General features: G+C 37.2%; 3 protein-coding genes and 2 pseudogenes across 3 annotated transcripts; all 5 read left to right on the forward strand.

Moving 5' to 3' along the window:
- Positions 1 to 2,406: 2,406 nt before the first annotated feature.
- LOC100718054 (17-beta-hydroxysteroid dehydrogenase type 6-like) lies at positions 2,407 to 30,246 on the forward strand. The gene is given in 4 exon segments (XM_063255580.1): positions 2,407 to 2,562; positions 2,565 to 2,862; positions 26,295 to 26,481; positions 28,596 to 30,246. Coding segments are annotated over 4 exon segments (762 nt in total). The 5' UTR covers positions 2,407 to 2,522; the 3' UTR covers positions 28,833 to 30,246.
- Positions 30,247 to 39,230: 8,984 nt separating this feature from the next.
- On the forward strand, positions 39,231 to 119,439 carry LOC100717768 (17-beta-hydroxysteroid dehydrogenase type 6-like). Its single transcript, XM_063254979.1, has 5 exons — positions 39,231 to 39,664; positions 69,796 to 70,054; positions 113,458 to 113,625; positions 114,865 to 114,877; positions 115,775 to 119,439. Exons 1-5 carry the CDS (start codon positions 39,352 to 39,354, stop codon positions 115,973 to 115,975), a joined length of 954 nt encoding a protein of 317 aa, XP_063111049.1. The 5' UTR covers positions 39,231 to 39,351; the 3' UTR covers positions 115,976 to 119,439.
- A 5,864-nt stretch (positions 119,440 to 125,303) lies between these two features.
- On the forward strand, positions 125,304 to 191,357 carry LOC100717492 (17-beta-hydroxysteroid dehydrogenase type 6-like). Its single transcript, XM_003475962.4, has 4 exons — positions 125,304 to 125,737; positions 170,146 to 170,404; positions 187,915 to 188,078; positions 190,251 to 191,357. Exons 1-4 carry the CDS (start codon positions 125,425 to 125,427, stop codon positions 190,466 to 190,468), a joined length of 954 nt encoding a protein of 317 aa, XP_003476010.1. The 5' UTR covers positions 125,304 to 125,424; the 3' UTR covers positions 190,469 to 191,357.
- Positions 191,358 to 233,370: 42,013 nt separating this feature from the next.
- On the forward strand, positions 233,371 to 244,815 carry LOC100717216 (17-beta-hydroxysteroid dehydrogenase type 6-like; annotated as a pseudogene).
- Positions 244,816 to 287,285: 42,470 nt separating this feature from the next.
- The window catches only part of LOC100716670 (17-beta-hydroxysteroid dehydrogenase type 6-like), a 6,182-nt pseudogene continuing 5,109 nt past the window's right edge, over positions 287,286 to 288,358 (forward strand).

A 288,358-nucleotide genomic window follows, 5' to 3' on the forward strand; every position in this document is an offset into this window, starting at 1 on the left:
CTACAGAGCTAAAACAAAATAAAGCAAAGCAAAGCAAAGCAAAACAAAACAAACAAAAGAAAAGAAAACACACAGCAACAATAAACAAAACTTTTAGGGATTGCTGCAGAACCCGGAGGGTTCTGGGAACCTGTTATCCCCCAGCAAGAAGACATGTTATTCTCAGCATGAGTGACAGCAGAGGAGCATTTATAAGTACTGACAAATGTCACCGTGCACGAATGTCCTTGGGAATTTTGTTGAAGAAACTTGCCATCATGAAGCAAACACTTTCAATTTTTTTCCAGACCTCTAAACCCTGAGACTTCCCTTCACTGATTGTGTATTTGTAGGTGCCCCTAGGCTGTTGAGAATTTTCTAGGTCCTTGTTTCCTTGTGGATTTAATATGCCCTAGAGGGAGATTCCTGGCAGACTCTAAACCCCAGCATGAACAGCAGCAGGAGCAGAACAGATGCAGGACAGGAGAGAGGCACCACTAGAAGGCTAAAACCCTCCAGGTCTTTAGTCAGTTCATTGCTGAGAACAAAATGTTTAGCTCTTAAGGCAGAACTGGATGGGTACAGTGTTGTCTCTCTTCTGGCGTGTGTCATGGATAAAGCTTCAGATTTCTCTAGGAAATTGCTCATTGAAAATTGGTCTCTTATTCTATTATTTTGTATCAGAGATTGGTTGATAGGAGCAGGCCAGAGCTCTAATACTCTGGCTTCTCTGCTCCTCCTAATTCCCTTAGCATCCTGTCTGACCTCGCTCTTGTGAAATGGCATCCTCTGTGTCACACTGAGAGCCCCTCCACAGGCCATGGCTGTCAGGTCCAGTTTTTTTTTTTTAATTGGTACCGGGGATTGAACTCATGACTGCCTGCTTGCAAGGCAAGCGCTGAGCTAAATCCCCAGCCTGTGAAGTCCAGTTTTCAGCCTTGCCTTTGGTCTCCTCAGGGGAGGCTCTCCCATGTCTTCCCTGCTGCATGCTGAACTCACCTTTCCAGCAGTTACGGTTGAGGCAGACAGGAGTGGGCCAAGACTCAGGGAGCCCTGCTGTCTCTGTAGTACTTCTTCAATGGAGTCTTTTATGCTTTTAGTTCCTTAGTTCTGCGAGTACTGGATTCTGGATGTGTGAGCAGGTAGGGGAGGCCCCACAGTGGAAAGTGGAGGGAATGTTATAGGTACCTGGAACAAGTTAGTCCTAATGTGTGAGAACAGGCCCTGAGGTGCCATATGACTAAGCAGAGGCAGGTAGATCTGGGGTTGCAAAGAGTGTAAGGGGGACTTATCAACAAGCCAAAGGGTGGTCTTGTTGGGCAGCAAAACTGGTTTGATCCCTCCAATTTGTGTCATATGTATGGGTTAGACAAAATTTGCTTCCTGTTAGCTGGAGTGGACTTGGTTTAACTCAAGCTGTCACCAAAGAGTCAGGGATATTGTAAAGCCCTGGTCTCCTCATACCACTCTAATAGTTTCATCTACTTATAATTTGGCTAGAAACTACACAGGAAAAGCCAGCTAGGATTATTCTGGGGCAGTCATGGTGGTTATGATCCAAGATGGCTGCAGTCATGTCCACCTGCATCCATTTAGCTGGGGAAAGGCCTTCTTCGGTAGGTGAATGTTATTACTGTTACACATGCTTCGTGGAAGTCATTCTATTCCAGCCTTCCATGAGCTCTAGAAGTTTTATTCCTGGGAGTTCCTCTCCCTCCCCCACCCCTTTTTCACCTCCTTCTTTGCTTCAGACCCCAGAATCCCTTTTGGGGTTCCAACTCCTTTTTTCCAGGTAGCTCTTATTTCTGAAAGGCACCATTTGGTGTCTACTCATCTGATCTTCTTGAGTAGTATTGCAGAAAATAGAAGTGTTTTAATTTCCTGAGGAAGTATTCTGGGTTGAGACAAAAAACTCATTATAAATTTGTCCTCCTTCCAAGTGTAGTTTGCCAAAACCTGTCTGTATTCAGGAGGTCCATGATGCACGGTGCTGACCTGAGTAGATACCCTGACCCTGATCAGAGAGGTGCATGTGCTATAGGAGTATTACATGGATACTGTAGAGGCACAGCAAGACAGAGAGATATTTATGGACTAGTGACAGGCTGCTGACTAGTCATGTTTTTCTTGGACAGGGTATGGGACATTCAAGGGCATCCATTTATGAATATAACAAAAGGGGTCCACGAGGCAAAGCGGTACATGAGCCTGAACTACGTAGTGAGACCCTGCCTCAAAAAAAAGATTAATATACGGAAAGAAAACAAATGAAAAGAAACTCCCCAAATAAAAAAATACTGGAAAAAAAAAAAAAACCAAACCAAACAAACAAATCACAAACCAAAAGCAGATCAAGGTGTAGAGAGGTGGGGCAGGATTAAAAAGCCAATGATTAAAAAGTAATCACAGATTTCACACTAGGTTGTTTGGAGACTGCCTCACTCTACAGCAGAGTGGGATCGCATTTTGTCTTTTCCTTCCGGCTGAACACAGAACAAACTCTTGTCTTGCACACTGTGCCTGTTCCTGGTTCCTGTAAAGTCATGTTGCTGTACCTGGCAGCCCTCGTGGGCTTGTACACTTTGTGCGCTGATACCGGGAGAGGCAGGTGGTGAGCCACCTCCAAGACAAGTATGTCTTCATCACGGGCTGTGACTCGGGCTTCGGGAACCTGCTGGCCAGACAGCTGGACATGAGAGGCTTGAGGGTGCTGGCCGCGTGTCTGACAGAAGAAGGGGCAGAGCAACTGAGGAAGCGGGCATCAGAACGGCTGGAGACAGTGATCCTGGATGTCACCCAGACAGAGAGCATCGCTGCAGCCACCGAGTGGGTAAAGGAGCGTGTGGGGGACAGAGGTAGGAAAGAATGTCACAAAGATGCAGTGTCATAGGCTGTGCGTGTATCAAAAGCAGGGCTTAAAAGGGAGACTTTGACATTTGAAGAAATAACATTGTGGAATTTTATTTTATTAAAATGTTTATATTGAAAAAAGAATTTGATAGATATGAGACTATTGTCTCATCTTGCAGAAAGAATACAGTCTCAATTGCTTATGTCTGAAGAAATGTCTTTTGTCTTTCCTTCCTTCCTTTTTTCTTTCTTTTTTTTTCTCTCTTTTCTTTCTCTTTCCTCCTTCCTTTCTTTTTTCCATCCTTCCTTGTTTTCTTTCCTTCCTTTCTTCTCTCTCTTTCTCTTTCTCTCTCTCTGTCTCTCTCTCTTTCTTCCTTTCTTAGTCCAGTATTAGGAATTGAGCCCGGGTCTTTCTTCTGAGCTACATCTTCAGCCTTTTTAAAAATTTTGAGCCACTGTGTGTTTAAGTTACTCACTTGACCCAGGTTGGACTGGAATTTGTGTTCCTCCTGCTTCTCAGAGTGTTTGGATTAGAGGGATGCACCACCATGCCCAGCTGAAGAATTTTCAAGAACTGATTTGAGCCTGTGTTTAATTCCCAGTATCATAAACAAAGAAACAAACAGAAAGACTTTTTTGTCTGCCCTTTATTACTACTGAAATATAGGCATTCTGTAAAGTCAGGCTTTGGTCACCTTGAAGCTTTTAAAAAATATTTCATGTAAACACATTTATGCATTCTCAAAATTAATGTACCTTATTTCTGTAGGCAATTTTAGGTTTACAGAAAGTAGGCAGAGAGGTCAGATTTCTTATCTGCAGCTATTTTGAGGACAACAAAAGGCATGATGGTAACTGTTGCTAATTTCATAAGGTTTTGAAATCCTGTATTACTTGCAGAAACTTATTTTGATTGGTTTTATCTGTTTTATCTTCCTTAGTTTTATCCTTGTTAAAATAAAGAAAAAAAGAAAGGTTAGACTTCCTATTTTCCCCTATTATTAACATCTTACTTTGGAGCTATACACTTGCTACAACTGATGAACCAATATTTATGTGTCATTGTTAACTAAACTGCATAGTGTACTTTAGGGTTAACTGTGTGCTGTGCAGTTCTTTCGGTTGGACAAATGAATAATAACTTGCATTTACCACAGTAGTATACTGTAGAGGAGTTTCATACTCAGCAAAAATCTCTGTTCTCCACATGTTCGTCACCACCCTTCCATCCTCTGGCAGCTACATTTTTATTTTTTTTTTTTGATACCAAGGATGGAACTCACGACTGCGCACTTGCAAGGCAGGCGCTTATGCAGCTGAGTTAATTCCCAGCTCTGGCATGTACATTTTTGCAGCTGTTTCTCTTTCTCTCTTTGTTTCTTTCTTTGTTCTTTTCTTTCTTTCCTCCCCTAGACAGAGCAAGAGGTTATGGGGTTATTGAGCCCCTCCCTCCCACGCACTGCCATTATTTTCACAGTTTTGCTCTTGTTTCCCTGTGTGTAGTTGGGAGCTCCTTTAGGATATGGGCCTTTCTTGCCTTGATTGTATTCCAGCTTCTGTGACATGGACCGGTGATGTGTTGAGGGCTGAATAAATACTGAGTGAGACTCACCTAGTCCTAGATTCATCTATTACTTTTTTTTTTCAGTACTGGGGATCAAACTCATGACCTTGAGCTTACCAGAAAGTCACTTATGTTGTTGAATTATATTCCTGGCCCTATTCTGGAATTTTTTTTTTATCAGTACCAGGGATCAAACTCAAGACTGCCTGCTTGCAAGGCAGTTGCTTATGCCGCTGAGCTAAATCCCCAACCCCTATTTTGGAAATTTTTAAAACTTTCAAAATAGATCATTTTCATAGTAACAATAAAGACTTCAACATATCCAAGGAAATGGAAATCCAGTAAAGTAATATCTTATACCATGTTATAGATGAATTAGAAACTGACAGTAAAACCATACTTAAAATACAATAAGTTTTTCTCTCCTCAGTCTTTTTCCTACTAACTTTCATATGAGGCAAGTCATGTAATGTTCAAACTTGTGTATCTTATATACTTCACTTAACATTATGGTCTCAAGTGCAATCATTTTCCTACAGGTGTCTCAAGTTCATCTTTCTTTCTTTCTTTTTTTGGTACTGAGAATTGAACTCATGACTGTGCTCTTACTAGGGCAGGTACTTAGACTACTAAGCTAAACCCCCAACCCCCCATTCTTTCTTTTTTCTTTTTTGTTTTGGTATTGGGGATCAAATTCTCACTCAACTTGTGCTTTCCAGGCAGGTGTTGTGACACTGAGCTATCTCCCTGGCCCAAATTCATCTTGTGATATTATTATGTATAAATACCACATTTCTTAATCCATGCATCTATTGGTGGAGACATTTCCCAGGCTGTTTCCAAGATTTAGCTGTTATGCATTGTGCTGCTATAAACATCAGTACGTAATCTTTTTTTTTTTATCGGTACTGGGGATTGAACTCATGATCGCCAGCTTGCAAGGCAGGTGCTTATGCCGCTGAGCTAAATCCGCAGCCCTCAGTATGTAATCTTAATGAACATTCAAGTTGCAAACTTTCATAGATATGAACAGACCTCGCATTACAAACATTCATAGTCGTGAACAAATTGTGGAAGCAACTCACACGTCTGGGAGATGTCACAGTTGTGCTGCTGTGCATTTACTATACAGTGTTATAGAGTACAATAATATCATGCAGTTGGTAACTTACAGTATTTTTGTGTGTAAATTTGTTTTTTGTGCTATACATTGTATATTTGTGTCCAAAGTATATAAGACTCATTTTGTTAAATTTACAAATGAATCTGACTTATTAACATTCTTCTAGAATAAAATTCATTTGTGAGTTGGGGACTGTATATAGATCACTGTACATACGTCACTGTGGTATGATGCTTTTAACTCTTTTAGGGATGATATCTAAAAGGAGAATATGTGGGTCAAATGGAATTTCTATTTTTAGTTTTTGAGAAACCTTTGTATTGATTTCAATAGTTCTATCAGTTCATAATCCTACCAGCAATGAATTAGTGTTCCTTTCTCCCTACAGCCTTGCCAGATTTGCTAGTGGTTGATTCCTTGATAGTAGCCATTGTTTCTGGGGTGAGGTAGAATTTTTTTTTTTAAGCAAGGTCTCACTATGTAGTTGAGGGTGGCCTTAATCTAACTAGCCCAGGCTGGCCTGGAACTCACAGCAATTTTCTTGTCTCAGCCTCCTGGGTGCTGGGATTATAGTCCTAACCCACCACACCCAGTGAGATGGAATATTAATGTTTTAATTTGCCTTTCTCAAATGACCAGTGATACTGAACATTTTTTTCATGTATCCATTGGACAGTTGTATTTCCTCACCTGAGAAGCATCTCTTTATTACAGATGTCTATTTCTTTGATTCTTTAAACTAAAGCAAGTAACCTGTATACAATATAAGGGACAGAAAGAGGCCGGTTCCTTTCTTATTTATTGTAATGCAAATATTGTAATTCTTTTTCTAATCCATCTCATAATCTGAAAAGTTATATTTGTAATCTCATAAAAGTTATTAAAATTCCAGTGGGTTAATTTGAATCTACTATCTTCAGTGTAACCATGACGAGAGCAAAGACATTAAGACATATTCAAAGTTATGGGCAACTACAGGCTACTAAGTCCCACCCAAGAGAGGACATATAGACGAAGGCCCTAACCCAAGGCCTCTCTCAATATTTCCTATCTTGTGAAGAAGGGAGTGGTTCCAAAATGAGTGATAGTGAGGAAGGCAGAAACTATGTGAGTAACTGGAGCTGGGCAGCTGGGTGGGGAAGAAAGCATCTTTGCAATATGCGGGGAAAATGACAGCAGAAGATCAATGTGCATAACTCAATTAGGGGGTTTTAGGAGGCTGTTGTTTTAGTTTCTGATATGTATACTGTTGTGCCCTGCGAAGTCATAGCCTCTTACTTTGAGGCTCATATCCAGCTGCCATTCTTAGAGCCTACTGGTTCTGCTGTTCCTCTGTGCTCAATCCTTTACAGAGAACACTATGTGAAAAAACAAAAAACTATCAGATTGGCTTCAAGCACTACCTATCAGTGACTTGCCTAGCCTTACTTACATTGCTTAGAGCCAATTAAAAAAATAAAATAGCATAGCCTGCTCTATACACATCAGCATATAAAAATAAGACTTGATTTACCCAATGCTGCAGTAATTGTTCTGCATTCAAGGAGAGGTTTCCAAGTCATCTTCTACACTTTTTGTTTTGGTATCTTTGGCATCAGGAAGCTGCCATTCTGCCACATCACCTTGCCTTAGAGCCAGCCAATTATGGACCAAAACCTCCACAGACTGGGAGTTAAATAATGTTGGTTGTTTTGTCTCAGCAATGAGAGAAAATTAACTAAGACAATATGTTAAACCATCTCTGTGTTCCTGGAGTGAATCCTAGTCCATCATGATATATCCCTTTGATGATTTGCTACAATGTGTTTGCTGGCATCTTGTTGAGGGTTTTTTAATTTTAACTTTTTTTTGGGAAACAGGGTCTGGGTATGTAATTTAGGCTGCTCTTGAAGTCACTCTGTAGCCCATGTTAGCCCCAAACTCCCAGAAATTCTAATGCTTCAGCCTCCTGTGTGTTGGGATTATAGGAATGTGCCACCAAGCCTGATCCCTTCGGAGTATCTTTGTGTCTAAGGTCCTTAAAGAGATTGGTCTGTAGTTCTCTTTTTTTTTTTTAAATTATTTTTTACTTTAAAGAGATTAAAACAAAAGAGGATGTAACAAAGCAGTTCAGAAGAGAACAATGTAAGCAACACAGTATTTCACCACAAGACAACCCGATATTAATAGTAGCTACCATAATGTCTCTTTCTTTGAAATAGTTGAGCATAACTTCACATACAATAGTATCAAACATAATAAAATATTTTAAAACCATTCAAGAGAATGAAAGTATTACAGGGCATTCAGAACCAAGTAACAGAAAATGAACAATAGCTACTATATTATTTCATTTTCCTAGAAAATTTGTTTATACTATACACATAATAAAATCCAACAAGGTACAACATGATAGTACCAATGGATACAGAAGAATAAAAGCATGGTGGGACTTCAAAGCAAGATGATATTAAATCAACACTGGGTATTATAATGTCTTGTTTTTTTCAAAATATCTGTTCATACCATTATAGATAATAAAATCAGACAAATCAGGACAAAACCATTCCAACTAACGAATGAAAACATTATAAGGCTTCAAAGTAATGTAATGAGGAATCATCATTACCATAAAATCTTATGTACTCTCACCATTTTTTTCCCACCATTTTTTTACAGTAGGGAGACTATATGGTATTTACAATTGTGAGTTTGGTTTATTTCTCTTACGAGTATGGTCTCAAGTTGCGTCCATTTATTTAAAGATATCTCAAAGTGATCATTCTTTATAGATGAGCAGTACTCCATTGCATAAAAATACCACTACTTTTTTATCAGTTCCTCGGTTGATGGGCACTTCAGTTGTTTCCAAGATCTGGCTAATATAAATTGTGCTGCTATAAACATGGGTGCACATTTATCACTGTGGTATGATGTTTTCAGTTCTGGGAATATGCCTAGAAGTGGAATAGCTGGGTCAAATGGGACTTCCAATTTCAGATTTTTGAGAAATCTCCAGACTGACCTCCACAATGGGTGTACCAGTCTACACTCCCACCAACAGTGCAAGAGAGTTTCTTTTTTCCCATAGCCTCTCCAGCATTTATTGTTGGTGGTTTTCTTGATCCTGGCCATTCTTTCAGGAGTGAGATGGAATCTCAATGTGGTTTTAATTTGCGTTTCTCTAATGACTAATGATGCTGAACATTTTTTCATGTATTTACTTGCCATATGTATTTCTTCATCTGAGAACTGTGTATTCATCTCAGATGCCCATTTTTGGATTGGGTCTTTGAATTTTTGGGGTCTGATTTAAAAAAAAATTCTTTATATGTTTTAGACAGAAGTCTTTTGTTTGAGGGACAGTTCTCTAAGATTTTTTCCAGTTTGTGGATTTTTTTTCACTATGCTGGAGATTTCTTTTTTTTTTAATTTTATTTAAAAGGAAAAAGAGAAAAGCACAAAACAAAACAAGGCGGTATAAGGATACAAGTAATACAGAACTACAAAAAAAAAACAGTAAGAAATCACCAGTTAATAGATTACATATTATCATCTTAGAGATAGCTGCTCAAGTCACAGTATCAGAGCATACAAAGTGGACATTCAAACAGTGAGACTGCAAACAGTTGTGTTCAATGATCCAACCAAAAACATTAATATGGTCAGCTATTTAACACCCCTAAACACACTTGCTGTTGTATCCTTTAGAGCTCTTTTTTTCCCTCTCTTTTTTACAACAAAATTTACACATTTTGGGTTTTATTACCCCTTAGTTCTTATTACTTTTTTTGGGGAGAGAGAATAAAGTCAAATATGGCAAAACAAAGCTGTCAGTCAAAACCAAGGATAGACATAGCACATGATGTAAAACAGAGTACAAGGTTATCAACAATGGTTATCAACGATGTCTCTTGTTTCCTTAAAAAGAATTGTCTATCTCATTGGATATTATAAAGTTGAACAAAACAGTAGAGAACAAGACCAATAAAACTTAAGCATTGTAAACATTACAGGACTTCCAAAGGAGACAATAGTCAAACCAGAATGGGCATCTTAGTGAATCTTATTTATGCTGGAGATTTCTTTTGCCATGCAGAAACTTTTTAATAAGACATGATCACAGTTATTGATTCTGCAGCTTGATTCCTGTTCATGAATTCTCTACCTACTCCTACGTCTTCAAGAATTTTACCTAGTTTGTCTTCCAACAGATTTAGTGTTTCTATTTTAGTATTCAGAACTTTGATCCATTTAGATTTTAGTTTAGTACATGGTGATAGACATGGAACTAGTTTTAGTTTTTGGCATATGGAGAGCCAGTTTTTCTTGCACCATTTATTAAACAGACTGTCGTTCTTCCAGTGAATGTGTTTGACTCCTTTATATAAGATAAGGTGGTTGAGTGTGTTTGTAGTTGTGGTTGTATCTTCTAATCTATTCCATTGATCTTCAATGTTTTTATTCCAGTACCATGTTGATTTTATTACAGTAGCTTTGTAATATAGCTTCAAGTCAGGGATTGTGATGCCTTCTGCCTTGCCTTCACTGCTTAGAATTGCATTTGTTATTCTAGGTCTCTTCTGGTTCCAGATGAATTTTAGGAGTGATTTGTCTAGATCTAGGAGTATGTTGATGGTATTTTCATTGGGATTGCATTGAATCTGTATCACAGTTTTGGGAGAATGGCCATTTTCACAGTATTTATCCTTCCAATCCATGAAGAAGAGATGTGTTTCCATTTTCTGAGATCCTCTTCCATTTCTTTTTTCAAGGTATTATAATTTTCCCTGCATAGATCTTTTACTTCTTTTGTGAGATTAATTCCTAAGTATTTCATTTTTTGGGATGGTAGTGTGAAAGGTGTGGCTTCTCTTATGTCTCTCTCAGTGATTATTTTTGTTAGTGTATGGAAATGCTATTGATTTTTGAGCATTGATTTTGCATCCAGCTACATTGCTGAATTTACTTATTATATCTAGGAGTCTTTCAATGGAGATTTGGGGGGTCTTCTATGTAGAGTATCATGTCACCTGCAAATAATGATAATTTAACTTCCTCTTTTCCTATCTGTACCCCTTTTATTTCTCTCTCTTGTCTAATTGCTCTGGCTAGTATTTCCAGTACTTTGTCGAATAGGAGCGGTGATAAGGGACATCCTTGTCTTGTGCCTGATTTTAAGGTAAAGGCCTTCAGTTTTTGGCCTTTTAATATGATGTTGGCTATTAGTTTGTCATAGATGGCCTTTATCATATTGAGGTAATTTCTGATTTTCTGTAAGGTTCTTATTATGAATGAGTATTGGACTTTATCAAAAGCTTTGTCTACATTTATAGAAATGATCATGTGATTTTTACTTTTGGCTCTATTGATATGGTGGATTACATTTATTGATTTATGTATGTTGGACCTGCATGCCTGGGATGAATCCAGTTGGTTGTGGTGTATAATCTTCTTGATGATTTGCTGCATCCTGTTTGCCAACATTTTATTGGGGATTTTGCATCTGTGTTCATTAGGGAGATTGGCCTGTAGTTCTCTTTTCTGGTTGGGTCTTTCTCAGGTTTTGGTACTAGAGTAATACTTGCTTCCAGAAATGACTTAGGAAGAATTGCTTCCCTTTTGATTTCATTGAAGAGTTTGAGGAGTGTAGGCATTAAGTCTTCTATGTATTTCTTGTAGAATTCCACAGTGAATCCGTCTGGGCCTGGGCTCTACTTTGTAGGAAGGACTTAATTACATTTTCAATTTAATTAATAGAAATTCAGTTATTCAACAGTTTTATATCTTTTTGACCCAGCTTTGTACTTCATATGTTTCTAGAAATCTGTCCGTGTCTTCTGTGTGCTCGAACCTATGATAGTAGAGGTTTTTGAAATAGATGTTGATGATTTTCTGTATTTCCATAGAGTCTGTAGTGATTTCATCCTTTTCATCCCTCATTGCATGAATTTGAATTTTTTCTTCCCTTTCTTTAATAAGGTTGGCTAGGGGCTTATCAATTTTATTTACTCTTTTAAAGAACCAACTCTTTGATTCATTGATTATTTGGATTGCTTTCTTAGTCTCTATTGCATTAATTTTTGCTCTGATTTTTATAATTTCTTCCCTTCTTTTTTTTTTTTTTTTGTCTTTTTCATTTTTACCGATACCGGGGATCGCACTCACGACTGCCTGCTTGCAAGGCAGGCACTTATGCCACTGAGCTAAATCCCCAGCCAATTTTCTTCCCTCCTTTTGGCTTTGGGCTTGACCTGCTCTTCTTTTTCTAGATGTTTGAGATGTATCATCAGTTTGTTTATTTGTATTCCTTCTGTTTTCCTGATGAGTGAATTCAGTACAATAAATTTTCCTCTGAGGGCTGCTTTCATTGCATCCCACAGATTCTGGTAAGTTGTATTTGTATTTTCGTTTGCTTGTAGGTATTGCTTAATTTCTTCTTTAATTTCCTCTGTGACCCACTGATTGCTCGAGTGTATTATGCAGTTTCCAAGTGTTTGTGGGCTTTTTGCAGTTTCTTTTATCATTCATTTCTAGTTTCATGGCACTATGATCTGATAGCATGCATGGGATAATTTCAACTCTTTTGCATTTACTTAAATATGTACTGTGGGCTAGTATACAGTCTATTTTAGATCGTATCCCATGTACTGCTGAGAAGAATACATATTCTGATGTTGTTGGATGGAGCACTCTGTATATGTCTATTAAGTCCATTTGTTCACAGGTGTGATTCAGTTCTGTTATTTCTTGCTGATTTTCTGTCTGGTTGATTTGTCCCTTGGTGTCAATGGTGTGTTGAAGTCTTCTATTATAATTGTGTTATTGCTTATTTGATTTTTCATTTCTGTTAATACTTCCTTTGTATAGCTGTATGCTCTGTAATTTGGTGCATATTATTTAAGATTGTTATCTCTTCCTCTTGAAGTTTTCCCCTGACCAGTATGTAGTGACCTTATTTATCTCTTTGGATCATTTTTGGTTTGCAGTTCACATTGTCTGCAAGCAGAAGAGCTACCCCTGCTTCTTTTGGGTTCCTGTTGCATGCAGTATTGTTTTCTATCCTTTGACTTTCAGTCTGTGAGTTTCCTTTTGGGTTAGATGCGTTAGACAGTGTAAGGTTGGATGTTGTGTTTTGATCCAATCTGCCAGTCCCTTTCTTTTAATTGGTGAATTGAGACCATTTACATTAATGGCTATAACTGTTATATATTGGTTTATTGTTGACATGTTATCTTTCTGCTGTTGCATCTTTATCCTTCTATTCTGTTTAATTGTTTGCCTTGCTTAGTGGTTTTTTCCCTATGTGTCATGGTTTGTGTTTGTGTACCCCAGGACTCATGAGTTTGCATTGTTCATTTGTGTTGGTTCATTGTATAGTGCTTGGATTGATGGTGTCAGTGCTCCACCCACATAGGGGTGGAGCCAGGATGTAATGTAATGGCAGGAAGAAGGTGTGTCTTTCTCTTTGCTGGTTCAAGCTCGCTGTTTGTGGCCGCCATGAACTGCAGCCCAGCCAGCCCGCCTGTCTTGGAGCCAACTGAGTGTGGACTGAAACCTCCAAAAGCTGTAAGAAATAAACCTTTCCTTTCCCAACTTGGGCATCAGGTATCACTCCCGGTACCAAATTTCTGTCTTTACAATCCACACCCTTCCTGGAATCTTCCTTTGGGCCAAACTCACAGCATTGTACATTATCCTGCTGGGCTCTTTGCTCCTGATTTGAAATATAAAGCTGGCTAAAAGCTCCCAACAATAGCCATGCCACAGCCTCAATGTTTGATTGCTTTTTAATTTCTTTTTCAAGATTAATCAGTCCATTGCCCTTTGTCTCAGTCTCAGGCAAAGTCTCTGGGCAGGAGCAAAATGCAGACAAACTTTCTGCCAAGCCATAACACACATGTGGAGTCCAACAACCAATGCAGTCCTTTCCAGCAGAAACCTCCCAAGCCTGGTCTTTACCAAGAGGCTTTCTATCATCAGCCTTCTGGTCTCCTGAGCTCTGACCAGAATCTCCTCTACAGAACAGCCTAAGCTGCTCCAGCTCTATGCATCCAGGCGACATGTTCAAACCTTTCCAAACTCTGCCCACAAGCCATTTCCAAAGCCTCTTGAAAAACATGGCCAGGTATAGTCACAGCAAACGACCCCACTCCTCGGTACCAAATTTCTGTCTTAGTTACTTTTCACTTGTCGCTGAGACAAAATACCTAAAAATAAAAGTCTTCTGAAAAAAAAAAAGGCCAGAGGAAATAGGAGGGGAGCAGCAAAGGATAAATGTAGGTTATATATTTAGAAGGGGATAACAGGAAAACTAGGAACAAAATTGGTAATGAGAAAATGGGATGAGAAAAGATTCTATGACTGATATTAGAGAGAAAAGTTAAAGAGAGACAAATGAAAAATGAGAGAAGAAAGAAAAGAAAAACTTGAAAGTGAACAAGAAGCAGGAGAAAGAATTCAGATACAAAGATATGAATAAGAGTAGAAGGGATGTAAAGAGACAAAAGAGAACTATATTGGAAGAAAAAGGCTAGAGGAAAAGAAGCACACACACACAAAATACACATGCTCATAAAAGAAAAAAAAAGGAGAAAATAATGGAATAAAGATGCAGAGGAAAATGAACAGAAGGGAAATGATAAAAATAGAAGATACACTAAAATAAAGAACAATAAATGCAAATTTTCTATTGTTTTAAGCACATGGCTCTTTCCCCCAGCCTAGGATTAGAGGAGCAGAGCTTAGCCAGGATGTGTCTCTGTGCATAGTGGAAGGCTAAGGTGGCGTCCACTCCACACCCAGACCTGGATGCACAGTTCCACTCTGCATAGTGAGAAAAAGGCACCAATGTGAGCTTCTCATCCTTGGAACTCCGGCTGAACCTGGCCTCTGACTGCAGTGACCAGGTCCATGTTCCCCAGGTTCAGCCCCATTTTTCCCAGCTCTACTCTGAGAATTTGACAGTGTGGCATGGCCTGGATCCAAGGGACTGCTCTAGGACCCAGAACCCTTCCCTATGATAGTGTTCCTGCTAGCTCTTGCTCTAATTAGACATTAGAAAATGTTGAATTTCTTCTTTAATTTTATCTTTGGCTGTTTGATAATTTCAGAGGGTAAAATTTGATTTCTATGTGTTTGCATAATTTCAGTGGTGTCTTTTGCCATTGACTTCCAGTCTTACACCACTATGGACTGATGATATGAATGGAGTAATTTCAGTTCTTTGCATTTACTTACGTGAGTGTGCTTTGTGGGCTAGTATGTGGTATATTTTGGATAAAGTCCTATGTGCTGCTGAGAAGAATGTGTACTCTACTGCTGGGTTGAACACCCTGTAAATATCTTTTAAGTCCATTTGTTCAAAGTTTTTGTTCATCTCTGATATTTCTTTTAGATTTTTTTTTGTATAGGTGACCTGTCCCTTTGTGACAGTGGACTACTGAGGCCTCCATTACAACTGTATTGGCATTCATCTGATTTTTCATGTCTGTTAGTATTTGTTTTATGAGGCTGGGTAAGCCAGTGCTTGTTGTGTATACATCTATCTTTGTTAACTGTTCCTGTTAAACTATTCCCTTAACCAATATGCAGTGATTTTCTCTATCTCTTCTGATCAGTTTTAGCTTGAAATTCATTTTGTCTGAAACTGGGATAGTATCTTATGTTTTTTTCTGGGTTTCTGTTGCATGAAATATTGATTTCCATCCTTTGATTTTCAATGTTTCTTCTTGAATTAAATATATTTCTTGGACACTGCATACCATTGAGTTGTGTCTTTCTGTTTGTCTTTCTTTTTTCTTTGAGACAGGGTCTTACTTTGTGGTTCAGGCTGACCTTGAATTCACTATATAGCATAGGCTGGCTTCCAACTTGTGGGGATTCTTTTGCCTCAGTCTTCCTTGCACTGAGTTTACGGAAGATAGCATGGCTAATTGTACTGTTTCTTGTCTTTTTCATTTTTATCGGTACCGGGGATCAAACTCACGACCGCCTCTGCTTGCAAGGCAGGTGCTTATGCTGCTGAGCTAAATCCCTAGCCCCCTGTATTGTTTCTTGATCCATTCTTTTGGTTTGTGTCTTTTGATTGGGATATTAGAACCATTTATATTGAGAGTTATTATTGTGTATTTCTTATTTTTATTTTCAACACAGTAAAACTAAGCAAAATAAAATAGAATAAAGCCAAGCAAAACAAACCAGTGCAAGTACACAGGACTTCAAAAGAATAAGAAATCAACAATGGTTACCAGAATGCCTCTTGTTGTCTTCAAAATAGCTGCAGATACCTTCAGACATAGTAAAAATCAAACAAAACAGAACAGAATAGAACCAATAAAAACAAAACCATGAATGCAATAAAGGACTTCAAAACAAGATAAGAGTAAATCCAAAATGGCTACTATATGTATATATCTTGTCATCTTTGAAATAACTGCCCATGACATGGGATATAATAAACAAAACAAAATACAATAAAATGCCATCCAACAAAACTATGAAAATGATACAGGACTTCAAAACAAGATGATAGAGAATTAACAATGGTTACCACCTTCAGAAGGAACTCCCCCATAGATGTTTGTTATCTTCTGAAGATATTGTTATCTTCTGAAGAGGTGATCAGACTACTGACTTTAGACATGCAAAGTCAGTGACATTAATCACTACAAGCATTAAATTGTGTTTTACCTCAATAGCTATCATCACAGCCTGTGTTTCTCCAGATCGGCCAGTCACTTACGAAAGGGGTGGGCTGGGGATGTTGGCTCTTCTTGTTTTCCAGCCTGTGTGCCAATAGGGGTTGGCATGGGGCTGTGCCCCCAGGAGCCCACACATGGCACCGACTCAGAGGGAGGGCTTGCTTCTTGTTTCTTTCCCCAAAGTCCATGAATTGAGAGTTATTACTGAGTATTGTAGACTTGTTCTTGTTACTGCATTATTTTCCTGTTTGTTATTTCTTCATTTTTTCCTTCAGTTTGCTTAGCTGCTCACCACATATATTTATTCTATATTTTACTATTTTAACTATTTTTTAGATACTTATACATACACACATGTTGTTTCTTTCAGCTTCTCACAATAGTGATACAATGTGATGTTCATAAATGTGTGTCTTATTTATTTCATTAATGATTATGGTCTCAAGTTGCATCCACTTATCTATAAAAGTCTTCAGTTTATCCTTCTTGATGGTTGAGTAGTACTCCATTGTATAAAAATACCACAACTTTTTAATTCATTCTTCAGTCGATGGATGTATAGGTTGTTTCCAAGATCTGGCTATTATAAATTGTACTGCTATAAACATGGGTACACATATATTGCTGTAGAATGATGTTTTTAATTCTTTTGGGAAGATACCCAGAAGGAAAATTGCTGGGTTGAGTGGGCTCTATAGTCCTAGTTTTTTAAAGGAATCTCTACAGTGATTTTTCTCAGTGATCTCTACAGTCTGCATTCCCACCAACAGTGGAGGAAGGTTCCTTTTTCCCCACAGCCCTTTCCGCATTTGTTTTTGGTTGATTTCTTGATAATAGCCATTTTTCTGTACCCTAGTCAATCCCCCAGTCAATCTTATGTTGGTCTTCTTTGCTTTATCTTGCAGGTGTTGGACTGAGTTTTCACTGTCTGTTGCTATTTTTGATACGTATTTCTTTCCACAATCACTAGTTGCAATTCTATCTTCTAAATTTGATATTCTTTTTTAAAGCTTTCTTTTAGTGCTAGGGCAGGGTTTTACACTAACCAGCATGATCCAGCATGGATCTGCTTTCCATTGTCATTCTGAGACAGGGTTTCACTATGTGAGCCAAGTAGGGTCTACCCACTGTTAAGCTAACATTGCCAGCATGAGCCCTCCACAGAAATAATTCCCATTTGTTCAGCATTTCGTAATAAAAGATGGTTATGCATTAATAGTAGTACATTTCTGATTCAATACAAATTTAAGAATGTTTTCTAGTTGTGCATGGATGCTGTCAACTTAGGAAAGATTTGACAGTTGTTTAAATGTATAATGTTAAGCTTAGGTTTATAAAAGCTGGTAAACTGGGTCTTATATTCTATCCTCGCCTTCATTCAGTCTGTTGCATATACTTTCAGTGGAGGTTTTAACCTCTTGGATTTCTGTTTGGATCTGTTTCATGAATTTCTTTTCCCTCCTATGTTGGGCATTCATGGTTGCCATAATTTTCCTAAGGTGCTCCATCTTTAAAATGCATATCTAATCTAATATCTTTCATTTTTATCATTTTTTTAAAGATTATTTTTAAGAGAATAAAAGCAAACAAAATAAAACAGAATAAAACCAATCAAGACAAAACAGTGAAAGTGATACAGGACTTCAAAACGAGATAATAGAAAATCAACAATGGCTTCCATAATGCCTCTTGTTATCTTCAAAATTGCTGTTGATATCATCAAACATATTAAAATCAAACCAAATAGAATATAAAACCAATCAAAACAGAGCATTGGAAGTAATACAGGATTTCAAAACATGATAATTGGAAATCAACAATGGCTCTCCTAATGTCTCTTGTTATCTTCAAAATAGCTGTCTATGCAATCAAACTTAATAAAATCAAATAGGCAGAATAAAACCAATCAAAACAAAGCAGTGAAATTAATTCAGGACTTCAAGACAAGATAATAGGAAATCAACAATGACTACTATAGTATATCTTGTTATCTTCAAAATAGCTGCCTATGCCATCAGATATAAAAAAAATCAAACCAATCAAACAAAATAAAACCATTCAAAACAAAATAATGAAAATGATACAGGACTTTAAAACAAAATAATAGGGAATTAACAATGGCTAATACCTTCCCTTTTTAGGCATTCCCTCCACTTTCATTTTTGCAATATCTATTATACATTTTGAATCCTTCTAAGTCAGTGTTTTATACTAGGGAGACAGCATGATGTTCACCTATGTGAGTCCAAACCAATTCACCCAAGAGCATGATCACAATTTACATCCATTTTCCTACAAGAGCCTTGTGATTATCCTTCTTTGTAGCTGTGTAGCTTCCCATCATATAAAAATGCTGTATCTTTCTTATCTGTTCTGCAGGTGATGGACAAGGTACCCCTGCTTTTATTCTGGTTCCCTGTTGCATGAAGCATCGTTTTCTCTCCTTTGACTTCCAATCTATGAATTTACTTTTGAGTTAATGTGTTTCTTGTATACCACATATTAGGATCTTGTTTCTTATTCTACTCTGCCTGTGTTTCTTTCTTTCGGTGTATTGAGGCCATCTACATTAATGGTTATGGCCAACAAGCACTGATTTGTTTCTTCCATGCTTTTTCCCCACCATTGGCTCCCTATTTTTCTGTCCATTCAATTGTCTGCCCACTGGGTGATATCGCTTTGCTTCTGATCCTGGGATCATGGTCATTATTATCTCTCTTTAGAATATTCTTCAATACTCTTTGTAGGGTTGGTTTGGTGGTCAGGAATTCCTTCAGTTGTTTTTCTGTCATAGAAAAGTCTTATTTTTTCATCAATTTTGAAAGATAATTTTGCAGGGTACATCAATCTTTCTTTCAGGACTTGAAATACTTCACTCCAAACTCTTGACTTGATGGCTTGTGCTGAGAAGTCTGTTGTGATTCTGATGGGTTTTCTTTTATAGGTGCTCTGTTCCTTTTCTCCAACACTGTTTAATGTTCTGTTCTTGTGCTGAATTTCTGGGATCTTGATTATGTCTGGGTTTAGGTTTACTTTGGTTATGGCTAGATGGAGTTTTCTATGACTCACTTATCTGCATGCCAGATCCTTTTTCATGTTTGGGTAGTTTTCTGCTGTTACTTCTGTAAATAGTCTTTTTATCCCTGCTTCTTTGCTGATACCTATCACTCTTAAAATATTTTTCTTTGTGTCATCTTGCAGCTATCAAATTGTTATTTCCTGGTTCCTTGTTATTTTTATGAGATCTTTCCTTTCACAATTTCTAGCTGCCATCCTGTTTTTGAGGTCTGGACATCTATCTTCAGTTTCATGCAAGTAGTTTTGCAATGGAGCTTTTAATTTCCTGGATATCTCTTTAAATCTGTTTCATGCATTCCAATTCTTCTCTATATTGTTCAATCAATGTTTTCCTCACTCTCTTATACTCCTATTTAAAAAAAATCCATGTCTTCTTTATATATACTCAGAAAACCTTTTGTTATGTCTTTCATTTCTTTTTCTACCTGAGGTATTATTTCCTATCTGATTTCTTTTACAGCCTCATGAAGTAGTTTCTTTGTTGCCGTCCTTCCAGAAACTTCAGGTTGGGTGACTTCCACTTTCTTTTACTTGCATGTCTCCTGGACTTGTTTTGTTTAGGCTGGAGGCCAGAGATCACCTTTCACTCCTTCATGTTGTTATTTTTCTGGGTTCCTCTGGATGAGCATGTTGTGGGGTTCCAGGTGCTTCCCACGTTGGTTACCCATCTACAGTTTTGGGAGAATGGCCATTTTCACAATATTTGTTCTTCTTATCCATGAACAAGGAAGGGATGTCTTTTCTATTTTCTGAGGTCCTTTTCAACTTCTTTTTCCAAGGTGTTATAATTTTCCTGACTAGATCTTTTTTTTTTAGTACCAGGAATTGAACTCATGACCTTGTGCTTGCCAGGCTGGTGCTTCAGCCACTGAGCTAAAACCCTGGATTTTTTTTTCCTGAATAGATGTTTTACTTCTTTTGTTAAATTGATTCCTAAGTATTTCATTTTTTGAATGTTATTGTGAAGGGTATGGCTTCTCTTATTTCCTTCTCAGTGATTTTTGTTGTTAATATATAGGAATGCTATTGCGTTTTGAGTGTTGACTCTGTATCCAGATACATTATTGAATTTATTTGTTTATTTTTATTTTTTTAAAAGAGAATAAAACATAAGAGAACAGAACAATGCAAGCAACATAGAACTTCACATCAAGACAACCAGATATCCACAGTAGCTACCATAATGTCTCTTTTCTTTGAAATAGTTGAGCATACCTTTACACACAATAATATTAAACATAACAAAATAAAACCATTCAAGAGAATGAAAGCATTACAGGACATTCAAAACCAAATAACGAGAAATGAACAATGGCTACTATAATATCCATTTTCCTTAAAAATTTGTTTACACCATCACACATAATAAAATATAATAATCCACAACAGGATAGCACCAAGCAAAACAGAAGAACAAAAGCATTGTAGGACTTCAAAGCAAGGTGATATTAAATCAGCAATGGCTGCTATAATGTCTTGTTTTCTTTAATATAGCTGTTAATACCATCACACATAATAAAATCAAAGAAGGCAGAATAAAACCAATCCAACCAATGAATGAAAACATGATAAGACTTCAAAGCAATATAATGGGAAACCATGATTACCATGAGATCTTATATACTCTTACCATTTCTTGCACTAGGGAGACTATATGGTATTTACAGATGTGAGTTTGATTTATTTCATTTATGGGTATGATCTCAAGCTGTGTCCATTTACTAATAAATATCTCAATGCGATCATTCTTTATAGCTGAGTAGTACTCCATTGTATAAAAATACTACATCTTTTTTATCCATTCCTCAGTTGATGGGCACTTAGGTTGTTTCCAAGATTTGTCTATTACAATTTGTGCTGCTGTAAACATGGGTGCACATGTATCACTATGATATGATGTTTTCAATTCTTCTGGGAATGTGTCCAGAAGTAGAATAGCTGGGTCAAATGGGACTCCCAATTCCAGCTTTTTGAGGAACCTTCAGACTGACCTCCATAGTGGTGCACCAGTATACACTCCCACCACAGTGCAGAAGAGTTCCTTTTTCCCCACAACTTCTCCAACATTTGTTGTTGGTAGTTTTCTTGATCCTGACCATTCTTTCTGGAGTGAGATGGAATCTCAGTGTTGTTTTTATTTTCATTTCTCTAATGACTTATGATGCTGAACATTTTTTCATGTATTTATTTGCCATTTGTGTTTCTTCATCTGAGAACTGTGTATGCATCTCATATGTCCATTTTTGGATTGGGTTTTTGAATTTCGGGAGTCTGATTTTTAAAAATTCTTTATATGCTCTAGACATAAGTCCTTTGTCTGAGGGACAGTTCACTAAGATTTTTCAAAATACACATGTTTACTTTTTACTCTGTTGGAGATTTCTTTAGACATGCAAAAATTTCAATAAGATGTGATCCCAGTTATTGATTCTGTAAAGTATTTCCCATGTAGTTTGACTTTTGTTCATGAAGTCTCTACCTATTTCTATGTCTTCAAGATTTCTACCTACTTTGTCTTTCAAAGGATGTTCTGTGTGTTAGTATACGGCTTATTTTAGAGAATATCCCATGTTGTGGGGTGAAACACTGTACACATCTACTAACTCCATTTGTTCACAGGTGTGATTGAGTTCTATTATTTCTTTGCTGATTTTATGTCTAGTTGATTGTTTCTATGTTTCAATGGGGTATTAATGTCTCCTGTTATTATTGTGTTATTGCTTATTTGATTTTTCATTTCTGTTAATATTTGCTTTGTATAGCTGTGTGTTCCTGAATTTGGTTCATATATATTTAAGATTGTTATCTATGCTTCTTGAAATTTTCCCCTAACTAGTATGTAGTGATCTTCTTTATCTCTTTGGGTAATTCTTGGTTTGAAGTTTACATTGTGTGCAAACAGTATAGCTACACCTGCTTTTTGTTGAGTCCCTGTTGCATGAAGTATTCTTTTTTTTTTAATTTTTAAAAATTTTTATTTAAAGAAAGACTAAACAAAACAGAAAATGGGTAGAAATAATACATACTTTCAAAGAAAGAATAAATGGTAAGAAATCACTAGTTGATATTTATGTACTATCCTCTTATGAATAGTTTTTCAAGATACTAAAGTGGAGCATATAAAGTGGGGATTCAAACAGTTGAGACTGCAACCAGTTCTGTTCAACTATCCAGCAAAAACTTAGTAATATGGTTACCATGCAGTTATCCACATCTTCATTTATGTTGAGAATGAACAAACTCAAGCAGGCTAAAATCACTCTGAACAAAGAATAATAGTATTGCTGGGTTTCATATTATGACACTCCGGGATCAGCACTGGATACTGTAGTGTCTCTTTTTCTTTAAAGTATTTGTTCATTTCATCATGTGTCATAAGATCAGTTTTCACAAACTGTTTATAGGTTCTACACATGCATGAGTCTTAACATTTATTTCTACCCTTTCTATATTAGAGGGAGAAACAAAACAAAGCAAGACAAAACAAAACATATTCCTATAAACACATGAAATGAAAAAGACATATAAGACTGCTGTACAAGGTGTTCTCATGGTTACTGTGTTGTCTCTTGTTATCTTCAATAGAATTAGCTATATCAACAGACATAGTATAATTGAATATATCAATAGGTAACAATATTAATAAAAACACAACTGTATATAGTATAAAACTTCAAAAACAGGTAGTAATCAAACTAGCATGGGTATCATAGTGAGTCTTGTCATCCTCAGTGTAGTTGCCTATACTCTCAGACTTGATACTATCAACCATATCAGTTTTGAATAAAATCTGTCAATACCAAACAGCAATCAAACAAACCAGATTTAACTAAGTTCAGTCGTGATAAAACAGTATAAGTCATACAGGGCTCCAAATTAAGTTAATAGGAAATTAAAGACGATTACTGTGCTATATCCTGGTGTTTTGGAGATAGCTGTCTGTGCCCTCAAATCTAACTAGACAAACTGGGACAGAATAAAATCTATCTAAGCAGAGTGGTGAGAGTAATATGGGTTTTAATTCTTCATACACTATTAACAATATTTTCTGCTGTCTTTTTAAAGACCACTCCTCCCTTTTCACTCCCCCAGGTTGCACTGTGCATTTTTGGGTCTCATCTAGAACCTCGGTTTTAAATTGGGGGGTGGCAACCTGCTATTTACCTAAGTGGTTCCAAACCTTCTCCCTCCTGGACTTGATCTCTAGTTATATTCCTTTACCTATGAAAGCCTGTCTTTCCAACCTATCCACAAATACTAGTCTAGTTGCCCCTATTACTCTTGATTCCCTGTCACATAGAGTATTGTTTTCTCATATTTGATTTTCAGTCCATATAACCTTTTTCAGGTTAATTATATTTCCTATAAAGAGCATCTTGTTGGACCATACCTCCTGATCTACTCTACCTGTGATTCTCCTTTTTTTTTTAGTGTATCAAGACCATCTATATTAGAGTTTATAACCAACCTTCTATGCCTCATTTCTGTTATGCTCTCTTTTTTGCCATTAGTTGCCTGCTTGTCTTCTTCATTCTACTTTCTGCTCCATTAATTCAGGCCTCTCTGCCACTGTTCCTGGAATCTTGGTACTTTTATCTCTCTCTAGAATGCCCTGCAGTATTCTCTGTAAAGTTGGATTGGTGGTCATGAATTTCCCCAGTTCCTCTTTGTCTTGGAAGCATCTTGTTTCTCCATTAATTTCTAGAGATAGTTTTGTAGGGTATATCAGTCTGGGCTGGAGGTTATTTTCTTTCAGGGGTTGGAATATTTTGCTCCAGGCTCTTCTTGACTTGATGGTTTGTGTTGAAAAGTCTGCGTAATTCTGATGGGCCTTCCTTTATAGGTGATCTGTTTTTTGTCTCTATCAGCTTTTAATATTCTGTTCTTATATTGAATTTCTGTGATCTTGATTCTTATATGCCTGGGTATAGTTCTGTTTTGGTTGTAGGTGGCCAGAGTTCTATATGCCTCATACATGAGAATATCATTTCCTTTTCCTATGTTTGGGAGTTTTCCTTAATTATTTCTGTGAATAGTCTTTGTAGTTCCTTTGTTTGTATCCCTGCTTCTTCATTCACATTCTTTATTCTCAAGTTCTAAATCCTCTTCTCATCTTACTTCTTGTTTCCTTGTTACTTTTAAAAGGTTTTCCTTTTCATAATCCCACATTGCAAACCTGTCCTCCAGTTTGGATAATCTATCCTTAGTTTCTTTCAAGCAGTTTTGCCAACTTTCAATGGAGTTTTAAATTTCCTGGTGATATCTTTGAATCTGCTTCATGTATTCTATATATTTTTTTAAATATTCTTCATCAACTGATTCTCTCCTTTGTTTGTGTTCCTCCATTTTTCTGTCTGTGTCTTCTGATGCCGTCTGATATTGCATGTTTGCTGCCCTCAGTCTCTTTTGAATTTACCTCTCCTGGATCAATGTTCTCAGGGCTGGGGGCTGGGGACTTTTTCTTGTTTCCTTCTCTTATCATGCTTTTGGTTTCCTCCAAACAGGTGTATAGAGAGGTCCAAGCCCCTTCCCTTGTTGGTTATGGTTCTTCTGAAGCATGTTGGCTAGGGTTTTCTGCCCTCTCCAGTTTGCTATTGGTCACTGAGATGCAAGCATCACTGTATATGCTGGCCTCTCCCTCTGTGTAAGTCAACCTGCTGGGGTCTTCACTGAGTTAGTGCATGCTGCCTACAGAATTGGCTTGGGGTGACTTATTGGGTCCTGGCCAGAGGTGTGACCCAGGCAAAGCATATCCCACCAATGTGGTCTGGGAAGGGAACAACTGACTAAAGACAGTGCTGTTCCGTGTTCCTGCCCGTCCTGCCTGATTCCAACATGTTGTCCAGTTGGTTGCCCCTTTCCCGTGGGATAGTCTTATTCCTAGCACTAACTGCGGGTAATGCCAGCTCTGTTCTCTGTTGGGCTTGCTGGCCTACAACTTCAGCAAGACCCATGGTTCCAGCGAGTTGCAGTGGCAGTTCAGTCAGCTGGTCAAAGTGGTGGGATTTGGGCAGCTCTGTGAGTCAAGGCCCTGCGAGTTCCGGCACTGCAGTGAGAGCACTGTGGTTGCTAATCTTAGCTACTATGGTAGCCCTGAGACTGCATGTTTGACCAGTTCTTTTCCCTTTAGTTTCCATCTCCCGCTGTCCGGACCGCCCCACGATGTTTTATTTCGGCATCTGAGTTGTCTGTCAGGGAGCCACTGTATTCTGCTGCTTATCTACCCACCATCTTGGGGGAGGAGCGCCCACAAATATTTTCTATAGCCCTTGAACAGAGTAGTTTTCCAAGAGGCCCGTGTCTGAGCAGCCGGCTGTGAGCTGGGGTACTCTTCCTCTTTCTTCACCTGGAGAGTCCTCTTTATCATTCAAGGTTAACCTGAAATGTCTTCTTTTCACTGAAGGCTTCATGACTAAGTCAGGAAATTTCTTTGCAACACTTTTGTACCTTTGTAGCTCCTTGAATAATTTTCCATTATTCTTCCTTCTTTGTTTTCCAGAGGTGTTGATTAAACCCAGGACACTTTTACATGTCCAGCATGTATTGTACCCTGAGCTACACTACCCAGACAGTGTAATTCTTTTGAGTTTTCTTGCAGTTGTGAGGTTCCGTTGGACTTCCCTACTGTAAGCTTTTAAGGGAAGAACTGAGTCTTAACAAGGTATAATTGCTAGTGTAAGATGATTACCACTGTACCAGTAATAATCAATGTTGTTTCCTTTATTATAATTTTTATTTATGACACCTCCCACGTGTGGAATAGGTGGGTACTTTATTCTTTGGTAAACCCATTTAGAATTTAATGGTCATGATAGTTGGAGTGATTGTGTCATCAGCTGTTGAATCAGGGGATGTTTAAATTTTTATGTTTCTCTCTCCATTTCTTTACCTTTTAAAACACTCAGTCGAGGTTTTTAAATAATCTTTTTGATTTGTTTTGTGTTTTCCTCTTTGAGAACATTGAAATGGCCTTGTGTTTCATTCAATCAACGGAGTTAACTTGATGGATTTGTTTCAGGCGTGAGCTGAAAGGTTTTGGGGTGAAAGTCAGCGTGGTTGAACCTGGTAGCTTCAAAACAGAAATGATGGATTTGCAGCAATCCTTAGAGAGAGTGAAGCAAGCCTGGGATGAAGCACCAATGCATATTAAGAAATCCTATGGACAGCACTACTTTGATACTTGTATTTTTCCCCTTAGGGAAAGGGTATATGGTTGTATTAGAAGAGAAGGAGGGGGTTAATGGAAAATGATTTGCAGATACAGTGAGAACAATAGTTCTTAAAACACTTTTTGAGGACAAGAGGGAGTCAGTAAAGTCCCAGTGTATTAATGGTTTGGTCTTCATTGTTGCTGAAAGGCACAGAGAAAACCCTGTGCCAGTACCATCCCTCACCTAATGTATCACATATAGGCTGACCCTCTGGGTGGAAGGAGATGATCCTTGGTTAGGGCTGTGGAATCTCTTGTCATGAGAGAAGGGCATTTTGAGTGTTCAGCAGGGCTGTCATGAGATGTCTACATGACTGATGTGCAATTTTCAATGTGTCTGCTCTCCTGGTTACAAATTTTGACAGGATGTAAGGATGTAATTGGGGAGAGGATCCTGTCTGCATGGTCTAATAGGCTATATCTGGGACTATACCTCTCATATACAAAGTTATAGAGCCTTGTGGGAGTGAGATAATTTAATTTCAGGTAAGACCATGATTCTGGTTACCTGAAGGAGTGGATGGTGTGGGTTGCAGGCAAAGCTGGCCTCTTAGTAGAAGTAAATCATCCACATTGGTGTGAATCTATACCTCCTTGAGGGAAGGGATACTTTTCCAGAGTCAGCAAATGGCAAATTTGCATGAAAAGGCCCTGTGGTGATAGCAGCAGCCCTGGCCCTGTCTTTGGGAGATAGTGCAGTTCAGAGAAAAGGAGCAAGGGAAGATCCATTTGTGGAAAACTCTTGACCTAGATGCTGTCTTCTGGTCATACCAGTCTAAGAGATCACCAGCACCAGAGAAGCAAGAAGTTGGATCAAGAAAGGCTGAGCAGAAGTGCTGGAGCCTCTCAGAACTCATACTGGTTAGAGAGGAAAGTGTTTTCCAGTCTGCTAGAGGTTGGCCATTATTATTTGCTCTTTCTCCCCTCAGATTCTCTACTTCTAGGGAACTTGCTTCCCTCTGGGTCCATAGAGTATTGAAATAGAAATCAGTAGAACACTGGAAAACACGAAAGTGTGTCATCTATCTATCTATCTATCTATCTATCTATCTATCTATCTATCTATCTATCATCTATCTATCTATATCTGTATATATAGATATCTGATAGTTGTCCATTGATCAGAATATTTAGATCAGTGTTGTCCAATAGACATAGAATGTGAGCCACATGTGCAATGTTAAATTTTTGCAGCCTTGTTAAGCATAATAAGAAAAAGCATGGAGGTGTGGCTTAATTGTGCAACATTTGTGCATCTTATTTAAGCCTGGGTTTGATCCCCAGCATTGAGGGGAAAAAATGAAGACAAAGAAAGATGTGAACCATTATAGCACTGTTTTTATTTTATCCACTATAACCCACTGCAGTTTTATAAACACTACTAATATGAGTTATTTTTATTGTATGTGTTTTATATTAGACTGTGTCATTACTATTTGTTTTATACTTATATGAACTACCAAGTTGGATACTAAGTTTTCCTAGCAAGTACAATATCTATCTCAGTGATTGTTAATCAAATGTATAGTTGTCAATAGCATTATTCATAGTAGCCCCAAAGTAGAAACAATCCAAACATCAGATAAAACAATAGCCACTCAATGGAGTGTTATTTGGCAATGAAAGGGAGTCAAGTTCTGGTATATACTACATTAGACTAGAGGCTAGTAGAAGACCACATGATTGCCAGGAAATGCTCAGGGAGGACAAATCTATGGAGATAAAAAACAAATTAGTGGTTGCCTTGGCTGGTGGTTGATGAGACAATAGAAAGACTACAAACGCGCACAGGTTTTTAAAATATTCTTTTCTTTTGTGATGGGAATTAAACCTAGGGCTGTGTACATGGAAGGCAAGTGGCCTGTAACTGAGGTACAGTCTCAGTTTCTTTTGGGGATGATGCAACTATTCTAAAATGGAATTTTGGTTATGGTAATAGAACATAGAGTATACAAAAATTATTCTTTGTGCATGTTACATGGCTCGATATTATGATGTATAAATTATAAGTCAAGAAAAACAAAAATTGTAGAAAGTTTCCATTTAATACTGACTAGTCACCCAAAAGAAAAACAAAAGACAACATAAGAACATGATTGCTAACTCTCTTTTCTCTTTTTGTATACAGATTATGGCTTAATTAAGAAGTTGCTGTCAACTTGTAGCACAAACCTATTCCTGGTCACTGACTGCATGGAATACGCTCTGACCTCAGCGCATCCTCGTACTCGATATTCTGGCAGCTGGGGTGCAAAATTTTTCTATATTCCTCTGTCTTACTTACCCACACCGTTGGCAGACTACATACTGACCAGATTTTGGCCCAAACCAATCCAGGCAGCCTGAGGAAATTGCATTAGTGTCTTTTGGAATGAACAATACAAATTTCTGAAATTGGTTGTTAGTGTCTCGGTAACCCTTATTCAGAGCCCAGGCTGTTTGTAACAGTAACTATTGTTTTTATCCTCATTTATCTGGCGTGTAAATTAGAAAGCCAACACATTCACATTGCAGAGATCTAAAATTTACTACTTTTGTGATGAATTCTTGTGACAGAATTTGCAGCCAGGTGCACTGGCATGTGCCTGTATTCCTGGCTATTTCCAGAGCTGGAGCAAGAGAACAGCAAGTTTGAGATCAGAGTAAGCACCTTTGGGAGAACCTCAGAGAGTAAACTGTAAAGAATTTGCCATACAACACATTATTAGATTTTACTTTTAAAAACTAAAATACATGCAAAAGAGTAACAAATAGATTTATAGATGAGCTGAGACTTACATGAAAATTTGGCATATCAGAAGAAGCATAATAAGGTAGTGAAAAAAATGATTCATAAGTAGGAGAAGGCAAGGATTTTCTTATACAGAATAATAACTCTGGATTCTCACCTTACTCCATGTACTAAGTAAATCCTAGTGGAATGTAAACCTAAATATGGAAAAGAAATCTTTTAAAATCTTCAACATAATCCTTTGGAGATTGAGCAGAGGTATACTGGAAATATCAAGTGAATTAATGTTTTTCTTAAACTGAGTATTAGATTAACAAGTGTGGATGATATTTAACATTGTGCATAAAATATTGTATATCACCAATAGTTGATAAGAAAATGAAATTTAAGAACATATATTGGTCTATGTAATCACAAATTGTAAGAACTCACAGCACACACCTATTAGTACTCTGTGTAAACAACAATAAACTCTTGCAGAAGGTAAAACACCTGTGAGTACTGCATTTTTAGTGGTTATTGTTATTTGTGTCCATATTTTAGTTGTTACTGTTGGGGATTTTCTTGTTCTCAATGATTGTTATTAAAAATCTGCTGAAGAAAATAAGCAAAGAGAAGAATTCTTTAGCCCACCAAGAGACAAAGTGAAATGTAGGATGTGAAGAGGTTACTATTATTGGGTAGCAATACCTTAGTCCTTGGAAAGGTCACAGGTCAAATAAGATTGTAATTTTTCCTCTCTATGATTTTGTACCTAGCAGGCATTTGGTAAATATTGGCTGAATGAAGCAACTGGTAAAAGTTTAATTAGATGAAGTACAGAAGGTGCTTTTGGAGAGAGAGGTTCTTGATAAGTTAAAACTGTGAGAAAAGAATCAAAGTACAAATTACTGAATATAAGTAGAGCATAAATCAGAGCTGAAGAGGGTGAGTTAGTTGTCTATGCATGTCTACGGTTTTTTTTTCCTGTGACTGCACAGTTTATAAAGCTGTTAACCTCTGAACAAAATAAAAATTTTCTGTTTATAAGTTGGTTTTCTGAATTGTTTCTTACCATTGCAGACAGTTAGTTGACTAACAAAACTGCTTGACTAGTGTTCATATTTTCAGTATTAATTCCTTCCCATTAAAATGGGCCTATGAATTGTAAAGCCTTTTAGAGGCTGGTCTTGATCTCCTGGTCTGAAGAATTTTTCCTGAGGTTAGATTAAAAAAAAAAAATTGAAGTGTCACTATCCTTCTCTTTTCCAACTGACGTCCATAAGAGATGTGATCTCATAGAGTGGTGCCATGCCCTTATACTTCCTGTGTGACATGTGTGCTAGCTTCACCAAGCTTCCAATTTTCAGCCACTTGTATTGTTACTCTGACAACGGTCCTAGTACCCTTGCTCTTGCTGACATGCCTGACAGCTCCTCCTGGTTCTGGGTGTTCTTGGTGCTGTTGCCTATCTGAGGAGCTGATGGAAGACCCATCTGACTGGACAGAGAACAAGAGGGATGCGGGCACATTATTTATTCTGGGAACATCCAGACCTCAAGTGGTCATGATCAGCATGGTTTCCACTCCTGGAGACTCCTGAAAAGTGGTGGCATCATTGTTTAACATTCAGACAGGTAACAATGAAAATCTAATTTGAGTTGTCTTATTGTGTACTTGTAATTGTTACCTTGGCTAGAGTGGACTGCAGAGTTTGCAATAAGAGCTGGTGACACAAGAGACTATTAGTACTGAGGGCCTTCGGAGAGTGCTGGAGACCTGCACAGGACAATGGAATCTGGTGCATGTGCACCACAAAGCTTCTGAGGAGCTGAGATGGGTGGCTGGGAACCACCAGGATGCAACATTGAGAGCTAAGAGGTAGTACTATAGAAAGCTCAGGGTCATAATAATAAGGGCCAAGAGTCGCTGATCCTCAAAGCCCAGAACTTCCAACATTAAGGGAATGGCACTTTGCCAATATGTGATGTCTATCTGAATTGAAGAGAAGAATTTTCAAGCTAATTTGTGACACTTTCACCTCAGTCTGTGTGTAGCTGGGAGTGTAGACCTGAACAGTGTCTATAGTCCAAAATATTTTGAGCAAGTTATATGCATGATTAATTGTCTAAAGAAATGGAGATTCACTATTTAATTTTGAATTTAGGCACTTTAAAAGCCTATTATCTCAAATGGTTATTGCAAAATAAAAATTATTAAACCATAAAATGAATAAATAGTTGTAGATTTGCGGCATAGAACACCATCGTAAAAACAGATTCTAATGGTACTGTTCATCCTGTTTCCTCTCCATATTCCATGTACTTTGTTGTTGTTGTACTGGGGATTTAACCAAGAGCCTCTGCTCTGAGCTATACCTGCAAGCCTTTTGTATTATTCATTTTGGGATAGGGTCTTGTTAATTGCTAATTTGTTCTAGTTGGACTGGAACTCGTGACCTTCTGATGTCACTCAGTCTTTTAGAGTGCTGGGTGACAGTCGTATTGTGCTATTTCCAGTTTAAGCTCTACTTTCTCACTGCCTCTACAACAGCCCAAGGCATGTGAATCTCACAAGGCCCACACCTTGACCATACAAACGTGGCTAATTTTATCACCAAGTGATCAGTAGGGGAGTGAGTTTAGAATATTTTTTCCCATGAATATTTCAGAGCAGGAATTAGCTGTTTGTATCTGATCATGTCCAAACACAGTTACTTTTTTTTCTCTTGAAAAACCCTAAAAGTATTGGAAAAAGAGAGATGCATTAATACCCTGCTGCTTTTGGGTTTGACTACTTATTGAAATGCAAATTTCCTTTTTGCCATGCCTGACTGAGAGCAACAGTATAAGTCTTCAAAATCCATCTTGGTTGATTTTAAGAATCATAAACAAATCTTCATGATCTACAGCAAAGTTAATAGCAATATACTGTTTAGGTGTGACCTCTATAATTTGTGAGGAAAAAGTAACTACTATGATATTTCTGTTGAATATTTAATGTTTCCTACAATTTATGTTGGAACCTAGAGTTAGGAGGAGAATCCTTTAGAAGGAGATCATTTACGAAGCCTCTATCCTCTGCACAAGATGAGGCCTTATCATGCCCCAGAGACCTGGCTTTCTCTTCTATCTCAGGAGAACAGCTTTAAAGCACCATCTTCAAACCAGAAAGCAGAATATTAGGAGATACTGAATCTATGGGCTATTAGATCTCAGACCCCCAGTCTCTAGAAGTGTGAGAAACAAAGTTTGATTGTGTACAGGGCACCTTATTCCATGGAATTTAATTATAGCAGCATGAATAGACTCTGACAATACTTGATTTACTTAGCATTAGTTATTTTTTAATCAGGCGGGAAAGGTAATAATAACACCTGATATTTACATCGCATTAGCTCTCCCATCAAGTACTTTTTAAGGCTTTCTTTTTCATAAGAACTCTATGTGGTAGGTATTAATAGTTTCCCTGTTTTATGAATGTGGAAGGACCAGAAAACTTTATTTAAAATAACTCAGCTGACACGTGTGGGAGACACTAAATGGAGAATTGGAAAATCTAGCTGAAGAACATGCATGTTTAATCGCTAAAGAACATGGTATGTATCTATCAGGGTTTGTTCTCACATCTATTTGTTTACTTATTATTTTAAAGAGGAAGAAATTTGAAAACAATAATTAGAGGGTAACAATGTTTAATACACTGTGTATTGCTATTTTTGGATTAGTTCTTATAGTGCAAGAATCTTCATTTAATTCTTCAAGCAATATTAGCATAAATCTTTCTTTTCAGTGAGTGAAATTAGTAGAGTAACTGTCGTATATAATTACCAATTTCTTATATATATCAGCTATATATATCGTATATATATTTATCTTTCAGCTGTATATATATACACATATATACCATATATATGTATATATCAGCTTTTACACTATGGAGACAATATGATTACACATGTGACTCTGATTTGTTTCATGTATGAGCATGACCTTTAGTTGCATCCATTTACCTATAAAAGTTTCAAGTTTATCCTTCTTTATGGTTGAGTGGTATGTTGCTCTATAAAAATGCCATATCTTTTTTAGCCATTGTTCTGTTGATGAGCATTTAGGTTGTTTCCAAGATCTAAGTATTACAAATTGTGCTGTTAGAAACATGGGTGCATATGTATCACTGTGGTACAATGCTTTTAATTCTTCTGGGAAGATACCAGGAAGCAGAATAGCTAGGTCAAACAGGACTTTCAGTCCTAGTTTTTTGAGACATCCCACACTATTTTCAGAGATGTCACAGCAGTCTATACACCTACTAATAGTGGAGAAGTGTCCCTTTTCCCCACAGCCTCTCCAGTATTTGTTATTGCTTGACTTCTTGATAATAGTCATTTTTTCCAGAGTGAGTTGGAATCTCAGTGCTGTTTTAATTTGCATGTCTCAAATGACCAGTCACTCTGAATATTTTTCCATACATTTATTTGATGTTTGTATTTCTTCATCTGAGAAGTATGTATTCATCTAGATGCCCATTTTTGGATCGGGTTATTAAATGTGAGAGGTCTGTTTTTTTTGAGTTCCTTGTATCTTTTGATTGTAATCCTTTGTTTGAGGAAGAGCTGGCAAATATCGTAGGTTGACTCTTCACTTCATTGGTGGTTTCTGTTGCTGTGCAAAAGCTTTTCAAAAGGTAAGATCCCACTGTTGATCTTTGTGATAGCTCCTGGGAGACTGGGGCTTTATTAATAAAGAATTTGCCTACACCAATGTCTTTAATAGTTTTATGTATTCTCTCTTTCAGTGGATTTAATGTTTCTGTTATTTAGGTTTTGATCCATTTTGAATTAGTTTAATGCATGTTGAATGATGTGGGTTCACTTTTAATTTTCAGCATGTGTAGAGCTAGTTTTTCCAGCACCATTTATTAAAGAGGCTATCTTTCTTCCAGTGAATGTGTTTGGCACCTTTATCAAATATAAGGTGGCTTAATGTGTCTGGAGTTGTGTTTGCAAATTCTATTCTGTTTCATTGATTTTTTAGGGTGTTTTTTTTTTTTGGTACCTGGGATTGAACTCATGACCTTGCACTTGCAAAGCAGGTACTTGTGCCACTGAGCTACCCCCTGGCATGCCACACTGTTTTTACCACAGTAGCTTTATAGTATAATTTCAAGTCAGGGATTGTGATGCTCCCTGTCTTCCCTTCATTGCCCAGAATTTCCTTTCCTATTCTAGATCTCTTCTGGTTCCAAATGAATTTCAAGATTGTTTTGTCTAATTCTATGAGATGTGATATTAGAATTTAGATCAGAATTAAATCTGTATTACAATTTTGAAAGTACGGACATTTTCACTGTGTTGCTTATTCCTATCCAAGAACAATGAATATCTTTCCATTTTATGATATTCTCTCCAGTCTTCCTTTTTGGAACCCTGTAGTTTTCAATGTAGAGTCTTTTTACATCATTTGTTAGATTGGTTCCTAAGTGCTACATCCACCTCCCCATGTGTCTGGAGGACTGTGGATATCTCAGCAAGCAGGTGAGCATCGCAGGTTCCAGAGGCCCTGTGGACTGTGGTAAGTGCTCAGCACACTCTGCCCAAAGCCTAGACTCTTCAGGACCCTCCAAGCTTCTGGGTGCAGTGAAGTGGAGAAGTGCGTTTGAGGCATCTACATCCGCCTCCGCATCCCAGCTGCGCTTGGAGAACTGTGGAGCTTCCAACAAGCAGGGGGGCACACAGTGTCCCTGAAGCCCAGCTTATCTGGAACTACGGAGTTCTAAACAGGCAGAAGAGGGCCATTGGTTTTACAGGCCCAGTGGCGTGGGATAACGGGGTGCCAGAGTCTCAGGAGCTGCGAACATAGAAGGGGATTTCCAACAGACCTTGAGGAAGCTTTCAAATAACACTTGAAACACAGAAATATAGGAAAATGACAAAACGAAAGACCAAATTACAAACTCAAACCTCCAGCCCATCTCAAGAAACCCTAGGAGCAATGTATATAGAAGAAAATATATGCCATTCACCTCAAATATCGGACACAATAGCTACTGAAATTAACAAGCAACTCCAGGAAGCTTTAAAGAAATTCAAAGTTGAAATAATCTCCCAGGTAAAAGAAGAAATGATAAAAGAAATGAAAGAGATACTGAATATATCTAAAGAGCACACAGTTATAAAATTGGAGGAACTAAACAAAAAGATAGAATCCCTAGATGAGCAATATAAGAAACAAACAGAATACATAATGCAGATGCACATACATATACAGGAAATAAAAAACTCCACTGATGGTTGTAAAAACTGCCTCAATGAAAGTGAAGATAGAATTTCAGACCTTGAAGACAGGATTGCAGCTACTGAACAGGAAAGGAAAGATCTTTTAAAAATAACAAGGAATCAGGAAACAACAATTCAACAACTGCAAGATGATGCAAAGAAGAATAACATAAGAATGATAGGGATTAATGAAAAAGAAGGAGACAACATAAAGGATGTCAAGAGGATATTTAGAGAAGTAATAGCTGAAAATTTCCCAAGAAGGAGATCAGAAACCGACATCAGGATCAGTGAAGCATATAGAACTCCAAATAGTCATAACCAAAAGAAAACTACACCCAGACATATAATAATCACCATCCTAGAAATCCAACACAAGATTAGATTATTAAAAGCTGTCAGAGAGAAAAGACAGATCACTTACAAAGGAAAACCTATCAGAATCACAGCAGACTTCTCAGCACAAACAATAAAGTCAAGAAGAGCATGGAGTGAAGTATTCCAGATCCTAAAGCAAAATGATTTCCAACCTAGACTGATGTATCCTGCAAAACTATCATTCAAAATTGATGGTGAATCATTGGTCATTAGAGAAATGCAAATTAAAACCACACTGAGATACCATCTCACTCCTGAAAGAATGGCCAGGATCAAGAAAACCAACAACAACAAATGCTGGAGAGGCTGTGGGGAAAAAGGAACTCTCCTGCACTGCTGGTGGGAGTGTAGACTGGTACAGCCTTTGTGGAGGTCTGTCTGGAGATTTCTCAAAAAGCTGGGATTGGAAATCCCATTTATTCCAGCTATTCCACTTCTAGGCATATTCCCAGAAGAACTGAAAGCATCATACCACAGTGATATATGTGCACCTATGTTTATAGCAGCACAATTTGTAATCGCCAGATCTTGGAAACAACCCACAAGTGTCCATCAACTGAGGAATGGATAAAAAAGTTGTGGTATTTCTATACAATGGAGTATTACTCAGCTATAAAGAAGGATCACATTGAGATATTTATCAATAAATGGGCGCAGCTTGAGACCATACTCATAAGTGAAATAAATCAATCTCACATGTGTGAATACCAAATAGTTTCCCTAATGTAAATAATGATTCAAATATATAAAAAATGTGGTAATCATGATTCCCCATTATGTGGCCTTGAAGCCTTATAAAGTTTTCACTTATTAATTGGAAAGTCTTTATTCTGAGCTTCTTGATATGGAAATATTTGAAGCTATAGTACATGAAGTTTTATTCAAATATTTGAAGGAAAAAGACAGTATGGTAACTACTATTAAGTCGGGTTATGTGGTGGTGAAGCACTAGCTTGCTGAAACAGTCATGCTTTAACCTGTATTGTTATATTGTTATGTTCTCTTTTATCTCAATCTCTCCCTTATTCATTAAAAATTATTTAGTTATTTTTTATGGTTTTTTTAATTAAGGGGAGAAATTAAAAAAATTAGCAGGATATATAATAGTAACTTTTTTTTGATTTCCTATTAACTTGTTTTGAAGTCCTATAATACTCCCACTATCTTGTTTTGACTGATTAGACTCTGTTCCATTCTGTATGGTAGTATCAAGTTTGAGGGTATAGGCAACTACTTTGAAGGCAATAAGATTCACTAAGACGCCCATTCTGGTTTGAGTATTGTCTCCTTTGGAAGTCCTGTAATGTTTACGATGCTTAAGTTTTATTGGTCTTGTTCTCTACTGTTTTGTTCAACTTTATGATACCTAATTAGATAGACAATTCTTTTTAAGGAAGCAAGAGGCATTTTGGTAACCATTGTTGATAACCTTGTACCGTGTTTTTACATCATGTGCTAAGTCTATCCTTGGTTTTGACTGAGAGCTTTGTTTTGCCATATCTGACTTTATTCTCCCCCCCCCCCAAAAAAAAGTAATAAGAACTAAGGAGTAATAAAACCCAAAATGTGTAAATTTTGTTGTAAAAGAGAGAAGGAAAAAAAGTGCTCTAAAAGATACAACAGCAAGTGTGTTTAGGGGTCTTAAATAGCTGACCATATTAATGTTTTTGGTTGGATCATTGAACACAACTGTTTGCAGTCTCACTGTTTGAATGTCCACTTTGTATGCTGTGATACTGTGACTTGAGCAACTATCTCTAAGATGATAATATGTAATCTATTAACTGGTGATTTCTTACTGTTTTTTTTGTAGTTCTGTATTACTTGTACCCTTACACTGTTTTGTTTTGTTTTGTTTTTTCTCTTTTTCCTTTTAAATAAAATTAAAAAAAAAGATTGGTTCCTAAGTGTCTCATATTTTTGAATGCTATTGGGAAAGGTACTGTTTCCCTGCTTTCTCTCTCAGTGAGTTTATTATTCATGCACAGGAAGGCTATTGATTTTTGAGTGTCAACTTTGTATCCAGCTATGCTACTGAATTTGCTTATTAAATCTATCACTTTTTTTTGTGGAGTTTTAGTACAGTATCGTGTCATCTGTAAGTACTGTTAATTTAACTTCTTGCTTTCTTATCTTCATTCCTTATATTTCTTTCTCTTGTCTAGTTTCTCTGGCTAAATTTTCCAGGACTGTATTGAATAAGAATGGAGATAGTAGATATCCTTTCTCATTTCTAATTTTAGAGTGATAGTTTCCAGTTTTTGTCCATTTAGAATGTTGTTGGCTGTTGGTTTGTCATAAATGGCTTTAGTGAGAGTGAGATAAAAACAATCCGTTCCAATTTTTTCATTTTTTCTTTTTTGATACTGGAGATCAAACTCACAACCTTGTGCTTGCCAGCAGATGTTTGTGCCACTGAACTAACGCTCCCAGCTCCATCTAATCCAATTTTATGTAGGGTTCTTGTTTTTTTAACCATCATGAATTGATGCTGGAATTCTCTGCATCTATTGAGATCATTATATGATTTTTGTCTTTGGCTCTGTTAATATGTTAATATGGTGTATTGCATTTACTGATTTATATATGTTGAACCATCCCTGCATCCCTGGAATGAATTCCTCTTGATCATCATGTATAGTATTGATGATGTGCTGCATTCTGTTTTCCAGTATCTTATTGAGAATTTTTGCATCTATGTTCACTAGGGAAATTGGCCTGAAATTCTCTTTCTTAGTGATCCTTCCTTTCTTTTTCTTTTGGTCTTTTTTTTTGAGGTAGGGTTTTCATTATATGATTTAGGTTGGCCTTGAATTGACTTTGTAGCCCAGGATGGCCTTCTACTCACAGCAATCCTCCTCCCTCAGCTACTTGAGAACCCTTTTCTGGTTTTGGTATCAGGGTGATGTTTGGTATCAGGGTGCTACCTAGTATGAATTTGGGAGTATTGCTTCCATTTCAACTTCATTAAAGAGTTTGAGAAGTAGTGGCTTTGGTGTTTTCTAAATGATAAAAATCAGCAGTGAGACCCTGCCTCAACAAAAATTAATATACAGCAAGAAATCAAATGAAAAGAAACTTTCCAGATAAAAAAATGTGAAAACCAGGTTGGGAATTTAGCTCAGTGGCCTGAGCACCTCCCTGACAAGCATGACATGGTAAGTTCGATCACCAGTACAAAAACAAAACAAAACTAAAAAACCCAAAAGCAAACCAAACAAAACAACCCCCCCAAAAAAAACCCTCAAGCAAAACAAAACAACAAAACAAAACAAAACCACAAACCAAAAGCAGTGCATAGTGTAGAGAGATGAGCCAGAATCAAAATGAATATTCCACAAGTCAATGATTAAAATGTAGTCACAGATTTCCTGCTAGGTTGTTTGGAGGCTGCCACGCTCTACAGCAGATCAGGATCTCATTTCCTCTTTTCCTTCTGGCTGCACACAGAGCAGGCTCTTGTCTTGCACACTGTCCCTGTTCCTGGTTTCTGTGAAGTCATGTTGCTGTACCTGGCAGCCCTCGTGGGTCTGTACTACCTCGTGCGCTGGTACCGGGAGAGGCAGGTGGTGAGCCACCTCCACGACATGTATATCTTCATCACGGGCTGTGACTCGGGCTTCGGGAACCTGCTGGCCAGGCAGCTGGACATGAGAGGCTTGAGGGTGCTGGCCGCGTGTCTGACAGAAGAAGGGGCCGAGAAGCTGAGGAAGCGGGCATCAGAACGGCTGGAGACAGTGATCCTGGATGTCACCCAGACAGAGAGCATTGCTGCAGCCACCGAGTGGGTGAAGGAGCGTGTGGGGGACAGAGGTAGGAAAGATGTCACAAAGATGCAGTGTCATAGGCTGTGCGTGTATCTAAAGCAGGGTTTAAAAGCGAGACTTTGACATTTGAAGAAATAATATTGTGGAATTTTATTTCATTAAAATGTTTATATTGAAAAAAGAATTTGATAGATATGAGACTATTGTTTCATCTTGCAGAAAGAGTACAGTCTCAATTGTTGATGTCTGAAGAAATGTCTTTTGTCTCTGTCTCTCTTTCTTTTTTTTTTTTTTTTTGTCTTTTTTGTGATGGGGTTTCGCTATGCAGTTCAGGTGGCCTCGAGCTTACTTTGTACCCTAGGCTGATCTCATACTGGCAAGGATGGTCCCACTCAGCCTCTGGAGTGCTGGGATTACAGGCGTGAGCCACCACGCCCGGCCTGCCTGCCTGACTGCTTTTTCTTTCTTTCTTCCTTCCTTCCTTCCTTCCTTCCTTCCTTCCTTCCTTCCTTCCTTCCTTCCTTCCTTCCTTCCTTTCTTTCTTTTATTTCTCTCTCTCTCTCTTGTCTCTCTCTCTTTCCTTCTTTGTTTCTTAGTCCAATATTAGGAATTGAGCCCGGTTCTTTCTTCTGAGCTGCACCTTCAGCCTTTTTAAAGATTTTGAGCCACTGTGTGTTTAAGTTACTCAGTTGACCAGGTTGGACTGGAATTTGTGATCCTCCTGCTTCTCAGAGTGTTTGGATTAGAGCGATGCACCACCATGCCCAGCTGAAGAATTTTCAAGAACTGATTTGAGCCTGTGTTTAGTTTTCAGCATCATAAACAAAGAAACAAACAGAAAGACTTTTTTGTCTGCCCTTTATTACTACTGAAATATAGGCATTCTGTAAAGTCAGGCTTTGATCACCTTGAAGATTTTAAAAAATATTTCATGAAAACACATTTATGCATTCTCAAAATTAATGTACCTTATTTCTGTAGGCAGTTTTAGGTTTACAGAAAGTAGGCAGAAAGATCAGATTTCTTTTTTTTTTTTTTTTTTTTAATTTTATTTAAGGAGAAAAAAAAGCAGCGAAAGGGTACAAGTTATACAAATCTACAGAAAAAAATAAACAGTAGGAAATCACCAATTAATGGACTACACATTGCCATCCTAGAAACAATTGTTTAAGTTACAAAATTAAAGCTTGCAAAGTGGACATTCCAACAGTGAGACCGCAAACAGTTCCGTTCAACAATCCAACAAAACTCAGTGATATCATTATCTATCTTATCCACTTAAATATACATGCAGTTATATTGTTTAGAGCACTTTCTTTTCCTCTCTTTTGTACAATGACAATTACCCATTTTGGGTTTTGCTGCTCCCACAGTTCCCACTACTTTTTTGGAAGAGAGTAGAACCAAACGTGACATAACAGAACAGAGTCAGTCAAATCAAAAGGGTGGACATAATCAATAATGTAAAATCATAATACAAGGTGATCAACAATGGTTACCATAATGCCTCCTGCTATCTCTAATAGAATTGTCTATATCATCAGTTATAACAAAATTGAACAAAACAGTAAAGAACAAAACCGACAAAACCAAAACACTGGAGACATTATAGATCTTCAAAAGTAGATAATAGTCAACCAGAATGGGCCTCATAATGAATCCCACTATCTTCACAGCTGTTGCCTAGACTTTCTAACTTGGTACTATCAAGCAAAACACAACAGAGGGACATCAAGCAAAACAAGATGTTGAGAGCAATACAGGGCTTCAAATCAAGACAACGGAAAGTGAAAGTGGGTTACTATAATACATCCTGCTATTTTTTATTTATTTTTCCCTTAATTAAAAGGATAAAAGTAAAAAAGTAAATAATAAAGTGGAGATTGAGATAAAAGAGGGCATAACAGCAAAACAGCGCAGATCAAAACATAACCATTTAAGCAAAATAGTGTTTCACCACAAGATAATCCCGACTTAAAAGTAGTTACCATAGTGTCTCTTTCCTTGAAATCTTTGAGTACAGTATACTTTGTATACTGTAGCACCAAATATATCAAAACAATGTAAAACCATTTAAGAGAATGACAGTATTACAGGGTATTTAGAATCAACTAACAGAAAATGAACAGTGATTTCTGTATAATCTCCTTGTCTATAAAAGTTTTTGCTTATACTATCATACATAATAAAATCCAGTAAGATACAACCTGTTTAGACCAATGGAGACAGAAGAACAAAAGCTTGATGAGACTTCAAAACAAGATGATACTATATCAGTATTACCTATTAAGACGTCAGTTTCTCCAAAATAGCTGTTCGTATCATCCAATCTTCTCTGCCTCATTTCTGTTGAGCTCTTTTTCTGTCATTAGTTGTCAGTTTGTCTTCTTCATTTTGTTTTCTGCTCCATTCATTGTGGCCTCTCTGCCACTATTTCTGGATTCTTTCTATTTTTCTTTCTTAGAATACCCTGCAGTATTCTCTGTAGAGTTGGATTGGTAGTTGCATATTCCCCTACTTCCTCTTTATCCTGGAAGCACCTTGTTTTTCCATCAATTTCCAGGGATAGTTGTGCAGGATATATCAATCTTGGCTGGAGATTATTATCTTTCAAAGCTTGAATTATTTCCCCCCACGCTCTTCGTGATTTGATGGTTTGTGCAGAGAAATCTGCTGTAATTCTGATGGGTGTTCTCTTGTAAGTGATCTGCTTCTTGTCTCTGACGGCTTTTAATATTCTGTTCTTGTATTGGATTTCTGGAATTTTAATTATTATATGCCTGGGTGTTTCTCTGTTTGGGTTGTAGGTGGCTGGGGTCCTGTATGCTTCATACAACTGAGTATCTTTACCTTTTGCTAAATTAGGAAAATTCTCCTGGATTATTTCTGTGAGTAGCTTTTGTAGTTCATTTGTTTGTGTCCCTACTTCTTCTTTTATGTTCTTAATTCTTAAGTTATGGATCCTCTTATCATCTTCTAGTCTTTGTATTATTGCTGTTTGTTTCTTTGATATTTTTAAGAAGTTTTTCATTTCATTCTCCCATATTACAAATCTGCCCTCCAGTTCAGATAATCTGTCCTTAGTTTCTTTTAAGCTGTTATGCCAGTTTTCGATAGAGTTTTTAGTTTCCTGGTAATCTCTTTGAACCAGCTTCACGTATTCTATGCTTTCTCTATTTTCTCCATCAAACAATTCTCCCCTCTTTTTCTGTTCTTCCATTCCACCATCTTTTTTTCTTGGGTGGTGCTTAGCATTTCTCTAACTATTCTGCTTATGTCTAGCTTCAGGTCATTAATAACTTTATTCCTGAAGTTGTCTATGAGGCTCTGGAGATAGCGCTTTATATCCATTGGTGCTGTGTCTGCTATTGCCTCTTTCTCACGATTGGGGGCCGAGGACCCTTTGTTGTTGCATCTTTCCATATTCTTTGTTCCTTATATATGCAAGAGTATACAGGAGGCCCAGCTTCCTTCCCTGTCAGCCACAGTCTGATTGAATTGCGCCGGCTAGGTGTTCCTGCCCACCGCAACACACCAAGAAGTTGCAGACCAGGCAGCCTATGCGGGGCCCACCCCTCCAGGTCACCTTCAGGCATTGGGATCTGGGTTGTGCTAGCCTACTTGGTCTCAGCCAGCAGCGTCATGTAGGCTAGGCACTTCTCACCAATCCCGCTTGAGAGGGGATACGTGGCTGAAGTCACTGCAGCGCCCTGTTCCCACAAGTCTGCCTGGTCCCAGAATGTCCTCTGTTGGAGTCTCCTAAACCATGGAAGAGACCCAGTTTCTCTCACTCACTGCAAGTCAATGCACAGCTCCCCGCCCGTCCTGCTTTTAACTCGGTTCACGGATTCCTGTTTTCAGTGCTTCCGTGCATCTCTCTCCCTGCCGAGCTGATGTAGATGCAGCAGCAGCAGCGGGAAACCCAAATTGTGGCTTCCAATGCCACAGGCTCCAGCTTCCACACGGAGGCTTTTCTGTTCCTGTTGTAGCACCAGGATTGCATTCCCAGTTGGTTCCTCTCAGCCCAGTTCATTCTTGGGTCAGCAGGGCATATCTCCACTTGCTTATGATTCCTTACTCCGCACCATTCCTGAATTCCAAGCTGGGTCTTTCAGAGAGCCTCCGTAGCTGCTGCCATCTGTGTGCCATGTTCTCCCAGAAGTCAAGATCAGATTTCTTATCTGCAGCTATTTGGAGGACAACAAAAGGCATTATGGTAACTATTGCTAATTTCATAAGGTTTTGAAATCCTGTATTACTTACAGAAACTTATTTTGATTGGTTTTTATCTGTTTTATTTTCCTTGGTTGTACCCTCATTAAAAGAAAGAGAAGTAAAAACGATAGGTCCTCCTTCCTATTTTCCCCTATTATTAACATCTTACTTTGGAGCTATATACTTGTTACAACTCATGAACCAGTATTTATGTGTTATTGTTAATGAAATTCCGTAGTGTCCCTTGTGGTTAACTGTGTACTGTGTAGTTCTTTGGGTTGGACAAATGAATAATAACTTGCCTTTACCACAGTAGTATCCTACAGAGGGGTTTTATACCCAGGAAAAATCTCTGTCCTCCACTTATACATCACCACCATTCCATCCTCTGGTGGCTACATTTTTGGTGGCTGTTTCCATATTTTTTCTTTCTTTCTCTCTCTCTCTCTCTCTCTTTCTTTCTTTCTTTCTTTCTTTCTTTGCTTCTTCCTTTCTTTCTTTCTTCCTTTTTTTGCTTCCTTCTTTCTTTCCTTCCTCCTTCTTTCCTTCTTCCTTCCTCCTTCCTTTCTTCCTCTCTTTCTGAGTCAGTGTTTTGCTATGTAGATCAGCCTTGAACTCACTATGTAGCCCAGGCTGGCCTCAAATTCATGGTGATTCTCCTACTTTAGCCTCCTGAGTTGGGAATGACTGTTGTTTGCCCCCATGCCTGGCTTTATTTCCATAATTTTGCCTTTATCTTGTAGTTGGACTCATATGTGGTCTCAGATAGGCTTTTAGTTAATTATATGCATCTCACTTTCCTTTTTTTCTTCGTTGATGTTTAAGAGCTATCTTTCTCTCTTCACAATATTCTGTTGTATGGATGAAACATATCTGGTTTTATCTATCACCTTATAAGGATTGCTTTTTAGTTGTTCTCTATTTTTTATTTCCTCTCCATTATTGACTTATGAATTAATTATACCTTTTCCATTCCTCCTTTCTCTCCCTCTTCCCCTTCTTCCCCCTCACATTTCTTTTTTTTGTTTGTGTGTATTGCAGTTTGTATTGAATCGAGAGCCTTGTACATGCGAGGTAAGCATTCTACCACTGCTCTATGTCTCCTGTCCCAAGTAAATTATCCTTTCTTTTTCACAAGTTCTATTTGCTTTAGATATTATTTAGATTCTTTTTGATCTTCTTTTCCCTCCCTGTTGGTTTTATGATTCCACAGATCCTGGTAACTGGGCATCCTAAATAGCTCTTTCTTTCTGAAATTGCAAGATAGCAATGAAATTTTTTGGCTTGGCTTAATGAAACAAAACAAATTTACTTTAAATTTGAAAACTGACATTGAAATTCATTGTAAAATTGTATTTGCCATCTGATGCTGTTGCTGCCTCCCCTAGACAGAGCAAGAGGTTATGGGGTTATTGAGCCCCTCCCTCCCATGCACTGCCATTATTTTCACAGTTTTGCTCCTGTTTCCCTGTGTGTGGTTGGGAGCTCCTTTAGGATATGGGCCTTTCTTGCCTTGATTGTATTCCAGCTTCTGGGACATGGACTGGTGATGTGTTGAGGGCTGAATAAATACTGAGTGTGATGTACCTAGTCCAAGATTCATCTATTAGTTTTTTTTTTTTTATGTTTAGTACTGGGGACTAGCTCATGACTTTACGCTTGCCAGAAAGTCAAGTCACTTATGTTGCTGAGTTATATCCCTGGCCCTATTCTGGAAATTTTTAAAAATTTCAAAATAGATCACATTCATAGCAACAATAAACACTTCAACATATTCAAAGAAATGGAAATCCAGTAAAGTGATATGTTATACCATGATTGGAGGTATAACATTCTACCATGAATTAGAAACTGACAGTAGAAACATACTTAAAATGCAATGACTTTTTCTCTCTTCAGTCTTCTTCCTTCCTATGAGGCAAGTCATGTAATGTTCAAACTTGTGTATCTTATATACTTCATTTAACATTATGGTCTCAAGATGCGTCCATTTTCCTACAGATGTTTCAAATTCACATTTTTTTCTTTCATGCTTTTTTTCTTTTTTGATATTGGGGCTGGAACTCTCACTCAACTTGTGCTTTCCAGGCAGGTGTTGTGCCACTGAGGTATCTCCCAGGCCCAAGGTCGAAATTTTTCACAGCAAAGTACTACCTCATTGTGTATAAATACCACATTTCTTAATCTTTTCACCTATTGATGGGAATAATTACAAGGCTGTTTTCAAGATTTAGCTATTATGCATTGTGCTACTATAAACATGAATATTTAGTAAGTCTCTGCCTTAACGAACTTTCAAGTTGAAAACTTTCATAAATATGAACAGACCTCACATTACAAACATTCACAGATGTGAACAAATTGTGGAAGCAACTCACACATCTGGGAGATGTCACAGTTGTGCTGCTGTGCATTTACTATACAGTGTTATGGAGTACAATAATATCATACAGTTGGTAACTTACAGTATTTTTGTGTGTAAATTTGTTTTTTGTGCTATACATTGTATATTTGTGTCCAAAGCATATAAGACTCATTTTGTTAAATTTACAAATGAATCTGACTTATTAACATTCTTCCAGAATAAAATTCATTTGTGAGTTGGGGACTGTATATAGATCACTGTACATACGTCACTGTGGTATGATGCTTTTAACTCTTTTAGGGATGATATCTAAAAGGAGAATATGTGGGTCAAATGGAATTTCTATTTTTAGTTTTTGAGAAACCTTTGTATTGATTTCAATAGTTGTATCAGTTTACAATCCCACCATTAATGAAGTGTTCCTTTTTCCCTACAGCCTTGTCTGATTTGCTAGTGGTTGATTCCTTGATGGTAGCCATTGTTTCTGGGGTGAGATGGAATTTTTTTTTTCAGGGAAGGTCTCACTATGTAGTTCAGAGTGGCCTTAAACTAACTAGCCCATGTTGGTCTGGAACTCACAGCAATTCTCTTGTCTCAGCCTCCTGGGTGCTGGGATTATAGTCCTATCCCACTACACCCAGTGAGATGGAATGTCAGTGCTTTAATTTGCATTTCTCAAATGACCAGTGATATTGAACATTTTTTTTCATGTGTCCCTTGGACAGTTGTATTTCCTCACCTGAGAGGTGTCAGTTTATTTCACATGTCTATTTTTTTGATTCTTTGAACTAGGGCAAATTGCCTGTATACAATATAAGGGATAGAAAAAGGCTTGTTCCTTTTTTATTTTTTGTAATGCAAATATTTTAATTCTTTTTCTAATCCATCTCATAATCTGAAAAGTTATATTTGTAATCTCATAAAAGGTATTAAAATTCCAGTGAGTTAATTCAAGTCTACTATCTTCAATGTAACCCACGATGAGAGCAAAGACATTTAAGACATATTCAAAGTTGACTTTTATCTGCTTTTGAAGACCTACAATGTCTCTAATGTTTTGGTTTTGTCGGTTTTGTTCTTTACTGTTTTGTTCAATTTTATTATAACTAATGATATAGGCAATTCTATTAGAGATAGCGGGAGGCATTATGGTAACCATTGTCGATCACCTTGTATTATGTTTTTACATTATCTATTATGTCCACCCTTTTGATTTGACTGACTCTGTTCTGTTATGTCACATTTGGTTTTACTCTCTTCCAAAACAGTAATAAGAACCGTGGGAGCAATAAAACCCAAAATGTGTAATAGTCATTGTACAAAAGAGAGGAAAAGAAAGTGCTCTAAACTATATAACTGCATGTATATTTAAGTGTATAAGATAGAAAATGATATCACTGAGTTTTATTGGATCATTGAACAGAACTGTTTGCAGTATCATTGTTGGAATGTCCACTTTACAAGCTTTAATTTTGTGACTTAACAATTATTTCTAAGATGGCAATATGTAATCCATTAACTAGTGATTTCCTAGTACTGTTTATTTTTTTTTCTGTAAATCTGTATAACTTGTACCCTTTCGCTGCTTTTTTTTTTCTCCTTAAATAAAATTAAAAAAAAAAAACAAAACAAAGTTATGGGCAACTACGGGCTACTAAGTCCCACCCAAGAGAGGACATATAGACGAAGGCCCTAATCCAAAGGCTCTCTCATAATTTCTTGTCTTGTGAAGAACGGAGTGGTTCCAAAATGAGTGATAGTGAGGAAGGCAGAAACTATGTGAGTAACTGGAGCTGGGCAGCTGGGTGGGGAAGAAAGCATCTTTGCAATACGTGGGGAAAATGACAGCAGAAGATCAATGTGCATAACTCAATTAGGGGGTTTTAGGAGGCTGTTGTTTTAGTTTCTGATATGTATACTGTGTACGAAGTCATAGCCTCTTACTTTGAGGCTCATATCCAGCTGCCATTCTTAGAGCCTACTGGTTCTGCTGTTCCTCTGTGCTCAATCCTTTACAGAGAACACTATGTGAAAAAACAAAAAACTATCAGATTGGCTTCAAGCACTACCTATCAGTGACTTGCCTAGCCTTACTTACATTGCTTAGAGCCAATTAAAAAAATAAAATAGCATAGCCTGCTCTATACACATCAGCATATAAAAATAAGACTTGATTTACCCAATGCTGCAGTAATTGTTCTGCATTCAAGGAGAGGTTTCCAAGTCATCTTCTACACTTGTTGTTTTGGTGTCTTTGGCATCAGGAAGCTGCCATTCTGCCACATCACCTTGCCTTAGAGCCAGCCAATTATGGACCAAAACCTCTACAGACTGGTAGTTAAATAATGTTGCGTATTTTGTCTCAGCAATGAGAGAAAAGTAACTAAGACAATATGTTAAACCATCTCTGTGTTCCTGGAGTGAATCCTAGTCCATCATGATATATCCTTTTGATGATTTGCTACAATGTGTTTGCTGGCATCTTGCTGAGGGTTTTTTAATTTTAACTTTTTTTGGGAAACAGGGTCTGGGTATGTAATTTAGGCTGCTCTTGAAGTCACTCTGTAGCCCACGTTAGCCTCAAACTCCCAGAAATCCTAATGCTTCAGCTTCCTTTGTGTTGGCATTATAGGCATGTGCCACCAAGCCTGATCCCTTCTGAGTATCTTTGTGTCTAAGGTCCTTAAGAGATTTGTCTGTAGTTTTGTTTTTTGGTGATTTTGGGATGAACTGTTGAACTCCCAGTGATTTTGTGAGAACTTTTTAAATTTCATTAAAAAGTTGGAAGTAGATTGGTATTTGATCCTCTGTGAATTTGCCTGTGAATTCTTTTCTTTTCTTTTTTAAATTTTATTTTGAAAGTATACAACAGAACAAGACGGAATAAAGCCAACTAAGATCATGCAGTGAAATTGGTACAGAACTTCACAGCAGGTTACCGGGATAACAGTAATAGATATCACAGTATATTTTGTTATCTTTATAATAGTTCTTCCAATCACATATATCAAAATGAGATGAAAAACAGAACACTATAGAACTTACCAAAACAGAATATTGAATAGAGCAGTACCATTAATCAGAATAGAGCAAAACAGCAATGAAAATATTTGCCTTCAAAGAGATGGTAGAAGGAAGTCCCCCTTATTTGCTATGGTCAACCTCCCAGGAGATGCTCAGATTTCTGGTTCCCACTTGGTAATGGGGGGACAGAAGAAGGAGGGTAGGGGAAGTGCGATATTTGACTCTAGGCCGTGTACCAGTAGGTTCGCTATTCTTAGCAGGGAAGCAGGCTGGTTGTTTGGTTTCACAGCGTCCTAAGTTCCAACGTGGGTGTGGATCTCAGGAGTGCTGCTGGTTCTCGCCCTGGAAGGGCTGCAGTCTGCCACATTGCCACCCATTACCAGGGAGGGGAAGTGCTTTCTTGGCTTGCCAGCATCCTAAGTTCCAACATGGCGTGGATCTCAGGAGCTGCTGCTGTTTTCCCACTAGAAGGATTGCAGGCTTGGGACCCAGAATTTTCTTAGTTGGTAGTTTTTTATTACTTGTCCAATTTCACTGACCAGTATTGGCTATTTTTTAACTTCTTTTTTCAGCTAATTAGGTCATATGTCTCAATGAATTTTTCCATTTCCAAGTTTTCTATTTTATTAAAGTACAGTTTATGAAAATAATCACTGATAATTTTCTGTATTTTTTTCTGGAATCTGTGATTATGCCTTTTTAATTATTACTAATGTATTACTGAGATTGGTTTTTTCTCTTTTTAAAAAGTTTTATTATTACATGTTTATGTAGTTTATGTGGTTTATAATAATCTTGAGTAGTTACACATACCTCTTTCTTTTTTTGAGATAAAATATATATATTTTTAAAGAGAATGAAATGTAAGAGGACAGAGCAAAGCAAAGCAGAATACAACAATGTAAGCAACACAGCACTTCACAGGAAGACAACTGGATGTCAACAGTAGCTACCATAATGTCTCTTTTCTTTGAAACAGTTGAGCATACCTTCACACACAATATGAAGCATAACAAAATAGTGTAAAACCATTCCAGAGAATGAAAGCATTGCAGGACATTCAAAACCAAATAACAGGAAATGAACAATGGCTACTCTAATATCCTATTTTCTTTAAAAAATTTGTACTATAACACATAATAAAATCTAATAAGACACAACAGGATAGAACCAATCAAAACAGAAGAACAAAAACATGGTAGGACTTCAAAGCAAAATGATGTTAAATCAGCAATGGCTGCCATAGTGTCTGCTTCTTCAGTGTAGCTGTTCATACCATCACACATAAGAAAATCAAAGAAAACAGAATAAAACCAATCCAACCAATGAACGAAAACATTATAAGACTTCAAAGCAATATAATGGGAAACCATGATTACCATATATTCTTATGTACTATTACCATTTCTTGCACTAGGGAGACTATACGGTATTTACAGATGTGAGTTTGACTTATTTCATTTATGGGTATGGTCTCAAATTGTGTCCATTTATTAATAAATATCTCAATGTGATCATTCTTTATAGCTGAGTAGTACTCCATTGTATAAAAATACCACATCTTTTATATCCATTCTTCAGTTGATGGACATTTTCATGTAAGGGTAAAAACTGATTAAAACATGTATGGCATCTTGGTTAAAGCAGTTCAGTTAGCAGTAGCAATAATATCAAGCACAGCCTACCTACTTCCAAACTGTGGTAACCATTAACCTGATACCTTTGATCACAGGAGCAAATTCTATGGTTATATAACAAAATCCAACAAATACGAGCAACTTTTATGCCAAGGTCTTCCCCTTATGTAGTGATTTTACCGTGTTACAGGAGTGGAGGTGGTGTTAGAAGGGCAAGGGGCATGGTAGATAAATGAGGTTAAATATAGCAGAAGCAGGGCTGGATGGTGTAGGATGATCTCTCAAGTTTTGTGAAATTGGAGGATACAGGAGAGAAAGAATGAAAGAAACTGAAGGAGTATTGGAGTGAATCAGGAAGAAAAGAGACAATGTTTACTCACTTGAAAATATAAATTCAAGTTGTAGTTGAGGAGAGAAAGAATATGAATAGAAGAAAACAAAAAAAAAAAATAAGAAACCTAAGTAATGAAGAAAGAAAGAAAAAAGGAAACCCCCAAACCCAAACTAAAACAAAGATAACCACAACAAAACAAACCACCCCAGTTATACAGAAGAAGCATAACCAATCAGAAAAATGAAAACAAATGTTGTAAAGTTCCCTTGGTGTTCACAGGTCTATTCTAGTGTCCCAGTCAGATTCTAGAAATGTGCTGTGTTCTCCAGACAGGTTTCTTTAGGATTTGTGCTGGCTATGGAGTTGATCTGAGCCTGTGGATGTGGGGGCTGGGACTGCTCTTTCACTGGTGTCCTCCAGAGTCCTTTGATGCAGAATGGCGGCTCCCCCTGCTTCCATTCTGTGTGTCTGTGTGCTGAAGCACCAGGCTGGTTCACCTAACTTACCAACTTCTGGCCCCTCACTATTGCTCCAGAGCTTTCTGTGTTGCTGACTTCACCTGAGGCTTTATGTGCACCTTGGCTAGGGCCTGGTGTTGCATGTCATGCCTGTGCCCCCATGCCAGGCCTGGCCTTGTCTCTCTGGTCTCCTGGTTCACTTGCTGGTTTTATTTGTCACCAAATCAAACTTTCTGAGCTTTGTTTCCATTTGTAGTATGCACCTTATGCTGGGCTTCTTGGTCTGTCCATCAGAGGAAAGTTTTTCCAGATATATGAGCTGAGGTTGGAAGTTATCTTTTAGGACTTGAAACACTTCACTCTAAGCCCTCCTGCAATTTAAAGTTTGTGCAGAGTAGTCTGTTGTGTTCCTTTAGTTTATCTCTATATGAGATTTGTTACCTGTTTCTAGCAACTTTTTTTTTTTACATTCTTTACACTTGTTTTATTTTTTAAAATTATTTTATTGGCACATTTCAGAGATACATAATAACATTCATCATAGGGAATTTGTAGCTGTATGTGATATATCTTGGTTCTTCTCTTAATGCCCTATCCTCTCCAGCAGCTTTTAAATTTTGGACCCTCTGATGGACATTGAGGATTTTGAGTATAATGTGGTCCAGAGAGGTTCACTTTGGTTAGGGCGTTCTGGATGCCTCACTTACGTGTATGTTTATTTGTTTCCCTATATTTGGGATGTTTTCTGCCATTATTACTGAGTAGGTTTTAAAATTTTTTAAATTTTGTTTTTGTTATCTTCTAACTTTTCTTTTTAAATTTTTTGAATTTTAAAGATGGTAAAACTAAACATAATAAAACAGAACAAAGCAGATAGGAAGAAAACAAAGTAAGTGACAGATTTCAAAGCAAGGTAACAGGGGCTAAACACTGGCTACTATAATGTCTCTTGTTTTCTTCTAAATAGTTGTTCATATTTTTATACACAATGAATTCATACAAAGCAAAGTAATATTAAACTGATCAGAACAGAGCGATGAAGGCATTGTAGGCCTTCAAAACCAGACAGTAGGAAAGTAAAAAATGGCTGCTGTAATGTCATTCTCTTCAAAGTAGCTATTCATTTCATCATGCATTATATAATCAATACAAACTGTTTAGAAGTTCTACATGTGTAAGTCTCTATATGTGTACCTACCCTTTCTGTATTAAAATAAATTACTAGAAAAAGAAGAAACAAAAAAGGCAAATAAATAACAATAGTAAAGGGCCCAAAACATGACAATATAGGTCTTCAAAACGAAGTGGTATGAGTATAACTAGGGTTGTTATTTTACATAATGGTCTTTAGGAGTTCCTCAGATCTCCAGACACTAACATGCAAAATTGTTACAGTCCTATGAATGGCAACTGTTTTCTCCAAGAACTTATAGAATTTATAGCAAAAGCATTTTAGGCATATTGTGTGTTTATATAATTTTAGATATTTTTCTTTTCCCTTCCTTTTTCTTTTTCCTCTTTTCCATGAGATTTTTTTTTTTAATTTAAGAGGAAAAAGAGAAAAACACAAAACAAACCAAAGCGGTGTAAGGGTACACGTAATACAGAACTACAAAAAAACAAAACAAAACAAAAAAAACAAAACAAACAAACAAAAAAAACATAACAGTAAGAAATCACCTGTTAGTAGATTACATATTATCATCTTGAAAATAGTTCCTCAAATCACAGTATCAAAGAATACAAGGTGGACATTCAAACAGGGAGACTGCAAACAGCTGTGTTCAATGATCCAAAAACATTGATATAGTCAGCTATTTAACATCCCTAAACACACTTGCTGTTATATCCGTTAGAGCTCTTTTTCTTTTTTTTTTCCCTCTTTTTTAAAACAAAATTTACACATTTTGGATTTTATTACTCCTTAGTGCTTATTACTTTTTTTTTTTTGGGGGGGGGGGAAAGAATACAGTCAAATATGGCAAAACAAAGCTGTCAGTCAATACCAAGGATAGACATAGCACATGGTGTAGAACAGAGTACAAGTTTATCAACAATGGTTATCAACGTTGTCCCTTGTTTCCTTAAAAAGAATTGTCTATCTCATTAGATATTATAAAGTTGGACAAAACAGTAGAGAACAAGACCAATAAAACTTAGGCATTGTAAACATTACAGGACTTCCAAAGAAGACAATAGTCAAACCAGAATGGGTATCTTAGTGAATCTTATTGTCTTCAAAGTAGTTGCCTATGTCTTCAAACTTGATACTACCATATAGAATGGAAAAGAGTCTAATCAGTCAAAACAAGATCGTGGGAGTACTACAGGACTTCAAAACAAGTTAATAGGAAATCAAAAAGAGTTACTATTTATATATCCTAATTTTTTGAATTTTTTTCTTTAATTAAGACAAACATAAGAAATGACTAAATAATTTTTTTAAAACAATAAGGGGGAGATTGAGATAAAACAGGACATAACAATATAACAATAGAGGTCACAGCATGGCTGTTTCAACAACCTAGTACTTCACCACCATATAACCTGACTTAATAGAGTTACCATAGTGTCTTTTTCCTTGAAATATTTGGATAAAACTTCATATACTCTAGCTTCAAATATTTTCATATCAAGAAGCCCAGAATAAAGCCTTTCTAATTAATGAGTGAAAACTTTATAAGGCTTCAAGGCCACCTAATGGGGAATCATGATTACCACATTTTTTTATATATTTGAATCATTATTTACATTAGGGAAACTATTCGGTATTCACACATGCGAGATTGATTTATTTCACTTATGAGTATGGTCTCAAGTTGCGCCCATTTATTGATAAATATCTCAATGTGATCCTTCTTTATAGCTGAGTAATACTCCATTGTATAGAAATACCACAACTTTTTATCCATTCCTCAGTTGATGGACACTTGGGTTGTTTCCAAGATCTGGCGATTACAAATTCTGCTGCTATAAACATAGGTGCACATATATCACTGTGGTATGATCCTTTCAGTTCTTCTGGGAATATGCCTAGAAGTGGAATAGCTGGAATAAATGGGATTTCCAGTCCCAACTTTTTGAGAAATCTCCAGACAGATCTCCACAAAGGCTGTACCAGTCTACACTCCCACCAGCAGTGCAGGAGAGTTCCTTTTTCCCCACAGCCTCTCCAGCATTTGTTGTCGGTTTTCTTGATCCTGGCCATTCTTTCAGGAGTGAGATGGTATCTCAGTGTGGTTTTAATTTGCATTTCTCTAATGACCAATGATGATGAGCATTTTTTCATGTATTTATTTGCCATTTGCATTTCTTCATCTGAGAATTGCGTATTCATCTCAGATGCCCATTTTTGGATTGGATCTTAGAATTTTGGAGGTCTGAGTTTCTTTAATTCTTTATATGTTTTAGACAAGAGGCCCTTGTCTGAGAGAGAGTTCACTAAAATCTTTTCCCAGTTTGTGGGTTTTCTTTTCACTATGCTGGAGATTTCTTTTGACATGCAGAAACTTTTTAATAAGAAGTGGTCCCAGTTATTGATTCTGGGAAGTATTTCCCGTGCGGTTTGAGTCCTGTTCATGAATTCTTTACCTACTCCTATGTCTCCAAGGTTTCTACCTAATTTGTCTTCCAATAGATTTAGTGTTTCTGTTTTAATATTCAGATCTTTGACCCATTTAAATTTTAATTTAGTACATGGTGATAGACATGGGTCTAGCTTTAGTTTTCGGCAAATGGAGAGCCAGTTTTTCCAGCACCATTTATTAAAGAGACTGTCGTTCTTCCAGTGAACCTGCTTGGCTCCTTTATCAAAGATAAGGTGGTTGAGTGTGTTCGTAGTTGTGGTTGTATCTTCTAATCTATTCCACTGATCTTCGGCTCTGTTTTGATTCCAATACCATGTTGATTTTACTACTGTTGCTGTGTAGTAAAACTTCAATCAGGGATTGTGATGCCTCCTGCTTTGTCTTTGCTGCTTAGAATTGCCTTTGCGATTCTAGGTCTCTTCTGGTTCCGGATGAAATTTAGGAGTGATTTCTCTAGATCTATAAGGTATGTTGATGGAATTTCTATTGGGATTGCATTGAATCTGTATAACAGTTTTGGGAGAATGGCCATTTTCACAATGTTTGTTCTTCCTATCCATGAGCAAGGGATGTCTTTCCATTTTCTGAGATCATCTTCAATTTCCTTTTTCAGTGTATTATAATTTTCACTGTATAAGTCTTTCACTTCTTTCGTAAGAGTAATTCCTAAATATTTCATTTTTTTGCTTGCTAATGTGAATAGTCCAGTTTCTCTTATTTCCCTCTCTGTAATTTTGTTGTTCGTGTATAGGAATGCTATTGATTTCTGAGTATTGATTTTGTATCCAGCCACATTACTGAATTTATTTATTGTATCTAAGAGTATTTCAATGGAGTTTAGGGGGTCTTCTATGTAGAGTATCATGTCATCTGCAAACAATGATAATTTAACTTCTCCTTTTCCTATCTTTACCCCTTTTATTTCTCTTTCTTGCCTAATTGCTCTGGCTAGTACTTCCAGTACTATATTAAATAGGAGTGGTGATAAAGGACATCCTTGTCTTGTGCCCGATTTTAAAGTAAAGGCTTTCAATTTTTGGCCATTTAGTATGATGCTGGCTGTTGGTTTGTCATAAATGGCCTTTATTATATTGAGGTAAAGACCATTTATTCCAATTTTCTGTAAAGTTCTTATCATGAATAAGTGTTGGACCTTATCGAAGGCTTTTTCTGCATCTATAGAAATGATCATGTGATTCTTATTTTTGGCTTTATTGATATGGTGGATTACATTTATTGATTTGTGTATCTTGAACCATCCTTGCATTCCTGGGATGAATCCTATTTGCCAATATTTTATTGAGGATTTTTGCATCTGTGTTCATTAGGGAGATCGGTCTATAGTTCTCTTTTTTAGTTGGGTCTTTCTCAGGTTTTGGTACTAGAGTAATATTTGCTTCCAGGAATGACTTAGGAAGGATTGCTTCCCTTTAAATTTCATTGAATAGTATGTGGAGTGTCGGCATTAGGTCTTCTTTATATTTCTTGTAGAATTCTGCAGTGAATCCATCTGGGCCTGGGCTCTTCTTGGTGGGTAAGGCCTTAATTACATTCTCAATTTCATTAGCAGAGATTGGGTTATTCAACAGTTTTATATCCTCTTGATCTAGCTTTGGTACTTTATATGCTTCTAAGAATCTGTCTATTTCTTCTGTGTTATCAAACTTTTGAGAGTAGAGGTTTTCGAAATAGGTGTTGATGATCCTCTGTATTTCTATTGGGTCTGTAGTGATTTCTCCTTTTTCATTTCTTATTGCATGAATTTGAGCTTTTTCTTCCCTTTTTTTAAATAAGGTTGGCTAGGGGCTTATCGATTTTATTTATTCTTTCAAAGAACCAACTCTTTGATTCGTTGATTCTTTGGATTGTTTTCTTAGTCTCTATTGCATTGATTTCTGCTCTGATTTTTATAATTTTCTCTCTTCTTTTGGCTTTGGGCTTGACTTGCTCTTCTTTTTCTAGCTGTTTGAGGTGTAGCATCAAGTTATTTATTTGTATTCGTTCTGTTTTCCTGATGTGGGAACTCAGTGCAATAAATTTTCCTCTCAGAACGGCTTTCATTGCATCCCACAGATTCCGGTAAGTTGTACCTGCATTTTCATTTTCTTTTAGGTATTGTTTAATTTCTTCTTTAATTTCTTCTGTGACCCACTGATTACTCAAGAGTGTGTTATTTAGTTTCCATGTGTTTGTGGGATTTTTGCAGTATCTTTTGTCATTAATTTCTAATTTCAGAGCGCTATGATCCGATAATATGCAAGGGATGATTTCAACTTTTTTGCATTTGCTTAAATATGTTCTGTGAGCTAATATATGGTCTATTTTAGAAAATGATCCATGTACAGCTGAGAAGAATGTGTATTCTGATGTTGTTGGGTGGAACATTCTGTATATGTCTATCAAACCCATTTGTTCACAGGTGTGATTCAGTTCTGTTATTTCTTTGCTCATTTTCTGTCTGGTTGATCTGTCCCTTGGTGTCAGTGGTGTATTAAGGTCTCCTGTTACAATTGTGTTACTGATTATTTGAGTTTTCATTTCTGTTAATAATTGTTTTATATAACTGGGTGCTCTGGAGTTTGGTGCGTATATATTTAAGATAGTTATCTCTTCCTCTTGGAGTTTTCCCCTTACGAGTATGTAGTGACCTTCTTTGTCCTTTATGGTCATTGTTGGTTTAAAGTTCACGTTGTCTGCAAACAGAATGGCTACTCCTGCCTTTTTTTGGATTCCTGCTGCATGGAGAATTGTTTTCCATCCTTTGACTTTCAGTCTGTGAGTATCCTTCTGGGTTAGATGGGTTTCCTGTAAACAGCATATGGTTGGATTTTGTTTCTTGATCCATTCTGCTAGTCTGTTTCTTTTGATTGGTGCATTGAGACCATTTACATTAATGGTTATTACTGTTAAATGCTGGTTAATTGTAGGAATCTTATCTCTCTGCTGTTGCATCTTTATCTTTCTGTTTAATTATTTGCTTTGCTTAGTGGTTTTTTCCTTTGTGTATCTAAACTGTCTTTCAATATTTTTTGCAGGGTTGGTTTGGTGTTCATGAAGTTCTTCAGCTGTTCTTTGTCATGGAAGTATTGTATTGCACCATCTATTTTGAATGATAGTTTTGCAGGATATATCAGTCTCGGTTGGAAATCATTTTGCTTTAGGATCTGGAATACTTCACTCCATGCTCTTCTTGACTTTATCGTTTGTGCTGAGAAGTCTGCTGTGATTCTGATAGGTTTTCCTTTATAAGTGATCTGTCTTTTCTTCTTTTTTTTTAAATTTTATTTAAGGAGAAAAGAAAAAAAAAGCAGAGAAAGGATACAAGTCATACAGATTTGCAGAAAAAAATGAACAGTAGGAAATCACTAGTTAATGGATTACATACTGTCATCTTAGAAATAATTGTTCAAGTCACAAAATTAAAGCTTGTAAAGTGGACATTCCATCAATGATACTGCAAACAGTTCTGTTCAATGATCCAATAAAACTCTGTGATATCATATTCTATCTTATACACTTAAATATACATGCAGTTATATAGTTTAGAGCACTTTCTTTTCCTCTCTTTTGTACAATGACTATTACACATTTTGGGTTTCATTGCTCCCACGGTTCTTATTACTTTTTTGGAAGAGAGTAAAACCAAATGTGACATAACAGAACAGAATCGGTCAAGTCAAAAGGGTGGACATAATAGATAATGTAAAAACATAATACAAGGTGATCAACAATGGTTAACATAATGCCTCCCGCTATCTCTAATAGAATTGCCTATACCATTAGTTATAATACAATTGAACAAAACAGTAAAGAACAAAACCGACAAAGCCAAACCATTGGAGACATTGTAGGTCTTCAAAAGTAGATAAAAGTCAACGAGAATGGGCGTTATAATGAATCTCATTATCTTCACAGCTGATGCCTAAATTTTCGAACCTGATACTATGCAGCAAAACAGAATAGGGGAACATCAGTTAAAAACCAGATGGTGAGAGTAATACAGGGCTTTAAATCGAGGTAATGGAAAGTCAAAGTGGGTTACTATAATATATCCTGCTATTGTTTTTCCTTTAATTAAAAGGATAAAAATTAAAAAAGTATTAAAAAAGTAAATAATGGAATGGAGATTGAGATAAAAGAGGGCATAACAATGAAACAGCACAGATCAAAACATAACCATTTAAGCAGAATAGCGTTTCACCACCAGATAATCCTGACCTAAAAGTAGTTACCATATTGTCTCTTTCCTTGAAATCCTTGAGTACAACTTCATATACTGTAGCATTAAGTATATCAAAACAATGTAAAACCATTTAAGAGAATGACAGCATTACAGAGTATTTAGAATCGACTAACAGAAAATGAATAATGGTTTCTGGATAATCTCTTTGGCTTTAAAAGGTTTTTGCTTATACTATCGTACATAATAAAATCCAGTAAGATACAACCTATTTAGACCATTGGAGACAGAAGGACAAGATCTGTCTTTTCTCTCTGACAGCTTTTAATAATCTATTCTTGTGTTGGATTTCTGGGATGGTGATTATTATATGTCTGGGTGTAGTTTTATTTTGGTTATGACTGTTTGGAGTTCTATATGCTTCACTGATCCTGATGTCAGTTTCTGATCTCATGCTTGGGAAATTTTCAGCTATTACTTCTCTAAATATCCTCCTGACATCCTTCATGTTGTCTCCCTCTCTTTCATTAATCCGTATCATTCTTATGTTATTCTTCTTTGCATCATCTTGCAGTTGTTGAATTGTTGTTTCCTGATTCCTTGTTATTTTCAAAAGAACTTTCCTTTCCTGTTCACTAGCTGCAATCCTGTCTTCAAGGTCTGAAATTCTATCTTCACTTTCATTAAGGTGGTTTTTACAACTGTCAGTGGAGTTTTTTATTTCCTGTATATCTCTGTGCATCTGCAATATGTATTCTGTTTGTTTCTTATATTGCTCGTCTAGGGATTCTATCTTTTTGTTTAGTTCCTCCAATTTTTTATCTGTGTTTTATTTAGATATATTTAGAATCTCTTTCATTTCTTTTATCATTTCTTCTTTTATCTGGGAGATTATTTTGAGTTTGAATTTCTTTAAAGCTTCCTGGAGTTGCTTGTCAATTTCAGTGGCTATTGTGTCCGATATATGAGGTGGATGGGATATATTTTCTTCTATATACATCGCTCCTAGGGTTTCTTGAGATGGGCTGGAGGTTTGAGGTTGTAATTTGGTCTTTCGTTTTGTCATTTTCCTATATTTCTGTGTTTCAAGTGTTATTTGAAAGCTTCCTCAGGATCTGTTGAAAATCCCCTTCTATGTTTGGAGCTACTGAGACTCTGGCACCGCGCTACCCCAAGCCATTGGGCCTACAGAACCAGTGGCCCTCCTCTGCCTGCTAAGAACTCCACAGTTCCAGACAAGCTGGGCCTCAGGGACACTGTGCACCCACCTGCCCCTTGGAAGCTCCACAGTTCTTCAATCGCAGCCGGGTTAGGGTACTCACCACAGGCCGCAGTGGTTCAGGAACCTGTGGACCCTCCCTGGTTGCAGAGATATCCAGAGTCCTCCAGACACGCAGAGAGGCCGGTGAGGGCACCCCAGATCTGCCCAGCTCCTCCTCTGCAGACCTATGGCCAGGCGCGGCAGCTAAACAGGCTGGGCTAGGCTGGTAGTGTGGGCCAGCCCACCTATCGGGAGCTCAGCAGGTCTCCAAGTGAAGGCGGAATGGGGAGGCTGATGTGGAAGCCTCAAACCCACCTCTCCCCTTCACTGCACCTGGAAGCCTGGGGGAACTCCAGCAGTCTGGGCGGAGATATCCAGAATCCTCCAAACACGCAGAGAGGCCGGTGAGGGCACCCCAGATCTGCCCAGCTCCTCCTCTGCAGACCTATGGCCTTTCCATGAGATATTATTTTTTCTCCTTTGAGCAGATTCTTATCCTTTCACTGTATTTATTGAAGATTTTGTATCTTCTGTATTCTTACCATTTCTTATACCAGGGAGACAATATGGTATTTACACATGTGTGTTTGATTTATTTCACTTATGATATGGTCTCAAGTTGCATCCATTTGTTTATAAATATCTCAGTGTGATCATTCTTTATAGCACAGTAGTACTCCATTGTATAAAAATACCCCATATTTTTTATCCATTCCTCAGTTGATGGGCATTTAGGTTGTTTCCAAGATCTGGCTATTACAAATTGTGCTGTTATAAACATGAGTGTCCATATATCACTGTGATACAATATTTTCAGTTCTTTGGAAATATGCCCAGAAGTGGAAAAACTGGGTCAACTTGGACTTCTAATTCTAGCTTTTTAAGAAACCTCCGACTGACCTTGACAGTGGTTGCACCGGTCTGCTCTCCTACCAACAGTGCAGAAGAGTTCCTCTTTGCCACAGCCTCTCCAGCAGTTGTTGTTGGTAGACTTCTTTATCTTGGTCATTCTTTCCGGAGTAAGATGGAATCTCAGTGTGGTTTTAATTTGCATTTCTCTAATGACTAATGATACTGCACATTTTTCATGTATTTATTTGCCATTTGTATTTCTTCACTTTAGAACTGTGAATTCATCTCAGATGCCGATTTTTGGATTGGGTCTTTGAATATTGGCGATCTGATTTTTAAAAATTCTTTGTATATTCTGGACAGAAGTCCTTTGTCTGAGGAACAGTTCACTAACATTTTTTTCTGAATTTGTGGGCTTTCTTTTGGCTAAGCTGGAGATTCTTTTGACAAAATGTCTTTAATAGGATGTGATCCCAGTTACTGATTCAGTGAAATATTTCACGTGCAGTTTGATTCTTGTTCATGAATTCTCTACCTACACCTTTGTCCTCCAATAGATTTAGTGTTTCTGTTTTAATATCTTTGACCCATTTAGACTTTAGTTTAGTGCATGGTGATAGGCATGGGTCTAGTTGTAGTTTTCAGCATATGGAGAGCCAGTTTTTCCAGTGCCATTTGTTAAAGAGACTGTTTCTTCCATTGGATGTGTTTGGCCCCTTATTCAAAGATAAGTGGGTTGAGTGGGTTTGTAGTTGTATTTGTGTCTTCTAATCTATTCCATTGATCTTCAGGTCTGCTTTCATTCTAGTATCATGTTGATTTTATTACAGTAGCTTTGTAGTATAACTTCAAATCAGGGATTATGATGCCTCCTACCTTGCCTTTGCTGCTTCAAATTGCCTTTGCTATGCTGTGTTTCTTCTGGTTCCAGATGAATTTTAGGAGTGATTTCTCTAGATCTATGATGTATGCTAGTGGTATTTTGATTGCATTAAAACTGTATAACAATTTTGGGAGAATGGCCATTTTCACCATATTTGTTCTTCCTATCCATGAGCAAGGGATGGCTTTTCATTTTCTGAGGTTCTCTTCAATTTGTTTTTCATGGCATTATAATTTTCCCTGAATAGATCTTTTACTTCTTTTGTTAAATTTATTTCTAAGTATTTCATTTTTTGGATGTTATTGTGAAGGGCATGGCTTCTCTTATTTCTCTGTCAGTGATTTTGTTGTTAGTGTATAGGAATGTTATTGATTTTTGTGTGTTGACTTTTTATCCAGCTACATTACTGAAGTTATTTATTATACCTAGGAGTCTTTCAATGGGGGTCTTCTATGTAAAGTATCATGTCATCCGTAAATAATGACAGTTTAACTTCTTATTTTCCTATCCTTACTCCTTTTATTTCTCTCTGTTGTCTAGTTGCTCTGGCTAGTATTTCCAGCACCATAATGACATCCTTGTCTTGTTCCTGATTTTAGGGTAAAGGCTTTCAGTTTTTGGCCATTTAATATGATGCTGGCTGTGGTTTGTCATAGATGGCTTTTATCATATTGAGGTAAAGACCATCTACTCCAATTTTCTGTAAGGTTCTTACCATGAATAAGTGTTGGGCCTTATCAAAAGCTTTTTCTGCATCTATAGAAATGATCATGTGGTTCTTATTTTTGGGTCTATTGATATGGTGGATTACATTTATTGATTTGCATATGTTGAACCATCCCTGCACTCCTGGGATGAATCCCACTTTGTCATGGTATATAATCTTCTTGGTGATTTGCTGCATTGTTTGCCAAAATTTTATTGAGAATTTTTGCAGCTATGTTCATCAGGGAGATTGGCTTGTAATTCTCTTTTTTGGTTGAGACTTTCTCAGGTTTTGGTTTTGGAGTAATATTTCTTTCCAGGAATGCGTTAGGGAGAATTGTTTCCCTTTCAATTTCATTGAAGATTTTGAGGAGTGTCAGAATTAAATCTTCTTTGAATTTCTTGTAGAATTCCATCGTGAATCCATCTGGACCTGGGCTTTTCTTTGTTGGCAGGAGTTTAATTACATTTTCAATTTGGTTAATTATAATTGGCTATTATGCAGTTTTACATCTTCTTGATCCAGCTTTGGTAATTCATATGTTTCTAGGTATCTATCCATTTCTTCTGTTATCAAGCCTATGAGAGTAGAGGTTTTCAAAATAGATATTGATGATCTTCTGTGTTTGCACAGGGTCTGTAGTGATTTTGCCATAGATTTGAGTTTTTCCTTTCCTTTTTTAATAAGGTTGGCTCGAGGCCTGTCAATTTTATTCATTCTTTCAAAGAACCAACTTTTTGATTCACTGATTCTTTGTATTGTTTTCTTAATCTCTATTGCATTGATTTCTGCTATGATATTTATAATTTCCTCCCTTCCTTTGGCTTTGGGCTTGACTTGCTCTTCTTTTTGTAGATGTCTGAGGTGCAGTATCAGGTTGTTTATCTGTGTTTATTCTGTTTTTCTGGTGTGGGAATTCATCGCAATAAATTTTCCTCTGAGGACTGCCTTCATTGCATCCCACAGGTTCTGGTAAGTTGTATTTGTATTTTTCTTTGCTTGTAGATATTGTTTAATTTGTTCTTAATTTCCTCTGTGACCTCCTGATTGCTCAAGAGTGTATTATTCAATTTCCTTGAGTTTATGGTGTTTTTTCAGTTTCTTTTATCATTGATTTCTAGATTCATGGTGTGCATGGGATTATTTCAGGTTTTTTGCATTTACTTAAGCATATTCTGTGGGCTAGTATATGGTCTATTTTAGAGAAGTATGTATATTTTGGTTCCGAGAAGAATGTATACTTTGATGTTTTTGGGTGGAGCACTCTGTATACATCCATCAAGTCCATTTGTTCACAGGTGTGATTCAGTTCTGTTTTCTTTGCTGATTTTATGTCTAGTTGATCTGTACCTTGTGTCAATGGCATGTTAAGGTCTGCTTTTATAATTGTGTTATTGCTTCTTTGATTTTTCATTTCTGTTAATATTTGTTTTGGATAGCTGTGTGCTCCCCAATTTGGTGCATATCTATTTAAGATAGTTGTGTCTTCCTCTTAAAGTTTTCCCCTAACTAGAATGTAGTGACCTTCTTTATCTCCTTGGGACATTCTTGGTTTGAATTTCACATGGTCTACAATCAGCATATATACCCTTGCTGTTTTGGGTTCATGTTGAATGAAGTATTGTTTTCCATCCTTTGACTTTCAGTGTATGAATGTTCTTTTGGGTTAGAAGGGTTTCTTTTATAATAGTTGGATGCTGTTTCTGGATCCATTCTGCCAGTTTGTTCCTTCAATTGGTGAATTGAGGCCATTTATATTAATGGTTATAACTGATGTATATTTGTTTATTTTTGACATCTTTCTTTCTGCTGTTGATTCTTTTCCTTTCCGCTCTATTTAATTGTTTGCCTTGCATGATGATTTTTTTTCTATGTCTGTCTAGAATGTCTTTCAGTATTCTTTGCTGGGTTTGTTTGGTGGTCATGGCGTTCTTCAGTTCTTCTTTGTCATAGAAGTATCTTATTTCTCCATCAATTTTGAAGGACAGTTTTTCAGGTTACATCAGTGTGGGTTGGAAGTCATTTTCCTTTATTTTTTTATTTTATTTTATTTTTTAAATTTTATTTAAGGAGAAAAAGAAAAAACAGAAAAAGGGTACAAGTTATACAGAATTTCAGAAAAAATAAACAGTAGGAAATCACTAGTTAATAAATTACATTTTGTCATCTTAGAAATAGTTGTTCAAGTTACAAAATTAAAGCATATAAAGTGGAAATTCAAACAGTGAGACTGCAAACAGTTCTGTTCAATGATCCAGCAAAACTCAGTAATATGGTTATTTATCTTATACACTTAAATATACATGCAGTTTCATCCTTTAGAGCACTTTCTTTTCCTCTGTTTTGTACAATGACAATGACACATTTTGGGTTTTATTACTCCCACAGTTATTATTGCATTTTTTGAAGAGAATAAAACCAAATGTGACATAACAAAACAGAGTCAGTCTAATCAAAAGGATGGACGTAATACATACTGTAAAAACAAAATATAAGATGATTAACAATGGTTACCATAATGCCTCTTGCTATTTTAAAAAGAATTGCCTATATCATCAGTTATAATAAAATTGAACAAAATAGTAAAGAACAAAACCAATGAAACCAAACATTGGAGACATTGTAGGACTTCAAAAGAAGATAATAGTCAAACCAGAATGGGTGTCATAATGAATCTTATTGTCTTCACAGTTGTTGCCTACACTCTTGAACTTTATACTATCAAGCAAAACAGAATAGAATAAAATCAGTCCAAACAAGATGGTGAGAGCAATACAGGATTTCAAATCAAGATAATAGGAAATCAAAGTGAGATACTATAATATATCCTGCTATTTTATTTATTTTTCCCTTAATTAAAAACATAAAAATAAAAAAGTAAATAATAAAAAAAGGAGATTGAGATAAAAGAGGACATAACAACAAAACATCACAGGTCAAAACATAACCATTTAAGCAAAATAGTGTTTCACCACCAGATATCCTGGCATAAAAGTAGTTACCATAGTGTCTCTTTCCTTGAAATCTTTGAGTACAACTTCGTATACTGTAGCATCAAACATATCAAGACAATGTAAAACCATTCAAGAGAATGACAGTATTACAGGGTAGTTAGAACCAACTAACAGAAAATGAACAATGGTTTCTGTATAATCTCCTTGTCTATAAAAGTTTTTGTTTATATTATCACATATAATAAAATCCAATAAGATACAACATGTTAAGACCAATGGAGACAGAAGAACAAAAGCCTGATGGGACTTCAAACAAGATGATATTAAATCAGCACTACCTATTTTGATGTCTTGTTTTCTCCAAAATAGCTGTTCCTACCATCCAACCTTCTCTGCCTCATTTCTGTTGAGCTCTTTTTCTGTCATTAGTTGTCAGTTTGTCTTCTTCATTTTGCTTTCTGCTCCATTCATTGTGGTCTCTCTGCCACTATTTCTGGAATCCTGGTATTTTTCTTTTTTAGAATGTCCTGCAGTATTCTCTGTAGAGTTGAATTGGTGGTTGCAAATTCCCCTTGTTCCTCTTTATCCTGGAAGCACCTTGTTTTTCCATCAATTTCTAGGAACAGTTGTGCAGGATATATCAATGTTGGCTGGAGGTTATTATCTTTCAAAGCTTTAATTCCCCCCCCCACGCTCTTCATGATTTGATAGTTTGTATTGAGAAGTCTTCTGTAATTTTGATGGGTGTTCCCTTATAAGTGATCTTTTTCTTGTCTCTGACGTCTTTTAATATTCTGTTTTTATATTGGATTTCTAGAATTTTGATCATTACATTCCTGAGTGTAGTTCTGTTTGGGTTGTAGGTGGCTAGGGTCCTGTATACATCATACATCTGAGTATCTTTACCTTTTGCTAAATTAGGGAAATTCTCCTGGATTATTTCTGTGAATAGCCTTTGTAGTTCATTTATTTTTGTCCCTACTTCTTCCTTTGTGTTCTTAATTCTTAAGTTATAGATCCTCTTATGATCTAGCCTTTGTATTGTTGCTGTTTGTTTTCTTGTTATTTTAAAGAAGTTTTTCATTTCATGCTCCCACATTACAAATCTGTTCGCCAGTTCAGATAATCTATCCTTAGTTTCTTTCAAGCTGTTATGCCAGCTTTCAATAGAGTTTTTAGTTTCCTGGTAATCTCTTTGAACCTGCTTCATGTATTCTATGTTTTCTCCATCAAATAATTCTCCCCCCCCTTTTTTTTGGTTCTTCCATTCCACCATCTGTTTTTTCTTGGGAGATGCTCAGCATTGCTCTAACTATTCTACTTATATCTTGCTTTACTTCGTTAAATACTTTACTTTTGAACTCATGTATGAGGCTCTGGAGATACCTTTTTATATCTGTTGGTGCTGTGTCTGATATTGCATGTTTTGTGTCCTCATTCTCCTTTGCATTTACCTTTCCTGGTTCAGTGTTCTCAGGATTGGGGACCGAGGACCCTTTCTTGTTGCCTTGTCTTCTCATGTTTTTTGTTCCCTCCATACAGGCATATATAAGAGGCCCAGTTTCTTTCTTTGTGGGTTACAGTTTGTTTGAATCAGTCAACTAGGTGTTCCTGCCCACTGCAGTGTATGAGGGAGACATGGATCTGGGCAGCCTCTGCTGGGACCGCCCCTCCAGCTTAACTTGCTGAAGGCTTTCCTGCTATGGTGCCCCACCAGGTGCTGCGATCTGGTTTGGGCTAGCCTACTGGGTCTTAGTCCAAGGCTTCACCCGGGTCAAGTGCTCCCCACCAATCCCGGTTGAGAGTGGAATATGTGACTAAAGTCACTGCAGTGTCCTGTTCTGGCTAGTCTGCCTGGTCCCAGAATGTCTTCTGTTGGAGCCTCCTAGTCTATGGAAGGATCCCCATTCTTCTCACTCACTGCAGGTCAATGCAAGGCTCCCCACCAGTTCTGCTGTCAATTTGGTTCACTGATTCCTGCTCTCAGAGTGTTCGCATCTCTATCTTGCTGTGCAGATTCAAACACAGCAGGGGTGGCAGAAAATTCAAATCATGATTTCTAGAGGCACAGGTTCCAACTCGGTGCTGAGATTTTATCTGTTCCAGTGATAGCATCAGGACTGCGTTTCTAGTTGGTTTCTCTCAGCTTAGATTGTCCTGGGTCGGCAGGATATATTTCCCCTTGCTTAGGACTCCTCATACTGCACCATTCCTGGATTTTAAGCTGCTATCTCAGTGAGCCTCTGTAGCTGCTGTTGTCTATGCGCCATGTTCTCCCCACATCATCCTCATAATGCTGAGAAACCTTGAGTACATCTTCATTGAGTGAAGGGGGTGTGGTCAGCCTCAATCTCTGTTTTCTTCCATGACTGTATCTCCTAGACTTCTTGTGTGTGGTGTGGAGGTCTGAGATTGCCTTTTATTCCTTTATCTTGACATTCTTTTTGAGTCCTCACAAAATGCCAGTTATGGGATCCCAGTCATTTCTCATGTAGGCTGCCCCTCCGCAATGTAAGTATCTGGGTTTCTGTGACTCCTGGTTCCCAATGAGTGGCAGCAGTGGGAGTTTGGGCAGTTTAATTGCTGTGGTGGGAATTTGGGTGGCTTGGTGAGTTGCGGCTGCAGAAGTTGGGGCACTGCAGTGAGAGCACCCTGGCTGCTAATCTTAGCTGCTCTAATGTAGCCCCAGGATTGTATGTTTGGCTGGTTCTTTTCCTTTTTGTTTCTTCCTGGGTTGAAATGATCCATCTACCTCTGTTCAGACCTCCCTACGATGTTTTATTCCGGCCTCTGGGTTGTCTGTCTCAGGGAGCCTCTGTATTGTGCTGCTTATCTATCTGCCATCTTTAGCTCCTCCACACTTTTATTTCTATACATTTTGTTTGGTTCATTTCTCAAATCTGCTTCGACCATGATATAGTATTTTGTCTTCATTAACCTTTGTAATCCCTTTTTTTACAACTATATTTACTGAAATTATTTGGTTTTGTGGTTCTAGTACTTGCAATTTTTGGGAGTGTTTTTCTACTATCATTTGCTTCAGGTGGTTATTGCACATGTGACTTTATTCCTTTGTATATTTAGTGATATGACAATGTACTGTTGTTTTTCTTAGTAACTTTCTGCTCTTTCCTTGAGGTGAGAGATTTCTCCAAAGAATATCTATGTTTGCTTGTCAGGTGTCTGGGGACACCAAGAGCCTGTGATCATTTGAAATATATTTTTTGATTTGAGGTCTTTTGGGTCCCTGGGACGGTGTTGATTTGGACCATAAACTCTCGGGAGGGATGGTTTGTGACTGAGGTTTCTCTGGGATGATTCTTTGTTCATTTTCCCTATCCCAGAGTTTAAAACAGAGAAATGTACTTTCTAAGGACTTGCTGCTCACCCTTATACTGATAGTATGTCCATTTAATGAAGGAAGTATCCTTGACTTGATTCTGTAGTTTAAATGAGGTTCAAGATCATAGTGATTTGTAAATTCACTCAAAGCACAAGCCAGGAATCAGTGCTCTATTAACCCTCTGGATTTTGCCTTCCTTAGTTTTCCCCCCCGAGATTAAACTATGTATATACTTATTTTACTGTGTTCTTAACTAACCGACACATTTAAAAACATTAAAAAGAGATTTTAGTTGTTCTTACTAGAAAAATTGGTCAAGGTTATCAGTCATCATTTTGATCTGAGACTCATTTCCTGACTTGACTTTTATTGTTTTAGGACTCTGGGGCCTGGTCAACAATGCAGGCATTTCCCCCCGAATAACATTAAGTGAGTGGCAGAAGACTGAAGACTTTGTGAATATCTTCAAGGTGAACCTCATTGGTATGACAGAGGTGACCCTGAACATGCTTCCCTTGGTGAGGAAAGCGCGGGGGAGAATCGTCAATGTCGCCAGCGTTATGGGAAGAGTTGCTATGAGTCCTGCATCCTACAGCTGCTCCAAGTATGGCGTTGAAGCATTTTCAGATGTACTGAGGTAAGTAATGCTCTAAAGGTGAAACATTTCACTTATTTTAGGGATGGTGCTATGTACTTCCACCTACCTTACCTTATTTTATAATTCCCTTAATCTTAGCTTGTAGATACAATTACTAGTCAATTTTATATAGGAACCTGTGACTAAACTTTAAATATCTTCTCAAAGGCACCTACCACAGTCAAGACTCGACAGAACCATGGTCTCACCCAAGATCTTTGTAGTGCCCCCACATAACATTGACATTCTCTGGATTTGTCTTTGATAAAATATCACTTCTAATGAAAAGATAATTCTCTTTTTTACCAAGTGAAACTTTATCCTTGCCTGTTCCTAGTGGTTCTATTTTTCACTGGTTCCTCATCTGCTTCCAAGTTTTCCTTCTCTTTTTGTGTTTTAGTTTGAATTTGATGCACCCTTTCATAGCTGTGCTGCTACTTCCTGGGTTTTCTTCATGTACTGTTTTAGCTTCACATTACTCTCAGCTGCTTCCTTCTTTTTGTAGTTCCCTGGTGTTTTCATTTCTAAGAAAAAATTCTATTGGCAGGATCGTTTCTCTATGTGTGCCAGCTAGTAATACATTATATGCAATTATATGTCAGGCACTGTTTTGTGTTATATGAATCATTTAATTTTCTTTTGAAGATTTTTCATTTTATTAGCACATTTTTGTAGTATGATTATGTTCATTGTGAGGGGTTAGTGTGTATACATAAATCATTTTAATTCTTTTCACATTTCTGCCTTTCCACTCCTTCCCACCTCCCTCCATCTCTTGATCCTATTCCTATTTGCAAAAAATCTATTTCCCTGTTTATTATTGTCTATCTTTTGTTTTTCTCTTTTTCCTTTGGATTTCTCCTATAAGAGAAACCATGTGATATTTAGATTATGTGTCTGATTTCTTCACTTTTCATCATGGCTGTAATATGCATTAATTTTATTATATTTACCTTAAATTTATCTTTATTTTATCAGGGCATTACTCTATTGTTTATAAATACCATATTTCTTTATTTATTCATCTATTGATGGATATATAGGCTTCTTCCAAGATTTAACTATTATGTTTTGTACTGCTATAAACATAGGTATGCTACTATCACGTTGATATGATGTCTTTAACTCTTTCAGGAAGATATCTAGAGGGATAGAACAAAGTGGAATGTGATTTGTATTTTTAGGTTTTTTTTTGGTGTGGAAACTCCACAGATTTCTGTAGTGGTTATAGTAATTTAAATAGCCCTAAATAGAAGGGCTCTTCTCACCTACCACCCCCAGTTTTTGTTATTTTCTAATTTTTTATTTTTATTAGTACATGTGTGCAGTACATAGTGTTACATGCATTGTGAGGAGTTAGGACATGTACTAATTCCCCACAATGCATGTAAATAACACATCTTCATGTACATAACACATCTTCATTAATTTTTCATCTCCTTTTCCCCCTCTCTCTTCATTTTGGTATTGTTTGATTTCTTGATGACAGCCATTCTTTCTGCAGTAAGACAGTATAGAATCTTAGTTCTGTTTTCATTTGCATTTCTCTAATGGATAGGGAGGTGTTTAACAGTTTTTTCATGTGTTTATTGATGATTTGTACTTATTCTTCTGAGAACTATGTTTTCATTTTAGCTGCTAGTTTTTGGTTGGGTCATTCATTTTGGGGGATCTAATTCTTTTTAATTCTTTATGTAGGTAGATATTAGTCCTTGTTCCAAGGAGTAGATGGCAATTTTTTTCCCATTCTGTGGGTTGTCCCTTTACTGTGTTGGTTATTTTGTATGTTGGTTCCCTTTCATTATTTTTATGAATCATGTATTTATGTATTAGTGCATAATTGTAATGCATAATGATTACATTTATCTTGGGGGAGTTGCACAGATACATACCACAAATTAATCATTTTTTGTGCCTTCTTCTCCTATCCTTCTCTGTTTCTTCCAACTCTTGATCCCCTCCTCATTTGAAGAAACTCTATTTAAGTTTTTTCTTTTATTCACTTGTTTAATCATTTTCTCCTTTCTTTTCTCACTTCTCTATATCTGAGGTGCTGTTTCTTTCTTCCTCCACCTTTTTTTCTCTTTTGGAGAGAGGATCTTGCTATGCAGTTTAAGCTGAACTTGAGCTCACTTTGTAGCCTGGGATGGACTTGAACTCCCAACGATCTGCCTGTGTCAGCTTCCTGAGTGCTGGGATTGCAGGTGTGTGCCATCACACCTGACTGGTAGTTGAGGTTCTTTTCAGAAAGTACTTGCCTATGTGAAAGTTTTATCTATTTTATCTTCCAGTTGATTGCTTATGTTTTAACATTTAGATTTTTGACATATTTTGATTTTAGTTTAGTATACAGTGAGAGACTTGGTCTAGATTCAGTTTTCTGCATGTGTGTATCCAGTTTCCCAGCACCATTTATTAACCAGGTTATCTATCCTGTAGCACATGGTTTTCGAGCCTTTGTCAAAGTTCAGATGCCTGAATGTGCTGAGGGCTATTTCTGCTGAATGTACGTCGGGTCATGTTTTTTTTTTTTTTTTTTTTTTTTTTTTTTTTTTTTTTTTTTTAATGCCAATATCATTCTCCTTGTCATTGTGGCTTAAGTGTAATTTGAAGTCCAGGATTGTGATAGCCTTGCTTTGTACTGTTAAATTTCATTTTTTTTTAAATTTTGAAAGTGGTAAAATACAACAGAACAAGACAGAATAAAGCTAATTAAGATTGTACAGTGAAATTGGTGCAGAACTTCACAGCAGGTTATCGGGATAACAGTAATAGGTATCACAGTATATTTCATTATCTTTATAATAGTTGTTCTTTCAATCACATATATCAAAATAAAATGAAATACAGAACATTATAGAATTTATCAAAACAGAATATTGAATAGAGCGGTACCATTAATCAGAATAGAGCAAAAAGCAATGAAAGTATTTGCCTTCAAAGAGATGGTAGAAGGAAATCCCCCTTATTTTCTATGGTCAACCTCCCAGGAGATGCTCAGATTTCTGGCTCCTGTTTGCTAACAGGGGGGACAGGAAAAGGGGGGAGGGGAAGTGGATATTTGACTCTAGGTCGTGCACCAGTAGGTTCACTATTACTTAGCAGGGGGAGGCAGGCTGGTTGGTTGGTTTCCCAGCTGCATAAGTTCCAAGATGGTGTGGATCTCAGAAGACACTGGTTCTCCCCCTGGAGGGGCCATGTCTGCCACACTGCAGCCACTTACCATGGAGGGGAGGTGCTTGCTTGCTTTCCCAGCACCCTAAATTCCAACATGGCACAGATCTCAGGAACTGCTGGTCCCTTGCTTTGTTCTTATTGTTCGGGTTTGCTTTTGTATGCTGGGTCTCTTCTGGTTCCATATGAAATTTTGGATTGTTTTCTCTATTTCTGTGCAGAATATAGTTAGTATTTTGATTCAAAATACATTAGATCTATATATCAGTTTGAGTAATATGGCCATTTAAAAAAATTTATTTAAAGAGAAAAAGAAAAAAAAAAAACAGAAAAGTGTACAAGTTATACAGAATTTCAGAAAAAATAAACAGTAGGAAATCACTAGTTAATAAATTACATATTGTCATCTTAGAAATAGATGTTCAAGTTACAAAATTAAAGCATACAAAGTGGACATCAAACAGTGAGACTGCAAACAGTTCTGTTCAGTGATCCAACAAAACTCAGTAATGTGGTTATCTATCTTGTACACTTAAATATACATGCAGTTTTATCCTTTAGAGCACTGTCTTTTCCTCTATTTTTTACAATGCCAATGACACATTTTGGGTTTTATTACTCCCACAGTTCTTATTACATTTTTTGAAGAGAATAAAACCAAATGTGACATAACAAAACAGAGTCAGTCAAATCAAAAGGATGGACATAATACATAATGTAAAAACAGAATACAAGGTGATCAAGAATGGCTACCATAATGCCTCTTGCTATCTTAAAAAGAATTGCCTGTATCATCAGTTATAATAAAATTGAACAAAACAATAAACAACAAAACCAATAAAACCAAAACATTGGAGACATTACAGGACCTCAAAAGAAGATAATAGTCAAACCAGAATGGGTGTCATAGGGAATCTTATTGTCTTCACAGTTGTCGCCTATACTCTCAAACTTGGTACTATCAAGCAAAACAGAATAGAGGAAAGTCAGTCAAAACAATATGGTGAGAGCCATACAGGGTTTCAAATCAAGTTAATAGGAAATCAAAGTGGGTTACTATAATATATCCTGCTATTTTAATTTACTTTTTCCTTAATTAAAAAGATAAAAATAAAAAAGTAAATAATAAAAAAAGAGGTTGAGATAAAACAGCACAGGTCAGAACATAACCATTTGGACTTCCAGGAGAACATGGCAGACAAATAACAGCAGCCATAGAGGCTCTCTGAGATTACCAGTTTAGAATCCAGGAGCAGTGCCGTGTGAGGAGTCCTACGTGAGGGGAGATGTACCCTGCCAACCCAGGAACGAACTGAGCTGAGAGAAACCAAATGGAAATGCAATCCTGATGCTATAACAGGAACAGATAAAATCTCAGTGCGGAAGCTGGATCCCACGCCAGTGGAAGCCATGATTTGAATTTCCTGCTGCCGATACTGTGTCCCAATCTGCACAGCAGGGAGAGAGATGCGTGAAAGCTCTGAGAGCTGGAATCGGCGAACCAAACAGCATGGAGAGCAGCACTGGCAAGGACCCCTGCATCAACCTGCGGTGAGTGAGAGAAATGGGGACCCTTTTATAGACTAGGAGGCTCCAACAGAGGACATTCTGGAAACAAGCAGACTAGCCGGAACAGGGCCCTGCAGTGACTTTAGTCGCATATTCCCCTGTCAAGCGGGAGTGGTGCGGAGCACTTGGCCTGGTGACATGTGGACTAAGATCCAGTAGGCTAGCCCAAATCAGGTCACTGCGCCTGGTGGAGCAACAGTGAAGCATTCAGTAGGTTGACCTGGAGGGGCGAGCCCAGCAGAGGCTGCCCATGTCTGTGTCTCCCTAGTACACTGCAGTGGGTGGGAACACCTAGCTGGCAGATTCAAACAAACTGTAACAGACAAAGAGAAAAAAAAAAAACTGGGCCTCCTACAAATGTTTGTATGGAAGGAACAAAAAGTATGGGAAAAGGGAGCAAAAAGAAAGGGTCCTCAGTCCCCAATCCTGAGAACACTGACACAGGAAAGGTAAATGCAAAAGAGAATGATGATAGAAAACATGCAATATCAAACATGGCACCTATAGACATAAAGCGGTATCTCCGGAGCCTCATAGATGAGTTCAAAAATGAAGTACTTAATGAAATAAAGCAAGAAATAAGTAGAATACTTAGAGAAATGCTAAGCACCGCCCAAGAAAAAACAAATGGTGGAATGGAAGAACAGAAAAAAAGGGGAGAATTGTTTGATGGAGAAAATAGAGAAAATATAGAATATGTGAAGCAGGTTCAAAGAGATTACCAGGAAACTAAAATCTCTATTGAAAGCTGGCATAACAGCTTGAAAGAAACTAAGGATAGATTATCAGAACTGGAGGACAGATCTGTAAGGTGGGAGCATGAAATGAAAAACTTCTTTAAAATAACAAGAAAACAAACAGCAATAATACAAAGACTAGAAGTTGATAAGAGGGTCTATAACTTAAGAATTAAGAACATAAAAGAAGAAGTAGGGAATCAAACAAATGAAGTACAAAAGCTATTCACAGAAATAATCCAGGAGAATTTCCCTATTTTAGCAAAAGGTAAATATACTCAGATGTATGAGGCATACAGGACCCCAAGCCACCTACAACCCAAACAGAGCTACCCCCAGGCATATAATAATCAAAATTCCAGAAATCCAATATAAGAACAGAATATTAAAAGACGTCAGAGACAAGAAATGGATCACTTACAAGGGAATACACATCAGAATTACAGCAGGCTTCTTGGCACAAACCAGCAAATCACGAAGAGTGTGGGGGGAAATAATTCAAGCTTTGAAAGATAACTAGGGGAATTTGCAACTGCCAATTTAACTCTACAGAGATTACTGCAGGATATTCTAAAAATGAAAAATACCAAGGTTCCAGAAACAGTAGCAGAGCGGCCACAATGAATGGAGCAGAAAGCAAAATGAAGAAGACAAACTGACAACTAATGACAGAAAACGAGCTCAACAGAAATGAGGCAGAGAAGGTTGGATGGTAGGAACAGCTATTTTGGAGAAAACAAGACATCATAATAGGTAGTGCTGATTTAACATCCTCTTGTTTTGAAGTCCCATCAAGCTTTGGTTCTTCTGTCTCCATCAGTTTTAATGTGTTGTATCTTATTGGATTTTAGTATATGTGATAATATAAACAAAAATTTTTAGACAAGGAGATTATAGAGAAACCATTGTTCATTTTCTGTTAGTTGGTTCTAAATACCCTGTAATACTGTCATTGTCTTGAACGGTTTTACATTGTCTTGATATGTTTGATGCTACAGTATACGAAGTTATACCCAAAGATTTTAAGGGAAGAAACACTATGGTAATTACTATTATGTCGAGATTATCTTGTGATGAAACACTATTATGGCTAGTTTAGCTAAAACACCATTTAATGGCTAGGTTTTGACCTGTGCTGTTTTGTTGTTATGCCCTTTTTTTTTTTATCTCAATCTCCTTTTTATTATCTACTTTTTCATTTTTATCCTTTTAATTAAGGGAAAAATAAATAAAAATAGCAGGATATATTATAGTAACCCACTTTGATTTCCTATTAACTTGATTTGAAACTCCGTATTGCTCTCACCATCTTGTTTTGACTGATTTTCCTCTATTCTGTTATGCTTGATAGTACCAAGTTTAAAAATATAGGCAACAACTATGAAGACAATAAGATTCATTGTGATGCCCATTCTGGTTGACTATTATCTTCTTTTGAAGTCCTGTAATGTCACCAATGTTTTGGTTTTATTGGTCTTATTCTTTACTGTTTTGTTCAATTTTATTATAACTGATGATTTAGGCAATTCTTCTTAACATAGCAAGAAGCAGAATGGTAACCATTGTTGATTACCTTGTATTTTGTTTTTACATTATGTATTATGTCCATCCTTTTGATTTGAGTGACTCTTTCCTGGTATGTCACATTTGGTTTTACTTTCTTCAAAGAAAAAAGTAATAAGAACTGTGGGAGTAATAAAACCCAAAATGTGTAATTGTCATTGTACAAAAAAATGAAAAGAAAGTTCTCTAAAATATGTAGCTGTGTATATATTTAAGAGTATAAGATAGATAACCATATTTCTGAGTTTTGTTGGATCATTGAACAAAACTGTTTGCAGTCTCACTGTTTGAAAGTCCCCTCTATATGCTTTAATTTTGTAACTTCAACAACTATTTCGAAGATGACTAATGATTTCCTACTGTTTATGTTTTCTGAAATTCTGTATAACTTGTACCCCTTTTCTGTTTTTTATTTTTTCTCCTTAAATAAAATTAAAAACAAAAGAACATAACTATTTAAGCAAAATAGTGTTGAACCACCAGATATCCCAGCATAAAATAGTTACCATACTGTGTCTTTCCTTGAAATCTTTGTATACTGTAGCATCAAACGTGTAAAGACAATGTAAAACCATTCAAGAGAATGACAGTATTACAGGGTATTTAGAACCAACTAATAGAAAAAGAACAATGGTTTCTGTATAATCTCCTTGTCTATAAATTTTTTGTTTATATTATCACATATAATAAAATCCAATAAGATACAACATGTTAAGACCAATGGAGACAGAAGAACAAAAGCTTTATGGGACTTCAAACAAGATGATATTAAATCAGCACTACCTATTATGATGTCTTGTTTTTTCCAAAGTAGCTGTTCTTACCATCCAACCTTCTCTGCCTCATTTCTGTTGAGCTCTTTTTATGTCATTAGTTTTCAGTTTGTCTTCTTCATTTTGCTTTCTGCTCCATTCATTGTGGCCTCTCTGCCACTATTTCTGGAATCCTGGTATTTTTCTTTTTTTAGAATGTCCTGCAGTATTCTCTGTAGAGTTGAATTGGTGGTTGCAAATTCCCCTAGTTCCTCTTTTTCCTGGAAGCACCTTGTTTTTCCATCAATTTCTAGGGACAGTTGTGCAGGATATATCAATCTTGGCTGGAGGTTATTATCTTTCAAAGCTTGAATTATTTCTCCCCACGCTCTTTGTGATTTGATGGTTTGTACTGAGAAGTCTTCTGTAATTTTGATGGGTGTTCCCTTGTAAGTGATCTGTTTCTTGTCTCTGATGGCTTTTAATATTCTGTTCTTATATCATATTTCTAGAATTTTGATTATTATATGCCTGGGCATAGCTCTGTTTGGGTTGTAGGGGGCTGGGGTCCTATATGCCTCGTACATCTGAGTATCTTTACCTTTTTGCTAAATTAGGGAAATTCTCCTGGATTATTTCTTGAATAGCTTTTGTAGTTCATTTGTTTGTGTCTCTACTTCTTTTACGTTCTTAATTCTTTAGTTATAAATCCTCTTATCATCTTCTAGCCTTTGTATTTTTACTGTTTGTTTCTTATTTATTTTTAAGAAGTTTTTCATTTCATGCTCCACATTACAAGTCTGTCTTCCAGTTCAGATAATCTATCCTTAGTTTCTTTCAAGCAGTTATTCCAGCTTTAGATAGAGTTTTTAGTTTCCTGGTAATCTCTTTGAACCTGCTTCACGTAATCTATGTTTTCTCTATTTTCTCCATCAAAAAATTCTCCCCCTTTTTTTGTTCTTCCATTCCACCATCTCTTTTTTCTTGGGAGATGCTCAGCATTTCTCTAACTATCCTACTTATATCTTTCTTTACTTCATTAAATACTTTACTTTTGAACTTGTCTATGAGACTCTGGAGATATCATTTTATGTCTATTGGTGCCGTGTCTGATAGTTCATGTTTTCTGTCCTTATTCTCCTTTGCATTTACCTTTCCTGGATCAGTGTTTTCAGGACTGGGGGCTGTGGACCCCTTCTTGTTGCCTCCTCTTCTCATGTTTTTTTTTTCTTCCATACAGGCATATATAGGAGGCTCAGTTTCTTTCTTTGTGGGTTACAGTTTGTTTGAATTGGCCAGCTATGTGTTCCCGCCTACTGCAGTGTAGTAGGGAGACACAGACCTGTGCAGCCTGTGCTGGGCCCGCCCCTCCAGCTCAACCTACTGAAGGTTTCCCTGCTAGGGTGCCCCGCCAGGTGGTCGGACCTGGTTTGGGCTAGCCTACTGGGTCTTATTCTACAGCTTCACCCAGATCAAGTACTCCCCACCAATCCCAGTTGAAAAGGGAATATGTGACTAAAGTCACTGCAGCATCCTGTTCCAGTTAGTCTTCCCAGTCCCAGAATGTCCTCTCTTGGAGCCTCCTAATCTATGGAAGAGTCCCTGGTCCTCCCACTCAGTGCAGGTTGATGCAGGGCTCCCCACCAGTCCTGCTCTCAACTCTGTTTGCCGATTCTCGGTCTCTGAGCTTTCGTGTCTCTGTCCCTGCAGTGCCAATTCACACCTAGCAGTGGCAGCAGGAAACTCAAGTCACAGTTTCCACAGGCACGGGTTCTAGCTTCAGGACTGAGATTTTGTCTGTTCCGGTTATAGCACCAGGATTTCATTTCCAGTTGGTTTCTCTCAGATTAGTTCATTCCTGGGTTGGAAGGGTATATCTCCCCTTGCTTAGGACTCCTCACAGCACACCATTCCTGGATTCTAAGCTGGCTACCTCAGAGATCCTCCATAGCTTCTGTTGTCTATCCACCATGTTCTCCCATAAGTCTCTAATATGACTATTTTGTCAATAGTAGTTCTTGTCCAGGAGCAGGAAACGTTTTTCATTTTCTGATGTCCTCTTCAGTTTTTTTTTTCTGAGAGTATAGTAGAGTTTTTTTTTTTTTTTTTTAACATTTTCTTTGCTAGGTCAATTCCTAAGTATTAAATTATTCTTGAAGGTATTGTTAATGTCATTGTTTTATGAATTTCTTTGTGAGTGGATTTCTCATTGGTATTTAGTGATCCCATTGATTTTTGTGTGTTGATTTTGTATCCTGTTACATTCTTGAATTTGTGTATTAGTTATGGAAGTCTCATGTAATGTTTTCAGTTTTCTATTTAAATGATTATGTTCTCTCGGATTAAGATCAATTTGACTTCTTTCTTCCTATATATTGCCCTTTTATTTCTTTTTCCTACCTGATGGTGTTGGAGAATAGTTTGAGTGCTAGGCTGAAGAAGAATGGTTACAGTGGAGATTTTGTAATTTTCCTGATTTTAGAGGAAAATATTTAAGTTTTTTCTTCCTATTTAATTTGATATTGGCAGCAGGCTTCTCATAAATGGCTTTTGTCAGATTGAACTAAGTTGCTTCTATACCCATGTTTCTCGTGGTGTTTACTATAAACAGCTGTTGAATTTTGTGAAAAGCCTTTCCTGCATCTATTGAGATGAGCATGTGATTTTCATTCTTGCTTCTATGTATATGATGTATTACATTTATTGAGCTGCATATGCTGAACCATCCTTGTAGCCCACACATGACACTAACTTGATCATGATGTATAACCTTTTCACTAATTTCTTGCATATTGTTTTCCAGTGTCTTGTTGAGGATCTTTCTATCTATGTTTGCTTATTAAGAAGCTTGACATATAGTTTTCTCTATTAGTTGAGTCCTTGTCTGTTTGGAATCAATGTAATGCTAGTTTCCAGAAATGGGTTTTAATACTCTTTCCCTTTCAATTTCATTAAAGAGTTTGAGAAGTATTGGCAGTGCATCACCCCTGAAATTTATGTAGAATATCAGATCATAGGCTTTTCTTAGTTCTTGACTACTGTTGGATTATTTGTGGTTTTTATATCTTCTTGGTTGAATTTAGGTAGTTCATGTATTTTCATTTCTTTTGTGTTTTCCAAGTTTTGGAGCATAGGTTTTTGAAGTAGTTATTAACAATACTCTAGATTTTAGTGGTGTTAATTGCTTGTTTTATTTCTAATTGTATAGATATGGATCTCTTTTTCTTTTTAAGTAGGTTGACTAAGGGTTTATTTCATTTAAAGAACTATGTCTTTAATTCATTGCTTCATTGTATTGCTTTTTTTTAGTCTCAATTTCATCATTTTCTGATCTGATTTTTAATATCCTTCCTTGTATTGGATTTGGATTTTTCTTGTTTTTCTAGCTAGTTGAGATGCAGCATATATTTGTACTCCTTATTTCTCAGATGTAAGTGTATGCAGATATAAACTTCTCTCTTAGGATTTTTTGTATAGGAGTGACCAGGAAGATGGCAGCTTGATAGGTAGCTGGGTAGAGAGCCTCTTTGGGAAAAAGAGCTCAGATGGTGGAATTTTACAACATATAGAGTGCCAGATGAGGGGAAAGGGATTCTCGTGACCCAGGAGGAATCTGAGGAAAAAGAAGAAGGGGGAGAGAAGGAAAAACGTGGGTGAAGGGCTGGAGCCAGGATGTGCGGCACTATGGGACTGGTCCTGCACTATGCTGGGCATGGCGTGGAGCGGAACGATTCACGGTCGTGCTGAAGCCACAGCCGCCAATAACGGGTGAAGTTGTGGACAACTATTTGGAAGAAATTAGGAGACAATATGATAGACAGTGAATATCTCCAGTGGAGTAGCTTTGAAATCTATGTTTCTTAAATTTTTTCCTTATGATCTGTTTTGTTATGTTTAATCTTACCCTCTTTAAAATAAAAAAAAATTTTAAAAAGGGAATTGTTTGTATTGTTCCCATAGCATGTGGCGTGCTTTACTGGCATTGTCATTTAAACCTAGGAACTGTGTGATTTAAAAAAATTATTTTAAAGGGAACAAAACAATGCAATCAACACAGGATTTCAAAATAAGACAGAGGGAAATCAACAATGGTTACCATGTCTCTTATTTTCTTCAAAACAATTGTCCACATTTTCACTCATGATGAATTCAAACAAGACCAAATACAAATTCAAAACAAATTCAAGACAAAAGAATGAAAGTATTACAAGCCTTCAAAACCAGACAATAGGAAAATCAATAATGGCTACCGTAATGTCCTTGCCCTCTTCAAAATAGCTGTCCATACTTTCACATATATTGAAATTAAATAATACAAAACAGAATAAAACCAATAAAAACAAAGAATAGAAGCATTATTGGACTTCACAACAAGATGATAGAAAATCAGTAATTTCTACCATAATGTCTTGTTTTCTTCAAAGTAGCTGTTCATATCATCAAATGTAATAAAATTAATTCTTACAAACTCTTTAGGGGAAGCTCTAAGCATGTATAAACCTATACATGTATATCTGTGCTTTGTAGTAGAGGGGAAAACAATACAAGACAAAAGAAGACACAAAAGAGACAAATAACAATAACAAATTCCAAAACAATAGCATATAGGCTTTCAAAACAAGACGGTGTTATTTCTTTGCTGACTTTTTGTCTAGTTGATCTGTCTGTGTGTGTCAATGGAGTGGTAAGTTCCTCCCATTATAATTGTGGTATTGCTTATTTGAGTTTTCATTTCTCTTAATATTTGTTTTATATACCTAGTTGCTCCTGTATTTGCTGCATGTATATTTAAAATCGTTGTCTCTTCCTATTGAAGTTTTCCTCTAACTAGTATGTAGTGACCTTCTTTATCTCTTCTTATCATTCTTGGTTTGAAGTTTATATTGTCTGCAAACAATAACTGTCTTTGCTTTGTTTTGGGTTTTTGTGGCATGAAGTATTGTTTTCCATTCTTTGACTTTCAGTCTATGAATTTCCTTTTGGGTTAGATGGATTCCCTGTGTGCAGTATATGGTTGGATGTTGTTTCTTGATCCATTCTGTCAATCTGCTTCTTTTAATTGGTGAGTCGAGACCATTTACATTAATGGTTGTAACTGATATACACTGGCTTATTTTCATCTTGTTATCTTTCTACTGTTGGTTTTTTACCCTTTGCATCTGTTTGTTTGCCTTGTTTAGTGGTTTTATTTTGTTGGTGTTCTTGAAGTCATAGTTATTTTTTATGTCTATCTAGAATATCTTTAAGTATTCTTTGCAGGGTTGGTGTGGTGGTCATGAAGTTCTTCAGCTGTTCTTTGTCATGGAAGTATCTTATTCCTCCATCCATTTTGAAGGACAGTTTTTCAGGGTACCTCAATCTTGATTGGAAGTCACTTTCCTTTGGAATTTGAAACACTTCACTCCATGCTCTTCTTGACTTCATTGTTTGTGATAAGAAGTCTACTGTGATTCTGATGAGCTTTCCTTTATAGGTAATCTGTCTCTTTTCTCTAGTAACTTTTTAATATTTTGTCCTTATGTTGAATTTTTGGGATGTGTATTATTATATGTCTAGGTGAAGATTTGTTTTGGTTGTGACTAACTGGGGTTTGTCTATATGCTTCCCTTATTTGTGTATAAGTTTCCTTTCCCATGTTGGGAAATTTTCAGCTATTACTTCTGTAAATAGTCTTTTGATATCATTTGTGTTGTCACCTTCTTTTTCATTTATACCTATAAATCTTATACTGTTTTTCAATGCATCATCTTAGCTGTTGAACTGTTATATCCTGATTCCTTGTTATTTTTAAAAGATCTTTTCTCTCCTGTTCACTAGCTGCAATCTTGTCTTGGAGGTCTGAAAGTTCATTCATTCACGCAGTTTTGCCAGCTTTCAATGGAATATTTGATTTTCTGGGTATCTCTTTGAATCTGTTTCATGCATTCTATTTCTTTCTTATACTGTTCATTCAAGGTTTCCATCTTCTTGCAGTACTCCTCAAGTTTTAAAAATATGTCTTCTTTATTTTTTTTTGTTGGTAATTACTTCTTTTTTTTTAAATTTATTTTTTTTTATTTAAGGAGAAAAGAAAAAAAACAGTGAAGGGGTACAAGTTATACAGATTTACAAAGAAAAAAATGCGCAGTAGGAAATCACTAGTTAATGGATTACATATTGCCATCTTAGAAATAATTGTTCAAGTCACAAAATTAAAGCTTGTAGAGTGGACATTCCAACAATGATACTGCAAACAGTTCTGTTCAATGATCCAATAAAACTCTGTGATATCATTTTCTATCTTATGCACTTAAATATACATGCAGTTATATAGTTTAGAGCACTTTCTTTTCCTCTCTTTTGTACAATGACTATTACACATTTTGGGTTTCATTGCTCCCACAGTTCTTATTGCTTTTTTGGAAGAGAGTAAAACCAAATGTGACATAACAGAACAGAATTGGTCAAGTCAAAAGGGTGGACATAATAGATAATATAAAAACATAATACAAGGTGATCAACAATGGTTACCATAATGCCTCCCGCTATCTCTAATAGAATTGCCTATATCATTAGTTGTAATACAATTGAACAAAATAGTAAAGAACAAAACCGACCAAACCAAAACATTGGAGACATTGTAGGTCTTCAAAAGTAGATAAAAGTCAACGAGGATGGGCGTTATAATGAATCTCATTATCTTCACAGCTGATGCCTAAACTTTCGATCCTGATACTATCCAGCAAAACAGAATAGAGGAACCTCAGTCAAAAACAAGATGGTGAGAGTAATACAGGGCTTCAAATCGAGATAATAGAAAGTCAAAGTAGGTTACTATATAATATCCTGCTATTTTTTCCCCTTTAATTAAACGGATAAAAATAAAAAAGTAAATAATGGAGTGGAGATTGAGAAAAAAGAGGGCATAACAGTGAAACAGGGCAGATCAAAACATAACCATGTAAGCAGAATAGTGTTTCACCACCAGATAATTCCGACCCAAAAGTAGTTACCATATAGACTCTTTCCTTGAAGTCCTTGAGTACAACTTCGTATACTGTAGCATTAAGTATATCAAAACAATGTAAAACCATTTAAGAGAATGACAGCATTATAGAGTATTTAGAATCGACTAACAGAAAATGAACAATGGTTTCTGTATATTCTCCTTGTCTTTAAAAGGTTTTTGCTTATACTATCGTACATAATAAAATCCAATAAGATACAACCTGTTTAGACCATTGGAGACAGAAGAACAAAAGCTAGATGAGACTTCAAAACAAGATGGTACTAAATCAGTATTACCTATTAAGATGTCATTTTCTCCAAAATAGGTGTTCCTATCATCCAATCTTCTCTGTCTCATTTCTGTTGAGCTCTTTTTCTGTCAGTAGCTGTCAGTTTGTCTTCTTCATTTTGTTCTCTGCTCCATTCGTTGTGGCCTCCCCGCCACTATTTCTGGGTTCTTTGTATTTTTCTTTTTTTAGAATATCCTGCAATACTTTCTGTAGGGTTGAATTGGTGGTTGCAAATTCCCCCAGTTCCTCTTTATCCTGGAAGCACCTCGTTTTTCCATCAATTTCCAGGGACAGTTGTGCAGGATATCTCAATCTTGGCTGGAGATTATTATCTTTCAAAGCTTGAATTATTTCCCCCCACGCTCTTCGTGATTTGATGGTTTGTGCAGAGAAATCTGCTGTAATTCTGATGGGTGTTCCCTTGTAAGTGGTCTGTTTCTTGTCTCTGACAGCTTTTAATATTCTGTTCTTGTATTGAATTTCTGGAATTTTTATTATTATATGCCTGGGTGTTTCTCTGTTTGGGTTGTAGGTAGCTGGGGTCCTGTATGCCTCATACATCTGAGTATCTTTACCTTTTGCTAAATTAGGAAAATTCTCCTGGATTATTTCTGTGAGTAGCTTTTGTAGTTCACTTGTTTTTGTCCCTACTTCTTCTTTTATGTTCTTAATTCTTAAGTTATGGCTCCTCTTATCATTTTCTTGTCTTTGTATTATTGCTGTTTGTTTCTTTGTTATTTTTAAGAAGTTTTTCATTTCATTCTCCCATATTACAAGTCTGCCCTCCAGTTCAGATAGTGTGCCCTTAGTTTCTTTCAAGCTGTTATGCCAGTCTTGGATAGACTTAATTTCTTGATAGTCCCTTTGAACCTGCTTCACGTACTCAATGCTTTCTCTGTTTTCTCCATCAAGCAATTCTCCCCTCTTTTTCTGTTCTTCCATTGCACCATCTGTGTTTTCCTGGGTGGTGCTTAGCATTTCTCTAACTATTCTGCATACTTCTAGCTTCAGGTCGTTGATAACTTCATTCCTGAATTGGTCTATGAGGCTCTCTATATGGTGCTTAATGTATATTGGTGCGGTGTCCACTATTGCCTGTTTCTCAGAATTGGGGGCCAAGGAGCCTTTCTTGTTGCTTCCCTTCCCCATATTTTCTGTTCCTTATAAAATGCAAGCTTACATAGGAGGCCCGGCTTCCCTGCCTGTCAGCCACAGCCTGATTAAATTGCGCTGGCTAGGTGTTCCCGCCCACCGCTGCGCACCAGGGAGTTGGGGAGGAGGCAGCCTACGCGGGAGTCAGTCGCTCCTCCGGGCCACCGTCAGGCTCTGGGATCTGGGTTAAGGCCAGCCTACTGAGTCCGCCTGCAGCGTCACGCAGGCCAGGCACTTTTCACCAATCCCATCCGAGAGGGGAATGCGTGGCTAGAGTCGCCACCGCGCCCTGCTCTTACAGACTGCCCGAGCCCAGAAAGTCCTCCACTGGAGTCAAACTGTGGTAGGGGGTCAGTTTCTCTCACTCACCTCGCCACCAGTCAGTTTTCGTGTACGCCTCCTTGTCCGTCCTGTTTTCGACTCCGTTTGCAGACTCCCGTTCCCAGAGCTTCTGTGTGTCTCTCCTTGCCGAGCCGCTGTGGAGGCAGCCAGCCGCCGGGCGGCGGGAAATCCAAATCGCGGTTTCCAATGGCGCGGGGTCCAGCCTCCACACCGAGTCTTTTCTGTTCCTATTTTAGCGCCAGGAGTGTATTCTAAGTTGGTTTCTCTCAGCCCAGTTCATTCCTGAGTCAGCAGAACATATCTCTATCGGTTCATGTCTCCTTGGTCCGCATCATTCCTGGCCTCTGAGCCGAGCCTTTCAGAGAGCCTCCGGTAGTTGCTGTTGTCTGTCCGCCATGTTCTCCCGGAAGTCCCTTTATTTTTTATTTAAAGAAACAAAAACAGAAAAAAGGGTAGAAATAATACAGAATTAAAAAAAATATATTAACACTAAGAAATCACTAGTTGATAAATTAGGTATTGTCACCTTAGAAAAAGTTGTTCCAGTTACAAAATCAAAGCATAAAAAATGGATAGACACTCAACACTGACAGCATGAACCATGCTGTTTAATGATCCAACAAAACTTGGTGATATGGTCATCTATATTACATACTTAAACATACATACAGTTACATCCTTTGGAGCACTTTCTTTCCCTTCCATTTTTACAATATCTATTATATATTTTGGATCTTATTACTTTTGGTTTTTATTATTTTTTCACTAGAGAGACATGTGATATTTACAAGTGTGAGTCTTATTTATTTCACTTATGAGGATAGTGTCAAGTTTCCTCAATTTACATATGAAGTCCTCCAGATAATCATTTTTATAGCTGTGTAATATTCCATTGTAAAAAATATCACATATTTTTCATCCACTCTGTGTTTGATGGGCATTTTGGTTGCTTCTAAGATTTAGCTATTACAAATTGTGCTGTTATAAACATGGATGCACATATATTACAGTGGCATAAAATTTTAAATTTTTCTGAGAAAATACTCAGCAGGGGAATAACTGGATTGAATGGAAACTTCAATCCCAGTTTGGTGAGGAATCTTTATACTGATTTCCATAGTGGCTGCAGCAGTCTATACTGCCACCAACAGTGGAGAAGTTTTCCTTTCTCCTTGCAGCATTGTCAACATTTGTTATCAGTTAACTTATTGATGGCACCCATTCTTTCCGGAGTGAGATGAAATCTTAATACTGTTTCAATTTTCATTTCTTGAATGACCAGTGATGGTGAACATTTCTTCATGTATTTATTTGTCCTTTGTATATCTTCATCTGATAAATGTGTGTTCATCTCAAAGCCCATTTTTGGAGAAGGTCTTTGAATTTGGGGGGCTTGATGTTCTTCAGTTCTTTTTATGTTCTGGATATAAGTCCTCTTTCTGAAGAATTATCAGTTAAAAATTTTTTTCCCACTCTTTGAGTTTTCTTTTCACTTTGTTAGTGATTTCTTTTGAAGTGCAAAATCTTTTTTTATCAGATGAGATCTCAGTTGTTGATTCTTTTAAGTAATTCCCATGTAGTTTACATTTTGTTCATGAATTCTCTGCTTATCCCTATGTCTCCAAGATTTATAGCTACCTTGTCTTCCATAGATTTAGTGTTTCTGTTTAATATTTAGATCTTTGAACCATTTTGACTTTAGTTTAATGCATGGTAATAGGCATGGGTCTAGTTTCAGTCTTTGCCAAGTGGAAAGCCAATTTTTCTAACACCATTCATTAAAGAGGTGATTTTTTAAAACCAGTGAACATGTTAGGTCCCTTTTTCAAAAATAAGGTGGCTGAGAATCTTTGTAGTTGTGTTTGCATCTTCCAATCTGTTCCATTGGTCCTCAGGTCTATTTCTTTGCCAGTACTATGCTGCTTTTATCACTGTGGCTATGCAGTGTAATTTCAAGTGAGGGACTGAGATGCTTCCGTTGTTGCCCAAAATTGCCTTTGCTGTTCTAGGTTTCTTCTGTTTCCAAATGAATTTTAGGTGTGTTTTCTCTAGATCCATAAGACATGTTAGTGGTACTATCATTGGGATTGCATTAAATCTGTTTAATAGTTTTGGGAGTATAGCCATTTTCACAATGTTGGTTCTTCCTCACCAAGAGCAAGGAATACCCTTCAATTTTCAAATATCCTCTTCAATCTCCTTTTTTAGAGTACTATACTTTTCAGCATATAGATCTTTTACATTCTTGGTTAGGTTGATTCCTAAGTATTTCATTTATTTAGATGCTACTGTGAAAGGCAATATTTCCATAATTTCTCTCTCAGTGAGTTTTTTGTTTGTGTACAGGAATTCTATTGATTTTTGCGTGGTGACTTTATGTATCGCTACACTGCTGAATTTGTTTATTACCTTTAGTAATGTTTTAATGAAACTTTTTGAGTCTTCTATATAAAGTATCATGTCATCTGCATATAGTGATAATTTAACTTCTTCTTATCTTTATTCATTCTATTTGTCTATCTTGTCTGATTACGTTGGTAATATTTCCAGGTACATTGACTAGGAATTGTGATAGTGGACATCCTTACCTTCTTCCTGATTTTAGAGTGAAGGCTTTCAGTTTTTGTCCATTTTGTACAATGTTGGCTGTTGATTTGTCATAGATGGCCTTTATCAGATTGAGATAGATACCATCTATTCCAAGTTCCTGGTGGGTTTTTTTTTTTAAATCAACAACAACTGTTGTACTTTATTAAAAGCTTTTTGTGCATTTATTGAGATGATCAAGTGGTTTTTGTTTTTGGCTCTGTTGATGTGGTGTATTACACTTATTGATTTGTATGTGTTAAACCGTCCCTGCATTCCTGGAATAAATTCCAGTTGGATGTGGTGCATAATCTTATTGATGATTTTCTGCATTCTACTTGCCAGTACTTTATTGAGAATCTTTGTATCAATTTTCATTAGTGAGATTAGCCAATAGTTTTCCCTTTTGGTTGGATCTTTTTCTGGTTTTGTTATCAGAGTGATACTTGCCTGTAGGACTGAATTAGGGAGGAATGCTTCTTTTTCAATCTCATTGAAGAGTTCAAGGAGTATTGGCATCAAATCTATAAATTTCTTGTAGAATTCAGTCATGAATCCACCAGCACCTGGGCTTTTCTTTGTTGGTAAGTTTTTAATCATGTTTTCAATTTCGATAGCTGATATTGGGGTCATTAAAAATGTTATATCTTCTTGACTGAGCTTTGGTAGTTCATATGTTTCTAGAAACCTGTCCATTTCCTCTGTGCTTTCCACCCTATGTGAGTAGAGATTTCCAAAGTAGGTATTCATGATCTTTTGAATTCCCATGGGATCTGTTGATTTCTCTCTTTTCAGTCCTTATTGCATGAATTTGAGTTTTTCTTTCTTTTTCTTGATAAGGTTGGCTAGAGGTTTATCAATTTTGTTTATTTTCTCAAAATACCTGCTCTTGGATTTAACTCTTTGTATTATTTTTAGTTTCAACTGCATTAATTTCTGCTCTGATCTTTATACTTTCCTCTCTTCTATGAGCTTTGGGTTTGACTTGCTCTTCCTTTTCTAGGAGCTTGATATATAGCATCAGGTTATTTATTGTGCTCACTCTGTTTTCTTGCTGTGACAATTTATTGCTATATATTTTCCTCAGTACCACTTTCAATACCCCCCACAGCTTATGGTATGTTGTATCTGCAGTTTTATTGAATAGTAGGTATTGCTTTATTTCTTCTTTATGTCACCTGTAGCTCATTGGCTGTCCAGAAACTTTCCATTTAATTTCCATGTATTTATGCCAGTTTTGTAATTTCTTTTGCCATTAATTTCCAATTTCAGTGTGATATGGTCAGATATTATGCATGGAATAATTTCAATCCCTTTGCATTTACTTAAGAATGTTTTCTGGGTTAATATATAGTCTATTTTGGAGAATATTCCATGTGCAGCTGAGAAAAATGTATATTCTGATATGGGTGGGTGGAACACTCTGTAAACATCTACTAAGTTCATTTGCTCCAGGTATGATTCAATTCTAGTATTTCTTTGATGACTTTGTCTAGTTGATCTATCTCTTTGTGACAGTAGGTATTAAGGTCCCCTATTTCAATTGTAGTCTTGTGTATTTGGTTTTTCATGTCCATTAGTATTTGTCTTATACATATTTGTATTTGATCCATATATATTTAAGATTTTTATCTCTTCCTCTTGAAGTTTTTCACTAGCAAGTATGTAGTGACCTTCTTTATCTCTTTTGATCATTTTTGGCTTGAATTTCAGATTGTCTGCTAACAGAATAGCTACCCCTGCTTTCTTCTGGATTCCTGTTGCATGGAATACTGTTTTCCATCCTTTGCCTTTCAATCTATGAGTTTCCTTTTGAGTCAGATGTTTTTCTTGTATACAGCGTATTGTGGGATCCTGGTTATTGATCTATTCTGTCAACCTATTTCTTTTGATAGGTCAATTGAGGTCATTTACACTTATGGGGATAATTGATATGTACTGGTTCAACTTTGCATGTTATGTCTCAGTTGTTTGTTTTCTGCTTTCCCCCCTTGTTTAATTGCTTGCTCTGTCTGGTAGTTTCTTTCTGTTGTTCTGGAGATTGTGGTCATTTTTGTCTTTCTCTAGTGTGTCTTTCAGTACTCTTTCTAGGGTCGGTGTGGTGAACATGGATTTCTTCAGTTGTTTTTTGTCATGGGAGTATCTTGTTTCTCCATTAAATTTGAATGAAATTCTGGGTACATCAGTCTGGGCTGAAAGTTGTTTTCTTTCAGGGATTGAAATGGTTCACTCCAAGCTTGTCTTAATTTGAGGGTTTGTGCTGAAAAGCCTGCCATGATTCTAATGGGCTTTCCTTGATAGGTGAGTTGTGTTTTTTCTCTTAACAGCTTTTAGTAGTTTGTTTTTATGTTGTATGTTTGGCATTCTATTTATTATATGTCCGGTTGTAGACTTATGTTGGTTGTGACTGTATATCAGATCTTTTCCCCATGTTTGAGACATTTTCTGCTATTACTTCTGTGAATAGTTTACCTATATCATTTGTGTTGACTCCTGCATCTTCACTGATGCCTATTAGTCTTATATTGTTTCTCTTGGCATCATCTTGAAGCCGCTGGATTGTCATGCTGCTTTGTTGTTTTTAAAAGTTCTACCTTTTCATGATTGCTAACTGCCATCTTGTTCTCAAGGTCTGAAATTCTATCTTCAGCTTCATTAAAATATTTTTTCCAGCTTTCAATAGAAGTTTTTGTTTTTTGGATATCTCTTTGAATTTGTTTCATGGATTCTACTTGTTTTCTACATTGTTCATTCAATCAGCTTCCCATGGTCCTGTACTTTTAAAAAATCTATTTCTTCTCTAGCTATGCCTGGCAACTCCTTTTCTAAGATGGTTATTTCTGTCTTTACATGAGAAACTATTTCTAATTTGATTTCCTCTATGGCCTCATGGATTTGGTTCTTTATTTCATTTGCTAAGTTTTTAGAGATTTCTTGTGTATAACTTTTAAAGTTCTGCATTTCAATGTCTCTTGTACTTTCTCCTTATGGACTAGATGTTTGAGATTGCATTTGGGCTAATATTTGATCTTTCAATCCCAATAGTCTCAACTGTCAGTAGTGTGTATCTTAGGGTCCTAGTACATAATAGTAGATTGATATTTGTCCAATTGTTGAGTACCACAATGTAGAGGAGGGCCAGTCACCTGAATTTCTCCTGAAGGGCCTGTAGGGTGAGTCCTACATTCTTCCTGGGCTGACTAGGTACTGATGTAAGTCAACCCTTAGTTCCTGCTATTACTATGTCTTCAGGTTATTCCATGTCACCAGACTTCCCTGTCTATAGTGTTTGTCTTGCCTGAAACACTACTGTGTCTCATAAGCCCTTTTAATTTTCTCCAAGTTGGATAAGGCCTTATTGGCACCTTTTCTTTTTTTTTTTATTTAAGAGGAAAAAGAGAAAAACACAAAACAAACCAAAGCGGCGTAAGGGTACACGCAATACAGAACTACAGAACAAAACAAAACAAAACAAAACAAAACAAAAAAACATAACAGTAAGAAATTACCTGCTAGTAGATTACACACTATCTTCTTGAAAATAGTTCCTCAAATCACAGTATCAAAGAACACAAGGTGGACATTCAAACAGGGAGACTGCAAACAGCTGTGTTCAATGTTCCAAAAACATTGATAAAGTCAGCTATTTAACACCCCCAAACACACTTGCTGTTATATCCATTAGAGCTCTTTTTCTTTTTTTTTTTTCCCTCTCTTTTTTACAACAAAATTTACACATCTTGGATTTTATTACTCCTTAGTGCTTATTACTTTCTTTGGGGGGGGGGAAGAATACAGTCAAATATGGCAAAACAAAGCTGTCAGTCAATACCAAGGATAGACATAGCACATGGTGTAGAACAGAGTACAAGTTTATCAACAATGGTTATCAACGTTGTCCCTTGTTTCCTTAAAAAGAATTGTCTATCTTATTAGATATTATAAAGTTGGACAAAACAGTAGAGAACAAGACCAATAAAACTTAGGCATTGTAAACATTACAGGACTTCCAAAGAAGTCAAACCAGAATGGGTATCTTAGTGAATCTTATTGTCTTCAAAGTAGTTGCCTATGTCTTCAAACTTGATACTATCATATAGAATGGAACAGAGTCTAATCAGTCAAAACAAGATCGTGGGAGTACTACAGGACTTCAAAACAAGTTAATAGGAAATCGAAAAGAGTTACTATTTATATATCCTAATTTTTTTGAATTTTTTCTTTAATTAAGACAAACATAAGAAATGACTAAATAATTTTTTTTGAAACAATAAGGGGGAGATTGAGATAAAACAGGACATAGCAATATAACAATAGAGGTCACAGCATGACTGTTTCAACAACTTAGTACTTCACCACCTTATAACCCGACTTAATAGTAGTTACCATAGTGTCTTTTTCCTTGAAATATTTGGATAAAACTTCATATACTCTAGCTTCAAATATTTTCATATCAAGAAGCCCAGAATAAAGCCTTTCTAATTAATGAGTGAAAACTTTATAAGGCTTCAAGGCCACCTAATGGGGAATCATGATTACCACATATTTTTATATATTTGAATCATTATTTACATTAGGGAAACTATTCGGTATTCACACATGCGAGATTGATTTATTTCACTTATGAGTATGGTCTCAAGCTGCGCCCATTTATTGATAAATATCTCAATGTGATCCTTCTTTATAGCTGAATAATACTCCATTGTATAGAAATACCACAACTTTTTTATCCATTCCTCAGTTGATGGACACTTGGGTTGTTTCCAAGATCTGGCGATTACAAATTGTGCTGCTATAAACATAGGTGCACATATATCACTGTGGTATGATGCTTTCAGTTCTTCTGGGAATATGCCTAGAAGTGGAATAGCTGGAATAAATGGGATTTCCAGTCCCAACTTTTTGAGAAATCTCCAGACAGATCTCCACAAAGGCTGTACCAGTCTACACTCCCACCAGCAGTGCAGGTGGTGGTTTTTCCCCACAGCCTCTCCAGCATTTGTTGTCGGTTTTCTTGATCCTGGCCATTCTTTTAGGAGTGAGATGGTATCTCAGTGTGGTTTTAATTTGCATTTCTCTAATGACCAATGATGATGAGCATTTTTTCATGTATTTATTTGCCATTTGCATTTCTTCATCTGAGAATTGCGTATTCATCTCAGATGCCCTATTTGGATTGGATCTTTGAATTTCGGAGGTCTGAGTTTCTTTAATTCTTTATATGTTTTAGACAAGAGGCCCTTGTCTGAGAGAGAGTTCACTAAAATCTTTTCCCAGTTTGTGGGTTTTCTTTTCACTATGCTGGAGATTTCTTTTGACATGCAGAAACTTTTTAATAAGAAGTGGTCCCAGTTATTGATTCTGGGAAGTATTTCCCGTGTGGTTTGAGTCCTGTTCATGAATTCTTTACCTACTCCTATGTCTCCAAGGTTTCTACCTATTTTGTCTTCCAATAGATTTAGTGTTTCTGTTTTAATATTCAGATCTTTGACCCATTTAGATTTTAATTTAGTACATGGTGATAGACATGGGTCTAGCTTTAGTTTTCGGCAAATGGAGAGCCAGTTTTTCCAGCACCATTTATTAAAGAGACTGTCGTTCTTCCAGTGAACCTGCTTGGCTCCTTTATCAAAAATAAGGTGGTTGAGTGTGTTCGTAGTTGTGGTTGTATCTTCTAATCTATTCCACTGATCTTCAGCTCTGTTTTGATTCCAATACCATGTTGATTTTACTACTGTTGCTTTGTAGTATAACTTCAAGTCAGGGATTGTGATGCCTCCTGCTTTGTCTTTGCTGCTTAGAACTGCCTTTGCGATTCTAGGTCTCTTCTGGTTCCAGATGAAATTTAGGAGTGATTTCTCTAGATCTATAAGGTATGTTGATGGTATTTCTATTGGGATTGCATTGAATGTGTATAACAGTTTTGGGAGAATGGCCATTTTCACAATGTTTGTTCTTCCTATCCATGAGCAAGGGATGTCTTTCCATTTTCTGAGATCATCTTCAATTTCCTTTTTCAGTGTATTATAATTTTCACTGTATAAGTCTTTCACTTCTTTCGTAAGAGTAATTCCTAAATATTTCATTTTTTTGCTTGCTAATGTGAATAGTCCAGTTTCTCTTATTTCCCTCTCTGTAATTTTGTTGTTCGTGTATAGGAATGCTATTGATTTCTGAGTATTGACTTTGTATCCAGCCACATTACTGAATTTATTTATTGTATCTAAGAGTATTTCAATGGAGTTTAGGGGGTCTTCTATGTAGAGTATCATGTCATCTGCAAACAATGATAATTTAACTACTTCTTTTCCTATCTTTACCCCTTTTATTTCTCTTTCTTGCCTAATTGCTCTGGCTAGTACTTCCAGTACTATATTAAATAGGAGTGGTGGTAAAGGACATCCTTGTCTTGTACCCGATTTTAAAGTAAAGGCTTTCAATTTTTGGCCATTTAGTATGATGCTGGCTGTTGGTTTGTCATAAATGGCCTTTATTATATTGAGGTAAAGACCATTTATTCCAATTTTCTGTAGAGTTCTTATCATGAATAAGTGTTGGACCTTATCGAAGGCTTTTTCTGCATCTATAGAGATGATCATGTGATTCTTATTTTTGGCTTTATTGATATGGTGGATTACATTTATTGATTTGCGTATGTTGAACCATCCTTGCATTCCTGGGATGAATCCCACTTGGTCATGGTGTATAATCTTCTTGATGATTTGCTGGATCCTATTTGCCAATATTTTATTGAGGATTTTTGCATCTGTGTTCATTAGGGAGATCGGTCTATAGTTCTCTTTTTTAGTTGGGTCTTTCTCAGGTTTTGGTACTAGAGTAATATTTGCTTCCAGGAATGACTTAGGAAGGATTGCTTCCCTTTCAATTTCATTGAATAGTTTGAGGAGTGTCGGCATTAGGTCTTCTTTATATTTCTTGTAGAATTCTGCAGTGAATCCATCTGGGCCTGGGCTCTTCTTGGTGGGCAAGGACCCAATTACATTCTCAATTTCATTAGCAGAGATTGGGTTATTCAACAGTTTTATATCCTCTTGATCTAGCTTTGGTACTTCATATGCTTCTAAGAATCTGTCTATTTCTTCTGTGTTATCAAACTTTTGAGAGTAGAGGTTTTCGAAATAGGTGTTGATGATCCTCTGTATTTCTATTGGGTCTGTAGTGATTTCTCCTTTTTCATTTCTTATTGCATGAATTTGAGCTTTTTCTTTCCTTTTTTTAATAAGGTTGGCTAGGGGCTTATCGATTTTATTTATTCTTTCAAAGAACCAACTCTTTGATTCGTTGATTCTTTGGATTGTTTTCTTAGTCTCTATTGCATTGATTTCTGCTCTGATTTTTATAATTTCCTCTCTTCTTTTGGCTTTGGGCTTGACTTGCTCTTCTTTTTCTAGCTGTTTGAGGTGTAGCATCAAGTTATTTATTTGTAATCGTTCTGTCTTCCTGATGTGGGAACTCAGTGCAATAAATTTTCCTCTCAGAACGGCTTTCATTGCATCCCACAGATTCCGGTTGTATCTGCATTTTCATTTTCTTTTAGGTATTGTTTAATTTCTTCTTTAATTTCTTCTGTGACCCACTGATTACTCAAGAGTGTGTTATTTAGTTTCCATGTGTTTGCGGAATTTTTGCAGTATCCTTTGTCATTAATTTCTAATTTCAGAGCGCTATGATCTGATAATATGCAAGGGATGACTTCAACTCTTTTGCATTTGCTTAAATATGTTCTGTGAGCTAATATATGTCTATTTTAGAAAATGATCCATGTACTGCTGAAAAGAATGTGTATTCTGATGTTGTTGGGTGGAACATTCTGTATATGTCTATCAAACCCATTTGTTCACAGGTGTGATTCAGTTCTGTTATTTCTTTGCTCATTTTCTGTCTGGTTGATCTGTCCCTTGGTGTCAGTGGTGTATTAAGGTCTCCTGTTACAATTGTGTTACTGATAATTTGAGTTTTCATTTCTGTTAATAATTGTTTTATATAACTGGGTGCTCTGGAGTTTGGTGCGTATATATTTAAGATAGTTATCTCTTCCTCTTGGAGTTTTCCCCTTACGAGTATGTAGTGACCTTCTTTGTCCTTTATGGTCATTGTTGGTTTAAAGTTCACGTTGTCTGCAAACAGAATGGCTACTCCTGCCTTTTTTTGGATTCCTGCTGCATGAAGAATTGTTTTCCATCCTTTGACTTTCAGTCTGTGAGTATCTTTCTGGGTTAGATGGGTTTCCTGTAAACAGCATATGGTTGGATTTTGTTTCTTGATCCATTCTGCTAGTCTGTTTCTTTTGATTGGTGTATTGAGAACATTTACATTAATGGTTATTACTGTTAAATGCTGGTTAATTGTAGGAATGTTATCTCTCTGCTGTTGCATCTTTATCTTTCGGTTCTGTTTAATTATTTGCTTTGCTTAGTGGTTTTTTCCTTTGTGTATCTAAACTGTCTTTCAATATTTTTTGCAGGGTTGGTTTGGTGTTCATGAAGTTCTTCAGCTGTTCTTTGTCATGGAAGTATCGTATTGCACCATCTATTTTGAATGATAGTTTTGCAGGATATATCAGTCTTGGTTGTAAATCATTTTGCTTTAGGATCTGGAATACTTCACTCCATGCTCTTCTTGACTTTATCGTTTGTGCTGAGAAGTCTGCTGTGATTCTGATAGGTTTTCCTTTATAAGTGATTTGTCTTTTCTCTCTGACAGCTTTTAATAATCTATTCTTTTGTTGGATTTCTGGGATGGTGATTATTATATGTCTGGGTGTAGTTTTATTTTGGTTATGACTGTTTGGAGTCCTATATGCTTCACTGATCCTAATGTCAGTTTCTGATCTCATGCTTGGGAAATTTTCAGCTATTACTTCTCTAAATATCCTCCTGACATCCTTCATGTTGTCTCCCTCTCTTTCATTAATCCCTATCATTCTTATGTTATTCTTCTTTGCATCGTCTTGTAGTTGTTGAATTGTTGTTTCCTGGTTCCCTGTTATTTTCAAAAGATCTTTTCTTTCCTGTTCACTAGCTGCAATCCTGTCTTCAAGGTCTGAAATTCTATCTTCACTTTCATTAAGGCGGTTTTTACAACTTTCAGTGGAGTTTTTTATTTCCTGTATATCTCTGTGCATCTGCATTATGTATTCTGTTTGTTTCTTATATTGCTCGTCTAGGGATTCTATCTTTTTGTTTAGTTCCTCCAATTTTTTATCTGTGTTTTCTTTAGATATATTTAGAATCTCTTTCATTTCTTTTATCATTTCTTCTTTTATCTGGGAGATTATTTTGAGTTTGAATTTCTTTAAAGCTTCCTGGAGTTGCTTGTCAATTTCAGTGGCTATTGTGTCCGATATATGAGGTGGATGGGATATATTTTCTTCTATATACATCGCTCCTAGGGTTTCTTGAGATGGGCTGGAGGTTTGAGGTTGTAATTTGGTCTTTCGTTTTGTCATTTTCCTATATTTCTGTGTTTCAAGTGTTATTTGAAAGCTTCCTCAGGATCTGTTGAAAATCCCCTTCTATGTTTGGAGCTACTGAGACTCTGGCACTTCGCTACCCCAAGCCATTAGGCCTACAGAACCAGTGGCCCTCCTCTGCCTGCTGAGAGCTCCGCATTTCCAGACAAGCTGGGCCTCAGCGACACTGTGCGCCCACCTGCCCCTTGGAAGCTCCACAGTTCTTCAATCGCAGCCGGGTTAGGGTACTCACCACAGGCCGCAGTGGTTCAGGAACCTGTGGACCCTCCCTGGTTGCAGAGATATCCAGAGTCCTCCAGACACGCAGAGAGGCCGGTGAGGGCACCCCAGATCTGCCCAGCTCCTCCTCTGCAGGCCTATGGCCAGGCGTGGCAGCTAAACAGGCTGGGCTAGGCTGGTAGTGTGGGCCAGCCCACCTATCGGGAGCTCAGCAGGTCTCCAAGTGAAGCCGGGAATGGGGAGGCTGATGTGGAAGCCTCAAACCCACCTCTCTCCTTCACTGCACCTGGAAGCCTGAGGGAACTCCAGCAGTCTGGGCGCAGATATCCAGAGTCCTCCAGACACGCAGAGAGGCCAGTGAGGGCACCCCAGATCTGCCCAGCTCCACCTCTGCAGTCCTATGGCCAGGCTCGGCAGCTAAACAGGCTGGGCTAGGCTGGTAGTGTGGGCCAGCCCACCTATCGGGAGCTCAGCAGGTCTCCAAATGAAGCCGGGAATGGGGAGGCTGATGTGGAAGCCTCAAACCCACCTCTCTCCTTCACTGCACCTGGAAGCCTGAGGGAACTCCAGCAGTCTGGGCGCAGATATCCAGAGTCCTCCAGACACGCAGAGAGGCCGGTGAGGGCACCCCAGATCTGCCCAGCTCCTCCTCTGCAGACCTAAGGCCTATTGGCACCTTTTCAACCTGCCTGATATTCTCTGTGTGTCGGAGGGAATCACCCACACTCTTGCCAAACTTGCCAAGGTCTTATCACTGAAGGGAGCTTTGCTCCTATAAATCCTCTGAGGAATTGTATTTTGGGGGCAAACTTCCCATACTGACTGGAGCTTACTGAATCTCCCATCAACCCAGCATGGTTAATCCACTGCAGTCCAAGGTTCTGGGAGTAGGAGTGGGAGCCAAAGATCAACAGCAATACTAGGTCTAGGAGGTGGGATGTCCCCGAGGGCAGCAAGCCAGTGGTGGGCTGGGTGGCAAGGCATACAAGAAGAGTCCCAGTGGAGGTGGTCTGGGCTGGGAGGTCTGAGGGCAGCAAAGCAGGCAGCAGGGTGCATGGGAAGTGTGCCAATGGAGGTGCCTCAGGTTGGGAGATTGAGGGCAGTGGGTGTGGCAGTGGGGTGCACAGCCTATGTGTTCTTTAAATGTGTTCAGCATTTCTTTCATTATGTTTGTCATTTGTTCTTTTACCTAGGTGATTATTTCTCATCTAAGTTCCTTTAAAGCTTCATGGAGATGTTCCTTTACTTCAGTTGCTGTCATTTCGGAAGTTTCAGTGAATGGCTTAAACTTCCTTCTATGTCCATGTCTCCATGTTTGGTTGGGCTGGACGTTTGAGAGTGCATTTTGCTCTTTTGTTTTGTCATTTTCCTATATTCCCCTGGAGAAGCTGAATGCAAGGTCTCGGTTGCTTCCTGAGTTGAGGATGTCTGTCAGTACTGCAAGGAGTTTCTACAATTGAGTGGAGATCATTAATCAGGCCTTACCAGGGCCCTAGTGGCACTTGAAGGCTCCTTAAATGTGGGGAGTATGCAGTGGTGGGCCTTCAGCACACCCTATGTGGTACTGTGAAGCTCCCTGACTCCCTGGTTACTGGACAGGAGTCTACACGGTTCTGAGTGGCATATCAAGGCTAAACGGCTAGATGGAGTACAGTGTTCAGGCCTTCAGCTCGTGCTGTGTGGTACACCAAAGCTGCTTGGGGTTGCTGGGTGGGGCCTAAAATGTTCTGAGAGAAGTGCTGAGGTTGCATGGCTGAATGGGTTTCACTGTGCAGGCTTTCAGCTCACTGAGTGCAGGTGATTCCCAAGCCACTCAGAGTTGCTGGGTGGGGTTCAACCTGGCCATGAGGGACCTACCTGAAGGTCTGAAGCTGTTTGGGGTGCTGGGTAGCACCTTCCCAAGTTCCAAGCAAGGTGCCAAATTTGCATGGCTGAATGGGATTTACTGTGCAGGCCTTTGGCTCATGCAATTGAGTGCAAGCAGTTCTCCAGCCACTCAGGGTCACTGGCTGAGGCCCAACAAGATGCTGCTGGACCTACCCAAAGGTCTGCAGCTGATTGGGGCATTGGGTGGGACCCTACCAGGTTCCAAATGAGGTGCAGAGGTTGCGTAGCTGGATGGGGTTTACTGTGCAGGACTTTCGCTTGTGCAGCCTTTTTCTCTGATCCAGTGATTATCTAAGAGTGTAATGTTTAATCTGTGCATGTTTGCATAATTTCTGTGATTCCTCTTTTGCCATTGATTCCAGTTTCAGTGTACCATGATCTGATGATATACATGGAGTTATTATGACTGTGTTAATTTAAGCATGATTTATGGTGTTCTATAGTCTATTTTGGAGAAAATTTCATGTATTGCTGAGACCAGTGTGCACTCCTTTGTTATTGGGTGAAACATTTGCAGATATCCATTAAGTTCATTTATTTAGAGATGAGGTTTAGCTCTGATAATTTCATGTTGATATTTTGACTAGTTGATCTATTCATGTTAGTGATGTTTGAGGTCCCCCATTATAATTGTATTGATGTTTATGTAATAGTTTTATATGGATTAGTATTTGCTTTATGAAGCTGGGTGTACCAGTGTTTGGTGCAAATATATTTATAATTATTGTCTCTTCTTGTTGAATTGTTCCCTTAACGTTAAGTAGTGACCTTCTTTGTCTCTTATGCTCAGTTCTCACTTGAACTTTTTCTTTTTCTTTCCTTTGAACTTCTACTTTTTGTTAAAACAGGACATCTAGGGCAGGAATATAGCTCCCTTTCATAAGTGCCTGCCTGGCAAGCACAAGATTATGAGTTTGACCCCTGGGGGTCAAAACATAAAACAAGATAGTTACTCCTGCTTGTCTTTGGGGGATTGTTACATGGAATGTTGTTTTTTATCTTTTGAATTTTAGTCTATGAATTTCTTTGGATTAATGCTTTCTGTGTACAATATATCTTTGAGTTTTATATTTTTATACAATCTATAAATCAGTGTCTTTTGATTGGGAAATTGATACCACCCAGCTTGAGAATTATTATTGAAAGGTACTGACTCATTCACATCATTTTTCTGTTTCCTTTCTTATTACCTGCTCACCATGCCTGAGGAATTCATTCCATTAGACTTTTGGCATTGTCAGTTTAACTGTCTCTTTGTAGGATATCCTTGAGAATTTTTGGAGTGCTGTTTTGGTTGTCAAGAATTTCTTAAGGTGTTGCTTATCAGGGAAATACCTTATTTCTCCATCAAAATTTGTTTTGGTCTTTTTGAGACAGGATTTCACTATACAGTTCAGGTTGTCCTTGAACTAAGTTGGTAGGCAAGGCTGGTCTGGAAATCAGAGTGACCCTCCTGCCTTAACCTCCAGAGTGTGTTATTATAGGCATGTCCCCGCCCCCCCCAGCTCTCCACCATTTTGAAAGATAGTTACGCAGAATATTCAGTCTGGCTTGAAAATTTTTTTCCCCCAACTTCAAACACTTTGCTTCAAGCTCTGATAGTATTTAAAGTTTGTGTGGAAAAATCTGCTATAATTCTGACTTTACCTTCATAAGTGATTTGCTGCTTTTTAAAATAGCTTTTAAGATTGTGTGAAAGAAAATCTGAATAGTCTCATGTTATAAGAACCAATACAAGTTAACACTGTACTGCCCTTAATGATTGAAAAGAGATCTGTAATTGTAATACAGACCCAAAAGCAAACCAAATGCTGACATACAGTAAATATTCACTAAATGCAACAACTAGGCCACTATTGACAATAGAAAATAATCCAACAAGAATAGTATAGAGTCAACTAAATATCTAAAGAGTAATAAATTAATAATTATGCTAATAGAGATATAGTGAGTGCAAAAGGGGAAAATGAAAGAAGTAAAACTTGAAAAATAATGAAATAGAAGATGAGAAGGAGGGTTAAAAAAGGAGAAATGATCCCATTGGAGTTAAAAGCAAATTAATAGAGTTTGATAAGTGTAACAGAATAGGAGAATAAAAAGAAAAACCCTGAGAGTAAAATGAGGAAAAAAAGCCCAACCTTCCAGAAACCAATCTGTATTTTTGAATATGTGGTTCTTTCCCAGGTTTTGCAGTGTTGAAACCCACCAGATTTGGGGAAAGGAGAGTGAGTCACTACTAAGACCTATTTTTTTAATGCTCGGTTATTTTTGTGTATTAATGTTGAGTCCTACCCAACTTTTCCTGGTCAGTGTGTCAAGGTGTCTTCCCAGGGAGGACACATCAGCTCCTTCCAGCTTCTGTTCCTCATGCACCTGAAGTTATTGCTTTCTCTACCTAGCTTTGTGGCTAATGGCTATGTGAGCAGAGGTTCCTCTTCTCAAGATACTCCTGTTCCACACAATTATCCAAATTGAGGCATAGCCATGATCACATTGGCAGAAAGGGAAAGTAAACAGGCCATTGACCTTTGTATTGAGTATAGGTATTGTGATGGTGGTTGTGAATCAATCAACCTGCTGGATTTAATGCCAACACTTTTGGACAAAGTTCACTCCAGAAACCACACACAGATGGCCTGGCTTCTCAGCACAGGAGGCAAGGCCCTGATGGCCTGCCTAGCCTGAGCTTAAACTCAGGTTGTTCTATGTCTAGCCTGTGCTCTCTCTGCAGCTGTCTCTTCTAGGTGTCTGCCACATTGTCCCTCTAGTTAGGGGGATTCAGAAACTGAAATACATTAAGCAATGAATCTCTTCTCCAAAAGGTTCCTGATCAAATACTGTCAGATATGGTGAGTGCTGCACTGAATTTCTTCTCTGATATAGCCTGCCTGTGAAACGAGTCACTTTCAGTATAAAAGCCCATGCTACTTTTGCAGCTCACATTAACTTTGGGCTCTTCCATTTAGCACTGCAAGCCCAGTCTGTTGTTTCTCCCTGGAGCTACTGATTGTCTTTGAATGTAGATTGTGTTAGTGGAAGCACCTCTCCTTCCCCAGGAGGTAGGGTTAGTTTTCTAGACTGCTTTGTTCTGTTCTATGCGTTGCACTCAGTTTCTCCAGCACCTCTGTGGTCTCTAGTCTTACTGTCAGTTTTCTCATGGTTCTTGGAGATATACATTGTCTTTTCTTTACTAAGTTGCTTTTCAGGTGTCTCACTTCCAGGTCTTGAAGAGACTGTTTTTTTTTGCTGGTCTTTTACTCTGCCCATTTTTAAAGCCCTTGTCATTTAGTTTATATAACATCCAGTATGGAAGGTATTATTTTGATCTAAATTGTATATCAAAGAAAATTGGGGTGGAGAGATGTAGTAATTTTTCTATCTCATATCAGAGAGAGCCACTATCTGCCCCCCAAAGAGCAACCTCTATAGTCACATCTGCTCATATCCACTCAGCTAGGGATGCAAGGGTGTTGTTACCTAGTAGAATGAGTGCCATGCAAATCCTTTAGAGGAGCCTGAACTTGGGGCAATTTTATAAAGATCTGAGTCCTGAATACAACAGGAATTATGTGTTAGACATGAGGTTCCCATGGCTATTATATAAATAATTATAGAATGTGTTAGAAATTTTTTATAGTTTTAGAGCCCAGAAGTCTGAAATCAGCATTTGTGGGCCAAAATCAATGTTGTGTTTTATTTTATTTTTGTTTTAAAGAGAGTAAAACAAAACATAACAGAATACAGCAAATAAAAACAGAACAATGTAAGTGATATAGGACTTCAAAATATGACAACAGGAAATCAATAATGGCTACTATAATGTCTCTTCTTTACTTCAAAATAGCCATCCATTCTATCACACATAATAAAATCAAATAAAGCAAAACAGAACAAAACCAATCAAAACAAAAGAATGAAAGCATGGGGCTTCAAAACAAGATACAGGAATTCAAGAATGGCTACAATAATGTCTCATTTTCTTTAAAATATCTGTCCATTCCATGACACATAATAAAATAAAGAAAAACAGAATAAAAACAACTGTAAAAAAGGATGAAAGCATTATAGGAATTCCAAACAGGATAATAGGAAATCAACAATGGTTACCATAATGTATCCCATTGTCTTCAAAGTAGCTGACTATAGCATCAGATACAGTAAAACCTAACAAAACAAGACAGAATAAAATTAAACCTGACAGAATTATGAAAATGATACAAGAATTCAAAACAAGATAACAGGAAATCAACATTGACTACCATTTTCCCATTTTAGGGATTTCTTCCCCTATCAGTTTCATAATATCTAATTTGCTTTTTGGATGCCACTATGCTAGGGAGATAACTTGGTATACACAAACATAAGTCTAAACCATTTCATCCATGAGTATGAGCTCCAGTTGTATCCGTTTACCTACAAGAGCCTCAAGATTATCGTACTTTATAGTTGGGTAGCTTTCCACTGTATGAAAATACCATTTCTTTCTTATCTATTCTGTGGTTGATGGGAAGTTACCCTTGCTTTTTTCTTGGTCTCCTGTCACATGGAACAATTGTTTTCTCTCCTTTGATTTTCAGTCCATGAATTTCCTTTTGAGTTAAATGTGTTTTGTGTATGTAGCACACTGATGGATCTTGTATCTTGATCCACTCTCCATGTGGCATGTATCCCTGAGGCATAATGCTTTTAATTCTTTCAGGAAGCTGTGGAACCCTTCGTTTTAATTTTTTGAAGAATCTCCACACTGATTTCCACAGTGATTACACCAGTCTGCACTCCCACCAACAGCGGAAAAGGATTCCTTTTTCCCCACCAGCATTTGTTATGGGTTGATTTTTTGATAACAGCCATTCTTTCTGCAATGAGACAGAGTCTCAGTGTTGCTTTAACTTGTGTCTCTTGAATGGCCAGTGATGTTGTACATTTTTCATGTATTTATATGCTGATTCTTCTTCATTTGAGAAGTGTCTATTCATTTTAGATGCCAATTTTTTTAATTGAATCTTTAAATTCAGGGGGGATCTAATATTTTTAGTTCTTCACATAATTTGGATATTAGTCCTTTGTCTGAGGAACAGCTGGCAAAAATGTTTCTCACTTTGTGGATTGTCTCTTCATTCTTTGTGGTTTCTTTTGTTATGCAAAAGCTTTTTTCAGTTTTTTATATTGTAAATAGAATAAAGCCCAACAATAGAAAACAGAATACAGCCAATCAAAACAAGCAGTGAAAGTGTTACAGAACTTCCAAACAGGATAATAGGTTATCCACAAAATTACCATAATATAGCTTGTTATCTTCACAATAGTTGTCCATTCCCTCAGACATAGTAAAATCAAATAAAACAAAACAGAGCACTGAATAAAACAAAACAATAAATTGGAACAAGACAAAACAATGAGAACCATACTAGATTTCAAAAACGAGACAGAAGTAAATTCCCCATATTTGCTATAATGCATACCATCATGCTCCCAATAGATGCTCAGACTACTGGCCTTAGCCCTGCAAAGTTAATCAAATAGTACAAGCATTTAGCTGTTTTTGTACCTTAGTTGCTATCAACTCACTCTGTCCTCTGAACGAGCCAGTTCCTTACAGGGTGGTGAGTGTTCTTGATTCTCAGTCTATATGCCAGCTGGCTCATGGGAAAGTAGATCTGGCTTCTCTCTTCCCAGATGCTGCTTGGTTCGTGTACCTCTAGGAAGCTTGAACTGACTTCTTGATGTGCTTTGCAAAAGCTTTTTGATATGATGAGATTCCAGTTGTTACTTCTTTGTAATATTTCCTGTGCAACTGGGATTTTATTCCTGAAGTCTTTTGCCTACACCAATATCTTCACGAGTTCTACCTATTCTGTCTATCGTACAGCAAATTTAGTGTTTCTGTTCTGATATTTAGATCTTGGGTCCATTCTGATTTTAGTTTAGTGCATGGTGAAAGATATGGGTCTAGTTTTAATCTTTAACATGTGGAAAGTCAATTTTTCTAGCACCATTTATTAAAGAGGCTATTTTTTTTTACAGTGAAGGTGTTTGGCTTAAAGTGACTGAGTGTGTTTGGAGTTGTTTCTGTATCTTCTGATCTGTTCCATTGATCCTCAGGTCTTTTCCCCCAAGTACCATATTGTTTTTATCACTGTAGCTTTGTGGTATAATTTCAAATCATAGATTGTGATGTCCCCTTCCTTGCCTGTGTTGCCCAGAATTTTTCTATTGTAGGTCTCTTCAGGTTCCAAATGAATTTTAGAATTGTTTTTGCTAATTCTGTGAGGTACGTTATTGATGTTTTGATTGGGATAGTACTAAAACTGTATAATAATTTTAGAAGTATGGCCATTATTCTTTTTTTTTTAATTTAAAGAAAAGGAAACAAAAAAAATACATGGAGATAAAAAAAACAGGGTAGAAATAATACAAAATTACAGACAAACAAAAGGTAAGAAATTGCCGGTTGATAAGTTACACATTGTCATCTTCGAAATAGCTGTTCAGGTTATAGAATTAAAGTATTTAGAATGCCATTCAAAAAGTGACCCTACAAACCATTCTGCTCTATGATCGAACAAAACTCAGTAATATGATTATCAGTCCTACACATTTGTTTTACATCTCAAAGAGGGTAAGATTAAACATATCAAAACAGAACAGAACATTTAAAAAAAACAATTTAAAGAAATACAGATTTCAAAGCAAGTCCACTGGAGATCTTCATTATCTAACTGTCTCTAGCTTCTTACAAATAGTTGTCCCTATCTTCACCCACTTTCTATACTTGTTGCATATTATAGAACTAATCGAATCATTACAGGATGATGAAGTCTTTTTAGGTCCTCAAGTTCCAAATTAGGGAAGACAATAGTAACTACCATCGCATCTCTCATTCTCTTTGTGATAGCCGTCCCCATCTCTACATATGCTGAAGTTGAACTCAAGAAACCAGTCCAATGTCATTCTAATCAGTGAACAATAGATTGCTAGAATTTATAATATTACAAAATGAGCCTCGGGTTTCTCAGCGTCTCTTCCTCAGAGTATCTGTTCCTTACATCTTGCATTATATAATCTGTTCCCGTAAATAATTTAAAAAAAACCCATGTGTGAATTTCTACCTATATATCTATCCTCTCTGTATTATAGGGAAAACCAAGTCACAGCAAGACAGCAAAACAATTTCTTAGAAAAACATGCAATGGGTAAGACATATAAGACTACAATATAAATGATCTTCCGTAGCTACTATGTTTTCTCTTGTTATTTTCAATAGATTTGTCCACAACTCTGGCTTATTATAGTTAAACATACTATCACCTATTTTTATAAAAACTTAACTTTGACAGCATTGTAGGATTTGAGAGCTGTTACTAATTCATACCAGTATGGATATCCTTTACATCTTGTCATGCTCAGAGTAGTTTCCTCTACTTTTAGGGTTGATACTAACAAGCATACCAATTTCAAATAGAATCAGCCAACGCCAACCAATAGTCTTATGATTCAGATACAATTAAGATCAGTCATAGTAAGACAATGTAAGTAATACAGGATTTCAGTTTAAGTTAATAGGAAAGTAAGGATAGTTACCATGGTATAACCTGCTATTTTTGGTTCTAGGGGTCTGTGTCCTCAAATCTAACATGAGTGGACAGACCAGACCAAATTAAATTCAATCTAAATATGGCACTAGGACTACTGTGTCTTTTAAATCGTTATACACCATTAGCAATGACCTCTGCTTTTTTTAAAATATAGTTTCAGAGCTGTCTATACTAAAGACTATAGCTTACCGTCTCTGCCTCATGTCTGCTACTCCACTTTTCTGCTATAATTTGTCCACCTTATTCCCTCATTCCATTGTCTGCCCCGTTCATTGAGGCCTCTCTGCCACTGTTGCTGGAATCCTGGTATCTCTTCCTCTCTTTCTCTGTAATGTCCTTCAGCGCTCTCTGTTGGGTTGGATTGGTGGCCACGAACTCCCACAGTTCCTCCTTGTCTTGAAAGTATCTTATTTCTTCATTAATTTTTAGAGAGAGTTTTGATGGGTATATGAACTTTGGTTGCATATTTTTTTCTTTCAGGACTTGGAATATTTCTCCCCACTCCCTTCTTGACTTAAGAGTTTGTGTTGATAAGTCTGCTGTTATTTTGATAGTTTTCCCGTTATAGGTAACCTGCATCTTTTCTCTGGCTGCTTTTAATATTCTGTTCTTTTGGTGGATTTCTGGGATCTCGATTATTATATGTCTAGGCGTAGATCTGTTTTGGTTGTAGGTAGCTGGTGTTCTGTATGCTTCTTTTATCTGGATATCATTTCTTTTTGCTATACATGGGAAATTTTGCTTTAATATATCTGTGAATATTTTTTGTATTTCATTTTTGGATGTTCCTGCTTCCTTACTCACATTCTTTATTCTTAGGTTATGTATCTTTTTGTCATCCTCCAGTTTTTGAATTGCTTCTTTCTGGTTCCTTGTTATTTTTAAGAGGCTTTTTCTTTCACGTTCATATGCCCTACATCTCTCTTCAAGTTTCAGAAGGCTGTCTTTAGTTTCTATCAAGGCATTTTGCCAGTGTTCAATGGAGTTTTTAGTTTCCTGATATTCTCTTTGGATCTGTTTCATGTATTCTAAGTTATGTTTAAATTCTTCTTCAGAAGTTTCTCTTTCTTTTCTGATTTCCTCAGTTCTTCTGTCTGTGTTCTCTTGGGTGGGGCTTGTCATTTCTTTAATTAATCTCTTTATATCTTGCCTCATTTGGATCAGGAGTACAGCTTTAAATTCCTCTATGAGATCATGTAGGTACTTTTTAATTTCGGCTGATGCTGTTTCGAGTAATGGATGATTACTATGCTTGTTCTCTTCAGTGTTTAGTTCTCCTGGGCTTATTTTCTCCTGTTGGGCAGCTGGAGATTTTTTAAAATTTTTATCTCTTGTCATGTTTCTGGTTTCTTTCAGACTGTCCTGGAGTTCTCTGGCCCTCTCCAAATTGCTTAGGGCCTTTCAGAAGCATGCTGGCTTGAGTTTTTGCTGTCCTCCCCAATTTACTGTTATCTGGGGTAGGCTGGGATGCAGGGGGTGGTACAGGCTAGTCTCTAGCCTCTGTGCCAGTTAATTCATAAATTAGGCTGTACTTTCTGGTTGTCACTGAGTTGTGACTATTTTGTATCTGCTTATTGGGCCCCAAGCAGAGGCTTGGTTTAGCCCCAGTAGCTCCTGCCAGTTCTCTTTGTACCAGAAGCAGCTGAGTAATGTCACTATGGCACAGGGTTCTGCCCAAATCCCAGCCGCTCTCTTCCAAACCTCTCTGTGACAGGAGCACCAGAATAGCAGATCTGCCCCAAACCAAGATGTCTCCCACTAAGTTCTCTGTGTGGAGCTGAAGCCAGCACATAATCAGGCTCTGCCAGTTTTCAAGATGTCTTCCACCAGCCCTCCCTACAGGGGGACCTGGTGATTTCACCGCGCTGCAGTTTCTGCTGCCAGACTAAAATGTCTGCCACCAGACTCTGTATTATTGATTTCCCCGTGGTGGCGGGCCAGCTATTCTCTGGCCAACCCCAGCAGCTGCGGGGTTCCCAGTACTCACCAGAGTCCAGCGCAGGTCCTCATTCCAGGACCATCGCACACCAAGCTGCCCACCTTTCCCACACTCCCGGCACAGCGCAGAACGGTGCACAGCGTGCGCTCCCGGCACAGCGCAGAATGGTCAGATATCTGTGCACTGTTTAGATTTGAAATGCCAGAGCCTTGTACATCTTCTCTGGTGCAGCGGTGCAGTCCTGGCTGCTACTTGGAGTCCTGGGTCTCAGTTTCCCGCAGTCACCAAAAGCAACACAGCTTTTCCTGCTGGGTCCACGGGTCAGTTTGTTGATTTAAAGGCGCGGGATTTGCAGCCTCCCGTTATCAGCATTCACGGTCTCAGCATGACTTTAAATCCTCCAGCTGTACTGTCTTGGTTAATAAGAATCACTATCGATTTGTCTGGCCCTCACCATGTTGTCATTTTTTAGCTTCTAGTATGAATCCTCCAGAGAGACTCTTCGCTCGATCCCCTAGCAAGCCACCATTTTTCAAGAACCATTATTCTTATATTGGTTCTTTCTACTCAAGATCAAGGGATATCTTTCCATTTTATGATAACCTCTCTGACTTTCTTTTTCAGAGTATTGTCGTTTTCAGTATAAATGTGTTTTACTTCCTTCATTAGATTGATTCCTATTTCAGTTTTTCAATACTATTGTGAAAGGTGTGGTTTCCTTCATTCCTCTCTCAGTGAGTTTGTTATTTGTGTGCAGGAATGCTACTGATTTCTGAGTTTTGACTTTGTATCTAGCTATGCTGCTGAATTTAGCTATGGAATCTAGAAGTCTTTTGGTGGAGTTTTATCTTTCTGAGTGACTATGTCATTCAGGCTGATCTCAACGTTGAAATCCTCTTGCCTCAATACTGACATTACATGGGTACTTCCCTAAGTCCAGTTCTTCCTCTAATTTTCCTATAAGGGCAATTGTGGATTATATTTAGTGTGCCCTGTCACATAATTTAGGATTATTTTCCTAGCTCTTAGATCCTTAACCACATCTGGAAATTTTTTTGCTACAAAAAGTAACTTTAGGTGATCCATGGAATAGGGTGTGATATCTTTGGGGACCATTATTTAATCGAACACATGACAAAACTGGTGTATGTCTTGTGTAATGTGTGTTAGTTTATCTTTCAGGAAGGCACAGGGAAATTACATCAGTGGATCCTATGTGGCAGGCACTGCACTTGATTTCGTGCCTGTTCTGTGTGTTATCCACCCACACAGAACTGCTGCCCACTGATTTACCACCACCCTATGAATGACCTTTTAGGCCCTTTGACTCATCCCCACAGCAAGAGTGAAGGAATATGCTTTCAGCATTTGGATCACTGTTCAGTTCTTTAGAATATCCAAGTTGTCCTTAGCCATGTTAAAATGAGCAGGGAAAAGAAGTCTGGTCTTACATTTGGACTGGGTGTTAGAGTAGAATATTGCCAAAGTCGTAGACAACATGCTGGCTAAGATTACAGATATGACCCACCAAACCCAACTAAGCCATAGTGTGACTCAAATTACTGGCAGAGTTTGCTCTAATACGTTGCTAAGTTTCACAACTAGAGTTTCTGGTTTGTTTAATACATACTGAGGCCTGATAGAAGGTGAATTTTTGACAGGTTTCAAGGAGGCTTTGATGCTATTGATCCAGTGTATATACTATGAGGACCACTGCTTTAAGGGATGTAACATGCTGTGTTCTCTCTTCTTTATAGACCATTTTTTTACACATTTTTCCTTGACATCAGTTCAGGTTCAGCTTTGCCACCAAGCTTGGTTGTAGTGTCTGCAGCAGCCCTTATCACCATGGCCAGAGTACTGGTAGCCACACTTTCCGAGATGCATTCTGCTGTCTTGCTTGAGTTGGTGCAGGCTGTGCTCTGTAGGTTCTTTGCACAGAGTGAGCTCCTCAGGAGAACTTCTGTAACTATTCATTGAACTAACAGGAGCTGGATGTGGCGGTGCATGCCTGTAATCATAGTACTTGGGAAGCTGAAGCAGGAGGATTGCTGTGAGTTTGAGGCCAGCTTGGACTACAAAATGAGTTCAGGGTCAGCCTGCAATACATAGTGAAACTGTGCCTCCAAAAATAGAAAAGAAAAAAAAGCAAGCAAAACAAAACACCCCAGAGTTAACAGGAATATTCTGGAATGAACTATCATTTGTAATCTTTTAAATAAATACTGATATTTATTGTTGTTCCTAAAATATAAATATGTACCAGCAAACATTAAAGAAGATTAACTTACAAGAAGTGATGTATAATGATAGCATTCATAATGTCCACAATTTATCCCACAAATATTTTCTATAGCCCTTGAACAGATTAATTTTCCCAGAGGAAATGTTTTTGTCTGAGCAGCCCGCTGTGAGCTGGGGTACTCTTCCTCTTTCTTCACCTGGAGAGTCCTCTTTATCATTCAAGGCTAACCTGAAATGTCTTCTTTTCACTGAAGGCTTCATGACTAAGTCAGGAAATTTCTTTGCAACACTTTTGTACCTCTTGAATAGTTCCTTGAATAATTTTCCTTTATTCTTCTTTCTTTGTTTTCCAGAGGTGTTGATTAAACCCAGGACATTTTTTCATGTCCAGCATGTACTGTACCCTGAGCTACACTACCCAAACTGTGTAGTTCTTTTGAATTTTCTTGCACTTGTGAGGTTCCCTGTTGGACTTGCCCGTTGTAAGCTTTTAAGTGAAGAATTGAGTCTAAACAGGGTATAATTGCTAGTGTAAGATGATTACCACTGTACCAGTAATAATCAGTATTGTTTCTTTTATTATAATTTTTATTTATGACACCTCCAGTGTGTGGAACAGGTAGGTACTTTATTCTTTGGTAAAGCCATTTAGAATTTAATGGTCATGATAGTTGGGATGATGGTGTCATCAGCTGTTGAATCTGGGGATGTTTAAATTTTTATGTTTCTCTTTCCATTCCTTTATCTTTTAAAATACTCAGTTGAGGTTTTTAAATAATCTTTTTGATTTGTTTTGTGTTTTCCTCCTTGAGAACATTGAAATGGCCTTGTGTTTCATTCAATCAATGGAGTTAACTTGATGGATTTGTTTCAGGCGTGAACTGAAAGGTTTTGGGGTGAAAGTCAGCGTGGTTGAACCTGGTAGCTTCAAAACAGAAATGACGGATATGCAGCGATCCTTAGAGAGAGCGAAGCAAGCCTGGGATGAAGCACCCATGCATATTAAGAAATCCTATGGACAGCACTACTTCGATACTTGTAAGTTTTTTTCCCCATAGGGAAAGGGTATATGGTTGTATTAGAAGAGAAGGAGGGGGTTAATGGAAAATGATTTGCAGATACAGTGAAAACAATAGTTCTTAAAACACTATGTGAAGATGAGAGGGAGTCAGTAAAGTCCCAGTGTATTAATGGTTTGGTCTTCACTGTTGCTGAAAGGCACAGAGAAAACCCTGTGCCAGTACCATCCCTAACCTAATGTATCACATATGGGCTGACCCTCTGGGTGGAAGGGGATGATCCTTGGTTAGGGCTGTGGAATCTCTTGTCATGAGAGAAGGGCATTTTGAGTGTTCAGCAGGGCTGTCATGAGATGTCTACATGACTGATGTGCAATTTTCAATGTGTCTGCTCTCCTGGTTACAAATTTTGACAGGATGTAAGGATGTAATTGGGGAGAGGATCCTGTCTGCATGGTCTAATAGGCTATATCTGGGACTATACCTCTCATATACAAAGTTACAGAGCCTTGTGGGAGTGAGATAATTTAATTTCAGGTAAGACCATGATTCTGGTTACCTGAAGGAGTGGATGGTGTGGGTTGCAGGCAAAGCTGGCCTCTTAGTAGAAGTAAATCATCCACATTGGTGTGAATCTATACCTCCTTGAGGGAAGGGATACTTTTCCAGAGTCAGCAAATGGCAAATTTGCATGAAAAGGCCCTGTGGTGATAGCAGCAGCCCTGGCCCTGTCTTTGGGAGATAGTGCAGTTCAGAGAAAAGGAGCAAGGGAAGATCCATTTGTGGAAAACTCTTGACCTAGATGCTGTCTTCTGGTCATACCAGTCTAAGAGATCACCAGCACCAGAGAAGCAAGAAGTTGGATCAAGAAAGGCTGAGCAGAAAGTGCTGTAGCCTCTCAGAACTCATACTGGTTAGAGAGGAAAGTGTTTTCCAATCTGCTAGAGGTTGGCCATTATTATTTGCTCTTTCTCCCCTCAGATTCTCTACTTCTAGGGAACTTGCTTCCCTCTGGGTCCATAGAGTATTGAAATAGAAATCAGTAGAACACTGGAAAACATGAAAGTGTGTCATCTATCTATCTATCTGTCTATCTATCTATCTATCTATCTATCTATCTATCTATCTATCTATATCTGTATATATAGATATCTGATATTTGTCCATTGATCTGAATATTTAGATCAGTGTTGTCCAATAGACATAGAATATGAGCCACATGTGCAATGTTAAATTTTTGTAGCCTTCTTAAGCATAATAAGAAAAAGCATGGAGGTGTGGCTTAATTGTGCAACATTCATGCTTCTTATTTAAGCCTGGGTTTGAACCCCAGCATTGAGGGGAAAAAATAAAGACAAAGAAATATGTGAACTATTATAGCACTGTTTTTATTTTATCCACTATAACCCACTGCAGTTTTATAAACACTATTAATATGTTATTTTTATTGTATATGTTTTATATTAGACTATGTCATTACTGTTTGTTTTATACTTATATGGACTATCAAGTTGGATACTAAATTTTCCTAGCAAGTACAATATCTATATTAGTGATTGTTAATCAAATATATAGTTGTCAACAGCATTATTCATAGTAGCCTCAAAGTAGAAACAATCCAAACATCAGATAAAACAATAGCCACTCAATGGAGTGTTATTTGGCAATGAAAGGGAGTCAAGTTCTGGTATATACTACATTAGACTAGAGGCTAGTAGAAGACCACATGATTGCCAGGAAATGCTCAGGGAGGACAAATCTATGGAGATAAAAAACAAATTAGTGGTTGCCTTGGCTGGTGGTTGATGAGACAATAGAAAGAATACAAATGCGCACAGGTTTTTTTTAAAATATTCTTTTCTTTTGTGATGGGAATTAAACCTAGGGCTGTGTACATGGAAGGCAAGTGGCCTTTAACTGAGGTACAGTCTCAGTTTCTTTTGGGGATGATGCAACTATTCTAAAATGGAATTTTGGTTATGGTAATAGAACATAGAGTATACAAAAATTATTCTTTGTGCATGTTCCATGGCTCATTAGTATGATGTATAAATTATAAGTCAAGAAAAACAAAAATTGTAGGAAGTTTCCATTTTATACTGAGTAGTCACCCAAAAGAAAATCAAAAAACAACATAAGAACATGATTGCTAACTCTTATGGCTTAATTAAGAAGTTGCTGTCAGCTGGTAGCACAAACCTATTCCTGGTCACTGACTGCATGGAACATGCTCTGACCTCAGCGTATCCTCGTACTCGATATTCTGGCGGCTGGGATGCAAAATTTTTCTATATTCCTCTGTCTTACTTACCCACACCGTTGGCAGACTACATACTGACCAGATCTTTCCCCAAACCAATCCAGGCAGCCTGAGGAAATTGCATTAGTGTCTTTTGGAATGAACAATACAAATTTCTGAAATTGGTTGTTAGTGTCTCGGTAACCCTTATTCAGAGCCCAGGCTGTTTGTAACAGTAACTATTGTTTTTAACCTCATTTATCTGGCGTCTAAATTAGAAAGCCAACACACTCAAATTGCAGAGATCTAAAATTTACTACTTTTGTGATGAATTCTTGTGACAGAATTTGCAGCCAGGTGCACTGGCATGTGCCTGTATTCCTGGCTATTTCCAGAGCTGGAGCAAGAGAACAGCAAGTTTGAGATCAGAGTGAGCACCTTTGGGAGAGCCTCAGAGAGTAAACTGTAAAGAATTTGCCATACAACACATTATTAGATTTTACTTTTAAAAACTAAAATACATGCAAAAGAGTAACAAATAGATTTATAGATGAGCTGAGACTTACATGAAAATTAGGCGTATCAGAAGAAGCATAATAAGGTAGTGAAAAAAATGACTCAATAAGTAGGAGAAGGCAAGGATTTTCTTATACAGAATAATAACTCTGGATTCTCACCCTATTCCATGTACTAAGTAAATCCTAGTGGAATGTAAACCTAAATATGGAAAAGAAATCTTTTAAAATCTTCAACATAATCCTTTGGAGATTGAGCAGAGGTATACTGGAAATATCAAGTGAATTAATGTTTTTTTAAACTGAGTATTAGATTAATAAGTGTGGATGATATTTAACATTGTGCACAAAATATTGTATATCACCAATAATTGATAAGAAAATGAAATTTAAAAACATATATTGGTCTATGTAATCACAAATTGTAAGAACTCATAGCACACACCTATTAGTATCTGTGTAAACAACAATAAACTCTTGCAGAAGGTAAAACACCTGTGTGTACTGCATTTTTAGTGGTTATTGTTGTTTGTGTCCATATGTTAGTTGTTACTGTTGGGGATTTTCTTGTTCTCAAAGATTGTTATTAAAAATCGGCTAAAGAAAATAAGCAAAGAGAAGAATTCTTTAGCCCACCAAGAGACAAGGTGAAATGTAGGATGTGAAGAGGTCACTATCATTAGGTAGCAATACCTTAGTCCTTGGAAAGGTCACAGGTCAAATAAGATTGTAATTTTTCCTCTCTATGATTTTGTACCGAGGAGGCATTTGGTAAATATTGGCTGAATGAAGCAACTGGTAAAAGTTTAATTAGATGAAGTACAGAATGTGCTTTTGGAGAGAGAGGTTCTTGATAAGTTAAAACTGTGGGAAAAGAATCAAAAAGAAATTACTGAATAAACAAATTACTGAGCATGAATCAGAGCTGAAGAGGGTGAGTTAGTTGTCTATGCATGTCTACGAGTTTTTTTTTTCCTGTGACTGCACAGTTTATAAAGCTGTTAACCTCTGAATCATCATGTATATACCTACAAGATAATGTATGCAAAACTTTGAGGTTAGTAATGAATAATAGGTAGCAAAAATTTTGCAATCATTAACATCTATGTTAAATGCCATAACTTAGATATAAAATTCAAAAAATATAGAGTAGCACATATAATATAAATCATCTATAGTATAAAAAGAAACTTATGCCAGCCGGGTGTGGTGGCACATGCCTGTAATTCCAGCACTTGGGAGGCTGAGACAGAAGAATCATTGCAAGTTCAAGACCAACATGGTGAAATTAAGGCCAGCCTGAACTGCAGAGTGAGACCTTGTCTCAAAAAGACAAACAAAACAACAAAACAAAACAAAATAGAACAAAAATCATTTATGCCTATTCAGAATCTACTACCTGTATAAGTGAAATAATTCTAGTTGGTGAGTACCTTAGGATTGTAATCATGTTTTCCATACTGCATTTTTGTAATGGTTGAATTTTCTACAATCTTATTATTATGTGTATGATTGGAGGATATTTATGTTGAGCACATTTCTGATAGCCAGAGAAGCAAGCTGCTAATCAGTGTCATTCTTAGGGAGAAGATGGTGGGAAGGGACGTGGGACTAGCACTGCCCAAAACCTCTGTAATTATTTGAGGCCTAGTTGGAGCCCTTTTTACTGTGTAGTTTATTATTTAAGAGAGACAGTGAGCAAGCAGCTCTTGACACTGTCATATTTTTGCTTCTAGTTGAAAGAAACCAAGTCCTGGATATTTCCTGTGGAGGTATGATGATTTGTTTTTCCTATGGTCAGAGCACACAGTATCATAGCACACTGCTCTAGCAGTCATCACAGTGTAATGCAAGTGCTAAGTGACTTGGCTATCTAAATAAATTCTATATAAATTCTTAGCTATCTAAATAAATTCTAGACGTCTGGAACATTTTGAAGACGTTACTGTGCCCTGGAGACTGTACGTCCTTGCCATAGAGAAGTTTTGAGCAATTGAAAAAAAACCATAATTGTTCAGTTATTCTTGTTAAATAGGGCTTGGACATGGATATGTATTAAGCCTTGTACCTTGGTAAATGCTATCCCTATGTTCTGGGATGACTTGCCTAGGGATCGCTCTGCCTGGGAATTCCCATGGCTCTTCAAGAGCACTATTCCCTGATGGGCCTCTATTTTCTGGGCACAGACTTACACATGGATGTATAACTTTCTGGAGAGTATGTTTTCCTCAGTGTATCCAATGTCAAACCAAGTAATATAAAAATACAGTAAATATTTGTGGAATGTGTAGATGTAAACAGATTTACAGCATCAATATATCAAATTGAAAATGGCAAATCCTAATGTAGTAAAATACATTAAATCTATATTTTTAGTTTTAAGACAAGTTGTTGATTTTCAATTGCTGACAAGGAGCACTGGGGACAAGTGTAGAGAGGGGGACATGCATATTGTAAATGGAAAAGTCAATATGATGCTTGGAAGACTTTTTCAAACATGAGAAAATTTAAAGTTACAGCGTTATTAGATAATGGTGTATGATCTTAAATCCTGGTGACCAAATAATTGATTATCATTGCTGGGCTCTTTTAAAAATGAAAGTCATGCTGGAGTAAAGTTACATCATTTTCATAGTATTTCTGGAAAGAGAAATTAGCATTCATCATAATATAGATAGTAATTCTTCAAAAATAAGTTCTGTTAAGAATATAACATAGCTGTGAATGTTGAGTACAAAGCCTTGTTTAGATTACTTTTTTGAACATTGGAATGCATGTCATGGTTTGCATCTGGACTGTCACCTAAAGGCTCGTGTGTTAACAAAGTCTTAATCCCCCACTGGCACTGCTGTGAGAATCTTACACAGTGGTGCCTACTGGGAGGTCTTCTAGTCACTGGGCATGGAAGGGGGCTATGGACCTTGGTGTCCTCCTTTTCCTTACCCCCAGGCATGATGTGAGTGGTTTTATTGTGGTATGCTCTCTCACTCTCTCACAATGACGTGCTCCTAAACCAACTTGACCAACTAATTTTGGACTGAACCTTGGAGACTGTAAACAAAATAAAAATTTTCTGTTCATAAGTTGGTTTTCTGAATTGTTTCTTACCATTGCAGACAGTTAGTTGACTAACAAAACTGCTTGACTAGTGTTCATATTTTCAGTATTAATTCCTTCCCATTAAAATGGGCCTATGAATTGTAAAGCCTTTTAGAGGCTGGTCTTGATCTCCTGGTCTGAAGAATTTTTCCTGAGGTTAGACTAAAAAAAAAAAAAAAAAAAAAAAATGAAGTGTCACTACCTTCTCTTTTCCAACTAACGTCCATAAGGGGTGTGATCTCATAGAGTGGTGCCATGCCATTATACTTCCTATGTGACATGCGTGCTAGCTTTACCAAGATTACAATTTCCAGCCAGTTGTATTGTTACTTTGACAACGGTCTTAGTACCCTTGCTCTTGCTGACTTGCCTGACAGCTCCTCCTGGTTCTGGGTGTTCTTGGTGCTGTTGCCTATCTGAGGAGCTGATGGAAGACCCATCTGGCTGGACAGAGAAGAAGAGGGACGCGGGCACATTATTTATTCTGGGAACATCCAGACCTCAATTGGTCATGATCAGCATGGTTTCCACTCCTGGAGACTCCTGAAAAGTGGTGGCATCATTGTTTAACGTTCAGACAGGTAACAATGAAAATCTAATTTGAGTTGTCTTATTGTGTACTTGTAATTCTTACCTTGGTTAGAGTGGACTGCAGAGTTTGCAATAAAAGCTGGTGACACAAGAGACTATTAGTACTGAGGGCCTTCGGAGAGTGCTGGAGACCTGCACAGGACAATGGAATCTGGGGCATGTGCACCACAAAGCTTCTGAGGAGCTGAGATGGGTGGCTGGGAACCACCAGGATGCAACATTGAGAGCCAAGAGGTAGTAGTATAGAAAGCTCAGGGTCATAATAATAAGGGCCAAGAATCGCTGATCCTCAAAGCCCAGAACTTCCAACATTAAGGGAGTGGCACTTTGCCAATATGTGATGTTTCTCTGAATCGAAGAGAAGAATTTTCAAGCTAATTTGTGACACTTTCACCTCAGTCTGTGAGTAGCTGGGAGTGTAGACCTGAACAGTGTCTATAGTCCAAAATATTTTGAGCAAGTTATATGCATGATTAATTGTCTAAAGAAATGGAGATTCACTATTTAATTTTGAATTTAGTCACTTTAAAAGCCTATTATCTCAAATAGTTATTGCAAAATAAAAATTATTAAACCATAAAATGAATAAATAGTTGTAGATTTGCGGCATAGAACACCATCGTAAAAACAGATTCTAATGGTACTGTTCATCCTGTTTCCTCTCCATATTCCATGTACTTTGTTGTTGTTGTACTGGGGATTTAACCAAGAGCCTCTGCTCTGAGCTATACCTGCAAGCCTTTTGTATTATTCATTTTGGGATAGGGTCTTGTTAATTGCTAATTTGCTCTAACTGAACTAGAACTCGTGACCTTCTGATGTTACTCAGTCTTTTAGAGTGCTGAGTGACAGTCGTATTGTGCTATTTCCAGTTTAAGCTCTACTTTCTCACTGCCTCTACAACAGCCCAAGGCATGTGAATCTCACAAGGCCCACACCTTGACCATACAAACGTGGCTAATTTTATCACCAAGTGATCAGTAGGGGTGTGAGTTTAGAATATTTTTTCCCATGAATATTTCAGAGCAGGAATTAGCTGTTTGTATCTGATCATGTCCAAACACAGTTTACTTTTTTTTTCTGTTGAAAAACCCTAAAAATATTGGAAAAAGAGAGATGCATTAATACCCTGCTGCTTTTGGGTTTGACTACTTATTGAAATGCAAATTTCCTTTTTGCCATGCCTGACTGAGAGCAACAGTATAAAGTGGAAGTTTTCAAAACCCTTCTTGGTTGATTTTAAGAATCATAAACAAATCTTAATGATCTACAGCAAAGTTAATAGCAATATGCTGTTTAGCTGTGACCTCTGTAATTTGTGAAGAAAAAGTAACTAAAAGTGAGTGTTCCATTCAGTTTTCTTCCTATGATATTTCTGTTGAATATTTAATGTTTCCTACAATTTATGTTGGAACCTAGAGTTAGGAGGAGAATCCTTTGGGAGGACATCATTTAGAAAGCCTCTATCCTCTCAACCAGATGAGGCCTTATCATGCCCCAGAGACCTGGCTTTCTCTTCTATCTCAGGAGAACAGCTTTAAAGCACCATCTTCAAACCAGAAAGCAGAATGTTAGGAGATACTGAATCTACTGGGTATTAGATCTCAGACCCCCAGTCTCTAGAAGTGTGAGAAACAAAGTTTGATTGTGTACAGGGCACCTAATTCCATGGAATTTAATTATAGCAGCATGAATAGACTCTGACAATACTTGATTTACTTAGCGTTAGTTATTTTTTAATGAGGCGGGACAGGTAATAATAACACCTGATATTTACATCGCATTAGCTCTCCCATCAAGTACTTTTTAAGACTTTCTTCTTCATAAGAACTCTATGTGGTAGGTATTAATATTTTCCCTGTTTTATGAATGTGGAAGGACCAGAAAACTTTATTTAAAATAACTCAGCTGATAAGTGTGGGAGACACTAAATGGAGAATTGGAAAATCTAGCTGAAGAACATGCATGTTTAATCACTAAAGAACATGCTATATATTTATCAGGGTTTGTCCTCACATCTATTTGTTTACTTATTATTTTAAAGAGAAAAAAATTTCAAAACAATAATTAGAGGGTAACAATGTTTAATACACTGTATATTGCTATTTTTGGATTAGTTCTTATAGTGCAAGAGTCTTCATTTAATTCTTCAAGCAATATTAGCATAAAGCTTTCTTTTCAGTGAGTGAAATTAGTAGCATAACTGTCATATATGATTACTAATTTCTTATATATATATATATATCAACTTTTACACTATGGAGGCAATATGAATACACATGTGAGTCTGATTTCTTTCATGTATGAGCATGACCTTTAGTTGCATCCATTTACCTATAAACGTTTCAAGTTTATCCTTCTTTATGGTTGAGTGGTATGTTGCTCTATAAAAATGCCATATCTTTTTTAGCCATTGTTCTGTTGATGAGCATTTAGGTTGTTTCCAAGATCTAAGTATTATAAATTGTGCTGTTAGAAACTGTGGTACAATGCTTTTAATTCTTCTGGGAAGATATCAGGAAGCAGAATAGCTGGTCAAATGGGACTTTCAGTCCTAGTTTTTTTGAGAAATCTCCACACTGTTTTCAGAGAGGTCACACCAGTCTATACTCCTACCAACAGTGGAGAAGTGTCCCTTTTCCCCACAGCCTCTCCAGTATTTGTTATTGCTTGACTTCTTGATAATAGTCATTTTTTCCAGAGTGAGTTGGAATCTCAGGGCTGTTTTAATTTGCATGTCTCAAACGACCAGTCACTCTGAATATTTTTCCATACATTTATTTGATGTTTGTATTTCTTCATCTGAGAAGTATGTATTCATCTAGATGCCCATTTTTGGATCGGGTTTTTAAATGTGAGAGGTCTGATTTTTTTGAGTTCTTTGTATCTTTTGATTGTAATCCTTTGTTTGAGGAAGAGCTGGCAAATATTGTAGGTTGACTCTTCATTGGTGGTTTCTGTTGCTGTGCAAAACTTTTCAATAAGATAAGATCCTACTGTTGATCTTTGTGATAGCTCCTGGGAGACTGGGGCTTTATTAATAAAGAATTTGCCTACACCAATGTCTTTAATAGTTTTATGTATTCTCTCTTTCACTGGATTTAATGTTTCTGTTATTTAGGTTTTGATCCATTTTGAATTTAGTTTAAGGCATGTTGAATGATGTGGGTTCACTTTTAATTTTCAGCATGTGTAGAGCCAGTTTTTCCAGCACCATCTATTAAAGAGGCTATCTTTCTTCCAGTGAATGTGTTTGGCCCCTTTATCAAAGATAAGGTGGCTTAGTGTGTCTGGAGTTTTATTTGCATCTTCTATTCTGTTCCGTTGATCTTTAGGGTGCTCTTTTTTTTTCTTTGGTACCTGGGATTGAACTCATGACCTTGCGCTTGCAAAGCAGGTACTTGTGCCACTGAGCTACCCCCTGGCATGCCACATTGTTTTTACCACAGTAGCTTTATAGTAAAATTTCAAGTCAGGGATTGTGATGCTCCCTGTGTTCCCTTTGTTGCCCACAATTTCCTTTCCTATTCTAGATCTCTTCTGGCTCCAAATGAATTTTAAGATTGTTTTGTCTAATTCTATGAGATGTGATATTAGAATTTAGATCAGAATTAAATCTGTATTACAATTTTGAAAGTATGGGCATTTTCACTAACTTGCTTTTTCCTACCCAAGAACAATGAATATCTTTCCATTTTATGATATTCTCTCCAGTCTTCCTTTTCAGATTACTGTAGTTTTCAATGTAGAGATTTTTTACATTATTTGTTAGATTGGTTCCTAAGTATTTCATATTTTTGGATGCTATTGGGAAAGGTATTGTTTCCCTGCTTTCTTTCTCAGTGAGTTTATTATTCATGTACAGGAAGGCTATTGATTTTTTGACTGTTGACTTTGTATCCAACTACAGTACTGAGTTTGCTTATTAAATCTACCAGTTTTTTTTAGTGGTGTTTTTGGGGCCTTCTATGTACAGTATCGTGTCATCTGTAAGTACTGATAATTTAACTTCTTGTTTTCTTATCTTTATTCCTTATATTTCTTTCTCTTGTCTAGTTTCTCTGGCTAAATTTTCCAGGACTATATTGAATAAGAGTGGAGACAGTGGACATCCTTTCTCATTTCTAATTTTAGAGTGAAAGTTTCCAGTTTTTTGTCCATTTAGGATGATATTGGCTATTGGTTTGTCAGAAATGGCTTTAGTGAGAGTGAGATAAAAGCCATCCATTCCATTTTTTTCATTTTTTCTTTTTTGATACTAGAGATCAAACTCACAACCTCGCGCTTGCCTAGCAGATATTTGTGCCACTGAACTAACCCTCCCAGCTCCATCTAATCCAATTTTATGTGGGGTTCTTGTTTTTTTAACCATCATGAATTGATGCTGGAATTCTCTGCATCTATTGAGATCATTATATGATTTTTGTCTTTGGCTCTGTTAATATGGTGTATTGCATTTACTGATTTATATATATTGAACCATCCCTGCATCCCTGGAATGAATTCCTCTTGATCATCATGTATAGTATTGATGATGTGCTGCATTTTGTTTGCCAGTATCTTATTGAGAATTTTTGCATCTATGTTCACTAGGGAAATTGGCCTGAAATTCTCTTTCTTAGTGATCCTTCCTTTCTTTTTCTTTTGGTCTTTTTTTTTGAAGTAGGGTTTCATTATATGATTTATGTTGGCCTTGAATTTACTTTGTAGCCCAGGATGGCCTTCTACTCACAGCGATCCTCCTCCCTCAGCCTCTTGAGAGCCCTTTTCTGGTTTTGGTATCAGGGTGATGTTTGCTTCCTGAAATGAATTTGGGAGTATTGCTTCCATTTCAGCTTTATTAAAGAGTTTGAGAAATAGTGGCTTAGGTGTTTTCTAAATGATAGAAATCAGCAGTGAGACCCTGCCACAACAAAAATTAATATACAGCAAGAAATCAAATGAAAAGAAACTTCCCAGATAAAAAAATGTGAAAACCAGGTTGGGAATTTAACTCAGTGACCTGAGCACCTCCCTTACAAGCATGACATGGTAAGCTCGATCACCAGTGCAAAAGCAAAAGAAAACCAAAAAACAAAACAAAACAAAAAAAAAACCCAAAACAAAACAAAAAAACCCCCCAAAACCCTCAAACAAAACAGAACAGAACAAAACAAAACAGAACCACAAACCAAAAGCAGTGCATAGTGTAGAGAGGTGAACCAGGATCAAAATCAATATTCCACAAGTCAATGATTAAAATGTAGTCATAGATTTCATGCTAGGTTGTTTGGAGGCTGCCACACTCTACAGCAGATCAGGATCTCATTTCCTCTTTTCCTTCTGGCTGAACACAGAGCAGGCTCTTGTCTTGTCCTGTTCTTGGTTTCTGTGAAGTCATGTTGCTGTACCTGGCAGCCCTCGTGGGTCTGTACTACCTCGTGCGCTGGTACCGGGAGAGGCAGGTGGTGAGCCACCTCCACGACAAGTATGTCTTCATCACGGGCTGTGACTCGGGCTTCGGGAACCTGCTGGCCAGGCAGCTGGACATGAGAGGCTTGAGGGTGCTGGCCGCATGTCTGACAGAAGAAGGGGCTGAGAAGCTGAGGAAGCGGGCATCAGAACGGCTGGAGACAGTGATCCTGGATGTCACCCAGACAGAGAGCATCGCTGCAGCCACCGAGTGGGTGAAGGAGCGTGTGGGAGACAGAGGTAGGAAAGAATGTCACAAAGATGCAGTGTCATAGGCTGTGCGTGTATCTAAAGCAGGGTTTAAAGGGAGACGTTGACATTTGAAGAAATAATATTGTGGAATTTTATTTCATTAAAATGTTTATATTAAAAAAAGCATTTGATAGATATGAGACTATTGTCTCACCTTGCAGAAAGAGTACAGTCTCAATTGCTTATGTGTGAAGAAATGTCTTTTCTTTTTCTTTCTTTTCTTTCTTTCTTTCCTTCCTTGCTTCCTCCCTCTGTCCCTGTTTGTTTGTTCATTTCTTTCTCTCTCTCTTTCTTTTTTTTCCTCTGTCTCTGTGTCTCTCTCTCTTTCTTTTTTTTTTGTTTTCTTTCTTTTTGCAGTATTAGGAATTGAGCCCGGGTCTTTCTTCTGAGCTGCATCTTCAGCCTTTTTAAAAATTTTGAGCCACTGTGTGCTTAAGTTACTCAGTTGACCAGGTTGGGCTAGAATTTGTGATCCTCCTGCTTCTCAGATTAGAAGGATGCACCACCATGCCCAGATGAATTTTCAAGAACTGATTTGAGCCCGTGTTTAATTCCCAGTATCATAAACAAAGAAACAAACAGAAAACTTTTTTTGTCTGCCCTTTATTACTACTGAAATATAGGCATTCTGTAAAGTTAGCCTTTGGTCACCTTGAAGATTTTTTAAAGTATTTCATGTAAACACATTTATGCATTCTCAAAGTTAATGTACCTTATTTCTGTTGGCAGTTTTAGGTTTACAGAAAGTAGGCAGAAAGGTCAGATTTCTTATCTGCAGCTATTTTGAGGACAACAAAAGGCATTATGGTAACTATTGCTAATTTTGTAAGGTTTTGAAGTCCTGTATTACTTACAGAAGCTTATTTTGATTGGTTTTATCTGTTTTACTTTCCTTGGTTTTATCATCTTTAAAATAAAGAGAAATAAAAATGATAGGTCCTCCTTTCTATTTTCCCCTATTATTAACATCTTACTTTGGAGCTATACACTTGTTACAACTGATGAATCAGTATTTATGTGTCATTGTTAACTAAATTCCATAGTGTACCTTAGGGTTAACTGTGTACTGTGCAGTTCTTTGGACTGGACAAATGAATAATAACTTGCATTTACCACTGTAGTATCCTACATAGGTGTTTGATACCTTGGAAAAATCTCTGTTCTCCACATGTACATCACCACCCTTCCATCCCCTGGCAGCTATATTTCTGTGGTGGTTTACATATTATTGTTTCTTTCTTTCTTTTCTTCATTCTTCCGTTTTTCTTCTTTCCTCCCTTCCTTCTCCCTCCTTTTTCTCTTCTCCTCTTTCCCTTCCTTCCTTCCTTTCTTTCTTTCTTTCTTTCTTTCTTTCTTTCTTTCTTTCTTTCTTTCTTTCCTCCCCTAGACAGAGCAAGAGGTTACGGGGTTATTGAGCCCCTCCCTCCCACGCACTGCCATTATTTTCACAGTTTTGCTCCTGTTTCCCTGTGTGTGGTTGGGAGCTCCTTTAGGATATGGGCCTTTATTGCCTTGATTGTATTCCAGCTTCTGGGACAGGGACTGGTGATGTGTTGAGTGCTGAGTCAATACTGAGTGTGATGTACCTAGTCCAAGATTCACCTATTAGTTTTTTTTGTTTTTGTACTGTGGATCAAACTCATGCCCTTGCACTTGCCAGACAGTCACATGTTGCTAAGTTATGTACCTGGCCCTGTTCTGGGAATCTTCAAAAATTTCAAAACATATCATGTACAATAATCATAACAATAAAGCCTTCAACATTTTCAAAGAAATGGAAATCCAGTAATGTGGTATCTTATACGATGTTGGTGGTGAATTAGAAACTGACGGTAGAAACATACTTAAAATGCAATGACTTTTTTCTCTCTTCAGTCTGTTTCCTACTAACTTTCATATGAGGCATGTCATGTTCAAACTTTTGTATCTTATACACCTCACTTAAAATTATGGTCTCAAGGTGCATCCATTTTCCTACAGATAGCAGAAATTCACCTTCATTTGTTTCTTTCTTGTTGTTTGGTACTGGGGATCAAACTCTCACTTGATTTGGGCCTTCCAGAGGGGTGTTGTGCAACTGAGGTATCTCCCTGGCCCAAGTTCATCTTTTTTTTTTTTTTTTTTTTACTGCAAAATACTGCCTCATTGTGTATAAATACCACTTTTATTAATCCATCCTCTGTTGACGGGGATATTTCCAAGGTGTTTCTAAGACTTAGGTGTTATGCACTGTGCTTCTATAAACATGGGTATAGTAAATCCTTGTCTTAACGAACATTCAAGTTGCAAATTTTCATTGATATGAACAGACCTTGCATTACAAACATTCAGGGATGTGAACAAATTGTGGAAGTAACTGGCAGGTCTGGGAGATATTGTCACAGTTATGCAGTTCTGCATTTACTGTACAGTGTGATAGAGAACAGTAATATACAGTTGGGAACTTACAGTATTTTTGTGTGTAAATTTGTTTTTTGTGCTATACATTGTATATTTGTGTCCAAGGTACGTAAGACTCATTTTGTTAAATTTACAAATGAATCTGACTTATTAACATTCTTCCAGAATAAAATTCATTTGTGAGTTGGGGACTGTATATAGATCACTGTACATACGTCACTGTGGTATGATGCTTTTAATTCTTTTAGGGATGATATCTAAAAGGAGAATATGTGGGTCAAATGGAATTTCTATTTTTAGTTTTTGAGAAACCTTTGTATTGATTTCAATAGTTGTATCAGTTTACAATCCCACCATTAATGAAGTGTTCCTTTCTCCCTACAGCCTTGTCTGATTTGCTAGTGGTTGATTCCTTGATGGTAGCCATTGTTTCTGGGGTGAGATGGAATTTTTTTTTTCAGGGAAGGTCTCACTATGTAGTTCAGAGTGGCCTTAATCTAACTAGCCAAGGCTGGCCTGGAACTCACAGCAAATCTCTTGTCTCAGCCTCCTGGGTGCTGGGATTATAGTCCTACCCCACCACACCCAGTGAGATGGAATGTCAGTGTTTTAATTTGCATTTCTCAAATGACCAGTGATATTGAACATTTTTTTCATGTGTCCCTTGGACAGTTGTATTTCCTCACCTGAGAGGTGTCAGTTTATTTCAGATGTCTATTTTTTTGATTCTTTAAACTAGGGCAAATAGCCTGTATACAATATAAGGGACAGAAAAAGGCTTGTTCCTTTTTTACTTTTTTGTAATGCAAATATTTTAATTATTTTTCTAATGCATCTCATAATCTGAAAAGTTATATTTGTAATCTCATAAAAGGTATTAAAATTCCAGTGGGTTAATTCAAATCTACTATCTTCAGTGTTACCCATGATGAGAGCAAAGACATTAAGACATATTCAAAGTTATGGGTAACTACGGGCTACTAAGTCCCACCCAAGAGAGGACATATAGACGAAGGCCCTAACCCAATGCCTCTCTCAAAATTTCCTATTTGTGAAGAACGGAGTGGGTCCAAAATGAGTGATAGTGAGGAAGGCAGAAGCTATGTTAGTAACTGGAGCTGGGCAGCTGGGTGGGGAAGAAAGCATCTTTGCAATATGCGGGGAAAATGACAGGCAGAAGATCAATGTGCATAACTCAATTAGGGGGTTTTAGGAGGCTGTTGTTTTAGTTTCTGATATGTATATTGTTGTGCCCTGTGAAGTCATAGCCTCTCACTTTGAGGCTCATATCCAGCTGCCATTCTTAGAGCCTACTGGTTCTGCTGTTCCTCTGTGCTCAATCCTTTACAGAGAACACTATGTGAAAGAACAAAAAACTATCAGATTGGCTTCAAGCACTACCTATCAGTGACTTGCCTAGCCTTACTTACATTGCTTAGAGCCAATTAAAAAAATAAAATAGCATAGTCTGCTCTATACATATCAGCATATAAAAATAAGACTTGATTTACCCAATGCTGCAGTAATTGTTCGGCGTTCAAGGAGAGGTTTCCAAGTCATCTTCTACACTTGTTGCTTTGGTGTCTTTGGCATCAGGAAGCTGCCATTCTGCCATATCTCCTTGCCTTAGAACCAGCTGATTATGGACTAAAACCTCCACAGACTGGGAGTTAAATAATGTTGGTTGTTTTGTCTCATCAATGAGAGAAAAATAACTAAGACATTATGTTAAACAATCCCTGTATTCCTGGAGTAAATCCTAGTTGGTTATGATGTATGATCTTTTTGATGATTTGATACATTATGTTTGCCAGTATGTTCTTTAGAATTTTTAAATTTTTTAACTTTTTTTTTTTTGGAAACAGGGTCTCACTATATAATTCAGGATACCTTTGAACTCACTATGTAGCCCATCTTAGCCTCAAACTCCAAGCAATCCTCCTGCTTCAGCTTTCCTTGTGTTGGGATTATAGCCATGGGCCACTAAGCCTTATCTCTTTTGAGTATCTTCATGTTTAAGGTCCTTGAAGAGATTGGTCTGTGGTTGTCTTTTTTTTTGGTTTTGTCTTTTATTGTTTTGGAATCATAGTAATGTTTGCTTCTAGGAATGATTGTGGGAGAACTGTTTACCTTTAAATTTTATTAAAGAGTTTTAGGAGTATTGGTATTTGATTCTCTGTGAATTTTCCCATAAATCTGTTAGGACCCAAGATTTTGTTATTTGTTAGTTTTTTTACTACTTCTCCAATTTTACTGACTAATATTGGTTATTTATTTTTTTTACCATCTTAGTTCAGCTTTAGTAGTTCATGTGTATCAATGAATTTTTCCCCTTCCAAGTTTTATATTTTATTAGACTATAGTTTTTCAAAATAGTTACTGATAATTTTCTGTATTTCTTCTGGAATCTGTGATTATGCCTTTTTCATTATGCTATTATTTTCCTGAGACTGATTTTTTTTCTTTTTAAAAAGTTTTATTAGGACGTGTTTGTAGTTCATGTGGTTTATAATCATTTGGGGTGGTTACACATACATATCATATTTATTTATTATATGCCTGATCCCACTTCTCTCCCTTTCCTTCCCAACTCCTCTGATGTTCCTGTCCAGTGTTTCATTCTTGCTGATGATATTAGTCTGGGCTCATGTTATGGCATGTACCATTAATGATACTTGAGGTTACTAGGCTCCTACACATGGCTTATCTTTATTCTCCATATTTCTTCTTCCTCTCCTTCTCGCCCTTCATGCTTGTCCCATGGGGCACTTCCCTAGTGTAAGAGATTCATCCCTTTTTCTCCTTCTATCCATCCTTTATTATTTCCTTTGTACTTTGCCTCACTTATATGGGAGTTACCATATTGTTTTTAAGCTTGTGGGTCTGAAGATTACATATTCCAGGTGAATCCATTTTCCTACCAATGTCTCAAATTTGTCTCTATTATATTGCTCTATATATTCTATAATACTCTACTATTCTCTTCTTTATAGTATAATAGTGTTCCATTATATATAGATACTGCATTTTGTTTTTTTAAATTTTATATAAAGAAAGACTAAACAAAACAGACAACAGATAGAAATAATATATACAATCAGAGAAAAAATAAACAGTAAGAAATCAGTAAGTAGTTGATGTTTATATACTGTCCTTGTACAAATAGTTGTCCAAGATACAAAAGTGGAACATATATAGTGGGAATTCAAACAGTGAGACTGTAACCAGTTCTGTTCAACTATCCAACAAAAACAGTAATATCGTTGTCAGTCCTATACCTTTAAACATACATGCAGTTATCCATATTTTCATTTATGTTGAGATTAAACAAACTAGAGCAGGCTAAAATCATTCTGAACAAAGAATAATAGTATTGCTGGATTTCACATCATGACACTCCGGGATCAGCACTGGGTACTATAGTGTTTTTTAAAAAAATTTTATTTAAAGAAAGACTAAGCAAAACAGACAATGGGTAGAAATAATATATACTTTCAAAGAAAAAAATAAACAGTAAGAAATCACTAGTTGCTGATTACAGATTGTCCTCTTACAAATAGTTTTTCAAGATAGTAAAGTGGAGCATTTAAAGTAGGGATTCAAACAGTGAGACTGCAACCAGTTCTGTTCAACTATCCAACAAAAATTTAGAAATATGGTTATCAATCCTGTGCACTTAAACATACATGCAGTTATCCATGTCTTCAATTATGTTGAGACTGAGCAAACCCAAGCAGTCTAATGTCACTCTCAACAAAGAATAATACTATTTCTGGGTTTCACATTATAACCCTCCAGGATCAACACTGGGTACTTTAGTGTATCTTTTTCTTCCAAGTATCTGTTCATTTCATCATGTGTCATAAGATCAGTTCTCATAAACTGTTTATAGATTCTACACATGCTTGAGCCTTAACATGTATTTCTATCCTTTGTGTATTAGAGGGAGAAACAAAACAAAGCAAGACAAAACAAAACATATTCCTATAAACACATGAAATGAAAAAGACATATAAAACCATTGTACAAAGAGTTCTACCATAATTCCTATGTTGTCTTTTGTTATCTTTAATTGAATTGACTATATCATACATATCACATATAGTATAATTGAATATATCAGTACATAACAGTATTAATTAAAACACAACTTTCTATATGGTATAAAACTTCAAAAGCAGGCAGTTACCAAACCAGAATGTGTATCGTCGAGTCTTGTCATCTTCAGTGTAGTTGCCTGTACTTTCAGGCTTGATACTATGAATCATATCAGTTTTGGTATCTGTCGATACCAAACAGCAATCAAACAAATCAGATTTAAGTAAGATCAGTCATGATAAAACAGTATAAGTCATACAGGGCTCCAGATTAAGATAATAGGAAATTAAAGATGATTACTGTGCTATATCCTGATGCTGATAGCTGTCTGTGCCCTCAAATCTAATGCAAGTAGACAAATTGAGACAGAATAAAATCTATCAAAAAAAAGAGAATAAAATCTATCCAAGCAGAGTGGTGCGAGTAATGTGGGTTTAAAATCCTGATACACTATTAGCAATATCTTCTGCCATCTTTTTTAAGACTCTCCCTCCCCTTTCACTTCCCCAGGGTACACTGTACATTTTTGGGCCTGACCAAGACCCTTGGTTTTGAATTTGGTGGTGGTGGGGCAACCTGTTATGTACCTAAGTGTTTCTGAAGCTTCTCTCTCCTGGACTTGATCTCTAATTGTACTCCTTTACCTATTAAAGCCTGTCTTTCCAATCTATCCACAAATACTGATCTAGTTGCCCCTATTACTCTCTGGTTCTCTGTCACATAGAGCCTTGTTTTCTCATAGTTGATTTTCAGTCCATGTACTCTTTTTCATGTTAATTATATTTCCTATAAATAGCATCTCAGTGGACCCTGTCTCCTGATCTACTCCACGTGTGGTTCTTTTTTTTTTTTAAATTTAGTGCATCAAGGCCATCTATATTAGAGATTATAACTGACCTTCTCTGCCTTATTTCTGTTATGCTCTTTTTTCCATCAGTTGTCTGCTTATCTTCTTCATTCTGTTTTCTGCCCCATTCATTGAGACTTCTCTTGCACTGTTCCTGGAATCCTAGTACTTTTCTCTCTCTCTCTCATGCCCTGCAGTATTCTCTGTATAGTTGGATTGGTGGTTGTGAATTTCCCAAGTTCCTCTTTGTCTTGGATGCATCTTGTTTCTCCATTAATTTCTTTAGACAGTTTAGTAGGGTGTATCAATCTGGGTTTGAGGTTATTTTCTTTCAGGACTTGGAATATTTCACTCCGGGCCCTTCTTGATTTGATGGTTTGTGTTGAGAAGTCTGCCATGATTCTGATGGGCCTTCCTTTATAGGTTATCTGTTTCTTGTCTCTAACAGCTTTTAATATTCTGTTCTTAAATTTCATTTCTGGGATCTTGATTATTATATGCTTGGGTGTAGTTCTGTTTTGGTTGTAGGTGGCTGGAGTTCTGTATGCCTCATAAATCTGAATATCTTTTCCTTTTCCTATGTTTGGGAAGTTTTTCTTAATTTTTTCTGTGAATAGACTTTGTAGTTCCTTTGTTTGTACCCCTGCTTCTTTATTCACATTCTTTATTCTCAAGTTATAGATCCTCTTGTCATCTTTCAGCCTTTGTATTGTTACTTCTTGTTTCCTTGTTATTTTTAAAAAGTTTTCTCTTTAATAATCCCACATTGCAAAATTGTTCTCCAGTTTGGATAATCTATCCTTAGTTTCTTTCAAGCTGATTTGCCACCTTTCCATAGAGCTTTTAATTTCCTGGTAATCTCTTTGAATCGGGCTTCATGTATTCTATAGTTTCTTTATATTCTTCATCAAATGGTTCTCTCCTTTGTTTGAGTTCCTCCCTTCTTCTGTATGTGTGTGCTTGAGGGGTACTTTGCATCTCTTCATTAATCTTCTTATGTCTTGCTTTACTTAGCTAGATATTTCCCTTTTGAACTCATCTATGAGGTCCCGAAGATATCTCTTTCTGTCCACTGGTGCCGTGTCTGATATTGCATGTTTGCTGTTTTCATTCTCCTTTGTATTTACCTGTCTTGGGTCAATGTTCTCATGATTGGGACCTGGGGACTTTTTGTTGTTGCTTCCTCTTCCTCTTTTTTATTTCTTCCAGGAGGCCCCAGTTTCTTTCTTTGTTGGTTACAATTCTTCTGAAGCATGCTGGCTAGATGACCCTTCCCAATGCAGTGTGCTAGCAAGTTGCAAACAGGAGCAGTGTATGCTAGCCCCTCCCCTCTGGATCAGTCAAGCTGCTGTGGCCTGCACTGTATTATTGTGTGGCCGCCTCCTGTCTGCATCAGTCAAACTTCCGAAGCTTCACTGCGTTAGTATGTGTTACTGCCATAGGGAATTAATTTTGGATAACCTATTGGGTTTCAGCCATGTCATGTGACCTGGGCCTTGCTCACTCCACCAATCCTGTTCAGGACGGGAACAACTGACTGAAGTCACTGCTACCCCTTGTACTTGCCAGTCCTGCCTGGTCCCAAAATGTCATCCACTGGAGGCCCCCTTTCTGTGGAATGCTCCATTCTGTCACTCACCACAGGTCAATGCAGGCTCCCCGCCAGCTCAGCTCTCCATTTGGCTGGCAGACCCCTGACTTCAGTGTGACTGTGCTTCAGTGAGTCGAAGCTGTGGAACCTCAGACGGCGCAGCAACTTGCCTGTGCAATGGGAGCACTGAACCTTTAGCTGTTCCAATCATAGCACCAGGACTGTATGTTTGATTGGTTCTTCTCACCTTAGTTTCTTCTTGGGGTGAGAAAATTCATCTCCTTCTGTTTGGGGCTCCCAAACTGTATTATGTTGAATTCTAATTTGACTATCTCAGGGAGCCTCCGTAGTCAGCTGTTATCTATCTGCCATCTTTGCTCCCTCCCCCCAATACTGCATTTTCTTTATCTAATTGTTTGTTCATGGGTATACAGGTTATTCCCAAGATTTAACTATTATGAGTTGTGTTGTACAGACATTGGTATGCATGTATCACTGTAGTATGATGTCTTAAACTCTTTGGGAAAGATACCTAGAAGGGACATCACTGCGTCAGGTGGAATATCTAATTTACATTCTCTGAGAAATTTCCATAATGGTTGTACTAGTTTACATTCCTACCAACAATGCGGCAGTGTTCTGTTTGCACCACACCCTCACCAGAATTTGTTAGTATTTGATTTCTTAATGATTACCATTCTTTTCAGAGTAAGATTCCCACATAACTTCTTTTCCAGAGAGTCTGTGTGCTTATGCAGTAACTCCTTGAATCTTTTCACTGCAGTATTGAAGCTAACTCAGACTCAGGATTTATTTCCAGAAGGTTGCAGGTGTTCTTTCAGAGTCTGATCCAGTTTGAATTCTTGGGTTAGGAGCTTTTGCTGTCCATCTCCTTAGGTGTGATGGTAGGTTGGCCAGACAGACTCACTAATGAAAAATTATCCATTGAGTCAGGGTTATTCCTATGCAATCAAATCAGCTATCATAGTAATAAGCTAATACAGTACAGTGGTATCTAGCAGGGTTAGTTGAGAAATAACATACTATGTTATTTGTTTTGGGTCTCCCTTTAACTTAGAAAAGAAATATATGACTATAATGCAAGCATCACAACAACCCAAGTATTGACCCAAAGTTAATGTGCACTAAATGTGATGGCTATGTATCCTCTAATAGTGATAGAGGAGCATTTAACAGTAATTTTATAGAATCAGTTATGTAAATCCACGGAGCTGGTGACTGGGTAATGCTGGGGGAAGAAGAGAATGAAAATAGCTTTTTTTTTTTTTTTTAAAAATGAGAGTCTTCTGAAAAAAAAAAAGGTCAGAGGAAATAAATGGGGAGGGGAAAAGGATCCTAATGATGGTAAATGTATGTTGTATATTTAGAAGGGGATAACAGGGAAAACTAGGTACAAAATTGGTAGTGAGAAAATGGGATGGGAAAAGATCGATGACTGATATTAGAGGAAAAAAGTTAAAGGGAGACAAATGAAAAGTGGGAGAAGAAAGAAAAGAAAAACTTGAAAGAGAACAAGAAGCAGGAGAAAGAATACAGATAGAGAGATATGGATAAGTGTAGGGATATAAAAAGATAAAGGAGAACTATATTGGAAGAAAAAGGCTAGAGGAAAAGAAGTACACACACACAAAACACAGATGCTCATTTAAAAAGAGAAAATGATGGAATAAAGATGCAGAGGAAAATGAACAGAAGAAGGAAAATGATAAAAATAAAAAATGAAATAAAGAATAATAAATGCAATATATCTTATGGCTCTTTTTCCCAATCTAGGATTACAGGAGCAGAATTCAACCAGGGTGTGTCTTTGTGCACACTGGAAGGCTAAGGTGGCAGTAATCACCCAGACCAGTGCTGATACACATTTCCACTCTGCATAGTGAGAAAAGGGCACCAGTATGAGCTTCTCATCCTTCTAACTCTGGCTGAACCTGACCTCTGACTGCAGTGGCCAGGTCCATGTTCCCCAGCTCCAGCCCAGATTTGATTTCCATGTGTTTGCATAGTTTCTGTGGTGTCTTTTGCCATTGACTTCCAGTCTCACACCACTATGGAGTGTTAATATGCGTGGAATAGTTTTAGTTCTTTGCATTTACCTAAATGTGCTTTGTGGGCTAGTATGCGGTATATTTTGGATAAAGTCCTATGTGCTGCCAAGAAGAATGTGTACTTTATTGCTGGGTTGAACACTCTGTAAATATCTTTTAAGTCCATTTGTTCAAAGTTTTTGTTCAGCTCTTATCTTTCTTTATAGATTTTTTTGTCTAGGTGATCTGTCCCTTTGTGACAGTGGGCTACTGAGAGCCTCCATTACAATTGTATTGGCACTCATTTGACTTTTCATATCTGTTAGTATTTGTTTTATAAAGTTAGGTAAACCAGTGCTTGGTGTGTATACATCTATCTTTGTTAACTGTTTCTGTTAAATTGTTCCCTTAAGCAATATGCAGTGATCTTCTCTATCTATTCTAATCAGTTTTAGCTTGAATTCCATTTTGTCTGAAACTAGGATAGCATCTTGTGCTTTTTTTCTGGGTTACTGTTGCATGAAATATTGATTTCCATCCTTTGATTTTCAATCTGTATCTTCTTGGACATTGCATACCATTGGGTTGTGTCTTTCTGTTTGTCTTTCTTTCTTTTTTTTGAGATAGGGTCTTATTTTGTAGTTCAGGCTGGCCTTGAATTCACTATATCAAAAGCCAGCTTCCAACTTATGGGGATTCTCTTGCCTCAGTCTTCCTTAAATTGAGTTTACAGAAGATAACATGGTGTTGTTTCTTTCTTTCTTTTTTTTTTCATTTTCTTTTTTGTCTTTTTCGTTTTTATCAGTACCAGGGATCGAACTCACGACTGCCTGCTTGTAAGGCAGGCGCTTATGCTGCTGAGCTAAATCCCCAGCCCCTCATGGTGTTGTTTCTTGATCCATTCTTTTAGTCTGTGTTTTTTGATTGCCAAATTAGAACCATTTATGTTGAGAGTTATTATTGTGTATTTTTAATTTTTATTTTCAAAGGAATAAAACCACGCAAAATAAAACAGAATAAAGCCCATCAAAAACAAACCAGCGCAAGTGACACAGGACTTCAAAACAAGATAATAGGAAATCAACAATGGCTTCCATAATGCCTCTTGTTATCTTCAAAATAGCTATCGATACCATCAGATATATTAAAATCAAACCAAATAAAACAGAATAAAACCAATCAAAACAAAACAGTGGAAGTGATCTGGAATTTTAAAACAAGATAATAGGAAATCAACTCTGGCTCCCCTAAAGTCTCTTGTTATCTTCAAAATAGATGTCTAAAAAAATCAAATAGTACAGAATAAAACCAATCAAAACAGAATCCTGGGCCCTGAGAATGTGCAGGTTGAAACACAGCACACAGCGATGCCTTGGAATGATTGTCAGAATATACCCTGTGCCTGAAATCACCAGAGGATGCATGGGAGGTCCCCGCAGGCCTGAGCCATGCCCAGTGAACTCTAAGCAGGTTGCATGGGCCTGAATTCAGTCCTGGGACCTGAGTGTGCATAGGTTGAAACCTAGCACACAGGGAAGCCTTGGAACATGGCTCCCAGGTGGTAAGACCATGCCCCACATTTGAAATCACTGGAGGATACACAGGAGGTCTCTGCAGGCCTAATTGGGCCATGCTCAGCAAACTCCAAGCAGCTGGCAGTGCCTGAATTTAGTCTCAGCCCTTGAGCATGCATAGGTTGAATCCCAGCACACAGGGAAGCCTCAAAACTTTGCTCCCAGGTGGTAAGACCATACTCCACAACTCACCTCACAGGCAGACACATGGGATCCTTGGGCCTAACTGGCCCATGCCCAGCAAAATCCAAGCAGCTAGCAGTTACAGATTGTCTGCCCCAGAAGCCAAAAGTGGGCCAGGTGATTCCTAGCACATGGGGGAAGCTTTGAAACATCACTCAAAACCCAGAAATATAGGAAAATGACAAAACAAAAGAGAAAAATGAAATCTCAAACTTTCAGCTCAACCCAAGAAATTCTAGGAGACATGACACAGAAGAAAAAATAAGCCATACATCTGAAATTCCTGAAATGTTAACAACTGAAATAAAGAAGCAACTTGGGAAAGTATAAAAGAACTCAAATCAGAAGTAGTCTCCCAGGTTAAAGAAGAAATGATAAATGTAATGAAAGAAATCCCAAACACACCCAAAGAAGACATAGTTGGAGCTGAGGGCATGTGAGGTGAGTTCTAGTGTGCCTGTGCTGGCTCGGGGAGAGCTTTAAAACATCGCTCCCAGTGGTTAGGAGCCTGCCCAGCTTCCTGAACCAACGGAAGATGTACAGAAGGTCCTACAGGCCTGACTAAGCCACGCTCAGTGACCTCACTCATTCGTAGAAGCTGAGGGCGCACAAGGTGATTTCCAACACAACTGGGGAAAGCTTTGGAACACTGCTTGAAACTGGGAAATATAGGAAAATGACAAAATGAAAGACCAAAATGCAATCTCAAACCTCCAGCCCATCCCAAGAAAGCCTAGGAACCATGTACCTAGAAGAAAGTATAAGCCATATACCTGAAATGCCTGAAATGATATCAACTGAAATACAGAAAACAATCAGGGAAGCTATAAAAGAACCCAAATCAGAAATAATCTCCAAGGAAAGAGAAGAAATGATAAATGTAATGAAAGAAATGCTGAACACATCTAAAGAAGACACGGTTAAAAACTCAGAGGAACAATGCAAAGTCCTGAATGAACAATATAAGAAACAAACATAATGTAGGAAGCAGATTCAAAGAGATATACAGGAAACCAAAAATTCCACTGAAAGCTGGCAAAACCACTTCAACAAAAGTGGAGATAGAATTTCAGACCTTGAAGACAAGATTGCGGCAAGTGAACAGGAAAGGAAAGATCTTTTAAAAATAACAAGGAGCCAGAGAATAACAATTCAACAGTTGCAAGATGATACAAAGAAAAGCAGCATAAGATTGATAGGGATAAATGAAAAAGAAGGGGACGACACAAATGATATCAAGAGGCTATTTACAGAAGCAATAGCTGAAAATTTTGCAAATATGAGAATGGAAACTGACATACAGATCAGTGAAGCATATAGAAACTCAAACAGCCATAACCAAAATAGAACTACACACAGACATATAATAATCAACATGTCAGAAATACAACATAAGAACAGAATATTAAAAACTGTTAGAGAGAAGAGACAGATCACCTATAAAGGAATCACAGCAGACCTCTCAACACAAACAGTGAAGTCAAGAAGAGCATGGAGTGAAAAGGAAAATGACTTCCAAGCTAGACTGATGTAACCTGCAAACCTATCCTTCAAAATGGATAGAGAAATAAGATATTTCCATGACAAAGAACAGCTAAAGAACTTCATGATCACCAAAACAAGCCTGCAAAGAATACTGAAAGACATTATAGGTAGACACAGAAAAAAACCACTAAGCAAGGCAGACAAACAGAGTGGTTAGATAAAGATGTAACAACAGAAAGATAACATGTCAAAAATTAACCAATATATAATACTTATAACCATTAATGTAAATGGCCTCAATTCACCAATTAAAGGAAACAGACTGGCAGAATGGATCAAGAAACAACATCCAACCTTATGCTTTCTACAGGAAACCCACCTAACCCAAAAGAAAACTCATAGACTGAAAGTGAAAGGATGGAAAACAATACTTCATGCAAAAAGAGCCCCCCCCCCCAAATGCACGGGTAGCTATTTTGTTTGCAGACAATGTGAACTGCAAACCAAGAATGATTCAAAGAGATACAGAAGGTCACTATATATTAGTAAGGGGAAAACTTCAAGAGGAAGAGATAACAATCTTAAATACATATATGCACCAAATTCCAGAGCACCCAGTTAAAGAAAACAGGTATTAACAGAAATTCAAAATCAAATAAGAAATAACACAATTATAACAGGAGATTGTAACACACCATTGACACAAAGGGACAGATCAACTAGACAGAAAACAAACAAAGAAACAAAAAACTAAATCATACCTGTGATCAAGTGGACTTGGTGGATGTATACAGAGTACTCCACCCAACAACATTAAAATACACATTATTCTCAGAACCACATGGGACTTTTTAAAAATAGACCATATACTAGCCCACAGAACATGCTTAAGTAAATGCAAAAAAATGAAATTATCCCATGCAGGTTATCAGATCATAGCACCATGAATCTAGAAATCAATGACAAAAGAAACTGAAAAAACACCACAAACACATGGAAATTGAATAATATACTACTGAGCAATCAGGGGGTCACAGAAGAAGTTAAAAAACAAATTAAGTAATATCTACAAGGAAACACACAAGTACAAATACAATTTACCAAAACCTGTGGGATGAAATGAAAGCAGTTCTCAGAGGAAAATTTATTGCAGTGAATTCCCATATCCAGAAAACAGAATAAACACAGTTAAATAACCTGATACTACACGTCAAACATCTAGAAGAAGAAGAGCAAGTCATGCCAAAGCCAAAAGAAGGGAGGAAATTATAAAGGTCAGAGAAGAAATCAATGCAATAGAGACTAAGAAAACAATACAAAGAAACAATAAATCAAAAAGTAGGTTCTTTGAAAGAATAAATAAAATTGACAGGGCTCTAGCTTATTAAAAAAGGAAAGAAAAAACTCAAATTCATGCAATAAGAAAAGAAAAGGATGAAATCATTACAGACCCTGTGTAAATACAGAAGATCATCAATACCTATTTCAAAAACCTCTACTCTCATAGGCTTGATAACAGAAGAAATGGATAGATTCCTAGAAACATGAATTACCAAAGCTGGTCAAGAAGATGTAAAATTGCTGAATAACCCAGTTTCAATTAACAAAATGGAAATATAATTAAACCCCTACCAACAAAGAAAAGCCCAAATCCCAATGGATTCACTGTAGAATTCTATGGGAAATTCAAAGATTTAATGCTGACATTCTTCAAACTCTTCAATGAAATTAAAAGGGAAGCAATCCTCTCTAACTCATTCCTGGAAGCAAACATTACTCTAATACCAAAACCTGAGAAAGACCCAACCAAAAAAGAGAACTACAGGCCAATTACCCTAGTGAACATATATGCAAAAATTCTCAATAAAATATTGGCAAATAGGATGCAGCAAATCATCAAGAAGATTATACACCATGATCAAGTGGGATTCATCTCAGGAATGCAGAGATCGTTCAACATATGGAAACCAATAAATGTAATCCACCATATGAATACAGCCAAAAATAAGAACCACATGATCATTTCTATAGATGCAGAAAAAGCTTTTGATAAGGTCCAACACTTATTCATGGTAAGAACCTTACAGAAAATTGGAATATATGGCCTTTACCTTAATATGATAAAAGCCATCTATGATAAACCAACAACTAGCATCATATTAAATGGCCAAAACTGATAGCCTTTACCCTAAAATCAGGAACAATAAAAGGATGTCCACTATCTCAACTCCTATTGAATATAGTTCTGGAAATACTAGCTAGAGCAATTAGACAAGAGAGAGACATAAAAGAAGTAAGATAGGAAAAGAAGAAGTTAAATTATCATTATTTGCAGATGACAGGATTCTCTGCATAGAAGACCCCCAAAACTTCATTGGAAGACTCCTCAGTATAATAAATAAATTCAGTAATGTAGCTGGATAAAAAGTCAACGCTCAAAAATCAATAGCATTCCTATACACTAACAAGAAACCACTGAGATAGAAATAAGAGAAGCCACACCCTTTACAATAGTATCCAACAAAGTGAAATACTTAAGAATTAATCAAACAAAGAAGTAAAAGATCTACTTAGAGAAAATTATAATACCATGAAAAAAGAAATTGAAGAGGACCTCAGAAAATTGAAAGACATCCCTTGTTTATGGATAGGAAGAATAAATATTATGAAAATGGCCATTATCTCAAAATTGTTCTACAGATTTAATGCAATTCCAATCAAAATACCACTAGCATACATCATAGATCTAGAGAAATCACTCCTAAAATTCAGAACCAGAAGAAACATAGCATAGCAAAGGCAATTCTAAGTAGCAAAGGCAAGGCATGAGGCATCACAATCTCTGACTTGAAGTTATACTACAAAGCTACTGTAATAAAATCATCATGGTTCTGGAATAAAAACAGACCTGAAGATCAATGGAATAGATGAGAAGATACAACTATAACTACAAACCCACGCAGCCACCTTACCTTTTTTTTATTTAAAAGGAAAAAGAGAAAAAAACAGAACAAAACAAAACAGTATAAGGGTTCAAGTAATACAGAACTACAAAAAAAAATCAGTAAGATATCACCAGTTAATAGATTACACACTATCATCTTTGAAACGGTGATTCAGGTCACAGGATCAAAGCGTACAAAGTGAACATTCAAATAGTGAGACTGCAAATAGTTGTGTTCAATGATCCAATCAAAAATATTAATATGGTCATCTATTTAACACACCTAAACACACTTGCTGTTGTATCCTTTTGGGCACTTTTTCCCCTCTCTTTATTACAACAAAATTTACACATTTTGGGTTTTATTGCTCCCATAGATCTTATTACTTTTTTTGTAAGAGAATAAAATCAAACATGATAAAGCTGTCAGTCAAAACCAAGGATAGACATAGCACATGATGTAAAAACAGAGTACAAGGTTATCAACAATGGTTACCATAATGCCTCTTGTTTCCTGAAGAAGAATTGTCCATCTCATTAGGTATTATAAAGTTGAAAAAAACAGTAGAGAACAAGTCCAATAAAACCTAAACATTGTAAACCTTACAGAACTTCAAAAGAGGATAATAGTCAAACCAGAATGGGCATCAAGTGAATCTTATTGCCTTCAAAGTAGTTGCCTATACTCTGATACTTGATACTATCATACAGAGCGGAACAGAGTCTAACCAGTCAAAACAAGATAGAGGGAGTATTACAGGACTTCAAATCAAGTTAATAGGAAATAAAAAAGGTTACTATAATATATCCTGCTAGTTTTTTGATTTTTTCCCCTTAGTTTAAAAAAAATTAAATAATTTTTTAATGAATAAGGGAGAGGTTGAGATAAAAGAGGGCTTAACAACATAACAATACGGGATAAAGCATGACAGTTTCACCAACCTAGTGCTTCACTACCAAATAACCCAACTTAATAGTAGTTACCATAGTGTCTTTTTCCTTGAAATATTTGAATATAACTTCATATGCTATAGCATCAAACATATCAAGACAGTGTAACACCATTCAAGTGGATGAAAGCATTAGAGTATTTAGAACCAGCTAACAGAAAAAATGAACAATGGTTTCTATATTGTCTCTTTGCCTATAACAATTTTTGTTTATACTACCACATATGATAAAATCCAGCAAGATACAACATGATAAAACCAATGGAGACAGAAGAGCCATAGTTTGGTGGGGCTTTAAAACAAGATGGTATTAAATCAGCACTAGCTATTATGATGTTTTGTTTTCTTCACAACAGCTGTTCATTGCATCACAGGCCATACTATCAAACAGCCCAGAATAAAGCCATTCCAATTAATGAGTGAAAACTTTATAAGGCTGCCACCTTATCTTTGATAAAGGGGCCAAACACATCCACTGGAAGAATGATACTCTCTTCAATAAATGGTGCTAGAAAAACTGGTACTCCTTGTGCTGAAAACTACAACTAGACCCATGCCTATCACCATGTACTAAACTAAAGTCTAAATGGATCAAAGATAAAAATATTAAAACAGAAACACTAAATCTGTTGGAAGACAAAGTAGGTAGAAATTTTGAAGACATAGGGATAGGTAGAGAATTTATGAACAAGAATCAAACTGCATGTGAAATACTTCACAGAATCAACTACAGGGATTGTGTTCTATTAAAAGATATTTCTATATAATAGAAATCTCCAACATAGCCAAAAGGAAACCCACAAATTAGGAAAAAATCTTAGTGAACTGTCCCTCAGACAAAGGACTTCTGTCCAGAACATATAAAGGATTAAAAAAAATTAGATCCCCAAACTTCAAAGACAGAATCCAAAAATGGGCATCTGAGATGAATACACCATTCTCAGATGAAGAAATACAAATGGAAAATAAACACATGAAAAAATGTCCAGCATAATTAGTCATTAGAGAATGCAAATTAAAGCCACAATGAGATTCCATGTCACTCCAGAAAAAATGGCCAGGATCAAGAAAACTACCAACAACAAGTGCTAGAGAGGCTGTGGGGAAAAAGGAACTTTTCTGCACTGTTGGTGAGAGTGTAGAGTACTGCAGTCACTGTTGAGGTCAGTCTGGAGATTCCTCAAAAAGCTGGGATTGAAAGTCCCATTCAACCCAGCTATTCTGCTTCTGGGCATGTTGCCAGGAGAACTGAAAACATCATACCTCAGTGATGTATGTGCACTCATGTTTAAAGCAGCACAATTTGTAATAGCCAGATCTTGGAAATAACCTAAATGCTCATCAACTGAGGAATGGGTGAAAAAGTTGTGGTATTTTTATACAATGGAGTACTACTGTGCTATAAAGAGTGATCACACTGAGATATTTATAAGTAAACGAATGCAATTTGAGACCATACTCATAAGTGACATAAATCAAACTCACACACATAAATACTGTATAGTCTTCCTAGTATAAGACATTATGAGTACATAAGATACAACATCTTCAGTACAGTGAAAGGATAAGAATCTACTTAAAGGTGAAAAATAATATCAGGGAAAATGAGAAAAAAGAAAAAGGAAGGAAAAAAGAAAAATGTCTAAAATTATGTAAACACACTTAGGATAGCTATGATGATTGTGCTACAAACTATAAATTCTAGGAACAAAATAGTTAACATTCATAGGATTGGAACAATTGCACATATTAGTGTGTAGTTATCTGTGGAACTCTTGAAGATCATTATGTAAAATAACAACCCTAGTTATGCTCATACCATTTTGTTTTGAAGACCTTTATTGTCAGTGTTCTGGGCTCTTTGCTATTGCTATTTATGTCTTTTTTGTTTTGTGTTTTGCTAGTAATTTGTTTTGTTTTGTTTTTCCCTCTCATACAGACAGGGTAGGTATGCATGTGGAGACTCACGCATGGGTAGAACTTCTAAAATGTTTACGAGAATGGATTATATAATGCACAAAGAAATGAACAGCTACTTTGAAGAAAAAAAGACAGTAAGGTACCCAGTGCTGATTCCATAGCATCATGATGTTAAATCTAGCGATACTATTATTTTTTGTTCAGAGTGGTATTAGTCTGTTTTGTTTTGTTTAATTTCAACATACATGAAGATATGGACAGCTATTTTGAAGAGAACGGAGATATTATAGCATCCATTGTTGACTTCGTTATTGTCTGGTCTTGAAGACCTAAAATGTCTTCATCATGCTGTTCTGATCAGTTTTATACTATTTTGTTTTGTATGAATTCATTGTATGTGAAGATATGGACAATTCTTTGGAAGAAAACATGAGACAATATGATAGACAGTGAAGATCTCCTGTTGTCTTGCTTTGAAATCTGTGTCTCTTACATTGTTATCTTATGATTTGTTTTGTTGTTTAATTTTACCCTTTTTAAAAATAAAATTTAAAAAGAAACCAATCAAAACAAAATAGTGAAAGTGATGCAGAACTTCAATACATGATAATGGGTAATCAACGACTACCATAGTATATCTTGTTATTTTCAAAATAGCTGCCTATGCCATCAGATATAAGAAAATCATTGATAAAAAAGAAAATCAAACCAAGCAGAATAAAACCATTCAAAACAAAATAATGAAAATGATATAGGACTTTAAAATAAAATAATAGGGAATGGACAATGGCTGCTACCTTCCCTTTTTAGACATTCTCTCCACTTTCACTTTTGCAATATCTATTATACATTTTGAATCCTTGTAACTCCTTCAGTGTTTTATACTAGGGAGACAACATGATGTTCACCTATGTGAGTCCCAACCATTTCACCCAAGAGCATGATCACAAGTTACATCCATTTTCCTTACAAGAGCCTTGTGATTATACTTCTTTATAGCTGTGTAGCTTTCTATCATACAAAAATGCTGTATCTTTCTTATCTGTTCTGCAGTTGATGGGTAAGATACTCCTGCTTTTTTTTGGTTCCCTGTTGCATGGAGCATTGTTTTCTCTTCTTTGACTTCCAATCTATGAATTTCCTTTCGAGTTAATGTGTTTCTTGTATACCACATATTGAAGGATCTTGTTTCTTGATCTACTCTGCCCGTGTTTCTTTCTGTTGGTGAATTGAGGCCATCTACATTAATGGTTATGGCCAACTTGCTCTGATTTGCCTCTGCCATGCTTTTTTTCCTCGCCATTGGATCCCTATTTTTCATCCATTCAATTGTCTGCCCACTGGGTGATATCACTTTGCTGCTGTTCCTGGGATCATGGTCATTATTATCTCTCTTTAGAATAACCATCAATACTCTTTGTAGGGTTGGTTTGGTGGTCATGAATTCCATCAGTTGTTCCTTATCATATAAGTGTCTTATTTTTCCATCAATTTTGAAAGATAGTTTTGCAAGGTACATCAGTCTGGTTTGGAAGCTGTTTTCTTTCAGGACTTGAAATTTTTCAAGCTCTTGACTTGATGGCTTGTGTTGAGAAGTCTGTTATGATTCTAATGGATTTTCTTTTATAGGTGATCTGTTCCTTTTCTCTAACAGTGTTTAATGTTCTGTTCTTGTGCTGAATTTCTGGGATCTTGATTATGATATTTCTGGGTGTTGATTTACTTTGATTATGGCAAGATGAAGTTCTCTATTCCTTGCTTATCTGCATGCCAGATCCTCTTCTCATGTTTGGCAAGTCTTCTGCTATTACTTCTATAAATAGTCTTTTTATTTTGTTTGCGTTATTCCCTGCCTCTTTGCTGATACCTATCATTCTTAAATTATTTTTCTTTGTGTCATCTTGCAGCCATCAAATTGTTATTTCCTGGTTCTTTGTTATTTTTAAGAGGTCTTTCACAATTTCTAGCTGCCATTCTGTTTTCGAGGTCTGGATGTCTATCTTCAGTTTCATGCAAGTAGTTTTGCAATGGAGCTTTTAATTTCCTGGAAATCTCTTTAAATCTGTTTCATGCATTCCAATTCTTCTATATATTGTTCAATCAATATTTTCTTCACTCTCGTATACTCCTCTTTTTTAGTCTATGTCTTCTTTATATATACTCAGAAAACTGTTTGTTATGTTTTTCATTTCTTTTTTTACCTGAGGTATTATTTCTGATGTGATTTTTTTTACAGCTTCATGAAGTAGTTTCTTTAGCTGCCACCCTTCCAGAAATTTCAGGTGAGTGACTTCCACTTTCTTCCACTTGCATGTCTCCAGAACTTGTTCTGTTTAGGCTGGAGGCCGGAGATCACCTTTCAGTCCTTCGTGTTGATATTCTTCTGGGTTCCTCTGGATGAGCATGCTGTGGGGTCCCAGGTGCTTCTCACATTGGTTACCCATCTACAGTGTAAGAGGATGTGTGAGATACCTGGTTTTCTCCTAACCTGAGTTCCCCAGAAGGTGGTATGGTATGAGGTAGGCTTCTCCAAGGTGTGACTGGATGGTTCTGTTGGTTTGTATTGGCTATCTGTGGGAGAGTCTCAGTGGCAGACAGCATGCATGTAGGGGCTGAGGTGATTGCTTCTCCACACCTGTGTTGGCTACCCATGGCAGAGTTCTGATGGTGGCCTGCATGTACATAGGGGCTGGGCTGGCTGATTCTCCTGTCATTTCTTTTTGTACCTGAGAGATTATTTTTTCTAAAACCTTTTCCATTTGATTTTTCATATCTACTACTATCAGTTCTGAAAGCTCCAGTGTTTGACTTATGGTTTCTTCTATCTCATTATTGTCTGAGTTTGTCCTGGGTGGGCTGGGAGTCTGGGGTTGCATATTGCTTCTGTGCCTTGTCATTTTCTATTTTCTGTTAACTATTTTGTTTTGTTTTCTTTGTAGCTCCTTGACAATTTCTTGTGGCAGATAGCTTTATTGCTAGTAATGAGGCATCCTTAGGATATATCTGTTCTTCAGCAATGTTTTCTGTATATAGGTGGTTCTTTACATCTATTTCAAGAACATACCTTCTTTTGTTCTTATTTGTTGAGGATAAAAAGTTGTTATTTGATTCAGCACTCAGTCCTTTTATACTGGACTATGGTGATGATGAAGACCCAATACAATCACAGTGTTTCATTTAAGGGAGAAAAAGTGTTTATAACATGCATGACACACTGGTTAAAGCAGTTCAGTTAGCTGTAGCAAGTACAGCCCACCTGCTTCCAAACTGTGGTAACCATTAACCTGATACCTTTGACCATAGGAGCAAATTCTATGGTTACATAACAAATTCCAATAAGTATCAGCAACTTTTATGCAATTATCTTTCCCTTAGTGTAGTGATTTTACCGTGTTGCAGGAGTGGAGGTGGTGTTAGAAGGGCAAGGGGCATGGTAGATAAATGAGGTTAAATATAGCAGAAGCAGGGCTGGATGGTGTAGGATGATCTCTCAAGTTTTGTGAAATTGGAGGATACAGGAGAGAAAGAATGAAAGAAACTGAAGGAGTATTGGAGTGAATCAGGAAGAAAAGAGACAATGTTTACTCACTTGAAAATATAAATTCAAGTTATAGTTGAGGAGAGAAAGAATATGAATAGAAGAAAACAAACAAAAAAAAGAAACCTAAGTAATGAAGAAAGAAAGAAAAAAGGAAACCCCCAAACCCAAACTAAAACAAAGATAACCACAACAAAACAAACCACCCCAGCTATACAGAAGAAGCATAACCAATCAGAAAAATGAAAACAAATGTTGTAAAGTTCCCTTGGTGTTCACAGGTCTATTCTAGTGTCCCAGTCAGATTCTAGAAATGTGCTGTGTTCTCCAGACAGGTTTCTTTAGGATTTGTGCTGGCTATGGAGTTGATCTGAGCCTGTGGATGTGGGGGCTGGGACTGCTCTTTCACTGGAGTCCTCCAGAGTCCTTTGATGCAGAATGGCGGCTCCCCCTGTTTCCATTCTGTGTGTCTGTGTGCTGAAGCACCAGGCTGGTTCACCTAACTTACCAACTTCTGGCCTCTCACTATTGCTTCAGAGTTTTCAGTGTTGCTGATTTCACCTGAGGCACCTTGGCTAGGGCCTGGTGTTGCATGTCATGCCTGTGCCCCCATGCCAGGCCTGGTTCATTTGCTGGTTTCTCTGGCATTCTTTGCCTTGCTAGGGTCTGTGGTCCCCTGGTTCACTTGCTGGTTTTATTTATCACCAAATCAAACTTTACTGAGCTTTGTTTCCATTTGTAGTATATACAATATGCTGGGCTTCTTGGTCTGTTCATCAGAGGAAAGTTTTTCCAGATACATGAGCTGAGGTTGGAAGTTATCTTTTAGGACTTGAAACACTTCACTCCAAGCCCTCCTGCAATTTAAAGTTTGTGCAGAGAAGTCTGTTATGTTCTTTTAGTTTACCTCTATATGTGATTTGTTATGTGTTCTAGCAGCTTTTTTAAAAAACATTCTTCACATTTGTTTTATTTTTTAACATTAATTTTATTGGTACATTTTAGACATACATAATGATAGCATTCATCATAGGGAATTTGTAGCTGTACATGATATATCTTGGTTCTTCTCTTAACGCCCCATCCTCTCTAGCAGCTTTTTAATTTTGGACCCTCTGATGGACATTGAGAATTTTGAGTATAATGTGGTCCAGAGAGGTTCACTTTAGTTAGGGCGTTCTGAATGCCTCACTTACCTGTATGTTTATTTGTTTCCCTATATTTGGGATGTTTTCTGCCATAATGGTTGTGAGTAGGTTTTTAAAATTTTATTTTTGTTGTCTTCTAACTTTTCTTCTTTTTAAACTTTTAAAATTTTATTTTAAAGATGGTAAAGCTAAACATAAAACAGAACAAAGCAGGTAGGAAGAAAACAAAGTAGGTGACAGATTTCAAAGCAAGGTAACAGGGGCTAAACACTGGCTACTATAATGTCTCTTGTTTTCTTCTAAATAGTTGTTCATATCTTTACACACAATGAATTCATACAAAGCAAAGTAATATTAAACTGATCAGAACAGAGTGATGAAGGCATTGTAGGCCTTCAAAACCAGACAATAGGAAAGTCAAAAATGGCTGCTGTAATGTCATTCTCTTCAAAGTAGCTGTCCATAACTTCACGTATGTTGAAATTAAACAACACAAAACAGTCTAAAATCACTTTCAATAAAAAATAGCATTACTGAATTTCACAGCATGAGGATAATGGAATCAGTAATGGATACCATAATGTCTGTTTTTCTCAAAGTAGCTATTCATTTCATCATGCATTATATAATCAATACAAACTGTTTAGAAGTTCTACAATGTGTAAGTCTCTATATGTGTACCTATCCTTTCTGTATTAGAGGGAAAAATAAAACAAAACAAATTATTAGAAAAAGAAGAAATAAAAAAGACAAATAAATAACAATAGCAAAGAGCCCAAAACACTGACAATATAGGTCTTCAAAACAAAATGGTATGAATATGACTATGGTTTTTATTTTACATAATGTTCTTCAGGAGTTCCTCAGATCACCAGACACGAACATGCAAAATTGTTACAATCCTATTAATGGTAACTGTTTTGCTCCAAGAACTTATAGAATTTGTATCAAAAGCATCTTTGCTATACTGTGTTTATATAATTTTAGATATTTTCTTTTCCCTTCCTTTTTCTTTTTCCATGAGATATTATTTTTCTCCTTTAAGAAGATTCTTATCTTTTCACTGTATTGAGGATGTTGTATCTTATATACTCATAATTTCTTATACTAGGGAGGCTATACAGTATTTATATGTGTGAGTTTGATTTATGTCACTTATGAGTATGGTCTCAAGTTGCATTCATTTACTTATAAATATCTCATTGTGAACATTCTTTATAGCACAGTAGTACTCCATTGTATAAAAATACCACATCTTTTTTATCCATTCCTCAGTTGATGGGCATTTAGGTTGTTTCCAAGATCTGGCTATTACAAATTGTGCTGTTATAAACATGAGTGTCCATATATCACTGTGATACAATATTTTCAGTTCTTTGGAAATATGCCCAGAAGTGGAAAAACTGGGTCAACTTGGACTTCCAATTCTAGCTTTTTAAGGAACCTCCGACTGACCTTGACAGTGGTTGCACCCAGTCTGCTCTCCTACAAACAGTGCAGAAGAGTTCCTCTTCTCCATAGCCTCTCCAGCAGTTGTTGTTGGTAGACTTCTATATCTTGGTCATTCTTTCCGGAGTAAGATGGAATGTCAATGTGGTTTTAATTTACATTTCTCAAATGACTAATGATACTGCACATTTTTCATGTATTTATTTGCCATTTGTATTTCTTCACTTTAGAACTGTGTATTCATCTCAGATGCCCATTTTTGGATTGGGTCTTTGAATATTGGGGATCTGATTTTTTAAAAATTCTTTATATGTTCTGGACAGAAGTCCTTTGTCTGAGGAACAGTTCACTAAGATTTTTCTGAATTTGTTGGCTTTCTTTTGGCTATGCTAGAGATTTCTTTTCACAAAATATCTTTAATAGGATGGAATTCCAGTTATTGATTTTGGGAAGTATTTCCCATGTAGTTTGATTCTTGTTCATGAATTCTCTACCTACTCTTATGTGTTCAAGATTTCTACCTATTTTGTCTTCCAACAGGCTTAGTGTTTCTGTTTTAATATTTAGATCTTTGATCCATTTAGACTTTTGTTTAGTGCATGGTAATAGGCATGGATCTAGTTTTAGTTTTCAGCATATGGAAAGCCAATTTTTCCAGTGCCATTTATTAAAGAGACTACATTTCTTCCATTGGAGGTATTTGGCCCCTTTCTCAAATATAAGGTGGCTGAGTGGGTTTGAGATGTAGTTGTATCTTCTAATCTATTCCATTGATCTTCAGGTCTGCTTTTATTCTAGTATCATGTTGATTTTATTACAGTAGCTTTGTAGTATAACTTCAAATCAGGGATTGGGATGCCTCCTGCCTTGCCTTTGCTGCTTCAGATTGCCTTTGTTACGCTGTGTTTCTTCTGGTTCCAGATGAATTTTAGGAGTTATTTCTCTAGATCTATGATGTATGCTAGTGGTATTTTGATTGCATTAAAACTGTATAACAATTTTGTGAATATGGCCATTTTCACCATATTTGTTCTTCCTTCTCCATGAGCAAGGGATGGCTTTTCATTTTCTGAGGTCCTCTTCAATTTCTTTTCAGGACATTATAATTTTCTCTGAATAGATCTTTTACTTGTTTTGTTAAATTTATTTCTTTTAAAAATTTATTTAAAGAAAGACAAATCAAAACCAAAAACTGGTAGAAATAATACATTCTTTCAAAGAAAAAAAAACAGTAATAAATCACTTGTTGATATTTACATATTGTCCTCTTACAAATAATTGTTCAAGGTACAAACGTGGAACATATAAATGGGAATTCAAACAGGGAGACTGCAACTATCTAATAAAAACTTAGTAATATGGCTATCAATTCTGTACACTGAAACATGTATGCATTGATCTATATCTTCGTTCATGTTGAGATTAAATAAACTAAAGCAGACTAAACTCTCCCTGAACAAAGATTAATAGTATTGCTGGATTTCACATCATGGCACTCCAGAATCAACACTCGGTATGTGGTGCCTTTTTTTCTTTCAAAGCATTTGTGCATTTGGTCAAGTGTCATAAGATCAGTTCTCATAAACTGTTTACAGGTTTTACCCAAGCATGCGTCTTAACATCTATTTCTATCCTTTCTTTATTAGAGGGAGAAACAGAACAAAGCAGGACAGAACAAAACACTTTCCTATAGACACCTTAAACTAAAAAGACATAAAACTGCTGTACAAGGAGTTCTACCCTGGTTACTGTGTTGTCTCTTGTTATCATCAATAGAATTGGTTATACCATCAGATAAAGTATAATTGAATATATCAGTACATAACAGTATTACTAGAAATACAACTTTGAAAATGTAGAACTACAAAAACAGGTAGTAATCAAATCAGAATGGGTATCATAGTGAAGCATTGTCATTTTCAGTATAGTTGTCTATACTCTTTGACTTGATACTATCAACCTAACAGTTTTGAATAAAATCTGTCAATAACAAGCAGCAATCAAACGAATCAGATTTAACTAAGATCAGTCATAATATAACAGCATAAGTTATACAGGAATCCAGATTGTTAATAGGAAATTAAAGATGATTACTGTGCTATATCCTGTTATTTTTGGGATAGCTATCTGTGCCCTCAGATCTAGTGCTTGTATATAAACTGGGATGGAATAAGTTCCATCTAATCAGAGTGGTGCGAGTAATATGGGTTTTAATTCCTGTTACGCTATTAGCAACATTTTCTGCTGTCTTTTTAAAGACTATTCCTCCCCTTTCACTCCCCCAGGGCATACTGAGTATTTTTAGGTCTCACCAACACCATGGGTTTTATATTGGGGGGGGGGACCTGCTATTTACCTAAGTGTTTCCGAATTTCTCACTCCTGGACTTGATGTCTAATTGTTTTTCTTTACCTATTAAAGCTTGTCTTTCCAACCTATCCATAAATACTGGTCCAGTTGCCCCTATTACTCTCTGGTTCCCTATAACATAGAGTTTGTTTTCTTATATTTGATTTTGGTCCATATATTCTTCTTCAGGTTAATTATATATAAAGAGCATCTCGGTGGATCCTACCACTTGATCCACTCTTCCTGCAATTCTCTCTTTTTCCTTTAATTTAGTGTATTTAGGCCATCTATATTAGAAATTATATCCCACCTTCTCTGCCTCATTTCTGTTGTGCTCTTTTTCCGTCATTAGTTGTCTGTCTTCTTCATTTCACTTTTTGCTCCATTCATTGGTGCCTCTCTGCCACTGTTCCTGGAATCCTGGTGCTTTTCTTTCTCTTTAGAATGTGAAAAAATGTTCATCATCATTAGTCTTTAGAGAAATGCAAATTAAAACCACACTGAGATTTCATCTCACTCCTGAAAGAATGGCCAAGATCAAGAAAACCATCAACAATAAATGATGTAGAGCCTGTGGGGAAAAAGGAACTCTCCTTCACTGTTGGTGGGAGTGTAGACTAGTGCAACCATTGTGGAGGTCAGTCTGGAGATTTCTCAGAAAGCTGGGACTGAAAGCACCATTTGACCCAGTTATTCCACTTCTAGGCATATTCCCAGAAGAACTGAAAGCATCATCCCACAGTGATATATGTACACCCATGTTTATAGCAGCACAATTTGTAATAGCCAATGTTGGAAACAACCTAAGTGTCCATCAGCTGAGGAATGGATAAAAAAGTTGTGGTACTTTTATACAATGTAGTACTACTCAGCTATACAGAATGATCACATTGAGATATTTATAAATAAATGGACGCAGCTTGAAACCATACTCATAAGTGAAATAAATCAAACTCACATGTATAAATACCGAATAGTTTCCCTAGTGTAAGAAACGATAAGAATACTAAAAGTACGTGGTAATCATGATTCCCAGTCACACTGGTTTGAAGCCATATAATGTTTTCACTCATTAATTGGAATGGTTTTAATATGGGTTGTTTTATTTTATTGTCTGTGATACTACGAATAACTATTTTGAAGAAAATAAGATAGCATAATAGCTAGTGCTGATTTAATATCATCCTGTTTTGAAGCCCCATCAAATTGTTGTTCATCTGTTTCCATTGGTTTTAACATGTTGTATCTTATTATATTTTAATGTATGCAATATTATAAGCAAATTTTTTTATAGGCAAAGAGATACTATAGAAACTGATGTTTGGTTTCTGTTAGCTGGTTCTAAATACCATGCAATACTTTCATTCTCTTGAATGGTTTCACACTGTCTTGATAAGTTTGATGCTATAGTATACGAAGTTAGACTCAAATATTTCAGGGAAATAGTCACTATGGTAACTAATATTAATGTCAGGCTATCTGGTGGTGAAACACAATGATGTTTAAATTTTTCGGTTCTGACCAGTGTTATTCTATTGATATGTTCTTTTTTATCTCAATCTCCCCCTTTTTTCTTTTTTTTAAAATTAATTTATTTCTTAGTATTTTTTAACTAAGGGGAAACTAAATTAAAAATAGCGGGATATATTGTAACTTTTTTGTTTCCCTATTAATCTGATGTGAGCCCCTGTATTATTCTCCACATCTTGTTCTGACTGATTTTATTATATTCTGTTTTGCTTAATAATATCAAGTTTGAGGGTATAGGCAACCACTTGGAAGGCAACCAGATATTCTATGATGCCCATTATGGTTTGACTATTATCTTCTTTGGAAGTCCTGTAAGGTCTCCAATGTGGGTTTTATTGGTTTTCTGTACTGTTTTGTTCAATTCTTTTATACCAGCTGATATAGGCAACTCTTTTTAGGATAACAAGAGGCATAATGGTAACCATTGTTGATCATCTAGTAATCTTTCTTTTTTTTGCATTATATACTATATCCATCCTCCTGTTCTAACTGACTCTGTTTTGCTTTGTCACATTGGGTTTTTCTTTGGTCTGTCTTGTTTCTTTTTTTAAACTTTTTTCTTTTTCTCTTCAAAGAAAAAGTTATAAGAACTGTGGGAGTAATGGAAACCAAAATGTGTGATTGTTAGTGTAAAAAAGAGAGGAAAGAAAGTGATCTAAAGGATATAACTGCAAATATATTTAAATATGTAGGGTTGAAAACCATATTACTGAGTTTTGTTGGATCATTGAACAGAACTGCCTGCAATCTCACTGTATTACTGTCCACTTTATATGCTTTAATTTTGTTGGACAACTGTTTCTGAGATGACAATATGTAATATATTAACTAGTGAATTCTTACTGTAAATTTTTTCTCTTGAAATTCTGTATTACTTTTACTGTTTTGCTTCATTTAGTTATGTTTTTCTCTTTAAATAAATAAAAAAAGCATATCCTGCAGTATTCTCTGTAGGGTTGGATTGGTGGTTGCAAATTCTCCCGGTTCCTGATTATCTTGGAAACATCTTGTTTCTCCATTAATTTCAAGGTTTTTCAGGGTACCTCCATCTGGGTTGGTGGTTATTTTCTTTCAGGGATTGGAATATTTTGCTTCACTCTCTTCTTTATTTGATGGTTTGTGTTGAGAAGTCTGCCATGATTCTGATAGGCCTTCCTTTATAGGTTATCTGTTTCTTGTCTCTGACAGCTTTTAATATTCTGTTCTTATATTAGATTTCTGGGATCTTGATTACTATATGCCTGGGTGTAGTTCTGTTTTGGTTGTAGGTGGCTGGAGTTTTGTATGCCTCATAGATCTGAATATCTTTTCCTTTTCCTATGTTTGGGAAGTTTTCCTTACTTATTTCTGTGAATAGCCTTTATAGTTCCTTTGTACCCTGCTTCTTCATTCACATTCTTTATTCTTAAGTTATAGATCCTCTTGTCATCTTCTAGCCTTTGTATTGTTACTGCTTGTTTCCTTGTTATTTTTAAGAAATTTTTCCTTTCATGATCCCACATTGCAAACCTGTCCTCTAGTTTGGATAATCTATCCTTAGTTTCTTTCAAGCAGATTTGCCATCTTTCCATAGAATTTTTAATTTCCTGGTAATCTCTTTGAACCTGTTTCTTGTATTCTATGTTTTCTCTATTTTGTTCATCAAACAATTCTCTTTTTTTGTGTTTTTCCCTTCTTCCATTTCTTTTTTCTTGATATGTGCTTAACATTTCTTTAATTATTCTATTTATATCTTGCTTTACTTGGTTAAATACTTCACTGTTGAACTCATCTATGAGGTCCTGAAGATATTGCTTTATGTCTACTGTTGCCCTGTCTGATGTTTCATGTTTGCTGTCCTCATTCTCCTTTGCATTTACCTTTCCCAGATCAATGTTCTCAGGATTCGGGATTGGGGACCCTTTCTTGTTGCTTCCTCTTCTCATATTTTTTGTTCCTTCCATACACATGTATAGGAGGCCCAGCTTCTTTCTTTGTTGGTTGCAGTTTGTCTGAATCATGCTTCTTAGGTGCTCCCACGCACTGCAGTGTATTACTGAGATACAGACCAGGGCAGCCTATGCTGGGCCTGCCCCTCTGGGTCTGTCAACCTGCTGAGGACTTCACTGTGTTAGGGTATGCTGACACGTGTAGGGACTTGTTTTGGGCTAGCCTACTGGGTCTGAGTCTGGGGTGTGACTCATGTCAAGTGCTCCCCACCAATCCTGCTTGAGAAGGGAGCAGCTGACTGAAGTCCCTGCAGCCCCTTGTTCTGGCCAGTCTGCCCAGTCCCAGAATGTCATCTGTTGGTGCTTCTTTGTCTATGGAAGGGTTTTTATTCCCATCACTCACTGCAGGTCAATGCAGGGTTCCCTGCAAGCTCAGCTCTGCTCTTAGTTCTGTTTGCCGATTCCCATCCTTAGTGTGAATGGGTCTCCAGTGAGTTGAAACTGGTGGGCTTTCAGGTAGCTCAGTAAGTTTTAGTTGTGCGAGTTCCAGTGCCACAGTGGTAGTGAGTTCAAGCGGCAGTACCGAGAGTGTAGCTGTTCCAATAGTAGCACTGGGACTATATTTTTAATTGTTTTCTCTCAGCTTAGTTTGTTACTGGGTTGGGAGGGTCTATCTCCCTCTGTTTGGGACTCCCCATGCAGTATTATTTTTGAAATCTAAGTTGACTATCTTAGGGAGCCTCTGTAGCCTGCTGTTATGTATCTGCTGATAGAACTGTAGGGGACTGGCAGCAGCTGAAAAGATAAGAAGTATGAAATATAAATGACCTTTATTTTGAGAATGTGGGGAGAGACACCCCTGATCCCCTGGGGCACAGCATCTCCCCCCTTGGTCGGTGATCTTTCCATGGAACACGTGGAGTGGAGGCATATAAGTAGCCTTGGTTTGGGGTGGAACCTAAGGGGGTATTAGGGATGCACAGGTAGCCCATTGGTCTTTGTTTGGTGCCATAGGTAAATTCCTAGGGGTGGGGGAAATAGGAGCTCCTTGGTTCTGGCTGAGGCTTTTCCAGCTACAGTGTCTGGCCTGGGCCAAAACTCTTTCATCTGCCATCTTGACCTCAGGCTCCTGTTAAATTTATTTCTAAGTATTTCATTTTTTGGATGTTATTGTGAAGGGTGTGGGTCTTTAATTTTTCTGTCAGTGATTTTCTTATTAGTGTATAGGAATGTTATTGATTTTTGTGTGTTGACTTTTTATCCAGCTACATTACTGAATTTATTTAATATACATAGGAGTCTTTCAATGGAGTTTTGGGAGTCTTCTATGCAGAGTATCATGTCATTTGTCAATAAACTTCTTATTTTTCTATTCTTACTCCTTTTATTTCTCTCTCTTGTCTAATTGCTCTGTCTAGTATTTCCAGCACTATATGACATCCTTGTCTTGTTCCTGATTTTATGGTAAAGGCTTTCAGTTTTTGGCCATTTAACATGATGCTGGCAGTTGTTTGTCATAGATGGCTTTTATCATATTGAGGTAAGGACCATCTATTCTAATTTTCTGTGAGGTTGTTACCATAAATAAGTGTTGGACCTTTTTTTTTTGCATCTATAGAAATGATCATGTGGTTCTTATTTTTGGATCTATTGATATGGTGGATTACATTTATTGATTTGCATATGTTGAACCATCCCTGCATTCCAGGGATGGATCCCACTTGAGCATGGTGTGAATCTTGGTGATTTGCTGCATTCTGTTTGCCAAAATTTTATTGAGAATTTTTGCATCTATGTTCATCAGGGAGATTGGCTTGTAATTCTCTTTTTTGGTTGAGTCTGTCTTAGGTTTTGGTTTTGGAGTAATATTTCTTTCCAGGAATGAGTTAGGGAGAATTGTTCCCCTTCCAATGTCATTGAAGAGTTTTAGGAATGTCAGCATTAAATCTTCTTTGAATTTCTTGTAAAATTCCATCGTGAATCCATCTGGATCTGGGCTTTTCTTTGTTGATAGGAGTTTAGCTACATTTCCACTTTCATTAATTATAATTGGCTATTCAGCAGTTTTATATCTTCTTGACTCAGCTTTGGTAATTCATATGTTTCTTGGTATCTATCCATTTCTTCTGTTATCAAGCCTATGAGAGTAGAGGTTTTCAAAATAGATATTGATGATCTTCTGTGTTTGCATAGGGTCTGTAGTGATTTTGTCATGGATTTGAGTTTTTTTCTTTCCTTTTTAAATAAGGTTGGCTCAAGGCCTGTCAATTTTGTTCACTGTTTTCAAAGAATCAACTTTTTGATTCATTGATTCTTTGTATTGTTTTCTTAGTCTCTATTCCATTGATTTCTGCTCTGACCTTTATAATTTCCTCCCTTCTTTTGGTTTTGGGCTTGACTTGCACTTCTTTTTCTAGATGTTTGAAATGTAGTATCAGGTTGTTTATCTGTGTTTACTTTGTTTTCCTGATGTGGGAATTCACCACAATAAATTTTACTCTGAGGACTGCTTTCATTGCATCCCATAGATTATGGAAAGTTGTATTTGTATTTTTCTTTGCTTGTAGATATTGTTTAATTTGTTCTTTAATTTCTTCTGTGACTCCCTGATTGCTCAAGAGTGCATTATTCAATTTCCATGTTTGTGGTGTTTTTTCAGTTTCTTTTTTCATTGATTTCTAGATTCATGGTGCTATGATCTGATAACCTGCATGGGATAATTTCATTTTTTTGCATTTACTTTAGCATGTCCTGTGGGCTAGTATATGGTCTATTCTAGAGAGGCATGTATATTTTGGTTCTGAGAAGAATGTATATTTTGGAGGGAACAAAGATGGTGGAGAGATAACAGCTTTCTACAGAGGCTCCCTGAGATAGTCAACTTGGAATTCAACATAATACAGTGTGGGGAGCCCCAAAAGAGGAAGTTGAATTCTCTTGTCCCAAGAAGAAAGTAAGGTAGGAAGAACCAATCAAACATACAGTCACGGTGCTATTATTGGAACAGCTAAAGGTTCAGTGCTCCCACCGAGAGACTTGCCAAGCCGTCCAAAGTTCCACCACTTCGACTCACTGGAGGCACAGTCACACTGAGGAAGAGGGTCAGCCAGACAAATGGAAAGCTGAGGTGGTGGGGTGCCTGCATCAACCAGTGGTGAGTGACAGAAATGGAGCCATTCCACAGAAAGGGGGCCTCTGGTGGATGACATTCTGGGACAGGGCAGGACTGGCAAGTACAAGGGGTAGCAGTGACTTCAGTCAGTTGCTCCTTTCCTGAACAGGATTGGTGGAGTGACTTGGGCCTGGGTCACACGACATGGCTGAGACCCAATAGATTATCCAAAATTAATTCCCTATGGCAGTAGCACACACTAACACAGTGAAGCCTCAGAAGTTTGGCTGACCCAGAGGGGAGGTGGCACAAAGTAATACAGTGCAGGCCTCAGATGCTTGAGGGATCAAGAGGGGAGGGGCCAGCATACCCTGCCCCTGGTTGCAACTTGCTAGCACACTGCAGTGGGAAGGGTCATCTAGCCAGTCTGCTTTAGAGAATTGTAACCAACAAAGAAAACACTAGGGCCTCCTGGAAGAAATAAAAAAGATGGGAAGAGGAAGCAACAACAAAAAGTCCCCAGGTCCCAACCCTGAGAACATGGACCCAGGACAAAGGAGAATGAGAACAGCAAACAGGCAATATCAGACACAGAACCAGTGCTCATAAAGAGATATATTCGGGACCTCATAAACAAGTTCAAAAGTGAAATATTCAGCCAAGTAAAGCAAGATATAAGAAGATTAATAAAAGAGATACTAAGCACCCCTGAAGCACACACAGATGGAACTATTTGATGAAGAATATAAAGAAACTATAGAATACATGAAGCCTGATTCAAAGAGATTACCAGGATATTAAAAGCTCCATGGAAAGATGGCAAATCAGCTTGGAAGAAACTATGGATAGATTATCCAAACTGGAGAACAATTTTGCAAAGTGGTATTATGAAAGGAAAAACTTTTTAAAAATAACAAGGAAACAAGCAGTAACAATACAAAGGCTGGAAGATGACAAGAGGATCTATAACTTAAGAATAAAGCATGTGAACGAAGAAGCAGGGGTACCAACAAAGGAACTACAAAGACTATTCACAGAAATAATTAAGGAAAACATCCCAAACATAGGAAAAAGAAATGATATTCTGATATATGAGGCATACAGTACTCCAGCCACCTACAACCAAAACAGAGCTACACCCAGGCATATAATAACCAAGATCCCAGAAATGCAATGTAAGAGCAGAGTATTAAAAGCTGTTAGAGACAAGAAACAGATAACCTATAAAGAAAGACCCATCAGAATCATGGCAGACTTCTCAACACAAACCATCAAGTCAAGAAGAGCCTGGAATGAAATATTCCAAGCCCTGAAAGAAAATAACCTCCACCCCAGATTGATATATTCTGCTAAACTATCTAAAGAAATTAATGGAGAAACAAGATGCTTCCACGACAAAGAGGAACTTGGGAAATTCACAACCACCAACCCAACTTTACAGAGAATACCGCAGGGTGTCCTAGAGAGAGAGAAAAGTACTAGGATTCTAGGAATAGTGGCAGAGAGGCCTCAATGAATGGAGCAGAAAACAGAATGAAGAAGATAAGCAGCTTCTTTTTAACCAAGACAGCACGGCTGGAGGATTTAAGGTCGTGCTGAGACTGTGATAGCTGATAACGGGAGTCTGCAAATCCCGCACCTTTAATGCGGCAAACTGATCAGTGGACCCAGGAGGAAAAGCTATACTGGCTTTTGGTGACTGCTGGAAATTGAGACCCAGGACCCCGCAAAGCAGCCAGGGCCCGGCTGTGCCAGAGGAGATTGTGAGAAGCTCCGGAGTTCTGAAGCTGGGCACCATGCAGTTTTCTGATAGTTCCGCGCTGTGTCGGGAACGCAGTGAAGGCAAGCAGCATAGTGTGCAGTAGACTCAAGAGGAAGACTTGCACTGAGTCCTGGTGAGTACTGGGGACTGAGCCCTGTGGCTGCTGTGGCTGGCTGGAAGACATCTTGAAATTGGGCAGAGCCCTCCACCACAGCGACATCAATAACTTGGAGAGTCTGGTGGAAAACATCTTGGAGATGGGCAAAGCACGTGGCTCAGTGACATTAGACAGTCGCCCCTGGTGTAGAGAGGTCTAGTGGAGGACATCTTGAAAGTGGGCAGAGCCCGGTGCCGTATTGGCGTCAGTGACATAGAGAGAACTAGTGGAAGACATCTTGGAATTCGGCAGACCTGCAGCCGTGGGGACATTACATAGTCGCTCCTGGCATAGAGAGGTCTGGAAGAGGACAGCTGGGATTTGGGCAGAGCCCTGTGCCATGGTGACATTAGCCAGCTGCTTCTGGCACAGAGAGAACTGGCAAGACCCGCTGGGTCTGAACCAAGCCTCTGGTTGGGACCCAATAAGCAGATATAAAATAGTCACAATTCTGTGACACCCACAAAGTACAGCCTAATTTGCAGATTGACTGGCACAGAGGCTGGAAGGCTAGCCTGCACCACCCCTGCATCCCTGCCTACCCCAGATAACAGCAAATTGGGGAGGACAGCAAAAACTCAAGTCAACACTTCTGAAAGGCCCTAAGCAATATGGAGAGGGCCACAGACCTCCAGAACACTCCAGTCTGAAAGAAACCAGAAACATGACAAGAGATAGAAATAATCTCCAGTTGCCCAACATGAGAAAATAAGTCCAGGAGAAGTAAACAGTGAAGAGAACAAGCACAGTAACCATCTAATACTGGACACAGCATCAGCTGAAATAAAAAAAAATACCTCCATGACCTCATAGATGATTTTTTTAAGGAGAAAAAGAAAAAAAAAAGCAGAGAAAGGGTGCAAGTTATACAAATTTATAGAAAAAAATAAACAGTAGGAAACCACTAGTTAATGGATTACATATTCTCATGTTAGAAATAATTGTTCAAGTTACAAAATTAAAGCATATAAAGTGGACATTCAAACAGTGAGACTGCAAACAGTTCTGTTCAATGATCCAACAAAACTCAGTAATATCATTGTCTATCTTATACACTTAAATATACATGCAGTTAACCATTTAGAGCACTTTCTTTTCCTCTCTTTTGTACAACAACTATTACACATTTTGGGTTTTATTGCTCCCACATTACTTTTTTTTGGAAGAGAGTAAAACCAAATGTGACATAACAGAACAGAGTCGGTCAAATCAAAAGGGTGGACATAACAGATAATGTAAAAACATAATACAAGGTGATCAACAATGGTTACCATAATGCTTCCCACTATCTCAAATAGAATTGCCTATATCATCAGTTATAATAAAATTGAGCAAAACAGTAAAGAACAAAGCCAACAAAACCAAAACATTGGAGACATTATAGGTCTTTAAAAGTAGATAATAGGCAACCAGAATGGGCGTCATAATGAATCCCACTATCTTCACAGCTGTTGCCTAAACTTTCGAACCTGGTACTATCAAGCAAAACAGAATAGAGGAACATCAGTCAAAACAAGATGGTGAGAGCAATACAGGGCTTTAAATCAAGTTAATAGAAAATCAAAGTGGGTTACTATAATATATCCTGCTATTTTTTAATTTATTTTTCCCTTAATTAAAAGGATAGAAATAAAACAGTAAATAAAATGGAGATTGAGACACAAGAGGGCATAACAACGAAACAGCGCAGATCAAAACATAACCATTTAAGCAAAATAGTGTTTCACCACAAGATAATCCCGACATAAAAGTAGTTACAATATTGTCTCTTTCTTTGAAATCTTTGAGTATAACTTCATATACTGTAGCATCAAATATATCAAAACAATGTAAAACCATTGAAGAGAATGACAGTATTACAGAGTATTTAGAATCAACAGAAAATGAACAATGGTTTCTGTATAATCTTCCTTGTCTATAAAAATTTTTGTTTATACTATCACATATAATAAAATACAATAAGATACAACACATTAAAACCGATGGAGACAGAGGACCAAAAGCTTGATGGGACTTCAAAACCAGATGATACCAAATCACCACTACCTATTATGATGTCTTGTTTTCTCCAAAATAGCTGTTCCTATCATCTAATCTTCTCTGCCTCATTTCTGTTGAGCTCTTTTTCTGTCATTAGTTGTCAGTTTGTCTTCTTCATTTTGTTTTCTGCTCCATTCAACTCTGCCACTATTTCTGGATTCTTCATATATTTTTTTTTAGAATATCCTGCAGTATTCTCTGTAGAGTTGAATTGGTGGTTGCATATTCCCCTAGTTCCTCTTTATCCTGGAAGCACCTTGTTTTTCCATCAATTTCCAGGGATAGTTGTGCAAGATATATCAATCTTGGCTGGAGGTTATTATCTTTCAAAACTTGAATTATTTCCCCCCACGCTCTTCGTGATTTGATGGTTTGTGCCGAGAAGTCTGCTGTAATTCTGATGGGTGTTCCCTTGTAAGTGATCTGTTTCTTTTCTCTAATGGCTTTTAATATTTTGTATGTTGGATTTCTGGAATTTTGATTATTATGTGCCTGGGTGTGGCTCTGTTTGGGTTGTAGGTGGCTGGGGTCCTGTATGCTTCATACATCTGAGTATCTTTACCTTTTGCTAAATTTGGAAAATTCTCCTGGATTATTTCTGTGAGTAGCTTTTGTAGTTCATTTGTTTGTGTCCCTACCTCTTCTTTTATGTTCTTAATTCTTAAGTTATAGATCCTCTTATCATCTTCTGTCTTTGTATTATTGCTGTTTGTTTCTTTGTTATTTTTAAGAAGTTTTTCATTTCATGCCCCCATATTACAAATCTGTCCTCTAGTTCAGATAATCGGTCCTTAGTTTCTTTCAAGCTGTTATGCCAGTTTTCGGTAGAGTTTCTAGTTTCCTGCTTTGAACCTGCTTCACATATTCTATGTTTTCTCTATTTTTTCCATCAAACAATTCTCCCCTTTTTTTCTGTTCTTCCATTCCACCATCTGTTTTTTCTTGGGTGGTGCTTAGCATTTCTCTAACTATTCTGCTTATGTGTTGCTTCAGGTCATTAATAACTTCATTCCTGAACTCGTCTATGAGGCTCTGAAGATAGCACTTTATGTCTATTGGTGCCGTGTCTGCTATTGCCTGTTTCTCAGGATTGGGGGCTGAGGAGCCTTTCTTGTTGCTCCCACTTCCCATATTCTTTGTTCCTTATATATGCAAGTGTATATAGGAGGCCCAGCTTCCTTCTCTGTCAGCCACAGTCTGATTGAATTGCGCCAGATAGGTGTTCCCGCCCATTGCAGTGCACCAGGGAGTTACGGACCGAGCAGCCAATGCGGGGCCACCCCTCCAGGTCAGCCTACCAAGGCTTCACTGCTAGGGTGCACCTCCAGGGCCTGGGACCTGGGTTGTTCTAGCCTACTGGATCTCAGCCAGCAGCATCACGTAGGCTAGGCACTGCTCACCAATCCTGTTTGAGAGGGGTATATGTGACTGAAGTCACTAAGCACTCTGTTCCAGCAAGTCTGCCTGGTCCCAGAGTGTCTTGTGATGGAGCCTCCTAGACCATGGAAGAGTCCCAGTTTCCCTCACTCACCGCAGGTTGATGCACGGCTCCCCGCCTGTCCAGCTCTCAACTCCGTTCACCGATTCCCGTTCTCAGAGCTTTCACGCGTCTCTCTCCCTGCCAAGCCAATTCAGACGCATCAGGGGTGGCAGGAAAACCAAATCGTGGCTTCCAATGGCGGGGGCTCCAGCTTCCACGCTGAGGCTTTATCTGTTCCTGTTATACCACCAGGATTGCATTCCCAGTTGGTTTCTCTCAGCCCAGTTCATTCTTAGGTCAGCAGGGTACATCTCCTCTTGCTTATGATTCCTCACTCCGCACCATTCCTGGATTCTAAACTGGGTCTTGCAGAGAGCTTGTGTAGCTGCTGCTATCTGTCCACCATGTTCTTCCTATCTCCGAGTGTAGAGGTTTTCAAAATAGGTATTGATGATCTTTTGTATTTTCGCAGGATCTGTAGTGATTTTACCCTTTTCATCCTTATTGCATGAATTTGAGTTTTTTCTTTTCTTTTTATATAAGGTTGTCTAGGGACTTGTCTATTTTATTTATTCTGTCAAAGAACCAACTCTTTGATCTTTGATTCTTTATTGTATTGTTTTCTTTGTCTCTATTGCATTGATTTCTGCTTTGACCTTTATAATTTTCTCCTTTCTTTTGGCTTTTGGCTCGACTTGCTCTTCTTTTTCTAGATGTTTGAGGTATAGCATCAGATTATTTAACTGTGTTTATTTTGTTTTCTGGATATGGGAATTCACCATAATAAATTTTCTTCTGAGTACTGCTTTCATTGCATTGCACAGGTTTTGGTAAGTTGTATTTGTATTTTTGTTTGCTTGTAGATATTATTTAATTTGTTCTTTAATTTCCTCTGTGACCCCCTGATTGCTCAGTAGTATATTATTCAATTTCCATGTGTTTGTGGTGTTTTATCAGTTTCTTTTGTCATTGATTTCTAGATTCATGGTGCTATGATCTGATAATTTATATGGAATAATTTTATTTTTTGCATTTACTTAAGCATGTTCTGTGGGCTAGTATATGGTCCATTTGAGAGAATCCCCTGGGTGCTATATTCATTCTCAGATTTTTAGGGTGGAACACTCTGTACACATCCACTAAGTCCATATGTTCACAGGTGTGATTCAGTTCTGTTATTTCTTTGCTGATTTCCTGTCTAGTTGATCGATCTCTGTGTGGCAGTTTGGTGTTAATGTCTACCATTATAATCATGTTATTGCTTATTTGATTTGTCATTTTTGTTAATATTTATTTTGTATAGCTGTGTGCTCCCGAATTTGATGCATATGCATTTTAGATTGTTATCTTTCTCTTGAAAATTTCTCTTAACAAATATGTAGGGACCTTGTTTATCTCTTTTGATCATTCTTGATTTGAAATTTACACTGTCTGAAAACAGAATAGCTACACCTGTGTTTCATTTATTTCCTGTTGCATAAAGCATTGTTTTCCGTCCTTTGACTTTCAGTGTATGAATTTCCTTTTGGGTTAGATGGGTTTCTTGTATACAGCATATGGGTTGGATGCTGTTTTTTAATCTGTCCTGCCAGTCTTTTTCTTTTAATTGGTGAATAGAGGCTATTTACATTAGTGGTTATAACTGATATATATTGGTTTACTTTTGACATGTAATCTTTCTGCTGTTGATTCTTTACTTTTCTCCTCTGTTTAACTGTTTGCTTTGCTTAGTGGTTTTTTTCCTATGTCTATTTAGAATGTCTTTCAGTATTCATTTCAGGGTTGGTTTGGTGGTCATATTCTTCAGCTGTTCTTTGTCATGGAAGTATCATGTTTCTCCATCCATTTTGAAGGACAGTTTTTCAGATTACAATAATCTGGGTTGGCAGTCATTTTCCTTTAGAATCTGAAATACTTCACTGCATACTCTTTTTGACTTCATTGTTTGTGTTGAGAAGTCTGTTGTGATTGTGATAGACTTTCCTTTATAGGTGATCTGTCTCTTCTCTCTAACAGCTTTTAATATTCTGTTCTTATGTTGGATTTCTGGGATGTTGATTATTATGTTTCTGGGTGTAGTTTTATTTTAGTTATGGATATTTGCAATTCTATATGCTTTACTGATCTGTATGTCTATTTCCATTCTCACATTTGGGAAATTTTCAGCTATTTACTACTGTAAATAGCTTCTTGATATCATTTATGTTGTCAGCTTCTTTTTCATTTATCCCTATCCATCTTATGTTGTTTTTCTTTGCATCATTTTGCAGCTGTTGAATTGTTATTTCCAGATTCCTTGTAATATTTAAAAGAGCTTTCTTTCCTGTCCACTAGCTGCAACCTTGTCTTTGAGGTCTGAAAGCCTATCTTCACTTTCACTGAGTCAGTTTTGCCAACTTTTGATGGAATTTTTGATTTCCTGTGTATCTCTTTAAATATTTAATGCATTCTGTTAATTTCTTGTACTGTTAATTCAAGGTGTTCATCTTTTTTAATTGCTCCTCTAACTTTTAAATTATGGCTTCTTTAGATGTGTTCAGGATTTCTTTCATTACACGTATCATCTCTTCTTTTACTTGGGTGATTATTTGTGATCCAAATTCTTTTATAACTTCCCAAAATTGTTTCTTTACTTAAGTTGCTATCGTTTCAGGTGTATGGCTTACATTTTCTTCTGTGTGCTTTGTCTCCTATGCTTGTTTGGGATAGGATGGAGATTTGAGATTGCATTTTGCTCTTTCATTTTTGTCATTTTCCTATATTCCCTTTGGAAAGTCAAAGGCAAAGTCTCAGTTTTTTCTTGGGTTGAGAATATCTATCCTTATTGGACAGAGTTTTCCCAGTTGAGTGGAGGTCCTTAGACAGACCTTACCAGATGGCTACCAGACATTTGGGTTCACTTGGCGGGACCTTACCATTTCAGAGGAAGTCACTTAAGTTTCCCTATGAGCTGGAAATCACTGCATGTGGTTTTGGCTCATGAGGAGGAACACAGGCAGCTGTGGCCCACTTGGGGGTCACTGGGTGGGGTCCAGATAGGCTCAGAGTGTCTTCTGGTGATGTGGGAAACTGGGGAGGGCCTTGTCAGTCTTGGATCAACAAAGTGCCAAAGCTTCCTGGTGGGCTGAAAACCACCGTGCATACTTTCAGCTTGTGAGGCAGAATGCAGGCAGCTTCAGTCCCCTCTGGGATTGCTCTGCAGGGTCCAGATAGTCCTGGAGGGACATTTAGATGCATTCTCCAGTGATGTGGGAGGTTGGGAAGGGCCTCAAGAGATAGACTCTTGCAAAGAATATCTATGTTTGCTTGTCAGGTGCCTGGGAACACTGAGAGCCTATGATCATTTGAAACAAATTTCTTAACTTGAGGTCTTTTGGATCCCTGAGACAGTGTTGATTTGGGCAGCAAACTCTTGTGAAGGATAGTTTGTGATTGAGGTCTTGCTGGGGTGATTCTTCATTTTCCCTATCCTAAAGCTTAAATCAGAGAAATTTACCTTCTAAGGGCTTGCTGCTCACCCTTAAACTGATACCATGTCCATTTAATGAAGAAAGTGTCCTTGATTTGATTCTGTAGTATATGTGAAGTTCAAGATCATAGTGATTTGTAAATTCACTCAAATCAAGTCAAGAATCAGTGCTCTATTTACTCTCTGGATTTTTGCCTACCTTAGTTTTTCCCCCCTAAGATTAAAGTATGTATCTACTTATTTTACTCTGTTCTTAACTAATAGACACATTTAAAAACATTAAAAAGATATTTTGTCTGTCAGTTTTAGTTGTTCTTACTAGAAAAATTGGTCAAGGTGTCAGTCATCATTTTGATCTGAGACTCAATTCCTGACTTGACTTTTATTGTTTTAGGACTCTGGGGCCTGGTCAACAATGCAGGCATTTTCTCCCGATTTACATTAATTGAGTGGCAGAAGACTGAAGACTTGATGAAAGTACTCAAAGTGAACCTCATTGGTTTGATGGAGGTGACCCTGAGCATGCTTCCCTTGGTGAGGAAAGCACGGGGGAGGATTGTCAATGTCTCCAGCTCTCTGGGAAGAGTTGCTTTCATTGCTGGAATCTACAGTTGCTCCAAGTATGGAGTTGAAGCATTTTCAGACATACTGAGGTAAGTAATGGTTAGGGATGGTGCTATGTACTTTCTCCTACCTTATTTTATCATTCCCCAAATCTTAGCTTGTAGATATGATTACTAGCCCATTTTATATAGGAATTTGTGATTCAGTTTTAGGTATCTTTCCTGAAGGGCACCTGCCACAGCCAAGACTTGACAGAACTGTGTTCTCACCCAAGATCTTTGTAGTGCCCCCACATAACATTGATATTCTCTGGATTTTTCTTTGATAAAATATCACTGCTAATGAAAGGGTAATTCTCTTTTTTACCAAGTAAAAGTTTATCCTTGTCTCTTCCTAGTGGTTCTCTTTTTCACTGGTTCCTCATCTGCTTCCAAGTTTTCCTTCTCTTTTTGAGTGTTTTAGTTTGAATTTGATGCATCCTTTCATAGCTCTGCTGCTACCTCCTGGGTTTTCTTTATGCACTGTTTTAGCTTCACATTACTCTCAGCTGCTTGTTTCTTTTTATAATTCTCTGATGTTTTGATTTCTAAGAAAAAATTCTATTGGCAGAGTTATTTCTGTGTGTGTGCCAGCTAGTAATACATTATATGCCTTTTGCATATACTTATATATCTGGCACTGTTGTGTATTCTATGTGTCATTTAATTTTCTTTTTGAAGATTTTTTATTTTATTAGCACATTTTTGTAGTAATGATTACATTCATTGTGAGGAGTTAGTATGTGTACATAAGACATTTTAATTCTTTTCACATCTCTACCTTTTCTCTCCTTCCCACCTCCCTCCATCTCTTGATCCTATTCCTATTTGTGAAAGATCAGTTTCCCTGTTTACTATTGTCTATCTTTTGCTTTTCTCTTTTTTCCTTTGGATTTCTCCTATAAGAGAAGCCATGTGATATTTAGATTGTGTATCTGATTTATTTTGCTTATTATCATGGCCATAATATGCAATAATTTACCTTCAAATGACTTAAATTTATCTTTATTATATCAGGGAATTACTCTGTTGTTTTTAATTCCACATTTCTTTATTCACTCATCTGTTGATGGATATATATATAAATATAGACTTCTTACAAGATTCAGCTGTTACGTTTTGTGCTGCTACAAACATAGGTATGCTAGTATCACTTCGATATGATGTTTTCAACTCTTTGAGGAAGATATCTAGAAAGATAGAGCTTTTAGTTTATTTGTGGAAACTCCACACTGATTTGCATAGTGATTGTAGTAACTTAGATGTCTTCCAACAAGATAGAAGCGCTCTTCTCACCTACCACTCCCAGTTTCACTAGTATTTGTTATTTTCTAATTTTTACTTTTATTAGTACATGTGTGCAGTACATAGTGATTACATGCATTGTGGGGAGTTAGTACATTTATGTAATACATCTTCATTAATTTTTCATCTCTTTTCCCCTCTCCCTTCATTTTGTTATTGTTTGATTTCTTCATGACAGTCACTCTCTCTGGAGTAAGACAGAATAGAATCTTAGTTCTGTTTTCATTTGCATTTCTCTATTGGATAGGGAGATGTTTAACAATTTTTCATGTTTTTATTGATGATTTGTACTTATTCTTCTGAGAAGTATGTATTCTTTTTAGCTGCCAATTTTTGGTTGGGTCTTTTATGTTGGGGGATCTAATTCTGTTTAGTTCTTTACGTATTGTAGATATTAGTCCTTTTCCCAAGCAGTAGATGGCAAGTTTTTTCCCATTCTGTAGGTTGTCCCTTCACTATGTTAGCTGTTTCTTTTTCTGGACAGAAGCTTTTTAATTTGATATAACAGCATGTGTTGATTCTAAATGTTGGTTCTTTTTCATTATTTATTTTTATGAATCATGTATTTATGTACTTGTGCATATTTGTAATACATAATGATTACATGTATCTTGGAGGAGTTGCACAGGTACTTAACACAAATTAATCATTTTTGTGCTTTCCTCTCCTCTCCTTCTGTTTTTTCCAACTCTTGATCCTCTTCTCATTTCAAGAAACTCTATTTTAGTTTTTTCTTTGATCCACTTTCTTAATCATGTTCTCCTTCCTTTTCTCACTTTTTTTATATCTTTGGTGCTGTCCCCCCCCCCACTTTTTTTGGTCTTTCTGAGACAAGATCTTGCTATGAAATTCAGGCTGGCCCTGAGCTAACTTTGTAGCTGGGCTGGACTTGAACTCACAACAATCTGCCAGTGTCAGCTTCCCAAGTGCTGGTATCACAGGTGTGTGCCACCATGCCTCACTGATGCTGTTTCTTGTCTAATTGTGGTTCTTTTCAGAAAGTACATGCCTATGTGAAAGTTTTACCTATTTTATCTTCCAGTGGGTTGCTTATGATTTAACATTTAGATATTTGACATATTTTGATTTTAGTTTAGTATACAGTGAGAGATTTAGTCTATATTCAATTTTCTGCATGTGTGTATCCAGTTTCCCAGCACCATTTGTTAATCAGGTTATCTATCCTGTAGCACAAGGTTTTGGGCCCTTTGTTAAAGTTCAGATGCCTGAATGTGCTGAGGGCTATTTCAGCTGAATGTACCTCGGGTCATGTCTGCTTTTTTTTTTTTTAATGCCAATATCATGCTGCTTTTGTCATTGTGGCTTAAATGTAATTTGAAGTCCAGGATTGTGATTCCCTTGCTTTTCTCTTGTTGTTCAGGTTTGCTTTTGTATGCTGGGTCTCTTCTGGTTCCATATGAAATTTTGGATTGTTTTCTCTATTTCTGTGAAGAATATAGTTGGTATTTTGGTTCAGATTACATTAAATCTATATATCAGTTTGAATAATGTGGCCATTGTGCCAATAGTATTTCTTGTCCAGGAGCATGGAATTTTTTTTCATTTTCAGATGTCTTCTTCAATCTTTTTTTTTTTTCCAAGAATACAGTAGATTTCTTTCAACATATTCTTTGCCACATTAATTCCTAAGTATTAAATTATTCTTGAAGCTATTGTCAATGGCATTGTTTTCTTAATTTCTTTGTCACTGGACTTCTCATTGGTATTCAGGGATCCTATTGATTTTTGTGCGCTGATTTGGTATCCTGATACATTCTTGAATTTGTATATTAGTTATAGAAGTCTAATGGTGGAATATTTTCAGTTTTTTATATAAATGATCCTGTTCTCTGTGATTAAGATCAATTTGACTTCTTTCTTCCTATATATACCCCTTTTATTTCTTTCTCCTACCTGGTTGTATTGGAGAATAGTTTGAGTGCTACAATGAAGAGGAATGGTGATAGTGGAGATCTTTGTAATTTTCCTGATTTTACAGGAAAATATTTCAGTTTTTCTTCCTATTTAATTTGATATTGGGAGCAGGCTTATCATAAATGGCTTTTGTCAGATTGAACTAAGCTGTTTTATTGCCATGTTCTCCATGATCTTTGCTATAAACAGCTGTTGAATTTTGTGAAAATCTTTTTCTGCATCTATTGAGATAATCAGGTGATTTTATTCTTGCTTCTATTTATGTGATGTATTACATTTATTGAGTTGCATATACTGAACCATCCTTGTAGCCCACACATGACACTAATTTTGTCATGATGTATAACCTTTTCACTAATTTGTTGCATATTGTTTTCCAGTGTCTTGTTGAGGATCTTTGTATCTATGTTTATTACAAAGCCTGACCTATAGTTTTCCTTTTTAGTTGAGTCCTTGTCTGATTTTGGAATCAAGTAATGTTAGTTTCCAGGTATGAGTCTGAATATTCTTTCCCTTTCAGTTTCATTAAAGAGTTTGAGGAGTATTGGCAGTGCATCTCCCCTGAAATTCAGATAGAATTCAGTGATGAGCCTATCAGGTCATAGACTTTTTTTAGTTCTTGCCTATTGTTAGATTATTTGTGGTTTTTATATCTTCTTGGTTCAATTTAGGTAATTCATGTATTTTATTTCTTCTGTGTTTTCCAATTTTTGCAGCATAGGTTTTTGAAGTAGTTACTAAGAATATTCTGGATTTGACTGGTGTTGGTTGCCTTTTTCATTTCTAATTGTATTGATATGGGTCTCTTTCTCTTTCTAACTTTTTTTCAGGGTAAGGTTGGCTAAGGATTTATTTCATCTATTCTTTTAAAGAACTAGCTGTTTAATTCATTACTTCATTGTGTTGCTTTTTTAGTCTTACTCTCATTATTTCCTAATCTGATTTTTATAATTTCCATCCTTTATTAGTTTTGGATTTAGATTTTTCTTGTTTTTCTAGGAAGCTGAGGTGCAGCATTTATTTGGATTTCTTATTTTTCAGATGCGAATATTTGCAGATATAAGCTTCCCTCTTAGACTCCTTTGCATTGTTCCCAGAGGATCTGCTGTGCTTTACTGGCATTTTCATTTAAGTCTAGGAACTTTCGAATTTCTTCGGTGATTTAAAAAAATATTTTATTTTAAAGAGAATAAAACAAAACAAAACAGAACAAAGAAAATCAGAAGAAAACAATGCAATCAACACAGAATTTCCAAATAAGATATCAGGAAATCAACAGTGGTTACCATAATGTCTCTTGTTTTGTTCAAAACAGTTGTCCACATTTTCACACATGAATTCAAATGAGACAAAATAGTATAAAACTGTTCAAAACAAAAGAATGAAAGCCTTCAAAACCAGACAAAAGGAAAATCAACAATGGTTACCATCATGTCTCTTCAAAATTGCTGTCCATACTTTCACACATATTGAAATTAAATAATGCAAAACACACCAAAACCAATCAAAACAAAGAATAAAAGCATTACTGGACTTTACAACATGATGATAGGAAATCAGCAATGGCTACCATAATGTCTGCTTTTCTTCAAAGTACCTGTTCATACCATCGCATGTTATAAAATAAATTCTTATAAATTCTTTAGGAGAAGCTTTAGGCATGTATAAACCTATACATGTACATCTGTGCTTTCTGTATTAGAAAAACAAAACAAAACAAGACAAATTATGACAAAAACAAGAAACAAAAGAGAAATAACAATAACAAAGAGCCCATAACAATGACAATGTAGACATTCAAAACAAGGTGGTAGGAACATAACTAAGGTTGTGATTTTGCATAGTTTTTTTCAAAAGAGTTACTCAGATTATCACAGATAGACCTGCAAAATTGATCTCATCCTGTGAAAGTTAATTGTTTTGCTCCAAAATCTAACAGAATTAGTAGTACAATCATCTTAGCTATCTGAAGTGTATATATACAAATCTATATCTTTTTTCTTTCCCTTTCCTTTTTTCTCCTTTTCCCTGAGTTGTTTTTTCCACATTGAGCAGTTTTTTTACCCTTTCACAATTGTTATTGAAGATTTTGTGTCTTATTTACTCTCTTAGTTTCTTACACTAGGAAGACAATACAATATTTACACATGAGTTTGATTCATTTCACTTATGAGAATGCTCTCAAGTTGTATCCATTTATGCATAAAACCTCAATATGATCCTTCTTTATAGCTGATTTGTACTCCATTGTATAAAAATATCACATCTTTTTTTATCCATTCCTCATTTAATGGGCATTTAGGTTGCTTTCAAGATTTAGTTATTGCAAATTGTGCTGCTATAAACATGGATGCACATATATCACTGTGGTATGATGTTTTTGAATTCTTCTAGGAATATGCACAAAAGTAGAAAAACTGGGTTAAATAGGACTTCCAATTTCATCTTTTTCAGGAACCTCCCAACTGATTTCCACAGTGACTGCACCAGTCTAGACTCCCACCAACAGTGCAGAAGAGTTCTTTTTTTCCTGCGGCCTCTTCAGCATTTGTTATTGGTGGTTTTCTTTCTTTCTTTCTTTCTTTTTTTTTTTTTTTGATCTTTTTCATTTTTATTGGTATCAAGGATCGAACTCACGACTGCCTGCTTGCAAGGCAGGTGCTTATGCCACTGAGCTAAATCCCCAGCCCCTGTTATGTCCTCTTTTATCTCAATCTCCCCCTTATTCATTAAAAAATTATTATTTTATTTTTTTTTAATTAAGGGGAAAAATAAAAAAATTAGCAGGATATAGTATAGTAACTTTTTTGATTCCCTATTAACTTGATTTGAAGTCTTGTGTTACTCCCACTATCTTGTTTTTACTGATTAGACTCTGTTCCGTTCTGTTTGATAGTATGAAGTTTGAGGGTATAGGCAACTACTTTGAAGGCAATAAGATCCACTATGATGCCCATTCTGGTTTGACTATTATCTTCTTTTGCAGTCCTATAATGTTAACAATGTTTAGGTTTTATTGGTCTTGTTCTGTACTGTTTTGTTCAACTTTACTAATTCTTTTTAAGGAAGCAAGAGGTATTATGGTAACCATTGTTGATAACCTTGTACTCTGTTTTTACATCATGTGCTATGTCTATCCTTGGGTTTGACTGACAGCTTTTTGTCATATTTGGTTTTATTCTCTTCCAAAAAAGTAATAAGAATTATGGGAGTAATAAAACCCAAAATGTATAAATTTTGTTGTAAAAAAGAGAGAAAAAAAGTGCTCTAAAGGGTACAACTGCAAGTGTGGTTAAGTATGTTAGGATAGATGACCATATTACTGAGTTTTTGTTGGATCATTGAACACAACTGTTTGAAGTCTCAATTGTCCACTTTGTATGCTTTGATCCTGTGACTTGAGCAACTATTTCTAAGATGACAATGTATAATCTACTCACTGGTGATCTCTTACTTTTTTTTTTTTTTGTAGTTCTGTATTACTTGTACCCTTACACTGTTTTGTTTTGTTTTTTTCTTTTTTTCCTTTTAAATAAAATTTAAAAAAAAATCAAACCAGAATGGGTATCATAATGTATCTTATTTTCCTCAGAGTAGTTAAATATACTCTCAGACTTGATACTATCAAACAAAACAAATTCAGATAAAATCAGTCAAAACAAGACAGTGAAAGCAATACAGAGCTTCAAATTAAGTTAATAGGGCATAAAAAATGGTTACTATAATATATCTTGCTATCTTTGCCACCCATTTGCAGTCCTTGCCATCAAATCTAGTACAAGTAAACAAACTGGAACAGAATGTAACCAAACTAAACAGAGTGATGAAAACAATATGGGTTTCAAATCATGATACAAGATTAACAGTGGCTACTGCCTTCCCTTTTTAGATAATTCCTCCCTTTTCACTTTCATAGGGTGCATTGTACATTTTGGATTCCACTAACTCCTTTAGTTTTTAGATTACAGATTCAGCCTGCTATTCACCTAAGTGATTCTCAACCATTTTACCCCTTGAGCATGATCTCAAGTTGTATCCATTTACCTACAAGAACCTCAAGGTTTTCGTTCCTTATAGCTGAGTAGTTCTCCTTTGTCTAAAAGTGTCATGTCTTTCCAACCAATCTGTAGCTGATGAGCAAGCTACTCCCATATTTTTCTGGATTCCTGTCACATACAGCATTGTTTTCTCATCTCTAAATTTCAGTCTATAAAACCTTTTACAGGTTAATTGTATCTTATATAGAGCATCTTTATGGACCCTATCTCCTTATCCACTCTGCCTGTGTTTCTTTTTATTAGTGTATCAAGGCCAACTATATTAGTGATTATGGTCAACCTTCCCTATCTCATCTCTGCCATACTATTTTTCTACCACTGGTTGTCTACTTTTCCTCTTCATTTCACTGTCTGCACATTCAGTGAGCCCCCTCTGCCACTGTTTCTGAAACCATGGTCTTTTTTCTCTCTCTCTTGAATGTCCTTCAATAATTTTTGTAGAGTTGGTTTTGTGGTCATTAATTTCCTCAGTTCCTCTTTGTCATGGAAGCATCTTGTTTCTCCACTAATTTTGAGAGATAATTTTTCAGGGTACATCAATTTGGGTTGGAGGTTATTTTCTTCCATGGCTTGGAATACCTCACTCCAAGCTCTTCTTGATTTGATGGTTTGTGTCAAGAAGTCTGTCATGATTCTGATGGGTTTTCCTTTATAGGTGATCTGTTTCTTTTCTCTGACCACTTGTAACATTCTGTTCTTTTGTTGAATTTCTGGGATATTGATTATTGTATGTTTTGGTGTTGATCTGTTTTGGATGTAGCTGGCTGGAGTTTTGTATGCTTCACATATCTGAATATCATTTCCTTTTCCTATACTTGGGAAGTTTTCCTTAATTATTTCTATGAATAGCCTTTGTATTTCCTTTGTGTTTACCCCTGCTTCTTCACTCACATTTGTATTCTTAAGTTATAAATCCTCTTGTCATCTTCTAGCCTTTGTATTGTTAATTCCTGGCTCCTTGTTATTTTTTTTAATAAATGATTTTATTTAAAGAGAAAAAAGGGTATAAATAATACAGAATTTTAAAAAAAGATAGTAAGAAATCACTAGTTGATAATTACATATTGTCATCTTAGAAGTCACTGTTCAAGTTACAAAATTAAAGCATACAAAGGGGATATTTAAACAGTGAGACTGCAAACAGTTCTATTCAATGATCTAACAAAAACTTAGTAATATGGTTATCTTTTTTACACACTTAAACATACATGCAATTATATCCTATAGAGCACTTTCTTTTCCTCTGTTTTTTTATAATAAAATTACACATTTTAGGTTTTATTATTCCTACAGTTCTTCTTACTTTGTTTGAAGAGAATAAAACCAAATGTGACAAAGCAAAATGGAGTCAGTTAAAACAAGAGTAGAATAGTATATGATGTAAAAACAAAATGCAAAGTGATCAACAGTGGTTACTATAATGCCTCTTGCTATCTTCAAAAGAATTGTCCATATCTTAAAGAGGGTAAGAGTAAACATACCAAAACAGAACAAAAGAGATCATAAGGAAACAATTTTAAGAAACACTGATTTCAAAGCAAGTCCACTGGAGATTATCACTGTCTGTCTTATTGTCTCTAGTTTTCTTCCAAATAGTTGTCCCTATCTTTACACACAGTGAATACATACTGAACATTATAGAACTAATCTGATCATAACAGGGTGAAGGCTTCTTAGGTCTTCATGACCTGACATTGGGGAAGTCAATAGTGACTGCCATAATGTTCCTCATTCTCTTCATAGTAGCTGTCCTTATCTTTACGTACTCTGAAATTGAACATGAGAGACTAGATTAATATCATTCTGAACAATGAGTAATAGTTTTGCTAGATTTTATATTATAATGTTACAGAATTAGCACTGGGTTTCTTAGTATTTCTTCTTCAGAGTTTCTGTTTGTTACTTCATGCATTATATAATCTGTTCCTGTAAAAACTGTTTAGAAATTCTCCCCATGTGTGAATCTTTACATGTATATGTATCCTTTCGGTGTTATAGGGAAAAACAGATCATAACAAAACAAAACAAAAAAAACAAATTCTTAGAAAAACATGAAATGAAAAAGACATATAAAACCACATTGTTAGATGATCTACAGTAGTTACTATGCTTTCTCTTGTTATTTTCAACAGAGTTGTCCACATCACCAGACATATAATAATTGAACATAGCATTACATAGCTAATTTAATAAAAACAGAACTTTGAAGATATTGTAGGACTTCAGAAGCAGTTAATAATCAAACTAGAGTGCGTATATTATTACATCTTGTCATTTTTGGAGTGATTGCCTCTACTCTTAGACTCGGTATTATCAAGCATACCAAATTCAAATAAAATCAGTCAAGACAAAACAGTAGTTTAACAAACCAGCTTCAAATAAGATCAGTTATAGTAAGACAACGTAAGTAATACGGGGTTTCAGTTTAAGTTAATAAGAAATTAAGGATAGTTACTGTGGTATAGCTTGCTATTTTAGGAATAGCTATTTGTGTCCTCAAATCTAGTATGAGTAGACTGACCTGAACAAAATAAAATCAAACTAAGCAGAGCGATAAGATTACTGTGGCTTTTAAATCCTGATATACTATCAACATTGTCCTCTGCCTTCCTTTTTTAGGCAATTCCTCACCTTTCCCTTTCTCAGGATGCTTTGTATAGTTTGGTTTCCACTAACTCCTTTAGTTTCTAGATTAAGGGAGCAACCCATTATCTATCTGAGTGGTGCTGAACCTTTTTACCCCTGAGCTTGATCTTGAGCTGTACTCTTTTACTTTACTAAAGCCATAAGATTTTCCTTCCCTCTAGCTTTGTAGTTCTACACTGCACAAAAGTGTCATAACTTTCCAACTTATCTGCAGCTGCTGGACGAGTTGTCCCTATTTCTCTCTGGTTCCCTGTTACTTAGAACTTTGTTTTCTCATCTTTGACTTTCAGTTTATTAACATTCTTTTGGGTTGAGTATATTTCCTATTCATAGCATGTTGATGGATCCTGCCTCCTAATCTACTCTGCCTGTGTTTCTTTTTGTTGGTGTATCTAGGCTATGTTAAAAATTAGCCCTCCTTCTCTGCCTCAACTCTGCTATTCTATTTTTCTGCTATTATCTTTCCATTTTTCTCCTTCATTCTACTGTCCTCCTTGTCCATTGAGGCCTCTCTGCCACTGTTGCTGGAATCCTGGTATTTCTCTCTCTCTCTCTCTCTTTCTCTCTCTCTCTCTCTTTCTCTCTCTCTCTCTCATCCTTCAGTATTTTCTGTAGGGTTGGGTTGGTGGCCATGGACTCCCACAGTTCCTCTTTGTCTTGGAAACATCTTGTTTCTCCATTAATTTTGGGAGAGAAATTTTCAGGGTACATTAATCTTGGTTGGGGGTTATTTTCTTTCAGAGCTTGGTGAGGAATATAAACAAAGTTTCTCTTCCTTTTCTGGGCTCCTCCCTTCTTCCCTCTGTGTTTTCTTGAGAGGGGCTTAGCATTTCTTTAATTAACCTTTTTATTTCTTGTCTCACTTGGGTTAGAATTTCAGCTTTAAATTCATCTATGAAGTCACAAATGTGTTTCTTTATGTCTGCTGATGTTGTGGCTAACATTGCATGATTGCTGGACTGGTTCTCTTCTGTATTTTCCTCTCCTGGGCTTATTTTCCTAGGGTCAGCGGCTGGAGGTTTGGTCTTATCTTTTGCTCTTGTCATGTTTCTGGTTTCTTTCAGACAGGTGTGTGGAGGAGGTCTCAGGCTGTCTCTGTATTCCTTACAGTTTTTCTAAAGCATGCTGGCTGGGGCTTGCTGCTCTCTCCAGTTTGCTGATATCTGAGGTGGTGCACAGGGATGCTATGGGTTGGCCCCTCCCCTCTGAGGCAGTCAACCTGCAAGTGCCTTCAGCACTTTGTGCTGTGCTGTGGAGGATGTCACAGGGTCAGAACAATTTCATCCCTGGCTATTGGTTCCTGAGCAGCAGCGTGGTTCAGACCAAGCTGCTCCCACCAGTCCTCTCTGGGCCAGGGGCAGTTGACTGACTTCACGTGGTGCCGGGCTTTGCCCTACTCCAAGATGTTTTCCAGTCAGCCTCCCATGCCACGGGGAGCCAATTCCCAGCACACACCGAGAGCCAATATAGCTCTCTACCTTGGCTCCACTCCACACTGCACCGCGTCCTCCTGCCAAGGGCATGGGACTCACCAACTCCCATTATCAGCAGCCTGGGCTTTGGTGCGACCTTGAATCATCGGACTCCATGGTGCACCCAGCACAACATGGAACAGGTCTCTGAGCGTGTTGGGCTTCAGCTCTCCACCTGCACTTTTCCTTCCTCTTCCTGATTTTATTTTTCTTTTGGTTTCCTCCTGGGTTAGTGAGAATCGTTCTTCAATAGTCAGGCCCTCTCCATGTTGTCAGATTCTAGCATCTGGGCTGTTTTCCCTGGAGAGGTTCTCTATTTTTTTCCCACCTGGTTCCTTGTTATTTTAAAGAGATCTTTCTCTTCATGATTGCAAGTTGTAAACCTGTCATCAAGGTTTGATAGTCTATATTTAGTTTCTTTCAAGCTGTTTTGGCAGCTTTCAATGAAGTTTTTAAATTTCCTGGTTATCTCTTTGAATCTGTTTCATGTATTGAACATATTTTTATATTCTCCATTGAAGGTTTCCCTCCTTTTTGTATGCTCCTATATTCTTCCATCTGTGTCTTCTTTAAAGGTGCTTTGCATTTCTTTTACTATTTTCCCAATATCGTCCTTTATTTGTAATAGTATTTCTGTTTTTTTTAGGTCTTTTATAGTTTCACAAAGTTGTTTCTTTATGTCAGTTACTGTTACTTCAGAAACTGCAAGTGTGCTACTCCTGATCTCCTCTGCGTTTACCTCTCCTGGACCAGTACTGCTTGAGTTGGAGGCTGGAGACTGCCTTTTGTTTCTTCCTCTTGTCATGTTCCAGGTTTCTTCCAGCTAAATAGGTAGTGGGTCACCTGCACTTCCTGTATTGGTTATAATTACTCTGAAACATTCTGGCTAGGGATTTCTGCTGCTTGCTGCTTTCCCCAGTCTACTGGTAACTAATGTAGTATAATCAGGGGTGGGGCAGACTGGCTCCTCCCTTCTGAGTTGGTTAATCACAGGGAGTCTTCATCACTTTAGTGTGTGCCATGCAGGTGGGGTTGGTCTGGGGTAGCTTTAGGGAAACCTTGGCTTTGGCTATTGGACTGTCAATCCAAGCAATTTTCACCAATCTGCTCTGTGCTAGGAATGGCTGAATGAAGCTGCCTGAAGCAGAAGCTTCTGGGCTTATCCTGCCTGACTCGAAAATGGCACTCCCACAGGAGATCTGAGCCCCCCACACTCACCACCAGCCAATGCAGTTTTCTGGTCCATTGTTTCCCTCCACAACCATGTCATCCCATTGAGGCCTTCAGGCTTGCCAGCCACCTGCTTCACTGTATATCAGATTCCAGTGGGAACAGCTCTGGTGAAGGCATCTCTGGCTACTGCCTTCTGTTTAAGTTTTTTTTCTCTCTCTGTGTTTTAAAAAATTCTCTTTTCATGCTTCTATTTTCACTTTAGTTTCTTCCTGGGTTAAAGGCACTGATTTCTTTCCTTCTGGTCTTCTCCAGATTGCTCTATTCCAGCACCTGGGCTGTTTCTCTCAGAGATGCTACTTATTCTGCTGCTCTGCCATCTTCCCAGAAATCCAGATCTTCTACTTCTTTTGTTAGATTGATTCCTAAGTATTTCATTTTTTGGGTGCTATTGTGAAGGACGTGGTTTCTCTTATTTCTCACTCAGTTTTTTTGTTTGTGTATAGGAATGCTATTGATTTTTGAATGTTGACTTTGTATACAGCTACATTATACAATTTGCTAACTATACTTAGAATTCTTTCAAGGAGTTGTGGAGTTCTTCTATGTAGAATAGCATATGATCTGCAAATAATGATAATTTAACTTCTTATTTTCCTATCCTTATTCCTTTTACTTTTCTCTCTTGTCTAACTGCTCTGGATAATATTTCCAACACTATATTGAATAGGAGTGGTCATAATGGATGTCCTTCTCTTGTTCCTGGTTTTAGAGTAAAGGATTTCAATTTTTGGCCATTTAATATAATACTGGCTGTTGGTTTGTCATAGATAACTGTATCAGATTGAGGTAAAGACCATCTATTCCTATTTTCTGTAAGGTTCTTATCATGAATGAGTGTTGGACCTTATCAAATCTTCTTCTACATCTACTGAAATGATTGTGTGATTTTTATGTTTGGCTCTATTGATTGTGATGTATTACACTTATTGATTTGCATATATCAAACCATTCCTGCATTCGTGGGATGAATCCTACTTGGTTGTGGTATATGATCTTGTTTTTCTACATTCTGTTGGCCAGTATTTTATTGAGAAATTCTGCATCTATGTTCATTAAGGAGATTAGCCTGTGGTTCTCTTTTTTGGTTGGGCCTATATCTGGTTTTGGTATTAGAGTAATGTTTACTTCCTGGAATGAGTTAGGGAGAATTGCTTCCCTTTCAGTTTCACTGAAGAATTTGAGGAGTGTTGGCATTAAGTCTAAGAACCAATTCTTTGTGTTGTTTTCTTAGTCTCTCTTGTGTTGATTTCTGCTCTGATTTTTATAATTTTTGCCCTTCTTTTGCATTTGGGCTTGACTCGCTCTTCTTTTCTAGATGTTTGAGGGGTAGCATCACATTGTTTATCTGTGTTCGTTCTGTTTTCCTGATGTGGGAATTCACCACAATAAATTTCTTTCTGAGGACTGCTTTCATTGCATCCCAGAAGGTCCAGTAAAGTTGCATTTGTATTTTTGTTTGCTTTTAGATATTATTCAATTTCTTCTTTAATTTCCTCTGTGACCCACTGATTTCTCAGAAGTGTATTATTTAATTTCCATGTGCTTATGGAGTTTTTGCAGTTTCTTTTGTCATTAATTTAATTTGTCATTAATTATGGCACTATGATCAGATAATATACATGGAATAATTTTGATTTTTTTGTATTTACTTAAGCATGTTCTATGGGTTAGTATATGGTCTATTTCAGAGAATGCCCCTTGTGTAGCTGAAAGAAATGTATATTCTGATGTTGTTGAGTGGAACGCTCTGTACATGTCCACCAAGTCTATTTGTTCACATTTTGATTCAATCTGTTATTTCTTTACTGATTTTCTTTCTAGTTGATCTGTCTCTTAATGTAAATGGAGTGTTAAGGTCTCCTGTTATAATTTTTTTATTGCTTATTTGAGTTTTCATTTCTCTTAATGTTTCTTTTATATAGCTGGATGCTCCTGTATTTGGTGCATACATATTTAGGACTGTTACGTCTTCCCATTGAAGTTTTCTAACTTCACTAACTAGTATGTAGTGACCTTTTTTATCTCTTGTGATCATTCTTGCTTTGAGGTTCACATTGTCTGCAAACAGAATAGCCACCCTTGCTTTTCTCTGTGGCGTGACATATTGTTTTCCATCCTTTGTCTTTCAGTGTACGAATTTCCTTTTGGGTTAGATGGGTTTCTTTTATACAGCATATGGTTGGATGCTGTTTCTTGATCCATTTTGCTACTCTCTTCTTTTCAAATGGATGAATCTAAGCCATTTACATTAGTCACTGTAACAGGTATAAATTTGTTTATTTTTGCCATGTTATATTTCTGCTCTTAGTTCTTTACCTTTTACCTCTGTTTAATTGTTTGCCTTGCTTAATGATTTTTTTGTTGGTGTTCTTGAAGTCATAGTTATTTTTATGTCTACCTAAAATATGTTTAATATTTATTTTTTGCCTGATTGGTTTGGTGCTCATGAAATTTTTCAACTGTTCTTTGTCTTGGAGGTATCTTATTTCTCCATCAATTTTCAAGGACAATTTTTAAGGGTACATCAATCTGGGTTGGAAGTCATTATCCTTTAGGATTTGAAATACTTCACTCCGTGCTCTTCTTGACTTCACTGTTTGCGTTGAGAAATTTACTGTGATTCTGATGGGCTTTCCTTTATAGGTGATCTGTGTCTTCTCTGTAACAGCTTTTCCCCCCTTTGTATCAGGGATTGAACTCACAACTGTGTGTTTGCAAGGCAAATGCTTATGCCACTGAGCTAAATCTCCAGCCCCAATTCTCTGTAACAGCTTTTAATATTCTGTTCTTATGTGAAACTTCTGAGATGTTGATTATTTTATGTCTGGATTATTTTTGGTTTATGGCTATTTGGAGTTCAATATGCTTCTCTTATCTGCATGTCAGTTTCCCCATGGTTGGAAATTTTCAGTTATTACTCTGTAAATAGTCTTTTGATATCATTTTTGCTATCACTTTCTTTTTCATTTAAACCTATCAATTTTATACTGTTTTTCTTTGCATCATCTTCCAACTGTAGACTTGTTACTTTCTGATTCCTTTTATGTTTAAAAAGATCTTTCCTTTCCTGTTCACTAGCTGCAGTTTTGTCTTTGAGCTCTGAAAGTCTATCTTCACATTCATCCAGGGAGTTTTGCTGTTTTTCAATGGCATTTTTGATTTTCTGGATAGATCTTTGAATCTGTTTCATGCATTCTATTTCTTACATTGTTCATTCAAGTTTCCCGTGTTTTTGCAGTGCTCCTCAATGTTTTAAAACTATGTCTTCTTTATATGTGTTCAGCCTTTATTTTATTCTCTTTTTTACCTGGGTGATTATTTCTGATCTGAGTTCCTTTATAGCTTCATGAAGTTTTTTTGTTTGTTTGTTTGTTTTTACTTCAGTTCTATCATTTCAGATATTTCAGGTATATGGGTTACATTTTCTTTTATGTTCATGTCTCCTAGGCTTGTTTGGGATAGGCTTGAAGTTTGAGATTGCATTTTGCTCTTTTATTTTGTCATTTTCCTGTATTGCCCTGGAGAAGCTGCTTGCAAGTTCTCAGTTGCTTCCTGGGTTGAGGATAACTGTCAGTGCTACAGGGAGTTTTGCCAGTTGAGTGGAGATCATTAATCAGTCCTCACCAGGTTCCTAGTGATGCTTGAAGACTCCTCAGTTGTGGGAAGTACACTGGCCGAGCCTTCAGCACACCATACATGGTACTGTGAAGCTCCTTGACTGCTTAAGGTGGCTGAACAGGACTCTACATAGTTCTGAATGGCATACAAAGGCTGAACAGCTAGGTGGAGTATCAGTGTTCAGGCCTTCAGCTCATGCCAGGTGGTGCACCAAAGTTCCACAGCTGCTTGTGGTCACTGTGTGAAATCTTACCAGGTTTTGAGAGAGGTGCTGAGGTTGCACGGCTGGATGGGGTTCACTGTGCAGGCCGTCAGCTCATGCCACTGAGTGTAGGAGATTCCCAAGCCAGTCAGGATCACTGGTTGGCATCCAGTCAGACCCCAAGGGACCTATGCGAAAGTCTGCAACTGACTGGGTCATTGGGTTGGGTCCTACCAAGTTCTGAGTGAGGTGCCGAGGTTGCAAGGCTGGATGGGGTTCACTGTGCAGAACTTTTGCTTGTGCCACTTCTTCTGTGATTTTTGTCTCTGATCTAGTGATCATTTAAAAGTGTATTGTTTAATCTGTGTATGTATGCTTACAATTATTTCTGTGATTGTTCTTTTCCATTGATTCCAGTTTCAGTGCACTATGATCTGATGATATGCATGGAGTTATTATGACTATGTTAATTTAAGCATGGTTTATGGGGTTCTATAGTCTATTTTGGAGAAAGTTTCATGTATTGCTGAGAACAATGTGGGCTCCTTTGTTGTTTGGTGGAACATTTGTAGATATCTATTACATTTATTTGTTTGGAGATGTAGTTCAGCTCTGATAGTTTCTTGTTGATATTTTGACTAGTTGGTCTATTTGTGTTAGTGATGTTTGCACTTGTGAGGTTCCCTGTTAGACTTAAGCACTATGAGCTTTTAGGAGAAGAAATGAGTTTTAACAGGGTGTAATTACGAGTGTAAGATACCACTGTACTAGTAATAACCAATGTTGTTTCCTTTATTATAATTTTTATTTATGACACCTCCAGTGTGTGGAACAGGTGAGTATCTTATTCTTTGGTAAAGTCATTCAGAATTTAATGATCATGATAGTTGGCTTGATGGTGTCATCAGTTGTTGAATCTGGGGATGTTTAAATTTTCATGTGTTTCTCTCTCTATTCTTTTATCTTTTGAAATACTCAGTTGAGGTTTTTAAATAATCATTTTGATTTGCTTTTTGTTTTTCTCCTTGAGAGCATTGAAATGGCCATGTGTTTCTTTCAATCAATGGAGTTAACTTGATGAATTTATTTCAGGCGTGAGCTGAAAGCTTTTGGGGTAAAAGTCAGCATGATTGAACCTGGTGGCTTCAAAACACAACTGACAGATTTGCAGCAATCTTTAGAGAGAGCGAAGCAAGCCTGGGATGAAGCACCCATGCATATTAAGAAATCCTATGGACAGCACTATTTTGATGCTTGTAAGTTTTTCCCCCCATAGGGAAAAAGTATATGGTTGTATCTACAAAAGAAGAGGGCATTAATGGAAAATGGTTTGCAGATACACTGAACACCAGTCCTTAAAAAACTTTTCCACGACCAAAGGGGGTCAGTAAGGACAGTATTAATGGTTTGGCTCTCATTGTTGCTGAAAGACACCTAGATAACCCAGTGCCAGTTCCATCCTTAACCTCACATTTCACATATGGGCTGGCCCTCTGGGCAGTAGGGATGTTCCATGCTTAGAGTTATGGGATCTCTTGCAAGTGTTCAGCAGATCTCTTTAAGTGTTCAGTAGGACTGGCATGAGATGTCTACATGACTGAAGTGCAATTTTCAATGTGCCTGCTCTCCTGGTTACAAATTGTGACAGGGTATAAGGATGTAATTGAGGAGAGAACTCAGTTTGCATGGGACTACACTTTTCATATACAAGGTTACAGAGCCTTGTGGGAGTGAAATAATTTAATTTCATGTAAGAACATAATTCTGCTTACTTGAAGTAGTGGATGGTGTAGGTTGGAGTCAAAGCTGTTCTCTTAGTGGAAGTAAGTCATCCACGTTGGTGTAAGGCTATACCTCCTTAGGTGAAGTGATGTTTTTCCAGAGTCAGCAAATGGCAAATTTGCATGAAAAGGCCCTGTGGTGATAGAGACAGCCCTGGCCCTGGCTTTGGGAGATAGTGAAATTCAGAAAAAAGGAGCAGGGGAAGGGAAGATTCATTTGTGGAAAACTCTTGACCTAGATGCTGTCTTCTGGTCATACCAGTCTAAGAGATCACCAGCACCAGAGAAGTGAGAAGTTGGATCAAGAAAGGCTGAGCAGAAAGTGCTGGTGCCTCTCAGAACTCATACTGGTTAGAGAGGAAAGTGTTTTCCAATCTGCCAGAGGTTGGCCATTGTTATTTGCTCTTCCTCCCCTCAGATTCCCTTCTTCTAGGGAACTTGCTTCCCTCTGGGTCCACAGAGTATTGAAATAGAAATCAGTAGAACACTAGAAAAGACTAAATTCATCAATGATGGGATCTATCTATCATCTATCTATCTATCTATCTATCTATCTATCTCTGTATCTGTATATATAGATATCAGACATAGTTAATGTATTTGTCCATTGATCAGAATATTTAGATCAGTGTTGTCCAGTAGACATAGAATGTGAGCCACATGTGCAATGTTAAATTTTTTAGCCATGTTAAGCATAAAAAGAAAAAGCATGGAGGTATGGCTTAGTTGTGGATCATTTATGCATCTTTTTTAGGCCTGGGTTTGATCTCCGGCATTGAGGGGGAAAAGATGAGGACAAAGAAACATGTGAACCATTATAGCACTGTTTTTATTTTATCCACTATATCCTACTGCAGTTACATAAACACTACTAATATGAGTTATTTATTATTATATTTTTATATTAGACTTTGTCATTACTGTTTGCTTTAGACTTATATGACCTATCGAGTTGAATGCTAAATTTTCCTAGCAAGTACCATATATATATATATATATATATATATATATATATATATCTGATTTTAGTCAAATGTATAGTTGTCAACAGCATTGTTCATAGTAGCTCCAAAGTAAAAACAATCCATACATCAGATAAAACAATAGCCACACAATGGAGTGTTCTTGTGCAATGAAAGAGAGTGAAGTTCTGGTGTATACTACAGTAGGCTTGTGCCTGGTAGAATACCACATGATTGCCATGAAATGTTCAGAGAGGGAAAATCTATAGAGACAAAAAATAAATTAGTGGTTGCCTTGGTTGGTGGTTGGTGAGACAATAGAATGACTATTAGTGAGTACAATTTTTAAAAAATATATATTCTTTTCTTTTGTGATGGGAATTTAAACCTAGGGCCATGTACATGGAAGGCACATGACCTATAACTGAGGTATATTTTCAGTTTCTTTGGGGCTGATGAAACAATTCTAAACTGGAATTTTGGTTTTGGTAATAGAAAATGAAGTATTCAAAAAATTATTCGTTGTGCATGCTATGTGGTTGGATAATATGATATATGAATTATAACTCAATGAAAATAAAAATTATAAAAAGTTTCCATTTAATACTGAGTATTCACCCAAAAGAAAAACAAAAGACAACATAAAGGTACAATTACTAACCCTCTTTTCTCTTTTTGTATACAGATTATGACTTCGTTAAGCAGTTGCTGTCAAATTGTAACACAAACCTATTCCTGGTCACTGACTGCATGGAACATGCTCTGACCTCTGCTCATCCTCGTACTCGATATTCTGGCGGCTGGGATGCAAAATTTTTCTATATTCCTCTGTCTTACTTACCCACATCATTGGCAGACTACATACTGACCAGATCTTGGCCTAAACCAGTCCAGGCAGCTTGAAGAAAACTGCGTTAGTGTCTCTTGGAATGAACAATACAAATGCCTGAAATTGGTTGTTAGTGTCTCTGTAACCCTTATTCACAACCCAGGCTGTTTGTAACAATAACTATTGTTTTTAGCCTCATTTATCTGGCATATAAATTAGAAAACCAACACATTCACATTGCTAAAATTTACTACTTTGTGATGAATTCTTACTATTTGTGACAGAATTTGCAGCCAGGTGCACTGGCACATGCCTATATTATTAGCTATTTCCAGAGCTGGGGCAGAAGAATTCCAAGTTTGAGATCAGATTAAGCATGTTTGTGAGAATCTCAGAGAGTAAAATGTAAAGGATTTGCCATATAATACATTATTGCTTTTTACTTTTAAAAACTAAAATAGACACAAAAGAGTACAAGTAGATGTATAGAACAGAGTGATTAGCTGAGACTTACATGAAAATTTGGTATATCAGAAGAAGCATAATAAGATAATGATTCAATAAATGGGACAAGGCAGGGTTTTTCATATAAGGATAATAACTCTGGATTCCTACCCTATTCTGTGCTCAAAGGTAAATCCTAGTGGAATGTAAACATAAATATGGAAAGCAAATCTTTTTAAACCTTCAACATAATCCTTTGGTAATTGAGCAGAAATATATTGGAAATATCAAGTGAATTATTGTTTTTCTTAAACTGAGTTTAACTGAGATTAAATTAAACTGAGATTAAGAAGTGTGGATGATATTTAACATTGTGCATAAAATGTTGCATATCACCAATAGTTAATAAGAAAATGAAATTTAAGAACATATATTGGTCTGTGTAATCACAAATTATAAGAACTCATAGCACTGATAGTACTTTGGGTAAACAACAATAAACTCTTACAGAAAGTAAAACACCTGTGTGTACTGCATTTTTAGTGGTTACTGTTATTTATCTCCATATTTTAGTTGTTATTGTTGGGAATTTTCTTGTTCTCAAAGGTTGTTATTTAAAAATTCACTGAAGAAAATCAGCAAAGAAGAATTCTTTAGCCCACTAAGAGACAAATGTGAAGTGTAGGATGTGAAAAGGTCACTAGCATTACCTAGGATTACTTTAGTCCTTGGAAAGGACACAGGTTAATTAAGATTGTAATTTTTCCTCTCTAGGATTTTGTAGCTAGCAGAAATTTGGTAAATATTGGCTGAATGAAGCAACTGGAAAAAATTTAAATTAGATGAAATACAAAGGGTGATTTTGGAGAGAGAGGCTCTTGATAAGTTAAAACTGTGGGAAAATAATACAAAATATAAATTATTGAATATAAATAGAGAATAAATCAGAGCTCAAGAGAGTGAGTTAGCTGTCTATGTATGTCTACAAGTTTTTTCCTGTGATTGCACAGTTTTGTAACAGTGTTAACCTATGAGTCATCATGTATATACCTGCAAGATAATGTAAACAAAACTTTGATGTTTAGTGAATTATAGGCAGCAAAATCTCTAAATCATTAACTTCTTTTGTACATTAATGCCATATCTTAGATATAAAATTCAATAAAATATGGAGTAGCATATATAATAAAAAACAAAACCTTTTAAAAATAAACTTGTGCCAGTCAGATATCATGGTACATGTCTGTAATCCCAGCACTTGGGAGGCTGACACAGGAGGATCATTGCAAGTTCAAGACCAGCCTGGTGAGCTCAAGGGCATCCTGAACTGCATAGTGAGACCTTGTATCAATAAGACAAATAAGCCCACCTTACAGGGCATGAGAACTCCAGCCAGTGGTGCATGTGGGACTGGGTTAGACCCAGGCTCCTCCCATGACCCTGGCTGTCTCAGCAGGCCACCTCACACGACCCAGGAACTACAGCCAATGGTGTACATGGGGCAGGGCTAGGCCCAGGCCCTTCCCATGACCCCTGCCATCCCAGCAGACCACCTCTCAGGACCTGGGAATTCTAGCCAGTAAGGCTCATGGGGCTGGGTAGACCCAGGCCCCTCCCATGACACTCCAGTCCCAGCAGCCTACCATGTGGGACCCAGGAACTCCAGCCAGTGGTGTGTGTGGGGCAAGGATGGAACTGTGCCCCTCCCATGACTCCTGCTTTCCTGGAATACCATCTTGCAGGACCCAGGAACTCCAGCCAGTGGCATGGATGGGGCAGGCCAAAACCACACCTTCCTGTGTTCCCACAGTCCTGGATACCCACCACCTCAGGGCCTAGGAATTCCAGCCCATGATGAGTGCCCCTGAAATCCCACCACTGCCATCAGGGACCACCCCCCACTTCCTGGACTTAGGATTGCTGTTGATCTTTGGCTCCCACAATTCCCCCAAGAGCTTTGGACTGCAGTGGATTAACCATGCAGTATCAAGGGGAGACTCAGTAACCCCTCATCCAAACAAGAACTCAGGCTTCCATCAGTGAGATGAGTTTGCCCCTAAAATAGGAATTGGGTTTGCCATCTTCAGTGGATAGACAGGAGCAATAGAAAAGCCCCCTCCAGAATTAGGCCATTGGTGAGCTTGGCAAGTGGGTGGGTGAGTCCTTCCTCCACACAGAGAATATCAGGTAGGTTGAGGAGCATGCCAATAAGACCTCCCTCAACCTGGAGGACATTAAATGGGTCTACGAGACACCCAGAGATCCAGTAGAGTCCAAGCCAAGACAAATACTATGAACAAGGAGATCTGGTGACTCTGAACAGCCTGAAGACATAATAATAGCAGGAACTAAGGGTTGATTTTCATCAATACTCCTAGGCTTGTCAACCTAGGAAGAATATAGGACTCACCCAACAGGTCCTGCAGGGGGAATTCAGGTGACTGAACATCAGAGGTCCCACCTCTTCATTGTGGGACCAAGCAACGGGACAAACATCAACCTTACGGTAGGACCCCAAGAAACACACTACCAACAGTTGACACTAGTGGGACTGAAGGACCAAATACTAACTTGAAAGGTGAAAATGGCAAAACAAAAAAGTAAAATGCAATCTCAAATATCTAGTCCATCAGGAGCAAGTACAGGAGACACTGAAATAGAGGACTTCAAAATTGACATACCAGAAATCTCTGAAAAGATAGCGAGTGAAATAAAAAAAAAAAACTCCATGAGGCTATAGAGGAAATCAAATTAGAAGTAATCTCCCATGTAAAGACAGAAATAACAATCTCAGTAAAGGAGTTGCTCAGTGCAGCTAGAAAGAAATAGATAAAAAAGTACAGGAGCACAGGAAACTGAAACCTTGAATGAACAATATAGAAAACAAGCAGAATTCATTAAACAATCTCAATGAGACATCCAAGAAACAAAAAATTCTATTGAAAGCTGGCAAACCCATTTAAATGAAGCTGAGGATACAATTTTGGACCTTGAGGACAGGATTGCAATTAGCAATCATGAAAGGATAGAACTTTTAAAAATAACAAAGACCATGAAATGACAATTCAGCAGCTTCAAGATGATGCCAAGAGAAACAATATATGTCTAATAGGCATCAGTGAAGATGCAGAAGTCAATGTAAATGACATAACTAAACTATTTATAGAAGTAATAGAAAATTTGTCAATATGGAGAAAAATCTGCTATGCAGATAATTGAGGCATATATACTGCCAAACAATCACAACTGACATAAATCTATACCCATGAATAATAATTAAGATCCCAGACATACAGCATAAAAACAATACTAAAAGCTGATAGAGAAAAGACACAACTCACCTATCAAGGAAAGCCCATTAGAATCATGGCAGACTTTCAGAACAAACCTTAGGTCATGATGAGGTTGGAGTGAGGTAGTTCAAGCCCTGAAAGAAAACAACTTTCAACCCAGACTGATGTACCCAGAAAAACTTTCATTCAAATTTAATGGAGAAACAAGATACTTCCATGACAAAGAACACCTGAAGAAATTCATGTTCACCAAACCAACCTAGAAAGAATATTGAAAGACATATGAGATAGAGATAAAAATGACCACAATCCCCAGAATAACAACAGAAAGAAACCACCAGGCAGGACAAGCAATTAAACAAGGAGGAAAAGCAGAAAGCAAACAACTGGAACATAACATGGCAAAGTCAAGCCAGTAGATATCAGTGATATCTATAAATGTAAATGCCATCAATTCACCTATCAAAAGAAATATGTTGACAGAGTGGATTGAGAAACATGATCCCACAATACTTTGTATACTAGAAACACATATGTCCCAGAAGGAATTCATAGATTAAAAGTCAAGGATGGAAAACAGTAATTCCATGCAACAGGAACCCAGAAAATACAAGGGTAACTATTCTATTTGCAGACAATGTGAACTTCAAACCTAAAATGATTAAAAGAGATAAAGAAGGTCACTACATACTTGTTAGTGGAAAAATTCAGGAGGAAGAACTAACAATTATAAATATATATGCACCAAATACCGGAGCACCCAACTATATAAGACAGATACTAACGGACGTGAAAACCAAATACACAAGAACATAATTATAACAGGGGACCTTAACACCCCATTGTCACAAAGACATAATTCAACTAGACGAAGCGTCAGCAAACAAATAATAGAACTGAATCATTCCTGTCAGCAATTGGACTTAGTAGATGTTTGCAGAGTATTCCAGCCAAACACATCAAAATACACATTCTTCTCAGCTGTGCATGGGACATTTTCCAAAATAGATCATATATTATATCATAAAACATTATTAAGTAATTGCAAAGCTATTGAAATTATCCCATGCATTATATCTGACCAGAGCACACTGAAATTGGAAATTAATGGCAAAGGAAATCACAAAACCTGCATAAATACATGGAAATTAAATAACAATCTTCTGAAAAGCCAGTGGGCTACAGATGAAATTGAAGAAATAAATAAATACCTACAATTCAATAAAAATGCAGAAACAACATTCTGTAATCTGTGGGATGCAATGAAAGCAATCATAAGAGGGAAATATATAGTAATAAATTATCAGATCAAGAAAACAAAATGAGCACAAATAAACAACCTAATGCTTCATCTCAAGCTTCTAGAAGAAGATGATCAAGTTAAACCCAAAGCTCATAGTACAGAGGAAATTGTAACATACAGCAGAAATTGGTGCAATTGAAACTAAAAAAATAAAGAATCAAAATGAACCAAAAAGCTGATTTTTTGAGCGAATAAATAAAATTGACAAACCTCTAGCTAACCTTATCAAGAAAAAGAAAGAAAAAACCCAAATTCATGCAATAAGGACCAAAAAGAGGGAAATTACTACAGATCCCATGGAAATTCAAAAGATAATGTATACTTACTTTGAAAACCTCTACTCACATAGAGTGGAAAACACAGAGGAAATGGACAGATTTCTAGAAACATATGAACTACCAAAGCGCAACCAAGAAGATATAGCAGTTTTGAATAACCCAATACCAGCTATCGAAATTGGAAACATCATTAAAGATTTACCAACAAAGAACAGCCCAGGTCCTGATGGCTGAATTCTACAAGAAATTTAGAGAAGATTTGATGCCAATACTCCTTAAACTCTTCAATGAAATTGAAAAGGAAGCAATACTCCCTAACTCATTCCTGGAGGCAAATATTACTCTGGTACCAAAACCAGAGAAAGACCCAACCAAAAAGAACTGTAGGCCAATCTCACTAATGAACATTGATACAAAGGTTCTCAATAAAATACTGGCAAATAGAATGCACCAAATCATCAAGATTATACATGATGACCAAGTGGGATTCATTCCAAGAATGCAGGGATGGTTTAATATACAGAAATCAATAACTGCAATACACCACATGAACAGAGCCAAAACCAAAAGCCACATAGTCCTCTCAATAGATGCAAAAAAAGCTTTTGATAAAGTCCAACACGTATTGATGATAAAAACCTTTCAGAAACTCGAAATACACAGTGCCTACCTTAATATCATAAAAGCCAGCTGTGACAAACCAACAGCCAACATTATATGAAATGGACAAAAACTGAAAGCTTTTGCTCTAAAATCAGGAACAAGACAAGGCTTTCCATTGTTACCACTCCTATTCAGTATAGTTCTGGAAACACTAGTCAGGGCAATCAGACAAGAGAGAGAAATAAAAGGAATAAAGATAGGAAAGGAAGAAGTTAAAGTATTACTATTTGCAGATGATATGATACTCTATATAGAAAACACAAAAACTCCATTAAAAGACAAATAGATTTTTGTAACTTTAACAACTATTGTTAAGATGACAATGTGCAATGTATCAGCTAACAGTGTTATAATGTTAATTTTTTTCGAATTCTGTATTTTATGTTTTTCTCATTTTTCTATTTTGTTTTTTAATTTTCTTTTCTTTCTTTCTTTAAATAATATAAAAAACACTACTAGAGGTAATAAACAAATTTAGCAGTGTAGCTGGACAGGAAGTCAATGCTCAAAAAAAATGGCATTGCTTTACACAAACAAAAAACTCACTGAGAGAGTAATTATGGAAATATTGCCTTTCACAATAACATCTAAAAAAAATGAAATACCTTGGAATCAATCTAAGAATGTAAAAGACCTGTAAGCTGAAAATTATGCTATGCTAAAAAAGGAGACTGAAGAGAATATTAGAAAATGGAAGGATATTCCTTGATCTTGGCTAGGAAGTACCACCATTGTGAAAACAGCCCTACTCCCAAAACTCTTACACAGATTTAATGCAATCCCAATCAAAATACCATTAACATACCTCACAGATTTAGAGAAAACACTTCTAAAATTCATTTGGAAACAGAAGAAACCTAGAATAGCAAAGGCAATTCTGAGCAACAAAGGCAAGCAGGAGGCATCTTCAATTCCTGACTTGAAACTATACTGCAAAGCCACAGTGATAAAATCAGCATGGTATTGGCAAAGAAATAGACCTGAGGATCAATGGAACAGATTAGAAAATACAAACACAACTATAAAGACACTCAGCCACCTGATATTTGACAAAGGAGCTAAACATGTTCACTGGAAGAAGGATAGTCTCTTTAATAAATGATGCTGGAAAAATCAGCTGTCTACATGTTGAAGACTGAACTAGACCCATGCCTATCACCATGCACAAAACTGAAGTCTAAATGGATCAATAATATAAATATTAAAATAGAAACACTAAATCTACTGGAACACAAGGTAGGTAGAAGTTTTGGAGACACAGAGATAGGCAGAGAATTCATGAACAAAACGCAAAATGCATGGGAAACACTTCAAAGAATCAATAACTGGGATCTCATATTATTGAAAAGTTTTTGCACTTCAAAAGAGATCACCAACAGAGTGAAAAGAATTTTATCTGAAAATCCCTCAGATGAAGAACTTATACCCAGAACATATAAAGAATTGAAAAACATCAAGCCCCCCAAATTTAAACACCTTCTCCAAAAATGGGCATCTGAGATGAACACACATTTCTCAGATGAAGATATACAAATGTCAAATAAATAAATGAAGAAATATTCACAATCACTTGTCATTCAAGAAATGCAAATTAAAGCAGCATTGAGATTTCATCTCATATTGGAAAGAATAGCTGCCATCAAGAAATCTACTGATAACAAATGTTGGAAAGGCTGCGGGGAAAAAGGAACACTGTTCACTGTTGGTTGGAGTGTAGACTGGTGCAGGCACTATGGAAATCACTATGGAGATTTCCCAGAAGACTAGGTTTGGAAGTTCCAATCAATCCAGCTATTTCCCTCTGGGCATTTTCCCAGAAAACCTAAAAAGTTCATCTCACAGTGATATATGTGCACCCATGTTCAGATCAGCACAATTTGTAATAGGTGAATCTTGGAAACAACCAAAATTTCCATCAACTGCAGAGTGAATGAAAAAGATGTATTTTTATACAATGGAATATTACTCAGCTATAAAAAGGACGATATTGAGCACTTCTTAGGTAAATGGAGTCAACTTGAGACTATCCTCATAAGTGAAATAAATAACAATCATATTTATAAATATCACAGTGTGTCTCTAGTGTAAAGAGTAATAAGAACTGTAGGAGTAATAAAACCAAAAATGTGTAATTGCTGTTGTAAAAAAGAGAGGAAAAGAAAGTTCTCTAAAGGATATAACTGCATGTATGTTTAAGTGTGTAAGATAGATAACCATATTACTAAGTTTTTGTTGGATAGTTGAACAGAACTGTTTGTAGTCTCACTGTTTGAATGCTCACTTTGTATGCTTTAATTTTGTAACTTGAACAACTATTTTTAAGATGACAACATGTAACTTATCAACTAGTGATTTCTTACTGTATTTTTTTGAAATTCTGTATTATTTCTACCCTTTTTCTTTTTTTCTCTTTAAATAAAATTTTAAAAAAAGAAACAAAAAAACCCCAAAACAGAACAAAAATTTATGCCTATTCAAAATCTACTATCTGTGTAAGTGAAATAAATCTAATTGGAGAGTGTCTTAGGATTGTAATTATGTTTTCCATACTGCATTTTTGTAATGGTTGAATTTTCTATAACCTTATTTGTGTGATTGGAGGATATTTATGTTGAGCACATTTCTGATAGCCAGAAAAGCAAGCTGCTAATCAGTGTCATTCTTAGGGAGAAGAAGACAGTGGAAAAGGAAGTGGGACTAGCACTGCCCAAAACCTCTGTAATCATTTGAGGCCTGGTCAGAACCCCTATTACTGTGTAGTTTATTATTTAAGAAAGACAGTGAGCAAGCAGCTCTTGACACTGTCATATTTTTGCTTCTAGTTGAAAGAAACCAAGTCCTTGATGTTTCCTCTGTAGGTATGATGATTTGTTTTTCCTTCGGTCAGAGCACACAGTATCATAGCACACTGCTCTAGCAGTCATCACAGTGTAATGAAAGTGCTAATGACTTAGCTATCTCTTCTAGTAGTCTGGAATATTTTGAAGACTTTACTGTGCCATTGAGACTGTATGTCCTTGCTGTAGAGAAGTTTTTGAGAAAAAAAAAGTAATGGCTCAGTTGTTCTCATTAAACAGGGTTTGGAGGTGGATATGTGTTAAGCCGTGTACCTTGGTATATGCCATCCCTATGTTCTGGGATGACTTGCCTAGGTGATCGCCCTGACTGGGGATTCCCATGGCTCTTCAAACCAGGAAGCAGAACGTTAGGAGATACTGAATCTATTGATTATTAAATTTTGGCTCCCCAGAACTTTGAGAAACAAATTTTTAATGTGTATAGGCCACCTTATTCTGTGGAATTTAGTTATAGCAGCATGAATAGACTATGTCAAACTTGATTTCCTTAACATTAGTTATTTTTTAATCAGGAGGCAGTTAATAATAATATATGATTTTAAAAAATTTTTAAAAGAGATTAAGACAAAAGAGGACAGAACAAAGCAGATCAGAACAGAACAATGTAAGCAACACAGTACTTCATCATAAGACAATCTGATATTAACAGTAGCTATTATAATGTCTCTTTCTTTGAAATAGTTGAGCGTACCTTCACATACAATAGTATCAAACATAACAAAATAGTATAAAATCATTCAAGAGAATGAAAGTATTACAGGGCATTCAGAACCAAATAACAGAAAATGAACAATGGCTACTATATTATCTCCTTTCCCATAAAGAATTTGTTTACACTATCACACATAATAATATATATGATATTTACATAGCATTTGCTCTGCCATGAAGTACTTTTAAAGACTTTCTTCTTCATAAGAACTCTATGTTGTAGGTAGTAAGGTTATTCCTGTTTAATGAATGTGAAAGGACCAGAAAACTTAAAGAATTTATGTAAAATAACTCAGTAAGTGTAGGAGACACTAAATGGAGAATTGGACAATCTAGTTGAAGAACATACATGTTTAATAACTTACAATTTTGAAAATGTGGGCATTTTCACTATGTTGGTTCTTCCTACCCAAGAACAACGAGTATCTTTCCATTTTTATGATATTTTCTTCAGTCTCCCTTTTAGAGTACTGTAGTTTTCAGTGTAGAGACTTTTTACATCATTCATTAGATTGATTCCTAGGTAACTCATATTTTTGGATGCTATGGGAAAGGTGTTGTTTCCCTGCTTTCTCTCTTGGTGAGTTTATTATTCATGTACAGGAAGGTTGTTGATTTTTGAGTGTTGACTTTGTATCCAGCTACACTACTGAATTTGCTTATTAAATGTATCAGTTTTTTAATGGAGTTTTTGGGGTCTTCTATGTATAGTATCATGTCATCTGTAAGCACTGATACTTTAACATCTTCCTTTCCTGTCTTTGTCTAGTTGAACAATGGCTTATAGTGATTCACCAATACAATTCTATTAGGGCTTATTTGTTTTTTTACTTAGAAAGAAAAACAAAACAACAACAACAACAACAAAGAATTAAAAATGGGAGAATCTGCCATGCCAGGTCTTGGGATACCAACCAAGAAATCAATAATCCAGCCTTCCTAGTAAGCAGTGCAAGCTATGGACAGGCCAGGAAAAGAAAAGCCAGTGCCACCCGAGAATCCACCATACCCGTACTTTGGGGACCAACCAAGAAAGCAATGATCCAGCCTTCCTGGTAAACAGTGCAAGTCTAAGGGTGTGTGGGCTGAGAATCAACACCCCCCCCCAGTAACTTGATGGTTCCTGAGGACAGTCTGAGTTGATAGCAACTAAGGTACATAAACGCACTAAATGCTTGTATTTCTTGGTTGATTATGCAGGCCTGGGGCCAGTGGTCTGAGATCTCTTCAGAAAATGGCAATATGCAATATAGCAAATCTAGGTGGATTTGCTTCTTCATGGAGTTGTAGTCCTGTTATCTTTATCTAGAATGTCTTTCAAAACAGTTTAGAGGGCTTGTTTGGTTTATAAATTTCCTCAGGTGTTCTTTATTGTAGAAGTATCTTATTTCTCCATCAATTTTGAAATACAATTTTGTTGGAGTACATCAACCTGATTTGAAGGTTGTTTCCATTTAGAGCTTGACATACTTCACTCCAATCTCTCTTTATTTTGGACGTTGTGCTGAGCAGTCAGTTGTGATTCTGATGGGCTTTCCTTTATAGGTGATATTCTTTAATAGATATTAAGATTCTAGTCTTGTGTTGAATTTCTGGAATCTTGACTAAGATATGCCTGGCTGTAGATTTTTTTGATCATTAGCATTGGACTTCTATATGCCTTACTTCTTTATATGCCAAATTCTTTTTCTCTACCAGGGAAGTTTTCAAGATATTTGTGAACATCATTTGTGGTATCTCCTGCTTTTTCCTTGACTCCATTCAATCTTAAATTGTTTTGCTTTGCTGTTTCTAGCAGCTGCTGGATTGCTTTTTCATGGCCTTGCTAGTTTTGAGAAATATATCTTTTCATAATCAGTAACTGCAATTCTGTATTTTATATCTGAGATCTTGCCTTCACATTGACCTAATCTGATTTGAATACTTTTGGTGGAATTTTTATTCTCCTGGATATCTGCTTGAATGTGCTTTCCATTTCTTTCCTATGCTGAATTTCCATAATTTTCTTAAGCTCATCTATTTTTTGTCTGTAGCTTCTCTAGCATTACTAAGCATGGTATTTATCTGAAAGATTATTTTTGATTTGATTTTTTTCCAGAGCCTCATTAAGTTGTTTCCACCTCAGGGAAGCCAGGTGGGAAGCTTTCAGGTTGTCACACCTCATTGCTGCCTGAATTTGCCTTTGGTGAACTTAATGCCTGGGATAGCATTTTGTTTAAATGTCTTTTTATTTTTTCTTTCTATTTTTAACTTAATTCCTGGGGTGATGCTTCTAAATTGCCTATGTGGGTTGCTTTATTGCTTGTATCTAAGACTCTTAGGTAATCATCACTTCTCTGAGGTATCTTCCAGTTGTAGCTGGTTTTTGGGTCTTGAGTCTTTTGGAAGATTTTACTTCTTCAGCTTGCTGCAGATGAGCAGTTGCTTCTTTTTGGCCCACTCTGGTTCTTTGGCACTGTGCTATAGTATTTTCTGTGACTCTCATTCAATGTCCGTCATGGAATACTGGGATGAACAGTTATTTAGAACAAATATATCAATTTTGGCTATAGTGGTACCAATAGCATTAGACACATTCTAGAAAATGACAAACTGAGTTAATTTGCTACTTTTAACCGTATGAAATTGATTTATGGTTATATAAAAATGTAAAACAAACCAGAATATTATATGCAGTATACAAGTCATTAATATGTCTATTTTGTCTTCTGGAATTAAAATTTAAAATGAGTTAAAGAGAAAATAGAGAAGTATAAGAACTGGAAGACAGTAACAGTAACATTGGAGGATAAAGGGCCATCATGCTAACTTTGGGAAACTGGTGCACAAGACTGGAGGTAAAGTGTGAAGGAAGATAAAACCACAAAGAGGCTAGAAACCAGAGTCATATAAAAGAAAGATCAAACAATGAAGGAGGAAAAACAGCAAAACGCAAAACAAACCCATCACCACAGCAACAAAAAACAAATGAGAGAAGAAGAGAGAGAGGAAGAAAAGTCTACCTCCAGGGTTGTCTCTGCTTTCACTCATAGACAATCTGTGGGAAAAAGAGTCCCGATCTGTTCTGATCTATCCCAGAAAACCAACAGTAGCTTTTTGATGGGGTAGTGGATAATCTCAGTGAGCCTGCACTTTCTAACTGAGGCCTGACTCATTTGGCTTGCTGGTGTTTGAGCACCTTCTGAGGGTCTGAGCCCAGCTGGGAGCCACTAGTTACCAGTCACAGTTCTGAGTTCTGACTCAGCCAGCCCTTTCCTTCAGCTGGCTTGCTTCACTACTGTGTCTCTCTATGGAGGCCTATTGGGTCACCAGCTATCAGTGTGTCGGTAGGTTTGAACCACTCCTCTTGTGGGGTGAGTCTTGTCTTAGAGAGAAAGTGCCTCTAGCTACCTCCTTTTTCTTCATTGAAGTTTCTCTTTTCAATCTGTCAGATTCTTCCTGGGCCCAGGGGACCTGTTTCTCTCTTTCTTGTCTTCCTCAAGTTGCCATATTCAAGCAGTTGGATGTTAATTCTCAGAGAGGCTCTTTCTCTGCTGCTTATTGTTCCACCATCCTGGTCTTCACCTGTCCTCACATTTAAATGAGATAAAAGAGTGTTTTTCACACAGAGTCCATAGTTTGGTGCCACTCAGTGTGAGAAAGAAATTTCTTTCAAGTGCTCTGGCATAGAGGTTTTCAACTGAAGGCCAACTGGAGGAGGTCATTCTTTATGTTTCCTATTGATTTTATTTATATTGAAGCAATATACATTTTGTTGTATCTGGGCTTTTTCCTTCAAGCTTTACACTACTGGCAACACCATCCTCTAGCCATGTTGTTTGTATCTTTCAGCCTCAAGTCTCTGGTTCCTTGCATACTTAGAAACTTAACTCCTTGACTACCTTTCCAGTTCAAGTTCTGTAGTTATTCTGAATGTTTTTAGCATCTAAAATGTTGATCTATTCTATACAGTTATGGTTCATCCAGTCCTTCACTAATTCATTCACTGATTTCACAGATAGTGAGTATAATTATGATGCTTAATTTTAGGCATCAGCTTGACTAGATTAAAGAATACATTACATTAAAACCTTGGTTAGCAAGTGTACTTGGTTCTGGAATCATACTTGTAACCCAAATCACTGTCTATCAAAGCATATTCCCCCATAAAAATAATGTAAATTCAGATGATTTATTCCACAACCCCAAAATACTCCTATAAAATGATCATAATATTGTAAAATAACACAGAATGAGGAGTATACAAAATATAAATTAAAATGAACAAATTAACCCGCACATACCTTCAAAAATCTTTGTGAATAATGTAAGGAAGATAAGAGAGAAGAAGGTTATTTTGTCAGACAACATTGACTATCACTAACATTGTAATCTATTGGGTCAATGGAATCTTTTTCTTTTTGTGCAACTTTAATAAGGAATATATCCAATGACTTGCTTTTGCCTCCTTCTGAGGACTTTATGGAAATGTGACATTTCACTGTTGTTAAGTAGATTTATTGCTAGCACTTCTACAACCTTATTTGGGTGATGATTTTCTACAAAATTTTGAACCATTTCCCACATTTAAACTTCTGCCTAATCTCATTTGAAGTGATTCCTCTACCTTTTGATCCTCCTCTCCTGCAGGTGAGACCTCTTCCAAACCTCTTGCTGTTGGGAGATTATCACCCCCAATCTAAGAGAGAGAGATTGAGAGAGAGAGAGAGAGAGAGAGAGAGAGAGAGAGAGAGAGAGAACCAGAGAGAGAGACCAGAGAGAGAGACCAGAGAGAGAGAGAGAGAGAACAAAAGAGAAACAAAGAGAGAAAGTTTCTGATTCTTTTTATCTTATCCAGACTGCTGAGATTAAAATGGTGCCAATACAATCAGTGGAGTGATCACCCTGCCTTGATCCCAGTACCCATAATCCTGGCATTGAACTATGAATCAGTCACAAACTCTAGATTTAGTTACCTCTGAAAAAGCTTGCCCCATAACTGCATGAAGCTTTGGCTGGGGAGGGGGCATCTAGACACAAATTACAACATTCTGCCCATGGCCCTCCAAAACTCATGCACATTTCTCTTTGCAAAAGGAATTTAGTCTATCTCTGAGAGTTTCTAAGGCTCTTACAGATTTAACATTGCTGAAAAACCTAAGTCTCAAGTCTCCTGTTAAATTTAAGGCAAACTCAGGTTTAAGCCCTTGTATAAATGAAAAGAAAGTTTAACATTTCCAACATTCAATGTCACAAGATAGACATTTTCATCCCAAAAGTTACAAACAGTGTAATACAGTTGAATGGAACCAAAATAAGTCCAAAATGCAGCAAGACAAAATGAAGCCCTGTAGTTCCATGTGCAGAACACAAAGCATGTAGTTTCATGTGCAGAACTCCAAAGAGTTTGGGTGGCTCTGCCTCTGTGATCCTTCTGGTGGTTATAGCTCCCATGGTTTCTCTCTTGGGCTGATTCTGTTCTATCCTGCAGTTTTCCTCAGATTAGCCATATTCCTGGCTTCTCCAAACTTCTAGGATCTTCATCTTTGACTTCACACTTACAGATTCACATATTACTTTCTCAGGGGGCATAACGCCTGGCCCCCTAGACCTTCTGAAATCTGGGTAGAAACCTTCCTGACCCCACAACTCTTGCATTCTATATGTTCCTAAACCTAGAGTCATGTGGATGATGTCAATGTGTGCTGCCAGCTAAAGCAGTAGCCATACTTTCTCCTCTCTTGGCTATAGGGGTTGAGTGCCTGAATTGATGACCACTCTGAACCTAATTCTATGGAGCAAATTCTCTACAATGCCACCATTCTGGAACACAGTGCACTGGGACTTTCTTATTAAAGTAAACTATTTCACTGTTGCAGTTTTGAGACTGAAGAAGGTGGAATCCTGCTGCTTCTTGTGATACCTCAAACCATCTTTTCTATTTTCATCTTCAACAATAATGATCTCCTCTGCTCTATATGTGCAGTTCACAGCTTTATTTGGGATTCCTTTCTGGCCAAACTTACAACATTTTAAGTTATTCTGCTTGTTCTTTGCTCTTGATTCTCAACATAGATTTGGCTAAAATCCCCCAACAGCAGCCATGCCACAGCCTCAACATTCAACTGCTTTAGAATTTTTTCTACTAGTTTAATTAGTTTTCTGCCTTTAACCTCAGTCTCAGCCAAAGTCTCTGGACATGAGCAAAATGTAGACAAACTTCCTGCCAAGCCATAACATGCATTATTTGGGGCCCAACAACCAATGTAGTCTTTATTCCTAGCAGAAATCTCCTGAGCCTGGTCTTTACTAGCAGAATGTCTATTAGTTTTTTGGTCTTCTGACCTCTGACCAGAATCTCCATTCAGGACAGCCTAATGTATTCCATCTCTATTCATTCATCTGGCATTTCTGAACCTTTCCAAACTCTTCCCACAGGCCATTCCCAATGGCTCCTGAACCACATGGTCAGGTACAGTCACAGCAGCAACCTCATTCTCAGAACCAAATTCTGTCTTGGTTATTTTTGTCTTGTTGCTGAAACATAATTACACAACACTCAACGTTAAAGGGGAAAAGTTTATTTGTCTTATAGTTTGTAGAGGTTTTAGTCCATGATGGGCTGGCTCCAATGTAGGGTAGTGCAGAGGGGCAACAGTTAATAGCAGTGGAAAACAACAAAAGCAATGAGAAAGGGAGAGAGATAAGCCTTTTTCTGACTCTTTTTGTCTTATCCAGACTTCTGGGATTAGGGCAGTGCCAGTCCAATCAGTGAAGTAATCCAGCAATCACTCTTCCTTAATCTCAGCATCTTTACTCCCAGCACTACACCATGAATTAGTCACAAACTCTAGATTCAGCCATCTCTGAAAAACCCTGGTCCCATGACTGCTTGAGGCTTTGTGGGGACATCTAGACACAAACCATAACAAAGATAAAGAGAGAGAGAGCTCAGGTGTGATCATGTAACATTTAGTATCACCTATTAGTATCACCTATTGCAAGACACTGTTTGTCTATTAAGTTAAATTTTTTGGAGACGTTTGCCCACCTTGCAAAAACACTCATGGAACAAGTTGCTTGCAATTCAAGGTTTTACTGTATTTGAAAAAGAATAATGTATTATTCCTGGGTTCATCTGTGAAGATATTTCCAGAAGATACTGTATATGAATTGATGTACTGAATCAGTAAGGTAAACCCTCTATGTTGACAGACACTATCTAATTGGCAAGGGTTCATATAGATTACAAAATTCAGAGGAAAGGGGATTTCCTCATTTCTGTAGAAGACACACATTTCTTTTCAGCCTATGGACATCAGAATTACAGGAATATTGGATTCCAGGAATTCTGTAGGTCTCATTCTCCCACTGCAAAGTCTGATAACTTTGCCCTTAGACTGAGATTTGTATCATTGCCTGGTTGCCTGTTTCTGAGGCCTGTGGATTTGATCTAAGCCACGTTACTTGCATCACTGGGTCTCCAGCTTGCAATCTACCCATCATGGGACATTTCGGCTTCTATAGTTGTGTGAGCCAATCCTCTGATACAGTCTTTCTTATATATCTAAATCTGTCTGTCTTGTTTGTTGTATGTCTCTGGGGAACCTTGACTAATTTGTGTTGAGCTCTTAGGAAGACCCTGAGAAGAAAAAAAGACATGGTTTCTGTTCTCTAGTATATAGAGACATAGACAATAGACATAGATAAAAAGTGTAATTAATTTTAATAAGTGCATTTTAAACCTAGTTGTGCATTGCCATAAGCATTAAGATATTGATGAAATTGGGTGGGTTGCAGCTCAGAGATTTTTAGAGCCGTGTTTCTGCCATGGTGAACACGGTCCTGGCCTGAAGTGGAGTTTATGCGGCGTTTGTGCCTACCTTTTCAGAGTTACCGCTGTGAGTTTTTTTGTTTGAGTTTTGTTTTGTTTTTGAGTCAGGGTCTGGTTATGTAGTAGAGGCTGTTCCTGAACTGACTGCGTCTCAGGCTGGCCACGAACTGGTAATTTTCCTCCATGTGCCACCCCAGTTCTTGGGTTAAAGACGTGCACCACCACCAGGCCTGGCTATTCCTGATTTCTGAATGGATTTGGTGGACTCTTCCTTTGTGCTGCGTTGCTAACAAGCGTGCTAAGTGAGTTAATATGCCCTGGAGAAATCAGTCATGAGAGATGGTCAAGAGTCCAGGAGAGTTAATGTATTCGGGAGACCTGCTGAGCTGCCTACGGATGGGCGGGCCCACACTATCAGCCTAGCCCAGCCTGTTTAGCTGCCGCGCCTGGCCATAGGTCTGCAGAGGAGGAGCTGGGCAGATCTGGGGTGCCCTCACCGGCCTCTCTGTGTGTCTGGAGGAATCTGGATATCTCCGCCCAGACTGCTGGAGTTCCCCCAGGCTTCCAGGTGCAGGGAAGGGGATAGGTGGGTTTGAGGCTTCCATATCAGCCTTCCCATTCTGGCTTCACTTGGAGACCTGCTGAGCTGCCAACGGATGGGCGGGCCCACACTACCAGCCTAGCCCAGCCTGTTTAGCTGCCGCGCCTGGCCATTGGTCTGCAGAGGAGGAGCTGGGCAGATTTGGGGTGCCTGCATCCGCCTCTCCATGTGTCTGGAGGACTGTGGATATCTCTGCAACCAGGGAGGGTCCACAGGTTCCTGAAGCACTGCGGCCTGTGGCGAGTACCCTAATCCGGCTGCGATTGAAGAACTGTGGAGCTTCCAAGGGGCAGGTGGGCGCACAGTGTCGCTGAGGCCCAGCTTGTCTGGAACTGTGGAGTTCTGAGCAGGCAGAGGAAGGCCACTGGTTCTGTAGGCCCAATGGCTTGGGGTAGCGCGGTGCCAGAGTCTCAGTAGCTCCAAACATAGAAGGGGATTTTCAACAGATCCTGAGGAAGGTTTCAAATAACACTTGAAACACAGAAATATAGGAAAATGACAAAACGAAAGACCAAATTACAACCTCAAACCTCCAGCCCATCTCATGAAACCCTAGGAGCGATGTATATAGAAGAAAATATATCCCATCCACCTCATATATTGGACACAATAGCCACTGAAATTGACAAGCAACTCCAGGAAGCTTTAAAGAAATTCAAACTCGAAATAATCTCCCAGATAAAAGAAGAAATGATAAAAGAAATGAAAGAGATTCTAAATATATCTAAAGAAAACACAGATAAAAAATTGGAGGAACTAAACAAAAAGATAGAATCCCTAGACAAGCAATATAAGAAACAAACAGAATACATAATGCAGATGCACAGAGATATACAGGAAATAAAAAACTCCACTGAAAGTTGTAAAAACCACCTTAATGAAAGTGAAGATAGAATTTCAGACCTTGAAGACAGGATTGCAGCTAGTGAACAGGAAAGGAAAGATCTTTTGAAAATAACAAGGAATCAGGAAACAACAATTCAACAACTGCAAGACGATGCAAAGAAGAATAACATAAGAATGATAGGGATTAATGAAAGAGAGGGAGACAACATGAAGGATGTCAGGAAGATATTTAGAGAAGTAATAGCTGAAAATTTCCCAAGCATGAGATCAGAAACTGACATCAGGATCAGTGAAGCATATAGAACTCCAAACAGTCATAACCAAAATAAAACTACACCCAGACATATAATAATCACCATCCCAGAAATCCAACACAAGAATAGATTATTAAAAGCTGTCAGAGAGAAAAGACAGATCACTTATAAAGGAAAACCTATCAGAATCACAGTAGACTTCTCAGCACAAACGATAAAGTCAAGAAGAGCATGGAGTGAAGTATTCCAGATCCTAAAGCAAAATGATTTCCAACCAAGACTGATATATCCTGCAAAACTATCATTCAAAATAGATGGTGCAATAAGATACTTCCATGACAAAGAACAGCTGAAGAACTTCATGAACACCAAACCAACCCTGCAAAAAATATTGAAAGACAGTTTAGTTTAGATACACAAAGGAAAAAACCACTAAGCAAAGCAAATAATTAAACAGAACAGAAAGATAAAGATGCAACAGCAGAGAGATAACATTCCTACAATTAACCAGCATTTAACAGTAATAACCATTAATGTAAATGGTCTCAATGCACCAATCAAAAGAAACAGACTAGCAGAATGGATCAAGAAACAAAATCCAACCATATGCTGTTTACAGGAAACCCATCTAACCCAGAAGGATACTCACAGACTGAAAGTCAAAGGATGGAAAACAATTCTTCATGCAGCAGGAATCAAAAAAAAGGCAGGAGTAGTCATTCTGTTTGCAGACAATGTGAACTTTAAACCAACAATGACCATAAAGGACAAAGAAGGTCACTACATACTCGTAAGGGGAAAACTCCAAGAGGAAGAGATAACTATCTTAAATATATACGCACCAAACTCCAGAGCACCCAGTTATATAAAACAATTATTAACAGAAATGAAAACTCAAATTATCAGTAACACAATTGTAACAGGAGACCTTAATACACCACTGACACCAAGGGACAGATCAACCAGACAGAAAATGAGCAAAGAAATAACAGAACTGAATCACACCTGTGAACAAATGGGTTTGATAGACATATACAGAATGTTCCACCCAACAACATCAGAATACACATTCTTCTCAGCAGTACATGGATCATTTTCTAAAATAGACCATATATTAGCTCACAGAACATATTTAAGCAAATGCAAAAGAGTTGAAATCATCCCTTGCATATTATCGGATCATAGCGCTCTGAAATTAGAAATTAATGACAAAAGATACTGCAAAAATTCCGCACACACATGGAAACTAAATAACACACTCTTGAGTAATCAGTGGGTCACAGAAGAAATTAAAGAAGAAATTAAACAATACCTAAAAGAAAATGAAAATGCAGATACAACTTACCGGAATCTGTGGGATGCAATGAAAGCCATTCTGAGAGGAAAATTTATTGCACTGAGTTCCCACATCAGGAAAACAGAACGAATACAAATAAATAACTTGATGCTACACCTCAAACAGCTAGAAAAAGAAGAGCAAGTCAAGCCCAAAGCCAAAAGAAGAGAGGAAATTATAAAAATCAGAGCAGAAATTAATGCAATAGAGACTAAGAAAACAATCCAAAGAATCAACGAATCAAAGAGTTGGTTCTTTGAAAGAATAAATAAAATCGATAAGCCCCTAGCCAACCTTATTAAAAAAAGGGAAGAAAAAGCTCAAATTCATCCAATAAGAAATGAAAAAGGAGAAATCACTAGAGACCCAATAGAAATACAGAGGATCATCAACACCTATTTCGAAAACCTCTACTCTCAAAAGTTTGATAACACAGAAGAAATAGACAGATTCTTAGAAGCATATGAAGTACCAAAGCTAGATCAAGAGGTTATAAAACTGTTGAATAACCCAATCTCTGCTAATGAACTTGAAAATGTAATTAAGGCCTTACCCACCAAGAAGAGCCCAGGCCCAGATGGATTCACTGCAGAATTCTACAAGAAATATAAAGAAGACCTAATGCTGACACTCCTCAAACTATTCAATGAAATTGAAAGGGAAGCAATCCTTCCTAAGTCATTCCTGGAAGCAAATATTACTCTAGTACAAAAACCTGAGAAAGACCCAACTATAAAAGAGAACTATAGACCGATCTCCCTAATGAACACAGATGCAAAAATCCTCAATAAAATATTGGCAAATAGGATCCAGCAAATCATCAAGAAGATTATACACCATGACCAAGTGGGATTCATCCCAGGAATGCCAGGATGGTTCAACATATGCAAATCAATAAATGTAATCCACCATATCAATAAAGCCAAAAATAAGAATCACATGATCATTTCTATAGATGCAGAAAAAGCCTTCGATAAGGTCCAACACTTATTCATGATAAGAACTTTACAGAAAATTGGAATAAATGGTCTTTACCTCAATATAATAAAGGCCATTTATGACAAACCAACAGCCAGCATCATACTAAATGGCCAAAAATTGAAAGCCTTTACTTTAAAATCGGGCACAAGACAAGGATGTCCTTTATCACCACTCCTATTTAATATAGTACTGGAAGTACTAGCCAGAGCAATTAGGCAAGAAAGAGAAATAAAAAGGGTAAAGATAGGAAAAGAAGAAGTTAAATTATCATTGTTTGCAGATGACATGATACTCTACATAGAAGACCCCCTAAACTCCATTGAAATACTCTTAGATACAATAAATAAATTCAGTAATGTGGCTGGATATAAAATCAATACTCAGAAATCAATAGCATTCCTATACACGAACAACAAAATTACAGAGAGGGAAATAAGAGAAACTGGACTATTCACATTAGCAAGCAAAAAAATGAAATATTTAGGAATTACTCTTATGAAAGAAGTGAAAGACTTATACAGTGAAAATTGTAATACACTGAAAAAGGAAATTGAAGATGATCTCAGAAAATGGAAAGACATCCCTTGCTCATGGAGGGGAAGAACAAACATTGTGAAAATGGCCATTCTCCCAAAACTGTTATACAGATTCAATGCAATCCCAATAGAAATACCATCAACATACCTTATAGATCTAGAGAAATCACTCCTAAATTTCATCTGGAACCAGAAGAGACCTAGAATCGCAAAGGCAATTCTAAGCAGCAAAGACAAAGCAGGAGACATCACAATCCCTGACTTGAAGTTATACTACAAAGCAACAGTAGTAAAATCAACATGGTATTGGAATCAAAACAGAGCCAAAGATCAGTGGAATAGATTAGAAGATACAACCACAACTACGAACACACTCAACCACCTTATTTTTGATAAAGGAGCCAAGCAGGTTCACTGGAAGAACGACAGTCTCTTTAATAAATGGTGCTGGAAAAACTGGCTTTCCATTTGCCGAAAACTAAAGCTAGAACCATGTCTATCACCATGTACTAAATTAAAATCTAAATGGGTCAAAGATCTGAATATTAAAACAGAAACACTAAATCTATTGGAAGACAAATTAGGTAGAAACCTTGGAGACATAGGAGTAGGTAAAGAATTCATGAACAGGACTCAAACCGCATGGGAAATACTTCCCAGAATCAATAAATGGGACCACTTCTTGTTAAAAAGTTTCTGCATGTCAAAAGAAATCTCCAGCATAGTGAAAAGAAAACCCACAAACTGGGAAAAGATTTTAGTGAACTCTCTCTCAGACAAGGGCCTCTTGTCTAAAACATATAAAGAATTAAAGAAACTCAGACCTCCAAAATTCAAAGATCCAATCCAAAAATGGGCATCTGAGATGAATATGCAATTCTCAGATGAAGAAATGCAAATGGCAAATAAATACATGAAAAAATGCTCATCATCATTGGTCATTAGAGAAATGCAAATTAAAACCACACTGAGATACCATCTCACTCCTGAAAGAATGGCCAGGATCAAGAAAACCGACAACAAATGCTGGAGAGGCTGTGGGGAAAAAGGAACTCTCCTGCACTGCTGGTGGGAGTGTAGACTGGTACAGCCTTTGTGGAGATCTGTCTGGAGATTTCTCAAAAAGTTGGGACTGGAAATCCCATTTATTCCAGCTATTCCACTTCTAGGCATATTCCCAGAAGAACTGAAAGCATCATACCACAGTGATATATGTGCACCCATGTTTATAGCAGCACAATTTGTAATCGCCAGATCTTGGAAACAACCCAAGTGTCCATCAACTGAGGAATGGATAAAAAAGTTGTGGTATTTCTATACAATGGAGTATTATTCAGCTATAAAGAAGGATCACATTGAGATATTTATCAATAAATGGGCGCAGCTTGAGACCATACTCATAAGTGAAATAAATCAATCTCGCATGTGTGAATACTGAATAGTTTCCCTAATGTAAGTAATGATTCAAATATATAAAAATATGTGGTAATCATGATTCCCCATTAGGTGGCCTTGGAGCCTTATAATGTTTTCACTCATTAATTAGAAAGGCTTTATTCTGGGCTTCTTGATATGAAAACATTTGAAGCTAGAGTATATGAAGTTTTATCCAAATATTTCAAGGAAAAAGACACTATGGTAACTACTATTAAGTCAGGTTATATGGTGGTGAAGTACTAGGTTGTTGAAACAGTCATGCTGTGACCTCTATTGTTATATTGTTATGTCCTGTTTTATCTCAATCTCCCCCTTATTGTTTTAAAAAATTATTTAGTCATTTCTTACGTTTGTCTTAATTAAAGAAAAAATTCAAAAAATTAGGATATATAAATAGTAACTCTTTTTGATTTCCTATTAACTTGTTTTGAAGTCCTGTAGTACTCCCACGATCTTGTTTTGACTGATTAGACTCTGTTCCATTCTATATGATAGTATCAAGTTTGAAGACATAGGCAACTACTTTGAAGACAATAAGATTCACTAAGATACCCATTCTGGTTTGACTATTGTCTTCTTTGGAAGTCCTGTAATGTTTACAATGCCTAAGTTTTATTGGTCTTGTTCTCTACTGTTTTGTCCAACTTTATAATATCTAATGAGATAGACAATTCTTTTTAAGGAAACAAGGGACAACGTTGATAACCATTGTTGATAAACTTGTACTCTGTTCTACACCATGTGCTATGTCTATCCTTGGTATTGACTGACAGCTTTGTTTTGCCATATTTGACTGTATTCTCCCCCCCCCCCAAAAGTAATAAGCACTAAGGAGTAATAAAATCCAAAATGTGTAAATTTTGTTGTAAAAAAGAGAGGGAAAAAAAAAAAAGAAAAAGAGCTCTAACGGATATAACAGCAAGTGTGTTTAGGGGTGTTAAATAGCTGACTATATCAATGTTTTTGGATCATTGAACACAGCTGTTTGCAGTCTCCCTGTTTGAATGTCCACCTTTTATTCCTTGATACTGTGATTTGAGGAACTATTTTCGAGATGATATTATGTAATCTACTAACAGGTGATTTCTTACTGTTATGTTTTTTTTTTTGTTTTGTTTTTTTTATTTTGTTTTGTTTTTTTGTAGTTCTGTATTACGTGTACCCTTACACCGCTTTGGTTTGTTTTGTGTTTTTCTCTTTTTCCTCTTAAATAAAAAAAAAAGATATTGATGAAATTGTTATAGAGAAGGCTGGTGGATGTAGGTCAGTGGTACAGAACTTGCCTAGCATGTGTGAAGCCCATGTGCAATTCCCAGCACTAAATGCTAATAATCATCATTATCTAAATGAGAGAGCTTTAAAGACTCTTATTGAGAATACAGGCACAAAAGTACAAATTTTATGACACTTTCAGGGCACTGCCAATATTTTGATATGACCATATTTTGATATGATATCTTTAAGCAAAGATAAAACAGCAGATGGTGCAAAAGAACCAGCCCTTGTCAGAGCATTACATGCCAAACTCAGGAGTGTGGCTATAAAAATTATTTGCTACTACATTGAATTTTATTCAAAGTGAAAATAAAATAATGATTATATCATTATTTGATGAGAAGCCTTATGTGTAAATATTATTGTGGAAAAATTAAGTTGTTTTAAAACCTTTTATTCTAGTTTTTCATTGTTATGTTTGTTTTCAAAATAGGAAGAGTAGATTTAAAAATATGTTCTATTGATACAGAGGCATAAGAAACAGAAGGAGACTATTATGGTAGGATCAAGGTCGTATTTCAGTTTAAATATGATCAGCTTCATGTATTGTCATAAACTACACAAAAGTAGCAGGAGTCCCATTATGTTTGTTTAATTCTGAGGAATTATAAATTATTCAATCTGAAAGCAATGTTTCCTTTAACAATAAGCCAATGATTATCATGAAGCCAGTAAACATGTGTCATAGAACACTGCAATTGTTTTTTAAATTGTTATAATGGCTATGTTAAACATATTAAATTTATTTGAAATTACACAGAAAATTGGCATATCCAACTAATTACTGATGAGTAATGAGCATATTGTAAGTTTTCTCTAGTTAGACAGTCATAAATCTATATAATTGTTTTAGTTTTCTCACTGCTGAGACAAAATACTTAACACCCAAGTTTAAAGAAGGAAAGGCTTGTTTAGCTCATAGATCATAGAGGTTTCAGCTCATTGTCATCTGGCTCCAAGGTAGGGAGGCACAGCTGAGGGACAACACAGAGGAGAAATTGTCTATGGCATGCAAGCAAGCAAGCAGCAACCAAGGAAAACCACAATTCTTTCTATCCCTTATCTTATCCAGGTTACTTAGGGTGGTTAGCACTCATACACTTAATCCTAGTGCCCTTGATCCTAGCATTGCACTATGAATCAATTCCAGCATCACATACTCTAGATCCAGCCACCTCTGAAAAAGATCTATCTATATCTGGATGAAGTTTCTGGAGGGGACACCTAAACGTTCTGCCCCTGCCAAAAACTAATGCATATCCCTTTATATAAAATGCATGTAGTACATCTTCAAGAGTTGCTAAAGTCCTGTTTTAGCATTGCTGAAAAATCCAAGTCCAAAGTTTGCCCTGAGATTTAAAGCAAACTCTTGGCTCTGAGCCTCTGGGCAAATGAAAAGAAGCTTAAATACTTCCAACACTGAATAGCACAAAATAAACATTACCATTCCAAAAGGTACAAATAGATCGATACAAAAGAATAAGTGAGTAAAGTCTAAAATCTATCAAGGCAAATATTAACTCCTGTAGTTCAATGTGCAGGATATGAAGCAATCTGTGGCAAAATGTGAATTCTAAAGGGCTTGGGTGTATCTGTACCAATGGGACTGCCGGTGGTTGTAGTTCTCATGGCTCCTGTTTTGGGTTAGTTCTGGTCCTTCCTTGCAGTTTTCCTCAGACAATCCATGTTTTTGGCTTTTTCAAACTTCTGGGGTCTCCACTGCACCTTTGGCTTCACACTCACAGCTTCACACACTGTCTTAGGGGCATACTGCCTGACCTCCAAGGCCTTCTTGTTAAATCTGAGTGGAAACAGTCCTGACTCCATAACTCTTGCATTTGGAATGCACCTAAAACCAGCACCATGTGGATGTTGCCAAGGTCCCTGCTTGATGGTAACCAAGCTTTCTTCTCTCTTGACTATAGGGGTTGAGTGCGTAGGAGCCAAATCCTGAGGAACTACAATTTTGGGAGGTGGTTCTCTGGGTCTCTCTTCTCAAATCAAAGTCGTTCAATTTTCAATCCTGAGGCTGCAAAAGCTAGAGTCCCATTGGATCTTGTGTTGTCTGCACATCACATTTTCTGTTGCCCTCTTCTGGAGTGCTTTGCTTTTTTCTGCTAGTCTTTCAGTGACTAATTTCTCCTCTATTCTATCTTTGTTGGTTGCAAAATTATTGGTGCTTCCTTTTTGATCAAACTCACAATGTTTTGATTTATTATACTGGTTTTTATGTTCTTTTTTAAAATTTTTTATTTAAAGAGAAAAAACAACAGAAAAAGGGTACAAGTAATACAGAATTTCAAAAAAAATAAACAGTAAGAAATCACTAGTTAATAGATTGCATATTGTCATCTTAGAAATAGTTGCTCAAGTTATAAAATTAAAGCATACAAAGTGGAAAAAGAGTGAGACTGCAAACAGTTGTGTTCAATGATCCAACAAAAACCTAGTAATATGGTTATCTATCTTACACACTTAAACATACATGCAATTGTATCCTTTAGTGCACTTTCTTTTCCTCTCTTTTTTACAATAACAGTTACACATTTTGGGTTTTATTACTCGGACAGTTCTTATTGCTTTATTTTTGGAAGAGAATAAAACCAAATGTGAGAAAACAAAACACAGTCAGTCAAAACAAAGGATGGACATAGTACATGATGTAAAAACAGAATACAAGGTGATCAACTGTTGGGAGCCGCGTCTGTGATAGTTCGCCTTGCGCGGCGGACGTGCGGCCTGTGGTAAAGAGCAAAGCCTGAGGTAGATTACCCCTCCCATCGAATATGTTAGTTTCCTGCTTACCGCGTAATCAACCCGCTCAACAATATAGTCTGCCTGGCAACTGATGATGTTAGCCAATCAGCTTGCCTTGCTTACTTTAACATGATTGGACACTGTACCCGTATATATACCGGTGCCACCCCTGGGCGGAAGTAGAAGCCAGGTAGAAGCCCGGAAGTAGAAGCCCAGAAGGAGCCGCGGGGAGCGGACCGGTAGAGGCTTTGGGGCAGACTGAAGCACAAAAGGAGCCGCGGGGAGCGGACCAGAGGAGGCTTCAGCTGGGAGAACCCAGGGCAGGCTGTACGGAGAAGAAAAATAAAAAGAAAAGGTTGTCCACTACCAGACTTTGTCGTGTGTCCTTCCTGCCGGCCGGGAGCGGACATCGACATTTGGTGGCCCGTACGGGGACTGATCACCCCCGAGACGTGGAAGTGGACAACGCTCCAGTACAGAGCTGCGAGACAGGTGAGTTGGGGATAAGCCTGGGCTCTGGGTGGCGCGCACCTACAGGGCTTTTAGACTCCCCTCAGGCTCACGCGTAAGTGGCGGATTCCTTGGGCCTCACGCGGTGAGTAACATATTAAAAGATGGGAAACATGCTAGGTAGCAACACTAAGAGCGAGGGTGGTTGTGGAGAAAGCTCTCAAGAGCTTACAAAAGTACGCAGGGTATTTGAGCAGGCCCAGTCAGGGAGCTCCCGAGAGGGGCCTGTCAAGGGGAACGAAGATGCTAAGGAGAAGGACGGGGCTCTAGCCTCGGAGTCGTCTGACTCCGAGGACGAGGGAAAGTTGAATGGCAAGGGGGCCAAAGAGACCAGCTGTCAGGAGCCTAAGTCGCTCAATAAGGAGTCGCAGGGTTCTTTTCCAGCGTTGCCCCGCGAATTGCGCTCTGCTCAACCTGGTCTGCGGAGGAGTAGAGAGCTCCTGAGCGCTCCCCGGCGCGAGAGGGAGGCGAAGCCTTCCGCCCCACCTTGGGGGCCGTTTCCGGAGGCGATTCCTCGCCACGAGGCGGCCGCCTGGGAGCTCTCTCCCCTTTCGCCAGAACAGGAAGTGATGCACGGGCCCCCATTTTCCGCCCAATCACGGCCGCTGTCTTATGCTCCGCCGCCGGCGGGTCGGTATTTTTACAGGCGGCTTTGGCAGGGGGGACGCTTGTCTCATGAGGTACATCCACCTGGGATAGATAGTGGCCCCTACGAGATATTTCCTGTACAAGTAGCTATGGGCCAGGGACGCAATATATGGGAGCCTTTTGAGATAAAGCAGATTAGAGAACTTAAAAATGCAGTTACAACCTTTGGGCCGACTGCGCCTTACACCATTGCCATGCTGGAGAATCTGTCTTCTGGGCCCCTCACCCCCGCGGACTGGATTCAGCTGGCAAAGGCGTGTCTGCCCTCGGGTAGTTACACAGAGTTCTCTGCAGAGCAGGCTGAGAGAAACGCCGGTCGAGGAAATAGGGGCTGGGAGTTTAGCTCAGCGGCATAAGCGCTTGCCTTGCAAGCAGGCAGTCGTGAGTTCAATCCCTGGTACCGATAAAAACAAAAAAAACAAAAACAAAACAAAAAAAAAAAAGATAAAAATAAAAAATAAAAAATAAAAAACAAAAAGGGGGAGTAAGCCAAGGCCTGCCTCCAAAGGCGCGGTTATCTATGACAGGACAATGGATGGGCCCGGATCCAGTGGTCAGCTGGAACCGAGGCGCGGTTTGTGTTTTCCCACAGGAATCGGGACGAGAACCACTGTGGATACCGGAGAGACTGACACGGGCAACAAAGCCCTCGACTGAAGATCAGACCTGCCCTACCGGAGATCCATCACAGACCAACCAACAAGATGAATAGAAATAGCGGTAGCCCGAAATGGACAAGAAGATCCTCAGGCATATGCATGGCTTGCTCAATTGGCCCACGACCGAGTCTAGATATGGCGGGCATCCCTCATTCTCCTCCATAAGGTGACAATACACAGCAGGGTAGGTGAGTCAATGACGGGTAAGAGCGTGCCTCCCCAGCACGACTCGACCTAAGCCAGGCCCTACCCCATCCTGCACGTAAGCCGCTGGACTGTTAGATGCTGCCCAGGTCTAAATTTCTCTCCGAGGGGATTTCTTTACGGAGAGGAAATGAGTGCAAGCTTGTGTGCATCCAGGTTCCGTCCAGTTTGTGCCTGGCCCTAGAAAAAGGACGAGGGCCTCAGGGCCTTGGCAGACCATGGCATGGCCAACCAGGGTCTAAGCCAAGGACCTACGGTGGGCCTACACATAGGGCATAAGCCTCTGCACCCAGTCCAGGAAGGGCTACGATGCGCACATTCATAAAAAATAAAATAGGGGGAGATGTTGGGAGCCGCGTCTGTGATAGTTCGCCTTGCGCGGCGGACGTGCGGCCTGTGGTAAAGAGCAAAGCCTGAGGTAGATTACCCCTCCCATCGAATATGTTAGTTTCCTGCTTACCGCGTAAACAACCCGCTCAACAATATAGTCTGCCTGGCAACTGATGATGTTAGCCAATCAGCTTGCCTTGCTTACTTTAACATGATTGGACACTGTACCCGTATATATACCGGTGCCACCCCTGGGCGGAAGTAGAAGCCAGGTAGAAGCCCGGAAGTAGAAGCCCAGAAGGAGCCGCGGGGAGCGGACCGGTAGAGGCTTTGGGGCAGACTGAAGCACAAAAGGAGCCGCGGGGAGCGGACCAGAGGAGGCTTCAGCTGGGAGAACCCAGGGCAGGCTGTACGGAGAAGAAAAATAAAAAGAAAAGGTTGTCCACTACCAGACTTTGTCGTGTGTCCTTCCTGCCGGCCGGGAGCGGACATCGACAATCAACAATGGTTATCATAATGCCTCTTGCTACCTTAAAAAGAATTGCCTGTATCATCAGGTATAATAAAATTGAACAAAACAGTAAAGAATAAAGACCAATAAAACTGAAACATTGGATACATTACAAGACTTCAAAAGAAGGTAACAGTCAAACCAGAATGGGCATCATAGTGAATCTTATTGATTTCAAAGTAGTTGCCTGTATCCTCAAACTTGATATTATCAAACAAAAAAGAATAGAGTAAAATCAGTCAAAACAAGATGGTGATAGCAATACAGGGGTTCAAATCAAGTTAATAGGAAATTTTGAAAGTTACTATAATATATTCTGCTATTTTTAATTTATTTTTTCCCTTAATTTAAAAATTAATTTAAAGAAAATGAAGATTGAGATAAAAGAGGACATAACTACATAACAACACAGGTCAGAACAGAACAATTTAAGCAACATAGTGTTTCACTGCAAGATAATCCGACATAATAGTAGTTACCATAATGTCTCTTTCCTTGAAATATTTGAGTATAACTTCGTATGCTATAGCATCAAACATATCAAGGCAATGTGAAACCATTCAAGAGGATGGAAGTATTACAGGGTATTTAGAACCAGCTAATGGAAAATGAACAATGGTTTCTATCTTATCTCTTTGCCTATAAAGATTTTTGTTTATACTATCACATATAATAAAACCCAGTAAGATACAACATGATAAAACCAATGGAGACAGAAGAACAAAAGTTTGGTGGGACTTCAAAACAAGATGATATTAAATTAGCACTAGCTATTATGATGTCTTGTTTTCTTCAAAATAGCTGTTCATATCATCACAGGCAATAATATCAAACAGCCCAGAATAAAGCCATTCCAATTAATGAGTGAAAACTTTATAAGGCTTCAAAGCCACATAATGGGGAAACATGATTACCACATACTTTTATATACTTGAATCATTTTTACAATAGGGAAACTATTCAGTATTCATACATGTGAGTTTGATTTATTTCACTTAGTATGGTCTCAAGCTGCGTCCATTTATTTATAAATATCTTAATATGATCCTTCTTTGTAGCTGAGTAGTATTCCATTGTATAAAAATACCACAACTTTTTTAATCCATTCCTCAGTTGATGGACACTTAGGTTGTTTCCAAGATCTGGCAATTACAAATTGTGCTGCTATAAACATGGGTGCACATATATCACTGTGGTATGATGCTTTCAGTTCTTCTGGGAATATGCCTAGAAGTGGAATAGCTGGAACAAATGGGACTTCCAATCCCCGCTTTTTGAGAAATCTCCAGACTGACCTCCACAATGGTTGCACCAGTCTACACTCCCACCAACAGTGCAGGAGAGTTCCTTTTTCCCCACAGCCTCTCCAGCATTTGTTGCTGATGATTTTCTTGATCCTGGCCATTTTTTCAGGAATGAAATGGAATCTCAATGTGGTTTTAATTTGCATTTCTCTAATGACTAATGATGATGAACATTTTTTCATGTATTTATTTGCCATTTGTATTTCTTCATCTGAGAAGTATGTATTCATCTCAGATGCCCATTTTGAATTGGATCTTTGAATTTTGGGGATCTGAGGTTTTTAATTCTTTATATGTTTTAGACAGAAGTCCTTTGTCTGAGGGAGAGTTCACTAGGATTTTTTCCCAGTTTGTGGATTTTCTTTTCACTATGCTGGAGATTTCTTTTGACATGCAGAAACTTTTTAATAAGAGGTGATCCCAGTTATTGATTCTGGGAAGTATTTCCCATGCAGTTTGAGTCCTGTTCATGAATTCTCTACCTACCCCTATGTCTTCAAGGTTTCTACCCAATTTGTCTTCCAATAGATTTAGTGTTTCTGTTTTAATATTCAGATCATTGATCCATTTAGATTTTAATTTAGTACATGGTGATAGGCATGGGTATAGTTTTAGTGTTTGTAGTTGTGCTTGTATCTTCTAATCTATTCCATTGATCTTTGGCTCTGTTTTGATTCCAGCACCATGTTGATTTTCTACAATTGCTTTGTAGTATAACTTCAAGTCAGGGATTGTGATGCCTCCCATCTTGTATTTGTTGCTTAGAACTGTCTTTGCTATTCTAGGTCTCTTCTCACTCCAGATGAATTTTAGGAGTGGTTTCTCTAAATCTATGAGATATGTTGATGTTATTTTTATTGGTATTTCATTGAATCTGTATAAGAGTTTTGGGAGAATGGCCATTTTTACAACATTTATTCTTCCTAACCATGAGCAAGGCAATGTTTCCATTTTCTGAGATCATCTTTAGTTTCTTTTTTCAGCATATTATAATTTTCCCTGTATAGGTCTTTCACTTCTTTCATGAGAGTAATTCCTAAATATTTCATTTTTTTGGTTGCTAGTGTGAAGGGTGTGGCTTCTCTTATTTCTCTCTCTGTGATTTTGTTGTTAGTGTATAGGAATGCTATTGATTTTTGAGTATTGATTTTGTATCCAGTTACAGTACTGAATTTATTTATTATATCTAAGAGTCTTTCAATGGAGTTTAGGGGGTCTTCTATGTAGAGTATCATGTCATCTGCAAACAATGATAATTTAACTTCTTCTTTTCCTATTTTTACCCCTTTTATTTCTCTTTCTTGTCTAATTGCTCTGGCTAGTATTTCCAGTGCTATATTAAATTAGAGTGGTGACAAAGAACATCCTTGTCTTGTGCCCGATTTTAAAATAAAGGCCTTCAGTTTTTGGCCATTTAGTATGATACTAGCTGTTGGTTTGTCATAGATGGCCTTTATTATATTGAGGTAAAGACCATCTATTCCAATTTTCTGTAAAGTTCTTATCATGAATGAATGTTGGACCTTATTGAAAGCTTTTTTTGCATCTATAGAAATGATCATGTGATTCTTACTTTTGGCTTTATTGATATGGTGGATTACATTTATTGATTTACTTATGTTGAACTATTCCTGCATGCCTGGGATTAATCCCATTTGGTCATGGTGTATAATCTTCTTGATGATTTGCTGCATCCCATTTGCCAATATTTTATTGAGGATCTTTGCATCTATGTTCACTAGGTAGATTGGTCTTTAGTTCTCTTTTTTTGTTATATCTTTCTCAGGTTTTGGTACTAGAGTAATATTTGCTTCTAGGAATGACTTAGGTAGGATTGCTTCCCTTTCAATATCATTGAGGAGTTTGAGGAGTGTCGGCATTAGGTCGTCTTTGTACTTCATGTAGAATTCTGCAGTGAATCCTTCTGGGTCTCGGCTCTTCTTTGTAGGTAAGGATTTAATTACATTTTCAATTTTACTAATAGAAATGGCGTTATTCAGGAGTTTTACATCTTCTTGACCTAGCTTTGGTGCTTCATACATTTCTAGGAAACTATTTCTTCTGTATTATCAAACATATGAGATTAGAGGTTGTTGAAATAGGTGTTGATGATTTGTACAGTCTGTAGTGATTTTGCCTTTTTCATTTCTTATTTCATGAATTGGAGCTTTTTCTTCCCTTTTTTAAATAAGGTTGGCTAGAGGCTTATCAATTTTATTTATTCTTTCAAAAAACCAACACTTTGATTCATTGATTCTTTGGATTCTTTTCTTAGTCTCTATTGCATTGATTTCTGCTCTGGTGTTTATAATTTCCTCTCTTCTTTTGGCTTTGGGCTTGACTTGCTCTTCTTTTTCTAGATGTTTGAGGTGTAGTATCAGGTTGTTTATTTGTATTTGTTCTGTTTTCCTGATGTGGGAACTCAGTGCAATAAATTTTCCTCTGAGGACAGTTTCCATTGCATCCCATAGATTCCAGTAAGTTGTATTTGTATTTTCATTTGCTTGTAGGTGTATTGTTTAATTTCTTCTTTAATTTCCCTGTCACCCACTGATTTCTCAAGAGTGTGTTATTCAGTTTCCATGTGTTTGTGGGATTTTTGCAGTGTCTTTTATCATTAATTTCATGGTGCTGTGATCTGATAACATGCAAGGGATAATTTCAACTCTTTTGCATTTATTTAAATATGTTCTGTGTGCTAATATATGCTCTATTTTAAAGAATGAGCAATGTACTGCTGAGAAGAATGTGCATTCAGATGTTGTTGGATGGGACACTCTGTATATGTCTATCAAGTCCATTTGTTTACAGATGTGATTGAGTTCTGTTATTTCTTTGATGATTTTCTGTCTGGTTGATCTGTCCCTTTAGTGTCAATGTTGTTTTAAGGCCTCCTATTATAATTGTGTTACTGCTAATTTGGTTTTTCATTTCTGTTAATACTTATTTTATATAACTGGGTGCTCTGGAATTTGGTGCATGTATATTTAAGATACTTATCTCTTCCTCTTGAAGTTTTCCCCTAACAAATATGTAGTGACCTTCTTTATCTCTTCTGATCATTTTTGGTTTGAAGTTCACATTGTCTGCAAACAGAATAGCTACCCCTGCTTTTTTGGGGGTTCCTGTTGCATGAAATATTATTTTTCATCCTTTGACTTTCAGTCTGTGAGTATCCTGGGTTAGATGGGTTTCTTGCAGACAGCATATGGTGGATTTTGTTTCTTGATCCATTCTGCCAGTCTGTTTTTTTAAAATTTATGCCTTGAGACCATTACATTAATGGTTAAAACTTTTATATGTTAATTTATTGTTGACATGTTATCTTTCTGCTTTTGCATCTTTACCTTTCTTTTCTGTTTAATTGTCTGCTTTGCTTAGTGTTTTTTTCCTAAGTGTATCTAAACTGTCTTTCAGTATTCTTTGCAGGGTTGGCTTGGTGATCATGAAGTTCTTCAGCTGTTCCTTGTCATGCAAATATCTTACTTCTCCATTGATTTTGCAGGACAGTTTTTCAGGGTACATCAGTTTAGGTTGGAGATCATTTTCCTTTAGGTTCTGAAATACTTCACTCCATGCTCTTCTTGACTTTATTTTTTGTGCTGAGAAGTCTTCTGTGATTCTCATAGGTTTTCCTTTATAAGTGATCTGTCTTTTCTCTCTGACAGCTTTTAATATTCTATTCTTATGTTGGATTTCTGGAATGGTGATTTTTACATGTCTGGGTGTAGTTTTATTTTGGTTATGACTATTTGTTTTTTTGTTGTTGTGTTTGTTTGTTTGTTTTGATACTGAGGATCAGACTCAGGACTTCACACTTGCCAGGCAGTCACTTATGCCACTGAGCTAAATCTTTGATTGTATTATGATTTAGATCTAGGATATTCCCTCAAATTTCATATGCTCAGATCATTGGAAGGAGGCTGGAATGAGAAAGTGCTATATTTATCAGGGGGTCCATCTATAAATGAGTTCAGTAGCTGAGTATTCTGTTGTGGGTTTGGTTTAAGTGCTCCCTGGGGGTGACCTGAAAGGTTTTATTTCTCTCCCCATCTACTCCCTTCTCACTCTGCTTCCTGGCCACCATGATGTGAGCAACTTCCCTCTGTCAGGTATTTCCACTGTGCTGTTGCTGCTTTGGAGCTTGCTGACTGACCTAAACTGTGAGCCAAAAGAAACTTTTTCCTTTTTAAATAGTAAATGTTGGATATTGTGCTCAGTGAGGAAGAAAGTGACTAAGATATCTTCTCTTGGCTGCTACTTGAAATGTAGGCATTCCTAAAAGCCTTTGCCAAGTGCTTTAGTTTGCTAATCAAAGTGAAAAGCCTCCTCTTTCAAATTCTTTTGATTTTATTTTAAAAATTAATTTACTTGATTTCTTAGAGCAGTTTTATTTTTATAAAAAATTGGACAGACACTTCCAGGAGAACATGGTGGACAGATAGCAGCAGCTACGGAGGCTCTTTGAAAGACCCAGCTTAGAATTCAGGAATGGTGCAGAGTAAGGAGTCATAAGCAAGTGGAGATATGCCCCGCTGACCCAAGAATGAACTGGGCTGAGAGAAACCAACTGGGAATGCAATCCTGGTGCTATAACAGGAACAGAAAAGCCTCAGTGTGAAAGCTGGAGCCCACGACATTGGAAGCCACGATTTGGGTTTCCCGCCGCCGCTGCTGCATCTACATCGGCTCGGTAGGGAGAGAGACGCGCGAAAACTCTGAGAATGGGAATCGGTGAACAGAGTTGAAAGCAGGATGGGCGGGGAGCTGTGCATTGACCTGCAGTCAGTGAGAGAAACTGGGACTCTTCCACGGTCTAGGAGACTCCAACAGAGGACATTCTGGGATGGGCAGACTTGCGGGAACAGGGCGCTGCAGTGACTTCTGTCACGTATCCCCCTCTCAAGTGGGATTGGTGAGCAGTGCCTAGCCTACATGACGCTGCTGGCTGAGATCCAGTAGGCTAGCACAACCCAGCACCTGAAGGTAGATTGACCTGGAGGGGCAGCCCCGCATAGGCTGCGGGGTCTGCAACTTCCTGGTGCGCTGTGGTGGGCGGGAACACCTAGCTGGTGCAATTCAATCAGACTGTGGCCTACAGGGAAGGAAGCTGAGCCTTCTATATACGCTTGCATATATAAGGAACAAAGAATATGGGAAGAGGCAGCAACAAGAAAGGCTCCTCGGCCCCCAATCCTGAGAAAGAGGCAATAGCAGACACGGCACCAATAGACATAAAGTGCTATCTTCAGAGCCTCATAGACAAGTTCAGGAATGAAGTTATTAATGACCTGAAGCTAGACATAAGCAGAATAGTTAGAGAAATGCTAAGCACCACCCAAGAAAAAACAGATGGTAGAATGGAAGAACAGAAAAAGAGGGGAGAATTGTTTGATGGAGAAAATAGAGAAAGCATAGAATATGTGAAGCAGGTTCAAAGAGATTACCAGGAAACTAAAACCTCTTTTGAACTGGCAAAACAGCTTAAAAGAAACTAAGGATAGATTATCTGAACTGGAGGGCAGATTTGTAATAAGGGAGAATGAAATGAAAAACTTCTTAAAAATAACAAAGAAACAAACAACAATAATACAAAGACTAGAAGATGATAAGAGGATCTATAACTTAAGAATTAAGAACATAAAAGAAGAGGTAGGGACACAAACAAATGGACTACAAAAGTTACTCACAGAAATAATCCAGGAAGATTTTCCTAATTTAGCAAAAGGTAAAGATACTCAGTTGTATGAAGCATACAGGACCCCAGCTACCTACAACCCAAACAGAGCAACACCCAGGCATATAATAATTAAAATTCCAGAAACCCAATACAAGAACAGAATATTAAAAGCCATCAGAGACAAGAAACAGATCACTTACAAGGGAACACCCATCAGAATTACAGCAGACTTCTCGGCACAAACCATCAAATCATGAAGAGCGTGGGGGGAAATAATTCAAGCTTTGAAAGATAATAACCTCCAGCCAAGATTGATATATCCTGCACAATTATCCCTGGAAATTGATGAAAAAACAAGGTGCTTCCAGGATAAAGAGGAACTAGGGGAACATGCAACCACCAATTCAACTTTGCAGAGAATACTGCAGGATATTCTAAAAAAGAAGAATACAAAGAATCCAGAAATAGTAGCAGAGAGGCCACAATGAATGGAGCAGAAAACAAAATGAAGAAGACAAACTGACAACTAATGACAGAAAAAGAGCTCAACAGAAATGAGGCAGAGAAGATTGGATGATAGGAATAGCTATTTTGGAGAAAATGACATCTTAATAGGTAATACTGATTTAGTATCATCTTGTTTTGAAGTCTCATCACGCTTTTGTTCTTCTGTCTCCATTGGTCTAAACAGGTTGTATCTTATTGGATTTTATTATGTATGATAGTATAAGCAAAAACTTTTATAGACAAGGAGATTATACAGAAACCATTGTTCATTTTCTGTTAGTTGATTCTAAATACCCTGTAATATTGTCATTCTCTTAAATGGTTTTACATTGTTTTGATATATTTGATGCTACAGTATATGAAGTTATACTCAAAGATTTCAAGGAAAGAGACAATATGGTAACTACTTTTAAGTCGGGATTATCTTGTGGTGAAACACTATTTTGCTTAAATGGTTATGTTTTGATCTGCACTGTTTTGCTGTTATGCCCTCTTTTATCTCAATCTCCACTTCATTATTTACTTTTTTATTTTTATCCTTTTAATTAAGGGAAAAATAAATAAAAAATAGCAGGATATATTATAGTAACCCACTTTGACTTTCCATTATCTTGATTTAAATCCCTGTATTGCTCTCACCATCTTATTTTGACTGATGTCGTTCTATTCTGTTTTGCTTGATAGTACCAGGTTCGAAAGTTTAGGTAACAGCTGTGAACATAGTGGGATTCATTATGATGCCCATTCTGGTTGACTATTATCTACTTTTGAAGATCTATAATGTCTCCAATGTTTTGGTTTTGCTGGTTTTGTTCTTTACTGTTTTGTTTAATTTTATTATAACTGATGATATAGGCAATTCTATTAGAGATAGCGGGAGGCATTATGGTAACCATTGTTGATCACCTTGTATTATGCTTTTACATTATCTATTATGTCCACCCTTTTGATTTGACTGACTCTGTTCTGTTATGTCACATTTTGTTCTACTCTCTTCCAAAAAAGTAGTGGGAACTGTGGGAGCAGCAAAACCCAAAATGTGTAATTGTCATTGTACAAAAGAGAGGAAAAGAAAGTGCTCTAAATGATACAACTGCATGTATATTTAAGTGTATAATATAGATAATGATATTACTGAGTTTTGTTGGATCATTGAACAGAACTGTTTGCAGTCTCACTGTTGGAATGTCCACTTTATAAGCTTTAATTTTGTAACTTGAACAATTATTTCTAAGATGACAATATGTAATCCATTACCTAGTGATTTCCTACTGTTTATTTTTTTCTGTAAATCTGTATAACTTGTACCCTTTTTCTGCTTTTTTTTTCTTTTTCTCCTTAAATAAAATTTAAAAAAAAATTGGACAGAGTATTCAGTTCCCTATGTACCTCTTCCCTCTACTCCCTTATTAACATTAGTGGTGTAGGTTTGTTACAACTGATGAGCCAATACTTGTATGCTATTGTTAGCTAGACTTTGTAGTATACATTAGGGTTCAGTTGTGTGTTTTAGACAAAGGACATGCATATATTATTGTAATATACTGAATAAAGTAATGCCTGTTAATGAATGCTTATGTTTATGAACAATTTGGTTGGCAAACTGAAGAATTTGGCAAATTTGCTTACTTCAGCAAACTCTGCATGGGGTGATGAACATGACTGTAGCCATCTTCCTAGCACAAACATGAACCTGACCATTGTCCCCAGAATCATGGAACAAATTAAGCTCATGAAATCAAGTGGCATTACCATTGACGTTTCATGCCCTATAGAGTCTCTATTTTTGACCTATTTATGACCACTGCTTCCATTCCCAGGCAGCTACTGGTCTTGTGACTGTCCCCAAGCTTTGCCTTTTCCAGAATGTCATATAGCTGGAATCACATTATATGTAATCTTAAACTGGATTCTTTTCAAGTTCTTCCATTCTATCTTTTTGACTTGACAGCTCATTTATTTTTTTTTCCCTGCACAGTATCAGTGTGTTTACTCACCTATCAACTCCTGAATATTGTCTTGGTTGTTCCCAGTTCTGCACAGTTATGGATCATTTCTCTCTGTCTCTTACTCACTTTTTCTCTTCTCTTTGTCTCTGTCTCTGTTTTTCTCTCTTTCTCTGACTCGCTCTATGGTGGCATTTTTTTTGAATCTAGGGCATTGCATATCGTAAGTGGTGCTCTACCACTGAGCCACATCCCCAGTTCCAAATAAATTCTTTTAAAATTCTATTTTCCTAGATAGCATTTAACTGATCTTTGATTCGTGTCTTTTTCCTCCCTACCGGTTTTATGGTTCAGTAGTTCCTGGCAAATGAACCTCCTAAATAACTCTTCACCTCAGGACTTTCAAATTTCCAATAAAATTGTTTGGTTACACTTGTTTTTTAAAATGTGTTAAATTTTAAAATTGATATTAAAACATATTGTAAAGTTATATTTGCTGTCTGGGGATGTTGCTAAATCCCCTAGGCCAGCAAGGAGTTATATTTAGAGGAAACTTCTCTGTTGTGCATAGGAACTTACTTCTATTGTATTGCTCTTATTTTCCTGTGTGTTGGTCTGGGAGCTCTTTGAGGATACAGTCCTTTGTTATCGCTTATTGTATTCCAGCTTCTGGGGCATTGCCTAGTGGAGTGTTAGGGGCTCAAAAAATACTGAAGGGAGTCCATCTACTCTTTGTTTTATCTATCACCTTTGTACCCTTGATTTGTGGTCCTCATAGTTCAATTTCTGACAGCTTGGTGGATTTCTCCATCTGGAAGTTCTGCTGATGTCTTAAACTTGCCAAACGCAAAGGGATTTCATTTCTTTTTCTTTCTTTCTTTCTTTCTTTCTTTCTTTCTTTCTTTCTTTCTTTCTTTCTTTCTTTCTTTTTTCCTCTTCAGTATTCTGTTTTTCCTTTTGGTCATTCTCCAGTGCATGATATTGTGTCTTTAGATACAAAGACTTTATCATCACTTACACTTTAAATCTTTCTGTACCTCCATGTTTTCTGTGAATTTCTTATAAGAAGCATATAAGTGATATACAAAATAATTTGTTCTGACAAGTAAATTTTTTTTCATTTTCATTTTTTTTAAACTGCTGGAGATTGAACACAAGTCCTTGCATATACTAATTCAGTGAATAGGAGCTGTGAACAAGCTCTTCCTAATTCCCAATATCTTTCCTCTATTTTGTTCCATATTTACACTTTGGATTTCTTATACAGGAGAAGCAAGTTTGCACTACTTATATTTGTGTGTCTGATTTATTTCAGTTAGGATTATGGTTGAGATACTGGATGTATATCTTTTGTCTATCATTTTCTTTGCTTATTATCTCTTTTTTGGGGGGGCAGTACTGGTAGGCAAATGCTCTATCATGAGTCACAATTTTATTTATTTAGTACTGGGGATTGAACCCCGGACCTTAACTGAGCTACATACCCAGCCTCTTTTTAGATTTTTTAAAATTTTGAGACAGTGCCTTGTTAAATTGTGAAAATGACTGGCTGGGTTTAAACTCTCAATCCTCCCATCTCAGTCTCCTGGAGTGCTCCTGGATTCCAAACAAATGCCATATACTTGGTTCCCAGACCTTTAAAAAAAACTTTATTTGTTTTGGTTTTTAGACAAGGTCTCACTATGTAGTTAAGGCTGGCTTTGAACTCACTGTGTGGCCCAGGCTGGCCTTGAATTTGTGGCAATATTCCTGACTCAGCCTCCTGAGTGTTGCAATTACTGGCATGTGCCATCTCACTCACCTCCTCACATTCACAATTTTAATTTTTTTACACTTTTTATTGTTGCACAAATTAATGGTTTTCATTTTGGTGAGTTATACACAGACATAACAATCTTCATCATTTTCACCCCCTCATTGCTTTCTTACCCTCCATGTCTCCCTCCATGTTTTAAGGGGTTTCAGTAGCCGTATTTTGTTCATATCCATTATTTACATCCACTTTCCAACTCTTACATTCCCTTCCTTTCATATAATAGGGATCCCATTTACCTTCATGACACAGTGTGCCACTGATTTGCCTGGCTACTTCAAACTTATGATGCTCTTGCCTCAGCTTTCCCCAGTAGCTGGAATTACCATACCTAGATTATTTCTTTTTGAATCTTTGATCTAAACTCATTTTTTCCTGACTACACACATTCTTGGGATTTAGACATTAGAAGGTACCAAAGTAAAATTTGTCTTTTTTGTATTTCGTAAAATGCCTTCCTTTTCCCCACATTTTTGAAAGATATTTTTGCTAGAAATGCAATTCTAAGTTTACCATCATTTTCTCTCTGCATGCTGATGAATCCATCCCATTGTTTTCTTCCTCCTGTTTTTCTGTTAACAGGTAAAATGTTAGGCTGTTTTCTGTTGAATTTTGTTTTTTTTTTCTATTTATTGAATTCTTTGCTCTTTGACATTTATTTTGATGTGCGTAAATGTGGATTTCTCTATTTTTGGTGCTTATTAGCTTTTCCTGGTACTGAGATTAGGTCACAAACTATTTCTCAATTCAGATAGAAATTGTGAATCAGCAAAGTACAGCTCTGCAAATAGCCCTGATTCCTGCGGTCAATATCAGTTAACCCTGCATGTGGTTTGTTAATATTGTTGGCTGCTGGTCTTTGCCCTCTGTTGCTGCCAGCTGTCACCATTCCATGCTGGCTTGGGCTGAATGCCATTAGTTGACTCTATTGTTGCTGCTTTCTGTTGCTGATCTTAGTTAAGTGTTGGTCTCTGGAGTTCTTCAGGGCTAATAGCCCCCTATTGTATATAGCTCTTTATTTTGAAGGAACTGCTCTGTCCACAGCATTCAGGACAAAAATCCTAAATAAATTTATATGATCTTTTAGATTCATACTACCCAGGAAATAAACCACAAGCAGATTTACAGGGCCACTAGAACAAGGCTTTATTTGAACATGACCAGAGAAAGCCTTCCCACACTAATTTGAGAAGTGTGAGGAAAATATTGCTTATATAGCAGCTTTAGGCCTATGATTGGTTGCAATTAACATCTGCTGATTGGTCCAAACCAGACTAAACTCAAGTCTTCTGATTATAGTCTATCAACTGGTCCAAATGCAATCCTGCTTATTTTAAATTGGAGCTCACTGCAATTAGGACAGACATCTTCCAGAGCAGGTGCAGAGTGTCCAGGACAGCTGCAGCTGTCATGGCAGCAGTTTGTTGGAATGGCATAGACACAGCTGTTTGATTAATAGCTGTCATGTCTTTTCAAAAATGGCAGGCTGCAACTGGGGAATCTGCAGAGGGGCTATCTGTGTTAATTGCAGTTTACTGGAGTTTGGGGAGATTGGGGATGTTAATAATGGGAGAGCAGCTGCAAAGCAGCTTAGGGGTGGGAGGAGGACACTGAAGCAGGAGGCAAGCATCCTCCAGTCCCAAGGGAGACTGAAGGGAAGTGAGGGGAAGCTATTGGCCAAACCATGCTTCCCTGCAGCTGGTCTAGGAAAAGGAGGAGGAAAATCAGGCTCTTGTCCTTTGTATCATTTGATCTGTATCTCCAGCTCTTTTAAAAAATTTGTTTGTTTTTAAGTCACAAAGTTGTCCAGGCTGGGCTCAAATCTCCAATCATACACTATAGATTCTTATGGTAGTCTTGTTGATTTTTTTACTATAGCTAAAGTGACATAGTGTTGCTATCAACTGGTTTCCTCTGTATGCCAATACCTGGGTTGCCTTGGTGTGATTAACAAGACAATTTATTTCCAGAGCACTGAGTAGTGAGCCAGATAAACTGCAGCATCTCCTCTCACATAAATAGAGCAAAGGAGATTCTGGGACAGAGGCAAAGGCTTATAGTTAACCATATCCAGAGGTTGCACTATGAGTATCAGCATACAGTGTGTTTTAAAACCAGGTACATGTCATGTAATTTACCTGAAGACTCAGGCCTTTGTTGTACATAGGTTAACTCTCACAAAGAAAAGGGAAACATGCTTTTGCATCTTTGAGAATAGTTTTCAAATCTCAATTGAATTTTCATTTTTAAATGCTAAGATTTTACATTAAAAATTAAATCTACTTATAGAAGAAAGGTACATTAACTATAAAAAGTTTAAAGAAATGAAGAGTCCATTTTTAGAAACTTAAATATAGACTATTTTCTATTACTGAAATGGGCAAATGTAGTGTGTTTCTTTCTTTATTTTCTGTTTTTTGGTCTGGCTTTGTTCTTGGGGCTGAAAACTGATTAATAAGAGAAACTTCTAGCCATTTGACTTTGATGGTTTTTTATATTGATGTGTCAAATTAGATTAATGTATACAACATGCTATTAGTAAGCTGCATTACAGTTTATCTAAGCTTTCTGTCTGTTGACTTCTTAGTTCTCAGTTATGGCCTTTCTATTTTAGACTATTTAATTAGGCCCTGCTCCTGTGGTTTTTTTTTTTTGGTTAAAATGTCAAGTCTTGAGTATTTCCCAAAGTATGTATCTGTTTAGTGGAAAAAAAGTTTTCCAGTCATATATGAGTAAAATTTCTAAATATTTCCATTGTATTTTGGTTATAAGAAGTCATCAATAATGTTTTCCCCTTCTCTCTTCCTTTATGTTAAATTGTTTGTTTTTTGTATTTTTGAGACAAGGTCTTGCTATGCAGTTCAGGCTGGTCTTGAGCTCACTTGGTAGCCCAGGTTGGTCTCAAACTTGCAATGATCCTCCTGCCTTAGCTTCCCAAGTTCTAGGATTACATGCGTGTGCCACTGCACCTGGCTTAATTATGTTAAATATTCTAAGTAATATTCTTCATCTTCCATTCCTCCATCCCTGCTAGGGAAAGGAGTGGGTGTATGTGTGAATGTATGTCAGTCTATGTATGATCTTGTCTCAACTCTTTTCCCCATTTTGGAAATATAAACTTTAACATTAGCAAAAAAAATTTTTTTTTACTATTTCTAAAAAGCAGAGTAAAAATCTGAAATCTGTATGGAAGAAGAAAGGGCATTTGGTAATTTTTCATCCATGTTACCTATAATTCTAGTCAAAGAAAAAGATTTTGCTGAACTGCAACTCAACTTTAAAAATGACAAATCCAATGAATTCTATCCAAAAGTGGTTTTATTTTTTACTATTGTACCATGGGGGTTACTAATTCTATTAAATACATTATTTTGAACAGATGAGAAATCTGATTGTGTTTACAACTAAGAGGTAAAACTGATTTGACTATGATCGTTTATATGGTTTTGAAAAAAAAAAAATGTTCCAATAAGTTTCCTTAGTTTTTTCTCCAAGTGTCTGTAGTAGTAAAAAGAATTTGAATACAACATCATATTTCTAAGTGTAAAGTAGTTAATACAAATTTTTCAGTAGAACTTTTGCTATATGGTTATCAGTTGGGTTTTTTTCCCCTCTTTATTTTGTACATGCCGGCCTGAACTCAGAGTGACTCTCCTGCCTTCCCCTTTGGAGTTCTGGAATTACAGGAGTGTACCATGATGCCCAGCTATCAGTTCATTTTGAGAGAGAATGCTGTATCACAGAAGTGTCAGTTGCTACCTCATGCTCCTTGATTTATAAGTTCTTTACACAGTATTCCTTTCTTTCTCTTGTTTTTGCCAATCACTTGATTTACCTTGTCTATGTAAAATGGAACGTGGAGACTGGGAAGTTGAATATTTCCTATTGTTATATCACCTTATTCTATTGCATTTACTTTTAATTTCTGTACCCTCTGAACATATCTTATGCAGGAAGGACATTTTTCCTCTAAAAAAGGAGCATATATTTTCTTTAGTATTTTTTGTTATTGTTAGCAAGAAAATTTATCAAGATAACCAATTAGCATTTTTGTCTAAGACTCAATGCCTAACTTGACTTTAACAGGAACTCTGGGGCCTGGTCAACAATGCTGGAATTGTCAGCCAAATGGTCCTCAGTGAGTGGCAAAAGACTGAAGACTTTGTGAATATCTTCAAAGAGAACCTCATTGGTTTGATGGACGTGACCCTGAACATGCTTCCCTTGGTGAAGAGAGCACGGGGGAGGATCGTCAATGTCTCCAGCATTCTGGGAAGAGTTGCTCTCTCTCCTGTACCCTACAGCTGCTTCAAGTATAGAGTGAAGCATTTTCAGATATACTGAGGTATATCTTAAGGTGAAACAAAAGCAACTATTGAACACTTCCTCATGTCTTAGGCATGGTGTTACATACTTATTACATCACTCTCCAAATATCTTAGTTCACAGATTTGATTACTAGCTATATATAAATATATAGTACACTCTCTTGTTTCTGAATTAGCTGTTACCATTTCTTCCTGGTGATCCTCTTCCTTACAGATTCCTCATTTGCTTCCAAGTTTCTCTTCCCTTTCCTCTACATGTATTTTACTATGATTTGAACTTGCTGCAACCCTCATGGCCCTTCCTCTAGCTCTTGGATCATGCTCATCTACTACTTCTGATTCGTTTTTTGGATTTATTCTCTTTTTTCTTTTCTTTTCTTTAAGAGGATAAAAACAAGGAAACTAGAATAGAATAAAATCAGCCAAAGTAAACCAGTGTAAGTGATACAAGACTTCAAAACCTTATAAAACAACGATAGTTACCATAATGCCTTTTGTTGTCTTCAAAATAACTGCAGATATCTTCAGACACAGTAAAAACTGAACAGAATAGAATAGAATAGACAAAAGACAAAAGAATGAATGCAATAAAGGACTTCAAAACAAGTCACTAGTAAATCCAAAATGGCCACCATAATATGCCTTGCTATCTTTTAAATAGCTGCTCTTGCCATCAGATTTAACATAATCAAACAAAACAAAAGAGAATAAAACCCAACCCCAAAAAACAGTGAAAATAATATGGTTTCCAAATGGGGATCGCTTCTTGGTGGTTTTGTTCTTTCCCTTTGCAGTCCACAAATCGTGTTGACTAATAGAGGCTTGGGTCTCTGTTTTGGGTTTTTGAGACAGGGAATTCTTATGTAGTCCAGGCAGGCCTTGAATTCACTATGTAACACAGGCCGACCTCAAATTCACAGTGATCCTCTTGCCTCCCAGCACTTGACTCCTGAGTGCTGGGATTACAGGTGTATGCCACCATATCTGATTGTTTCCTTTTCTTAAATATTTCAATTATATTTTAATTTCTATGGGGATTCCTCTTGATTTAGTTCACTTCTTTGTGTGTGTCAGCTGATACCATATATGTAACATTTTGTGCATTTATTATATGTCAGGCAAGGTTGTGAGTACATCTATTAAATCATTTAAATATCTTTTTTAGTTCTATATTCCCATACTGGAGATTGAACACAGTGCCTTACACTCAGCTGTATCCAAAGTCCATTTTTCTTTAAAAAAAATTTTTTTTGAGATAGAGTGTTGTAGAGATCCTAAGAGTTCCAGCCTAGTCTTGAACTTATGATCACGATCCCCTAACCTTAGCCTCCGAGTATATTGGGATGACGGGCATGAGTCACCATTCCCAACTATTACTCAAATTTCATAGGACTCCAGTGAGGAAGTTATTATCTTGATCCATATTATATATGTGAGGAAACCTTTTGAAATTCTTTCTTTTTCCTCTGTAGTGGTGATTGAATCCAGAGCCTTATATATGTTAAATATGTACTCTATCTCTGATGATATTCCGAGAAGGTAATTCTTTGGAATTTTCTTATGCTTATTGGACTTACCCACTGTGAGCTTTTGAAAGTGAGGAGTTGAGTTTTAATGTGCTGAGGTTGTGCATGTAAAATGCTTAATACTGTACCTGTCATTGTAAGTGTATTTTTCCTTTATTATAGAAATGGTTTTCCTTAAGCCATCAGTGTGTAGCATATAACGGATAATTAAATGTTTGGTAAGCAATTGTATATACAATTAAATGTTTATATGAGTTGATATATTCATATTTAATTGTTGAACCTAGGGATGTTTAAACTTTTATTTTTTCCTCTTCATTTTTTTATCCTAAAATACTCAGTAAGGTTTTTTTCAATTAAAATAACCATTTTTGTTCTGCTTTGTGTTATTTTCCTTGAGAACGTTAAAATGCTAGTGTCTTTTAATAATAGGAATTAATTTGAAGAATTTTTTTTCAGGCATGAGATGAAAACATTTGGAGTGAAAGTCAGCATAGTTGCTCCTTGCTTCTTCTGAATGGACATGACAAATGTGCCATTTTGCTTAGAGAAAGTAAAGCAAGTCTGAAATGAAACTCCTACCATATTAAGGAATCCTATGGACAGAGGTTTTTTGATGCTTGTAAGTTTTTTCCTTTCCTAAAAATAATGTATGTTTGTATAAGAAAAGGAAGATGGGGTTGGTGGAGAATGATTGGCAGAAGCCTGGAGACAAAGCTTTTTTTTTAAAAAAAAAAAAAAAAACCCGTTCCAGCACAGGAGGGGGTCAGGAAGATTCCGTTTTTTTGAGTGTCACATTCACAGGAGGCCTAGAGGAGAGGTTCTTGCCCTTCTTGTTACCTATGTATAGGTGAGGGCCCCTGGACATTAGAAAGTATTTCATGCTTAGATGTATAGAAGCTTTGGTCTTGAGAGGAGGGCTCCTTGAGAATTTGGCAGGGTTGATGTGTGGCAAGATATGTCTGCTTATATTGTTAGTGACGAAGACGCTGGCCATAAACTCTGTCTTATTGTGAAGTGGGGAGGCTGCAGGCAATCAAGATCCCAAAGGTCATTGCGGGGGACAAGACCTCGCACATACAGATCTCAGAAGCCTGTGGAAGGGAGATGACTCAGGTCCAAGGAAGAACATCATTTTAATGACCTGAAGGAGTAGATAGTAGGGTTGGAAGCAATGCTGTCCACGTAGAGAAGTAGGAGAGGTATGCCCATGTGGGTCTGCAAGTTCTTGGGGGGAAGGAAAGCTTTTTCTTCACACAAGAGGCTGAGGCTGAGAGCAATAGGTATCTGTCAATTTTATTTCATGGACAAAAAGGTTTTTTGGTGATAACAGCAGCCCCGTCACTGCCTTTGGATGATATTGCAGTCCAGAGAAAAGGAGAAGGGGAAAGTGCAAGTGTAAGATTCCTGAATTTGCATGTGGGTACATTAGACCTGAGGGGCCATCAGCAACAGAGAGGAAGAGGAGTTGGATGAGAGAAAGCTGATCTGACAGTGCCTTCTCCTCTCAGAACTTTCAGCCAGTTAGGAGGTACAGGGCTGGGTATTGGCACAAATTCTTCCTCATCACAGATTCCTACAGTCTTAAGGATGTTTTTCCTGTGGGTACATAGATTTTGATAGTAGACATCAGTAGGAAACTAGAATTGTCTGTGAGAAGACTACCTAAATCATGGGATATATATATATATATATATATATATATATATATATATATATTGTAATTTAGAAAGAGCTGAGCTAATTATACATATCAGTATAACAGAATAATATAGATAAGTGTTTTCAACATAAATATAACGGAATGCATGCAGGAATATTAATTTTTTTCAGTAGCTGCATTAAAGGAGGGAAAAAGAAAGCTGGAGATTTAGTTGTAGAACTCTTGCTTATCTTTGTTAGGCTCTAGTTTTGATTCTCAGCACTTTTTTTTGGATGGGGGAGAAAATGGAATAAGACTTTACTTATTAGGCTATTCTATTTCATCCACTATATCCAAAATGTTGTTATAAAATACTAATGATCAATATAGAGGTTATTCATAATATATTTTGTTTTTTCTTAGTAGGCTTTGAAAATTAATTTTTATTTTATGCCAACAGCTCCAATGTATTTGGAAGCTAATTTTTCCTAAGAAGTACTACTTTCCTGTTAGATTTAACAGAATATAGTTATCAATAGCCTTACTCATAATAGTTCTAACTGGAAACAATTGAGACATGTGCCAGTTGGTGAATTAAGGAAAATGTGCTGTAACCCTACAATGGAATGTCATTTGGCAGTGAAAAGCTAGGATGTATTGGTAACTGCTGAAACATGGAAGAATCTTCAAAATGTGACATTCAGCAAAAGAATCCTGTTGCACAAGACCATAACATATGACTCCATTTGTATAAAATTTCCAGAAAGGCAAATCTGTAGAGACAGGAAGTGTATTAGTGGTTACCTTAAGTTGGGTGAATTGATGAGAAAAGAAAGAGATTGTTAATGTGTACTAGGTTTTTTTTTAAAGTTTTTTTTCTTTTGGTGCTGGGGATTGAACTCAGTGTCACATGCAGCTTGGCAAGTGCTTTTATTGCTGAGCTACACCCCCAGCTTTCAGGATTTCTTTTTGGTCCAATATATATGTTCTAAACATGGATTGTGGTGGTGTTTGCAGAACTGCTAATACTATGTATTAAAAGTCATTAATTTGTATAATTCACATGACTGGATTTTATGATATGTGGAGTTGCACATTTTAAATGGCTCAATTTTATGACCCAATAAAAATTTTAGAAATTTCCTAATTAAAGAAGCAGATTAAACTGAGCATGGTGGCACATGCCTGTAATCCCAGCACTTGGGAGGCTGAGGCAAGAGGAGCACCAGTAATTCAAGGCCAGTCTGTGCTACATAGCAAGTTCAAGGCCTGCCTGGGCTCCTGAGCAAGACTCTGTCTCAAAACACAAAAACAAAAACAAAACAAAACAAAGCAAATAAAAAGAAGCAGATTAATATATGTATGTTGACATTTACCAGGCAGGCGCTCAGACACTGAACTAATTGGACCCAGTAAGACCATCTCAAACAAATAAAAAGGGAGGTATGGTAGCAGATGCCTGAAATCCCAGCACAAACAAAGGCTGAGGCAAGGGATCAAAAGCTTGAGTCTCACATGGGCAACTTAGTGAGACCCTGTCTCAAAATAAAAAATATTTTAAGAAATGAAAAGGGTTGGTAGACTTCTGGGAGAACATGGTGGACAGATAGCAGCAGCTATGGAGGCTCTCTGAGAGACCCAGCTTAGAATCCAGGAATGGTGCAGAGTGAGGAATTCTAAGCAAGAGGAGATATACCCTGCTGACCCAAGAACGAACTGGGCTGAGAGAAACCAACTGGGAATGTAATCCTGGTGCTATAACAGGAACAGATAAAGCCTCAGCGTGGAAGCTGGAGCCCGCACCATTGGAAGCCAAGATTTGGGTTTCCTGCCACTGCTGCTGCGTCTGAATCGGCTTGGCAGGGAGAGAGACAGGCGAAAGCTCTGAGAGCAGGAATCGGTGAACGGAGTTGAGAGCAGGACGGGTGGGGAGCCATGCATCGACCAGCTGTGAGTGAGGGAAACTGGGACTCCTCCACAGTCTAGGAGGCTCCAACAGAGGACATTCTGGGACCGGGCAGACTTGCCGGAAAAGGGCACTGTAGTGACTTCAGTCACATATCCCCCTCTCAAGTAGGATTGGTGAGCAGTGCCTAGCCTACATGGCACTGCTGGCTGAGACCCAGTAGGGTAGCACAACACAGGTCCCAGCGCCTGGAGGTGCACCCTAGCAGTGAAGCCTTTGGTAGGTTGACCTGGAGGGGCAGGCCCCGCATAGGCTTCCTGGTCTGTAACTCCCTGGTGTGCTGTGGTGGGCGGGAAAACCTAGCCAGCGCAATTCAAACAGACTGTGGCTGACAGGGAAGGAAGCCGGGCTTCCTATATATGCTTGTATATAGGGAACAAAGAATATGGGAAGAGGGAGCAACAAGAAAGGCTCCTCAGCCCCCAATCCTGAGAAACAGGCAATAGCAGACACGGCACCAATAGACATAAAGCGCTATCTCTAGAGCCTCATAGACGAGTTCAGGAATGAAATTAGTAATGATCTGAAGCAACACATAAGCAGAATAGTTAGAGAAATGCTAAGCACCACCCAAGAAAAAACAGATGGTGGAATGGAAGAACAGAAAAAAAGGGGAGAATTGTTTGATGGAGAAAATAGAGAAAACATAGAATATGTGAAGCAGGTTCAAAGAGATTACCAGGAAACTAGAAACTCTACCGAAAACTGGCATAACAGCTTGAAAGAAACTAAGGACAGATTATGTGAACTAGAGGACAGATTTGTAATATGGGGGCATGAAATGAAAAACTTCTTAAAAATAAACAAACAGCAATAATACAAAGACAGAAGATGATAAGAGGATCTATAACTTAAGAATTAAGAACACAAAAGAAGAAATAGGGACACAAACAAATGAAACAAAAGCTACTCACAGAAATAATCCAGGAGAATTTTCCTAATTTAGCAAAAGGTAAAGATACTCAGATGTATGAAGCATACAGGACCCCAGCTACCTACAACTCAAACAGAGCAACACCCAGGCATATAATAATCAAAATTCCAGAAATCCAATACAAGAACAGAATATTAAAAGCTGTTAGAGACAAGAAACAGATCATTTACAAGGGAACACCCATCAGAATTACAGCAGACTTCTCGGCACAAACCATCAAATCACGAAGAGCATGGGGGGAAATAATTCAAGCTTTGAAAGATAATAATCTCCAGCCAAGATTGATATATCCTGCACAACTATCCCTGGAAATTGATGGGAAAACAAGGTGCTTCCAGGATAAAGAGGAACTAGGGGAATATGCAACCACCAATTCAACTCTACAGAGAATACTGCAGGATATTCTAAAAAAGAAAAATATGAAGAATCCAGAAATAGTGGCAGAGAGGCCACAATGAATGGAGCAGAAAACAAAATGAAGAAGACAAACTGACAACTAATGACAGAAAAAGAGCTCAACAGAAATGAGGCAGAGAAGATTGGATGATAGGAACAGCTATTTTGGAGAAAACGAGGTTATAATAGGTAATGCTGATTTAATATCATCTTGTTTTGAAGTCTCATCAAGCTTTTATTCTTCTGTCTCCATAGGTCTTCACATGTTGTATCTTATTGGATTTTAGTATATGTGATAGTATAAACCAAAACTTTTATAGACAAGGAAATTATACAGAAACCATTGTTCATTTTCTGTTAGTTGATTCTAAATACCCTTTAATACTGTCATTCTCCTGAATGGTTTTACATTGTTTTGATATATTTGATGCTACAGTATATGAAGTTATTCTCAAAGATTTCAAGGAAAGAGACAATATGGTAACTACTTTTATGTCGGGATTATCTTGTGGTGAAACACTATTTTGCTTAAATGGTTATTTTTTGATCTGCGCTGTTTTGTTGTTATGTCCTCTTTTATCTCAATCTCCATTTTATTATTTACTTTTTTATTTTTATCCTTTTAATTAAGGGAAAAATAAATTTAAAAACCCAGCAGGATATATTATAGCAACCCACTTTGATTTTCTATTAACTTGATTTGAAGCCCTGTATTGCTCTCACCATCTTGTTTTTACTGATGTTCCTCTATTCTGTTTTGCTTGATAGTACCAGGTTCGAAAGTTTAGGCAACAGCTGTGAAGATAGTGGGATTCATTATGACGCCCATTCTGGTTGACTATTATCTACTTTTGAAGACCTATAATGTCTCCAATGTTTTGGTTTTGTTGGTTTCGTTCTTTACTGTTTTGTTCAATTTTATTATAACTGATGATATAGGCAATTCTATTAGAGATAGCGGGAGGCAGTATGGTAACCATTGTTGATCACCTTGTATTATGTTTTTACATATCTATTATGTGCACCCTTTTGATTTGACCGACTCTGTTCTGTTATGTCACATTTGGTTTTACTCTCTTCCAAAAAAGTAATAAGAACTGTGGGAGTAATAAAACCCAAAATGTGTAATAGTCATTGTACAAAAGAGAGGAAAAGAAAGTGCTCTAAACGATATAACTGCATGTATATTTAAGTGTATAAGATAGATAATGGTATTACTGAGTTTTGTTGGATCATTGAACAGAACTGTTTGCAGTCTCACTGTTTGAATGTCCAATTTATATGCTTTAATTTTGTAACTTGAACAAATATTTCTAAGATGACAATATGTAATCCATTAACTAGTGATTTCCTACTGCTTATTTATTTTTTTTGAAATTCTGTATAACTTGTACCCTTTTTCTGCTTTTGTTTTCTTTTTCTCCTTAAATAAAATTTAAAAAAATATATGTATGTTGGTGCAAGCATACTTTAAAAGTTTTCTAGTAACTGAAATAAGGTTTAAAATTAAGATACATTAAAATGAAATTGAAAAATCAATTTGGTTCACACTAGTTATATTCCAAATGTTCCAAAGCTATATGCACTATTGGCTATCAAAGAGAGAAGCACAATTCTGGGTGGTTGATTTGGAATTCTTTGGGATTAAAGTGGTTAGATCTTGTGACTTCATGGAAAAAGATCTTAAGGTAGAAATATAAAGACTAAGATTACTGACTGTCTTTTCTCTTTTTGTATACAGATTTCAGAATGATAAATCAAATGCTGTCATCCTGCAGCAAAAACCTGAACCTGGTCACTGACTGCATGGAACATGCTCTGACCTCTGTGCATCCTCGTACTCGATATTCAGGCGGCTGAGATGCAAAATTTTTCTTCATCCCTCTGTCTTATTTACCTACATCACTGACAGACTACATACTGACTAGATCCTGGCCCAAAGTAGCCCAGACAGTCTAAACAAAACTGGTTTAGTGGCTTTGGGAATGAACAATACAAAAGTCTGGAATTCGCTGCAGTGTCTCAGTAACCCTGATTCAAAACTGAGGCTGTTTGTAACAATAACCATTCTTTTCTCAATTCATTTGTTTACCTCATCAGAAAACTAACACGTTCACCATCCAGATAGCTAATGTTTATTGCTTTTGGTGGCAGATATTTACTATATTTTAAATATTTTTTGATAAAGATATTTCTAAAATGTTTCATTCCTCGTCACCCTATTAAACTGAGCCAAGTGAAAACAATTTAACTTGTTTTGATGTCATTTCTTTAAGTATATAAATAGTTATTTTATGTTGTGAGAGACTCTTCTTCAGGTACTAAAGAAAACTATGGGGCTATGGGATTATAGGAATGAACAATCATGCCTGGGTTTTTTTTTTTTTTTTTACATTTTAAATATTTTATTTCAAATTCCCCGAGATTTAATATCTTTATTCATTAAAATATCTGTAAACATTTTATACAATTCTCGAGCAGCTCTTTTATAAACATATCCAGAGTTCACAATACTTTACAAAAATTATAACTCAACAGACATAGGAAGCAGCTTCAGACTACATGATGAACATAACACTCTCATCCCTGAAGCAAAGTCTCCCTGCAGAGGGACAGACAAGACTCCCTACAGTAAACCCTCCTATCCCCATGTTATGAATCCTCAATCTCTAAATTTTTCCTTTAAGGTTGGGGTATCAGAGACCAAATGGGGAAATGTTTGATAGATGCCCCCATGGGGGTAAGCTGTTGAATCAACATTTAAAAAGACACAGGCCCAGTTCTAGTCCCGGGACCCATATCTGCAGGAACTATATTACACAGCACCAGTTCTACATGGTGTCTGCTTCAGAGTCATTTAAGCACACCTCACTGGTTTATATTGACAATACTATACAAGTCAATAAACTATCAATACAATTTACAAGGTTTTGTAAATTTGAATGACTATATTCTATGCCAGTTAAAACCATGAACAAACATTAAACAGCTGACATTTGGTGTAACATTTACTGATGAATATTGCATCACTGACAAACTCCTCTTTCCAATCACTGCTGCTGGTGGGTGTGGTGATGCATACTTGTCACCCAAGCACTCAGCAGGTGGAGGTACAAGGATTGCTGAAAGTTCAAGGCCAGTTTGGGCTACAACTTGAGTGCAAGGCCAGCCTGAACTACATAGTGAAGCCCTGTCTCAAAAAGACAAAACAAAAGCCAATCACTTCTGCTGCTATATATATTAAAGATGTAGATGATTAAGTAGTATATGCTCAGAAAATGTTCATATTCTGAGTCACATTTAATTACAGTAAAAGTCCAGTAATTTTAAGGGAACCTTACAGTGGGTCAAGCACAGTGGTGGCACACACCTGTAATCCCAGCACTCTCAGAGGCTGAAGCAGGAAGATCAAAAGTTGGAGCCTAGGCTGGGCAATTTAGTGAGACTCTGCCTCAAAATAAAAAAATGCTGGGGATGCAGCTCATGCCTGGGTTTTTTAAGTTTCTTTTTTCTTTTGGTGCTGGGGATTGAAGTCAGTGTCACATGCAGCTTGGCAAGTGCTCTTATTGCTGAGCTACAACCCCAGGGTATAATATGTAATATTCTTGATTTGCTGGTTTTATTATAATTAAAATTGATTTTAGTTGCTTTGCTAATATCCCTGATGTATTTTCTGGTATTGAAAAAGAGAATCTAGTATTATTATATCACTTTCCTGCCCATTTCTTTTGACCTTGTATTTCTAATATAATTATCACATTTTTCATAAGTTAATAGTGTTTGCTATTTGACGGTAGTAAAATACAACAGAATTAAGACAGAACCAAGCCAGTTGAGACAATGCAGTGAAACTGGTACAGAACTTCACAGCAGGATACCAGGAAAACAGTGATAGGTACCATAGTATATCTTGTTATCGTCACAAGAGTTGTCCATTCAATCAGGCATAGCAAAATCAAACCAAAAATAGAACAATATAAAACCTATCAAAACAGAAAATTGAATAGAGCAAAACAATTAAATCAGAACAAAACAAAACAATGAAAACAATATTTGCCTTCAAAGAAAAGATAGAAATTCCCCGAATTTGCTATATTGCGTACAGCCATCCTCCCAAGAGATGTTGAGACTTCTGGCCCTCAGTTGCTAATGGGGGGCGGGGTGGGGAGGTGGGATGTTTGATTCTCACCTTGCAGGCTGGTAAGCTCACAGCTGCTTACCAGGAAAGAGGGTGTGTTGCTTTCTTGCTCAGCACCCTAAGTTCCAACGTGGCTGGATCTCGCCACGCTGACTGGTTCTCTTCCTGGCTCATCTGTCGCTTGTTTGCAACATTAAGTATGGGAATGTTTACTGTTTATCCACACATTTTTCCTTATAGTCACTGTTTTTCTTTTTCTTGGATCATTTATTGTGTTTCTTTTTTACTTGCAAAGTTTTTTTTACCTTAATTTTGTCTTTGTTGTACATGCATGTCTGTCTGATCACTACCAGAGGTATTTTCTAGGTAGTCAAGTAGGTCATAGAACTATTTGCTCCATTTCAAACTTTTTCTTTCTGCTCAGGGTGACTTATTCCTCCACTCAGTCTTTTGCCTGTATGAGTTGTTTGTTTTCTAGTTCTGTTGCTCAGTTATTTTCTTAAAATTTCCAAACTCATCCCTGCTATCTGGTGCTGTTTCTGGAAGATATGGCTTCTTGGTTTTCTACTGAATATGGGTAGACCTCATTCTTACTATTTTAAAATAACTTTGCATTTCTGAAAATTCTCCCTCTATTCTCCTAGTAGATTGGTTGATAGGACTACAGGGTAGAAAATATTTTTTCTCACAATTTTGAAGACTTTGTACCTTTGTCTTCTATGATCTATCAATAACTTTCTTGTTCTTGATTTTTTGTGGGTGAGTGATTTTGCCCATGCTGTGGAAGTTTTAGAATCTTTTTATTGTAGATGTCCTAAAATTTACTGTGATGGAATAGGGGTAGAACTGAGTTCCCAGCACCAATCATGATGTTGGAGAGATCAGAGAATTGCTGCAGTTGATGGCAAGTGAAAAGATTTGGCCTGTTCAAGTGGGAGGAAAGGCTTCAGCTATTTCTAAAAGCAATGTAGAAAAACCCCTTACCCGCCCCCCAGTCGTACCAGCATTTGTTATTTCTTGAATCTTTACAGTGGCCATTCATTCTGCAGTACGTTGGAGTCTCAGTGTTGTTTTAATTTGCATTTCTCTATTGGTCAGTGATGTTGAATATTTTCCATGTATTTATTGGTCATTTGCACTTCTGAGAAATATATATTTATTACAGTTGCACAGTTTTGGTTGGTCTTTTATTTCGGTATATCTAATTTTTCTCAGTTATTTGTATGTTCTAGTTGTTAGTCCTGTCTCTGAGGAATAGCTGGACAAATTTTTTCCCTATTTTGTAAATTGTCTTTTCACCGTTGGTTATTTCCTTTACTACGCAGAGCTTTAAAATTTGATATTATTCTATCTGTCATTCTTGGTACCATTTCTTATACCACTGCAGTTCTGTTCAGAAAGTCTTTGCCTATATCTGTGTCTTCAGGAGTTTTACCTATTTTGTCTTCTAACAGATGGTTTCTGTTTTAACATTTATATCTGTGATTAACTTTTATTTTATTTTTGTGCATGATGAGATATATGAGTCTAGACTCAATCATCTGCATGTGGATAATTTTCCTAGTACTATTTATTAAAAAGGATATCTTTCTTCTAATGTACAGTTTTTGCTAAAGATCAAATAACTGAATGGGCCAGGGGGGTTTTACATCCTCTCTTCTGTTTCGTAGAGCCACACAGCTGTTTTGCACCAGTGCCATGCTGTTTTTATCATTATAATTTTATAATGTAACTTTAAGTCTGGGACTATGATGCCTTTAGCCTTGCTGTTGTTACTCAGGGTTGATTTTTCTATTCTGGGTGTCTTCTGATTCAATGTGAATGCTCTATATCTGTGAGGAATGCTCTTGGTATTTATATTGAGTCTGTATCAAATCTGTACATCAGTTTTGAAAGTATGGCCATTTTACTGTATGGTTTTCCTAACCAAGAATCGGGGTTATCTTTCCATTTCCTAATGTCCTTTTGGTTTCTTTTTTCAAAGTACTGCACTTTTCATTGTAAAGTCTTTTATTTCCTTGATTAGATTAACTCCTAAAGATTTAATTTTTCTTGAAGCTATTTTTAAAATTTTTTATTTTAAATAGACTAAAACCAAGCAAAATAAAACAGAATAAAATGAATAAAAGAACAAGTATAAGTGACAGAACTTCAATGTGATATCAACAATATGATAGCTACACTGATCACCATAATGCCTCATGTTGTCTTTAAAACAGCTGCAGATACCTTCAGATATATTAAAAATTAAACAGAATAAAATAGAACCAATAAAAACAAAACAATGAAAGCAATAAAGGACTTCAAAACAAGATAATAGTAAATCCAGAATGACTATCATAATATATCTTGCTATCTTTGAAATAGTTGCTTATGCCATCAGATATAACAAAGTCAAACAAAACAAAACAATAAAGTATGATACAGGACTTCAAGAAAATAGAGAATTAATAGTGACTACCACCTTCAGAAGGAGATCTTGAAGCTATTTTGAATGGCACGTTTTCCCAATTTCTTTCTCAGTGGACTCACTGTTGGTATACAGGAAAGCTATCTTTGCTTTAATTTTGTATACTGTTTCATTGCTAAATTCACTTGTTCTAGAAATGTTTTAGTGGGATTTTTTAGGTTTTCTTTTCTTTTTTTTTTTAAATTTTATTTAAGGAGAAAAGAAAAAAAAGCAGGGAAAGGGTACAAGTTATACAGATTTACAGAAAAAAATGAACAGTAGGAAATCACTAGTTAATGGATTACATATTGTCATCTTAGAAATAATTGTTCAAGTCACAAAATTAAAGCTTGTAAAGTGGACATTCCATCAATGATACTGCAAACAGTTCTGTTCATTGATCCAATAAAACTCTGTGATATCATTTTCTATCTTATACACTTAAATATACATGCAGTTATATAGTTTGGAGCACTTTCTTTTCCTCTCTTTTGTACCATGACTATTACACATTTTGGGTTTCATTGCTCCCACGGTTCTTATTACTTTTTTGGAAGAGAGTAAAACCAAATGTGACATAACAGAACAGAATCGGTCAAGTCAAAAGGGTGGACATAATAGATAATGTAAAAACATAATACAAGGTGATCAACAATGGTTACCATAATGCCTCCCGCTATCTCTAATAGAATTGCCTATATCGTTAGTTATAATACAATTGAACAAAACAGTAAAGAATAAAACCGACAAAACCAAAACATTGGAGACATTGTAGGTCTTCAAAAGTAGATAAAAGTCAACAAGAATGGGCGTCATAATGAATCTCATTATCTTCACAGCTGATGCCTAAACTTTCGAACCTGATACTATCCAGCAAAACAGAATAGGGGAACATCAGTTAAAAACCAGATGGTGAGAGTAATACAGGGCTTTAAATCAAGGTAATGAAAAGTCATAGTGGGTTACTATAATATATCCTGCTATTTTTTCCCTTAATTAAAAGGATAAAGATAAAAAAGTAAATGATGGAGTGGAGATTGAGATAAAAGAGGGCATAAGAAACGAAACAGCACAGATCAAAACATAACCATTTAAGCAGAATAGTGTTTCACCACCAGATAATCCTAACCTAAAAGTAGTTACCATATTGTCTCTTTCTTTGAAATCCTTGAGTACAACTTTGTATACTGTAGCATTAAGTATATCAAAACAATGTAAAATCATTTAAGAGAATGACAGCATTACAGAGTATTTAGAATCGACTAACAGAAAATGAACAATGGTTTCTGTATAATCTCCTTGTCTTTAAAAGGTTTTTGCTTATACTATCGTACATAATAAAATCCAATAAGATACAGCCTATTTAGACCATTGGAGACAGAAGGACAAAAGCTAGATGAGACTTCAAAACAAGATGATACTAAATCAGTATTACCTATTAAGATGTCATTTTCTCCAAAATAGCTGTTCCTATCATCCAATCTTCTCTGCCTCATTTCTGTTGAGCTCTTTTTCTGTCAGTAGCTGTCAGTTTGTCTTCTTCATTTTGTTCTCTGCTCCATTCGTTGTGGCCTCTCTGCCATTATTTCTGGATTCTTTGTATTTTTCTTTTTTTAGAATATCCTGCAATACTCTCTGTAGAGTTGAATTGGTGGTTGCAAATTCCCCCAGTTCCTCTTTATCCTGGGAGCACCTCGTTTTTCCATCAATTTCCAGGGACAGTTGTGCAGGATATCTCAATCTTGGCTGGAGATTATTATCTTTCAAAGCTTGAATTATTTCCCCCAACGCTCTTCGTGATTTGATGGTTTGTGCAGAGAAATCTGCTGTAATTCTGATGGGTGTTCCCTTGTAAGTGGTCTGTTTCTTGTCTCTTACAGCTTTTAATATTCTGTTCTTGTATTGAATTTCTGGAATTTTTATTATTATATGCCTGGGTGTTGCTCTGTTTGGGTTGTAGGTAGCTGGAGTCCTGTATGCCTCATACATCTGAGTATCTTTACCTTTTGCTAAATTAGGAAAATTCTCCTGGATTATTTCTGTGAGTAGCTTTTGCAGTTCACTTGTTTGTGTCCCTACTTCTTCTTTTATGTTCTTAATCCTTGAGTTATGGATCCTCTTATCATCCTCTTGTCTTTGTATTATTGCTGTTTTCTTCTTTGTTATTTTTAAGACGTTTTTCATTTCATTCTCCCATATTACAAGTCTGCCCTCCAGTTCAGATAGTCTGTGCTTAGTTTCTTTCAAGCTGTTATGCCAGTCTTCTATAGACTTCTTAGTATCTTGGTAGTCCCTTTGAACCTGCTTCACGTATTCTATGCTTTCTCTGTTTTCTCCATCAAACAATTCTCCCCTTTTTTTCTGTTCTTCCATTCCACCACCTGTTTTTTCTTGGGTGGTACTTAGCATTTCTCTAACTATTCTGCCTACTTCTAGCTTCAGGTCGTTGATAACTTCATTCCTGAATTGGTCTATGAGGCTCTCTATATGGCGCCTTATGTATATTGGTGTGGTGTCTGCTATTGCCTGTTTCTCAGAATTGGGGGCCGAGGAGCCTTTCTTGTTGCTGCCTCTTCCCATGCTGCCTCTTCTTCTCTGTTCCTTATATATGCAAGCTTATATAAGAGGCCCAGCTTCTCTCCCAGTCAGCCACAGCCTGATCGAATTGCGCCAGTTAGTTGTTCCCGCTCACCGCTGCGCACCAGGGAGTTGCGGACCAGGCAGCCTACGCGTCTCCCCTCCCGGCCACCGTCAGGCTCTGGGATCTGGGTTGGGACAGCCTACCAGGTCCTCCGGCAGTGTCACGCAGGCCAGGCACTTTTTACCAATCCCGCCCGAGAGGGGGATGTGTGGCTGGAGTCCCCACCGCGCCCTGCTCCCGCAGGATTGCTCAGGCCCAGAAAGTCCTCCGCTGGAGTCAAACTGTGGTAGAGTGTCAGCTTCTCTCACTCACCTCACCACAAGTCAGTGCACGCCTCCCTGCCGTTCGCAGATTGCCGTTCGCAGATTGCCGTTCTCAGAGCTTCTGCGCGTCTCTCTCCTTGCCGAGCCAGTGTAGAGGCAGCCAGCCGCCGCGCGGCGGGAAACCCAAATCGCAGCTTACAATGGCGCGGAGTCCGGCCTCCACACCGAGGCTTTTCTGTTCCTGTTTTAGCACCAGGAATGCATTCCAAGTTGGTTTCTCTCAGCCCAGTTTGTTCCTGAGTCAGCAGAGCATATCTCCTCCTGCTTATGTCTCCTTAATCCGCACCATTCCTGGCTTCTGAGCCGAGTCTTTCAGAGAGCCTCCGGTAGTTGCTGTTATCTGTCCGCCATGTTCTCCCGGAAGTACTGATTTTTTAGGTTTTCTGGGTATAGGATCATGTCATCTGTAAATAATGATAATTTTTTCTTTTCTTATTCACATCTGTTTTATTTTGTTCTCTTGCCTGATTGCTCCAGCTAATATTTTGAAGGATATATTGAACAGAATGATGATAGTGAATTTCTTTGTCTTGCTCTTGATTTTAGAGGGAAAGCGTTCCACTTTCCCCCATTTAATTTCATGTTGACAGTGTTGTCAGAAGTGACTTTTATTAGCTTGAGATAAGGTCTTACTATACCTATTTTATTCAGGTTTTTTTCATAAATGAATGTTAGATTTTGTCAAGGCTTTCCCTACTTCTACTGAGATGATCATGTGATTTTTGTCCTAGCTTTTGTGATCTATTACATTTATTTATTTGTGTGAGTTGAACCATCCTTGCATACTTTGGATGAAGCCTACTTGGTTAAGATGTATGATCTTTGCAATGATCTGTTGCATTCTGTTTGCTAGCATGTTGTTGAGAATCTTTGCATCTGTTTTCATTATGGAGAACAACCTGTAGCTCTCTTCTATGGTTGAGTCTATGTCTGGTTTGGAATCAAGATAATACTAGCTTCCAGGAATGACTTTGGCAGTATTCATTCCTTTTCAGTTTCTTTAGAGCTTTAAGAGTATTGGTATTAGATCTGCTCTGAATTTTTATAGAATTCAGTAGTGAATCCTTTGGATCCTGGGTTCTCTCTCTCTCTCTCTCTCTCTCTCTCTCTCTCTCTCTCTCTCTCTCTCTCTCTCTCTCTCTCTCTCTCTCTCTCTCTCTCTCTCTCTCTCTCTCTCTCTCTGAGACAGCATCTCACTATGCTGTTCAGGCTGATCTTAAACTCACTATTATACCCAAGGCTTGCCTTGAATTTGTGGTGATCCTCCTACATGCACCACCGTGCCTGCCACATGCCCAATTGCACTGATACTGTTGCTTTCTTGCCCAATTGCATTGATACAAGTCTTTTCCTCCCTTTTTCATGGTAAGACTGGCTAAGTCTTTGTCTATTATTTTATTCTTTTGAAGAACTAGTCTTTTGAAATACTTATCTTTTTCTTTTTTCTTTCTTTTTTTTTTTTTTTGGTACAAGGATCAAACTCATGACTTTGTGTTTGCTAGGCTGGTGCTTACACCAAATGAGCTAAATCCCTGACCCTCATTATGCTTTTAGTCTCCATTTCATTAGTTTCTGCTGTTTTTTTTCAAATGCAGGATTTCACTATATAGTCCAGGCTGGCCTTTGAAACCCACAGCACTCTTTTTGCCTCAGCCTTCTAAGTGCTGGAATGACAGGTGTGCACCACCATATCTGACTAGTTTCTGTTCTAATCTTTATAATTTCCTTCCTTGCACTAGCTCTGGATTTGCATTGTTCTTGTTTTCTAGGAACTCGAGGTGGATCATTAGGTATTTGAGCTTACTCTGTTTTTGCATTTGTAGCTACAAACTTCCCTTTTTGGACTGCTTGTATTGTTCCCATAGGTTTTGGTGTATTGCCTGGGCATTTTTGTTTGATTCTAGCAAATGTCTAACATATTCCTTGATTTCTTCTATGTTGAGTATTCAAATGTGTGATTTTTAATCTCCATGTGTTTGCAAAAGTGTTGAGGGCCATTCTACATAATTTTGGGGGGATAATTTCATAATTAAATTGTGATTAGAGTTTGTCCAAGACCTAGTATCTTGCCATGTAAGCTAACTGTTTTATGCAGAAACAACTGTGTGCCTTTAGTCACAGTTGAGGCATCAGTGGTCTCATGATGCTGTGATGCTCCAGGGCAAGATTACATTATCTTAAGGCATCCTAGTTCCTTGAGAACTGAATAGTAATTTTAAAAAAGGCTTTCACCAAGGTGAGGAGATAAACTTATTAACCTGCCATCTCTCCCGGTGTCCTCATCAACATAGGTCCTCATTAGCTACACACTCTGAGTTATCAGAAGTGATCCTCATCAATATAACATCCTTCTAAACATATGATCACTGCTGCCCCCTGAATTATTTACTTATCTCTTCACCATTTTCCTCAATGTAAATGTAATAAGTAAATAACAAGGTTTGGGCTGTCTTGTGGCCATTTCTTCCCTGTGAACAATTGACCATCCAGGTCCCTGAGGCATTGCTACATGTGCTGTAACACCTTACAGGAAATTAGGAACTTACTTTAGGTGTTCCTGATACATAATTTCTGTGGTTTCTTTTGTCACTGATGTCTAATTTCATTGCACTAAAATCTAATAATATACCTGAGGGTTTTCTGCATCTTTTGTATTTATATGAGCATGCTTTATGATTTAGTATTTGGTCTATTTGGGATAAAGTTTCATATGATAAGAAGAATGTGTATTTTGTTGTCTTAGATGGAATGCTCTGTAGATTACTATATTAGGTTCATTTGCTTGAAGTTGTGGTTCAGCTCTGACATATTTTTTTAAATTTAACAGTCAATCTATTTGTGATAGTGAGTTACCCATAATGAGTTCCTGAATATATTTTTCCAATAAGATTTTATTGGTACATTTTAGATATACATAAAGGTAACATTCATCATAGAGAATCTGTATCTGTACATGATATAACTTGATTCTTTTTTCCCCATTCCCCTACTCTTCCTTAAATCCCCTCTTATTCTCCCTATTTACAAAAGCTTTGCTTCTATTTTTTCTTACTTTCCCTTTCTTTCCTTTCCCCCTCCATCTCCCTAGTTTCCCTCTCTATTTAATATGTTTTTATTTCATGATATTTAATATACATTTTGGATTTTATTTACACTTTCTGTTTCTCACACCAGAAAAACACGTGTGTGTCTAATTTATTTCACTTATTAATATGGTCTCAAAGTGCATCTGTTTAGCTAGAAATGCCCCAAGTTTATCCTTTTTATGGCAGAATAGTACTCCATTAGTTAAAAAAAATCACATCTTCTTTATACATTCACCAGCTGATCAGCATTTGGGTTGTTCCCAAGATTTGGCTATTACAACTTGTGCATCTATAAACATGAATGTGATTATAATACAGTGGTATGATGCTTTTAATTATTTCAGTTTGATACTCAAAAAAGGAATAGGTGGGTCAAATGGGATCTTTAGTCCTAACTTTTTAAGGAATCTCCATATGGATTTCCACAGTAGTTGCAGCAGTCTACATTCCCACCTTTTGAATTATCATTGATGTTGAACATTTTTTCATATATTTATTTACTATTTCTACTTCTTCATTTGAGAAGTGTGCATTCATCACAGTTGCTCATTTTTGGATAGGTCTTTAAATTAGGGGAGTATGATTTCTTTTGTATTCTAATCCTTTGTCTGAGGAAAAACTAGCAAACATTTCCCAAATTATAATTGTGTTGATGTTTATTTTGATCTTTTATGTTGAGTAATGTTTTTTTAAAATAAAATTTGTTGCACCAGGGTTTTGTGCAATATGAGTGTCATTGTTATCTCTTCCTGTTAATTTGTTTTTTTTCAAGATTTTTTTTATTTAAAGAAAAGGAAACAAAAAAATACATGGAGATTTAAAAAAGGGTAGATATAATACAAAACTACAGAAAAACAAACGCTAAAAAATTGCTGGTTGATAAGTTACACATTGTCATCTTAGAAATAGCTGTTCAGGTTATAGAATTAAAGTATTTACAATGACATTCAAAAAGTGACACTACAAACTGTTCTGCTCTATGTTTAAACAAAAGCTCAGTAATATGGTTATCAGTCCTACACATTTGTTTTACATCTCAAAGAGAGTAAGATTAAACATATCAAAACAGAACAAAACAGTTAAAAAATTTTTAAAGAAATACAGATTTCAAAGCAAGTCCACTGGAGATCTTCCCTGTCTATCTAACTGTCTCTAGTTTCTTACAAATAGTTGTCCCCATCTTCACCCACTTTCTATACTTATTGCATATTATAGAACTAATCAAATCATTACAGGATGATGAAGGCTTTTTAGGTCCTCAAGTTCCAAATTAGGGAAGACAATAATAACTACCATCGCATCTCTCATTCTCTTTGTGATAGCTGTCCCCATCTCTACATATGCTGAAACTGAACGCAAGAAACCAGCCAATGCCATTCTAATCAGCGAGCAATAGTATTGCTAGAATTTATATCATAGTACTACAAAATTAGCCTCGGGTTTCTTAGCGTCTCTTCCTCAGAGTATCTGTTCATTACATCTTGCATTATATAATCTGTTCCCATAAATAATTTTTAAAAACCCATGTATGAATTTCTACATATATATCTATCCTCTCTGTATTATAGGGGAAACCAAGTCATAGCAAGACAGCAAAACAATTTCCTAGAAGAACATGCGATGGATAAGACATATAAGACCACAATATAGATGATCTTCCGTAGTTACTATGTTTTCTCTTGTTATTTTCAATAGATTTGTCCACAACACGGGCTTATTATAGTTAAACATAGTATCACCTATTTTTATAAAAACTTAACTTTGACAGCATTGTAGGATTTGAGAGCTGTTACTAGTTAATACCAGTATGGATATCCTTTACATCTTGTCATCTTCAGAGTAGTTGCCTCTACTTTTAGGGTTGATACTAACAAGCATACCAAATTCAAATAAAATCAGCAAGGCCAACCCGTAGTCTTATGATTCAGATTCAATTAAGATCAGTCATAGTAAGACAATGTAAGTAATACAGGATTTCAGTTTAAGTTAATAGGAAAGTAAGGATAGTTACCATGGTATAACCTGCTATTTTTGGGTCAAGATGTCTGTGCCCTCAAATCTGACATGAGTGGACAGACCAGAACAAATTAAATTCAAACTAAATATGGCGATAAGACTACTGTGTCTTTTAAATCCTTATACACCATTAACAATGACCTCTGCCTTTTTTTATAGTGTTTCAGAGCTGTCTGTACTAAAAACTATAGCTTACTGTCTCTGCCTCATGTCTGCTATTCCATTTTTCTGCTATAATTTGTCCACCTTATTCCCTCATTCCACTGTCTACCCCATTCATTGAGGCCTCTCTGCCACTGTTGCTGGAATCCTGATATCCCTTCCTCTCTTTCTCTGTAATGTCCTTCAGCACTCTCTGTAGAGTTGGATTGGTGGCCACGAACTCCCACAGTTTCTCCTTCTCTTGAAAATATCTTATTTCTTCATTAATTTTGAGAGAGAGTTTTGACGGGTATATGAGCTTTTGTTGCATATTATTTTCTTTCAGGACTTGGAATATTTCCCCCCACTCCCTTCTTGACTTAAGAGTTTGTGTTGATAAGTCTGCTGTTATTTTGATAATTTTCCCATTGTAGGTAATCTGCATCTTTTCTCTGGCTGCTTTTAATATTCTGTTCTTTTGGTGGATTTCTGGAATCTTGATTATTATATGTCTAGGCATAGATCTGTTTTGGTTGTAGGTAGCTGGTGTTCTGTATGCCTCTTTTATCTGGATATCATTTCTTTTTGCTATACATGGGAAATTTTGCTTTAATATATCTGTGAATATTCTTTGTATTTCATTTTTGGTTGCTCCTGCTTCCTCACTCACATTCTTTATTCTTAAGTTACATATCTTTTTGTCATCTTCTAGTTTTGAATAGTTTCTTTCTGGTTCCTTGTTATTTTTAAGAGGCTTTTTCTTTCACAATCATATGCCATAAATCTCTCTTCAAGTTTCAGAAGTCTGTCTTTAGTTTCTGTCAAGGCATTTTGCCAGTGTTCAATGGAGTTTTTAGTTTCCTGGTATTTTCTTTGGATCTGTTTCATGTATTCTAAGTTATGTTTAAATTTTTCCTCAGAGGTTTCTCTTTCTTTTCTGATTTCCTCAGTTCTTCCATCTGTGTTCTCTTGGGCGGGGCTTGTCATTTCTTTAATTAATCTCTTTATATCTTGCCTCACTTGGATCAGGAGTACAGCTTTAAATTCATCTATGAGATCATGAAGGTATTTTTTAAATTTCAGCTGATGCTGTGTCGAGTAATGAATGGTTACTGTGCTTGTTCTCTTCAGTGTTTACTTCTCTTGGGCTTATTTTCTCATGTTGGGCAGCTGGAGATTTTTTTAATTTTTATCTCTTGTCATGTTTCTGATTTCTTTCAGACTGAAGTGTCCTGGGGGTCTCTGGCCCTCTCTGCTTAGGGCCTTTCAGAAACGTGCTGACTTGAGTTTTTGCTGTTCTCCCCAATTTGCTGTTATCTGGGGTAGGCTGGGTGCAGGGGCGGTACAAGATAGCCTCCAGCCTCTGTGCCAGTCAATCCATAAATTAGGCTGTACTTTCTGGATGTCACTGAGTTGTGACTATTTTGTATCTGCTTATTGGGCCCCAAGCAGAGGCTTGGTTTAGCCCCAGCAGATCCTGCCAGTTCTCTCTGTACCAGAAGCAGCTGACTAAGGTCACTATGGCACAGGGTTCTGCCCAAATTCCAGATGTTCTCTTTCAGACCTCTCTGTGACAGGAGCACCAGAACAGCAGATCTGCCCAAATCCAAGATGTCTCCCACTAGTTCTCTGTATGACTCTGAAGCCAGCATGTACTCAGGCTCTGCCCAATTTCAAGATGTCTTCCACCAGACCTCCCTACAGGGGGACTCGGTGATGTCACCGAGCTGTGGGTTCTGCCCAACCCTAAGATGTCTGCCGCCAGACTCTCTGTGTTATTGATGACCCCATGGTGGTGGGCACTTCCCAGTTCCAAGATGTTCTCTGGCCAACCCCAGCAGCCGCGGGGTCCCCAGTACTCACCAGGGTTTGGCGCAGGTCCTCCTCCCGAGTCCACCACACACCACGCCGCCCACCTTTCCTGCGCTCCCGGGACAGCGCGGAAAGGTCAGAAATCTGCACAGCGTGCACTCCCGGCACAGTGCAGAACGGTCAGAAATCTGCACAGCGTGCACTCCCGGCACAGTGCAGAACGGTCAGAAATCTGCACAGTGTTCGGCTTTGGAGCTCCAGAGCCTTTCACAATCTCCTCTGGTGCAGCGGGGCAGTCCTGGCTGATTCTCGGGGTCCCAGGTCTCAGTTTCCAGAAGTCACCAAAAGCCAACACAGCTTTTCCTGTTGGGTCCATGGGTCAGTTTGTTGATTTAAAGGCACAGGATTTGCAGCCTCCCGTTATCAGCCTTCACAGTCTCAGCACGACTTTAAATCCTCCAGCTGCACTGTCTTGTTAATAAGAATCATTATCCATTTGTCTGGCCCTCTCCATGTTGTCATATTCTAGCTTCTAATATGATTTCTCTGGAGAGACTCTCCGCCCGATCCCCTAGCAAGCTGCCATTTTTTTCTCCTCCTCCTGTTAATTTGCTGCCTTAAGCAATATATAGTGACCTTATTTGCCTCTTTTAATCAGCTTTGGTTTGAAGTCCGCTTCTCCTGAAAATAGGATAGCCACTACACTTATTTTTGGGCTTCCATATTATGTCTTCCATCCTTTGAGTTTTAGTCTTTGAATTTGTTTTTGCATTAAATATGTTAATTCTATATAACACATTATTGGGTTTTGCTCTTTTTTCAATCTATCTATATCCTTCACTGAGGAGTTGAGACCACTCACACTGAAAGTTTTTACTGAAAGGTATTGATTTATTTCTATCATTGCATTATTTTCCAGTTGCTGATCCCTGCTTCATCCCCTTTGATTAAGTGCTTCCCCTGCTTATTCTATTCATTCTAATAGAGTTTTTGTCATTATTGGCTTCATTTTCTCTTTACAGAATAAATTGAGAATTTTTTGAAGTGCTGGTAGGTGGCTATGAATTTCTTAAGTTGCTTTTAGTCATGGAAAGATTTTACTTCTCCATCAATTTTGAAAGAGTTTGCATGTTATGTGTCTGATTGGACATAGTTTTCTTTCAGGGATTAAAATACTTTACCCCAAGCTTCCTTGGTCTTTCAAGTTTGTATGGAGAAGTCTGCTATAACAATAATGGGCTTTCCTTTATAAATGATTCTTTTCTCTGTTTCTAAGATTTTGTTCTTGTGTTGGACTTCTGGGATTTTGACTATGATGTATTGTAGAGTGTTCAGATTTTAAAGTGCCATTTGTGTTAGCTTCTGGTTTTTAACTAATTCCAATTAATCTTAGCATTGTCTAGAAGCCCTTAGACCCATTTTTCATGTTCTATTTTTTATTTTAAAGGGAAAAAACACAACAAAACAAAATAGAACAAAACAATACAATAAGCACAGGATTTTGAAACAAGACAACAAGAAATCAATAGTGGCTACCAAATATCTCTTGTTTCCTTTGAGTTACTTGTCCATATCATCACACACAGTGAATTGAAACAAAACAGAATAGTATAAAACCAATCAAAAAAAAATGGAAGCATTACAGGCATTCAAAACCAGACAACAAGAAAATCAACAATGGCTACCATAATGTTTCTTGTTCTCTTCAAAATAGCTGTGCATACTTTCATATATATTGAAATCAAATAATAGAAAACAGATTAAGACCAATCAAAGCAAAGAATAAAAACATTATTGGACTTCAAAACAAGAGGACAGTAAATCAGCAATGTCTACCATAATAATTAGTCTCATTTTTTTCAAAGTATCTGTTTATACTGTCACATGAAATAAAATCAATTCTTTTAAATTCTTTTTTTTTTTTTTTTTGGTATCGGGGATTGAACTCACAACTTTGTGTTTACCAAGCAGGCACTTACACCAGTAAGCTAAATCACCAGCCCATTCTTTGAAATTCTTTAAGAGAATTTCTAGGCATGCATAAACCTATACATGTACATCTATTCTTTCTGTATTAGAGGGAAAAACAAAACAAAACAGAATACAAGAAAAACAAGAAACAAAAGAGACAAATAAATGACAGAAACAAAAAACCCAAAGCAATAACAATACAGGCTTTCAAAACAAGGTGGTAGAAACATAACTAAGATTATAATTTTGCATAACTATCTTCAAAAGAGTTACTCAGATTACCAGCTATAGACATGCAAAATTGATCTAACCCTATGAATGGTAACTGTTTTGTTCCAAGAACTAATAGAATTAGTAGTATAATCATCTTAAGTGTATATATACACATTTATATCTTTTTTTCTTTTCCTTTCTTTCTTTTCTTCTTTTCCCTGAGTTATTTTTTCCCCTCTGAGTAGTTTCTTACCCTTTCACAATATTTAATGAAGATTTTGTAACTTATTTACTATTTCAGTTTCTTATACGAAGGAGACAATAGGGTATTTACACATGTGAGTTTGACTTATTTCACTTATAGATATGATATCAAGTCATACCCATTTACCTATAAAAGCCTCAATATGATCCTTCTTTATAGCTGAGTAAGTGCTCCCTTGTATAAAAATATCACATCCTTTTTTATCCATTCCTCAGTAGATGGACATTTAGGTGGGTTGCAAAATCTGGCTATTACAAATTGTGCTGCTATAAACATGGGTGCACATATAACACTGTGGTATGATGTTTTGAATTCTTCTGGGGATATACCCAGAAGTGGAATAGCTGGATCAAATGGGACTTTCAATCCAAGCCTTTTTAGGAACCTCCAGACTGATTTCCACAGTGGTTACACCAGTCTGTACTCCCACCAAAAATGCAGAGTTTCTTTTTCCCCACAGCCTCTCCAGCATTTGTTATTGATGATTTTCTTGATCCTGGCCATTCTTTCTGGAGATGGAATCTCAATGTTGTTTTGGTTGCATTTCTCTAATGACCAATGATCCTGAACATTTTTTCATGTATTTATTTGCCATTTGTATTTCTTTAGCTCAGAAGTGTGTGTTCATCTCAGATGCCCATTTTTGGATTGGGTCTTGGATTTCAGGGGTCTGATTTTTAAAAATTCTTTGTATATTCTAGATATAAGTCTTTTGTCTGAGAGACAGCTGACTGAGACTTTTTTTTCCCAATTTGTGGGTTTTCTTTTCACTATGTTGAAGATTTCTTTAGACATGCAAAACTTTTTAAGAAGCTGAGATCCCAGTTGTTGATTCTGGGAAATATTTCCCATGCAGTTTGACTCTTGTTCATGAATTCTCTGCCTACTCCTATGTCTTCAAGATTTTTAACTACTTTCTCTTCCAGCAGAGGCAAATTTTAGAGGCAATTTGGAGTTTCTGAATGGTCATACCCTTGTGCTGGGGAGAAAAGTAATTTTTGAAAAGGAGTTTGTTGACATGTAATTTACATACTGGAGCATTCTCTCTTTCATGATATTTTTGTTTAGCTTATTCATAAATCTGTGCAACAAGTATCACTATGTAATTTCAGGACATTTGCATTACTCTGAAGAAAAAACCCTTACCCACTCAAGTAGTTGTTTAATTTTTGAAAGGATTTTGTGCCCTGGATGGGAAGCTGCAGCAGTGGGAGACTGGGAGGCGGAACCAAGAGGCTGTATCGTGAGGTCACCTTTTCCACCCCTAAGCAATTTACCTGTGGTGCAAAATGAATACCAATGGGCTACCTGTGCATCACTAATGCCCCTTAGGCACCACCCCAAACCTAAGCTATGTGTATGCCCCCACACCACATGTCAGGCGGAGAGAATGCCAGACCCCGGAGATCATGGAGTCTCTCTCCACATTCTTAAAATAAAGGCTACTTTTATTTCATACTTCTTATCTTTTTAGCTGCACCAAAAATCCTATCAGATGGTTCCCTTCCACGCTGAAAATTCTATCAATTTTATTTTGCGTATTACTTTTATTGTGAAATACTATATCAAGTCACAGAAGTGCAAACCATAGAAGTAGATTTTGATGATGAATAACTATAAAGTGAATATGCATTGTTCACTCTGGTCAAAATAGGAACTCTGCCATCCAAATGTGTGTCTTACTTATGTGGCATTTCAGAGGTAATCAATGTCCAGATATTTACAGAAATCATGTTTTGTTTTCTCTTTAGTTTAACTATCTGTGATTATTTCTCTTAATAATGCTCTTGTTTTGATCATTTTGATAGTTGTATACTTTTTTCTTACTAGATTCATCTGTACTGTTCATAGAAGTAGTTTGTTTGTTCATAAAAGTAATATGTTCAAACATGGGTATTTTTTGCAATCATTTAACTGCCTGTTTGTAGTGTAGTTATTTCTTGATAAGAGAACTTTGTCAATAGAAGACTTTGACATTTATTAATGGTTTATTACTTCATTCCCAGTGAATTTTTATACAAATGACTTATTTATTTTTAAAACAGGGAAGATTTATTTTGCTTTGTAAGTCAGAGGTTTTAGAGCATAGTTCCTTGTCTCCATTACTTTGGGTCTGAGGAAAAGCAAAATACCAAGGCAAAAGAATTGTGTTATGGAGAGCTGCTTCCCACTTGGCAGCCAGGAGGGAGAGAAAGCTGAAGTGTTTCTCTTTTCACATTAGCTTACAGCAAGAATTTTATAGTTTTTCTAGCCTATTTATGAACATTGGTAAATTTTGTAGTTTCCCAATTAATATTGGGGTTTCCCATTCAATATGGAGATAATGGTGTTAATCTCCAATGATTTGTGTCACATGATGAAAGACTTGTGACATGAGGATTGATAACCACTGTTTGTTAAAGGAGCACACTGTCTTCAATACATAATGAGAACAAAGTGCTTTATTAAATGAGAACAAAAGGCATTCTATGAGAAAGGATCTCAAACGATAGATCAAGGAAAGTGCACATTCCACTCGAGCTGATAGTATTAGAGTTGATAGTTTTGGAGACAGCTGAGCTGATAGCATTGGGGACAGCTGAGCTGATAGCATAGGAGACAGCTTGGGAAACAGCACAGAAAATGTCTCCCACATACTGCAGCTGCCAAGCCATGGCCTTCCTCCAGGTCATGCTATGCTCTGTCTTCAGTCTTTTAGCGTCATCTTCAGGAGACCTTTCAGGACAGATTACATCACAGCTAAGAAGCAAAGTGCTTCAAAGACACATTCTCAGTGCTGACTCCCACAAATTTTTATAGATATAGCCTGTAATTTTGTTCATTAAAAAGCCACAGTTTTTGTGGGGACTCCTGGCTCAAAGCTTAATTGTTAGGAAACTAAGTCCAAGTCCATTTCCCCCCTGTAGACTTTCTCCCTTTAGGTTTTTAATTTATTAAGGACATTGTTCTATGACATTGTGCTTCACCAACCTTTCTACTTATAATAATGATTAATACTCAAACTAAATAATCTTATATGTAATGAACTCCTAAAACCCATTTTGGTTCCATTTATGTAGAGCCTAATACCCCTTTTCTCTTTCAAGTTTTATACTGCGTGGCTGTTCTACCCTCTAGCCTTCTGACAAATACTGGCCTCAAGTCTGTCTCCCTAAGTTCCTTAGGTTCTTGGACACTTACCTGATAGAACTTCTACTTCTATTTCTATTATTATGTTGGTCTTTTTTTTTTTTAAAGAAAAGAACTTTTTAAAAGAGAGTAAGACTTAACAAAATAAAAAAGAATACATCCAATCAAAACAAAACAGTGATAGAGCTACAGAACTTCAAAACAGGGTAATAGGAAATCAACAATGGCTACCATAATATATCTGATCTTCAAAATAGTTGCCCACACCATCAGACAGTAAAATCAAACAAACAAACAAACAAACAAACAAACAAAAAACAGAATAAAACCAATCAAAACATAACATTGAATAAAATAAAACAATAAGTCTAAACAAAACAAAACAGTGAAAACAATATTGGATTTCAAAAACAAGACAGAAGGAAATCTCCATATTTGCTATATCGCATACTGTTGTCCTCCTAATAGATGCTCAGACTGCAACCTTAGGCCTACAAAGTCAATCCAACAATACAAGCACTCAGTTGTTTTTGTACCTCAGTTGCTATCAACTCAGCATGTCCTCCAAATCAGCTGGTTGCTCATGGGTGGGAGGGTGTGCCCTGGTAGCCTTACAGGAAGGACAAATTGACTTGACTCTCCTCCTGGGGCCCTGCATGATTTGTTATTCTGGTCTTTTAAAGAATCTAAATGTGTGGTCTATTCTGAATAGTCATATTTTGTCCTATCCTTTTTAGTTCATTTATTTCACTGTATAGCCTTTTGCTTCTATTCCGAAATTTAAACACTTTTGAGGGAGGTGGGTGCAATGTATTTGTCCTAAGCACTCAGTTCTCTGGAAGTGAACTGCAGTATTGTTGTTGACACAGAACAGACCAGATATTGACATACAGTAAGAGTCAATTGATAGAAACATCTATGCCACTGACTTACTTTTCTCTTATTGCTGAGACAAAATAACCAATACCCCAAGTTAAAAAAGAAAAGGTTTACTTGGTTCCCAGTTTGTAGAGATTTGAGTCCATAGTCAACTGACTCTAAGACCGGATGGCTTGGAACAGGGCCATCACATAGAATAGTTCTGCTCATAAGATTGCAGGTGTGGTGGCACATGCCTGTAAGCCCAGCACTCAAGAAGCTGAAGCAGGAGGATCCCTGTGAGTCTGAGGCTAATGTGGGCTACAAAGTAAGTTCTGAACTGCACAGTGAAACCTTGTCTCAAAAAGACACACACACACACACACACACACACACACACACACACACACACACAAAAGATAGCAAAAGCAACAAGGAAAGTAGGGACAAGCCTCTTTGTATTCCTTATATTGTACACAGGATTCCTGCCCTAGGGCAGTACTCACACCCTTAATCCAAGAAATATGCCAAATCAATCAATGGAGTTATTTACTAATCACACAACCTTGATCCCAGCATCACACTCTCTAATATAGCCATCTCTGCAAATCCCATTCTCCATGACTGCATGAGGCTTTGGGAAGGGAAACATCTAGACACAAATTATAACAGTCTTATTGGCAATAGCAACAAAATCAGCAACAATAATAGAGTCAAAGACAAGCTGGATAAGATATATTATAAGAAGCAACAGAAGCTATCATTGTATCACCCTTGACAATAGAAAAGTGATCTATAATTACAATATAGACACAAAGACAAACCAAATAGGGATATATGGTAAATATCTACCAAATACAACAGCCATACCACCTTTAATACTAGAATTCAACAATAACAACATTGAATCAACTAAATATCTAAAAATTAATAAAGCTGAATAGTAATACTAATAAAGTTGGAGGGGGCTTGGAATAAATGGGATATAAGAAGGAAAAGAGAAAAGGATCCTATTAAGGAGTAAAACAGAATTAATAGAAATAGATAATAGTGACATTAGATAAAAAGTATTTATCCAGGAGAAGTACACAGCCAGCCTGAATTGATGGTTCTGAGTGAGACCTCTGGGAGTAACTCCAAAGGGGAGTCTGCTGGCAGTTTATTGAACTGGCTTTTTATGGAGGGCTAATGAGATGGGCTTAGGTAGGATGAGTGAATGGGAGTATGAGATCGGGGAAGCAAGAATAGCTGAGTAGCAATGGTTGAATGGCAGCATAGCAATTGCTGAGGTTTTGTTGTGAAACTTATACCAGCAGAGTGTATGGGGGCAACAAAATGTGGGAGTTGGGCTGTGATTGCTCCCAGAACCTGGGCAGTTGCAAGCATTCTTGGAATTTGGGCTTCTAGGGGAGAAATGGGAGTCAACCATGTCAAGTGATATCAAAGAAAACACAAGAGAAAGAAGAAAAAAACAGAGAAGAAGAAGAAAAAAGAACCCCCTTCTCAAAACTTCAAAATACTACGATGGAAAAGAAAGAAAGAAAGAAAGATAGAGACAGACAGAGAGAGAGAGAGAGAGAGAGAGAGAGAGAGAGAGAGAGAGAGAGAGAAATGAGCAAAAGTATTCCTTCATGTTTTTGAATGATTGGTTTCTTTCCTCCATGTTTTTGAATGACTGGTTTCTGTCCAGGGACTACAGTTTTGGAATCCACCAGATATTAGGGAGAGATAGCCAGTCACTATCAAAACCTATTTTGTTTCCACACTCATGCTTTTATTAGGATTCAAAATTCTGAATCCTACCCCACCTTTTCTGTTAGGTGTCTTCTGTCAGCGGTGTCCATCCCAAGACTCTTTTCAGTCCAGCCACTTGTAGTTTCCATTTCCTCTTTGCATCCCAAGTAATAGCCTTCCCACCTAACTTTATGGCCTGTGGGTTTGTAAGGTCCTCCCTCTACTCTACAGACCCCTTTAGCCATACACCCCAGGCTGTGACAACAGCCCAACCTGAGGCATATCCCTGATCACACTGGCAGGTGGGAAAAGCAAAGAATCCCTGACTCTGTGTTGGATGTAGGCAGTGTGGTGAAGGTAATGGGATCAAACAGACTCCTGGACTTAACACCAGCACTTTTAGATCGTGGGACCTTTGATGCCACATACTCACTGGCCTGGCAGGACTCCTATTTCCTTGGAGAGTGGGACCTCTCTGTCTTACTGGCAAAAATTTAAACTGCTTAGTGTGTCTATGTCTAGCCCTTTCTTTAACTGTCCCTGTGGTAAAGTGACTCCAGAAAAGCTGAAGTGTAATTGTTCTCTAGTTGCTTTGTATCTCTGTATTTTTATTTGTTTTTTATTTTTATGTATAAGAGAATAAAACCAAATGAAACAAAACAAAATAGAGTCAGTCAAAACAAAAGGATGGACATAGTACATGACTTAAAAACAAAATACCCAGTGATCAATAATGGTTACCATAATGCCTCTTGCTATCTTAAAAGAATTGTCCATATCATCAGTGATAATAAAATTGAACAAAGCAGTACAGAACAAAATCAATAAAAACAAAACATTAGATACATTATAGGATTTCAAAAGAAAGTAATAATAAAATCACAATGGATATTGTAATGTATCTTATTGTCTTCAAAGTAGTTGCCTATACCACCAGACTTGATACTATCAAACAAAACAGAATAGAATAAAATCAGTCAAAACAAAATAATGAAAACCATACAGGGCCTCAAATCAAGCTAATAGGAAATAAAAAATGGTTACTATAATATATCTTACTATATTTGGAATAGCTGTTCATGCCATCAAATCAAATACAAGTAGACAAACTGGAACAGAATAAAACCAAACTAAACAGAAGGATGAACACATGGGTTTCAAATCATGATAATAGGTTAACAATAGCCACTGCCTTCCCTTTTCAAACATTTCCTGTTCACTTTCACAGGGTGTGTGGTACATTTTGGATCCTACTAATGCCTTTGGTTTTTATATTAGGGAGGCAACACACTATTTACCTAAGAGATTCTGAACCTTTTTACCCCTAACCATGATCTCAAGTTGTATCTTACCTACATCTTTATGTCTTTATAGCTGAGTAGTTTTCCATTGTATAAAAGTGTCATGGCTTTCTAACCAATCTGCAGCTGATGGGCAAGTTACCCCCACTTTTTTTGGTTCCCTGTCATATAGAGCATGGCTTTCTCATCTTTGACTTTCCATCTGTAAATCCCCTTTTGGGTTAATTGTATTTCTTATATAGAGTGTATTGGTGGATCCTATCTCCTGATCCACTCTGCCTGTATTTCTTTTATTGGGGAATCGAGGCCATTCATATTAGTGATTATGGCCAACCTTCTCTGCCATGCTATTTTTCTGCCATTGGTTGTCTACTTTTCCCCTTTATTCCAATGTCTGCCCCATTCAGTGAGCCCCCTTTACCACTGTTCCTGAAACCATGGTCTTTTTTTCCCCTCTCTCTAGAATGTCCTTTAGTACTTTTTGTAAGGTTGGTTTGCTGGTCATGAACTCCCCCAATTCCTCTTTGTGGAGGAAGCATCTTGTTTCTCCATTAATTTTGAGAGAGAGTTTTTCAGGGTACATCAATCTGGGTTGGAGCTTATTTTCTTTCAGGGCTTGGTTTGATGGTTTGTGTTGAGAAGTCTATCTTGATTCTGATGGGTTTTCCTTTATAGGTGACCTTTTTCTTTTCGCTGACAGCTTTTAATATTCTGTTCTTGTGTTGAATCTCTGGGATCTCATTATACGTCTGGGTGTAGATCTATTTTGGTTATAGCTGGTTGGAGTTCTGTATGCTTCACTTATCTGAATATCATTTCCTTTTCCTATTCTTGGAAAGTTTTCTTTAATTATTTCTGTAAATAGTCTTTGTATTTCATTTGTGCTTACCCCTGCTTCTTCATTCACATTTTTTATTCTTAGATTATATTTCCTCTTGTTGTCTTGTAGCCTTTGTATTGTTACTTTCTGGTCCCTTGTTATTTTAAGAGATCTTTCCTTTCACTATTGCTAGCTGCAAACCTCTCTTCAAGGTTTGACAGTCTATCTCTAGTTTCTTTCAAGCAGTTTTGCTAACTTTCAATGAGATGGCAGAACAGCAAGCAGCAGGGTAAACAGCCTCTCTGAGAGAAACAGTCAAGATGCTGGAATATAGCATTCTGGAGAAAACAAGAAGGAAGAATTGGGTCTCTTCAACCCAGGAAGATACTGAAGTGGGATTTGAAGCCCACTGAGAAAGTTTTAAAAAAAGAAAAACTTAAACAAAAGAAGATGGTAACTGGCTGCACTTTTATCTGGAACCAGACCTACTACGCAAGAAGTGCTGTCTGAACCGGACACGCATGGTCACAGTGAAGCTGATGGCTGGCAATCCCAAATGCCTTGATGGGGAGACATGGTGGCAGAGGGGAGCAGTGGACCAGAGAACTGCATTGGCTAGTGGTGAGTGTGGGGAACGCAGTCCTCCCACGGGAGTGGGCGATTGACTGGGTGCCATATTGGAGTCAGGCAGGATAAGCCTGGTAGCCAGAACTGTAGCCAGCTTCATTCGACCACTCCTAGCTTGGAGCAGACTGGTGGAAATTGCTTGGACTGAGTCCCACCCTTGTATGCAGTCCAACAGCCATTGCCCAGGTTTCCGTAAAGCTATCCCCAACCAACTCTGCCCGCCCTGCTGTACTTTACTTTACCCTGCCTGCCCCATGCATGAGTACTTTCTGCAGGAAGGCTCCCTGCAGTTAACCAGCCTGGGAAGGAGGAGGCAGCCTGCCCTGCCCCTGCTTGCACTCTAGTAGTCACCAACCAGCAGGCTGGGAGGGGCAGCAGGCAGCCCTATACCACTGCACCTAATGATCATCATCAGATATCCCTAGCCAGCAGGGGCTAGAAAAGACAAACAATCTCACTTCAAAGCAATTGTGGCAGGGTGTGTGTGTGTGTGGGGGGGGACGTTGCCCATTTGTCCTGAAGAAACCAGGAATATGACAAGAGGAAGAATCAAAAGGCAGTCTCTGGCCTCCAACGTAAGCAGTACTCGTCTAGGAGATATAAACACAGAAGAGATTGGGAGCTGCACACCTGCAGTTTCTAAAGCAACAGCAACTGAAGTAAAGAAACAACTTCGTGAGGCTATAAAAGAACTTAGAACAGAAATACTATCCCAGATACAAGAAGAAATCAGAACAATAATAAAAGAATTGCTAAGCACCTCTAAAGAAGACACAGATGGAAGAATAGAGGATCATAGAAAAATGAGGGAAACCTTCAATGAAGAATAAAAAAAATTAGAATACATGAAACAGATTCAAAGAGATTACCAGGAAATTAAAAACTCCATGTATCTCAGTATTTTTAAACATCTACCAGTTCCCAAAATGACTCCTGCTGAAAACCGCTCAAATATGGTGGGCGTTGCATTAGATTTCTGCTGCAATTCTTGCCTGCCTTGCAGAGGGAATCACTTTCAGAGTAAGACTTCATGCTGTGTTTTTCAGTTTACAGTAACCAGTAACGTTAGGCTTTTCTTGGAGCTAGCATTGCATCCCAGGCTGCTGTTTCTTTCTTCATGGAGCTGCTGACCCCTCTTTCACCTTTCTTTATGTAAGTAGAGGCGATCCCCCTCCCTGAGCTGAAGGGAGCTTTTCAGACTACTTTGTTCTTTTATTTTTTTTTTCTGCTTTGTGCACTTTCTCCAGCTTCTCTGTTATCTCTAGTTTTTCTTTCAGCTATATTCTGATTCTATAGATTTACTTCTTTTTTCTTCAACAAGTTGTTTTTCAGGTCCTGGAGAAGCTGCATTTTGCTGCTGGTATTCATCATTTTTTAAAATTATGTTTTGGTAGGACAGTAGAAACAGATAGGAAGACTGTAATGAAGTTTTATATATAAATTAAAAATCAAGTTTTTTGTTTGTTTTGCTTTGTTCTGGTCTTCAGCATGCTCCTGAAGGCATTCATTAGACTGGAATAGAGAACAGAGGCACAACAATATAATTGGCGTGACGTTTCTAGGACACTGTCATTTCTTGCCATGGATAGTGCTCACACTTCAAGTAGAGGCAAAGTGAAAAGAGGCCAGTCATGGCCAGAGTGACATATGAAAGTCTCAGTAGTATGCAAGTAAAAATTATTCATTTTCCACTTTTCTTCAGCTCTCTTGAAAATGAAAATAAAATACATATTAATATCTGATGAGAAGACTTGGGAGTTAAATTATAGTAAAATATGCAATTTATTGAAAATTTAAAGTATTCCAAGGCTAATTTTTTCAATATAATAAAGTACAGAGATTCAAGAAAATGATCCATTGATACAGAAACATCACAAAAATCTTGGGGCAGTGGTCATATTTTAGTTTAAATATGATTTGTTCTGTCTGCCATTGTAAACTTTGGAAAAGTGTCAGAGTGCCATCATGTTTGTTTAATGACAAGAGATTCATTTAATCTCATAGGAATGTTTCCTTTAACTCCAAAGGATGTGTTCCTTAATTTGTATTATGGGTAAAATATAAAACTTGAGGTTTTTTAAACCCTAGGTATAAATTAACAAATTGTAGTTTTGTTTTTATTTTTGTTTTGAAAGACTGTCTCATTATATGCCCTAGGCTGGACTATTCTTTCAGTGTAGCCTAATACTCCTACCTCTGACTTCCAGGTCCTAGAATTACAGATATACAAAACCACACCTGATCATAATAGGTTTTTGATTAGTAACTTGCACATTGTGTAGGATTTCTTGTTATACATTGCAAAGCTACTCTTCATATGGTTTTCTTCTCACAGACTGCTTCAAATGGAAGATTTTCAGACTTAAATAAGAACATAATATCAAACCTTGTTATTTTATAGGAACTTGGGTTTGCCTAATGAAAAGGAGGGACTAATGAACAATTTAAAGCAAGAAGGAAGCATAATCAGACTTGTGCTTAGAAATAAGCCCTGGAGCCCTGTGGAGAGAGGAGAGCGAGCAACCAGTGGTAGAACAATTCTAAAAACTATGGCTGGAATCCAGCTGAAAAATACTCATGGCCTCAACTAAGGTATTAAAGTGGGGTTGGAAGAGGTGAGATGAACATAATGGTTCAGGAAGTTGTTTGCAAGGGAGGACTAACTGATCCAGGAGAAATCTCAGATTTTTAGACTAGGACAAATGGATGGAAGAAAGTTACCATGAACATAATAGGCACTTACTAAATTTGTTGAGAATTTTTTGAGCAAATCTATAGATAGGAAATAATACGAAAACAAGGAAGAGGACTGGATTTTGATGTCAGTTGGGACATGGAGAATGAGGTGTAGTTGTGATTCCTGCTAAGTACCCTTTCTTTGTTAGCTCAGAACCTTCATCACAGTGTATTATATTTTTGTGTTTACTTGTAGGAATATGTGTTTAATGTCAATTTTCTCTCCTAATATTACAAATTCTATGAGTTCCAATTATGTCTATTTTACTCACCTAAGTTATTTCCTATAACTAGTAAAAGGAATTGCAAATTAGAACAAGGACTCTGTGTACAGAATGATGGATGAGTGGGGCGGGGGTAGACATGCAACTGGTTGTTTGATATGGGGGATCTGAGTTGATATCAGAAGTTTGGAGTCATTCACATTCAGCCCAGTTAAATGATTAGGAAACTACATAAATAACATGTATACAGTGAGAAGCAAAGAGGGGTCAAGATAGAACTCTGAACAATATTGATTTTGAAATTTGGCTATAGGCAGAGAAGATAACAAAGGACAGTTTGAAGACTAATACAAACAGAAGGAGAGATAAGAGAGTAAATTCACAGTAGCCAAAAGAGGAAAAAAGAGATTTGTGAAGGCATAACTATATAGTCAGTTAAGATGAAGACTGAAAGGAGCCTGTGAGATTTGGCAACCAGGAAGTCACTGGTGATCTTTACCAGAGTAATTTAATGGAATGTTTGGGTGGACAGGAGATTTCATCGGGCTCCTGAGTCACCACCAGATAGTACTTCATGCTGTTTGTCTGACCATGTCTGAGTTTTCTTCGTCTGGCATACTCCTTTCTCCAAGCCATCTCTAAATGCTGTTTATTCTATTTCTAATCTCTCTGGAGTATGTGGTTGTTTGCTACTTTTTTCTCCAGTGACAAGGAAAGTGATTAAAACAGATTTTGGTAATAGAGAAGTGAAGTGAAGTTATTGGTGGAACTACCTGACCTTGTGGTTCAAAAGTCTTTGGAACTGGTTCACAGGAGAAATTTAGAAAGTTTTAGAGATAGAGAAGCTACAAAATGCTCTGAGCCAAGTTTTATGGGAGACTGTGGTCAGAGGTCAGAGGACCAGAATTCTAATAAAAGACAGGTGATAAAGGTCCTGTTCAGGAAGTTGCAGTTGGGAACAAGGATTTCATTGGCAGTTGTACTCTGGGCCATGTGTGTTATGCTCTGGTACATATTTTGCTAATATTCTGAGACTCTGGCAGACTGAGGTTAATCTGGCACAGGACATTTCAAAGCAGCCTTATTTAGGCTATAGCATACTTGCTGCTTGCATCTTTTAGGCAGGTTTATACTGAAAATCAGGAACATAAAGCACATTTGAAAAGATTTCAGTTTCCCCAGGAAGGAAGAACCACTGACATCGGACCAGGAGAGCTTGGTTGCTGAAAAGATTAGCTTGAAAAGGAATCCAAGTATTTTGCAACAAAATAATAGGAAAGATGTGAGAGGATGTGAGGAACCAGTAACGACCCCCTTTTGTAGGCTCAAAATTGGAAAAATAAAGGATTGCTTTGAGAAAAAAGCCCCAGAGCATTATGACTGAGAAGGGCCATGTAGAGAATTTGTTCCTTGGGATTCAATTTTTAGCAGTCAGCCATGAAAGCACTCAGAGACCTCTGCAGCTCTGACTCAAGGAGATCTGGCTAATGCTTGCATAGGAGGCAGATGCTGGTGTCATTCCTGTGGTGCTGGTTTTACAGGCATTCAAAATTCACGAGTTGTAGGGCCAGAAAAGTTTCTACTCGGATACCAAAAGGCTTTGGAGGGCAGGCAGTGTGCCCCTGAAAGGCAAATGTGTAAAACTATGAGACTGAAGCTTAAAGTACAATGGAGACCCCAGAAAACTGGAGAAACCAGGATTGTCTAAAGACAGCTACAGAGTGACAAAGCTAAGCCCAGACATAAATTATGAAAATACAACCACTAGCAATGCAAATGGTGCTGGGCCATTCAAACCCTTTGTAGTTCTAATCTTTTCACTACAATTTGCATTGGATGCTGGACATTGGACAATGAGATTTGATGTTTGCCCTGGTGAGTTTTGGTCTTGCTTTGGTCCTATTCATTTCTATTCTCCTACTACTTAGTGCTATTTTATGCTGGTCATGTTCAACTTTATTTTTGAATTTTACAGTGGTCACCACTAAGACTTTGCCTCAAGCTTCAGGAGAGACTTTGAATTTGAACTTTTTAGCATGCTGGAATTGTTAAGACTTTGAAAACTCTTAGAGATGCATTAAATGCATTTCCATAAAGAGATACACATGTATCTTTTGAGGGCAAGGATAGAATGCTATGATTTATACTACACAGTCTCCTAAAGTGTCATGTGATCACAAGCAGGGCATTTGAAAGTGATTGAATTATAGAGGGTACTACAGCTGATCCCTATTAGGAGGCAGAGTCTGGTCAGAGGCAGGTCATTGTAGGTGTGATCAGGAAGTTTACATCTTTCTTCTAGGCTCCTGCCTGAACTTTCTTTTTCTTGTCTGTCACAGCTCTTTTCATCATGTCCACCTCTATGCGGTCCTGCTTTGGAGCTAGCCAACTTTGGATTGAAACATGAGCCAAAAATAAACCTCTTCTTTAAATTGTGCTGGGTATTTTGCTCCAGTAACAAGGTAAGTTACTAAGAAAAAAGTGCAAGAATGGAAACCATACTCTACATATATAAATAGAATAATAATGTCAATATTTTTGTATTGCTTGTAACTTTGGCTGTATATTACACAGGTTTTTTAAAACCTATTTTTTAAAAATTTTATTTAAAGAGAAAAAAAGCAAAATAGAAAAAAGGATAGCAACAATATAGAATTCCAAAAACAAAAAACTAAGAAATCATTAGTTGATAAATTACATACTATCTTAGAAATATTTGTTCAAGTTACAAAATAAAAGCATAGAAGTGAACATTCAGACAGTAAGACTGCAAACAGTTCTGCTCAGTAATTCAACAAAAACTTAGTAATATGATTATCTATCTTACACACTTAAACATACATGCAGTTATATACTTTAGAGAACTTTTCCTCTCTTTTTACAATAGTAATTAAACATTTTGGGTTTTATTACTCCTACAGTTCATATTACTTTTTACACTAGAGACACAATGTGATATTTATAAATATGATTCTTATTTATTTCACTCATAAGGATAGTCTCAAGTTGACTCAATTACCGATGAAGGGCTCAATATCATCCTTTTTATAGCTGAATAATATTCCATTGTATAAAAATACCACATCTTTTTCACCCACTCTGCAGTTGATGGGAATTTTGGTTGTTTCCATTACAAATTGTGCTGTTATGAACATGGGTGCACATATATCACTGAGACATGACCTTTTCAGGTTTTCTGGGGAAATACCCAGAAGGGGAATAGCTCGGTTGAATAGAGCTTCCAAACTATGGTGAGAAATCGCCATAGTGATTTCCATAGTGGCTGCTCCCACCAACAATGGAACAGTGTTCCTTTTTCCCTGCAGCCTCAGCAACATTTGTTATCGCTTGTTTTCTTGATGGTAGCTCTTCTTTCCAGAGTGAGATGAAATCTCAATGCTGTTTTAATTTGCATTTCTTGAATGACCAGTGATGGTGAACATTTCTTCATGCATTTATTTGCCATTTGTATATCTTCATCTGAGAAATGTGTGTTCATCTCAGATGCCCATTTTTGGAGAAGGTCTTTGAATTTGGGGGGCTTGATGTTTTTCAATTCTATATGTTCTGGATATAAGTCCTTTCTTTGAGGGGTTGCTGGCTATAATTCTTTCCCATTCTGTGGGTTTTCTTTTCACTCTGTTGGTGATTTCTTTTAAAGTACAGAAACTTTTCAATAATATGGATCCTAGTTGTTGATTCTTTGAAGTTTTTCCTGTGCAGTTTGCACTGTATTCATGAATTCTCTGCCTACCTCTATGTCTCCAAGACTTATATCTACCTTGTCTTCCAGCAGATTTAGTGTTTCTGTTTTAATATTTAGATCTTTGATCCATTTAGACTTTAGTTTGTGCATGGTGATAGGCGTGGGTCTAGTTTCAGTACTGCATGTGGAAAGCCAATTTTTCCAACATCATTTATTAAAGAGTCTATCCTTCTTCCAGTGAACATGTTTAGCTCCTTTGTCAAATATCAGGTGGCTGAGTATCTTTGTAGTTGTGTTTGAATCTTCTAATCTGTTCCACTGGTCCTCAGGTCTATTTCTTTGCCAGTCCCATGCTGATTTTATCACTGTGGCTTTGTACTATAGTTTCAAGTCAAGAATTGAGATGCCTTCTGCCTTGCCTCTGTTGCCCAGAGTTGCCTTTGCTATTCTAGGTCTCCTTAGTTTCCAAATGAATTTTAGAAGTGTTTTCTCTAGATCTGTGAGATACGTCAATGGCATTTTGACTGGGATTGCATTAAATCTTTGTAAGAGTTTTGGAAGTATGGCTATTTTCACAATGTTGGTTCTTTCTAGCCAAGAGCAACGAGTATCCTTCCATTTTCTAATATCCTCTTCAATCTTCTTTTTTAGTGTAGCATAATTTTCAGTATATAGGTGTAGTACAGTCTTCGTTAGGTTGATTCCTAAGTATTTCATTTTTTTAGGTGCTATTGTGAAAGGCGGTATTTCATGCTTTCTCTCTTGGTGAGTTTTTTTGTTTGTGTACAGGAATGATATTGATTTTTGAGCACTGACTTTGTATCCAGCTACACTGCTGAATTTTTTTATTACCTCTAGTAGTCTTTTAATGGAGTTTTATAGTTATATAGAGTATCATGTTGTCTGCAAATAGTATTAGTTTAACTTCTTACTTTCCTATCTTTATTCCTTTTATTTCTCTCTTGTTGGTTTTCCCTTGCTAGTATTTCCAGAACTATACTGAATAGGAGTGGTGATAGTGGACATCCTTGTCTTGTTCCTGATTTTAGTATGAAACCTTTCAGTTTTTGTCCATTTAGTATAATGTTGGCTGTTGGTTTGTCATAGATGGCCTTTATCAGATTGAGGTAGACACCATGTATTCTGAGATTCTGAAGGGTTTTTATCATGAACATGTGTTGGACTTTATCAAAGCTTTTTCTGCATCTATTGAGATGGTCATTTTGTTTTTCTTTTTGGCTCTGTTGATGTGGTGTATTACATTTATTGATTTGCATATGTTAAAGCATCTTTTCCTTCCTGGAATGAATTCCACTTTCTCATGATATATAATCTTATTGGTGATTTGGTTCATTCTATTTGCCAGTATTATATTGAGAATCTTTGCATCAATGTTCATTAGTGAGATTGGCCTATAGTTCTCCTTTTTGGTTGGGTCTTTCTCTGGCTTTGGTATCAGAGTAATATCTAGGAATGATTTAGGGAGGATTGCTTACTTTGCAATTTCATTGAAGAGCTTAAGGAGTATTGACATCAAATCTTCTCTAAATTTCTTGTAGAATTCAGCCATGAATCCATCAAGACCTGGGCTTTTGTTATTGGTAAGTTTTTAATTACATTTTCAATTTCAATAGCTGATATTGTGTTATGCAAAATTTCTACATCTTCTTGGTTGAGCTTTGGTAGTTCATATGTTTCTAGAAATCTGTCCATTTCCTCTGTGCTTTCCACTCTATGTGAGTAGAGATTTTCAAAGTAGGTATGCATGATCTTTTGAATTTCCATAGAATCTAGTAATTTCCCTCTTTTTGGTCCTTATTGTGTGAATTTGGGTTTTTTCTTTCTTTTTCTTGATAAGGTTAGCTAGAAGTTTGTCAATTTTGCTTGTTCTCTCAAAAAGCAGCTTTTTGATTCATTAAGTCTTTGTATTGTTTTTTTTTTTTAGTTTCAATTTCATTGATTTCTGCCCTGATCTACAATTTCCTCTCTTCTATGAGGTTTGGGTTTAACTTGGTCTTCTTTTCCTTGTGTATTTGGTTTTCATGTCCATTAGTATCTGTCTTATATAGTTGGGTGCTCCTGTATTTGGTGCATATATATTTATAATTGTTAGTTCTTCCTCTTGAATTTTTCCACTAACAAGTATGTAGTGACCTTCTTTGTCTCTTTTAATCATTTTAGGTTTGAAGTTCACATTGTCTGCAAATTGAATAGTTATCCTTGCTTTTTTGAGTTCCTGTTACATGGAATACTGTTTTCCATCCTTGACTTTTAATCTATGAGTTTCCTTTTGGGCCATATGTGTTTCTTGTATACAGCGTATTGTGGGATCATGTTTCTTGATCCATTGTGTCAACCAGTTTCTTTTGATAGATAAATTGAGGCCATTTACATTTATAGACATCACTGATATCTCCTGGCTCGACTTTGCCATTTTATGTTTCATTTGTTTGCTTTCTGCTTTCCCCCCTTGTTTAATTGCTTGTCCTACCTGGTGGTTTCTTTCTTTGTTGTCCTGGGGATTGTGGTCATTTTCATCTCTGTCTAGTATGTCTTTCAACACTCTTTCTTGGTTTGTTTTGGTGGACATGAATTTCTTAAGTTGTTCTTTGACATGGAAGTATCTTGTTTTTCCATTAAATTTAAATGAAAATTTTTCTGGGTACATCAGTCTGGGTTGAAAGTTGTTTTCTTTTAGGACTTGAACTACCTCACTCTAAGCTCATCTTGACTTGAGGGTTTGTGCTGAAAAGTCTGCTGTGATTCTAATGGGCTTTCCTTGATAGGTGAGTTGTGTCTTTTCTCTATCAGCTTTTAGTATTCTGTTTTTATGCTGAATGTCTGAGATCTTAATCATTATGTATCTGGATGTAGATCTATGTTGGTTGTGATTGTTTAGCATTACCTCACCTATCTGCATAACAGATTTTTTTTCTCCATGCTTGGGAAATTTTCTGCTATTATTTCTATGAACATTTTAATTATGTCATTTGCATTGATTCTTGCATCTTCACTAATGCCTATTAGTCTTACATTATTTCTCTTGCCATCATCTTGGAGCTGCTGGACTGTCATTTCATGCTACTTTGTTATTTTTAAAAGTTCTATTCTTTCATTATTGCTAATTGTGATCCTGTCCTCAAGGTCCAAAATTCTATCCTCAGCTTCATTTAAATGGCTTTTCCAGCTTTCAGTAGAATTTTTTGTTTCTTGGATGTCTCATTGAGATTGTTTAATGAATTATGCTTGTTTTCTATGCTCTTCATTCAAGGTTTCAGTCAGTTTCCTAAGCTCCAGTACTTTTTAAAAAATCTATTTCTTCTCTAGCTGCACTGAGCAACTCCTTTACTGAGATTGTTATTTCTGTCTTTACATGAGCGATTACTCCTAATTTAACTTCCTCTATAGCATCATGGCGTTTTTTTTTTATTTCACTTGCTATCTTTTCAGAGATTTCTGGTATGTTACTTTTGAAGTCCTCTAATGTCTCCTGTACTTGCTCTTGATGGACTAGATGTTTGAAGTTGCATTTTGCTTTTTTGTTTTGCCATTTTCCCCTTTCAGGTTAATATTTGGTTCTTCAATACCATTAGTGTCAACTGTTGGTAGTGTGTATCTTGGGGTCCTACCGTAAGGTTGATGTTTGTCTCATTGCTTGGTCCCACAATGAAGAGGTGGGCCCTCTGATGTTCAGTCACCTGAATTCTCTCTGCAGGGCCTGTTGGGTAAGTCCTATGTTCTTCGTAGGCTTACAAGCTTAGGAGTACTGATGGAAATCAACCCCTAGTTCCTGTTGTTATTATGTCTTCAGGTTGTTTAGAGTTACCAGATCTCTCATCTGGGACCTTACTGTGTCTCTGCGTTTCCCTCAGGCCCCCTTAATTTTCTCCAGGTTGTGGTAGGCCTTGTTGGCACCCTCCTCAACCTACCTGATATTCTCTGTGTGGAGAAAGGACTCACCCACCCACTTGCCAAGCTCACCTATGACCTACTTCTGGAGGGGCTTCTCTGTTGCTCCTGTTTACCCACTGAAGGTGACAAACTCTATTTCTCTTTTAGGGGAAATCTCACCTCACTGATGAAAGCCTGCTGAGTTCTTCTTCTTACTGAGTCTCCCCTCAGTGCTGTGTGGTTAATTCATTGCAGTCCAAGGTTCTGGAGGAAGATGTGGAAGCTGAAGATCAATAGCAATGCTAGGTCCGGGGCATCCTCAATGACCTCGGTGGGATTGCAGAGGCCTGTGTCATGGGTTGGAGTTCCTAGGTCCTGAGGTGGGTGGCCAGGACTGTGTATCTTGGAAGGGGCCCACTTCTTGCCCACTCCATGCACACCTCTGGCTGGAGTTTCTGGGTCCCAAGAGGTGGTCTGCAAAGATGGCATGAGCCACAGGAGGTGCCCGGGTCTAGGCCAGCCCCATGCACACCTCTGGCTGGAGTTCCTGGGTTCTATGAGTTGGTCTGTGGAGAACTCAGGAGTGGCAGGAGGGGCCTGGGTCTAGCTCAGCCCTGTACATGCCTTTGGCTGGAGTTCCCAGGTCCTACGAGGTGATCTGCAGAGACAGTGGGAGTTGCAGGAAGGGCCCAGGTCTAGGCTAGCCCGATGTGCACCTCTGGCTGGAGTTTCTGGGTCCCTCGAGTCAAAACTTGTTTTATAAGATTTATTACATTATATTTTGTTAGTTTCTGATGGTGGCTTTTTTTCTTATTTGTCTTTAGCTTTAGCACAGTTCTTTGAGTTTTGCAGGTATCTAAAATTGTAAGGTAGAGATTCAATTATGGGAAATTTTTGTATACTTTCAAAGTTTCCACAAAATTCCAATAATTTCCCTGTAAACATTACAATGTACATAATCTAATTTATACTATTAATTTCACATTAAATATCCATGTCATTCTGATCGTTCTTCACATGTGAAAACTGTGGTACTAATTAAGGAAAAAATTAAGGGGCTTTACCAGAATTAAATAAATGGTAACTAGTGGAGACAAAGTAGAAGGTAGTGACCTGCAGAAGCTTGGGTATATGCCCATGTCTCATTACTTTTACCAGATTACATTGCTTCCTTATTGATATTCACACCAAGGCTGATTTATCAGTAAAGAATGATCTTTACTGCATCCCTAATCATCAGGGAAGCTCAAGTTTAGCTGCACAGGTCTGGAGAAGCCCATTCCATGCCCTGCAACTTCCTATAAATCTAGGGTCAGAGAAACCTAGGTGCTTGTCCCATTGGCCTACACCACTGAGGAGCAGCCAACACAGGAAGTGTCTGGGGCCCCATAACCAGCTTGTTGGGAGAAGCCCAGGAGAATGTCAAGAAGAAGGAGTGAAAGGCAGTGTTAGACCACTAGCCCACACAGAACAAGTCTGGGAGACATAGTCATAGAAGAAAATGGAAATTACACACCTGAAATCTCTGAGAGGATAGCAACTGAAGGAAGTAAACAACTTCATGAGATTGTAAAAGCAGTCAAATCAGAAATAATGTCTCAGGTAAAAGAAGAAATCACAAACATACTGAAAGAATTGCTCAGTATTTCTAAAGAAGACATAGACAAAAAAAGAGGAGCATAGGAAAATAATGGAAATCTGAATGAATATAGAAATGAGTTACAACACATGGAATAGATTCAAAGAGAATCTTTGAATCTAGATTTCTAGATTAGAAATTGAATCAAGCAAAACTGTTTGATAGAGACTGAAGACAGACTTTCAATCCTTGAATATAGGATTGCAGCTAGTGATTATGAAAGGAAAGATCTCTTAAAAATAACATGGAATCAGGAAATAACTCAATAGCTACAAGATGATGCAAAGAAGCATAATTTAAGAATGATAGGTGTTGGTGAAGAAGCAGGGGTCAACGCAAATGAAATTAAAAAGCTATTTACTGAAGAAATAGAAGAAAACTTCCCAAACATGGGAAATGGATCTGGCATGAAGATAAAACATATAGGACTCCAACTAGCCATAACCAAAGTAAATCTACACCCAGACATACAATAATCAAGATCCCAGAAATTCAGCACAAGAAAAGAACATTAAAAGCTGTTAGATAACCTATAAAGGAAAACAAATCAGAATCACAGCAGACTTATCAACATCAACCATCAAGTCAAGAAGAGCTTGGAGTGAAGTGTTTCAAACCCTGAAAGAAAACAGCTTCCAACCCAGATTGATAAACCCTGAAAAACTATCTTTCAAAATTGATGGAAAAATAAGATACTTCCATGATAAAAAAAAAAAACTGGGAAGGAATTCATGACTACCAAACTAACCCTATATAGAGTGCTAATGGATATTCTAGAGAGAGATAAAGATGACCATGGTTCCAGAAACAGCAGCAGAGGAGGATCACCACACAAGACAGGCAATTGAATCAAGGGCAAAAGTGGAAGGCCAACCACAGGAGGACAATGTATGCTGGTTGCAACCATTAATGTAGATGGCTTCATTTCATCAATAAAAAAACACAGGAAGAGTGGATCAAGACACAAGATGCACTGATATACTGATATACAAGGAACACATTTAACTTGAAAGGAAATTCATAAACTGAAAGTCAAAGGATAGAAAACAATTATTCCATGTGAAGGAGACCAGAAAAAAAGCAAGAGTAACTCGCTCACCAACTGTAGAATGAATAAGAAAGATATGGTATTTTTATGCAGTGGAAAGATACCCAGCTATAAAGTAGAATCCAGTCTCAAGGCTCCAGTAGGTTAATGGACACAACTGGAGATCATGTTCATGTGTGAAACAGTTCAAACTCAACCCTAGCATAAGAAACAGAAAAGAATTAATGGGATCCAAAAGCAATATACTTACTATAAGAGTAGTAAGGGAGGAAAAACATGGGAGGAAAAGTTACCACTACTGTTAATTTCTTATTGTCTTGTCTTGAACTCTTGTGCTGTTTTCACAATTTTGTTAGGTTTGGCCTTGTTCTGTCTTATTTTGTTAGATTTTTGTTAGCATCTGATGGTAGGGGCAACTATTTTGAATATAATGGGATATGTGGTAATCATGGTTTCCTAGTATATTTCTTTGAAGTCTTATAATGTTTTCATTTGTTTGTTTAATTGGTTGTATTGTGTTTTATTTGATTTTTATTATGTGTGTACAGCTATTTTGAGGAAAATAAGATATTATAGTAGCCATTGCTGATTTCCTATCATCTTTTGTTCTTCTTTTTTGATTGATTCTATGCTGTTGTGTTTTATTTGATTTTATTATGTGTGATGGTATGAACAACTTTTTGAGGAAAATGAAGTATTATAGTCGCCATTGTTCATTTCCTATTATCTAGTTTTGAAGTCCTGTAACACTTGCATTCTTTTGAATGGTTTTATACTATTTGTTATGTTTGATATTATTGTGTGTGAAGGTATGGTCAACTATTTCAAAGAAAACAAGAGACATTATGATAGCCATTGTTGATGTCCTGTTGTCTTATTGTGAAGTCCTGCATTGTTTGCATTGTTCTTTTTTTGTTTGTTTGTTTTAATCTCTTTAAAAAATATTTCAAAAAACGATCTAGCTCCCTTTTTCCCATGGTCTATCTTAATTTTTCTGTCTAAATTATTTATACTTTGATTTGTCATATAAGAGAAGCAATGTGATATTTAAGCTTGTGTGCCTGATTTATTTCATTTAACATTATGGTCTCAGGGTGCGTTCATTTTCCTACAAATGATTCAAATTTATCCTTCATGGTCTGAACCACAGTGTAGCTATCTTAGGCTTTTGTGGTTCCCTACAGACATACAGGCCACTTCCAAACTTAGCTATTATGAGTTGATTTGCTGTAAACATAGGTAAGATGTGTATGATTGTAATACAGCATTTTTAAACTTTTTGGAAAATACTTAGTGAGTAGCTAGATCAAATGCTATTTATAGTTTTAGTTTTGGGGGGACTCTCCATGTTGATTTTCATAGGGAAATTTCCACTAATAATTCCCACTAACAAAAGATTTTCATAGGGAAAAATCTCTAGATCTTCATAGGGAAAATCCCTAGATTCTCATATGGAAGGTCTCACTAACAATTCCCACTAACAATAGAGAAGGATTCCTTTTTCACTGTACTCTTGCCAGAGTTAATTATTGCTTGATTTTTTTGGTGATTGCCTGTATTTCTGGAGTAAGATAAAATTTCAATATTGTTTTAATTTGTATTTTTGTAATGGCCAGAGATGTTGAACATTTTTTCATGTATCTATTAGACATTTGTACATCTGAGAAATATGTGTTCATTTCACTTATTCATTCTTTTTGTGACTTTTATTTTGGGATATGTCATTTGGAGGTTTTTTAAAAGCATATTCTGCATATCATTTCTCTGTTTGAAGAGGAACTGGCAAAAAAAATTTTCCATCCTGTCAGCTGTCTATTTGTTGTTTCCTTTTCTGTGCAAAAGCTTTTTAATTTGATATAATGCCACTTGTTGATTTTTAATGGTACTCCCAGTGCAACTGGGGTTTTGTTTAGAAACTTGTTACTCGTAACTATGTCTTCAAGAGTTATATTCATTTTATCTCCCAATGGATTGTTTTTGTCTTAATATTTAGCTCTTTCATCTACAGTAGGTGTTGAATAAGAATGACTGAACTGAGAATTAGTAGATGAATATTATTTTCCAAGATATTGAGGGTTGGGAAAAAATAACTGCAGTGAGAAGTACGTATAGAGACATAAAATAAAAAAGCCCGTTAAATTGCACGTGATATATGGTGCCTGTAATTCAGGCTATTGGGGAGGTTAAGGCATGAGGATCACTTGGTCCCTGCAGTTTGAGTCAGGCAGTACCAATGTGTATTATGTACATGTATCAAATCCATGCAAAGGGTGTAAACATTATGTGCTGCAAACATGAACTAATTAAAGAGACAAATTTAAAGGAGAAAGATACTTGTTATGATTAAAGAGTAGGATGTAAGAGACACTGTGGTAAGAAAGAAGGCTATGGACGAAGTGAGGGACTATGGCTGAGGAATCTTTCATACCACACTAAATAATTTAAATTGTGTAGATTCATCTTTTTGAGGCATTGTGGCATAGACCCTATGATGTCTTAGTAGGCTGTCACCTGTCTTTGACTTCTTACTCTGTTGTAATGAATAGTGTTTGTTAGGAAAAAGGAGGGAAAACAACCAAAGGTACTGGGCTCAGTAGGACAGGTTTACTTCAAAACAAACCTGAAAGGGACCACCCTGGTACTTGGACCAGAACAATTCCCTTTGTATAGGCTATGAAGTCTTTTAGAGAGTCATAAGGTGGGAGAGTTCAGTGAAAGGGAGTTGAGGCTACTTGCCAAAGATAAAACTTGAGAAACTACAGAGGAGAAAAACAATCAAATAAAATGCAAGGAACTTTCTCTGTCATATGCTCTCCTTTTGGGCTGGGGATTTAGCTCAGCAGTATAGGCACCTGTCTGGCAAGCACAAGGTTTTGAGTTCAATCCCCAGTACCACAACAACAACAACAACAAAACAAGATGAAATTTGGGAAGGTACAAGGAGTAGTGGTGGTTATCAATAGCACGGGTGAAAAATGATAGGAGTAATCGGGTTCAGTAGTGTTGGGCACTGGATTAGAGTGGCCTCCGTCAGCCTACGGTGGACTGATTCCACCAGTGTTAGTTCAGACAACACCTAGAGGTGAACCAAAAAAGAAAAATTGTAGATTTCCAAGATTTCCATATTGAAAGATAGGCAATTTTGAACTTTAATTTTAACAATGCTTCTGACTGGTCTGCTTTTACTATTTGCCTTGGTGCGGTATCTTACCTGACCTACTGGACCTATTGGATTTCCTAACTCACCTCCCTGCCTTAACACACCTGTGCTTACTCTTTCCCTGCTGTTGTTGTGGGACACATGTTTCAAAAGTAAAATCTATCCATCTTCCTGTGAAGTTGAATATTGTCAATAGCACACTCTCATGCCTACAAGTTATCTTGCAGGTTCTTAAGTGTGGCCTACATGGCCATTTGTGAGCTGGCTTTTCATGACTTCATCTCTCAGATTTTCATCTGTATTTTCTGCATCGTACCCATGCTCAACTGCTTGTAGGGATCAGGAAGATTTTTCTGTTTCTAAATTCATTCATGTATACATTGTTGCTCACTGGGATGTCCCTCTGTCACTGGCTCCTTGTGGATGCTTACTGCCATACAGGAAGTAGTATCCAAATCACTTTTTCTATGAAATTATTTGCCAGGCAACGGCTCATTCACCTTTGTAGTCTCATTAGTATATACAGTCACATGTGTATGCTTCTGTTCTTCCACTTGTGACACACTACACTGTGTGCTTGGTTATTTCCCTGAGTCCTCTGTTAGAGGTTCTTTAAGGGTCAGAACACATATCAGTCAGTACAAAGACCCCTTGAGACAAAAGGAGGAATATAATGACATCCATCCCATTTCTGTTGAAGGGGAAGGATGCAGCTTCACCGTGTGGCTCTACCTTGGCAGCCCTCGTGGGTCTGTACCACCTCATGTGCTGTTACCGGGAGAGGCAGGTGGTGAGCCACCTCCAAGACAAGTATGTCTTCATCACGGGCTGTGACTCAGGCTTCGGGAGCCTGCTGGCCAGACAGCTGGACATGCGAGGCTTGAGGGTGCTCGCTGCGTGTCTGACAGAAGAAGGGGCCGAGCAAATGAGGAAGTGGGCGTCAGAACGGCTGGAGACAGTGATCCTGGATGTCACCCGGACAGAGAGCATTGCTGCAGCCACCAGGTGAGTGAAAGAGCGTGTGGACAATAAAGGTATAAAGAATATCTTCTCCTTTTGTTTACTTGGGCATAAAGGTGCAAAGATTTTATGCTTTAAATGCATCAAAATCAGTTGAAAATGAAGTGTTTTATTTGAAGAATTGTTAAGAATTTTTTGGTGAGATTTCATTTCTTAATAATTTTTTTTGAAAAAAAGATCTCCACAGATATGAGGTCATTATCTCAGTTTACAAGTACAGTATTTATAGACACATTAGTTCATGTTTGGACACTTTCCAAGATAGTTTTTAAAAGTTGATTTGTCTTTCCTTGACTTCTGTTTAAGCTATAGGAATTCCCTAAAGTTAGTCTTTGGCCCTCCTTAAAATGTTTTAATTTTCATTTTTCTTTATTTTTTCATTTTTATTTATTTTTAAAATTTATGAACTTTATTGCTTGGAGTAGTTTTAGTTATACAGAAAATTGTACAATATACTGAGATTCTATATATCTCCTCTGACCATTTCCCCTTCTTCTGCATTTGTGTTGAATATTTGATACAACCAATGAACCAGTACTGGTATGTTATTAACTAAAGTTCATACTATACATTAGGGTTCACTTTGCATTGTATGGTTTTTTTGGTCTAGACAAATGCATACCAATATGTATATCATTATAGTATCATACAAATAGTTTCATACTGTCATGGTTTATGTTTGTGTCCCCCAGGCCTCATGAGTTTGCATTGTTCATTTGTGATGGT

Source organism: Cavia porcellus, unplaced genomic scaffold (assembly GCF_034190915.1).
Source record: "Cavia porcellus strain 051 isolate PalLab524CR breed Dunkin Hartley unplaced genomic scaffold, mCavPor4.1 scaffold_8, whole genome shotgun sequence".
Taxonomy (NCBI): domain Eukaryota; kingdom Metazoa; phylum Chordata; class Mammalia; order Rodentia; family Caviidae; genus Cavia; species Cavia porcellus.

Coding starts and splice junctions, on each gene's coding strand:
- LOC100717768 (XM_063254979.1), top strand. CDS start 39,352: ATGTTGCTGTACCTGGCAGCCCTCGTGGGTCTGTACTACCTCGTGCGC. Junction 39,665..69,795: donor GGAGCGTGTGGGGGACAGAG/GTAGGAAAGATG, acceptor TTATTGTTTTAG/GACTCTGGGGCCTGGTCAAC. Junction 70,055..113,457: donor GCATTTTCAGATGTACTGAG/GTAAGTAATGCT, acceptor GATTTGTTTCAG/GCGTGAACTGAAAGGTTTTG.
- LOC100717492 (XM_003475962.4), top strand. CDS start 125,425: ATGTTGCTGTACCTGGCAGCCCTCGTGGGTCTGTACTACCTCGTGCGC. Junction 125,738..170,145: donor GGAGCGTGTGGGAGACAGAG/GTAGGAAAGAAT, acceptor TTATTGTTTTAG/GACTCTGGGGCCTGGTCAAC. Junction 170,405..187,914: donor GCATTTTCAGACATACTGAG/GTAAGTAATGGT, acceptor AATTTATTTCAG/GCGTGAGCTGAAAGCTTTTG.